Below are 220,589 nucleotides of genomic sequence, written 5' to 3'. Positions count from 1 at the left end.
CACACTACGGCACCTATGGGTTCCCGTGCCGGCATTTAGTTCAAGGAGACATACAATACGTATTTAACAAAAAAAAAAAAAAAAGGTGTTCCCAGGTGTTTTAAGAAAAGCTTTCTGACATGTCCGATATGTCCAAAAAATGTCATTAGCATCTTGACAAAACGTTTCCTTCGGGACACCTCACGGTAAAGACATTTTGCCATTAAAAGTTTGAAAAATATTACTTGAGAATAGTTTTTGGTCTTGGAAACAGTTAGAACCTTTTGATGGATAACAACTGCCAATAACTAGAATACTCATCACTAACATTAATAGATTTTCAATAGGAGATTCAGTGCTATGTTTACCGTTATTGCTAAAATGATATGAAAATGAGCCATATGCTGTAGATGAAAACTCCCCCAGTCATTCAAAAAGTTCATAGTTGAAAGTCCATGAAATGAGCTCCTTAAAGGGCTTTTGCCGCCGCTGCGGTCTTAAGTTTTCCGATAAGGAAGCAAAAGTTTTTGCTTGCTTTTCTTATCACTCGGCCTCCCTCGCAACTTGAAGGGTCACGGGCAAGTTTGGAGCCAAAGCAGAAATGTAAAGATCTCTGAAAATCTCCTCCCAAATCTCTTTTGTCGGCGTGTGCACCACTCTTAGCTAAACAACCAGCCGCTTTAACACGCCGCGTTGTGTTTTCGTTGCAATTTGATTGAGCTCGTAGCCGCAAAATAACAACAAATGAGCGAGCGCAATCTCAGCGATCTGTAGGCCGACTCGCCTCATTGTGCCTTTTTCAGGTGATTAAGAGTCAAGAGAGTACGGACGCCGCGCGCCACTGACTCTCAGTCGCCGCGACGACCAAAACAAAACATTCTTGAGATGTTTGAAGCGTGTTTGCTCAGTTTTCATGTCCACTTAGGGTCCTCTTCTGAGGGGTCACGACCTCCCCGAGGCGGGGCGACAACTACAAAAGGGTCCAAAACAGCAAACTTTTGTTTGTTTACAGCGGTCAATCCCAAATGCCAACTGGTCTGGAAATTATAGTTGTTGTTTTTTTTTCATTATAAATCTTAATTCACTAGTTGTGAATTCACCTAGTGCTCCTAATTCATTTTTTGAGCTCAGGCTAAAGCTCTGTCTTACATACAATGGCTATAAAAAGTCTACACACCCTTGTTCAAATGCTCGGTTTTTGTGACATAGAAAAACATTTATGGTTGAAACATTTTTGAAATGATTCATCTTGGCCTAACATTTTTTATATCATAAAAACCTGCCATTTGAGCAGGGGTGTGTAGACTTTTTATATCCACTGTATCTACGTTAACGGCGTACAGCGACAGGCCGAATCATGAGATGCCCTTCCAGTAGATGGCAGAGAGTACAATTAAGTGGTGTATCCATTTGTAGCTTTGTGTTCAACTAAACAGGCCCAGATTTCAAACTAAGTACATTTCTACCTTTTAGCTGATATATATCCATCCATCCATTTTCTGAGCCGCTTCTCCTCACAGAGTCGCGGGCGTGCTGAAGCCTATCCCAGCTATCATCGGGCAGGAGGCGGGGTACACCCTGAACTGGTTGCCAGCCAATCGCAGAGCACATCGAAACAAACAACCATCGCACTCACATGCACACCTACGGGCAATTTAGAGTTGTCAATTAACCTACCATGCATGTTTTTGGGATGTGGGAGGAAACCGGAGTGCCCGGAGAAAACCCACGCAGGCACGGGGAGAACATGCAAACTCCACACAGGCGGGGCCGGGGAATCATATATATATATATTTTTTATTTGTTTATTTTTTTTTACTTATCTTCCATTATTCACAGAAAAAAACCCTCACATTTTTGCTGTTTTTGTGCTGAGACCAAAGCCCTGTCTAAATCTAAAAGTATGGCTTTGGTGCCCTTTTGGTGACAAGGAACTATGTAGAAGTGAGGGGTGGACATTTCAGGTTGTTTTTTTAGTTACTATGAGAATGTATGTGAAGTATGCTTTCCGTGTTGGTCGGTTTTCAGAGAATGTATGTGAAGTATGCTTTCCGTGTTGGTCGGTTTTCATTTTATATGTCAACTTTTTAACAGATGCTTTTTTTTTTTTTTTTTCTTAATAAATGCTCCTTCTTGCCGGGGCCCCCAGGGTTTCTCAAAATGCCCCTCGTCACTGACATTTTATTAAGACCGGGAACTGTTTTCAATTGTGACAAACTGCACAATACATCTCCTTTAACAACTCTCTCCTCGCCCGCGGAGTGCGTGAATAATAGAAAACATAGACATGGAATTCCTTGAAAAACAATTCAATGGTGTTGTCTGATTTGATCAGATTGGTGAGGCGCCTGCTCATAATTGAACAAGCATATCATGTTTGTCTATGCGCATGTGTGTGTGTGTGTTTTCCATGAGTCAGAGCGGGCCCTGGACGATGCCAACTTGAATAATCTCTCGCCATCTGCCACCAACGTCCTCGTCTGCTCCGCTTTCTCTTTCGTGTGTCAATTTATTTTGTGTCAGTCTCACACACACACACACACACACACACACACACACACAGAGTAGTAAGTAAATTTCATTGTGTACAAACGTATATTTTGTGATGATGATGAGTATTTTTCTCATTGGGAGATTGAGTCAAACCTTGTACTTCTGCTTGCCGATCTTACTGATGACACAGATGTGCTGAAAGGAGGGGGAAAAAAAAGAAACGATGTCATCCCACATGAAAAAAGCCACTTTTAAGCATCCCGCCTCGCATGGGTGGGGTCAGCTTTGACTGACAGTGACTCAAAAAAGCCACAAATGTGACTCCAAAGCATGTCATTTACAGGAAAACCACACGATCGAGGCAACTTGTCTCTATGAGTTCTAATCACAATGAAGTTTCAAAGCCAAACTGTACACGCACGGTCGTGAATCTCACCGAGTGCGCCCAAGTCATATTTCTTGGTGTTAGGAACCAACGCAGATAAGAACGAGAGGATGCTTTCAGCTGGACTGATAATACCTGACATTCCGCTGGGAACCCTCCCTTCGTGTGTGATAAACGCCATGCGGATACTGTATAAAACGCAACGACGACGTGCCGCAAACACGCGTACAAAGAGTCACACTTATTTGGAAGAATCGACGGAAAACTTAAAGTGTGCAAATGTGAGCTTCACCTGGAAAGAAATGAAAAACAAGAGCATCAGCATTGGTGTTGTGCACGGTCGCTCGTCATCTGAGCTACTTTGACTTGAATGCAAATGAAAGCGTGTTGCCTGCCTCTTCGTTTTTTAACCCTATACTGTGCAAGGCTGCAATGAAACATTTTAATCCTCACATTTTACAATGATTTAAAACTTTTAGTTGTACTGTATTTTGTATAGCTTCTATGTATTTGTATAGAATTGATTAAATCCATTTTCATTCCATTATTTAGTATAGTGATATAGTAAAGTATGGTAGGACTTTTTACAATAATTAAAAATGATATATATAAAACGGGGTTCTGCACCTTAGCATGCTAAGCATAGTGCCTCCAGAATGAGGCCGATGGGAAAATTATGTTATTACGTCACAGATGCAGCTGTTAGTTTCCGTGGGCGTGCGGGGGCGACAGAGGAGGAGGCGGCGAGGAAACCCGCTAGGTGAGTTTAGTTTTCAGGGAACGGTGAGTGGGTGTGGAGGGGTAATCTCTTTGATGGACTGCTCTCCCTCCCTCCGTGTCTTTCATCCCTTCCTGCCTCCGCGCGCTTCAAAAGGGCGGCGGTCGACGCTTACGTTCAAGTCACGGAAGTACTCGTTGTAGTCCAACGCGTAGCCCACCACAAAGCGGTTGGGGATTTCGAAGCCCACGTCTGCGAGAAACACGGGTTGGGTGGGTTTCGATAATGTGCGAGGATGGTTCCGCGTGAACGTGATTTTCTACTACTCACAGTCAGTCAGGTTCTCGTCCACATTGGGCGTCCTCTTCACCAGCAGACTGCAAAGAGTTAACACATTCAGGTTAACATTCAAAACTCACGGGATCGGATGGAACTTAATGAGTAAAAGGTTACATGTGTACAAAATATTGAGACATATTTCCACCTCCAGGACAAAAAAAAAAAAGATTTTATATATATATATATATATATATATATATAAATAAACTACACATTACAACATTGTTGTTTTGGGGGGGGGGGGGGGGGGGTAGACTGGAACAGATTAACAGCATTTCCATTCATTTCAATGGGGAAAGTTGATTTGGGATACGAACGTCGTCACAGAACAAATTAAATTTGTATCTCGGGCACCACTGTAAAACATAATAGAAGAGATTGTAAAGAAATAAACTAGGTTCATGAAGTATTGCTGTATGTTGGGACAAGCCGAAACTGTTTTACGCTATTACAAAAATGAAGCAAATCGATAATTGGATTAAACAAGAGACATATTGATTTATTTTCAGGTACAATTATGGAACGGCAATTTCATGAATGAATTATTCTGTCCCAATACTTTTGTCTCCACACTGTAAATTACGAGCAGGCAACTCAGAGACTGCGACAAGCGATATCGCCTTTCATCACACACTCGGCATTTCCTGCCGCGGGGGCATCGGGGGGTCAAACGCACACAGACGCCCGAGAGAGACCGACTCACCCCGCGACCTTGACCATCTTGGGTTGAAAGGTCACCACATGCTTCAGAAGGGCCTTCATTGTCTTGCCTGTGTCAACAATGGCCTTGGGGATTGGGGGTAGGACGGGGAAGAAGCCACATTTCAACTTCAATTTAGGGAGGTTTAAATGCACAAAATAATGTGATGTGCATCATCTGCACTGCTTTACAGGAGACATTGTACAAAATGTGCACAGTCTAAAACAGTTCCCAGATGTCTGTAACATTCTTTCATCGAAGGAAAAAAAAAAAAAAAATAATAATAGCACATTTTACAGTCCGTTATGAAAGCTTCCCGAAAGTTAGCCTTAGTTGCGACGAGGCAAGCGGCTTCAACCGTGAGGGAAAAAGCGAGCGGCCGTAGAGACCACAAAAGCATTTGCGCTCGTGGAGCAGTTCAACACTAAGCCGGCGTATTGCACATGCCGCCAACACCCCAGCACCACCTTTACAGAGCAGTTGACTATGTGCAGTTTATCAGGGGCTAACGCTAATCTGTGCATCCAACAAAGCTCAAGGCAAACTAAATTCGCTGTTTCCTGACTTTTTTTGGGGGGTGGAGGGGTTCGTCACCAAAGCGGGGCCCAGTGACGCACTTTGGAGTCCGGGACGAGTTGCCACTCCTTCGCGATATGAGAACTTCAGCGTCTTCGTTCGCATCAGCGGTTATCTGGCACGATTGCGACATGCTAACTAACTACAGTATGCCTACACCCCAAATATGCATCTTCCCTTCTGGTCATCCACTGGCGTGGCTGCTTTAGAGCGCCTCGTTGTCAGCCCTGAGTGAGCATACATCACGCAGGAAATGGCAGAAGAGTGACCAGGGCGTATTTTTTATTTTTCAAACCAGACTTAACAGCCAACATGCGGACCGGGTATTTAAATTGGCGAGGCCGCTTTAGAGCGCCTCGTTGTCGCGGCGAGGAAAAGACCCGTGACGACCTGGTGGAATATATTCCAGCCAGCAGAGGCTATAGGCGGATATATTTTCACAGTTTAACATGTAGTTATGAGCAGGCATAAGAAAGATGCTAGAGTAGACAAAGCGTTTAAAAGGGAGAGAACCACTTCATTCTGCATGATTTTGAAACCTCATTTCATACACTTTTTTTTTTTTTTTTAATCATTCAAATTTAGCAGGGTGGTTAACACTCTTCCCTCTGCTGTGTTAGAAATTAATATTATTTTGCATTCATTTTCACATTTCATAAGTAATACTTTTAAGACATTTCTACCATGCATCACTTTTAGAGGATTGAGAACACTTTCCGATGGAACTCCTTCAGGGTTTCACCTTGTCGCCTGTTCGTTTACAATTGAAATCCGATATTCAAAGAGAGCGGTGAACAAACACAACACATCAGTGAGGAGGCAAACACTCACCTCAACAATGAGCACGCTCTTGGAAATATGCAAAAAGAGGAAACACACACACATTAGGGACATTTGCATCTGTTTGTGGAATGTTTTAAAAAGGGCGTATCCATGGCAACAATGTCGCCAGTGTGCGTACAGAGGAGAATGCGTTCTATTCTAGCCAGTGGTGAACATCTGTGTGGACGCGTTGTCCACGGAAACGCTTTCAGGCGCGTCCTTGTTCCCCCTGCGGCGTCTATGGGCTTCTTTGTGAGAACGGAGGAAGTCGGGACGCCTGGCCAAATGTTCGGCCTGCTTCTTACACCTAGACTGTTGTTACGTAAGAGTAGGAAGAACGAGACACGAGCGTGTGCTAATAAAAGGTTTTCACCATGATATCGCACGTACTTCCAGGTGGGAGATTTCCATGAGTAAATAAACTAGTGTAATTTCTCGTGTATAATGCGCATTTCCCACACACCCCAAAAAATTGTCAAAAGTCAATAGTGCGCATTATACATGGGTATCAGGGCAAACGAAGAAAAAATTAATCTCATTTTATAAATATATGTCGCCATCTAGTGGTTAGGAAAAACCTGTACACTTTCATTCCAAAATGCCACCGCCACCTAGTGGTTATAAAAAAAGTGTAGCCTACACTTTCATTCCAATATGACAACGTATGACTGCATATATGTACAATTGTGCTCATAACTTTACATACCCTGGCAGAAATTGTGAAATAATGTTTTTTTTTTTTTTTTTAATAAATATGACTGACTGAACAACAACCATCATTAATTTCTTTATGGTTATGTTTTGTTTATTGCTTTTCTGAAATGCTTGACTGTTTAATTTGAATCCCATTAAAATATTTTTTTTTCTAGGTTACCTACTTTTGATTGGAGCTCATTTGAAGTATATGAGGCCTGGAATTTGCCCCATAATGTCTACTTGGAACCAAAATGGCTGACTTCCTGTTCAATTTCACACATGGTGATCCCTGAGACTTTTTCATGCGTTCTGTTACAATAGAGAAGTCCACCGAATTCCGTGTCCATGGGTGAAAGCGCTGTTGGGGGCTGAATATTTCTACGTGAATTTAGTTTAGGGTTTAACGGTTGGAGTCCCTTAAAATAAATTCTCACCAGATAATTGCAAAAATTCCTGAGTTTTCTGGCATGTGGAGGCTCTGAAAAAGACTTTTCATTTGTCGGATGAATCATAATAAACACAGCAATTCCAAGAGTAATAGCAGAAGTGGTATGGCGGAAAACTTTTCGTCCACAAACACACCTTTCCGCGCAGGGAGGACAGATCTCGGCTGCCGATGATGTGCAGATCTTCAGTTGATTGGTCGTTCTGTTAACGAGAGGACATGTCTTTTTGTTCACAAAATGTAACCAGAATCAGGACTCCAGATTTTTGGGGGACACGTGATGAACCCTTTGACCTTGGGACTGGATCACGTAAGCAGAGAATCCACGAGAGACGCGTCACATGAATGCAATGTGGGCGAAATCGCAGCCCGGGGGCAAGTCACATGACACCGTGTTTTGACTTTTAAAATCTCACTTTGACATTCAAAAAATCATCACAAACAATGCATCCATCATGACGTAAATTCTTCTGACATCATCATTGTAAGCGTTAAGTGTACAAAGTAACCAAGTATAAATACTTAGTTACTGTCTTTCTGCACGAGACTCTTCAGGTATCTGTATTTTACTTGAGTATTTATTTTCGAGACGACTTTTGACATTTGAAAACGATGTCTGGACTATTAGACTTCTGTACATGGTGCGTGTCCAAGTGCACTTTTGCCACGCGTGAACGTTAAGTGTGTCCTTGCCGAGGTAAACATTCTCGGGGTGTTCCGGGTGTGTTCTGATCCACCACACGAGGCTGGCTCTCATGTTGACATATTATGATGATGATGATGTGAGGCCTGGAGTATTTCCTGCGTCCTTGGGATGTCCTGTCTGAATGTGGCCTCGCCCCCGTGAAAACACGAGAAAGGGTGACATCTCGTGGCAGAGGCAGGCATGACAATGAGTTGAGGTTATTTGGAATTGAATTTGTCGATCCATCCATTTTCTGTGGTTCTTTTCCTCATTAGGGTTGCGGGTGACTGGAGTCGAATTGGGGCATGAGGTGTGGTACACCCAGGATTGTTTGCCAGCCAAATACGAAGCAAACATCGACAAACAAGCATTCACACTTGCTTGTTTGCCATGAAAATGCAAGCAACAGAAAATCGACACTGGAAAAAAGAGAAAGAGCCTTTGTTCTCGTAATAACGCACCTTTACGCTAAATAATATGGTGACTCCTTACACAAAAATATGACTTTATTTTCTTGATAAAATATATATTTCATCTGGTAATATTAAAAAAATATATATTTTTGAAAAATAATTTATGTAAAACATTTGTTTTTGCATAAAACTCAAAAGTATTTTTTTTATCTTTAATCTTGTGATATAACGACTCTTTCATGAAAAAAAACATCCTTTTAAAGGATGTTATTTAATTAAATAACTATTCTCGTTTTATTAAATCAACGACATTTTCTGATAAACCTTTAGTCATATTTTTTGAGCAACCTCATGGTATTAGTTTGATTTTATTATTTTTTAAGATTTCATTTTGTCAAAAAGAATGTCTTATAGAACTTTAAAAATACTGTATATTAATCCTGTAATATTATTTTTTTGCTCCCAAAAATACAAGATTACCGTAATGTTGTAAAAACAGTTTTAAAAAAAACAACAACTATATTGTCAGAAAAAAACTTACAAAAAAAGAATGACTTTATAAGACTATATAACTTTATTTTCTCAAGACGTGACTTTGTTCTTTTATAAAACTTTATTTGCTGTAAAAACTTCTTGATATGAGCTTTCCTAAAATGCATTAACCTTAAAATATAGTTAGTTAGAATTTTGTAATATTATGACTAATTCACAAAAGATTGACTTATATTTTGTAATATTACAACTTTTATTCCTAAAAAAAATACATTAAAATTGTTATATTTTGGATTTTTGTGCTAAAAATACACAACTATTCTTGAAAAAATGACTTTATTCTTGTAATAATATGACTTTGTTTCCCCCACAAAAACGCAACTTGATTTTCCGATGAGACATTATTTACTATACGACTTAAATGGCGTAATATTCCTTTTTACTTTTAAAAAATAGGACTTTTATTCTCTTTATTTTCTTAAAAATATGACGATTATTTACAAAGACATTTTAGGCGAACATAAACTTTGTTCTCGTACTATTGCGCCTTTTTTGTGCCAAAAGTCGACTTTATTCATGTCAGACTGCGTTGTGTGGGAGTGTTTGAAGTGACGCACCAGGTAGCTCTTGAGGCGGATGAACTCCACGCGGGTCTCCAGGTACTTGTTGGAGTTGCGTCCCAGCACCTTGATGCACTCCACCAGGTCGACGCAGAACTCGTAGCCGCCCTTCAGCACGCACAGCACCACGATGTTGTCGTCCGCAAAGTCCTCCACGATGTAGCGGGCCAGCCGTTCCGTCCTGCACGTAGCGTCGTGAGCGCGGACGACTCGAAACTCGTCATGCACGGAGACTCTTTGCGAACGTGTTGCGGAGCGCACCTGTTCACGACCACCCCGTGCGGAATGTAAACGTTGTCGATGTCGTGGCGGTAGTGCTCCGGGTAGGTGAACAAGTCCAGACTGTATCCCGGCCAGTCGTCTTTGATCTGTGACAACGGGACATTCATCTCTCTGTTATTTGCCCCATGAACTTGTAAAATGTTGTGCCAAATCTACTTTCTTCATTTCGTAGCGTTTCTGTTGGCTGCGCTGCTTCAGTACATACATGCTGATGTTGGATTTGTTGTCCAATCAGATTTCAACTTCTGTGTGTTGCCATGTCAAATTGTCAATGTAATCCGCCCAGGGCCGTATTTTTATATATTAAACATGGCTTTGGCCTGAGCCACAAAGAAATAGTGTCTAGGTGAGATTTTCAGTTAATAACAGAGGATAGGTTGACAAAAAAAAAAAAAAAAAAAAACGTGAATATGCCGTCACTCAATTCCGCTAATTCTTAGAATTGTGGTGGCTGCGTCCACAAGTTGCTAAACTGAAATTCATTTTCATGACCTTTGAGCGTCACCGCTGGTATGGAAATTGAGATCGATACCAAATCTTTGTTTTCGTTTTCGTTCAGCATTGCATCCAAACATCCACTTCGGGCCCTATGTTTTTTTTTATAGCCTTTTATTAAATGACGAATCCAAAAAAACTAAATTAGACAGTTTCTTTTATTTTGTTTTTGTTCATATTTATTAATATTTCATATTTTCGTTTCTGTCATTGTTTTAGGTTTTAAAGAAAAAAACAAAGGTTACCAATGGAAATTCCAATTTTGCTATTTTTCATTCAAAAAATACAAATGATGCAATGGTAGCATGACTGGAAATTGAAAAGTAGCAGCACACAAGAAATGACTGAATCAAATAAATACATAGTTATTACAACACCAGGAATGCACATGTGAATAATAAAAAGTCACTACCAACTTCCTTTTCGATTTGATTTCAGGTTTCATTTGGACAGCCTCGAGTCCATCAGCATTTGACGGCTTCTGCTTTGCACTGTTGTAAGCTTTGCCCGTGGCGCGCCATGTTGACCATCGTAAAAGGAAGCGTGTTGTGACTTTTGCGACACCCTGTACTCGATACGCAACGTCAGCCATCTTGCTACCATTTCGCTTATCTAATTTAGCCAAATAAGGTAACCAAAACACAACGAACGGGTCTTTCTCTTACAGCGGCAATCAAAAATCAACATCGCTGGAATTTGTGATCCCGTGACCCTCGTGAGGATCAGCGGTTCAGAAAATGGATGGATGGAATTTATGATGAGTGGGCGTACCTAATCAATTGAGCGGCGGGTGACTCTGGCTTTTGAAAACGAAAAGGTTTTGTGTCAGACGTACCACAATTCCTCTTTTCTTCCCAGCGTGTTCCATTTCTCGCAGGGTGAAAATAGTCCCGCGGGAGGTCAGAGAGTTCCCAGGAATACGTCGGCAGCGCTTGTGCTCTTTGGGTGAAAACATTCACACACAAAAAAGAGAGAAAAAAAAAAAAAAGTTCCTTTGACTGAGAAAAAGGCAGGACGAGATGTGCACGCAAGTTTAATAACATGTAGCTGCCGTATGGGCTACTCACCGCTTTTGCTGCTTTCTCGTCAAGAAGAATCAAAACAGTGCGTTGTTCCTGGCCACAAGCGCCGAGCAATCACGCTCCGGTCATTTGCCCCGCCTTTTTTTTTTTCCCATTCCACTCGTGGAGAATGTGAGAGCTAATGGACTTCATGTGACACCGTTCAGGCCCGCTGCTGGCCAATCAATACATGAAGACACCAACGCAAGCGCGACACCACGACAACAAATCTTTGCAGGTTTTCGTCGGGATGAAGGCCAGCAAAGCAGCCTTTTTTGTCTGTTTGTTTTCAGGATTACACAAAATGTCATCATTTGATTTGCATAAACTCTGAGGAGGGTTGGCCCAATTCAATTCTGATCATCTTTCCTTATTTTCTCATTGAATAATGAAAACTGAAGAAATTGAGTCCAAATCAAAAAGAACTGTAAATTGTAATAAACTGACATTAGTAGAAAAGTGATTTAATTAAGCCAAATTTGCAACTTCTTACGACATTTTTATTGCCACTTGAGACCTCTCATCCACTCAATGTGACTATAAGCGTGGCTTCAATGTCATATCGCAAGTTTTAAATACATTTTGCCATAACATGTTTGATATCCTATGTCAAATTTGATGAAACTTTATGGTAAACAAAAATGGAAAAGAGTGGAGCGAATAAAGGTTATCTGATATCTTATAAAATACGTTTCCAACATTTTTAGTGATTGTAGCTTGCTGGTCACAGCATTTACTTGTGCAAACTACCAAAATCTATCCCATAGAAATGAAATATTGACTTGAGTTATTCTATTTTCAGCTGGTTGGACACATTAGACAACAATGTGTCTTTTTTGTTTGTGTTTGTTTGTTTTAAAGGGCAAATTTAAGGACTAAGTGTCACTTTTAATCTCCACAAACATTTGTTCAATGGTGGTGCGGGTACCAAGAAAAAAAACAAAAACAAAAACGGGAACTTTCGATAAATATGCAATTTCTCTGTATGCAATTTAATTTACTTTGGTATGAGTGTGTAATAAGTAGAACACTAGAAGATACATTTTTGGGGTGGCTTGAAAAAATATTTGTGGTTTTTTTTTTTAATTTGCAAAAGTTATGTTTCCTCGTTAGTAAACAGGATGAGCACAAAAGCTACCTTCCAAAGCTTTGTCAAAAGGTGCGCTAACAATGTGGCATTTTCAAGAGCTTTCAATGGCAGATTTAAAGATGAAGTGTAATTTTCAAGATATTTCAGGCATACATTTTGGGAGCTCAAATTAAATCCGTCCATTTTAAGGATCCAAAGACACCCCGCGAAGTCGGTTTTAGCAATGTTTACTTGTTACTTAGCAGGATGAGCAGAAAACCGACACCACCAATTTCCACAAAATTTTGCAAAGGGCTGAGGCTTGGGGCCAAGAGAAAAGCCAAGACATTTTGATTGGCATTTTCCCCAAAATCCTCAGCGACACTGCCATGAAGCCTGAAGGTGCAAAATGTAGCGCTGAGCCCAATTGGGATTACCGGGCCTCGGCGCAGGTCTTTGCTACTTGGCGATGTAAATGGTCTTGAACCTCTCAAAAAGGCCCACGTCGCTCTCCAGCTGCTTCATTTCTGCCTCCAGTTGCAGCTTGCGACTCTTCCTCATCAACGTGTCCACGACCACCGGCAGACGCCGGTACTTGTCCTGCAGCTCGGCCAAGGTCCTCCTCAGGCTCTTGGAGGGAAAATATGTCATCTTCAGGATCTTTTTTACTGGATGTTTTGGCAGAGCGTCATTCTGGAAGTACCTCCAGGTTGGCCTGTCGCTCCTCGTCTGACAGCTGCCTCATGGCGCCTCGCTCCATCTGCTCCTTCATGTAGTCGTTGTACTCTTCCACAGCTCTTTGCACTCCCTCGCCGCGATGCTGCAGGTACTGGGGCACCTGGCCGTAACCCTGGAAGCGGCCCAGAAGAACATTACCGAGCCCCGGACATTGCATGGGGAAATAGTCTTTTCCAGCTGTGGCCGCAAATGTGTATTTCGTGGCCACGTTAGATCTACAGGGTGATTGATAAGTACCTCCTATTTCAAAATACTGAGTGTTTAGCATGAGACTTTATCTAAAATTCGATATGGGCATCAAAATTGGCCACCAGCTTCTCCCAGGAACTGATTTCACTTTGAATTCTCGTGGCATGGAAGTTCGTGGCTGTTCGTATTTTGCCTGCAAGTCCTCCCAAAGTCTTTGGATTGGCACAGTGGACTCGCTCTGTTAACCAACCCCAAAGGACCACAACATACTCATTTGTGGCCACAAATTACTAAACTTTGGCCACAAAATAATAAATCGTCTCCACAAAATGCTAATTTGTTGCCACTAATTAGGTGTAACCCACACATGAAATATTAATTTGTGGCCAAAACCTAGGTGTCAAGCAGGTAAAATGCCTGCACAAAGTACAAATGAATAATATTAATATCCTTCCTGGACAGTTGATTAAGGATGGATGGAGAGCACTTTCTTCAGAAACATTCAGGTAGCGAAATGAGTTTCTTGCAAAGATGGGCTCCATTTGCTTACCAAGACGTCCAAGTTGTTTATAAGAATGATACTCTGAAGTAATTTGTATTTGACAACGTGCGTCCGCTGCATGCGCCACATGCGCCTAGGCTCCGTTACACTACTTGAAGAAGTCGAATTTGGCAGCTTGGTGTTGAGGTTCTGCCTCCACCTGTGAAAATACACTCCTCACTTTTATTGTCTTCATAGCCACTCACTTTTTTTCCCATCACATTCTGGGCTAGCATCGTCGCGAGCCCCTAGCGACGCCCCCAGTTGTTATGGTAACGAAACCGTACTCGCCGTCGGCCCCGCAGGAGACGGGACTCATTGAGCAGTGGGGAATTAGGCGAACCGTGCGCACAAAATACTCAATTGTGGCCACCAAGTAAGTTCACAAAATGCAAAGTAATATTTCTGTCGTAGTACCATTCCCGGACCGTTGGGTAAGCAAATGGAGCGCACCTTCTCTAGAATTGGTAAAGCAGAGGACATCGCGTATTGCGGATTTGAGCAAGGGTGGCTCCATTGGCCGGAGTTGCAGATTCCCGACCCATGTCTTAGCTGAGGCTCCGCAGATGGTCTCATACGTGTCTTAAAGCGTTACCTTTTTCTTGACGTACTTGGGGACCAGTCCAGAATGTTCCAGGAGCTCCTTGTGGCCTCGGTTGGTGTCAACAGAAGCTGCCAGCGGTTTCGTCTGCACGGGTGCCGTTGTGGTCTTGATGGAGTTTCTCCCCGTGTGAAGGCCCACGGGCGGCTGTTTGGACCTCAAGGGGACGCTTGGCTTCTTTGCAGTGCACATGCGATGAGGACGCTCTTTTTCTGCGGGACAAAAGTGAGAGTCAATGGGACAATAAGGACTCAAATGATAACTTCACGGTTCGACAATGAACTCACTTTCAGGCAGTTTGGGCTCTTTGGAATGCTTTTTGAGGTATTTATCGGGCGATGGGGTCTCCATTTTTGCTGGGCCCATAGTTTTCATTGCATTCTTGGGCACCTTGTCCTCCAGGGGAATTGCTGGCCTAAACTTGGACTTGTACCTGCACAAATAGCACAAAACACATTTATTTTAAAATATTCAGTCAAATGTTCACAAACTAATAAAGTCAAATACGTTGCGAGAGAGTGACTGCAATGTCTGAAAATGTAAACCTGACATACAGGTACAACTTAGCTTGTGTGTGTGTGTGTTCATCTCTGACTTACTTTGGCTTTTCAGTGTGAACCACCTCAGGTAAAAAATTGTAGATACTCTCTTGGGGATAAACCGTCTTAGCCATGTTGAAAATGTTCCAATGAATCGAGTTGAAGCCGGTAAATGTCGTAAAATTCCGTCAAAACGTCGCAAATTAGACGCACTAACTAACGTTAGCTCGACAGTTCTCTGAGGATTCTGCTTTGGCTTGTTGCTAGGTAACAGGCGTGGACCGTGCGTTGCCTTAACTTACCGTCGTTCATTAGTCAACCTTGTGACTTTTCATCTTATGGTTATGATTTTATTTGTCCCAGTTTTACACAAGTACGTACTTTCTAAACACTTTTGCCTTTAAAATTACATTATTGGGGAAACACGCTTTATTCAAATCACACTTTCAATAAACATTTACCTGCGAATGTCAAGTACCATTCAAAACAAAAGTATCAATTCCGTATCTCCCTAAATCAGCATTTATAAATATTAAATTAATAATAGCCCATTGCAATAAATAAAAGTTAGTCGTAAATAGAATTGGATTTAAATTTAACAGTATGAAAATTTGCAATTTTCTAATAACCCTGAACGCAGCGTAAAACCTTTGCGCGCGAGTAGTTAACGTGGCACGAATTCGGAAAAGCATTAAGTCAGAGAAAAGCAAGTGACTCTTATAATTTAATAAAACAACTATTTTTTTAAATATTGGTGTAATATATATAGTATATTTACACTATGAAATTGGACGTGACAGTCGTCCTTTCATTCTGCAAGAGTTCGATTTGTCCCTCCGAACGTGCCGTAGTTGTTTTGAAATTGCAATATGGCGCCGACCACAACAACGTTTCTATATAGTTGTACGGAGTCTACTAAAGCATAAATATTTGTACCTGAGGGCCTTAATCGGCTACATTTGACGTGAGTATACATTTATTAAGGCTTTATTTTAGACGCCACTTGACGAAGGTTACGAAGAACAATTACGAACATAGAGTCGCTAGCAAGCTGGAAGCCTCTCTGAATCTTCAAGATAGGTTGACATGCGTGCCTTCACTTACGAGTGTAATTCAAGTTCGTAACTTAACTGACTGGTATATTAAATAAATTCCGCCGCGCCAGCCTGCCCAAAAAAAATCACCACCATATTTGGTTATTTATTTTTAATATAGACAAATATCACTGCATTGTAAAATGCATATTAAAACTAGGGATGGGCCAGTACTGGGCTTATTTCAAGGTATCTGGTACTCGTGAAGGCTGCCGATCCCAGCCACTCATACGTAAGGCAAAGACATCTGACATCGACTCAGTCCTCCTCCCCTGTAGTTGGCGCTACACTGCGGCAGTTTGACCCATCAGCGAATCGTCACGTTTCGTTAGAAAGATAGGTCTTTGTTCATAATTGTCATTGTGTTAATTTAGATTTTATGTCTCCAAAGTACCTGTGATATTGGTACTCAGAATCAGTCAGTATTCAAGAGCGAATACTCGTACTGGTGTCGTCTGTGTGTTGATACAGATAAATGTGTGTTGTGTGGCTTTAAGGGGGCGTGGCCGAGTGAGTGACATCAGGAGCTGCAGTCAGCGTATGCTCCATGCTCCTTTCAAGTGTATTCATTTTGTATTTGTGTTTGACTGTCGTTCAATCAAAATCTGAAAGTGCATCGGTGACTGTAGCCAATATTTTTTTTCTTGCGTCACTTGAGCGGTCTGAACGCTGATCTGAACGCTGCCCATGACTCACATATTTGCTCCCAACACTGAGCAAAAAAAAAAGCACTTGTTAAGTCAAGGCACAACTGTATTTGCTGAGTTGAAACCGCTTGTAGAAGTTGTACTGAATTCACAGCAACAGCGATTCTGTCCTTTCAGTTTGCCATGGATTTACGAGGAGCAAGGCAGCTTGGTCTAAGAGCATTCAGGTGCAGCCTGGGTCCGTATTGCATCAGAAATTCAAGACTTTCCACCCGAACCTCCGCTGCCGGATATCTCAGAGAGAAGAACATCATAATCATGGGTCCACCTGGAGCAGGGAAGACCACAGTGGGCCGGATTGTGGCCCACAGACTGGGACTGCCAGCCGTTGATGTCGATGACGATGTCTTGGAGCCGACGTGGAAGATGCCAGTCGCTGCCAAGCTGGCGGCCGTCGGCGGCGAGCGTTTCCTGGAGGAGGAAGGTCAGGTGTTGCGTAACTTTTCGGCTTCCGGGTGCATCGTTTCCCTGACGGGCTCCAACCCTCTTCACCCCGAGGCCATGCAGCACGTCAAACAAAGCGGTGCCGTCGTCTACCTGGATGTGGACGGCGAAGACATCCTTCAGAGGCTCCACAGAATGAAGGTGGACAGGATCGTGGGCCAAGAGGCAGGGCGGTCCATCAGGGACATCCTGCAGTACAGGAAGCAGTTTTACGAGCGGTGGCTGGATGCGCGGGTGCTGTGCGGTCGGGGGGACACGGCGGAGGAGGTGGCGGAGAAGGTGCTGCAGGCTGTGGAGAGATTTCACAACCACGCCGCAGAGACCTATGTGTCCACCAGGGCTGATGGCGAAGGATCGAAAGTTCACTTCAGTGACGTGGTGGTGGAGGGCCTGCCCCCAGACGGGGGTCTCTACGTACCCGAGAACGGCTTCCCAAAGATAGCTCCGCGTGAGTGGTTGCGACTAGTTGGTATGTCTTACCCAGAGCGAGCTTTGCTATTACTTGAAAAGTGCATCCACCCATCCGAAGTCTCTGCTGTGGATTTGAGAGAAATGGTGTACAGGGCGTACGGGTCAAACTTTTCTACCAAGGAGGTTGCGCCCGTCAAGCACCTGATGGACAGTACGTACGTCCAAGAGCTTTTCCACGGCCCCACCGCTTCCTTCAAAGATCTGGCCTCGCAGCTGATGCCCCAAATCTTCGCCCACTGCCTGCCGCCCATGTGCAACTACTTGATCCTAGTTGCCACGTCCGGCGACACGGGCAGCGCCGTGCTCAGCGGCTTCGGCGGTCTGTGCGATGCCGACAGACGCAGGACGGCCGTGCTGGTCTTCTTCCCCGAGGACGGCGTGAGCCACATCCAGAAGCTTCAGATGACCAGCTTGGACCGGAGCCACGCCAAGGCCGTGAGCGTGCGCTCCGACTTCGACTTCTGCCAGAGGAGCATCAAGGGGATGTTCGGTGAGGCAGGCCTGACGGGGCACCTCGCCGTGGAGTACGGCACCGTGCTGAGCACCGCCAACTCCATCAATTGGGCGCGTTTGTTACCACAGGTGAGTCTATGAGCTGAATGACTTCAAGCGCAACTGAACTATCGTACAGCGTGCGGGGTTGTGCGACTAGTTTTGACGAGTGGCCGACTGTCGTTTTTCTGCAATTTGACATTTGCATCATTTTCTAAAGAGATGAGAACAAACCACTGATGTTGCAGTTTCGTAAAAAGGAAGAAAGAATCCAAAAGGGTTATGCATAATTCAATATTTTGTTCAGACTGTTCAAATTGTTACTGTTACACCGGTCTGCGTCATTCATTTCCTAAAAAGAAAAAAACAAAACAGCACTTTCCCAAAAGGATTTTTTTTTTAATTTGAGATTGTTTCAGGTATTAAATAATTTACTACTAGCAGTTTCATTTGAAATGTCATTTCCAATTTTACACTTTCATTTTGTTGTCTAAGTGTACCCAATGTGCATGAACGCCAAATGACATACCCGATCATGGTTTGTAGCATACCCTTAACACTTTTGCATCTTCGGTGCCTTACACATACACTATAAATATTGTAAGCGTTCCTTCCTGCCGCAGGTGGTTTACCACTCCGCCGCCTATCTAAACCTTTGCCGAGACGGTGTCATCCAGTTCGGAGACCCCATTGACGTCTGCATCCCGACCGGTAACTTCGGCAACGCCATGTCCGCCTTGTACGCCAAACAAATGGGCGTCCCCATCCGCGAAGTCATCTGCGCCTCCAACCGCAATCGGATCGTGTCAGACTTCGTCAACACGGGTGAGTACGACCTCCGCAAACGCCGTCTGATGCCCAGCCGTTCCCCTGCCATCGACATCCTGAAATCGTCCAATCTGGAGAGGTTCGTCTACCACGTCTCGGGCGGCGACGGTCCCCTCGTCAAGGACTTGTTCTCGGGTTTAGACGAACGGCGGCACTTCAGCCTTCCTGAGCCGCTTCTCGGCAAGCTGCGACAGGAAGTACGAGCTGACTGGTGCTCGGAACATGACTGCCTGGCGGCCATCCGGAGCGTTCGCACGCAGGCCGGCTACGTCCTGGACACGCACACGGCCGTGGCTAAAGTTGTGGCGGACAGGCTGCGGGACCAAACCTGCCCCGTTGTCATTAGTTCCACCGCTCATTACGGTAAATGTGCGCCCGCCGTGTTTGAAGCTTTGCAAGTGGAGAACATCCCGGAGGATCCTTTGGAGCAGCTGAGGAAGCTGCAGTGTGCTGCATCCAGACCGGGAAAGAACAGGGACTTGATGGATTGCCTCAAAGACCGAAAGAGACGGGAACACACAGTTTGTGAAGCAGATTACAGAGTGTTGGTAGAACAAGTGGAGAGCATGATACAGGACTCCTTCCTTAAAGTAATGTAGACCTTCACCGCTACAGTGGCACATTGACTTAAAAGTTGTATTTGTTCCGTGACCATGTTTGTAATCAGTGCAGATGGACTTGAATGATCTGAAGCGCACTGCAAAAGCAACCAAAGAGTTTTTGAAGGCAAAGAGGTAGAATGTTATGCAGCGCCCAAGTCAATCACCTGACCTAAATCCGATTAAGCATGCATTTCACTTGCTGAAGACAAAACCAAAGGGAAAAATGCCCCAAGAACAACCAGGAACTGAAGCCAGTTACAGTAGAGGCCTGGCAGAGCATCACCAGGGGTGAAATTCAGCGTTTCACACTTCAAAAATTTGATTCATGATTTTACATTTGTCCCATTACTTTTGGTTCCTTCAAAAGTCGGGTGAAAGTTAATAATTCCTTCAATGTTCACCTGATTTGGATGTAAATACCCTCAAAGCTGAAAGTATTGGGTTCGTTTCAAATGCTTGGTGGTGGTGTTTAGAGCCAAAAAGATGAGAGTTTTGTCCATGTCCCAATATTTATGGACCTGAGTGTACATGGTTGCTACTTAGCGGATTTTCAATACTCCGGGGGCTTCTGGAACGTTACCCTGGCGACGAACAAGGTACTGCTGTAGGTTCGTTAACGTGTTGGAGTTGTTGGATCTCATTAGATTTTGAAGTGTCCTGCGAGCGTATAAAGTGCGGCTCACCCCGGCGGCACTTTGCTGTTTTAGACCAATGTGAAACCGAGCGTTACATAATGAAGCGCAGGCAGGTGCTGTATACTGTGCTTGGGGGGTACATTTTTGCCCCCTTCAGCAAGAATCCTATCTATTTGCCAGGAGGGGGGCGCGGGGGCGTGTCATATAAAACCAGGTGCTGCCTCAGCAGCTGGTGCCGGTGGACACGGCAAGATAAGTTTCAGCCAAGGCACGACTGCTTGTGACTGCACAAATCTCATGCTGACTAATATATTACCTTTTTTTTTTTTTTTTTTTTTTTAAGGCCCGAGTGTCGTGGTGACCACCAACATGTAAGTCTACGGCCCAACAGCTTGACGGTGCACGTGTCACGTGATTATCCACGTGTGGCTTTCTCCAGCACCGCGCAGGGAAAGAGGCAAAAGATATTAAAGACGCGTCTGTGACATCGCAGTTCGGCAAACTTGAGAAGGGACACCGTTTTAGAAGTAGGCAGCTCACAAAAGATGTATTTGCCTCAAATTGGCCATTTATGATTGTTGAATTTGGCCGACTTCAAGAGGTTTATGAAGTAACTCGTGATCATCGAAACCTACAATAACAATATCATATTTGAGCATTTGAAGTGCAACACACTTCGTGATTCATCTCATACTCCATGCGCGATAATCCCGAGACGGATCTGGGAGGAGTGAAGGCGCGGGCATCCTCGTCTCCGCACCCGTGCTTGACAGCTGACTGACGGGTGAGGACGGCATAAAAGCGACCCTCGCCCTTGATTTCGAGGCGGAGATCAAGGTCGAGGCGAAGAAATGTTTTATTCTTGTAGCTAACACAGACATGGGAGTCCATTGTTCCAGAAGATGAAGACAATATGTGGAAGATACTGTACATGACACTTGTGATGCCTTTGGCGACAACATTGAGGTGAAAACAGCTAAAAAAAAAATGTTTTTAAATCAGGTCAAGTGAGACTGTTCCTCCTGTTGGAGCGGCGACTGAGCTGGACCTCCGTCTCCAGATCGTGTGAGGATAATGAATTTGGGTCGCTCTCCAAGTGGCAGCGTGTGAACACTTGACAAGCCCAGATGGCTCACACTGGCAGAGAAGCTGCAATGTCCACCATCAATCAGGCTGATGTTTTGCCGGATGCACTGTAGTTGCGTGCGTCGCACGCTGCCGAATTGACGCTATCACACCGCACGGATTGTCGGCTTTTATGCTCACACCCGTGTCATCGTTAAGCGTTGACTATTAATGAAATCTATATTGGCCGCATCCCAATGAAGCCGGCGACACATTTCGGAGCTGGCGATTAGTATGACGCCGCATTTAAAACTCCATTACCGCTTCCTCCGCAGCCAGTTGAATCTGATTTATGAGCGCCGTTAAGCATAATTGCGATTTTAAGAGATGAATATTTCCTAATGAATTGCCCCCCCCGCAGCCTTCTGTCTGCTCCCGCAGTTGTCACAAGGACACGTGAGCCCTCTCGCCCAAACGCCCGCCTGCCCGCCCGCCGGCTCACTCGCTGCCTACCGTGGACCCGGCCATCCCTGACGCCAACTCTATCACCCTCCGTCACGCCTGTCGTCCCCCCTGGCTGCGGATCTGGATGCCACCCACCGTGACAAGAAAGCCCACTCCCAAACAGGTTGGGATTGGACGGGGCCGAAGAGAAGACAATTTCAGCTCATTCCACCGTTTTATTAACAGTGACATACAGTGAGTGAAACGCGTTTATCGCAGGGCCTACGTTCCTGCCTACCCACCCACGATTTGTGAATATCTGCAATATAGAGAGATCGTGCAGAAAAAAAAGTGTTTCTAGTTTAATTGCTCCTGTGTGCTTTAAACACATTTTAATGTATCAAACCACGCTTTTCAAAAATATTTTTTCAGTACTTTGAGTCAATGAAAATAAGACTTGCTCGCACACGTGTCCAAATTAGAGGCTAAAGCACGCTTGCTTCAGGCTATTTATTTGTCACTCCCAGTTGTATAAAACTGATGCATCAAACAAAAGAGAACTAAACGTATATTTAAACAGCAAAATGTACAACCAAACACATCATTTCATCACACAAAAGTCCGCTAACTTTATGCTAGCATATAATGTGAAACAGCATGCAAGGGTTAACGCAAATTAGCCCAATGTTACGGTAATTCTAAGCCTTCAAACAACTGGTACTTTAACACGCACGATGCAGTAACACATACAAACAAGAGATTTTATTTATATGTAAACACCAACATGTTTGGACCAAACCATTTCAAATATGTCTCATGAAAGTCTGCTAGGTTAATGCTAACATGTAATGCGACATCTCATAGATGGGTTGAAATTAACATAGATGTTATTGTAATTCTAAACCTTCAAACAGCTGCTACTTTACACGCACGGAGGAGCAACACGTACAGAGAACATAACAATAGTCACAGTCCTATATTCTCTTTTGTGTAGGAACATCGACTATGACTTAGTTAGGAGACCTTCTCTGCTTCTCAATCTTGCTCCTTATTACGCTGCATGTCATCCAGTAAAGCTCGCATCTGTCTGTTGCGGCGCAATGCGGCACTACGCTGAAATTGGGACTTGCCTGTACAACCCATGAAACCAACAATGACTTGAAAATGTATGTGCTGCTCACCAGAAGCCACATTTTGCATCCAACATGACTTAATGCAGCTCTGCTTACCTTTTTTTTTTAACATGCTGGTGGGTGTAGCTCGGGATTATGTGATCCCGAGCTTCTCATGAGATTTCAGATCCCGGTTGCATAGCTTAGCACCCATCACAATAGCGCTAGTTTGAATTTTTTGCCACACAGAAAAATTGCTGTTGTGGTAATATGGGGATCAATACAAAGGTTAATGGATCAATAGCTGCTGGCAAATTAGTGCAAAAGTCAACATCATCAGTGCTGATCAGCACAATGCCTTGATTGACACTTTCATGGAACAATATCAGCGTTATTGTGATTATCATACTGAAACGTTGCAACATTTTGTAACCGTGTTTAGCCATCTGAGAGGCTCCAAATATTAGAAACAACTCTCCAGTATGATGGTGTGTACGAGGACAATCATGACATTTTAAATGTATATATTTATAACACATTGCTTGTTTAGGATTATAAATATTAGGAGTCTTCTATAATTATATATGAATATTTAAATATTCAAATACTGATTTATTTGTGTTGCCTGAAATGTATGATTCAATATGTATCAATAAATTCGCATTTATTGTGTATTCTTTTATGTGCTGTTTTGTTGTTATTGTCATTTATATATTACGGTATTATTAATATTGTTGTTGTGATTCATTTGTGATTGTTATTGTAACGATTTAAATGTGTTGTTCTTGCTATTATTGTTGTATTTTGATTATATGTAGCCTAATTTTCTATATGTAATCATGTATTTGTTGTCCTTTATGATAACTGCTTATTAATTCGTGCCATTTCTGTATCACAGCAGTGTTCTATAATCATAATGACTCGAGCAGTGGATGATGCCGCTTCGCCTCACAGCTCCACTGAAGCCCTTCTCGGCCCTTGATCGCCGACCATCTCGGAGGCCCACGTGAGAAGGAGGAGGGCGGGCTTTAGGAGCGCCGGCTCCCGGTGGTGAGACCCCCCCCCACCCCACCCCTCCCCCCCAATCTGCCTCTCTCTCCGCCTTCACAGGCCAATTTAATGCCCGCTGCGGTCGGAAGAGGGCGAAGTGCGTTTGAAGCTCCCAGCTGTAGAAAATATATAAATATATAACCAGAACCACCACCTCCTCCTCCTCCTCCTCCTCCTCCTCCTCCTCTTGCTTTTTCTTCTTCTTCCTCCCGGTTCGGATTCAGTGTGCACGCGGGAGACGCCGCCACAACCTGACATCCTCCATCCTGAAGCGATTTTGCGAGGAGAGCGACGGGGTTTTTTCCTTGTTTGGATTTGGACAAGGGAGGCTTCGGAGGTCCCACAAGTGGCCGAGCGATGGTTTAGCGGTGCCGCTGCTCAGAATCTGAATTGACGACCTGCCTGCAAAATCCTTCCCCCCTCAGCTTCCACATCGGCGGACGCGACCTGGAGGGAGATGGAGGCTGCGGTCTTCCGGCTGGCGTTGCTGCTGTACGTCGGCTTCGCCATCACAGGGGCAGGGGCGCACCTGCGCGGCCAGCACCGGCCGGAGGAGGAGCGGCTGCCGGCCGCCGTCGCCGAGTTCCTGCGCACGGGCGACTCGAGCGCCCTGCGGCAGGCCAATTGCTCGCGCAGGTTCGAGCTGCTGCTGCTGCCGCTGCACCGGGGAAGGTCACCCGAGAGCCCGCATCGCTCCGCGCTGGACGCGCTGCTGCACGCCGCCAATTTCGTCAGCTCGGTGCTGCAAGCCAACAGGTCCAGGGAGCGCAGCGTGCGGCGAGACGTCGACTGGTACCGTGCCCTGCTGCGGAGCCTCCTCCTGGGCGAGCGCAAGATCCACCGGGCCGTGCTCACCTTCGCCTCGGACGGGCCCGGCGTGAACCTCCAGGCCACCAGGGCCGGAGGGCAGATCGTGCTCCGGGACCTCTGGGGTCCGCACAACCGCACGAAGAAGCTGCTGAGGCAGGATTTGGAAGCCGTGGACAACTCCCCGGGGAGAGGCCAAAGTTTGAACCCGGACGAGACGCACGTCAAGTGGTCGGCGCCCCACCTGGAGTGCGACAACGGGACCTTTGTCCCTCGGTGGTTGGTGACGTTGTCGGCTGCCTTCTACGGACTCAAGCCTAACTCGGCTCCGGAATTCAGGTAACAAAACGCCTGTCGCGCGTGGATTTTCTTTTGGGTTCACCATAGTACTTTTATGGCAGGGTTTCCCCAACTTTTCCCATCCATCGTTGTCCTCATTAGGATCCCAGCTGACTTGGGGACACCCTGCACTGGTTGCAAGCCAATCACCGGGCAACGTTTTCCACCTCAAGACCCTATATGAAACATTTGCTTCCTTCTGAGGGACGCAAATTGATGCAACACTTCCTCGTGAATTAAATTGAGGAAAACAAACCACCTGAAAGTCAACAAATTGTCACTCTGGCGCTACGAAAGTGACTTGGGAACCAGTTTGGGTCCCAAGGCTAAGTTTGGGATAGCCTGCTTTTTGGATGCCATGTCTTGGCACGGGCAATATTTGCATATCCGTTTGTCCAATTTCTATAGTGCTTATGCTGGAGTCCTTGCTACATGCTGGTTTGCTCGCCAGGCAATTCTAGAATCCCGAAATTAAACATTTGTTAGCGCCCCGATGATCTGTCAACAAACTGTCACTCTGACAATGCAAAACTAATATGAGAACCTTTTTGGGCCCCGATCCCAAGTTGTCAACAAAATGTCTGGCCATTTGAGGGGGTTCGACACAGGTTGTCTTAATGTTATATTTCGGTAATACAGTGTTGCCTCGCGGTCCACCTATTGCGGATTTTTCCCCCCCACATTCATATTGCACATAAATCATCATATTGTGGGATTTTGAGTATATGCTGTTATTTTTAGGTGGTAAAATAAATCATTCCCATCTTAAAACATTAAAAGGGTAAACATAGCAAAATAAACATTTCTTAAAATATGCATAATGTACAGTACAACAGTGTATTACAGTATATTTAAGAGTTTAAAAGGTGTATAAAGTGTTTATAAGAGTATGGTAGCAGTTAATAGGAGTTTGGGGAAGATGAATAAGTGTCTGGGGAGGTTCACACATCTTTAAATTACGTAGAAATTCAGTAGAAATTCAAATTCAGTACTTTGAGGATTTCACCTATTGCGGGGGGTGGTCCGGTGTCTAACACCCGTGTGTTAAACGGGGGATTACTGCAAAATGTGCTCGGAGTCAATGAAAGCAGCCCCACGAATGTCCCACATCAGTCTACGTTGATGGCGTAGCCAAGCCTCACACCTAAGCCAGCGTCAGGTGTGGTGAGGGGCTCTGGCAAATCCCAAAACATGGCGCCACTTGCAGCTGCACGCCCCATGCCCCCCCACCCAGCCCAAAAGGAGACGCTTTGAACTGGAGGCTAAAAATAGCCCAAGCTGCGGTGGGAACCTCTGGCTGCAGGCCTGATTCATTTCTTTTCCCAAACTTGCTTCTCACATAGACCCATTTTTTTCTTCAATGAGGAGATGAGTCACACAGTTGTCGGGGGGGGGGACGACACAAATCATACTTGGCTTCATGTCTTCTCCCCTTTGCCTCTGGTGTGATGTCTGCTGTGGTGTTTGTGCTTCGGCTGCTGAAATGATCTGGAAGACTCAAGTGGTCGAGCTCCAAAGAATCCTGCCCAACATCAATGAATAATGAATCCAGATCACTAGTTATGTGTGCGTGCGTGAGTGTGTGTGTGTGTGTGTGTCTCTCTCTGTGTGTGTAGGGTCTTCAATGAATGTTTAATTGATACACACTCTGGCTGGCTGGCAGGCAGGCGCAGATTGCAAATGAGTCCAAACTTGCACTGTTTGTTCAGTAATAGCCTATCAGGTACACGGCGTTATAGCCGACTCGCAGCAGCTTCACTTTGCTACCCGTCTAATCTGATTCTTAATTATCCCGCGCGCGATTGTCGAAAAGTCCGACCTCTTTTACAGCAGCTCATTTGTGAAGGCGCCGCTTTAGTTTAATCAGCGCCTCCAACATCCTTCAATTGTCTCTGAGATCTTTTCGCTCATTTGCCAAACGAGCGTTTTGCTGTTGTTGTTTTCCCATCCTCAGCGGCAGCCCCCCAAGATCGATTATTTGACACAAAGGTGTTGGTTTTATGTTGTTTAATGTCCCCAGAGAGTTTCTTTTTTTAAACCCCTCTCCTGCACCACTGGGCTTGGAGGGCAGCAGAACCATCATGGATTCTTTTTCCGCAAGCAATCATTGGGGTGAAATCATCTCATCGTCATTGACGAGGAAATGCAGTCATAAGCGAAACGTCACACAAAAGTCATTTTGACTTTGTCAAATAGTTAACAGTAGGTCACAAATTGGTGACGATCTGGCTAAAAGTCCGTTTGAGTCCCGACAGCATCAATTAGGGATGTCTCCATCACATTTGATGGAGTCCAAGTCACTTGATTTTGAGGATCTTCCAATACCGAGTCCCGATCCGATACCTCAGCGTTGCATTCACGAAAAAAATAGAGCACATCTAAATTGTCTCAATTTGAATAAAAGTATCCCATCATGTTACCTTTGTTAAGACTGTCTGCTGCAGCAGAAGTACGAACCTAGTAAACAGATACAATCTTTTTCGTAGCATATCAGTAGTGAAGCACGAAATAACGACAGAAATGAAGAGCATTCAAATATCAGAAATTTCAATTTGTGCAGACCCAAATTAAAGAACCTCAAAAATTACATTGTGTAATTTAAAGAAAAAGCTACCGCTGTTCCACTTGGCAGTATTTTTGTCCCTCTGAAATATGTTTTTCCCCTTTCTAAGCTTTACTAATTAGAAAATCCAAACCCCGATCTTTTTCACACGATGTCAATCAAATGAAAATGTAAATTTTCGATCACGTGATCGGCTCCGGACAACCATAACCCTCAACCAGGAAGTAACCTGCAACCTAACAAACAAAGGCACAAACAAACGACAGCTGGCCAGTAGGCGGAGGTCTGCGCTCGTTTAGTGTTGGTGCGGCCATGTGTTTTTCTCAAACGCTCCTTTTTGCGTGAATCATCATCCTGGGCGTATTTGATTTAATAATGTATTTTAGCGCTCATGGACTACCGTAGCTCAGGCTCGTGACAGCTTTCGGTTGTGTTTGTCGACAAGTTAGCTAAGGCAAATTCAAAATGTTCGTCACTTGGTTGAAACGTGATTCCCAAGTGACACTATGAGGAAGGAAAATATATTCTGTCATGTAGCAATAATGTCCGGTTTTAGAATGAAGAGATGGAAATGATTTTTTGATTGATTCATTGATTCATTGTAAAACATATCCATAGATTAATCAATTATCCCCCAAAAATCATTAGTTGTAGCCGTAATGTATATTTATATGGTTAAATGCAATGCCATGCTCCTGCCAACTTAGAGTTGACGAATCATCAGTCATATTGGAATTTCTTGCACCCAGGCTACCGTGTCTTTAGATCAGTGCTGCGAGATGTTCCTCCGTTCAGACAGCAGCTTCCCCCCCCCCCCCCCCCCCCCCGGCAGAATTGCAATCAATGCAACAATGAATTAATAATGAAAGATGTACAACAACAAGCTGGCACGGGCCATCTTGATTTCGGCGATTGCATGCCTTCCTGCTGTTTGTGACGATGCCGCAGCGAGCAAGGTGACTCGAGTTTCCAACACATCCCAGAAAAGTCGGAAATCGCCTCACATCCTCCAGACGCTAAATCAGTTTGAGGTTTACTCTGTCTTGCCACGATACACACACGACAAATCCTGTTTACAAACATGAAATAATGATGCGCCAGTGCAATAATCATCAAGTATGACCCCCAGGCGTCAATGTTTAGAAAAATACATGCAGACAGATGGGTTTACCGAACACCCAAATCATTTCAAATCCACTTAAAACACCCACTGAGACCTGATTTTCTTTTTGGGGGGGAGGGGGGGAACTTTGTTTAATTAGCTGGCAGAATCATCTTTCTTCAATCACGCTTGAGTTTGCTACTACGGAGTCGTCAGCGTAGCCTTAGTGGAGCGGGCCGCCCCGTGCCGCGCCAGGGGCCGGCAGCGACATCTGTCCTCCTGGATGCCGTCCACAAGCAAATCGGATGGAAAACCCACGAGCCCTCGGGCTTGAGCATTCGCTTAGCTCGTAGAACGGTCAACCCCCGCTGAATCGGAGTAAATCGTTCGCCCCCTGCCCGCTATACCGCAGATTTTTAAGTCATCATTTTTTTTTACGGGTATTCCAGCAGTATACAAGCAAGTGCGAATTTCGAGTTGCTTTAGTGTAGTACCACGCTGTGCCGCAATAGACCGGGCAGCACTGAGCTGTACCAAAAGAGATGCAGGAAGTTAAGGACAAGAGGAAGAGGCAGAGAATGTCCCCCCCAAAAAAGCTCCAGTAAAATATTTTTTTTCCACAGAGCAGAGAGAATATACTGTATATGCCTGTGAGTATTGTTGTCTGCTTCGTTTGTTTGTGTTGCTGCTCTGTGTGTAGTAAAGTGGCAGTTGCTTCAAGGTTTCTAATAACCACAACTTCTATGCTAACTTGAGCAAGCCATCCATGGCGTTTTGCATTAAATGTTAGCATTAAGCTGGCAGACTTTTGTGAGACGAAATGATACGGTTGAGTTGACCATTTTGGTATTTAACAATGCAGTGTTTAATTCTCTTCTGTTGTATGCTCCGTGTGACTTGCTGCCTCGTGTGTGTAACACATCTATGCTAATGCTTGTCGATGGGCCTTTGCATTTTAAGCTAGCGGACTTTCATTCGACGAAATTATATTGCTTTGGTTAAACATTTTGCTGTTAAATTACATTTTTTTAATGTGTCAGTTTTACATTGAACTTCAACTGGGAATGACAAATAAACAGCTTGAAGCAAAAGCGCACTATGCATCTTCTTTGGAGAATTGTGCGAGACCTTTCGTTTACTCAAAGTGATGTTATACAAGAGTGTCTCATTTAATGACAGCAAGATATTCAGAACAGGCGCTACGAATACTTTCAAAAATGTCTTGTAATACGTTTATGGGCGTTTAAAGCATGTCGAAGGAGTTAAATGGTGTTTTTAATATGATTTCTCCGTATCGCGGTCTGGAACGTATCCCCCACAATAAACAGGGGTTCACTCTAAACAGAAATGTGGCCAGGTTAAAAGGATTTTTTTTCAGGGTGAAAGCTCCCCCAAGGTGTTTCCGCAGCCTCACCATTGATGTCACCTTCCGTCTGTAAGGCCCCTTCAGTAAACATCACAGAGCTAACGAAGCGAGCGAGCTCTCATGCTGTCGCTAATCTGCACTTTTCTGACGGTATGATGCGGATGTCATTCGGTTTGCCCGTCAAACGATTATCAACCTGTAATGTAATTATGGTGGTGGCATCCTGTTGTTGGGATAAACCGAGCTTGGCGGAAGGGATTCAGAAAGCTTTCCAGGGGGTAATACCTAAAGTTGTGGCTCAAACTCACACATTTTAAAGTTAATTATTTGTTTTTAAATGATATATATATATTTTTTTTAATTTTTTTTTTTTCGTTTTCTGCTGGGCACAAACCCGCTTGATTTCATGTCAGTAGGCCAAATTTAACCCTGAAGTAAGAGCTGTTTATTTATCATTTCATAAAAATCATGTCAAAATGTAATATAATTGTTTTACAAAAATGATCTCATGTGAATTATCCTCAATAAAGCGTGACCCGTGAGAGGCAATGCACTTAATATGTAATTTCTGACATTTTGGGTTATTAAACCAGCCCCGGGTAAAATTGACCCAGGAACATTATTGCTGTTGCTGAGAAACGAAAATTATGAGACGGTTAACGGTGTTATAATTGATGACGTTAGGTCATCATGACTAATATATGTCCGCTTCTTTGTTGACCAGACATCCGTGCAAAACAATCTCTGAAGCAAATTTGACCCAATGTATTGCATTTAATCTTGAGAAAAATGTGGGTTTTTTTGTTCGTTTTTTTTTTTTTAAAAACATTTATTTCGGTGAAATTTTTATTCAACCAGTATGAGCAATGTACACCCAACCTCGCAAAATAATTGAGCACGATCACCTTTTAGAGACTTCTGATAATCGGGCCGCTGCTGACGGAATCAGGCTTAATCTCGGCACGGTTATCAATATATTTGAAACCGTCTTCAGCAAAGATATGGGTCGTTTTCATATCATTTGATCAACAATGGTAAAGTCACAACTGGGGGGGGGGGGGGGGATCGAACTTAGAAATGATTTTATTCCGCCTTAGTTTTTATATGGATACGTCTCCCATGTTGAAACAGCCACAATTAGTCCTATTGATTAAAATGTTAGGCGTTCTTTGTAAAAGCAGCCCTTATTGACAGAGCAAATGGTTTTGGCCTATTGAAATACACTTATCTTTACAACGGAAAAGACAAGTGCATAACGTTAACGACCGTAAACGGCTTCATTAAAATCGTGTGAGTTGCACAATTTACATGTGTTGCCCTTCAAACTCTGCAGATACTAGTGCACAAATTGATATAAATACGATTGGAATAACGATAAAGACGTGACAAGTTCACAAATGCATACATATTCATTCATATCTCAGAAATAACAGCATTTATTTTGCTGTCCGCTAATGTGTGCATACAAAATGACCGTGTATTGCAGCAACATAATGAGGCTCCTTCCAGTGGCATTAACGGTAAAGACAGCTTGAGTGGCGTGTTTCATGGAAACGGCCTATTAAGCACTAGGGGAAAAATTCAATATATCCAAAAATGTCTTTAGCATTCAGCATCTTCATTTGGGACACATATTGGCAACGACATTTTGGCATTAAAAGTTAGAACAACATTACTTCACAATATTTGTTTTTTCTTAGAAACAATTATGGTCATTGCACCGGACCATTGCGAGATTAGTCATTCGAACTGCTCTAAGTGCTAGAGGACTCTGCATCTTTTTTTACGATTGTCAAAAAAAAAAAAAAAAAAAAATCATTGTACCGGCATTACCAGATCACTAGCAACCCATTATTGCTCAGTGACTGTTTTTTTTTTTTTTGTCAATGTCTTTATGTCTCAAAAGTGTTCTCTGTCAATTGACTGTCTGTTGTCGTACTAGACGACCGGAGACAAATTCCTTGTGTGTTTTTTGGACATACTTGGCAAATAAAGATGATTCTGATTCTAATTATTACCATTTGAATGCTAACAACTGCCTATAATTCAAATACTCAGATCTATCAAATGAATTGATGTTCAAAAGGAAATTCAGTGGGCTATGTCTTAACCGAAAAGACCAATAATGTCGATTGGTTTTTAGTCAAATGTCATCAAGCCTTTCTTCTGGATCATGACTGAAAGTTACCGTCTTTGGCGTTGTTGCTTATCCCGTATTTGGATCGATTAAAGATAAACTGGATTCACTGAAGTGTTACGGGCAAGATTGTTTATTTTTAGTCCCGAGTTTGACATTTTCTTTTTTCCCTTGTTACTACTCGCCGTCAAGCCATCCATCAGCCGACTGATTTCTCCAAAGTGCCACGCCGCGTTCGTCGTGGATCCCGACCGTCTTCTGACTTCGACGGAGGAATTTTGAATGCGTGTCAAGGAATATGACATCATGTGGCAGTTACACGAATACAAGGCGCTCTTTATTTGCTTTGCTCGGACAGCGTCTCTTTGGCCGCCGGCGGCGTGTCCCTTTCAATGAGCGACGACAGGACTCAATAAAAGGGCCCGGGTCGCGTTGTAATGGCGGCGGCCTGCCCGGCGGCCGCACTCCGCGTGAGTTTCTCCTCCCCTCGTCAGCCTAATGCATTTCTGTCACTTAAGAGACATTTTCCTCAGGGAGGGCACACACACACACACGGCTTTATTTTTTTCCCGTGGCGTAATTTACCACACTGCTTGATTAAGGTTCATCGGGACGTGTGCCTTTTATCGTTTCGTCCATCCATCTGTCCGTCCGTCATTGTTACAAACCTGCAAAGAGGGATGAAGTCCAGATGGAATTGCCAAAATCTGCACATAATTCACAACCCCCTAAGAATCGGACAGTTGCCTATATTAACTCCGTCACTGTCAGCGGTTCTCCATATTGCCAGCCGTTTCAGAGCATTTGGACTGATCTTTAAATCGATACAATAGAAACACCGGATTTAGATTTTCTTCTTTCACCACAACAAGTTTCTGGCTTGTGCTGTTCTTTAGTCATCAGCCGTGGAACATACCGTAGGTTGCCGTTGCCCCTTTTGAAACGAAGAGGTTTATAAACTGCTGGAACGGAGAGCAAGGAGGTATTTTTTTTAAATTTCACCCTGAGGCTGAAACGATCATGTCATCAACAAGTGTTATCGCGATTGCTCAGTAGAGTCAAAATCTCTATAGGCCAAATTCATAATGTCTACTGAATATACCGCAAATACTGTAGCGCGTGTTCGTACTCGTCATCTTCTGATTTAATCAAACAGAAACTACCCACCCCACCTGGAATCGCCAGTCAAATCAGCGATGACATCACTTTCAGCAAATCAGCGAGTGTAAGACATACAAACAGCTACAGTATGTTCAGAACCTTCACTTCAATGTTTTCTGTTAATTTTCGAGCGTCCTGACATTCGGCGTTCACAGACCAAAGGCGGACTTCAACCAAAGACACGCTCGCCTGTTTTGATGACGATCCCTTTGGAGGGCAAAAGCAATTACCCACATACCAGAACGCTGGCCTCCGTAATGGGGGTCGGGGAAAACATTAGCCGAGCCTGACTGGTCCGTCACAAAAGGAAGGCCCGATGCCCTCCCCCGCCCCGGCTTGGCCTTTTCCATCCTGAAAGAATGGCAGATGAAAGGAAGGGAGCGCAACTCCAGCTCGTGTGATGTTCGTCAAGCCTCGATGGCCAGCCCGTGGCTTTACTGGTGCTCCTGTTGCTTGGACAAAAAAAAAAAAAAAAAAAAATCAAATTTAGTCTCTTTCTGAAAATTTCAAATTCTTTTACAATGGCATTTTTTCGTAAAATTGTTTCTTTCAAGACAAAATCCAATTTTAACGGTCTCACAAAGAAAGAGCTCAACAGAATTGCTTGTTTACCTGCAGTCGTCGTGTGACATTTAATTTCGAGGCGGCTTTATAGGTCACCGTACAAATAATTATTTTCACAATTTAACACAAAGCATAAATAATTACAGCACATTTAAAATCCAGTTGTCACAATCGGGTACAAATCACTCGGTTTGGGGGGAGCAGTTCTGTCTCATGCAAATGCCAAGTGAGGCTTTTGTTACCATGACAACCGGGGTCATCTAGGGCATTGCAACAAAGCGAGCAGCTACTCAACACCAACAAACTGCTGTCTTACAATACATATAGTGTATATGTATTGTAAGACAGTTTTGAGATGCGTTCATTTGGTAGTTGAATCTGTAAGGCTCTGTATTATATACAAATCACATTATAAATGGAAAAAAACATTGCCATCTGGTGGGCCCTACGTTGCCGTGAATGCTCTGGATTGCTTGAAGCTAAAAAAAATAAGATGAATGTAAGAAAATAAAAAGCTGACAGATTGGTCTACAGCACCGTTGTTGTGTTAACGCAGCGCAGGCTGTTTTCTGTATCTGCTCCTGTTGTTGCAAAACGAGCAAGTGAAACAGAGGTCATTTTTCTGGGCAGGAAGAAAAAAAACCGCAAGCAAGTAGGCAGGCAGGCAGCGAGCAGTGTGGCGGAATAGAGCGAGGTCACGGTGGCCCCTGGCAGCTGCCGTTATTAATAACAGACGCAAGCCAGCCACTGAGTCGCTTGGCGTCCGCCGGGAGCTGACTGCAGTTAAGTGGCTGCTGTACACCTGAAGTAACATAACAGGGCAGTAGTATGACACTGAGGGCTGTTACACTGTTATTACATTGTTACTACACTGTTATTAAAACTACATTCTAGGCAACATTGTAGTTATTGTTTCCCTCAGAAAAAGTTATTAAAATGTAAGGTCACATCATTTTATAATTACATATACACAATTGCCCCTGCAATTGATAGTTTAATACATTACCAATAATTTGAATTTGAAATCATAAGTCGTGGTAAATGGTGGCGTGCAAATATGGATTTGGGGGGAAAAAAATGCAAATTTGGTAAAAAACAAATTCCCACAATAAATGAACAAATCAATTTAGCAAGAAATATGAACTAGACACACCTAGTTTAATTTGCTTTGGTGGGCCACATAAAGTGATGCAAAAAGGCCGATTTTGCCTCCTGGGCATTGAGTTAGACCGACAGAAAAACAACACAACAACGGTGTTTGGGGCGTAACCTTAGGGTTACTACACACTATACTATCACATTGTTAATACACTGTTATATTTAAACAGTGGCTTCAGTGAAGCTGAATACAGTTAACTGGGTGCGATACGATGCATTATTATTATTATTATTATACACCTACAGGAACTCAACACGACGGCGGTGTGTTTGTGTGTGTGGGGGGGGGGGGGGGTTGCGTGAGGTTTACTGCACTGTTATTACATTGTTATTATACTAGTATTACACTGACACGTTCACACGGCCTGAAGCAGTGCTGATTGCAGTTAACTGACTCCTGCATACCTGCAGGAGCACAACACGGCCGCAGTGTGGCGCTGAGGGTTATTATACTGTTATTACTTTGTTATTACACTGTCATGTTTAAACACAGGGCAATTGTTGGATAGATTGGCTTTGTAATTAGTAATTTCCACCGCTATATAAGATACCACTTTCATTTGAGTTATCTTAAGTATATTTGTTGTGGCTAGCCTGCCTAAAAAATCACTCTGGGTGTTATAATTTGTGACAAAAGTACATCCATTGTGTTTCAATGCTTTTCGGTGTGTATATGTATCAGCTTACATTATTTTTAGTAATGGTGATAGTACCGATTATCTCGATCATTTTTGTCTTTATAATCATGATGTGATAGCATTTCATCTGTACTGGTTTTGCCTCCTGTGTTGCAGGGGCGTAGTGCGAGTGGACATCAATCTCCAGGATATTGATATCGACCAGTGCTCCACTGATGGCTGGTTTGCTGGAACCCATCGCTGCAACCTGACCACTACGGAGGTGTGTGCACATGTGCATGTGTGCGTGTGTGTATTTGTAACAGACAGAACATTGATCCCCTCTCTCTCTCTTAAAGCGGAACCTTGGTAAACACACACTCAGTCACCGCTCCGCTAAATGACACCGAGGCGGTAAAACCCGAGAAAGGTCCGGATCGGTCTTCCTGCGCGATCCCATTACACGCCAAATGCCACTTAACCAAACGCTATCTGCTTTCTCTAATGTGTGTGTGAATGTATTTCTCTAATCCAAGTAAGCCTTGGGATTGTAGACATTTTCACTATGACGTCACACTTCTGGGTGGAGAATCTCAAATGGCACGACAGTGGACCATCGCTATTTGCGGGGGATAGTTACGGGGGCGGACAGCGAATACCGATAATTGACTCCCATTGTAATTGCATTGGTGGCACGGTGGCCGACTAGTTAGAGCGTCAGCCTCACAGTTCTGAGGACCCGGGTTCAATCCCTGGCCCCGCCTGTGTGGAGTTTGCATGTTCTCCCCGTGCCTGTGTGGGTTTTCACCGGGCACTCCGGTTTCCTCCCACATCCCAAAAACATGCATTAATTGAAGACTCTAAATTGCCCGTAGGTGCGAATGGTTGTTTGTTTGTATGTGCCCTGCGATTGGCTGGCAACCAGTTCAGGGTGTACCCCGCCTCCTGCCCGATGATAGCTGGGATAGGCTCCAGCACGCCCGCGACCCGAGTGAGGAGAAGCAGCTCAGAAAATGGATGGTTGTAATTGCATTAGAATTTTTTTTCACCCCAAATCATTTTTGAATAAGCATGGATAAATCGATGAGATTTCAGGGTTTGCTCTACTCAAAAAAAGAATTAAAAAAAAGAAAAAATATGATGAGAATTGGAAAATAATTGGTTGGTGGCGCCGATGCGGCATGAAGTTGGTTTGTCAACCGCCACAAGAACAAGGAAGAATACAATACATTCGGTACAGTTGTGTTTTGTACTCGCATTTTCCATGTATGTAGGTTATGTTGGGAGCAAATGTTATTACTGTGTGTTTTTATACAGCACAATACTGTTAAGTGCAGATTTCTTGATGTTTTTGGGAGTCTGGAACAGATTGGCATTTCCATACATTTCAATGGGGGAAGATGATTTGAGCTACTTTAGTAGTGGGTACTCTTCTTCCTACAACTATTTATAGGGTCCAACGGATTCATTTAGATTTAATCTTTTTAGGAAATTGGAAAAAATTATTAACCTTTTGGGGAATATTTTGCCCCGCAACCCCAAAAAGATTTTTTCATTGTTTTGGTTCAGGTCTTTCTTTCTGCCACCCGGAACTACACTGGCGCCTTTTGTTTACAAACATTCGCAAACGGTCCATAGCACAGATGGCTCCCCTTTTTTGTCCGGTCGTCGGTTTATCTGACGAGCCGTGGTTCCAGGCCGTAGATTTTCGGACTGGCTTTAGATCAGATGCTTCATAATGCATGTAATGTAATGGATTGCAGCCAAGCCCCTTTTGAATAATTAATCACCCCCCCCCCCCCCCTTTGTTTGAGTACTTCCACCTCTCTGTGGACAGTCAAAGACAGAGATGGGCGCGTGTGTGTGGGTGAACAGCAGAAGAAGAGGAGGAAGTTGCGCTGTAATGATGTGCGAGAGTGCGCGAGATTGTCAGGAGTGCGCTTTGCTTACAGCCGGGTGATGAAAGGCGGCGCGGTGGCGTGGTCGTTGCGAGACGAGATGCGTCTTGTGGCACGTGACAGCTTTGCGATGCTAAACACGCTCGTTAGCTTCAGATCTGTTCTCAGAACTTGGACAGTAGACACTGAAGAAGTGGTTGCAATATTTCCAGTAATGTCCAGGTTGGTTTGATTATTTCAATCGATTTCATGTTAATAATAGCTTTGATTTTTGTAGCACCTTGCAAAGGACCCAAGTTGTCAGCTATTAACCAAGAATTTGGAAATCGAAAAAAAAAAAAAAAAAAAAAAAAAATTAACATTCCAAGATTCAATTCCAATTACCACATTTGACACTCGATAGCATAAGGGTTGGAGTTAGGTATTTTTAGGAGAAATTACTTAAAAAATAAATAAATAGTAACAATGTTAAAAATGGTGATTTTCAGCAAACTGAAATATGTATTTTGGGCATGAAAATCATTCAATGTTATAATTAAACAGAAAAAATAAACAATAAATAATTATACTCATCCCCCCTCCATCACTGAGGTTATGTTCCAGATGACCCCCACAATAAGTGAAATCCACGTTATAGAAATACACCCAAGGCAGGTTTTTTATCTCATTCATGGCACTATATATATATATATATATATATATATATATATATATATATAGTATTCACAAAGATTGATTTTTACAGGTGGGGCAATATTGTATAACGTTATATTTGGAAGCAAAAGACTTACTTCAATTTAAGGTGAATTAACATGTTAACAAAACATATAGACTGAACAAAAATGGTTAGCCTATTAGCATAATTTCCCAAGTAATTTTTGAATGTTTTCAGAAAAAAAAACGCGACAAATTCAACAGGAAGAATCAAAGTTGCCTCAGTTCAACCTTTGCGGATTACCATGACCTCCACAAATAAGAATCTTAGTTCGTTAAAAGTCAAAGTACTTGGGCAATTATGCTACGGTATTAGGAAATTCCGAAATTTCAATGCAACATTTTTGCTTTTCCTCCCATTTTTCATGAGCCCAACTCAAAGAGCCTCAGAAGACTTTTTCTTTCCTCTCAAATATTTTCCACAAATCTGTGTTAGCGAGCGCTTCTCCTTTGCCGAGATAATCCATTGACCTCACAGCTGTGGCATATCAAGATGCTGATTAGACAGCGGGGTGTGCCTTTGGCTGCCCACAATAAAAGGCCAATCAAGCAATGGCATCAATTGCATATTGTGCCAGCATGCTGCACACTTTTTGACTCTATAGATTATTTATTGTATATTTATATTTATTGAGTGTGTAATGTTACAAAACAGTAGCCTACTGCTCTTCAAGGACAGTTCAAATAAAGGTCCGTTAGCTTAATGCTAAGTTAGAATGTGAAATGCCGTAGACAGGCTAACAGAAATTAGCCCTATTGTAGTTTAGTTAGGGACCTTTTCCTTCTCCTTCTTCTTTTGCTTCTCCTTCCTATTCTCTTTCTCCTTTTCATTCTTCTTTGCTGGCGTTCCAAATTTGAATGGAATGTGCCTTTTCTTGCGCCCATCCCGAACTTCGCTGTAAACGTCGTTGAAATGAAACATTATTCCAATGGAGGATTGGCGAGAGGAAAATTGGGTTCAAAAGAACAATAGTAGAAAGTAGCTTTGAGTTTTATCTTGGGACTAGAAATGAGAGATTCTTGTGATTACACCTTTTAGTAACGCAATCAGTTAGCACACGCAGCATAGTGTAAACACATCAAGCATTAAAACCACAATTTTAGCGCCCGCACCTCCCAAAAAGCACACCCAAAAAAAACGACACGAGGCAAACAGTGACCGGTTGCCGACCCGGTGTGTCTCGTGTCGCGCTTTGTTGGTGGGATTTATATTTTATTGTCTGGCGTGTTTGCAACCTCTGCGAGCTGCTGCCGTCAACTCGATAAGAACACAAAAGACGTTGACTCGTTTTTGTTTTTGCGTCTTTATTTGCACAGCCGGGAGAACATCCGCGCGTGCCCACACACACACACATACACGCACACATGTACACAACAAACTTGTCGTCATTGACCTTATGATACGTTATTCAAAGTGCATCGAGAATGCAGAGGTTCTGATCCCAATTGTGCCCCCAATTAGCCAGTTTTAGCACTAGTGCGGGAACATGCAGTTCTTTCTTTCTTTCTTCTTCTTCTCATTACCTAACGAGCTAAATTTAGATTTAGCCGGTAATTTATTCCAGGAGACAGAAATAGATTCTATTTCTAGGATGTTTTTGGGGATGTTTTTACATCAATAGGCAAGCCGATGAACTGACATCTGCATCTTGGCTGTTTACATCAGATTTACTCACTATACTGAATACACGACACAATTAAACGGACTTTGACAAGTCGCCAAAGATGCCGCCAAAGCCCAGGCTAATAGGAAAGTCATAATTGTTGTCAAGGAAGTATGTTCAAGTGGTAATTGTTGACTTTTTAAGAACTTTGTATGCGGGGGACGAGCTAAATTTAGCCCGGGTTGTTAGCGGAAGTTCCCCAGATCATCTGTAAGCTATTTATTTTTAAGGTTGAATGAGTTTGAAATGATATTAAAGTGCTTTGTGATTATTGTTTGTGGTGAAGTTACAATTTAATCTGTTAAAATAAGCAATGATAGAAAACAATAGGGTTAGGTTAAGCACAGTTAATGATGTAGAAAAATAGTGTTGTCTGTTTTATTTTGGAAAATTGTAGCGCTTACTAAGCAATAAACGGTTGAAACGTACATTAACCAATGCGACTCTCCTTTCCCACATGCAAAGGTATTCCAGTAACAAACTATACTCTAAACTAATACAATTTCATGGAACAAATATTATAATTTAGGTTGTAAATGTTGCTTCTGACCCTGACCAACTGCCACAAATTGTTGTGGCTTGTGAAGCAGGGACATACCATACATGCCAGTAATTAGCTCACAGTTCGGCTGTGTTTTATTTGAATCGTCGACTCTCCATTTTTGCTCCGTTAGCTTAGCGACATTAGCCGAGCAAACGTTTGTGTGTGTTTTGTAAATCTCCGACAGTGGAGTATTCCCTCGTCACTTATTCGGCAAAAAATCTGCTCAGCCCGCCAGTGCTTTGCCAGATAAATATATTCTTTTCGCCGTCTGGGGAATTTCCCGCTGCACAAACACGTGGTCGTTGGCGGCGTAGTGTGGTTGCCGTTCCCGCGAGGGAGTCACGAGCGCCTTGATGCGAGGCCGCAGCCTTGTCCACTACTGGCAAAAGTACTCACACTCCGTACTTACGTAGAAGTACAGATAATTGTATAAAAAAAGATGTGGTAAAAGTAGAAGTACTGATTCGTCAATTTGAGGCAAGAAAATGTCGTGATCCGTGTTTTCGTTGACTTTGTTTTGATGTAGATTTAGTTTTCTTTCATGTTATGTCTTGTTTTCCTGTGGCCCATGTTCATTTCCCGTCTGCTCGTTTGGTTTTCGTGTGCACCTGTTCTCGTCAGCCCTGTTCCTCGTCTCAACCAATCAGCTCCTACAGCCCCTCGCGTCTTGTCCAGGTGTGCCTCGTTCTCCCATCAATTTGTTTGTATTTAGGTCTCTGCTTTCGCTCAGTCGTTTTTGGTTTGTTGTTGTTGTTGTCGTCACGTCATGTTTTGTTCCCTGTTGTGGCGGGTCTATTGTCCGTGTTTCTTTTTTTCTTTGAACCTTGTTTTTTGGATTTTGTTAATTTAGGGTTTTGATTTTACAACATACATTTTTTGGAATACGCCTTCTCCCCTGTCTCGCTTCTGCTGCTTTCCTGATTTGGGTCCACTTTTTGCCACACCAACACCACGAAAACCCAAATACCTTACACAAAAAGAAGACTGTCACTCACACAGTTCTTCAGATAAGATTTCAAATTTGTCACCCGCAGTTTAAGTTTACTAGACACATGACACATAAAACTAAAGAGAATTAAACATTGTATATTTAAGAAAGAAATTTTTAGCCAAACCATTTAATAAGAAAGGTCCGCTAGCTTAATGCTGAGTTAGAATGTGAAATGCCGTAGACAGGCTAACAGAAATTAGCCCTATTGTAGTTTAGTAAGGGACCTTTTCCTTCTCGTTCTTCTTTTTCTTCTTATGCTTCTCCTTCCTATTCTCTTTCTCCTTTTCATTCTTCTATGCTGGCGTTCCAAATTTGAATGGAATGTGCCTTTTCTTGCGCCCATCCCGAACTTCTCTGTAAACGTCGTTGAAATGAAACATTATTCCAATGGAGGATTGGCGAGAGGAAAAGTGGGTTCAAAAGAACGGTAGTAGAAAGTAGCTTTGAGGTTTATCTTGGGAGTAAAAATGAGAGATGAGCCGTCTCATGCCTGTGAGAATGTAGAACAGGAATGTTTCCAGTTTGCTAACAATGCTAAGCTACTTGTCCGCGGCTGCTGCGGTGTTGGGACTGCACCCAATGTGAGTGTGCCAAGCCACTTGAGTACCGCCGGTCTCCTGCTGCTTGACCTGCTTTTCAAGGCCTTTTAGCCATTTAGTCTGCGCTTGCGTGTGGCTGCTGCGGCTACTTGGCTTGTTTCGGGACCGAAATGTATCTTATTGCAATGCTTGGATGCGGGGAAAAAAGGATTGATTGAAAATTGAGAACAAATTGGAAAAAAAGCCACAAATAGGTGAATCAGTCCCGAACCGCCACTTGCAAGGGTCCCCGGTATAAGTATTTTTTTGAGCAAGTTCGGGTTCAAAACTTCATGTTATCAAACCGAAGTCGTGCTCGTTAGCGTAGCATACACGGGAAGCCCGCTAACCTGCGTGTCCGGGTTTGGTCACGTGACATTTCGCATCTAGCGGATTGCCGGTTTGCAGTCGCTATCTCCACTTGCTTAACGTTTTCTCCTCTCACTTCAACAGCATCGTGTCCACTCTGTTGACCTCACCCAAGACTGATAAATCCTCACATCGGATGATCTGCAAATCAAGCTGAGCATCGGCGGGAATTATTTTTCTCGCACCATAACCGGAGAAGCCATATTTGTGCAGAGGGTGTGTGTGCGCGCCTAATGAGGTGTCATGAGAAGAGCTGCTGCAGGGTTTAGCAGAGCATGTACAAACCCTTTAAAATAAACAGCAGCTAATTTCCCTTGTGCCTTGATGCACATCCTGAGTTGGCACTTCACAGGTCGCGCACGCACACACACGTACACACATGTTCTCCATTTGACCTCCTTTTTGTGTGTGCTGTCACTCCTCCAGTAATTATTGCGTGATCCTCTGGGTTTGTGTTGAACATTCCCAATATCTACAGAGGCCTATTAGAGTTTGATTAGCTGCTGTGCTGGGTGATTTGGGAACTTATTCCCCCTTATTTGCATAAACACCCACTTATTCACTTTTCTTTTTTTTTCATCCATCCATTTTCTACCGCTTATCCGAGGTCGGGTCGCGGGGGCAGTAGCTTTAGCAGGGACGCCCAGACTTCCCTCTCCCCAGCCACTTCATCCAGCTCTTCCGGGGGGATTCCGAGGTGTTCCCAGGCCAGCCGAAGGATGTAGTCTCTCCAGCGTGTCCTGGGTCATCCCCGGGGTCTCCTCCCGGTGGGACATGCCCAGAACACCTCACCGGGGAGGCGTCCAGGAGGCATCCGAATCAGAGCCCCAGCCACCTCATCTGGCTCCTCTCGATGTGGAGGAGCAACGGCTCTACTCTGAGATCCTCCCGGATGACCGAGCTGCTCACCCTATCTCTAAGGGAGAGCCCGGACACCCTGCGGAGGAAACTCATTTCAGCCACTTGTACCGGGATCTTGTTCTTTCGGTCACGACCCACAGCTCGTGACCACAGGTGAGGGTAGGAACGTAGATCGACCGGTAAATCGAGAGCTTCGCCTTTCGGCTTAACTCCTTCTTTACCACAACGGACCGATACAAAGTCCGCATCACTGCAGACGCTGCACCGATCCGGCTGGCGATCTCCCGTTCCATTCTTCCCTCACTCGTGAACAAGACCCCAAGATACTTGAACTCCTCCACTTGGGGCAGGATCTCATCCCCGACCTGGAGAGGGCACGCCACCCTTTTCCGACTGAGGACCATGGTCTCAGATTTGAAGGTGCTGATTCTCATCCCAGCCGCTTCACACTCAGCTGTGAACCGCTCCACTGAGAGTTGGAGCTCACGGCTTGATGAAGCCAACAGAACCACATCATCTGCAAAAAGCAGAAATGCAATACTGAGACCACCAAACCGGACCCCCTCTACGGCTCGGCTGCGCCTAGACATTCTGTCCATAAAAGTTATGAACAGAATCGGTAACAAAGGGCAGCCTTGGCGGAGTCCAACCCTCACCGGAAACGAGTCCGACTTACTGCCAGATATGCGGACCAAACTCTGACTACGGTCGTACAGGGACCGAACAGCCTTTATCAGGTGGTTCAGTACCCCATACTCCCGAAGCACCCCCCACAGGACCCCCCAAGGGACACGGTCGAACGCCTTGTCCAAGTCCACAAAACACATGTAGACTGGTTGGGCGAACTCCCACGCACCCTCGAGGACCCTGCCAAGGGTGTAGAGCTGGTCCACTGTTCCACGGCCAGGACGAAAACTACACTGCTCCTCCTGAATCTGAGATTCAACTTCCCGACAGGCCCTCTTCTCCAGAACCCCTGAATAGACCTTACCACGGAGGCTGAGGACTGTGATACCCCTTTCTTAAAAAGGGGGACCACCTCGGTGACCTCAACTCCAAAGGTAGGCGAGCCCGCCTCAGAGAACCCAGACTCTGCTCCCTCATGGGAAGGCGTGTCAGTGGAATTGAGGAGGTCTTCGAAGTATTCTCCCCCACCGGCTCACAACATCCCGAGTCGAGGTCAGCAGCGCCCCATCCCAACTATACACAGTGTTGATGGTGCACTGCTTCCCCCTCCTGAGACACCGGATGGAGGACCAGAATTTCCTCGAAGCCGTCCGGAAGTCTTTCTCCATGGCCTCACCGAACTCCTCCCATGCCCGAGTTTTTGCTTCAGCGACCACCAAAGCTGCATTCCGCTTGGCCAGCTGGTACCCATCAGCTGCCTCAGGAGTCCCACAGGCCAAAAAGGCCTGATAGGACTCCTTCTACAGCTTGACGGCATCCCTCACCGTTGGTATCCACCAATGGGTTCGGGGATTGCCCCCACGACAGGCACCAACCACCTTACGGCCACAGCTCCGGTCAGCCACCTCAGCAATGGAGGCATGGAACATGGTCCACTCGGACTCGATGTCCGCCGCCTCCCCCGGAACATAAGCAAAGTTCAGTGGGAGGTGAAACTCCTTCTGACAGGGGATTCCGCCAGACGTTCCGGGGGAGAGCCAGCTTCTGTAGCCGGGGATCGGATCGCCAAGGTCCCCGCCTTCGGCCACCGCCCAGCTCGTACTGCACCTGACCCCTATGGCACCTCCCACAGGTGGTGAGCCCATGGGAGGGGGATAAAAATATAAAAAAATATCGTATTAATCAGTCAGTATTAATTAGCGTAACTGCTAGGTTTTATTCCCTCGTCTCATGTCACGCAGAGTTGACGGTGGTGAACGTCCGTTTGAAGTCATGAGAATTCTTTGTGCTCTGTGTGTACTTAGCGTGTAAGCTTGCGCCATAAAGCTCAATTAGCAGCAATTCACAAGGAAAAAGTGAGCGCGAGGCATGTTGGTTATGGAGATGCTTGAGGCTCCTTAATTAGACTCAGCAGAAGCACCAAGCGCTGTGGTCACAGTGGTGGAGGAAAAACTTTCAATTGAACTCACTGTACCTTTACACAAGTACCGAGTTAAAACCGGATGCCCGCCTTACGAGTAAAATGGGTGACAATGTTGTAATGTGCATTCCGGTCCAGTAGGTGACGATGTTACTTTGTAAAGGAACATGACACGCCATGTTTACAGTACAGGAAAATGGAAAGTGTATTTTTATCCTCCAAACAATCGTTGTCACCGAAACAAGCCAACAAACTGCTTTAACGGCCTCCACTAAAAAAGGATCGTTAGCACAATTGTTTTTACCAGCCGCTGTTTCTTTTCAACTTTTACATGGAAACGGTAAAGTGCAAAGTGCATTTTTTAGGCTACAAAATGCTGTTTTCATGTAAAGAAACCACCAAAATGCTTTCACTGCTCCCACTAAAAAAGGATCTCAAGGATCTTAAGGTAACTGGCGACTGTTTTCATCACCATCCTGTAAACGGTTAGAATCCAAAGTGCATTATTAGGCTCTAAAGCACCATTGTTACCTAAACAAATCACGGACTGTTGCATTCTGGGTAATGTAGTCTACGTTTCTTTTCGTGTGAACGACAACCTGCTTACGCACGAGCCAGGAAATCGAGCTCGTGTGACAGCATTCTGATGAAAAGACCCGTGCTCGCGGTCTCGCACACACACACACACACACACACACACGCACACACACACGCTGCCATGGCAACCTGCGAGTCAGAGCGCCTTTGATTGACAACCGCCACAGCTGGGACGCAGACGTGTCTGCAGCGAGAGCAACGACAATGCCATTCGGAATATTCCGACTCACTCATAGATGAGCTGATGGTGTCAAAATATTAGGAAGAGCTCAACATAAACATGTCCAAAATCATTAGTCAATTATGTGCAGACCTAATTAACAATATGTTAATGCATTGACTTTCACAACACTATCAGTTGCTTGCTATCAGCTGAAGTCCATCAAACGTAATTAACATCGCTTGTGTACTGCCACCCAATATAAAATAGGTCACTGTTATTCAACAGCAGCACTGTTTTTATTATTGTTAAGATGATGATGATGATGATTTTATTTAACTCTAAATCACGGATGTCCATTTGCAATCAGCTCCACATTTTATATTGGTTTTATGCATATTTTGAACAATACATTAAAAACAGCACCAGCCATAGAAGGCTATGAGAAAACATTTAAATGTTTAAACTATTCTTTTTAAATAAAATGAAAAATGTAAAAAGAATACAGTATTTTGTATTTGTATTTTTTTACATTTAAATAAATTAAATCAAAATGTAAAATTGTTAATAAATAATAATTTAATGTAAGTATGATGAAAATTGGCTACTCATTTTAAAAAATGTAAAATATTTTTTATCAATAAAATACAAATGTGAAATAGTTACAAGTTATCACACTTTTTACTTTAAATGAAAAAAGTTCAGAGAAAAAGTAAACATTTTGAAGCAGTTTTTTATTAAAAATTAAAATATTAAAAAATCTTTCTAGATTTCACACTTCATTTTAAATTATTAAAAAATGTGAAAAATAAAATACAATTTTAATGAAACAATGTTGCACATTTTCTATCTAACACTATTTTATTATTATCATTGTTATTATATATATTATCATTTTATTATACATAGTATAGTAAAAATAATGCCATTTTTTTAAACTATCAGAAAAAGAAAAAATCTAAAAATAAATATCACACTTCATTTTGAAATAATTCTTGCACAATTTAAAAACATAGAAGGCTAAATGAACAATATTCACACGACCTTTTATTTTAAAATTGTGAAACAGTTAATATATATAAAAACAGTTAAAATATATATATATATATATATATATATATATATATATATATATATATATGTTTTTGTTTTGAATTTTACAACCATTTTCGTCAACACTATGTGGCCCGAAAATATTGCTTATTTAAGTGCAATGCGATAATCTAAAGCGACATTACTTTCTCGGCACCTGCTTGAGATGCCGCTCAACAGATGTCAGGTTATAACCAGGCAGGCTGCGCCGTCTCGGCTGCTTCCTCCGCTTCCTGCAAATCCTCGCGTCAGTTGGCGAGGAGAGGATGGGACTATTCCTGGCTCTCCCCTACGCACGCACGCACACACATAGTCACACACACACACACACACACACTCCTCCGGCATCTCCACGCAGACAATCGACTTGAGGGGGTGCAGCTGAAGACTCGCTCCACCTGTGTCGCTTTTCATGATTATGCCGACGTTTCTGAGTCGGGCCAACGAGAAAAAAATGAATCAAAAGAACTGCCAAACTGACACTTTGTGCACGAAAAGCGCAAGTGCGCCGTTTGGAAATGGAGAGTTAATTTACAGGTGTGTTATTACCTCCATCATGTGGAAATTGTGCGAGGTAGTGAGGTGTTGTTTTGAAAGGTTGTTGTTCAGTTAGTAGATTAGTTGATTGTTTTGTTGGTTAGTTAGTCAGACAGCCAGTCGGGTGGTTACCTAGCTGGCTAGCTGTTAGTCAGTCGGTTGGTTGGTCAGTCCATTTGAAGTTTAAGTTGGTTGTTTAGTTGGTTACTCTGTTGGGTAGTTTGTCAGCCACTTAATTGGTTGGTTGGCTGGTTAGTTGGGCAGTCAGCCAGTCAGTTACCTTAGAAGTTGGTTAGTTGACTAGTTAGTATGTTAACTAGTTAGTTTGTTGGTCAGTTAGTCACTCCATAAGCCAGTTAGTCGGTTGATTGTCTAGTTGGTTAGTAGAGTTAGTTAGTTAGTTAGTTAGTTAATTATTGAGCCTGTTAGTTGGTTGGTTGGCTGGTCAGTTAGTCAGTCAGTTGGTCAGTTAGTGCATCAGCTAGTTGTTTGGTTGATTGGTCGGTTAGTCAGTCAGTCAGGTGTTTTTTTTTGGGTTACTCAGATAGGCAATTAGTTGGCTAGTTGGTTGGTTAGTCGCTCAGTTAGTCTGTTACTCAGTTAATTTACCAGTGTGTTGTCAGTTAGAGGGCTTGTCAGTCATTTAGCTAGTTGGTTAATTAGTCTCCTTGGTCACCTGTATTAGCTTGGTTAATCAGTTAGTTGGTCAGTCAATCAATCAGTCAGTTGTTCAATTAGCTTGTTGGTTGGTCAGAAACAACAACCCAAACTCCCACACTACTTTGTCACGGAAGATCCATTTCAGTTTTGGTGCAGCTCGAAGGAATTCTTTTTTTTTTTTTTTTTTTTACTTTTGGCGCAAACTCTGGAATTTTGTTTTGGCAGAGCTCAGCGATCTACTGAGTGACCGTTGATGTTATCGTGAAAACGGATCTACTGAAAACGACAGTTGCTAAGTACTTTGTAATACACATTGCCGCCATCTACAGGACTGGAGTGGTACATTTTTGAGAGAATTTGTGTTTGGCTTTGGAGGAGGTCTGCGCCCGACCGCCAAGTTTCTCAGAAGGAAGTCAGAATTTCTCTCAAGACCTATGCTTTGCCGCAGAGACAACCGCAATGTCCCATGGGAAATAAGAGCAACGGCTCTGGTTTAATCATGCAAATGAGCCACTTCTTCATTTAGATATGAATTATGGCTTGTAATTTGGCGGCCGGCGCAGTGGAGTCTGGCCAGGACCGAACCGGACTCGTCTCTCGTGTTTTCCTAACGTTGCTGCAATCACACGGAAGAAGCTGTGCTTCATTTTTTTTTTTCCCCCAGTTGAATAATTATACCTTTTGTCCATCACACGCGACATTTGATCCCTTCTTCCACTTCATTAATGACTTAGATTACCTTTGCTGCGGAATTTCTGCAATGTAGGAATCATTTCTTGAGAAAATAGTTTGTCTTTGTTTCAGGAGCAAAGCTTAAATAAAAAGCTAAATGAAAAAAGAAGCAACAATTCAAACAGTCCCAAATAAAGTCACAACTACACTCCTGTTGACGATTATGTACAGGACGTAAGGTTCTGTGTGTCATAAGCTACGTTTCAATCACATGCTTGTGTCGTCAAAATACTTTAAAAAATACAAAATACTTTCAAAGCTAAGTGTGGCATAACACGAGGCAATTGCTCTCAAAGCTACAGTATGTGTGACCGGTGATCACATGCTCCTTTATTCAAAATGATCACTGTCAAACCTACGTGTGGCCTAACAATCATATGCTGGTGGAGTCAAAACAATCACTCTGAAATATATTTGCGGCATAAAAATCACCTTTGCGTAGTCGAGACAATGGCTCTCGTAGCGATTTGTGACATAACAATCACACGCTTGTGTCGTCCAGACAATCGTTCTCAAAACTGTGTGGCATAACAATCGCTGTCACAGCTGTGCGGTCTACAAAATCACACACATAGTCAAGACAGTCACTGTTGTGCATAACAACTTCTATATGTTTTGATTGTCTGTGTTTTATTGTCTCTTCTCAGTGTTTGCCAAGCCGAGGCCACGGCTTCGTCCTGGACAAGTACAAGTGTCACTGCAGAAAGGGATTCTACCACCCTGACCGATTGGCCGTCGGGGGCTTTACAAGTATGTCCACTACTGTGCTTGAAATGTACTCAGTAGCGCCCCCTGGAAAGTTACAAAATAAATAAATAAATAAATAGGCTCCACTTTAACCGATTGATCCATGATGCAAGAGCCAATCATGTTGCAGCAGGGCGTATCTTGCCAGGAATGCGCGTAGGACTCCCAATGAAGGGTCAACGCCTTCCCAACGTTAGCGTGTCCACTTGAGTGAAGATGAGCCCCCGTGAGGTTCTTCTCTGTGAAATGTTCGCTAAGCGCGACATCATCTTCAACATGATCTTCATCATCCTCAAGTTTCCTGAGCTAACATTTGTGATCGCGGTCCGGCGTGCGTCCTCACGTCGTCGCCGTGTTGACTCTCAGTGTTGGCGCATGACTATCCCGAATACAGACGCAACATCGCGGACGCCTCCCGGCTTCCGAGCGAGACGATCGTTTCGGTCTACTCGCTGGCTCCGGCGAAAGGCGAGAACCTTTTCACGGCCTCCACTTAATCTCGCTCACGTTCTCTGATAAGGTCACCAATACGATCCTGCACAAACTTTAAACCTCAACGTTGGCTTCACATCCTAGTTTCAAATCCAGAGCCTTGCCTGAAACCCTAACTTTGGCTTGAAAAACTAATTTGAAACCATAACCCTTATTTGAACCCATAACCCCACCTTGAAAACCTAATTTGGAACCCCGACGCTGTCTAACCCAGGTTTGAGACTAATTTGAAACCATAACTGGAAATCTAAACCATGGCCTGAAACCCAAAGTATTGTTTGAAACTCAAACAAAGACTGGAAGCCCACATTTTTAAACCCTAACCCAGGCTTGGAACCCTAAATTGAAACCATAACTTGAAACTTAAACTTTGCCTTGAAATCCTTCCCCTCGTTAGAAGCCCTAACCCAGACTTGAAACTCTATTTTCAACCCATAACTTGAAACCCTAACCCTGGTTTGTAACCTGAATTTGAAAGCCAAACCCTCCCTTGAAACTCAAACTCTTTTTAAAGCCCTAACCCAGGGTTTAAGCTCTAATTTGAAACCCTAACCCTTGTTTGAAACTTAGATGAAGACTTGAAACCCTAATTTTTAAACCCTAACCCAGGCGCGAATGAGGCGCCCGCCGGCGACTGCCAGCCGTGCCGGCCGGGCTGCGCCTTCTGCAAGGACGACACGCCGTGCGCCGCGCGGGAGGACGGCGCGCTGCGGACCGCCGTCGTCTGCTTCCAGAGCCTCTGCGTCCTGGCGCTCTTGGTCAGCATGGTGCTGGTCTACCACTTCCGGAGGAACAAGGTAGAGTGTTACGTTTTTGTGTGTGTGGGGGGGGGGTCTCCTCCATAGAACGTGCTTGCCGGTGGCAAATGCTCAGCTACATTCACAAATGTTTGACTAATTGTCTCACTCATTGTTGCTTTACATTAAAAAAAAACAATATAAATATATATATATATGAATATTATTAAAATAAACAAATAATGATGATGTCATCCAATAGGGATTGTGTGTGGTTAAATCATTTGTATGATTTCTGAGTGACATGAGGTGTGCTTGGTTTGTGTCCAGAGTATCCGGGCGTCGGGCCTCGTCCTGCTGGAGGCCATTTTGTGTGGCGCGCTGCTTCTCTACTTCCCGGTAAGCCTTTTTGAACGCATTTCCGAAATATGTAAATACAGTGCTACCTCCACTTACAGTGCTCCGATTTTTCTAGTTACGACCCAGCACTTGGTCCATTTTTTTTTTTTTTTTCTTTGCGTTTGTACTTTTGCGACTCGCCGGTTAGCGTCAATGGTGAAGAACAGCAGTATGGACAAAGTTATTGGAACACTGAAGGTACTGTAATCCCCTCGCAAGTAGACAAGGAGAGCCACAGTCGCCGATGCACTTTCAGCCGTTTATTGAACGGGAAAAGCAGCCAAACACAAAAGTACAAAATGAAAACGCTCATAAGGAGCATGGAGTCAGTCAGAGCTGGTGATGGCACTCACCAGATTAATGGAATTTCAATTCATTTCCAAGGGGTGTATTGTTTTGGCATTGTCAGCTTTTGGGCAGCTGCACGGCGCTGAGATAAGAAGGCCAAAAGCGGCCGAGGCGTGTGTGTACGTGTGATGAAGTGGCCAGTGGCCGCCCGCTAAGCGCACACGGGGTTGGCCCGTGAAGGCGGCACCCCGTCGAGACGACCATCTGTTGAGAAGGTGCTCATGCTGCTTCATCCTCACTTTTTGTTTGTTAGGAATTTCAGACATTTCTGGGATGGAGTCGTCTATTGGATCGCTTATAAGATGCTTTGGACTTCCACTGGCGAACATTGTCGACCAATCAGAGGTCGTGATGGTTTGACCATATCAATCGTGTAAAAACGGGTTGTTTTGAGATGAAACAGTATCATGTATGGTCATTATACACCATCAAAGAAATGCTACTTTAATGTATGCAAGGCAAAAAAAACAGAGCATATAATAATACCCACTGGCAAATATTCTCTCAGCTCTGTGAGAGCATCCACTATTATTGCAGATGAGTTGAGGAACTTCTCCACTTCTTCTTTTTGCTGTTAATTATGCTGCATCTCTTCCAGTAGAGCTCAGTGCTGCCTATTACATTGTGGTGTAGCGTGGTACTACACTAATGTAGATTCAATTGTCTTGCCTCTTTAATGTAAAAAAAAACAACTTAAAAACAATCACTTACAAATCTGCGATATAGTATGGGAACACTGTATGGGCATTAAATGGGCACTTGGACCTGCACTGTAGATCCTGCCTTATTGGCTGGCGAGTGCATGAAAAAGGAGGGGCAGGAGTTGATTGGGGTGGGGGAGAGCGTTGTTCCTGTGTGTAAAGCTGGTGCAGTGATGGCGCCAGCTTCTAAAAATAGAAGCTCGCAAAAGATGGTACAAAAGGCCAATTGTCCATTTCTGCAGCGTTTCGTCAGGTGACAAAAGCTTTGCGCAGGTATTTCATTTATTATCTGGAGAAACAGGTCAAGAAAAAAGAGATCGCCTCCGTGCACGCAGCGGCGACGCAGAGATTGATCTCGCCACCCCGCCCGGAGCGAATCCCACAAGCGCCTCAGTCGGCTGCCATGTTGAGACGCATCGCTGCCAGTCTAAAGATAGTTGCCCGCCCGCCAGCGCTTCTATTTGCAATCATTCCGCTCTTATTAAACAGTGGGAGACACATTACATCCCGTTCTCGTGGCTTTATGAAGCACACAGATTATTATTATTTTTTTCTCCCCACAGGATGGTGTCTCATCCAATAACTTGGGGTCCCCCTTCCCCCTCCTCCACCTCCTCCTCCTCTTTTAAGATGGTTATGTAGGGTACACGAGGAGCTATTTGTGGAAAATGTGTTCCCTTGCATTAGTTTGTTGCAGTGGGCATCAGCAGTTTTTGTCATAACTACATAGCTCTATTTTTCACACTACAGCACAATCAATACTATTGGTCTGTTGTTAGATTAGGAAAAGTGTCGAATTCGTTTGAACCGGTGCTGTCTTTTCCGATGTTGGAAAAAAGGAAGCATCTTTTCATCTCGCCTTGACCCGATGACGAAGTAAGGAAAGGTTGTGTCCAAGTGAAGGGATTGGACTTTTGGGAGAGACCCTCTCTCGGGCTCGTCTGATCGTCACCCGGTGCAGGAGACGAGCGAGCCCAGGTGTACTCAGTAGCTCCTGATTAGGTGAGCGGGAATCGAGTTCCAATTTCCAGCAAGTCTACGCGACCAGAACGAAGCTGTAGCGCTTCCCGAGCCCGACTCCACTTCCCGCCGGTCTTAGATGAAACCGGGTTGTCTGATTCGACGGCGGCGGGTCGTGGCTCGGCTCTGTGGCACTTTTCCTCTGCTGTCGAGCCGACTCGTTCTTTCCTCAACCCGCGACGAGGAGCGAAGGGACCGAGCCGGGCGTAATATACGCTCGGCCCGCCTCGGGGACGCGGAAACCATTACCTCCCCTCCGGAAAGCCGCCCGCCCCCCTCCCGCGTGGCAGCCGGTGTCGGCTTTCATGTAAAAGTGGATCAATCGCTATTACCCTCCTCCTCCTTTTGCGCCGTCCCCCGCCACCGCTCTTCTTCCTGCTCCCGCCTCCTGCTCGCTCAGACAGGAAGTGCCAGTTAGAAGCCAGCCGGGAATGAACAGGAGATGAAGAGCAGAGGAGGCAGAGAACGTCACCTTGTGTTTCGAGACACTTCTGACTCACAGTCGCTTTTCTGCACGCTGGACTCCAAGAAAAACAGATGACAAATATCCTGTGGAACAGTCATTTTTTTTCATCGTACAATAGACATGAAGTGCAGGTTAGAAGAGACCCTGGAATGAACCGAGAAGGCGGAAGAATCTGTGTCGATTCTTAGTTGTCCGGGTCATGGTAATCGGCAAAAGTTGAATGGGGGCAATTGGACTTCTTGTTTGTTGAAGACAGAAGGTGGCGCCTTCGCTTGTGACATCTCTCCCCCAAAGATTGTCTCCTTCCATGGGAAATGTGGCCACGAACTCGACCGAGCAGGTGAATGACGCTCGTTCACCAGCCGCGCCTGCCAGCAACAACAACGCGATTGTGACCACGCCCACCAGAGACACCAACAGGGAGATGCTGCATGTAAAATCTCAAACCGAAGACGCCTTTTGGATTCCAGGTGAAACGTCTTCAACAAACAAGAAGAGTCCAGTTGCCTCCTTTCAACCTTGTGTATCGACACACTTCAGACTCACAGTTGTTTTTTTCTGCACGTCAGATACATCCATCTTAGAAAAAGTGCTGCTGGCACCTCCTCTAAATCTGTGGTCAGACCTGCTAGAAGATATTAGCACACTGTGGAAGATTCAATGGCGGCATTGCAATTGGTTGGTCGTGTCCAAGTCTGAACCCTAGGCCAAATTTATAGCGTCTACTTTATATATTGCGCACGTATTTCAGACTCCCTTTGGTCTTCACAACTGCCTTGACTGACTGGTTTAAGAATGTAAACTGTGACTGGAGGCTTTAAGTCCACCGATTATCCTTCTAGGGGTACGCTATTGTCTTTAGAGCTAGTAACCTTGGACGTATTTGAGTCCAGTGTAGTCATTTCCTCAGAACAAACATTTTATTTTCATCCTTTTTAACAAAAACAAATTTTAAAAATCAAGATTTTTCTACAGGTCAGTATGAGCCTCTTAATAAAAGGTTAAGGTATATTTTTTTTTTTTAATGTTTGGGCTGGGAAAGGTCATTGCACATCTGCTCTGATTATGATTGAGTTGCTCGTTAAATTTCTTGAAATTTCATCAAGAAAAGGCAACACTGTAACAATTATTAGCTTTGAGCCAAAGATGATAAGATGACCAAACCGTCAAAAGAAGTGAAATGTTGATTTTTGGCATCCTGCATCGCTACCTTGCACACAAGACGGCACGCCTGGAAAAAGCTGTGAAGAAGTCTGCTTGTGGCTCGTGTGAAACATTTCGCTTCTGTTTTTTTTTGCGTTTCTGAAAATAAGGCGATTGGCTTTGTCCGCCTCAAAATGGATGGGAAACCTCGAGCGCGCCTGTTTAAAAATATTCCGGAATGAAAAATATCTCTCCGGCTGCCTTCGCCGCAGCTGGCCGGCGTGCGTCACGGCGCCGTCCCCGGTGGCCGCGCGTCTCAGCACGCGGCCGTCAGCTGGCGGCGTGCTGAGAGATGACGTGATTTGCGGCGCGATGTTTAATGAGGACCGCGCAGGTGAGAGACAAGCATTCACATGAATGCTATTGTGTGAATGCTGCCCACATTTACATGAATATTCCAATTAAAAGAGGTTGAATGCTCAGAAAAGAGTATTTAATGTTATTGCATGCTGTTACGAGGGACGTAACTTGGCAAAATACATTTTGCAAATGCGAAGTAATAGAGTATTTGTGCTTGTTACTTCCCACCACTGCAGTACATCCAATACTTTTAGCAGCGCTCCATCCCCAACACTTGAGAGCACTTAGCATGGATTATTCATGAAATGCTTGAACGGAGAGCGGCATCTTGGTCTTCTTCTGGGAAGTGCACTTTCTGTGCTGGAAGATGACCTCTGACCTCTCCTGAGGACGCAAGGGGGCAGCTTTGAGAGGTGATGTCACGCCATCGGATGATCCGATGAGTGCTGAGAGTCCACGGGGAGAACCTGCTTGGCTTTGGGTGACTTAACCGCAAGGTCGATGCAATTTCAACCTCATATCATATCATGTAATAAATATATGCAGTATAAAATACCATCAAGATACTTTTTCCTGACTATTTCTCTTTCTGAAAAAGACTATTGTATTTTTAGCCTTTTGAATATATTGGAGATTGCGAGACCTTGGGAACAAAATAGGGGAAAAAATCTAAACAATTAGAAATATTTAATTACATTTTTTATGGTTTTGTTTTAATTTTCCACTTCACAAACTTGTTTTTTTTCCAGCAGGCAAACCCTAAAGATTAATCTTAACAATAGATTAAAAACTATACATATTTTTAATAAAATAGTTGTTTTTTATTATTATTATTTTTGTTTTTTACATTCATTTTACAGCTTTTTATTTTTCCAATTTTTTTTGTTTTTACTAAGTATTCATCCATCCACCCATCCATTTTCTGAGCCGCTCCTCCTCACAAGGGTGGCTGGACTGCTGGAGCCCATCCCAGCTATCTTTGGGCAGGAGGCGGGGTACACCCTGAACTGGTTGCCAGCCAATCGCAGGGCACACATAAACAAACAACCATTCGCACTCACGTTCACACCTACGGGCAATTTGGAGTCTTCAATTAACCTACCACGCATGTTTTTTGGGATGTGGGAGGAAAGCGGAGTGCCCGGAGAAAACCCACGCAGGCACGGGGAGAACATGCAAACTCCACACAGGCGGGGCCGGGGATTGAACCCCGGACCTCAGAACTGTGAGGCAAACGCTCTAACCACATCTTGGTAGGTTACTTTTTTTTGTATTCAATAGGTAAAAAATCTTAGGTGTAAGAAGTTAATTACTTTAGATTATTCACATTCATTACAGACTGATTTTTTAAAAAATGATGACTTTGGTCATGTTTGCTTATTAATGGATTCAGATGGATTGCATGAATAATTCATTTTCCTAATTGAGTTACAGCAAGAGTGGACGACAAAACTTTTTGCCATTTTTTTTCCTCTTGCTGCACTGGTATAGAACCTAAAATTACTCACAACATGGACCTTAAAGCTGGATATGAAATAAATGCCCAAAAAGGCTTTTGACTCCATCAATCTTTCCTGTAAAAAGCGAAGTCACCGCTGGCGTTTTCCTCGTTTTTGCTGTCGTGCTCCCCGCGGAGACGAGTGCGTCAGCGAGCTGCCGAGCACCAACCGGGCCCCTGCGGGCCTCTCCTTTGCCGTGAGGAATGCCCAACATGCTTTCATATATTCAGGCACATCTGTAAAACGTTGCAAGTTGTAGTGGGAAAGTCTTACTCCATCACCGCATGTCACGTCCAGATGTTTTTTTTTTTTTTGCATCATTTTCCTGGATCGACTCGTTTCCACCTTAAATGACCGATTTGAAAATCCACGTTTGGCGTTCCGCCTGCGGGAATCTATCAATGCGTCGGCTAATCCGATTAACAATTCCACGGGGTAAATCTCATCATATCTTCAGCGCAGAGATAATTATTACCATTGTTTTTAAAATCAATTTTAATGTGTCATCGGGACCCCTTTTGAAACCATCACTTCAGTTACCAAATATGGTTCCCTCGCCGCTAAAGCAGTGCTTCGCCAACTTTTTATACCAAGTACCAGTATATTATTATTAATATAATTAAAATAATAATTACAATAATGATAGTCTTGTCATTCAACAATTGGCTTGCTTGAAAAATCAAGGTGAATTAGTCTTCTGAATATACGACTACTACGAATAATAATAATGATATTATTATTGTTCTTACTATTATTATAAAAAAATGAAAACTGAAAAACTGAAATTTCCATCCATTTTCTGAGCCGTTTATCCTCACTAGGGTCGCGGGGGTGCTGGAGCCTATCCCAGCTATCATTGGGCAGGAGGCGGGGTACACCCTGAACTGGTTGCCAGCCAATCGCAGGGCACATACAAACAAACAACCATTCGCACTCACAGTCACACCTATGGGAGATTTAGAGTTTTCAATTCATGCATGTTTTGGGGATGTGGGAGGAAACCCGAGTGCCCGGAGAAAACCCACGCATGCACGGGGAGAACATGTAAACTCCACACAGGCGGGGTCGGGGATTGAACCCCGCTCCTCAGAACTGTGAGGCCGACACTCTAGCCAGTCGTCCACCGTGCCCCCAAAAACTGAAATTTATTTTTGCTGAATTATTTATACTTGAATATTTTGTTTTTTTTATTGAGTGATCTTAAAAGGGATATGAAATGGAGAAATGTGAAAAAAGCGTTTTCTTCCTAAATATGACGTGGCCTTTCCTTTTGTTCTTGTGGGTTCTTGCAGGTGGGGATCCTTTACTTCCAGCCCGGCGTGTTCCGCTGCATCCTGCTCCGCTGGGTCCGCCTGCTGGGCTTCGCCACCGTCTACGGAACGCTCACGCTCAAGTTGTACAGGTAATGCGCACGCTGCTGACTCACAGGTAGTCACCTCACCGAGCAGAAGTCTTCATCGTCACTGTGACTTTTGCCATGATGAAGAGGAGGAGGCATCTGTCCAGTTCGAGGATCAAATATGACGTCGATTCATTTTTGATGGGGGGTGTGAGGACCTTTGGAGTGAGGAGGGGCGCTCATTAGCGCCGGCCAGTGCTGCTTCATCAAGGGCACTGACTATTAATAGTAGCGCGTGTGTTTGAATGATGATAGTGCCTCTCTTACGTAGCACGTCTCTCGTTTTATTTACACTCATCCATAAAAGAAGCCGCCGTTAGACTTGGAGCAGCTCGTTGTGAACGACAACCTATAACAAATGATTTCAGACTTAAAGTTCACACAAGCTCACAACATTAAAAATGATGAAAGTTCATTTGCACACATGGAATAGCAGCTTATGGTAGTGGTTATAAATGAGGATGTACAAGTTATAAATCAACTGGATTCAAGCAAAAACAATGATTAGACTGAAAACTAATTTTCCTCTGAAAAACATGACTCACAGATGAGTAAATATCATTTTAGGTGGGTATAATCCAAATCAAAGCCACAGGAACAAATCTGTCCTCATGACAATTTAGTCCAAATTCATATGAATGCATTTCTTGACATTCTAATTATTATATGATGGAAAGAAAGCATTTGTTGCTTTGAGATGATGACAAAATAAAGCTTGTTTTATTGGCTCATTTGGGCAAATTCCCTCATACAAATGTTGAAAAATGCCCAAAATGTCTGCTTCAAACCAAAATGTCTGACTTCCTGTTCAATTTCAAGCATGGGTCTTTGAGACTTTTTTGCGCGTCCTGATACGATAGACATGTGCACCCAATTTGACGTTGATGGGTCAAACTGGTGTTGGGGGCTGACTTTGTTTTCCCAATTCTTGTCAGAGCTCTGGAATTCGCCTGAAATGGCTGCCTCAAACCAAAATGGCTGACTTCCTGTTCACTTTAACGCATGGGTCCCTGAGATTTTGCCGTGTTCCATTATGACAGACATGTTCACCCAATTTGCTGTTGATTGGTCAAACTGGTTTCAGGGGCTGATTTTTTTTTTTCTTGAGTTCTGGAACTTAACCGCAATGTCTGCTTCAAACCAAAATGGCCGACTTTTTGTTCAATTTCAAGCATGGGTCTTTGAGACTTTTTAATGTGTGCTGTTACGACAGATGTGTCCACCCAATTTGACGTCAAACATTATTTGTCTTGAGGATGTTGATGGAAAAAGTACAGAGAAGGTCAGAAGGAGCTACATTGTGTCTTTGTTGATCTGGAGAAAGCCTATGACAGAGTACCCAGAGAGGAACTGTGGTACTGCATGCGCAAGTCTGGAGTGGCAGAGAAGTATGTGAGAATAATAAATAAAAATGTCCAAGCAGCAGAACAGCGGTGAGGTGTGCTGTAGGTGTGACAGACGAATTTAAGGTGGAGGTGGGACTGCCTCAGGGATGAGCCCTGAGCCCCTTCCTGTTTGCAGTGGTGACGGATAGGCTGACAGATGAGGTTAGACTGGAATCCCCGTGGACCATGATGTTTGCAGATGACATTGTGAACTGCAGTGAAAGCAGGGAGCAGGTGGAGGAACAGTTAGAAAGATGGAGGCATGTACTGGAGGAATGAAGATAAGCCGAAGTAAGACAGAATATATGTGCATGAATGAGAGGGGTGGTTGGTGGAAGAGTGAGGCGACAGGAAGAAGAGATAGCGAGGGTGGAGTACTTTAAATACTTGGGGTCAACCGTCCAGAGCAATGGTGAGTGTGTCTTTCATTCAATTGACTGTCTGTTGTCGTACTAGAGCGGCTCCAACTACCGGAGACAAATTCCTTGTGTGTTTTTTGGACATACTTGGCAAATAAAGATGATTCTGATTCTGATTCTCAAGTGAAGAAACAGGTCCAAACAGGTTGGAACAGGTGGAGGAAGCTGTCAGGTGTGTTATGTGACAGAAGAGTCTCTGCTAGGATGAAGGGCAAAGTTTATAAAACAGTGGTGATGTATGGATTAGAGATAGTGGCACTGAAGAGACAACAGGAAGCAGAGCTGGAGGTGGCGGAAATGAAGATGTTGAGGTTCGCTCTCGGAGTGACCAGGTTGGATAAAATTAGAAATGAGCTCATCAGAGGGACAGCCAAGGTTCGATGTTTTGGAGACAAAGTTAGAGGGAGCAGACTTGGATGGTTTGGACACGTCCAGAGGAGAAATAGTGAATATATTGGTAGAAGGATGATGAGGATGGAGCTGCCAGGCGAGAGAGCTCGAGGAAGACCAAAGAGAAGGTTGATGGATGTCGTGAGGGAAGACATGATGGCAGTTGGTGTTGGAGAAGAGGATGCAGAAGATAGGCTTACATGGAAAAGGATGACACGCTGTGGCGACCCCGAAAGGGACAAGCTGAAAGGAAAAGAAGAAGAAGTCGAACTCGTGCCAGGCAGGGGCTGATGTTTTTCGAATGTTCCATGGACCACTAGGCAACGTTTTGGGCCATCACGGCCACCGTAGAGCGCCTAATAATAAAAGCAAAGTGATGCGTGTCCAGGGTCCTGAAGGTGTTCCTGTCACGCACGGCCCAGAGGATTCCCTACATGACCAGTTGGCGAGTGCTGCGTCTGCTGGCCGTCATCCTCCTGGTGGTCTGCTGGTTCCTAGTGGCGTGGACGTCCGCCGTGTGCCAGGCGGCCGACAGGAAGTCGGCGCTGATCGACGTGGGCTACACGCCGGACGGGCTGCAGTTCAGCATGTGCCTGCTGGACCCGTGGGACTACATGATGGCCGTCGGTAAGACACGAACACAGACTCCTCCGTAGGGTTGCGACTAACGACAATTTGAATAATCGATTCATCTGTCGATTGTTTTTTTTTTCAAATAATTGATGAATCGGATTTTTTTTTAAAAACAATTTTTAATATACATTCCTTTATACAAAAAGAGAACATTGTGTCAAACTGACAACGTAGAAAATGTACAAACATAAATTGGTGATGATTCTGTTACTGGTTTGGTCTGTAAGATGTCAGAAAATTGGCAAAAAATGTTGATGATTGTTTTCCACAGTAAAAGCAGATTTTTTTGCGTATGTCTTATTTTGAAAAGAAAAACATCCATCCATCCATTTTCCGAGCCGCTTCTCCTCACAAGGGTCGCGGGCGTGCTGGAGCCTATCCCAGCTGTCATCGGGGAGGAGGCTGGGTACACCCTGACCCGGTTGCCAGCCAATCGCAGGGCACATACAAACAAACAACCATCCGCACTCACATTCACACCTACGGGCAATTTAGAGTCTTCAATTAAACTACCATGCACACAGAGATAATTAGTCGGCAAACATGGAGGACTACATAAATCGGAACGGATGAAATTTCAAGGATTTGAAAAACTTGAAGTTAAATAAGGTTTCTAAATGATGAATCAGTTGTCAAGGTAGTTGTCAATTATATTGATAATTGATGAGTTGTCGATTAAGCAAATTCATTGTTGCACCTCTAGGGGGATTCTTGCTGAGTCTGCACATTGGATCAAAAATTTTAAATTGCAATTCAAATAACAAATTGCAACTGGAATATTATTTTGAATATCTCAAAAAAGTACAATGAATTATTTTTTTATTATCGTATTTATACAAATATTTTTAGATGGTAGGAAATTAAACAGTCCAGTCAAATCAAAAAAGGTATTGAGAAGTTCAGACGGAAATTTTGGAACACCCAAGGGAGATTTGGGCGAAATGATTGCCACACCCACATAAACATTTGGCAAAAGTATTGAGACACTGAAGAAACTGCAGATTTTCGACCAAATTACACATACAGGAATTTCGAACAAAAGTATTGGGACACCTAGAGCTCGTGAAGAAACTGCCGATTTCCGACCAAATTATTGCCACACCCGCAAAAGTATTGGGACACATACAGGAAGTGATGACAATGCAGGAATTGAACACATTTATTGAAACTGCAATAGGAAGTGAAGAAACCATGGCGTTAGCGTCCTTATTTAGGATTTGTAGCCAAAGTTATGAGCAAAAAGTGGTGCCGATCTAGCAGATGATTTGCATGCTGTTTTACATTTGCTGATTTAAGCAGCGTCGACGAAAGGCTTTTGTCTCGCGGTGGGGGGGGGGGGGAACAGCAGACTGAACCCCGCAGCAGCACCCCTACCTACCTACTGTGTGTGTGTGCGTGAACTTTAATAAGGACGCGCGGGGCTTACCTCTGAAGCTCATAAATTACACACACACGCAGTCGCCATAAATCTTTCCATTTCGTAAACAGTGCACCTGCGTAGATTTCTTTCTTTTATTTTTAATCCCACAAGCAAAGATTTATGATGACGCTGCAAAAGTGCGACGTCAGCGACACTGCGTCCATTTCATCGGAATTCATTTCACTCTGCCTAATCACCATCTGCCTCGCAAGCACTCTCCTAAGTCTCCATGACCAGCTTGGACGTGAGCGTTTATTGCAAGGGCGACACCATTATGCATTTCAAACGTAATGTTCATTGCAGTTAAGGGTTGCAAAATTCTGGGAATTTTCAAAGTTGGAAACTTTCCATTGGAATTAAGGGGAATTTATGGGAATAGACCAGGAATTTTTATGTTGATTTCTTTTTTTTTTTTTTTTTTCTTTTTTGTGAGCCAACATTTTAGGTACTAGCAAGATTTTGATACACTAGAGTGAGGTGAAAGAAACATGAACTATTCAACTCATTTATTGCCGCGGTCATTTATAATTGCCAACTGGAATCCAACAGTTTACTGCGTTTTTCTGTGAAATTCAGGTTTTGTAAACCGCTGTAATGATGAAGAGATGCCAGTGGATGGCGGCGTTGCATCGCTGTGGACTTGAGATCAGCACAGCTTTTGAGTGGAAGAGAAAGATTAGGCGCTGAATCTCGACTTCCTAAATTGTTTATGATGGAGAGAAACGGCAAAACGTTCCAAGTCAGACAAGTTTAGATATCTCACCTTCGAACAGAGTACGTATATGTATGATATAAGCACAGTATGTGTCGCGGTCGGTAGTAAAAAGTGTGCATTGCGATGGTGAGAAAAGATGACGCAGGTCGTGGCGTGGATGGCGAACAGCAGGTAAGAAAAGATCCTGACATCCAAGTGGAGCCATGTGATGAATCAGCATCGCTTTGCGCACGTTTGTTTATCTTCCAAGAAATGAGATTATTTTGCCATCAATATCTCCTTCTCAGTCTTGTTTTTGTTGTTTGATAGTTTGAGTTGTCACAAAAAGCAAAACATACCTTCTGACATTTTCTCTGCTTCATTGATCAGAAAGTGCTGTTTTGGGTGAAAACAACCCATGTTCTACTGCTGATTACTAAAGAACGGCAAACGATTTTTCCGGTGAAAGGAGAGTCTGCTCTTTGTTTTGTTGGTTGTGTTGCCAAAGAACACAACATTCTGCGGGTCTTGAAAGATGAGGCAAAATGATTGCGTGAAGATATTGTGATGGCCTCGCGTGTAGGCAAGGAGAGCTTTCTTTTTTTGCAAGCAAATCTGCTTTTGACAAAACAAAATGTTTATATTTATGCTTGAGTGTGATACCTTTCCATTAAATGACCTGCAATTCACAGTTAATTCCCATGTCCCATCAATTCCCATGGAAAGTTTTCAATTTGGAATATTTCCAAAAGTCCCCAGCTTAATTCCCCATTGAAATTGACCTTAAATGTTCCACCGCCTTTGGTAGACATTTTCGACCTTTTCTACTTTTTCTTCTTGTTCCTGTGGGAAGAATTTGAGTTTTATTCCATAACCGAAGCGGTACTTTCTCCCGCCATCAGCCGAGTTCCTGTTCCTGCTGTGGGCGGTGTACCTGTGCTACGCCGTGCGGACGGTGCCGTCCGCCTTCCACGAGCCGCGCTACATGGCCATCGCCGTCCACAACGAGCTCATCCTGTCGGCCATTTTCTACGTCATCAGGTATACAATCACGCTTCCTTGAATGAGGCTCTAGTGAGCCACAAGAGGGAGACATTCACCAGCGGCGTTGACCTTCAAGGTTTTGCCACCTGCAGATTCACTGATTTGTTGTTTTTTTTTCTTTTTTTTTTTTTTTTAACATTTTTCTTTTTTAATAATTCTTTTTCTCCTTTTTGGTTTTCTTTTTATTGGGAGGTGGGACCAACTCCAAAAATTATTGCCAGTTTATCCCTACTTATTCAAGAATTTTGGGGGGGGGGGTTAATTTAATATTTTTTTGAATATATATTTTTTTGTAAATGAAATTACTGTGGCTGTCAGTTGTCCGGGGATTTTTGCTATTTGCTATTTGTGGCCGCTGTAGTGTCAAAAGCTTGATTTGGTTAAGTAGTTCAATTCAAAACTCATATAGAGATGCACTACACACATAGTTTTTTTTTAAAACCCCAAATTTGTCATCTCTAGAAACTAAAATATGGTAAAAATGAAAATCAAGAAACAATGGAAAGGATTTTTAATGTAGAAATTAGGCAGGAATTTGCCGTCTGAAAACTATTTCCCCAAGTGTTTAATGAATATTTATATTTTACAATACAGTGCTATTTGTCTTCATTAAAAACGTAACCAAACAAATGTATTGATGGGAGGGGGCTTTGGCATTTCAAAAGGCATTTCAATTCATTTTTGCGGTGCGTTGAGATGCAAATGTCATTTGTTCCGTGACCACGCTCCGGTGGTCAAATCAACTTTCTCCGTTCATTGCATCCGGAAACGATTGGCAAAGGGCCCTTGCGCTTCCTGTTTGCGACTTCCTGCCCGGTGTTGATTTGCACTTCCTGTTCTGCCAGGTTCACGCTGGCCCCCGAGCTGCACCCGGACTGGATGCTTCTGCTCTTCTTCACGCACACCCACCTGACGGTCACAGTCACGCTGGGCCTGCTGCTCATTCCCAAGGTTCGCCAGATTCTTGTTGATTATTTATTCATCGGAAGATATCTTGTCATTGATGCTATGCGAAGGCTTGTTCGGGCTGCACTGAAAGGAAAACTCAAGAATTGAGCTGTAATCCACAAGCGTAATGTTGAGGCGGGGAGTCCTCGTTTTCAAAAAGTTTCGAAAAAGTATATCCGGCAATGTCCTATTTTTCCAAGATTCCTTCCTTCACTTCCTTTTGGAAACTTATAACATCATTCTGGTAATAGGCAGCTTTTGTTCCCCCACCCAAAATAGTATTTTATTCTTTGAATGTTCTGAATCTTTTCCTCCAAAATGAGTTTATTATCATAAAGTTGTGACTTTTTTCTCAGAAAATGATCACTTTAAATGAAACAAAATGACATTTCCTTTCTTTAATATCAGATTATTATCAGGATATTGACTTTTTTTCTGGAATTAATGACTTTCTCAGAAAAATACGACTTAAAAATACTTTATTCTTGTTTGCTATATGCTTGTTTTCTTTTTTAAAAACATATACTTTGTTCTCAGAATATTCAGCCTTTTTGTCTTGAAATAATTTGAGTCTTTTCCTCAGAAGAAGAATCCATTTGTCTTAGAAAAGTACCACCTCAAACAAAATATAATATTGCGATTTGTTTTCCAGAAAAATCTGACTTTATTCTTTCAAAAATTGGACTATTCTTGTAATTGTACCTTCTTACTGAGATTTGTCACATGTGACATCAGCGTTCCAGGTGAGCTGCAGACTTCTTTTTTTGTTTGTTTCCACTCGTGTGCGTGCGTGCGCAGTTCCTGTTCGCCGGCACGCAAAGGCGAGACGACATGGCGTCGGAGGCATACGAGGACGAGCTAGACATGGGTCGCTCGGGCTCCTACCTGAACAGCAGCATCACGTCGGCGTGGAGCGAGCACAGCCTGGACCCCGAAGACATTCGGGTGAGCTCGTGCCGCCGCTCTTCGCTGTTCCTAACCTCGCCTGCGCGCTCCCGCAGCAGCACTGAGACACGGCAGTTTTTTATTATTGCAGACGCCAGACGAAGCGGGGCCTCTGAGTTCTAGTAATGGCTGTGGCGTAAGATCACGCGACAGTCTTTGGGAAAAACGTGCCAACGTGAGCAGAGGTTTCTGTTTGTCTGTTAGAGCTGAAGAAGTCTCTCTTGCTAAACGCGATGGCTGCACTCGATGTCAAAAAGAGGTCGGGGGCTCCAGTCACGTGACTTGACTAACGTTGCCAATTTTGGTACTCAGGGCCTTACTTGGCTCAACATTATAAAATGATGAAAGATTCGATTTGACTTGGACTTGGTATGAGTGAAACTTAGAGCGACTGAAGTGAACAATCGCAAAACAATTGCAGTCGGCAACTCTTTGCCGCACGACTCACGGAAAAACTGCGACCCTCGGTGTGTTTATCGCAAAACGACGTTCTGAGGCTCCACGTATACTGTGCTGTACTCTTGAACCACAAAAATATGGCACAATTGTCAAGAAAGAAGCAGATTGTCCCAGTTGCTATAGCTACATATGTATATTATGTATATTAGCAAATAGTCATGAACTTGGGATTTTATGGCTGCAACAGGTTCCAAAAAAGCTGGGACAGGTGGCAAAAATGACTGAGAAAGTTGAGGAATGCTCATCAAACACCTGTTTGGAACATCCCACAGGTGAACAGGCTCATTGGGAACAGGTGGGTGCCATGATTGGGTAGAAAAGGAGCTTCCCTGAATTGCTCAGTCATTCACAAGCAGAGATGGGGCGAGGTTCACCTCTTTGTGAACAAGTATGTGAGAAAATAGTTGAACAGTTTAAGGACAATGTTCCTCAACGTACAATTGCAAGGAATTTAGGGATTTCATCATCAAAAGGTTCAGAGAATCTGGAGAAATCACTGCATGTAAGCGGCAAGGCCGAAAAACCAACATTACATGCACGTGACCTTCGATCCCTCAGGCGGCTCTGCATCAAAAACCGACATCAATGTGTAAAGGATATCACCGCATGGGCTCAGGAACACTTCAGAAAACCAATGTCATTAAATACAGTTTGGCGCTACATCCGTAAGTGCAACTTAAAATTCTACTATGCAAAGCGAAAACCATTTATCAACAACTCCCAGAAACGCCGCCGGCTTCGCTGGGCCCGATCTCATCTAAGATGGACTGATGAAAAGTGGAAAAGTGTTCTGTGGTCCGACGAGTCCACATTTCAAATTGTTTTGGGAAATTGTGGACGTCCTGTCCTCCGGGCCAAAGAGGACAAGAACCATCCGGACTGTTATGGACGCAAAGTTCAAACCCCAGCATCTGTGATGGTATGGGGCTGTGTTAGTGCCAATGGCATAGGTAACTTACACATCTGTGAAGGCACCATTAATGCTGAAAAGTACATACAGGTTTTGGAGAAACATATGCTGCCATCCAAGCGACGTCTTTTTCATGGATGCCCCTGCTTATTTCAATGCCAAACAATGCCAAACCACATTCTGCACGTGTTACAACAGCGTGGCTTCAGAGTAAAAGACTGGGCTGCCTGCAGTCCAGACCTGTCTCCCATTGAAAATGTGTGGCGCATTATGAAGCGTCAAATACGACAACGGAGACCCCGGACTGTTGAACAGCTGAAGCTGTACATCGAGCAAGAATGGGAAAGAATTCCACCTACAAGGGTTCAAGAATTAGTGTCCTCAGTTCCCAAACGTTTGGTGAATGTTGTTCAAAGAAAAGGTGATGTAACACAGTGGTAAACATGACCCTGTCCCAGCCATCAAATTCTAAGTTAATGATTATTTGTTTAAAACAATCAAGTCGATCAGTTTGAACATTAAATATCTTGTCTTTGTCGTGCATTCAATTAAATATAGGTTGAACATGATTTGTAAATCATTGTGTTCTGTTTTCATTTATGTTTCACACAACGTCCCAACTTCATTGGAATTGGGGTTGTATAATAATACAAAGAGAGGCAATGGGGCATAAATATAGGAAAGAGAAAAGAGAGTGGCAACATGCGAAGTTTGCAACCGAAAGATAGGAGACACAACAACTACGACGTCAAACTTCATCCGTCACGATAAAAGCCACAAAGACGGGTAAACTACGTTAACTTCACAGATTAGCCGACTGCTGGCTGGTCAAAGGTGAACTAAACTTCATCTTGGTTACGCGTCTAATTAAGAAGACAATGAAGTAATAGCCGATGCAGAGACTGGTTTTGGAAGCGTTACAACAGCATGTGATTGTGAACGTGTTAGTACAGTTAACTAACGCGAGTACAGATAGCGTTGGAGCTCAATTGGTAATACTGAAAGTTCAAATGTGTGTTGTAAGTGATGAAGATTGTTTGACTTATGACTTGCTTATGATTTGACTCGACTTGCTTGATTTTTACCTCACTAACTTTTGCAACCGGCTTGAAACTTGGTTAAGCTTTTCAGACTTGCTTATGACTTCCACATATGTGACTTCCTCCCACCTCTGATGTTTCGTGCGTGATGTATAAACATGTATGCATCACTGTATGTTAACCCCGCTTGAGGAGATTGACTTAAGAATTGAGGAAATGAGTTTAGAGGCTGTTTCAGAGCTAACACTGACTACACTTGTACGTTTCCTCAGTTCTCCTAAAGTGTGGTGTCTTTGCTTTCTCTTTTCAGCACGCATGCGATATTCTGTAGTGCATCAACGGACGACTGTTCGTAGCCACGTGTCTTCAACTTGTACCGCATGTGCAGTAGAACATCTGTTTTTTCCCCCCCAGTAGAAAATAATACAGTGGTGCCTTGACTTACGAGTGCCTCAACTTTCTTTTTTTTTTTTTAGCTTGGTGTTGCAGGACAATGTTGGACTTGGATTTGCTTGAGTGAAGTGAAAAAAATGGAGCAATTTAATTTCAGTTTGGATTTTTTTTTCAAATTGTTCCCAATTTGTCCATCCATCCATTTTCTGAGCCGCTTCGCCTCACTAGGGTCGCGGGCGTGCTGGAGCCTATCCCAGCTGTCATCGGGCAGGAGGCGGGGTACACCCTGAACTGGTTGCCAGCCAATCGCAGGGCACATACAAACAAACAACCATTCGCACTCACATTGACGCCTACGGGCAATTTAGAGTCTCCAATTCATGCATGTTTTGGGGATGTGGGAGGAAACCGGAGTGCCCGGAGAAAACCCACGCAGGCACGGGGAGAACATGCAAACTCCACACAGGCGGGGCCGGGGATTGAACCCGGGTCCTCAGAACTGTGAGGCCGACGTTCTAACCAGTCGTCCACCGTGCCGCGTTCCCAATTTGTATCCAATTTAAAAAAAAAAAAACAATTGGATTAAAAAAAATTATGAATCGTTTTGGAGGGGGACCAACCCCAAAAACATTTATTGGCATTATCCCTGCTTATTCCAAATTTGTTGGGCGCTTTAAAGAAAAAAAAAACATTCCAAAGCAATTATAATGGGTGTCGATTATCCGCAGATTTTCCGCTATTCGCAATGCTATCCTCCACAAATAGCGGGGGTCCACTGTGCAGTGATCCCCTGGCACGTGGGCAAGGAGAGCCACAGTCACTGATGCACTTTCAGCCGTTTATTTAAAGGGACGAACTGTCAAGCACACGAATACAAAATGAAAACACTCGCACGGAGCTGCTGTAGGCCACAACTCACGCCAGACGCTCACACTCAGACTAACTGGTCAGTCCAAGTCCAGCTCCTGACATCACTCACTAGGCCACACCCCTGAAAGGCACACAACCACCACAAGGAGGAACAGATGAATTCAATTCCTTCTAACGAGCTTGGTTAGTTAAACCTGCAAGTCAAGGCAGCACTGCACCTGTTTCTGTGCCAGATTGAGGAAGTGGCGCCTGACCGCTTTGCTGTCCTGTCTTCCCCTCCGACACGCAGGAAGAGCTGAAGAAGCTCTACTGCCAGCTGGAGATCTACAAGAGGAAGAAGATGCTGGCCAACAACCCGCATCTGCAGAAGAAGCGCAGCTCCAAGAAGGGCCTGGGACGCTCCCTGATGAGGCGCATCACCGAGATACCCGAGTCGGTGCACCGCCAGTGCAGCCGCGAGGAGAAGGACGGCGGCGAGCACGGCAGCAATCGGAACAGCATCTGCGTTTTAAAGAAACACCCCTTCGATCAAACGCACCCTGTCAAACCGGCCAAGGAGGAGACCCTGAAAAACAAGGTGTTCTCCTTGAAGAAGTCCCACAGTAGCTACGACCATGTCCGAGACCAGAGCGAAGACTCCAGCAGCTCGGCGACGGACAAGATGGAGGTGAACGCCGCCGAAGGCTCCCTTCTGGACGCCCTGATGGGCAAGAAGCTGGTCAAAAAGAAGTCGCGGGAGAACCTCAATGACCCCAGCGAGTCCACCGAGTCGGTGCCGCTGGTCTGCAAGTCGGCCAGTGCCCACAACCTGAGCGCAGACAAGAGACCCCTCCACCCTCGAGCCACCGTGCTGCAGAAGTCCCTCAGCGTCATCGCCACCGCCAAGGAGAAGACGCTGGACTTGGCCGGAAAGACCCAAAGCGCGGAGGACAGCCCCAAGAAGCCTCCGCCGAGGGGCAAAGACGAGAGCGAGCCCAAAAATGTCGTCGCCAAAGGCAGAAATGCCAAACAAACCGCTGTCTCCTCCGATCCAGTCAAGGGGAAAGACCTTTACGATCTCTCCGAGGTGTGTCCTTGGGAGGTGGAGGACCTCCCAACACCTTTAGAGAACAAGGTCCAAAAACACGTGTCGATCGCGCCAGAGGAAAGCACCACGGTTCACGGGGGCACCGCCAAGGGAGGCAAAACCCAGAAGCTGACACTCTCGGATCAGACACCCTCTGGCGTCAGACAGTCCAAGGAAGCTCAGAGGAACAACGCCGCAAGAGAGGACGTCTGTCCTTGGGAGGCGGGAGGAGGCGAGAGCCAAAGCGCTCCAGCGTCCAGTCAAGCTAAGAAACAGCAGGAGCCTCGACCCAAAGCGGAAAACACCAAAACCAACCGAGCCGAGGTTTGTCCGTGGGACTTTGGAGAGCCGACGGGAGAGACTTTTCCAGCAAAGAATGTGGACGCTCTGGGGAGCAATGCGACCTCGGATTCGTCAAAGACGGGACGCTCGCTGAAAGCCGACGTTGCTCCGTGGGACAGTCCCGCGTCTCCCGGTTCCCAGGACACGCTGAGCCACTCTCGGAGTTCCAAACCCAAGGAATCTCCTTCAAAAAAGAAGGGAAGCCCCTCCCCGAGAACACTTGACAAGGACAAATCAAAAAACGGCAACGACGAGAAGAGCCGGACAAAAGCGAAGGACAAGAGCAAATCTTCTGAGAAGCAGCAGAAATTAGCCGAGGTTTGTCCGTGGGACGTTGGCGGTCGCCAGGAGGCGCCGGCCGTGGAGAAGCGCAAGAGCGCAAACGTCGGAATGGCCAAAGTCAAGAAGGCCGAGGTTTGTCCGTGGGACTTTGAGGAGCCGTCGGAGAAAGCAGCCTCAGATAAATCCTCGGCGGCGCGGAGGAGCGATCCCGATCCCGCAAAGAAGGCCGACGTTTGTCCTCGGGACTTTGACGACAAGACGCCGTGACACTCGCACCCAACGAAGCCGAGACGCCCCGAGCTTGGCCTGGCCTCTTTTGCAAGCCAAAATCTGACGCTGGACTCTCCGTAGGTGGCTTGCCAGAAAAGTCAATTCCGTTCCACGAGTTGCCTTCCTTTACGACATTCGGTTCCGGTTTTGTGTACTTTTACAAACAAACGAGACCACGAGGAGTCCAGACGGTCACAGGGAATTCCTGAAGATTACTCTTAGACCAATTATGCAATTTTTCATTCTTCGATTCATTTTGCAGTTTTGTCTGTACATAAACATCACTAATGTGGGGACCAGTTGTGATACGAAGGCGGAAGCCAAAGAAGAAAAAAAGGCTACAGAGAGAAATGTTGGTCAGGAGTGTTTAGGAAACCAATCAAGTCTGAAGCACTTTAGCCAACATGAACCAACTCTTCATCTTCACACTTTCTTCTTCTTCTTCTTCTTCTTCTTCTTCGCTAGATCAGTTCAGATGTAGTTCTGCTGTACTGTTTGTGCCTAAAGTGAGGAACTAACCTCGTCGTCTGGTCTTACGTCTGACGAGACAGCAACACAGCGCCGTCCTACTCGCCAACAAACATGAATAATAGAAAGAGCATGCACAGCTTCAGTAAGTAAAACAAAAATTCATGGAATTGTGTTCAAACTAAAAAGAAAAGAAAATACCTTGTATTCCGTAGGCAACGAAAACAGTTATTACATTGTTATTATGGCTTCATTACAACAATTTATTACATGCATATTCTGTAAAAACAAAATTCTTTTAGTCTTCGTTAAGTTCAGCTTGGTTCCTTGTGTTGACTGAATGGGACATTATTGTGTACATGGCCGCTCAAACAACCGTTGCCGCTTTACGAATTCAGTTACAGGGGATCATCGGTTAAAAAAAAATAATAATAAATAAAAAAAAAAGCAAAGGCTGGCATGGTTCCTTGTGCTGACTTCTCGCGACTTTTCCAAAATATTTACTGTAAATGACTGGCCCATTCTTAGGCCCCTTTCATGTTGCTTTTACGGCAAATTGACGAATCAGAGGGCATAACGGTAACGGGTTGATTTCAACAGCTGGCCAGTGTGAAAGGGGCTTCACAAACGCATCTCAAGCATTTCACTTGTTGTCCTCGCCAAATACTTATGTGGGTGTGTAAGTAGCAAAAAGTCGTACAATTTAACCACCTGAATGCAAATTACGCCTCGTTGGTCTCTTGTCTGATTCCTTGTGTTAGCGTTAGCCTAGCATTAGCACTAACTGCCGGGCTACTCTGCAAAAGCAAAAAAAAAAAAAAAAAAAGAGAGAATCCTCCCTTCGTCAGTCCTAATAGAACGAGAACGAACTTTGGTGCGTTTCTGTATCCGACGTTTCCATGTAGCGTAGCAGGTTTCCGTCCCACTGCGAGAACCCCGTTAGTCATTTTTCGACTTTTTGCTGACGATTGCTAGAACTAAACCTTTGGAAGGTTTTGCTTTGTTCCGCGTTTTGTATCAAAATGTCTTAAGTATTTGTCACGCTCCAATTGTGTAGTCCCAACAGTCACCCGTCAAGTCGCCCGCTAGGGTTTTCGGCGTCTGGTGTGTATGTCGTCACCGACTAGCCGCGATTGTCGTCAAAGGACTCGATAGTGATAAATGTCGTTGAAATCAATCCAAAAAGTCAGCGTCAAGCGCTGAATTCCGTCGTTTTTAGAAGCCAGAAGAGTCCGGTGAGGAGGTGGTATTCGTTGTCCAAGTTCCTGATGCGCCAACATCCGTTTTTGTTTGTTTGTTTATCTGGAAATGTCATCGAAAATCGACCCAATCTTTCAGGTACGGTCACGGTTCTGTTCACATTGGGTTCAGTAAGCTAACAAAATGCAAAGCATAAATATACTTGTCTTATGTGGAGACGGGAAAACATTTTTTTACATTTAATATAAAACATTAAAAAGTACGAGCAGTAAATTCTCCAATTAAAAAAAAATAAAAATGAAGGCTGCAGACAAGTGTGACAGTTGTTTTGTGACACTTTTTCCAGCGAGATAACAAAAAACAAAACAACATCACTAGCCAGATGCTGAGCTGAACCGTGTTTGTTTACGGCAGTTACACTTTCTGCTCCTTCCCGCATCTTTTCCCTGTAGTACATGTACCGTTACACCCGTAGTACTTGAGACCATCACACGTGGGTTGGTTATGTCGATAGTGAGTGTGTCCTGAAAAACGTCTTAAGAAGAAGCACTGCCAATGTCGACTTGTGCTGCCCGCTGACGACGAGTCAGCTGGTTGTTTTCAAAGAAGTAGCTCTTTTTTTTGGAAATGTGTAATTATTCTGTTGATTTCTATGCTTGGGATTTGCTGTCTTTCGTTGAGCTTCAGTGGGCCAACATGAACTCGTTGCGGTCCAGAAGAAATATAGTTTAAAAAAAAAAAGCATGGTAAGCGATTTAAAAAAATTAAAAAAATAAAAATAAAGATGTCTTTGGCCTGCAATGTTTCTGCAAGAGCGGCAGAGAGTGACGGCCCTTAATAATTGCGCAATATTTCGTCTTTACATTATGGAAGCGTGCCACCCACACGCACACACCTTCTCCTTGTATCTCCTCGTCCACCAATCAGACCTGAGAACCGTGCTGTCAATCAAAACCCGACAACGCCTCCCCTTGTTACGACTACTACTCCTATTCCTACTACTAGTACTACTACGACTATACAATGCTGTAACGTTGTAAATCTTGTGGCTTCTGCATGAGTTTGAGAAATTAGTCAGACCGATGTTTCACTGCCCTGGATAGAACAAAAAAAAAAGATGTCTATGGACTTTTACGAGTTGTATAGTGAGTGATTGTGTCTCTGACCCACCGTATTATGTATGAGCTTGTTACCACGACGACAAGCTTATAGCATCCATATATGGCAAAACTTTGGTAGATTTCTATTGTGTTCTGTTGTGATAGCATGTACAAAAAATACCTCCTCTGCAATAAATATTTATATGAAAAATGGTCTGCTTTTCTTCATCTTCAAAAGTCCTAATGTTACAAGAATTTTGCAACGTTGTAACGTTGCAAGAAGAAAAGTTCTTACAATAACCAAGCCGTAATGTTACAAGACTCCATCCATAATAAAGAACAAAGTTGTAATGTTACAAGAAAAAAAGTTACAATGTTACATTAACAAAGTCTTAATGTTACAAGAACTAAAAAAAAATGTAATGTTATGAGAACAAATTCGTCATCTTACAAGAAACAAAATCATGTAAAAATAAAAATGGTCAGGTCATGAAAGTTTTGACCTTTCTGAAAAATGTAACTGTAAATGTGAAAGCTAGATGATTATACTTCAAAATAAAAAAGTTCTTTCCTTCCTTCCTTCATGTGTTTGAAGGTGACACAGCCGCCAACACACACAGTGAGTCATGCCTCCGTCATTTGGTGAGGGTGGCAGTGGGTGGGGGTGACTCATCAAGATGTGTGTGTGTGGGGGGGGGGGGGGGGGGTGGCATGTGTGGTGTTAGCTCAGCTGTTTTATAAGCACTAAAGTGTGTCGGACAACAACTGGCATCCACTCACTTGTCGTTCTACAAACTATCTGGGGATAAAAAGCTCCAATCAGATCCCTTGCATACACTATTTGTGATTCGCTGATTAGATACTCCATTATCCACTGGGGGGGAATATATATATATATATATATATATATATTGCTTTGGCGCCATCTTGTGGAATCTTGGGGCCAAGTAACTATGTTGAAGTGGGGGGGAAGAGCTTCATTTACATAGGCCGTAGCTCTGTCTAACAGGGGGGGAAAAAGTGATTAGCCGCCATCTTGTGGCATCCAGAGGTGATGACAAATCTTTTTTGGGCTACTTGTGGAGAACTACATTAAGACAACAGTTCCCACAGTTTGGTATAAAGTCCTACAATCACTCAAAAGTACTATCCCGCCTCTTCTTCCTATGGCACTGATAAACTAGCCAAAAGTAAATCGAAACAGCAATTCCTCAGGTCCAAAAAAGTTCTTCATTCCTGGTCAAGTTGCTGTTGTGTGAATGTGCAAATGATGAAGGACTCAGCCAGGTGTCCATGTGTTCACACACTTTGTTTATTTTGTACAGGCACACGCATACAGGTGACAGACGTACTCACACTCTGTACTTAATTAGCATTACAGATTGTTAAAGTGGAAAAAAGCAACAAGCCTCTATTGACAAAGTACAGTGTATACTGAAAATAAAATGATTAAATGTGGCAAACTGACGTAATTGTCCCATCTCTTCCTCGAAAATAATCAAATAATATATGTTGCTTTACTGCATTTAATCGTGTGCAAACAATGCAAATGCTTGAATTAATTAAATTCAAAGGTTTTTTTTTTTCAGTGTAGAATGAACAAATATCTCTTGTGCAATGTAGAAGTAAAGTAAAGAGTGTTTGCACAAATAAATACTCAAGTAGTTCCTGGTTCATCGCGGGGGTTACGTTCTAGACCACCGCGCAAAAGACGAAATCCGCAAAGTAGTGGCAAAGTATTTATTGTATTATTTTTGCATATTTCAAAGCTTCATGCATACACTGTATTGCCAACAATCAGTACATGGACATAAGGTGCAGGTCGCCATCCTCACTTTCTACCCTGTTTTGTCTGTGACGTTCAATGTGAGATGTCCAATTGGCTAGCTCGTAATTTGTTTTAGCGTTAGCTGCTGTGTGCGCGGCTTGATGACGTCACTTGAGGCCAGCAACTAAGATTGCGCTTGCGTTTACTGTATTTTGTTGCCGTTTGCTCAACAAAGCAATTGAAAGAGCACGAGCGGCTGTGTCCAACCTGCCTCTATCCTAACCACCTGTTATAGAAGACAATTCATTCTAACTAGCCGTGGTAGGCTATATCGAATTAGCTAACAATGTTTACCACAGACGGGCAGTTGAGTAACCCAGTTATACTTTCCGATCGGCACATTGCACTTTAACTTCCTATATCAACGATGAAATAATCGCACATGAGTCAGCGGGAACGGTCCGTGTGAAAATATAATCACTACAAAATCCCGCAATATAGCTCATCATTTGTAATAGAATTAGAATAAATGAATGAACCCACAAAAAGTGAACTGCGATATAGCGAGGCACGACTGTCCCTGAAAAATGGAACGAAGTACAGTAAGCAAGTATTTGTACTTGTTTACTTGCCACCAGTGTGTGTGTGTGTGTGTGTGTGTGTGTGTGTGCATCAAGTGGACTCGAAGGCCGAGGCCGAGACGCCACTGAGTCGCAGCACTCGAGCGTTCATGAAGAAAGGAAAAAACAGGAAAGAAAAGCTCTTAGCTTCTTTGACGTCTGCAGCCTTCACCAGCTAATGATAGCAGCATGCTAACCTCTTCATCCTCTTCTTCTTCTCCTCCTCTGCCTGCACACGACTGCCGGAAGAAAAAAAAAGAATAACTATTATATGAACATATTGGCGTGAGTGCGACATTCGCAGTGTTGAGCGCGACGCGACGACATAAAGTTTTGAAAGCCGCTGACAAATGTGCACACCATTAGGTGCACTTGATGCCTTGACAGAAATAATCATGCTGACATTTGAGTGACACTGTCACTTAAGAATTGATTCATATGGTTCATAATATGCTATGTTATGTAACAGATGTTCTGAGGATATTGACCATCCCGTGTAACTAAATCGTAATATGGCGACATTATAAAAGCAGAACTTTGGATCCAGCCAGCTCTTGTATTGTGCGGGTGTGCCGAGTGTTGTGACCCGTGTATGACGGATATTAGGGTTCAATTTCAAAACTGATATTTACATTAGCTCGTTTATACTAGAACCACATGATCGGCCTTGAAGACTAAAAATCAATAGTCATTCTGTTCATTATTTTGGGGGTGCCACAAACTAAACTCGTGTTTAATTTTCAATTCTAATTTAGAAATTAAAATGAAAACATGTTAATACATGTGATAAAATCCGATGTTTTTCTGGATTATTTTTTTAAACAGTAATTTGAATTCAGAAACATTAGTGGTGTCATAAGAGTCAAGAAAATGTGTCATATTTTTAGGTTTGTAGCATGTCTGTTCCAATTATCAGGAGGGCATTGGCTGGAGACTTGATTGTTTTAATTCCAGTGGCTGTCCCCATTTCCGTTGATTTTTGAATTGCATGTGATTAAATCGGATTGCAGCAAGCACAATCTGATCAATTGACAATTTTATCTGATGAGTCGAGCTGTAAACAAATCACGTGGAGAAAATCTCATCATACAACACAATGCGTTACGTCATAGCCTCATTTGTGAACAATAGTCTTGCTTTATATGTTATATATTATTCACTCAACACTATTGCTTTTAAATTAAGGTTTTATGGTGTTTACTATTCATTTCTGTGTATTTTATAGCCGTTTTACTTTATTTAAGAATTCATAATAAAGCTTTTAGGAAAATCTTGAAATTCATACTTGCAGTTAGCCTGTTTATCCACTAGATGTCCCTGTTAGTCGACGTTTCACAATTTGCCCCCCTCCCCCAAAACACAAGTACCCAAATATTGTAACACGTATGCTTAAATAAATGTTATGTTATATTAGTAAAGATCCTTGTTCGTTATATGATATATTTATAATTATTTTTAAATTTAAGTCACATCTATTTATATATTTCATTAATTAGAATACTCAACAATAATGAACAAATAATATAAATGTACTTATAAAATAAACAAAAATGTTATGTTTTAAATATATTTATATATTTTTATAATTCATTACAATAAAATAGCGATCAATAATATAATGTTATTGTTTTTAACTTAAGCATTGAGATTATTCACTTATATAATTTTTCTCATTTATAACAACTTAAGTGTTGTTGCTGTGGGGGCGCAAACAGCGAAGGCGTCGCTGTGCGTGATGACGTCACAGCCCCCCCTCCTCCCTCCCCTCTCCCGGCCCCTTCACTTCTTGTTCCCATCTCGGACCGGACCGGACCGGATGAGACCAGACCGGACCTGACGAGCGAGCGTCCAGAAGCAGACGAAGGCCGACCGCAGCTCCTCGTCATCCTCCTCATCGTCGTCGAGTTATGGGGAACTGCCAGGTCGGTTCACAAATGTTTGAAAATCTGCTGCTTTTTATTACTAACCGCAAACGGAAGTGAACGCAACAACAACAAAACACGCATAAATGTGCGTTGGGGTTACTTTTTCGGTTGTATTGTCGGCATTTGTCTTCTGAGCTGATTTTAGTCGAATTGTGAGCAAGTTTGATGGTGCACGGTCGGCCACGCCCATGCGCCATTCACGCAGCCCCGTTAGTCCCATTATCAGTTGGGGGCGGGGCGTGATGCCTTCATGGTCACGCCACTCTTGCAATGGCGGCATCAAAAATCGGGGAATTAGTCCGAAATTTGCGATTCTGCGAGATGTGACGTCGATGTGATTGATACCAAGTCCATGTGTTTTTTTAATAATTGTCTTACATACTGTCATCTAATCGCGACATCTGAATGCATTTTCATTACCTTCATACTGTATTGTTAATGTTTTAGTCAGTGCAGATTGGATTATTATTCTTATAAGAGTTCAAATCCAGATTAGGATTTAGGCAAAATACACATGCGTCTCAATCAATTAGAATATTGTGGATAACGTCAACATTTAGCACTGCAGTCCGATGTGAAAAGTGAAACTCATATTTTATACGATATTGTAGATTGACTACACACAGAGCAAAATATTTCACGATTTTACTTTTGACCCTTTTGGTGATTTTGAAAATGCAAAATTCACCATCTCCATTAAAAGAAATGAGGAAAACAAAGTGTATACAGTCCAAAAAGATTTTCACTAGAAATTGGCTTTCTGAAAAGTATTTTCGTCGACGTCTAATGAATCTGTATAATATTTTAGTTTCAGCACGTGCCAATCTATCCGCAGAAGCCTTGAGTTCCAAGAACTATTTGCCGTCCGTCTATTAGACGAACCCACAGGAGAGAAAGTTTCGCCCTCTTGCCGCTGTTGTCGACTTTGCCGTTGACATTCGAATGGATCCGACGCGCGTGACTTTTGCGAGGATCCAGTGAAAGCGGGGCAAGCCGATGAATGCTGGCGTAGCTCGCTCATGTTTGTTTGGAACTTTGGCTCTGGAATTCATCCAACAGAGCTTTGAGGTCTCCCCTCCCCCCTCAGCCGGCCGCCGCACGCCTGTCACGAGCTGCCTCTGCCACCATACATACAAACAAAACCCAAAAAGCGGCGAGGTCTTGACCAGTGTTTTTCACCGGCTTGCAGCCCACCGTTGTGCCCTACGAGGACTTTGACGTCGTGGCTGACATCAAGGCCATCCGGAAAGCCTGCAGGGGACTCGGTAAGGAAGTCCGCTTCGGATCGCCGCTTCGACGGTGACGGTGACGGTGACGATGACGGCGCTACGTTTGCAGGCACCGACGAGCAGGCCGTCATCGACGTCCTGGCCAACCGCAGCTCAGATCAGCGGCAGGAAATCAAGCAGGCGTACTACGACAAGTACGACGACGTGAGTATCGCACGCTCGCGTTCACGAAAACGGCATTTATGATTTACAGTGACCCCCCCGATCGCCATTATGTCGCAGATTTTGGTCCAGATTTCGAGTTGCATGCATTCGGTGTAGTACCACATTGTCACAACATGCCAGGCAGCGCTGAGCTCTACTGGAGGAAATGCAGCATAATTACCAGTGAGAAAAAGCGACGTCTGAGTAATGTTTCGTGTTCTATTTGTGTGCGTTCGCTGATCGGTGTGTTTGAACGTAACGGTTGCTTGAAGGTTTAGCGTTATCGTGCCAGCAATGCCTGTTTCCATTAGCCCGCCTGTGGCGTTTCCTATTGTATGTTAGCATTAAACAAGCAGACTGAGGTGAAATGATATCGTTTGGGTGAACATTTTGGTGTTTAAATATACAATGTCGAATTTTCTTTTCTTGTATGCTGTTTTAAGGTTTATACCTCGAATGAATGAGAACAGGCGCCAAGCAATACTTCCAATACGTTTATATGTGTTTAAAGAGAGTGGGAGGGGCAAACCGATGTTTTATTTCTTTTTTTACACGGCCTGTGCACCGTATATCGTGGCTTTTCACTTCTTGCCGGCGGATCTGCAACGTATCCCCGCCGCCGCGATAAACGTGAGCTCGAGCGTCACACAAGGTTCTCGTGACGGCTTTCGGCGCAGGAGCTGACGGACGTGCTGAAGCGCGAGCTGTCGGGCAGCTTCGAGAAGGCCGTCCTGGCCATGCTGGACCCGCCCGTGGTCTACGCCGTCAAGGAGCTGAGGAGGGCCATGAAGGGGGCGGGCACCGACGAGGACGTGCTGGTGGAGATCCTGTGCACCGCCACCAATGCCGTTAGTTGCTTTGCTGCAGAAACAAACCCAAACGTTGATGAAATTGTGCTCATCGCTTTTGCTTCTTTTTCTCAGGACATTGCCTTGTTCAGGGAATGCTACTTTCAAGGTATGAGAACGCGTGGGAATTTTGTGTTGTCAAGTGGCTCGGTTCCATTTACCTTCCTTGTGTTCCCTTTTAATGGCTTCCTCGCTCACTCAGTACACTGAAAACACATTCGGTCACGCTTTGTTAAGCCGGGACAATGTGACTAAAATGGCCGTTTCCACCCAAAATGGGAAGACATGCTGTGTCTTTTGGGGCATGGCTTCTTGAGACTTTTTTTGCGCGCCTACTCAGGATAGACGCCTCCTAATTTCATGTTGTTACGTTGAGCTGGCTTTGGGGGCTGAATTTTGAAAGTTTCAAAGGTGCGTTTTGTTTGAATTTGTGAGCCGTGCGGGTGTCCCTAATGTTGTGGCCGGCGCCTGTGTGTTTATTTCGTCGTCGAACGTGATCGCGTCATCTCAGTGCACGAGCGCGACCTGGACGCCGACATCGAGGGAGACACGAGCGGCGACGTGAGGAACTTGCTCATGGCTCTCATGCAGGTGACTTGACGCTCAACAAGAAGTCATAAATCGGCCTTTTTTGCAGTTGCGTTGTTGCTAATCAAGCATTCTGACAACTTTAGCAGCCTAGAATATTAGCGGATAATTTTGCGTAATGCCACACGCGTGTCGTCTCGCAGGGCAACAGAGACGAGAGCTACGAGGTGGACGAGGAGCTGGCAGAGCAGGACGCCACCTCTCTCTTCGAGGTGACTTTTATTGCATAGAATTCCGTTTTGGAGCGGGTGCGCCATCTGACGCAACGCGGCCGTTTGACGCAGGCGGGCGAGGGTCGATTCGGGACGGACGAGTCTACCTTCAGCTACGTCCTGGCTTCCAGGAACTACCTCCAGCTCCAGGCCACCTTCAAGACGTACGAGCAGGTGAGTGTCTTGTGTCTTTTTGGCTATGGCTTTTTTTTGTGTGTGTGTGTGGGGCTACTCCTGACAGACACGCCAACCAAATTGCACGTAAAACTGGCTTTGGGGACCGAATTGTCAACGTTTTTGAAGGACTCGTGGCAATGGCCAAAATTAGCCTAAAATGGGCATCCCTTCAGACCAAAATGGTCGACTTCCTGTGTCCTATTCAGCATGGCTTCTTGGGCCTTTTTTTGTGGGTCTACTCATGTCAGACATGCGTACCGAATTTCATGTTGTTTCGAGAAACTGGCTTCGGGAGTTGATATTTTGGGGGGGGGGGGAGTCAGGAAGGCCAAAATATTGACTTGATTGTCTAATTGTTGTTGTTGTTGTTGTTTTTTTTTTTTTTTTTTTTTTTAATTGTTTATTTTCTGTGCAGCTGTCCGGCATGGAAATTTTGGACGCCATCGAGAACGAGACTTCGGGCACGCTGAAGAGATGCTACGTGGCTCTCGGTGGGTGTATGGCGCCGGGGGGTCAGAGGTCACGTGCGTCACGAGAGAAACGATGAAATGTGTCCCTCTCCATCGACCGCCAGTGAGAGTGGCCAAGAACCCGCAGCTCTACTTCGCCAGACGTCTGAACGACGCCATGAAGGGGGCGGGGACTGACGAGGACACGCTCATACGCGTCATCGTGTGCCGCTCGGAGGTCAGACTTTTGTGTGTGTGTGGGTTTTTTTTTTTATTTTTTATTTTTTTTTTTCTCCTTTTTCACGTTAACCTGGACTTTTAATTTTTATGACGGGAAGGTGTTTTTCCTTTGGTGAGAATTTGCCGATCTCGAAAAAAAGAAAATAATCCATCCAAATATTTTTATTTTTAAAAAAAAGCTCAAACTAAAATATATTAAAAATTTAAATTGTCTGTGAAATCTAAATAAGAACAACATTTAATAAATACTAAAATTTGGTTATGAATAAAATGTAATTATATATCATAAAATTTAAAAATACATCACAATTAATACATTTTAAAAGTGTATATGGATAAAAGGTATTTTTTGTAATAGACAAATCTTGAAAACAAAGATTTTCCAATGCAGTATATAAATTTGAGCAGGCCCAGAAGAAGCCGATTGATTCCAGATCCAATCCCAATTGCTCATTTAATCCTATGACGACGTCAGGACAGATGACCTTAATTGTCTTTGTTTCCGTAAAGTAGGATCTTGTAAATGAGGTTTTACCCAGACGTAGACTTCCTTCCGCGACGCGATCGTTTGTTTGTGCTTGGGTCCAGTACGACCTGGAGACCATCAAGGACCTGTACCTGGAGAAGTACGACGTGTCCCTGAAGGACGCGCTGAGGGACGAGTGCAGCGGCGACTTCAAGCGCCTCCTGCTGGCCGTGTGCCACTGAGGGCGCCGCCCCCGACGTGTCGCCAGAGGTCAAACGTTTGCCCTCAGAGTCTTTAGGTTGCTTATTGTCTTTTTAACCTGACCTTGCTAAATCTTTGTGCGCGTTAGTCACTAACCAACCAGTTTCTGAACCATTTTACGGCCTTTGTGCAGGAAGTAAAAAGGCCTGAATGTGTTATGAGAGCGTCGGATACAGCACAAACATGGGTGCAAACAACTTGCAACTACTGATCAAAGTTTTTCTTCAAAGTTCTTTTCCTATAGTGACTTTTCTGGCCTGAGTTAATGATTTTGTATCCCTCGAAAATGGTACAGCCGGGAAAAAAGTAAATGACCTCACGTTTTGTACTACTGCAACACGAGCAACGCATTCCGCTTCTGTGAGTGATTTGATGTGAAAATGTCGTTTCTCACGTCTGGGTCGTTATTTGTGGCCTACGCACGCACCACCTCTCACCGATTGTCGACTGGTGTGACGCAATCGCAAACCTTGCGCAATTTTGCACTTTCTCCACTTTGTATTCCTTTTGAACTGGTTCAAACAAACTGCCACTAAAGCAGCAACCATATCACACAAACAACAAGTTGCTGCAGTTTGAGCTCAGAAAGTCCTGTATTGGCAGGTTGAATTGGAATTTGAAAAAAAGTGGAGAAATTGGAGATTTTGTCAACATTTGACCAGCCCTGTAAGTGCTTTTGATGAAAGCAGGTTTATGAAGGATATGCAAAGTTATGTGAACACAACTAGAGAGAGAGAGAGCGATTGAATTTTGTTTTGCTTGTAGCGTAAAGAAACAATGTATTCATTTACAGACTGTTGTTATTTTGTCCAATGCACCTAGAAAGACTTGACAGACACAACTACACCTCATCTTCTATTCAATTTTTGGGAATATTACACTGCTAGCAGCTAGAACAGAGTGCTGGTTGGATGATGGGACTGTGGCAGCTGAGATACATTCAAGTACCAATCGTGTAAAAAATTGGACTATCAAAATAACCAGTCCAAATATTTGTCTGTATTATATGGCCAAGTAAATGTTGCAGAAAATAAAAGTTCCCTGTAATTAATTTCCCTCATGTCCTTGCTTCTGCTGCCTTCACTGCTAGCTGAATACTACAAGCAAAATGTACGATTTTCCTTTGTGTCTTTGAAGGCAGCGGTAACGTCACAACCATCCATCCATTTTCTGAGCCGCTTCTCCTCACGAAGGTCGCGGGCGTGCCGGAGCCCATCCCAGCTGTCATCGGGCAGGAGGCGGGGTACAACCCTGAACTGGTTGCCAGCCAATCGCAGGGCACATAGAAACAAACAACCATTCGCACTCACAGTCACGCCTACGGGCAATTTAGAGTCTCCAATTCATGCATGTTTTCGGGATGTGGGAGGAAACCGGAGTGCCCGGAGAAAACCCACGCAGGCACGGGGAGAACATGCAAACTCCACACAGGCGGGGCCGGGGATTGAACCCCGGGTCCTCAGAACTGTGGCCACCGATGTTTATTTTATGATTCCACAGCATTCCTCTTTTGCTGTGGCTCAACATTTAAATCACCTTTATCGCATTTGGGGGTTGAGAATTGTGGGAAGGAACTCGTACAAAAATGTGCCAAACATTTCCCTGAAACCTCGGATCCCAGAATCGCCCCTGATGTTCCCCTCCCAGCCACGAGGGGGCAGTAGCGACGTCGCGACAACAGCCAGTGTTGCATTCTCAGGTGGTGTGCAGTGTTGGCCAGCAGCCTGCAGTGGGTAGCAGAGAGAAGAAGTTGATAGCTTCCTGTCCTTGTGCCCAAGATGCTGCGTTTGCATTTTCTTGCACACGTCATTCTTGTTGCTTGGAGTGATTTTCTGCTATTTGCCGAACCGTGAACTAAACATTATGGTGAGTATTTTCAAATCATCTGAGCAGCAGCAGTGTCCTATAAAAGCACGTTTGTGAGTATTTATTCCAAAGCTTTGATATCAAGTGTGCTCGTTGTCCTCACTAGTGAAACAATTCAGTGCACAAGTCGTGCGTTTTTTTTCACTACTAGTACAACCCTTAATGCTCTAAAGTGAGCATTTGTGTTCATTTAAGAGCAAACGGCTTAAACAGTAGTTCTCCAACTTTTTACACCAAGCACAACCTGAAACAAATACTGAGCTCTCCAAGTACATTTCATCATCATAATAATCATTTCATGCTAGTACAATAGGAGGCATCACAAACGTTATTCCTAAAAAGTATACAGTGCCAAAACATTAAGACTCCAAAAAATATGGACTGTTTCCGTTTTAACTATTTATTTATTTATTTGCTGCAAATAGATGTTCTTAATGGCAATATTTGTATTTGGAAGTTATGCTGTTTAAAAAAAAAAACACTTAAACATACACTGATTAATAGCCAAATTTGATTGTCGTCTCCCCACGACATTTTTTTTTTTTTTTTTTTAGCTGAACTGTTTTTACATGACAAACAACTACTTAAATAATGAAAATGTATCCCACATAAAAGTTCAATAAAATAGTTTTAGTAAGAATCCCTGCACATGTAATGGCCTTGAAAAGTGAAATACGACTGAACTGTACTTAGGCAGTGATTTATTTTTTTTGCATACCACTAGAGGGCGCCCGTGCACCACTAGCTGGGTGACAGCGTCACTACAAATTGTCCCCGTTCCCTTTCTGCTGTTTTTTTTTTTTTTTTTTTTTTTTTTTTTTTTTTTTTTTTTTTTTTTTTTTTTTGCTGTCATGACCACGACTCGCATTCCAAATCGTGCTTTGTCTCGGTGCAAGCCCACCCACACAAATACGCCCCCTCCCGTCATGTGAACCCATTCCGTCACGTCTCATCACCTCGCCATCATCAGCCATGATGGCAGAGGGGGCGGGTTGCGGGGGGCTTATAATGCCCAAAGGGGACAGGTGCATGCTGGTCCTCCCGGCGAGACGGGAGGAGGGGCTTAGATGGAAAGCTCGAAACGCACGAGGAGAGCAGGCGGCGTATTTTGGAGGTTACGCGGAGGAGGACGAGAGGCCGCCGAGTGCTCTTGATGGCGAAAAGCTTCCACTTTGGGCTTGCATGACCCAAATGAGGCGAAAAGGAAAGTGGGCCTCAATTCGCTCCAACTGATCCCAGAGCAGCTGGGAATCCATTTTGTTATTGCAGGTGCCCAGACACACAAATCCAACCTCCTCCTCCTCCTCCTCCTCATCGTCATCATCATCCTGACCTTGACAAAAAGACCGTCGGCACACGCTGTTTCGGTCGTAAACGGGAGACGTTTTACAGCAAAGATTTGAAGGCTTAGAATTACACGCACAGCCCGGAAAAATAATTCGTCATCGTTGTCGTGGCTTTTCACAACCACGATCGACCAAAGAGACTGCTTATCGAAAAAAATTCAATTCTAAAAGTTCAATTGTTTTCGAAAATAATTGCCATTTTTATCATTAATGGAATAATAGAATAAAACAAAACTGTTGTTACCGGCATGTTGAAATGGTTTATTTTACCAAGATTTTTTAGTTATTTACAGTGATACAATAGATAGCTAGCTAGATCAAATCTGTTTTCATGAAGGGCAGAAATTTTGAGGTTTTGGACAATTTTAAGTTAAACAAGGTCTCTAAACCGCTAATCTTAATCGATTGTCAAACTAGTTGTTGATTCAATTGGCAATTGATTCATCGCTTAATTGTTGCATCTCTAAACCTATTTGCAGATTTAAGTTTGAAACATATCCGATTACACCTGCTTATTCCTGTGTTTTTTGTTGTTGTTGTTGTTGTTTTTTTTCACTAGCTTCTTTTTGCTAACATAAGGAAAACGGCATAGAGGGGCTAACATAAATTAGCATTCAATTTTTCAGTACTGAATGTGGAGATGGGATTCTGCTGCTGCCCAGTACAGTTTTCCAGTCCTTGACTGTTTGCACAATTACATCTTTTTAAAAATAGATCTAATGTATGGAATGTATTTGCTTAGCATATCTTTCCCTACGCCGATGGATTGGTTTTAGCACGCTAAACAATTTAAATGAAAACGTCAGGCGCCCTCGGAAGAAAAAGTCCGGACATCCCTGTCGTCTTGTGGAGAATGAAATCACGACGCTGAAATAATCCTCATGAATCAGATTTATCAGGTCGATTCGAACACAGGAGAGGCGTCGCCGCCAGCTAGCGATGCTAATCTGCCAGCGCAGTCGCTCGCCGCCGTCGACAAGTCCGGAGGTGGCGCTTTCTGCTCTCCGTCTGGCTCTCGCTGATAACAACTTATCATAGGAGAGGGGGTTGCTGGGTAATCGCCACACGCTGAAAATCAAAATGGGAGCGAGCGGGTTCGGGTGGGGGGGGGGGGGTTGTAATGTATTCTGGGGGATCCGGCAAACGAGAACGTTGATAAAAGTGTCCGAGGTGCGGCCTGGAGGCACCGCTCGCTAAATATGCGAGCGTTTACTGAAACGTGAGGCCAAGACGCAGCGGCGGGGTCCAAACCGAACCCATACCGGCTTGTTTTTTGTACTGTAAGATGTTTTACTGCACAGGTGTCAAACTCAAGGCCCGTGGGCCACGTCTGGCCAGTTACATCATTTTGTGGCCTGCGAAAGGAAATCGTTTGCGTCAACTTCCATGATTCGTGCTAATCTCGCCTTCCACTTTTTGTCGTCATTTGCGCTAAGTGGCAATCGGCAGCTTGTGCGACGGGACCTCGTAATTTATATTAGCCTAATGATCTTTTGATCCTTCCTTTTGAGGCTCAGGATGGGGTCCATCCCACAGCTCGGGGGAGCGGGGAGGGGGAGGGGGGGTCACGGCCCACCGCGCGCACACAATAGCCAGCCAGACGTGGACGCCGCCGTAATAACCTCCCTTCCTCATCATCGGCAGCCACATGGAAAAAGGTGGCGACGCCCTGTTTCTGTCAGGAGCCGAGATGTGAGGCGTTTTTGTCCGTTGTTTGTAGGCTGCGTTTGAGCGGCGGCGGGAGATGAAAAACGGGACGGCCCGTATTGATCGGAGCGTTTTCACAAAGAGCAAGAGGCGATCCATACTTTTATCAATCAGTCAATCAAGCTTCACCACGATTGGCTCCGCAGGCTGACTCTTTGTCTTTTGTGCTCAAGCAGACTTTTTCTGTTGTTGTCTTTTTTGCTCTTTTGACCAAGCTATGTCGTGCTATACATGGCACATATCTCAAACTAGATTCATTGAAGAAAATAATCATCTTTTCTTAAAAAAAAAACAAATCATTCTTTGCAGCCCTAATTAAAGTTAACAAGACACTCGATGATGTTGTTAATGAACAATTATTGAATCTATAAATAGAATATATTCAAACAATCAAAAAAGAAAGCCGTCAAGCTTTATTTACATTTCTTTATAAGTAGGATTTATGGGTGTGCTTCTCAGCCAAATTGGGACTGTACGCAAAACATTATTTGTACTTCACTATTTTCCCTTTATTTGAAGTTATCCACAATTTGTTGATCGTAATGAAATGCACGAGCCGTCACGTACTCATGTATATGTGCTGAACTTGACACATTGAAACGATTTCACAGCGCCTGTCTGAGGGCAACCGTAACTCTGATGCAGCCCGCCATGAAAATAAATTTGGCCCCCTGTTCTGTCGCATTAAAATAATCATAATCATTCTAAAAATATGTCGAATGAGTCATAGAGGATGATCTGCGCGTATGTAGGTTACCTGTGGGGAAATTAAGCCTATTAGCGGCTTATGCGAGGCGTCACACTTTTTTTTTTTTTTTTTTTTTTTTTTTTTAAATAGCTGGGAGGCATCTCATCCAATATTTTGTACCTGCCATGATGAGATTTTCATTGCAAGATGAATGTTCCTTCCAGAGTTTTCAATTTTTTTTTCTTCTTTGTGTGTGTAAAGTAGCTGTTGGTTGAACCTTTATAATTGCCGTGACATTTATGCTAGTTTCCGTGATGCTGTCTTTGGGGCTTCTCATTTTATGTTAGCGTGACGCTAGCTGACGTTTGTTCCTCCAAATTCTATGATTTGGTTGGAACATTTTGAGGTTTAAATATATCATTTTTTATTTTGTTGTATGTGCTAGTTTTGCAGCAAATGTTAACTGGGTGTGTCAAATCAGCAGCTTGAAGCAAGCGCGCTTTGCCTCTAATTTGGAAAACTGCGAATGAGACTATTTGCTTCCTAAAATGATGTTATACCCTGCAGGTGCCCAGGAGTACTTTGGAAAACGTGTTTTCATAAGTTTATGTTTAAAGCATGTGGCAGAGATAAAACTACATCTAAAAAAAATGGCAGTCTCTGTATATTGTGGATTTTGACCTATCGCGGGTGGGTTAATAAACGGGGTTCCACTCCAATCCAAATGACAACGGATGCAGTTCAGTAAGTGGTACGCTTCACAACTTTTGACAATTGGGTAGCGGATGTGGAGATATTTCCAGCAGAGCCCAAAAGTGACTGGCTGAACAATGAATGAGCAAAACGAGCGTGACGTGGCGTCTCCAGCAGGGAGGGAAATTAGCATAATGCGGCAGGAGCGTGTCAGCTTTCACAACAGGGGATTTCGGAAGCCCACAGCAACGATTTACGATGCCGACATAAACGTGCAGCAATGGAAAGACTTTTAGCAAACGCACGCTGCCGTTTATTGTTGTTGTGCTCCGGGACAGGCCGCGACGGGGGTCCGGTCCGCGCCCGGCCCAATTACGCGGCCGTTAGGACCACGCCGGGATCATCTGCGAGGCGACGGAGCAGGAAATGAGCCGGCTGCCCGCAGGATGCGCCTGACCGGGCCTTGCTGTCGCCGCTGACAAAGATACAACACGGAATCGACTGATGCGATATCACGACCAGCCACTTTTCAAGAAGTTCAAAACACTTGAACACTTGCTGTAGGCATCATATTTTTCAAACTTCATAACACATTCAGAGCACCTTATTTAGAAACTGAGGATGAACATGATAAAACAAATCTAGTGCACAGTGAACTCCTGTTTATCGTCATGGGAAAAGTGTTCCGGAAGCACCCGCAAGAGAGAGAGACGTATTAAAAATGATGCTCATAAAAATCGATAGTTTTACCCTTTCAACAAACTTTAAACACATTTCAACTTATTGAAACACACTTTTGAAGTATTGTTAGCATCTGTTCTCGTTCTCTGGCTGCTATGAGATGGCAGACTATCGTATAACATCACTTTAAGGAAATGAAAAGAAGACTCGTGCTTGCTGAGTTCAACAGATTTGAGGCAACGTGTGCTTGCTCTAAGCTGTTTATTTGTCTCACCCAGTTGAAGTGTAAAGTAAACACCCACGATATCGCAGTTCACACTTCGCGGTCCTGCTATTTCGCCTTTTTTAAATTTTTATTGCGCAATGCACTCCTCCCATTCTGTTTAAATGTGTGTGTATTGTTTTAAAAGTGTGTTTGCAGACCGTAAAACAATTTCAACTAAAAAAAATAATATTTCTATACCTATCGCGGGGGAGTCTGGAACGTAACCCCCCGTGATGGAGGTTTACTGTACTTAAAAACACATACTTAAAACAAAAGAGAATTAAACATCGTATGTTTACAAGACAAACGTGTTCAACCAAATCATATAGCAATAGTTTCGTCCAACAAAAGTCAACTATTTTAATGATAACATATCATGGGAAACGTCATCGAGGGGCTAACGGACAAAAGCAAAGATGTCAAACAAACGCAACTCAACAAACGGGGGAACCACACACACACACACACGCACAAACAGAGCATAGAACAAAACATTTTCTCTGCTATGTGGAGATTGAACTGGAGATGAGTTGGGGACCTTCTCTGCCTCTTCTTCTTGCTATTATTTCCATTGCATGTCTTCCAATAGAGCTCCGTGCTGCCAGGCACGTTGTGGCGGAACGTGGTACTACACCAAAGGCGTACAACTCTAAATTTGGATTTGCCGAACGATCGCTTGAAAATCTGCGGGGATTCACTACAGTCGAGTCTTGTGAATGAGGAGGAAAGTCTGTGTGTACATGCGTGTGTTTGTGTGCGTGCGTGTGTGCGCGTGCGTGCGTGCATGTGTGTGTGGGAGAGACTTGTGGCTGTGTAACGGGAGCATTCTGAATGAGGTCACGGCCCGCTGCGCCGCCGCCCACAAACATGGCCGTCTGTGGAGCGGACGAAACTTTCAAATGAGGCTACGAACGCCACTTAACCCTCTTTGATGTGGAAAACGGAGCAGAGAGTGCAACGTCCTGCATGAAATGTCATCAATCCAAAATCTGCAAACAGTAAGTATGGTTTTTATTCTGGTTGCTTTGTCACGCACAGCTTTTTTCTGCGTTGTGTCGCAAGTGTGTGTGTGTGTGTGTGTGTGTGTGTGTGTGCGTGTTGTGTTGTGTTTACTTAAGTGCATTGTGTGTTTGGGTGCATGTGCAGAAATTACTGCTGCTTTGTGGTCCACGTGTTTCTTGTCTCTCTACAGCTCTTGCCACCAGCCCCAAAAGGTTAGTAAATGTGTGTGTGTGTGTGTGTGTGTGTGTGTGTGTGTGTATATATATATATATAAATATATATATAAATACATAAAATGTTTGTTGCTGCTTCCACTTACCAGACACTTTAATAGGTACAGCAGCACAATCTAATGAGAGCCACTACAAGAGCGGTCTCTGTTTTGATTGACACATTGAGCAATATGTTTATAATTGTGCTTGTAGGTTTCAGTGGTGTGCAATTGTGTGGCGTACGCGTACATCATATGGGAGCTATTCGTAATATTGGCGCACGTCGCTGAAAACGGCAACCACATTTGCAAAGATGAAAGCTGCGACTAATGATCTCACTAAGAACTTGATTTCGTAAAGGCCACATTTGATTTTGAAATCAGACAGATCATTGGGAGATGAGTTTGAAAAAAAAAAGACATTTGAATTTGAAAAAGTTGAAATGTGCACGTCGCTGTCATTTAGTCGTGAAAATGAGAAGCTTGCCGAAGGTTTCCCTCTCGTGGGTCACATGCACGGCCTGCGATGTTGCATAATTGAAGACGTGAGCGAAACGTGCTGCACGTATTGTTTACGACGACCTGGAGGAAAGGTGACCTTTAGCTCAGCCAGGAGGTTTTTTTTTTTTTTTTTTTTTTTTTTTTTTAAATTCCTGGCAATCAATTATGATTGTGGGAAGAAGATAAGATTGTTATTATTATGTACAGTGAATATGTTCCAAACCCGCCTGAGATAAGTGTTTGGGGGGGGGCGAGAATAATGTAAACTTATTAAAACACTGGGAGGCTAACATATAACATCAGTTTGAGGGAATGTGCGCTAGCTAAAATCCTAACACATAATGGGAAACGCTACAGACGGCTGACAGGAATTAGCGTAAATGTTACGGTAATTGGTAATTATAATGCTCCACTCAACTGCTACTTTAACACCATCAAAGCAGCGACACATACAAACAGAGCACACAACAATACTCATTTTCTGTCCACTCTGCGGTAACCAGCACTATTATTGCAACTTTGTTGACTAGGACAAGCCAAGATTGTGTTGATGTATTTTTTAAAAATGTTTTCTTTTTTTTTTTTTTTTTTTTTGGGGGGGGTGGGGGGCGGTTGGAACGGATTAATGGCATTTCAAATCATTTCAATGGGAAAAAATTGACTAATACAAGTCACGAGAAATTGCTCTCATAAATAGAAATAGCTCGGTTCAATAAAGGTTGGGAAACACAGTTCTAAAAAAAACCAAAAGTGCTTCCGTACTGAAAAGCCTTTTTGTGTTTAACAAGGCGTAAATATGTGCCAGTGTGAGCCTGGCTAACCAGCTTTCCTTTGAGAATGAATGGCCGTCTATATGGGGAAAGGCTCATGCCGCAACACTGGCTAATTCCCGCTAATCCCAGCTAGCGCGGCTCCAACCGACCAACGGGGAGAGCTGCTTTCCAACTGCGGCCTCGCCGTCAGATTAGCTCGCTGACTCGCTCCCGCGACGCCGCCGGGACAGGAACGGACTCGCTCTCTGTCCAAATGGTCCCGTTTCCAGAACCATGTAAGTTGTGCTGCTCGGACCCGTTGTCGCTTAGTTGCTGTTCGACTGCCAGGACTGAATGCGGCTTTGGTTTTAATTTTGCTCTCACAGTTGAGATAAAGTCACAAAATGGAGTCACTTTTCTATTTCAGTCTTACCAGGGAGCCTAATGATTGTTAATGAGCCTTTAAAGACTCACAAGTTAGAATTCTGTTTTTGAACGGGCCCCTGCAGATATGGAAATGAAAATGAATGAAAATTGCATTTACGCATTCCAGACCACAAAAAACACCAATGGAAATTTGTTGGTGCTTTGTAATAGCAAAATTAGCACTTTGCAGTATTGTACTTGTATACAGGAATGACATGGAGAACTTTTTGTTGTGGGCAAGTTTGCCAATAGTTATACTTGATAGGTAGGTATACGAGTAAATAATTGTTTGTTGATGTCTTCAGGCCCGGACTCCCATCAACTGTGTAACATTTTAAGAAGACGTGACCGGCTGCAGTCAACTTAAAACAGCTTTTGTTGTCATGGCAAAATGTCAACATTCACCATGCCTTTTTAATAACTTTTCATCTTCAAAATCTTGAGAAAGTTTGAAGTCAATCGGATCAAATCTCTGGAAGGAGTTTGTTCAAATATGACCTCTATAAAAGAGGGAAAATGGGGCCAAATGTGAAAGTCAGTTCAAAACGGTGGACTTCCTGTTGGGTTTGGGTCTGGCTCAAAGAGGCTTTTTTGTAGGTCTTGAGGCTGTCATACAGTATCTGCCTCCCAATTCTGTGACGCGTACACACAAAAGCGTGTGACCAGGAAGCGCCACCCGTCAACACCACGGTATTCTGTAGCCGCAAAGCTACAGAATATCGTACGCGACCTTATCGCGTACTTTGACGCCATACTTCACCTCATAAGTCGCCGAGACCTCATTAGCGTCCGGTCTTGGCGTAGATGCCGATGGACTCGCGTTTGCTGTCGTTGTCGTTGTCGTGCTGACTGACGGGGAAACAAGCGTGGAAACGTGTCACCCCCGAAGCGCCTAATTCGACCCCCGACTGTGCAGCTGGCTAGGGGATTATCCTCGATTTACAGCTGATGTGCTTCCAGGTTAATTCCCCAAACACACCCGCATGAGAACAAGCCTTTTCCAAAGACAACATTCGTGATACAGCGATACCTTGACATGCAAGTGCGCCAACGTGTTAGCTTTTCGCCTTAACAGCTGTCACTTGACAACATTTTTTTTGCCTTGTTGCGAGCCAAAATGCGAATCACTAGCAACCTTCGGATACGCCGCCGCTCGAGTGAAGTGGGGAAAAAAATGGAGCAATTAAGATGCTGTCATGCTGTCGCATGTGGGCAACGAGAGCCACAATTGTCGTTTGAAAATGAAATCACTCACAAGGAGCATGCAGGAACAGACACTAACACGAAACTAAGTGCGTGGTAAACAGCCAACAAGATGGAGTCCGAGCTCCTGAGGTCACTTGCTAGGCCACGCCCCTTAAAGGCACACCTCAACACACAAATGTACTGCAGTGTGTCTGACTTGGTTTAAACTTATATTTTACAATACAGCGGATTTTTTCTTCATGAAAGCGTTACCAAAAAAAATAAAAATGTTTTTTTGCTTTTTTACAGATTAATGGCGTTTCAATGAAAAACATGTAAAATCCCCAAAAGATGTTTTTTTTTAGGGGTGTGGAACAGATGATTTCAATGGGGAAAATTGGATGGATATAAAGTACAAGTAAATGAAGTTATGTAGGAATTCAACTTGTAAATGAAGGTAGCACTGTGCATGCGTTGGGTTGATGTGTGAAATGTGTATGCGCCACAGTGTTGGCTTGTATCCAAAATTCCAGCCTCCGAACGTTTGTCGTTTTTCTCGACACGTCGTCCGTCCGTCCGTCCGCAGATCATCTCTCCTCAAAATGTTTCCACAATCCGGGAGGTCGATCGTCTTCGACAACTTTCCGGACCCCGGCGACACCTGGGAGATCGTGGAGACCATCGGCAAGGGGACCTACGGCAAAGTGTACAAGGTGCTCAGCAAGGTGGACGGCAGCAAAGCGGCCGTGAAGGTTTTGGATCCGATTCATGTGAGACTTGTCACGTCTGCCCTTCACAACTAATAGTCTATGTTTCGTCTTTTTGTTTTGTCTTTTTCTTTTTGACTCCTGGTGTCGTTTTGCAGGATATCGACGAGGAGATCGAGGCCGAGTACAACATCCTCAAGGCTCTTTCCGACCACGCCAACGTTGTCAAGTTCTACGGAATGTTCTACAAGAAGGACGCGAAATGTGGAGATCAGCTGTGGCTCGTGTTGGAGGTGACAAACACTCTTTCGTTGTCGCAATAAATGTCAACAAGGCTTTCCATATTCTCAGTGGCCACAGTTGTCCCATGTCCTTACCTCTTAAAATACCTACCTTTGTTAATGTACTGTTAAATCCTAGTCATACTTTATAGCACACCACATAAGGTTTTTTTCCCCCAAAAAATGCTACACAGCTTAGAAAAAAATATTTTCATCGTAAAATGTCACTCCCAGACATATTTTTATTCTAAAAATGTCTGCTCGAAGAAAATCCACTCTGCAGGCAATTATGTAATGCAGAGCTACAAATAGCTCAAGTGGCCACTAAAAATGTAGAAACCCTCAAACACTGAAGGCACGCAGCATTAAATTTGGACTTGACTGGATACTGTAAAAATCCATAAAATAATAAAACGCTTAAATATATGTGATATGGAGAGGGAGCGAACGCTGAAGTGCAATCCAGCAGACGTTGACCGTATATTTTTAGCACCGAGGGCTCCTTTTCCAAGTTGCCTCCGAGCCAGTTAGCGCCAACTGCAGCTAGCATGCGTGGAAAAACGTGCGATCTGAGGGCCGGCGACGGCGGTGTGACCGCTTCGGGCGGCGTGCAGACAACGAAAGCGTGCCGATTCAAAGTCGGCTTGTTCTTCGCGTCGCGTCTGGCCAACTTTGTGCAGCGCCGCTTAATTCTGGCTGTGGATTACGAAACGCTAAGCCAGGCGGGAGGTGAAGGTGGGGGTCGGGGTGGGAGAGTTTACCTGTCGGCCACCTGGGGGATTTGTTTGCCAGCCAGTTGGCGTCGTGGCGGTTTTTCCAGGGGAGGGGCAGTTTCCCATTTCTGTCGACAAAAATCGATTAGCGTAGACGTACGTCTGCTGGCTCCCTTTTCGCTGCCTCGGGCGCATCGGCGGGTTCATTTATCGGTTTTACTGATGAATTCAAATGTATTTGCCGGAAATGTATTTTTTTAAAACAATTGCAATAGTTTGCAAAAAGCACTCCGTTTTTCAACTTTGAGATTTGGCCGCAATATTTAGCCACTTTCGCGAACGCTTTAGTGATTCTTAAAAAAAAAAACACACAAAAAAAACATCACTAGCAATTTGATGGCACGAGGGGAATCGTTTGCATCGGAGACGTTCGTCTTCGACAGCAGACGTGGACCAGCCAAGCCGCGCACTGTGACACTTTAATGTTAGCCGCTAAACATTTGGATCGTTAAAAGGATCGCGTTTGCACACGTTTTCAGCACTTATTTGTACATTATATGTAAAGAAAAAGATGCTTATTATGTTGATGCAAGCTAATGGGACAAAAAAAATCACAGAAGGGGAAAAAAGAACAAAAGCAAAACTTTTTTGAATAATAATACATGTCAGTCATTTGCTTTTTCTATAAGCGAAGGGAGGGTGATTGATTAAAATTTTTTAATCAATCACCCTCCCTTCGATTTTTGAGGGGGGGACATTTTTTTTAGTTTAAGGCTATATCGCCAGCCCTCATACGGTCGACTGCTGCTATTGGCGGGCGACAGGGACTGAGCCTGACCGCCAGTAATGAAAATCTGCAAACAGTTGACGCTCCCTTATAATTGCCATGAAAACAAAAAAAAAATAATTCCAAAACCAATGCGAACCAGCAGTGCATTGGGTACAAAATATATATATTTTTAAATGCGAACGATCAGGTGTTTCCGTGAATAACCAAATTAAATTAAATTCCCCTCCCAGAAATCGGCCAATAGTTGACTTTGCAAATGCCAAACGGCTCATACGAGCGGAAGTCTCGAAAAATGTGCTCACTCTTTGACTGGCCGTTATTGATGTATTGTATTTGGTTCTGCTTTATATCGATGCTTCTCAAAGTGTGGCACTCCCTCTAGAGGTACGTGAAAGAAACGTCGCTGAATTGCAGTTCACTTGTGTTTAACTTTTGACTTTTATAAAATGTGCATTTAATCTTTTAAGAACTGTGTTTTAAAAACATTTTTAGGTTCAATTTGTATTGACCGTTTATGTGCAATATATTTTGAATTGAATGATTGTTCCGGCTTTTTAAATGTTCTTATTTTTATGCACAGTGTTGTTGATCCTTTCTACAGTGACCTGTCATGGAGGTCAAGCTCGGAGCGCAAATGTGTTCGCAGGCACGCACGCGGACGTGGTGGATGCTGCTTTTATTTGTCGATTCGCGTTCTTCTTGTAAAGCGCGCGTGTCGTTGCGCTGACAAATCAACCTGCAGACATCTGCTCCACATAATTGATGAAGCCTGCAAATATGAAGTTACGTTTACATGAGTCACATGACTTGCGTTACAATGAAAATGTCTCCATCGCTGTTTTGGCTGCACTCTCGTTAAAAGAATTATTCGACATCACCTCCACCAAGGAAATTAAATACCCCAAATTCAGAAAAATGTCATTTAAATACAATAAGTGTTGACCTGTAAAAGTCATTCTTCGTTTAATAATTCCACTACAGTGGACCCCGACATATTTGCGGCATATTTTGGCATTTGCTAAATCACCTAAAGTATATATATATATATATATATATATATATATATATTTTTTTTTTTTTTTTTTTTTTTTTTTTTTTTTTTTTTTTTTAACAGATTTTTGGGGGCTTGCCCATTATTCGTAGAAAACGCTGCATATTTAAGTTATGTTCATTTTAACAATTCTTTTTTTGGGGGGCGGGGGGGGGGACAAAACACTGCCTACAGTATGCAAGAGTTTGATTGCTGTGGGATCATCGTTTGTGGTATATTTATGGTTACAACTTGGATTTTTTTTTTAACCTCGATTTTGGGGTAGAAATCCTTTACAGTATTTCCAGAATTCCCCATAAAACATCAAAATTAAAAAAATTAAAAAATCCTACTAACTTAAAAATACATTTTAATCAAGCTTTGGCGGCCTCTTTGGACGCTAAATCCAGTTAGCAAACTTTCCCTACAAAAAAAAATATATCCCAAGCGCCGTGTCATTTTGACAGACTGCAATCATTCTGTCGCCTGTCTTTTTTTTTTTTTTTTAACTGTGAGTTTGCAAAGCTTTCCTGCTTCATTTGCATATTTCCTTCCCAAACTTTCCCTAAATCTGCCGGTTTAATCCTGCGGCCGAAGTGGCTGCCAGTCGAGCGTGAGTGTTTGGCGGCAGGCTTGAGTGGGCGCGCTTTGGAGGAGGAAGCGACCATGGGCTCGCTCTCCATGGATATTGTCCCCTGCCTCTTTTTATAGATTTTCTTTCCCCCCCGAAACAGCAATTTTCCCCCCTTGAGCTCAGCCCGGAGCGGCCTGCTCGTTAACAACAAGCTGCATCCGCCGCTTTTTTTTTTTCCCTCATTCATGAATCGGAAAGAGAGGAGCGCACTTTCATGTGTCCTGCATGTGCACTCCAATTTAGCAGGCGGGCAGCTGCAAAGTGCTTCAAAGAAAGCGGCCACGGGTCCCCACTTTTAGTCCGTAATCAGAAATAAAAAGCAAATGATTAACATGCGCGTATGGAGGGATGGCGTACAAAGGAGGCAAATGTTCCAGCCGGGCTTTGAAAAGGTGCATCTCTTTCCTCAAAATGCCAAAAGTCACATTACATTGAAACTTTATTTTTGTCGGGCTGCGTTGAATTTCAAAGCAGAATATGTTGCAGACTGGAAATTAGAACACTCAAAGAGCAAAACGTTTTGCCAAGAGGAAAGTGAAGGGCAAAAGAACCAAAAAACAAAGGAAGCGAATGATCCGACTTCCTTGCCTTGAAAATGCCAAAAATCACTTCAAATTAAAACCTTTATTTATTTATTTAAAACGAGATTGCATTTTAAAGCAGAATATGTTCAAGAATGAAAACTAAAGCACTCTGAGTAAAATCTATTAGCTAAGAAACACATGGAAAATGTAGTGTCTCGTGTGAGGCTCTTAAGCAGCAAGTTCCTTTTTGTTCCTCCTTACTTAACAATTCAGGAACAATTCTGTGTTGTGGCCAACAGCTCCAGTCATCTAGGTGGCGGTAATGTGCAGGGGAAGGAAAACTGAGGCAAAACACATCTTTCATCTCTAATCTTCAAATCCATAGTAGTAAAGGAATTGTCCCAAGGACTTTTGTTGAAGTGATGCATCTCGACATTGGGAAAAACTTCGTTGAGGAGTGTGGAAGTTTAGCCTGGGTTGTAAATGGAAGTTACGGAGAGTGCAGTTTCTTATAAATTAAATCATCTCATGAAACCGTTTTGGAATCATAGTTTGTGATATATTTAAACTGTTACTATAGGAAATGATCAACATTTTGGGGCGTGGGGCACACTAATGGGGGTTTACTATACAAAATCCAAATTATAATCTCAAAAGACACCAAAGTTTCATGTAAATGGATTTTTGTTGTTGTTTTTCTTTCTCGTTTAGCAAAGCATTGTCCACTTTGCTTAAAGACCCTGTAAAGTGAATTCAGAGATTTGTTTCTAAATACATAATACAAGTTTGAAAATAATTGCGAAAAATGTGCAAAGCCTGACAACTATGTAGTACTGAATTGTGGAGGTTTTTTTTTTTGTTTGTTTGTTTTGTTTTGTTTGTTTTATAAGTCCTACTCAACAGCCAGTGTGTGGACCAAGGCTTCGGGCTGGCCAGGCTGCGTTTAGAGTGCCTCATTGTTGGCAGTGAGTGTGCGCATGTCAATAAGCGTCTCTTTTTGTGTTTTTTCAAAACATTATGAACCCTGTGACCTTTCTGTCCTGCGTCAAAAGTCATGAATAGAAAATGAGGATTAAATGGCGCTGGCGAGGCAACACCTCAAACACTTAGCCGCCGCAAGTAAACGCCTTCACCTCCGCGCCAAACGGCCGCCTCGTCCTTTCGCGTACCAGGTTTTTAAACAACAATTTGGGTTTCAGGCTTCAACTTGGGGTGTCAAATTTGGGTTTCTTTCCAGAGTTAGGGTTGAAAATGAGCGTTTCAAGTCAGGTTTGGGGTTTCAAACCAGTGTTAGGTTTTCAAAATGGGGTTTGAAGTCCGGGTATTATTACTATTTCACACTAGAATTCGGATATCAAATTAAGGTTTCAAACCTGGGTTACAGTTTCAACAAATGGCTAGGTTTTCAAATTAAATTAGTTTAAGTTCAAATTAGTGGGGGTTTCAATAAAGGTTTACAGTTTCAAATTGGGGTTCTAAGTCAAGGTTAGGGTTTAAAGATGCGGTTTGGGTTTGAAATGAAGAGTTCTGGTTTTAAACTAGAGTTCAGGTATGAAATGATGCTTTCAGACGAGGGTTAGGGTTTCAAATGACGGCGTCGTCATGAATGAGGCTCACCTGTGCCAGAGTGCAAAATGTCGACTTTGCTGATCCAAATGTTTGTTTGTTTGTTTGTTCTGCCTTGGTGGGGGTGTGCGCTCTCGTGACTTGCAGTTGCAGAGCGACTTGAGCGTATTTGCTGCTTTCTGCTTTTCAATTCCCGCCGATTTCCTCGTGGCTGAGCACAGGCGCGGCCTAATTACGCTTTTGTTTTTCAAGCGCGCGAAACGGCTGCAGTTCTAAACCAAAGTTTGCCGTTTTCGAAGACGCTCGTTGGGATGAAGAAACGCCAACGCCGCCGTGTTGACAAACAAATGCGTTCGTTTCCGTTCTGCCTCCTGCGCCGGCGATTTGACGCGTCTCGTTTTCCCTTCGGCTTCTTCGGAAGAAAAAGCTCTAAATGAGGGGTTATTATGGTCGCCACGGCAACCTAATGGGCCATTTTCTGTCATTTGCCGGGCGGCGACAAACGCGAGGAGGAGCGGAGTCGCGCCGCTTTGAATCTTTTGTGTGCAATATTCGGCTGGCGTCGTCATCAGATTACAACCGCGCGTCCACGGCGTGCGGCAACGTTGGCTTTCTCCTCCTCCCGCTAAACCGCATGTAAAAAGATAAGAGGCCCAATCTCGCCATCCCAAGCGCCCACGTCGTCGTTCCCACATTTGCGCACAGGCGGCGAATTGCATTTTTTGTCGTGTTGGTGGTTGCTGCATTTTTGCAATCCCGCCGTGTCTCTTTTGTAGCTGTGCAACGGCGGCTCCGTGACGGATTTGGCCAAAGGCTTGTTGAGGAGGGGCGAGCGCGTGGACGAAGCCATCGTTGCCTTCATCCTGCATCAGGCCCTCATGGTCAGCTTTCACTGTGACAACACAAAACAAATTCAACGGGAGCTTTGGAAACATTTCAGCATTGATTCCATTTTGAGAAGATGCGGGACAAATGCTCAAACGGCTCCGTGAAAGCCGTTCGAGCATCTTTGTTCTCACTACCTCGACAATTCACCGCACTTGTAGAATGACTGGGTCCTACCAGTAACGTTATTTTGGCCTCCTAGTACGCAATTAAACCTTACTAGCAGGCACATGCACATATAGATCGCAAAGTGGTGCTCAAACACTTCTTTGTCCTCACGAGGTGAACAACATCGGCATACAACGACGTTACTCGTCAGGAAAAATCGTACAAAAGTTGACAACTGCGTTCTACTAGTACTACTGGAGACATCAAATTATACTTAACATCTCATGCTTCACTTGTAGTGCACAGATGACAACGAGTGCACAGATTTGCCTCTCCAGTAACGTAGTTGTCTTACTAGTGTGCAGAAGTGGAAGGCAATAGTGGAAAAACAGATACCGTCATTCTTCTAGTGCGCTGATTTGTCTTACAAGTAAGAACCAAGCGCTAGTAGTAGTACATGGATGAACGCTATATATTATATATATGTATATATATATATATATATATATATATATATATATATATAAGGCAATGAATGCTCAAAGCAGTTTCCATTGGCAGGTGCTTGACAAATCAGTTTTCCTTTGTTCAGGGCCTCCAGCACCTGCACGTGAACAAAACCATCCACAGGGACGTCAAAGGCAACAACATCCTGCTGACCACGCACGGAGGCATCAAACTGGTCGACTTCGGTACGCCGCGCACCGCAAACGCGTCACGCGCCGGGCGGGTCCACGCCGTCGCCGCTTCGGCTGCAAATTGACATCAGGAAACGCTCATTATTGGAGTGCGAGCTCACCGTCGCTCATTTTGACACTCGAGCTGTCAAATCGAGTGTTGCGCCCCAATGACCGCCCCAAACACCTGAGCCGGTCCGTGGGACATTTGGTACCGGGCCAGGTCGGCTTTCAAGTCAGGGTTCGGATTGCAAATTAGGGTTTTGAATTCGGCGTTCAAGCCAGAAAGTTTCCAACCAAGGTTAGGTTTTCAAATTCAAAAAGATTTGGGTTTCAAGCCAGGGTTATGGTTTCAAGTCAGGGTTAGGGTTGCAAATGAGAGTTTTAAGCCATGTTTAGATAATAGGGTAAGGATTTTATGTTCATAATGACACAGTAAGGGTTTCAAGTTTTTACGGTTTCAAGTCAGGGTAAGGTTTCAAAATAGGGATGGATTTTCATATTTGGGTTTTAAGACATGGTTAGGGTTTCAAACCAAATTTTGCGATTCAAGATAGGACTACAGTTCCAAGTTAAGCTTTGACGTCAGGTTTAGTGTTTCAAGACGGTGTCAAAGTCTCAAATTAGGGTTTCGAGACAGATAATTAAGGTTTCAAGATTGGGTTAGGGTTTCACATCACGATTTTGAGACACGGTTCGTGTTTCAGGGCAAGGTTAAGGTTTCAAATGAGGACTTGCCAGACTTGAGCCCAGGTCAGGTTTTCAAATTTGATTTGACTTTGCTTCCTTTTTCAACGTCGTTTCTTTGCGAAGCGGAATTTTCTGCAAAGCGAAACAAAACGACGCAGTCGACCGGACATGAGCAACACACCCGGCACATTACCCCAAGATGGGACCAAACCCGCTGAGGAGAAACAATTAGCACGGGCAGGCCTCCCACCAATTACAAAAACTACCTTCAGCCTTTCCCCCCCCCCCATTTCTTTGTATTTGTTTCTCTGCCAGCATGTAAAGATTTCCCACCTTCCGGAATGATCGGTCCCATTGTTTTCCCGTTTTTGTATGAAAAAGTCCCAAGGACTAAAAACGAGCTGCCTGCTTTCATTACAAGCAAAAGTAAAAGCGCTCCACTTGTAAGCATGCGGAGGTTTGCGTTTAGGCTGCAAATGTTGCGCTTCTCTTAAAAGCTTTTTCCTCTTAACACTGACGTAAGTGCACATCTCTCTGATGAAGATTACGACAAGGGTGGCGTGCGCGTGTGCGTGTAAGGGGGGCTTAATGGGTTCTCTTAATATGCGACGTTGCTCCAAAAGAGCATTTCAGAGAGTCACTCATCGGGCTGGCGGAGAAGTTTGCAACACTTGTGTGAGAAATGTGGGTGACTTTCTCAACCCGGTTTTGCTTTCACTCGTCATGAAGTACGTCAAGTACATTTAACCCCGGGGTTCATCGTTTGCACCCCCCGCGGGCCAGGTAGGGTTTCAAGTCAGGGTTCGGACTTTTTTCAAGCAGTTTTTTTTTTTTTTTTTTTTTTTTTTTTTTTTTCCCAAATGCTCTATAAAGACGACTCGATGACTTGTTTCTCAGTTTATACGGAATACGGGCAAGTCCCAATTTAGAATCGAGCACATTTGGTGTAGCACCGCGTTCTGCCACAACAGCAGCACTGAGCTCTACCGGAAGAGATGCACTTTAATTAAAAGCAAGAAAAAGAGGCAGGGGAGGTCCCCGATAGTCGTCCAGTAATAGTGGTTGTTCTCACAGAGCAAGAGAATATTTGCATGTGAGGTGGAGAATTGTTAGTGAAATATTTCAGCATATGTTCTGATGTGTAAAAATCACTTGGACAAGAGAGCTATAATCTCCCCGCAGACAGTGTTAGCCTTTCAGCACGCTGGCGTTAGTATTCAGGTCAAAGTGCAGTCCTCGCTGCGTGAAATCCTTGCAAAGCGCTTGCTTGCTATCAAACGGATTTTTTGGACAGGAAAACTGCCAGCTCGTCGCAATTTCGACACCATTAATGCGTCCGTCCTTCAGCGAGGACGGCGGCCAGCATTCAAGCGGCCCGATAAACGCCGCCGTCTCGTCCGCGCGAAGGCCCGCAAACGAAGAAGCTGACGTCGCCGATGCTTATCGGCTGCCCGTCGCGGCCAATCGTGGCCGGTCAGGACATTCCGAGTCAGCGAGTAGAAAATAATACGTGCGCTGCTGAAGTGCGTCACGGAGGAATTCGTCTTCCTCCCCACCCCCGGCGGAGGGGCTTCTGCTACGGCGAGCATTTTGAGCCCCCGCGGTGACTCATCGCCAGCAGACGCACAAAATACAAATGGACGGCTGGGTGCTGAGGTTCATGAATATTCTAATTGGCACTTACATTTGCACTTACGTGATGATTATGTATACCGTACAGTGAACGCGCATTTATCGCGGGGGGTTACGTTCAAAAGCCGCCAGACGGAGAGCATTATGAAACAAAAAGTTTTACCCCTCCTGCACACTTCAAATACATTTAAATTGACTTAAGAAAACACCTACACTTATTTACGCACACTTTTTAAAAGTATTACTTACATTCTCTCGCATTCAAGAAATGGGAGACTTTCGTGAAACATCATTTTAAGAAAACGAAAAGAGGAAGACGCTCGCTTGACCAATTCTCCAAATAAGAGAGGTTTCCTGGAAAAACTGACACGTAAAACAAAATACAATTGAACATTTTATATTTAAACACCAAAATGTTCAACAAGGTGGCACGGTGGCCAACTGGTTAGAGCGTCAGCCTCACAGTTCTGAGGACCCGGGTTCAATCCCCGGCCCCGCCTGTGTGGAGTTTGCATGTTCTCCCCGTGCCTGCGTGGGTTTTCTCCGGGCACTCCGGTTTCCTCCCGCATCCCAAAAACATGCATTGATTGGAGACTCTAAAATTGCCCGTAGGTGTGACTGTGAGTGCGACTGGTTGTTTGTTTGTATGTGCCCTGCGATTGGCTGGCAACCAGTTCAGGGTGTGCCCCGCCTCCTGCCCGATGGCAGCTGGGATAGGCTCCGGCACGCCCGCGACCCGAGTGAGGAGAAGCGGCTCAGAAAATGCATGGATGGATGGATGTTCAACAAAAACCGTATCATTTGATCGAATCAAAGTCCGCTAGCTTCATGCTAACATAAAATGGCGAACGTCGTAGACAGGCTAGCGGAATTTAGCATCGATGTTACGGTAGTTACACATCTGTAAACCACCTGTAATATTGTCAAATTAAAAAAAAAAAAACTAATATAAATTTGTGACTAAGGTGGACGATCATAAATTATACAAGGTGGGCCATGCGTTTAAATCCATAGGAAAGATTTTGTGTTCACAAATAAGTCAATATTTATCGGGATATATTTGATTTTAACAAATATGGACAGTTATATGACAGTGGCTGCTTCATTTTGGAGTAGAAATTTGGACTATTTTTCTTTCAAAAATTACTTGTATCATGAATCTATTTTTAATCTATGTTAAAACAGAACAGTTTTATTCCTTGTAGAATCACTTTACTTTCTTGTGAAATCATGACTTATCTGTTGGCACCATTTATTTATTTTTTTGCCTGTTTTGTCTTCATCGCTAACACATTTTTGTGTAAAATAAGCAAAAAGAAAAATCACTTGATAAACAAAACATATCAGAAAATGTATGATAAATTCATACATTTATGTAACACCTTGGAAGGGATGTAAGAAGTGCAATCTGCATAGTTTAACTGTTCCTGAAAATTGTTGTCGCCATATTTTGCAATTTAAAGCAAGTGATCATTTGCGTGTCAAATATTTGACGCGCGCATGTTTTCTTGCTCGTGGTTGCCATAGCGACAGATTTCCCTTTGCTGTGAATGATGCCGAAATGTTTTTATTTTTGTTGGTGTCCAGGTGTTTCGGCCCAGCTGACAAACACTCGCCTGAGGAGGAACACGTCGGTGGGAACGCCCTTCTGGATGGCGCCGGAGGTGCGTTGCCCCTCACGCGCTCGCCTTGTCGCCACTCCAGCACGTCTGACACACACACACACACACACTTAATAGTCCCCGTCGGGCGCTCTCGTCGCCGCTCGTCGAATCAAGCCTGGCCGGCTTCAAGTAGCTTCACGACTTTCTTAACGTCCGCGTTACACAGAAGCCGCCGCAGACGGTTTGATGGCAGGTTGAACGCTTGAAATGTTTGCTAAATCGGCTACTTAACCTCGCGTTTGATGTGCACTGAACCCCGTTTATCATGTGGGATATGTTCCAGACTCACCCGCGATCGGGGAAAATCCAGGATATAGAGCGAACATATATACGCAAGAAAAACATTTTTGAAATCGTTTACCACTCGCACGCTCTTTTAATACAATTAAACGTGTTAAGCCTCGCTTATTTATTAAAAGACACTTTTTAAAGTATTCAAGAAATGGGAGATTATCATATAAAATCACTTTGAGGAAAGGAAGAGGAAACTCTCGCTCCCACACCTCTCCAAATAAGAGGCTAAGCGTGCTTGCTTCAAGCTGTTTATTTGTCACTCTCCATTGAAGTTTACTCTAAAACTGATATACAAAAACAAAAGAAAATTAAGCATTGTAAACTTACACACTGCGATTGGCTGGCCAGTTCAGGGTGTACCCCGCCTCCTGCCCGATGATAGCTGGGATAGGCTCCAGCACGCCCGTGACCCTTGTGAGGGTAAGTGGCTCAGATAATGGATGGATGGTTGGATGGATATTTACACACCAAAATGCTCAACCAAACCATCTAATGAAATTCCACAAGCTTAATGCGAAAGAGCATAGAAGGGGCTTGCGGAAATTAGCAAAGAGGTAATAATTATAAGCCAAACAACTCCTACTTTAACACACAGGGAGCATCAACACATACAAACAGAGCATACAAAATGACTCACTGTAGTACGACTGTACATTTAAAATATTTTAGAAGGCAACTTTTCCACAACCTGAATGATGATTCCTGCTTTAACAAAGAAAAATAAACATTAAGCATTAATAAAATCATATTCTGATACTAACAGGCTCTTTTGTGTATGTCGTGTGTAAAACGAGATTCTTCCCAGGCGTTTGCATGCTGCGCAAACGTTGCACAAGATTACATTGTGCCCAGATGTTTGCGAAAAAACCTACTCCCAGTACTTGCACTCTTTCAGAAATGCCCCCCCCCAAAATATATATATAATTTACAAATTACACATATGTGGAGGAACACTGTATATGAATGCGTGAAATATATGAAACAGTGTGGATTCTTTTGTAAAAACAAATAATAATAATAAAATACAATTGCCCCCAAAATGTCTGTTTGTCTTCTACTTGAATTAACATTTTTTCAGGTGATAGCGTGCGAGCAGCAGCTGGACTCCACCTACGACGCCCGCTGCGACGTCTGGTCCCTGGGCATCACCGCCATCGAGCTGGGCGACGGAGACCCGCCCCTCTCAGAGCTCCATCCAATGAGAGCCCTCTTCAAAATTCCCCGGTCAGCCGCCCTTTTGCTTTTTCTTCGCAACATGGCATCATGTATCATTACCAACGATAACTTATGACTTGAGTTATAAAAGTAAATCCAATGCGAAACCTGCCTTAATGTTGTTCCCAGCCCCAGCATTGTAACTTCTGATTGTCCCTGAAGTGGTCACGTTCGTGTGGGCAAATCATTTACAGAGATGACTAAAGTACTCACACTGTACTTCAAAAGTAAAAGTGGTCAGAAAATGAGATACACAAGTACAGATACCTGAAAAATCGACTTAAATTTCGTTACAAAGTAATTATACTTGGTTACTTCCCGCCACTGCTGATTGCTGAGCTGTTTTGTCGCGTGGCCTAGTGACTGTGTCAAAGGCCGAAAGCAACTTTAGCGTCACTGTCAGTTTAACAGTGCAGCACATTGTCTCACACACACACACGAACGCACACGCACAAATCGTGCTTGCCGTGGGGCCGGCGCTAGTCACGCAGCTTTCTCCGAACGTGTGCGACGGCCGCGGCGGACCTTCAGGCTTCAGCTCTTCACCTCTCCGAGTCGATTTCATCAAGCGTCTCCGCGGGAGCATTCGAGGCATTCACTTTATTTTACTGTATCCCCAGCTCAAACGGAGAGTTTGCAGTTTTCAGACTGATAGCGAGATTTCAATGTTGTCTCATCCCCTCGAGTCTCTGCCCAAAGAAATGCCCCAAGATCGCTAAACCTGAGAAAAAGAAGAAAAAAAAAAAAAGATCCAGGAAGGGACTGGTGCGTTGCACTTGCCCGGCCGCCTCAGAGCGCACCTTGGTCGGCCACGTGTGCGCAATGTTACCATGCATCGCACGCCAAGAGTATTCCCAAACACAAAATATTACCAGTTAGATGTCGCATGTACAATGTACAATGAATGTACAGTCTTGTAATGTACAATCAATTAAAAATATAAGAGCGGTAATCAACTAACCTTACGACTTGGTGAGAACAGTGACTCGACGTACGTGGTGGTGGGGGGGAACTGCAAATTGTCTCTTTAATTTCCCATAGAAATTCACCAGGGAACTTTGTGGAAATGTAGCAGACTTGTTCCACCCCTTTGTAACGCTGATCTTTTGGCTGGAACGATGTGCCACGTTGGAGTGCATTTGCGCTTGGCGTCCCGTACAGAAGCGAATTCACCGAGTGCTGTGAGCGGTAGCTGGAAAAAAAAAAAAGACGGCCGCCAAATTTCGTCAGCTGGTGCGCGTTCGTCTTGCAGATAAGCGAAGAGCTCTTAAGCGCTCCCGGCTCCTGACGTCTCTATCGGACGCGTCGTGTGATTAAATAGGAGCAGCACGACCGCTCATTAGGCCAATTTATCTTCGTCGCAGGCGAGGTGAAAAAAAGCTCCCGCGTGCATTAGGCCGTCCCCTGCAGCCGCACCTGTGCCTCGTGTACGACGGACGTAGAAATTACACCCAATTAGATGGCCTTTCTCCCCGCAGAGGCTTTTTCTTATGCTTTACGCTGAAATAAATGATTCACGTGTGATAATGATACCTGGGAGAGTTCATTTTTACTTGGTGCCCTTCATGTCTTAAAGGAGACCGTCAACAGTCAACCCTTGTTCATTGTGGGGGATATGTTCCAGACACACCCAGACCCAGCTTTTTAAAAAACTGGACCCCTCCCACACGTTTTAGACTCATTCAAACTTATTAAAACAAATTTAATCTAATTAAAAAACACTTTTTAAAGTACACCGTACCACCTGTCCTCACTCGCTCGCTGTCAAGAAACAGGAGACGAGTGGATAAAACTAAAGATGACTCGCTCGTCTAGTTCTCCAAATAAGAGTCATAGTGTGCTTGCTTCAAGCTGTTTGTCACTCTCAGTTAGTTGACTTTTAAACTGAGACGTAAAACAAGAGAGAATTAAACATTGTACATTGAAACTCCAAAATGTGCAGCCAAACCAAGATTGGTGTACAAGCCATTAAAAATGGCATTTTTCATAATGTAGCCCTTACAAATCGCAGTGACTTCCTTTTTGTTTTTTGGACAGAAATCCTCCGCCCACCCTCCAGCAGCCCGAGTTGTGGTCCGACGACTTTAACGACTTCATCTGCAAGTGAGCGAGCATTTTGCGTGCCCCTGTGTTCGCCGTCGGCGCAATTTTCTTCTCACGCCGTCTGCCGCTCAGGTGTCTCATCAAGGACTTCGAGCTGCGACCGAACGTGTTGGACCTCCTCCAGCACGTCTTCATCAGGCAGACTGTCGGGAAGGAGAAAATGCTGCAGAAACAACTCGTTGAACTTATTGATCTCAACCAGCAAATAGGAGTCATGGAGAAGACCAGGTACTTGCCTACTTGCCTATTGACACCACAAGATTATCATGGCAATCCGTGATTCCCGGGTTTTCACCATTCGCGGTCGGGCCCGGTCCGTATCCCCCGCCAGTAGGGGCGGTCCGCTGTATCTGACCTGACAAAGGGAAGCTTCACCCCTCACTTCAACATAGTTCCTGGCACCAAAGCAATACTTTTACATTAAACAGCGCTTTGGGCTGAGCACAATAACGGCAACCCCAAACTCTCTTGTGAACCCTGTGTTGAATTGTATCAGCCCATAACATAATTTCTACCTTCATTAAGTGTCTCGTGTTCAAATGTTGTTGTTTCTGTCGTTTTAAGCCATCATGGAAAAACAGACAGAGGCCGAGACAGTAACGACAGGTAACAAACGCCTGGATTCCGTCGTATGTGCCCCATGTAGAACCCACACAAAATCTTTTTTTGGGCGCAGTTGTATTTAGACGAGAAGCTTTAGGGCAGGCGAAATTTGTTTTGTGAATCTGCATATGTTTGCAACCGTGTTTATTTTCGTGCCATTGTGTCCCAATTTTGCTCTGACTCGTTTTTTTTCACCCCTCAGCTTTTTATACAGCAAGTATAACTTTCAGGTCTTTGCTGTCAACAAATTACGGATGCCAGATGCTTTTAATTGGTTATCAACTATCCAAGAAAAACGACACGTACTAGAAATGGAGATGAAGACGATGGATTTATTGTTCCCTTCATTGTGTTAGAATGGCATACGGGAATGCTAATGCTCCACAAATAGCATGAGCAAACGTAGCGCTGGTGCTAATGTGACGAATGCACCGTGTAAACCATAAGCCAGACATCTCCATTATCTCACAAAAGTCAGTACAACCCTCACGTTTTTTGTAAATCTTTACCATAAATTTTCATGGGTCAACACGGAAGAAATGACAAAAAAATGTCAGGCGTGTACTTACTTTGGTGCGCTATTGCATGTTAATAAACAATGAAAATCTATGGGGACCATTTTACATGTAGGGAATACAAAATGACACCTGTACTGAACATAGATCATTTCTTTGCAGTGTAGATTTCTTTGGGTAATTTGCAGGGTAACCCCTTTTCTTTTTTGGGGGGTTCATATTCCAGGCATGAACGCATCCACACCAAAAAAGGAAGCAACATGAAGATGGAGCGGGATGAGGGCGACGATCTCGCCGCTTTGGAAGTACTCGACGAGGTAGTAAACAAATCATTTTTAATGTGTTTTACTTTGCACGCGGACTGTCGCGATGACACGCGATATTTCGTTCCGTCTCCAAAGGTTGTCGGCGTCGTGTTTATCTTTGGGCGTAAACAAATTCAAAACGCTAGCAAGCGATGCGTCCCGTCCGCTGTGGCCGGCGGATGTTGGCGCCATCCTTCACCGTGGGAAATTGGGCAGAGCGAGGCCATGCTGTTGTTTTTGTTGATGATGACGTTTGTTGTTGACTTGAGGAAAACGGCTTGCAAAACAATTAACCACCTACTTCCAGAAAAATTAACAATCAACAGAGCCTGCAGTGTTTTATTTTTTGGAGTAGTATTCAGGAAGAGCAACCTAAAAATGTTAAATCTTTGAATTAAGTACCAATTTAGAATTTTTCTCAGCTACTGTAGCGCTGTTTAGTTACCGTTACATCTTTATTTCAATATTTGCTTGAGATTTTATTGCTTTTAATTCAGCACTGCGTTTTATGCATTTTAGGTTATTTTCCTTATCTGTAGCTAAGTGATTTTATTTGTTACGCATTATTGCTGTTCTTGCACCAGAAATAGTTTTTTAAAACTAAAAATAAGAAAGCAATGATACTTATTGTGTACAGTATGCATAACATTATTTCTTTCTTATGTATTTTTTTAAATTTGGATTTATTTTATTTATGATGCTTGCAGTTGGCCTAGATTAGGTATTCCAAAATCATTTTCTCATCATTTTCATTTTTGGGCCACATTGTCGCGTTTGATTGTTGTTTTATTTATTGTTCAGAATTTGTTTTTATTTGAAATCAGAATTTCCATAAATGTGGCAAGCAAATAGTTAAATATACAACTATCATTCAATGTATGAGAACAAGGAATTTGGTGTCCTGATACAAATATGCAGACTTTGTTACTATACCTACCAGGAGTACCTCGATACCGATACGAAACCAATATCACAGCAAAAACCTAAAACAGCAGTAAAAGCAGTAGAATCTTGGCGTACTGTTTTGGTGTGGCGAATAAAGTACTCCACAGTCTACTGTTGTGCACTCGCGTTTCACATAAAAATACTATACATATTTTACAGGACTGACTAATAAACAGCTTGTAGCAAAAATACTTAGAGTTTTTTTTGTTTTTTGAGTGGCAGGGCATGAGAACTGTTTACCTTTAAAAAATAAAAATAAAAAATCTGGTATCGTCTCATTTTTGATGGTGAGGTATTGCGGTACTTTGGTCGTGCCGGTATAAGCGTGCAACGCAAAGACACTTTTTTTGCTTTAGTGGGCCACATAAAATGATGTGGTGCCGGATACGGCGGCCCCAGAATCAAATTTTTCTTTGGGCTGCGTGAAGGCGTGAGTCAGGTCTGATGTTTCCACACGGACCGTGACTGGAGGCAGGATCCAAAGTGTGTGTGTGTGTGTGTGTGTGTGTGTGTGTGTGCGCGGTGCATCCACACTGGTGGCTTTTGCAGGACTCGGTCAGCGAGCAACTGCAGGAGCGCTACGGCAGGGATCAGATCTACACCTACGTAGGCGACATCCTCGTCGCCGTCAATCCTTTCCACAAAATGCACATCTACGCTCCTCAGGTTCGTTTGTGCTTTGTCGTGTGTGTATTCGGGTACTTAACCCTCACATTTTGTTCATTTCCCATGGATACATCAAATGTCACAGGTCAAGAATATCCTCATAATTGTCTATCTCAAATTATGAACTGCAGCTCTTTTCAAAATGCCATAATAGCCTGTCAGACATTAATAAATGGATGTTTTCTCATCCTGCTCTTTTGTAAATTGCGGATTAAGAAAACAATGAAGTGGTAGCATACTTGTGGATTACGGCGCATTGCACGACTGTGGCACAAGACATTCACAATCTTCAATGCCTCACCCTCTCAACTGTTAAGTTAACTGCTCTGTATCCTGACTTTGAAGTGACCTTTCAGTTAATGTTAAAATCCTTTCCAACTATTCCGGTGGTTCAAAAGATTAAAGATTAATCATCCATTTATTAATGTCAGAGACATTTTTAATAGATCTATATTTCATAATGAACGTAGAATGGATGCATGAAAACTGAACAGTATGTGAGGCTTGATCAAAGTTTTCCCACGCTTGTTTCGATAGTACAGTAAAATGTACGTGGGCGCAAAGCGGACGGCCAATCCTCCGCACATCTTCGCTGTGGCCGACATCGCCTACCAGTCCATGGTGTCGTACAACTCCGATCAGGTCACTCTTTATTTTATCGTTTTTCCTTGGAGGCGGGCCCTTTTTTTGTTGGTGTCATTGTAACTGACCGGGATGCCAAATTGCCGCATGCAGTGCATCGTGATCAGCGGCGAGAGTGGAGCAGGGAAAACGGAAAGCGCTCACCTGCTCGTGCAGCAGCTCACCGTCTTGGGCAAGGTGAGGAAAGAGATGGCAGAAGTACTCACACTCTGGACTTAAGTACAAGTACGCATACTTGTGTCAAAGTAGAAGTACTAATTCAACTCTTCTACTCACAGTAAAAAAGTACTGACTCTAAAATGTACTGAAGTGCAAAAGTAAGAATACATTTTTACTGTCAGTTACTCAAGTATAATACAGATATCTGAAAAATCTTCAAGTAAATAGAGTAACAAACTCTTTATCCTTTGTTGCTTACCACCACTGTTTTTGGGTTATGATTGAATATATTATCAGGATGTCACGATATGGCCGTTAAGTTTATTGTCTTCCGTGGTTCAATAAAATCAGTAAGAACTTCTTGGAGGTCATATTTTATCTTCTAGGCCAATAACCAGTCCCTCCAGGAGAAGATCCTGCTGGTCAACAGCCTGGTGGAGGCCTTCGGCAACGCCTGCACGGCCATCAACGACAACTCCAGTCGCTTCGGCAAGTACCTGGAAATGAAGTTCAGCGCTAGAGGGACGGTGGTGGGCGCCAAGATATCCGAGTACCTACTGGAGAAGTCCAGAGTCATCCACCAAGCCGCGTAAATATCCCTTTTTGATAGACAGCGAAGCCCTGTTCATCGTGCGGGACAAACAAAATCATGTTCAATCAAACTATGTCACAAAAGTCTAGTTTAATGATAGCATGTAACTTGAATAACGATGGACGGGCTATTGGAAATTAGCATAGATTTCACAGTAATTCTAAACCTTCAAGCAACTGCTACTTAAACACACACAGAGCAGCAAGACGTATGGACAGCATACAACAATACTCACTGGCATATATTCTCTCCGGTCTGTGGGAACAAATATTCATGTAGCTTAATTGGGGACCTTCTCTGCCTCTTCTTCATTGCTCTTAACTCTAAATTGGGACTTGACTGTATACCCTAAAAACCCATAAATAAAATTAACAGTATCATTATTTTCTTTTCGGTTAAATATATTTTAGTGTCCTTTGAGTGGACCTTATTACTAGAGCCTGCTTGCTTAACTGAATAAATCTCATTGTACATGAACAATTGGAGTGGAAATAAATGGTAGTAGGCACGAGTTACAATGGGTTGGCTGTATTTACATGTTCATGGTCCTTGCGTGTTTTCACAGGGGGGAGAAGAACTTCCACATCTTCTACTACATCTATGCTGGCCTGGCTGACAGGAAGAAGCTCGCCCACTACAAGCTCTCTGACAGCAAAACGCCTAAGTAGCTTGAATGCACATTTTAACCTTCACGCCTTTTTTTAAATTTTTTTTTTTGTTTTTTGTTTTTTTTAAGCCTGTTAGCTTGTTTCTACCTCTTAATTATCCTTGTACAAAAATAACAAAGGACTCAAAAGATGTCGTTTTCATGAGTTTCATTTGTCCAAAAGTGGGCATGATGGAGCCAAAAGGTACAATGTGATGTAAACGGCATATTATTGATCGAGTTAAAGGGCTGAAGTCGTAATTTACAAAATCAGATTTAAAAAAAAATGCCACTATTGGGAAGTTTCATTACATTTGCATTAACACAGCTAAAAGGGTTGAACAACAGGTAACGAGGTGGACCCAATAGACAGCGTCGAGCCCAGACGGTTTAACCACTGTAATTTCCCTCTCATAGCACGTCACGCTTGCCCTGTGCTGCGCAGGTATCTGTGTAACGAGCACATTAAACTGGGCCCCGACATTGTGAGCAACACCGCCTACAAGGAGCACTTTGACGCAGTGGAGCAGTGTTTCAAAGTCATCGGATTCTCCCTGGAGGTAAACGCCGCTGCCCCAGATCACCTTGAGGCTAACATTTGACTGTCTTGTCCTTCCCGCATTTGCAACAAAAGGACAAAACTCAGAGGTGCTTTCTCTCGGGTAGCGTCGTGCTGGCTAATGAAGCGCTGTTTGCCTCTGGGATCTGTGCGTCAACAGCACTTATTCTTGTAACGCGTGCTGCACTCGTGGAGAAGCCGTCTATGTCCAGGGGGTTCACAAATTCCTCACGGGAGAAATTAAATGCCATAAAAATTTAAATGTTGCCTCTTTTTGTGTGTGTGTGTGTGTGTGTGTGGAAAGTTGCAACATATTTACACTGTATGTTGCACTTCTAGAATATTCCAATGATCTGAATTGAAAAAAAATAATGTGGAACAAAAAGAAAGAAAACAAACTTGGAGCATACAAGCCTAGTAATTTTAACTATGGGAAAAGAAAAAAGAGCAATTACCACCAAGTACCAATCGTCATTTAAAATCAGATCTAATTGCTTTTACGCACTCTGTCCATTTGGAACTTTCTATTTCAAGCCGAAGGGAAAATGACAGCTTTTCCATAATGTAAATGTCTACTCATTCTTCAATGGTGGGTGGTTCTACTTTTTAACCATTTTCTTACTCGCTGCCAAAAGTATATTTACAGGAGCAGTTTTGTATTGTTAACGTCCCAATTTTCACCCACATTCATACGTTCACGTTTATAAGTAACATTTACACCAAATACATTAAAACAGTTTGAGAGCCAGTGTTGTAGTCTACAGGCCGTCCAATGGGGCTTTATTTGAAGCGGAGTTGCGTTTGCAGGAGCTGGGCAGCGTGTACAGCACGCTGGCGGCCATCCTCAACGCGGGCGACATCGAGTTCTCGGCGGTGGTGTCGGAGCACCAGACGGACAAGAGCGACATTGACAACAGGACCGTCCTGGAAAACGGTGAGAGAAACGCTTCCATGTACGTTCATTTTGCATGCGCATGTACTTTAGTATGTTAATGATCAACTACAGATTTTTGCAAATGTATTCATAGCCATTCATAGCCAAAACCCCCCCCCCCGTCTCTCCTCAGTGGCGTCGTTGCTGCGCATCCGCTCCGACGAGCTCCAGGAAGCCTTGACCTCCCACTGCGTGGTGGCCCGGGGCGAGACCATCGTGCGGCCCAACACGGTGGACAAGGCGGCGGAGGTGAGGGACGCCACCGGCAAGGCGCTGTACGGCCGCCTATTCAACTGGATCGTCAACCGCATCAACGCGCTGCTGCGGCCCGACGGCCGCCTCGGGTGAGAGCTTGACGGACCCCCGACGCGGCGCGGCAGCGGCCCCTCACCGCTGACTCGCCCCGGCTTCGTTCCGCAGAGAGGACGACAAGGGCTTGAACATCGGCATCCTGGACATCTTCGGCTTCGAGAACTTCAAGAGGAACTCCTTCGAGCAGCTGTGCATCAACATCGCCAACGAGCAGATCCAGTTTTACTTCAACCAGCACATCTTCGCCTGGGAGCAGGTAACCAACCGCTACGTAGAACGTTGGCCTTTCTTACAAGTCTACCGTCTTGTTTGCTTTGTACACGACAGATGGAGACGATAGACATCAGGGACGTGGACTCCTTATCTCTTTTTAAATCTCACTTCTTTTTAAACTCTGATTGTTCTTCCCACAATTATTTGCTGCTATTTGTGTCCTGATGGTTGGTGGTCTGCTGCAAAATGTTTTTTTTTTTTTGTTTGTTTACTCTAGCTGATTATGTTTCGACAGTGTTTTAAATGTCTTATACAGCGACCTTGAGTGGCTTCAAAGGCGCCTTGTAAATAAAATGCATTATTATTAACAGTAGTTTGCCAAAATATGTCAGGCCAATTAAAACCTTAACGCTGTCATCTACAAAAAAATATAAATATAGTGGTGTCTTGACTTCAAATTTGATTTGTTCCACGACCACAATTGGAACTCAAAACTCATCTTTCTCCATTGAAATGAATGCAAATGCCATTATTCCATTACAGTCACACAAAATCACCCCCAATTTTCTTTTTATTAGATACATTATTGTTCTTTATAAAAACATACAGTAATAACATAATTCAATAGACTGTAAAGAATTAAACAGTTTGTGCATCATGATTTCGTGCTTCAGTGCCCATTGGCATTCTGCTCCTCCTGGTGTGTGCGCCTTAGCCATCAGGGAGCATCTGCGCCTCAAATTTTGGAGGTTGGGGGTTCAAATCCGGGTTTCGACCTTCCTGTGTGGAGTTTGCACATTTGCCGGACACTCAGCCTCGCTCCCACATTCCAAAAACATGCTTCTTAGGTTGGCGGGTTAGTGACGGCTCGGCTGAAATACGTCGCCGGCTTTGTTCGCGGGACGAGCGGGGCTCACCATGCTGCCTTTATGCAGTCCTCAAGGGGGGGAGTAGATGGTGTGTCTCCAGGGGAGGGCAGAGAATGGTTTGTTAATGTTCAATTATTTGCTCTCGCCCATGGAGAGCGGCAATAAATCAACCCTAAACGAGGCTCAATTAGGAGGGGGAGTCGCTAAGCGTTAGAGTTTAAATCCACTCTTGGGGATTCTTGTTGGCACCAGGCCCAGACATACATTCGCCCTATACTGCCGCCGCATAGTATATGCTTGCGCAGAATGAACCTGTTCCCAGGTTCATTTCAAATGCATTGCTCATGTATTCAAGCTGTGCCGGATCAAATATTTGGACTTTTTTTTTTTTTTTTATTTATTACTGAGGCAGATTTTATGTGCATTTTATGGTTATACAGTAACCCCACCCCACCTTCATTGGGGATGGGGAAACAAGCCCCGCAGCAAATAGCACAAATACGGGATTGACACCCCCCCCCCATCCCCAAAAAAGTATGTCACTCATTCTCAAGCCTTTTACATCAGTAAGTGCTAAAGAAAAGAAAAAAAACACCATAATGACCAACATTAAAATACAGTAAGTGTCAAAAACGAGGCTGTGATTTTATTTCTTAAAGTACATTTAATATTATTGTAAGTCACTGTCATTATGCACGGTTTGAACATTAACACTGTGCTTAAAAATAGGAAAAGGAAAAAAAAAAGTACCAGTCGTTAAATAACGATTTAATGTAAATCTATTGCATTATAAAAGTTAAACAGAAATTGTACATAAATTAATGTTCGAAAACTAACCCTTTTAAAATATTAAATGCAAATCTATTGGACTTAAAAGTTAAAAACAACTGAATTGTTCTGGAATTTAAAAAAAACAAAAAAAAAAAAGCCAAAGCCATAGTATCATTGTGCACAGTTTTAAGATTTAATTTAGTGATTCTTAGGTGTATCACGAGAGGGAGCCGGCTTACCACTAATAATATGTATATCACACTTTGTGAATCACTGACCTATATTAATAGTTTAAACCATAATTATACCACAAATTATGAAAGTTTAATATCATTTGAAACTCACTTTACAACATGAATCTTACAAATACATACAGCCGTTTTGATGTCGAAACAAATGGACCATAAGACTGTTCCTAACGTTCATCAATGGGGAATTGTCCAATACAAGCTACTAAATACTCCATTTTCCATAATAATCCACGATAAGAATTCCGTCTGAAATTTCCCAGGAGCCCGACTCTCACTGCTTGTTCTCATTTGAGCGCCGTGCCCACTAGTGAGATCTCCAACTCGCGTGCAGGATGAGTACCTGAACGAGGACGTGGACGCTCGCGTGATCGAGTACGAGGACAACCGGCCGCTGCTGGACTTGTTCCTGCAGAAGCCCATGGGCATGCTGTCGCTCCTGGACGAGGAGAGTCGCTTCCCGCAGGCCACCGATCAGACGCTCATCGGTGGGTTCCCCCGCTCCAGGTTTTGGAAACCTCTATGTTTTTCATCAAGTTATAACTGTGAAGTCTTTTTAGAGAAATTTCAAGATAACCTGAAGACCAAAAGCTTCTGGAGACCAAAGCGGATCGACCTCGGATTTGGTATTCACCACTATGCTGGAAAGGTATTTCATCTTCCTTATCTGGATTTGAGTTGTTTTACCTTACCCAGAGTAAAATAACTTTATTCATGTGAACCATGGCTGTCAAATTGATTTTTGGCACAAGCCACATGGTAGTTATGGTTTCCCTCTGAACTCTGTTATGACTGAAGCCGTTTAAAATGTCTAATCTCATTGTATTATTACATCCAGTATACGCAACAAACTGATGGATAACTAGTATTGAAATCAGAAGTCTAGTTTGTTCAACTATTGTACCATTCATTTTAAAAGGGGTTCAGTAACTTATGACATAATGAAGAATGAATGAATGGAAAATGAAACAAACAAATGGGGACCAAGCTGCGTGCCTTGTGTTGCTCCACACAATTGAATTATTGTTTCTCGGCAAGTGAAATTCACAGTTTTTAAAAGTGAAGATGATTTTCAATTTTAATATTTTAGCAAGAAGCATTAAGTAGGTGCCTTGATTTGCTTTAGCGGGTCGGGCCACATCAAACAACATGGTGGGCCGCACCTGTCCTTAGGCCTTGAGATTCACAACTGTGATCTAAACTGTCAGGTGATCTACAACGCCGCTGGTTTCCTTGCCAAGAATCGAGACACGCTGTCGGCAGACATTGTCCTTCTGCTGAGGTCCTCAGAGAACGAGCTTGTTCGCAAACTTGTCACCCACCCCCTCACCAAAACGGGTGAGTACGGTTTTTGCATTTCCTTCCACCAAAAATGTTTAGATATGAATCTAAAGCCTAAATATATCCAAAACATTGATCCCAAAACATTTTTATATCGAAGCTGACGTGAATGTCAATGCTGCACAACCCATAAAAATGCCTGTTACTACTTTCCTACTGGCCATTTTATGAAGGTTTTGAGTCCGTGATACATCTATACTGTACAGTGAAGCCCCGTTTATCACTGGGGGATATGTTCCATACCAACCCATGGTAGGTGCAAATCTTTTGTATAGAGAAAACATATTGAAAAACAAAAAAACACCAAATGGGCATTAAAATTAGCATCAAAATTAGCACAGATGTTACAGTAATTCTAAAACCTTGCAACAACTGCTACTTTAACACACACACGTACATAGATGCCAAAAAATATTCTTACCTATGAAAGGTTATTCCCAGTTCAGAGTTCCCCTGTTGTGATTGTACGACGTGTGTGCAACCATACGCAGCACGATGTGCAGGCATCCTTTTTATTTTGGTTTCCGACAGTGTCATCCATCCACAAACATGGAATGCGCCGACACTTTGCCCCCACTAGCTTAGCTACATGAAATGTGCCAACACTTTTCCCCCACTAGCTTAGCATCGCCGTAGGCACACAGTTCAAAGGGGAGGGTCGTATCTGCGAAGTCTGACTCGCTTCCTTCCATTTTTTCGGCATTGTGGTTTTCACGCCGTGTCGTCGCTAACTTTAGGTTTTAAAAGTAATGAACTCATTTTTAAGATCTAAGGAGTAGAAAGTACAGATACTTGTGTTTAAAAAGTAAGGTGTAAAAGTAAAATGTCACCAGAAATATAAATACTCAAGTACAGTCCAGATAGGTGAAAATCTACTGATGTACAAGTACTTCCTTACTCACCACCTCTGCACACAGAGCAGGTGCACATACAAACAAAGCATACAAGAAAAGAAAATGTAACTATGTATATGAAAATACCAAAATGTTCCACTAAACCACAACATTTTATTGAAACACAGCCTGGTAGCTTAATGCTAACATATAATGTGAAACTCCATCGATGGGCTCACGTAAATGAGCATAGATGTTTTGGTAATTATAACCCTTCGAACAACTGCTGATTTAACACACATGGAGCAACAACACATACAAAGAGAGCAAACAACAAAATATAATTAGACATTTAATCTTCAAACACCAAAGTTTTTCAACCAAACGATGGAATTTTGTCTGACAAAAGTCCGCTATTAATGCTAACAAATAATGAGAAACACCATAGACAGGATATCAGAAATCAGCACAGATGTTGTGGTTATTTTAAAGCTTCAAACAACTACTGCTTTACACACACAAGCAGCAAGAATAACAGAGCATAAAAAATACTCCCAAGCCTTAATTCTCTCTGCGACTATTACTGGAGCGTAATTCTACGTTCTACTCCAGTTTGGCGCCTTCTCTGCCTTGTCTTCTTGCTGTTAATTACGCTGCATCTTTTTCGGTAGCGCCCAGTGCTGCCTGGCTTGTTGTGGGGCAACGTGGTACTACACTGAAATTTAGACTTGCCTGTATAAGGTAAAAATCCGTACAAAAAAAAAAAACGAAATAGTTGTTTAAAAATCCGCACTATAAGGGGGGCACGAACGATGAAGCCCAATTTAGTGGGGCTTCACTGTGTATAACCATAACAGTTGTGTACTGTATCTGTGGTTAGTTCCATCAAATGTTGTCTATGAGACGTTTCCCTGCTAATCGTCTTTGTTGTGTTCTTTTCCCAGGCAACCTCGCCCACACCAAAGGCAAAGCTGTCACCACGCTCCCCACCCCGCGCACCCCCACGCGCACCCTCACCTTCGCCAAGGTACTCACACGCTCAAGTCTGCATTATCTCCCACGTATCTTACCACACAAGGTGTTCTGGGTTTCCACTTCCCAGCCATTTGCTTTATTTTTCCAAACTGAAGGTGAAAGCTTCTCATTTGATTTGTTTGTTCCCCTTCCTCGCCCACTGTTGCTGCATGTCTGTGGTAAAGATGGGAGTGCTTACCTTGTACAGTTCCTTTACTTTCACTGAGGTAACCATTGCATTTCACTTTTTTTCTATTTATAACCCTTTCTCTCTGCTCCATTTAAGTCTTTCTTGTTTCCAAATTGCTCTGCGCCTTGAAATGAACATTCTCTGCCATTAAGGAGCCGTCAATGTCCGTACATCACACTCAAAATAATGTTTTGCTTGCTTGTAGTTGAGTTTATTTTGATTTACAAAAGCAAATTGCTTCTTTTGTTGTGCATTTTCTGCATTTTCTGCATCTGTCTTGCAGCCTTCGCGGGATTTAGAGCTGACAAAAAAAGCTTTCTCGATGTGCCTCTCGCTGACACAGTACAATATCAAACGGTGATTGGTTGTTTTTATAAATAAAGATTTCAATAAAATAGTATACAGTGAACCCCCCGTAATACTGCTAGATATTTTTATGGGTTTTTAAAGTCTAAACACAAGTACGACTAAAATTACACACGTCAGTGTAGTCCCACAAGCGAGAGACGAAATGCCTGTGAGTATTGTTGTCTGCTCTGTCGGTTGTTTTGCTGCTCCATGTGTGTTAAAGAAGCAGTTGTTCGAAGGTTTAGTATGACCGTAACATTGATGCTAATTTCTGGTAGCCTGTCTATGACATTTTGCATCATATGTTAGCATTAAGCTAGAATACTTTTGTTGGACAATGATATGGTTGGGTTGAAAATTTTCGTGTCTAAATAATGTTTAATTCTCTTTTCATTTTGTGTTAGTTTTACAGTCGACATCAGCTGGAAGTGAAAAATAAACAGCCTGACGTAAGCACACTTTCATTTGGAGAACGGTGCGAGCAAACGTGAGAACGGGCATGAAGGAATACTTTAAAAATGTGTTTTACAAAGTTAGAATAAGTTTAAAGCATGTTGGGTGTAAACTAAAAAAAATTTATATGGTACATTTATATTGGAGCGGCACGGTGGACGACTGGTTAGAGCGTCTGCCTCACAGACGGGGTTCAATCCCCGGCCCCGCCTGTGTGGAGTTTGCATGTTCTCCGCGTGCCTGCGTGGGTCTTCTCCGGGCACTCCGGTTTCCTCCCACATCTCAAAAACATGTATGGTAGGTTCATTGAACACTCTAAATTGCCCGTAGGTGTGAATGTGAGTGCAAATGGTTGTTTGTTTATATGTTTGCCCTGCGATTGGCTGGCATCCAGTTCAGGGTGTACCCCGCCTCCTGCCCGATGATTGCTGGGATTGGCTCCAGCACTCCCGCGACCCTTGTGAGGATAAGCGGCTCAGAAAATGGATGGATGGATGGATTTATATTGGATATTTTCACCTCTTGTGTCTATGTGTGTAGGTGTGTGTGTGTTTGTGTGTGTGGAATGTATCCGATAACAATAAATGGGGGTTCACTGTATGCTGTGAGAGAAACGCTTGATAATGCTATAGCATTAGCTCAGTGCGCTCATTTCATATTAAATCCAAAATACTGAGTCCGTCTGCAAAAAAATAAAAAATAAATGCATCATTTGTGGCTGTTTGTGACAAATGTTTTTTCTCTAGCCTGTTGACGCAGACACGCCGTACCATCCTCGAGAAACCACCAACATGAGAACGCAGACAGTGGCGGCCTACTTCAGAGTAAGAGGATTCTTAGTCACTCGCTTTAGGACATTATTAACCTTCTGGGCTCTATGTTGGCCATTTTTGTTCACAAAAGTGGCCGCTTTCAAGCTGAAAGTGGCCAAAACCCAACGAGGCCACACCATCAAATCAAGAACTCGATTGAAAAGTCTTCCTTTACGCTCCTTGTAGTACTCCCTGATGGATCTGCTGTCCAAGATGGTGTCGGGGCAGCCCCACTTCGTGCGATGCATCAAACCCAACAACGACAGGCAACCCAACAAGTTCGACCGGGAGAAGGTTCTAGTCCAGCTGCGCTACACGGGAATCCTAGAGACGGCTAAGATCCGCCGGCAGGGCTACTCGCACCGCGTCCCGTTTGCCAATTTCCTCAAGAGGTGATGTCGATTCTCAGACAGATTTTTGTGCACATCGGCGTCCGACCGATGACGATCGGTTGTTTCAGGTATCACATTGTGGCGTTCCACGCTGACGAGGAGCCCGCGGTGACTCCTGAGACGTGCGCTATTATCCTGGAGAAAGCCAAGCTGGAGAACTGGGCCATGGGGAAGACAAAGGTGGGAAGCGAGATCAACTCCTTCACTGCTTCTTCTGACCGTGTACTGCTACCAACAAATATATTTGTTTTTCTTCGCCCGGCTTGTCTGTGAAATTCAGGTTTCTAAGCGACTGGAATGACTAACAGATCTCTGTAGATAGTGACATTGCATTTCTTTGGATTTTAAAAAAGCAAAGCTTTTGAGTAGAAGATAAAGATTAAGTGGTGAATGCTTGTCAAGCCAATTATGTGGGGGAAAAAATGCCAACACGTTGAAGCTGGACAGTTTTTGACACCTGACACTTCAACACAGTATGTATATGTATGGTATAAAACTTCTCTTATGAGCCTTCACTTGGTCAAGTCTTTTACTTTGTGTTGCTAGCGAATATTTCAGTTTCGAGCGAGCTTCAGAAGCGCTGCCGCTCGAATGAAGTGGGGAAAAAAAAGTCACTGGTGCACACAAATAAACACAATAAGCACAAACCCACAAATAGAAAATGAAAACATTCGCAAACCGCACGGAGTGAGTTTTGTTTGCCATGCAGGTTTTCCTCAAGTACTATCACGTGGAACATCTGAATCTGATGGTGCAGCAGGCCACGCAGCGCATCGTGCTTCTGCAGGCTTGTGTCCGAGGTTGGCTGGGCTCCCGACGTTACCGTAGGCTGCTGAAGGCGCGAGAACAAAGCGCTCTTGTGCTGCAGTCCGGTGAGTCTGGTGGGAAATGTTGATGAGTGCCACCCCATTATCCCTGCTGTGTCATTCTTTTGCTTCCACGCCCAGCTTACAGAGGCTATAAAGTGCGAAAGAGTGTCGGCGAGGACAAGAACAAGAAGCGGGAAGCCTTCGTCGTCCAGTTTCAAGCTGGTAAGAGCCACGACAAGGACGGTCGCCGTCGAGATGACACCGAGGTTGTGAGTGGAATGATGCGTTGTCTTTGTCAGTCTGCAGGGGCTTTCTTGCAAAGAAGAAGTACAAGGAGTTGGTGGAGGAGAAGCACAGAGCGGCCTGCAAGATTCAGGCGCACTACCGAGGGCACAAGGACAGGAAGCGTTTCAAAAGAAAACGGTGTGAGGAGCAAGCTGTGCTCGGTCTTTACATTTTCGGTAGCGCTTATCCAGTCATGAACGGAACAGAGGATAGGAGCCAAAAATGCAGAGGGGACTCCCGGGCTGGTTTGAGTAGGCTGACGTGAAAAGCAGGGTGGACCCGCATTGACCTTGGGAGCCTCAGCTTCACGGTGACAGGGTTGATGATATTTGTGATGGGGAAGGGCCCAACGAACCTGGGAGCGAGCTTCTTGGACTCCACCCGGAGTGGAATATGTTTGGTCGAGAGCCAAACTCGCTGACCCACTTTGTAGTTCAGGGCCGGTGTCCTCCGACGGTCAGCAGTGGCTTTGTAGGACCGCCCCTGGCGCAGCAGCATCTGTCGGGCTCGCTCCCAGGTCCTCCTGCAGCGTCTCACCAAGGTCAATGCCGCTGCAACTGTGGACTCTGGGGCTAAGGCAGGAAACAGAGATGGTTGGTAACCATGCACAACGTGAAAAGGCGATAGACCAGTGGATGCAGAGGGGAGGGAATTGTGGGAGAATTCGACCCAAACCAGTTTCTGAGACCAGGATCGCGGCTCCTGTGAAGCGAGACATCGGAGCTCAGTCTCCAGGTCCTGGTTCAGCCTCTCGGTTTGGCCGTTGGTTTCAGGGTGCAACCCAGATAACAGACTGACGGTAACACCTATGAGATTGCAAAACTCCTTCCAAAATTGAGAAATGAATTGGGGACCCCTATCAGACACCACATTCTTGGGGAAACCATGGAATTTGAATACCTGATTGATCATTAACTCTGCAGTATCTTTAGCTGAGGGGAGTTTCGGGAGTGCAATGAAGTGAGCCATTTTAGAGAACCTGTCAACTACGGTGAGAATTCTGGTGTTACTTTTCGAGGCCGGTAATCCTGTCATAAAGTCTACGGAAATGTCTGACCAAGGACGTTGTGGTATTGGCAGGGGTCGTAACTCCCCAGAAGGACGTTGACGAGAGGATTTGTTAGCAGCACATACCTGGCAAGAGTTGACGTAATCGATAACATCCCTCCTAACATTAGGCCACCAAAAGCGCTGTTCGACCACTGATTGAGTCTTGGCAATGCCTGGGTGACATACAGTTCGGTTCGTGTGAGCCCAGTGGATGACTCTTCCCCTTAAGGTCGGAACCACATAAAGCCTGTTTTCAGGGCAATCTTCAGGGCTAAGAGTGTTTTTCAGAGCCCCAGTTTCAATGTCCCAAACAAAAGCGGAAATGAAACATGACTTGGGCAAAATAGTCTTAGGGTCGGACAAAGAATTCTCTTCGCAGAAAATACGTGACAAAGCATCTGGCTTACCATTTTTAGAACCAGGTCGGTAGGATAACATGAAATTAAATCTAGTGAAGAAGAGCGCCCATCTAGCCTGCCTAGCATTTAATCTTTTAGCAGTTTTAATATACTCAAGGTTCTTGTGATCTGTCCATACTAAAAACGGAGTCTGTGCCCCCTCTAGCCAGTGCCTCCACTCCATCAAAGCTACCTTCACTGCCAGCAGTTCACGGTCACCAATGTCATAATCTTTCTCAGCTGGGGTCAGTTTTTTGGAGAGAAAAGCACAAGGATGTAATTTATCATCCTTGAGAGATTTCTGGGAGAGCACTGCTCCTATTCCGGCATCAGACGCATCGACGTCTACCACAAACTGCTGTTTGAGATCTGGCAAAGTAAGGATGGGAGCGGAGGTAAAGCTCGATTTAACTTTTTGAAAAGCTGCCTGACAAAGCGGGTTCCATACAAAAGGTCTGTGTGGTGAGGTAAGAAAAGGAGAGGCTATAGAACTGAAATTTCTGATGAATTTTCTGTAGAAGTTTGCGAACCCTAAGAACCTTTGTACATCTTTGCGTGACGTGGGAGTAGGCCAATTAATAACGGCATCGACTTTGCAAGGGTCCATTTTGACTTCACCTTGAGCCAGGACGAAACCCAGAAAAGAAACGGACGCCTTGTGGAACTCTCATTTCTCAGCCTTGACATATAGTTGATTCTGCAGTAACCGCTGCAATACAGAGCGGACATGAATAATGTGAGTCTCCTCATCCGGGGAGAATATCAAAATGTCGTCCAAATAGACAAAAACATAAACATTCAACATGTCACGCAGGACATCATTGACAAGGTTTTGGAAAACAGCTGGCGCGTTAGTAAGTCCAAAAGGCATTACCAAATACTCATAATGTCCCGTTGGTGTATTGAATGGTGTTTTCCATTCATCCCCCTCCCTTATCCTGACAAGATAATACGCATTTCTGAAGTCCAGTTTGGTGAAAATCTTGGCTCCCTCCAGGAACTCAAAGGCAGTGGAGATGAGGGGAAGAGTGTACCTGTTTTTTACAGTTATCTCGTTGAGACCCCGGTAATCGATACAGGGTCACAGGGTCTTGTCCTTTTTGTCCACAAAGAAAAATCCTGCTCCCACAGGGGATGACGATGGGCGAATGATCCCGGCTGCCAGTGATTCTTCCACGTACTCCTTCATGGTCTTGTGTTCCGGCCCTGAAAGAGAGAACAACCTCCCTCGTGGGGGTGTGGTTCCAGGCAGCAAGTCAACAGCACTGTCATAAGGTCTGTGGGGTGGAAGGGATTTGGCCCTGGACTTGGAAAAAAACATCTTTAATATCCTGGTAACAGGTGGGCACTTGAGATAAATCAGGATCCCCAGATGGGGTCTGTGGATTGTCCTTAGAAACATGACCCTGAACATCACATGGCGGCTTGAAACAGTTCTGGGCGCAATTGCTGCCCCATGACATAACCTGCCCAGAGGACCAGTCAATGTGGAGGTTATGTAATTTCAACCATGGGTTCCCTAAGATAAGGTCATGATTCATGGCGTCAAAAACATGAAAACTAATGCGTTCCGAGTGAGAATCAGGAAATGTCAATGTGAGTGTTTGGGTGCGGTGAGTGATCTTGCCCATAAAACTGCCGTCTGCAGCATAGGTGTTGCGGTGGCGTTTTATTTGAAAGGTTCTAAGGTGCATACGTCTAACGAGGAGGGAGTTAAATAAGTTAGCGTCAGAACCAGAGTCAATTAATACAGGTGTATGAATTTATTGATCAGGAGAGCAAAGTGTCATTTTAGGAAGAACCCGTGTAGGGTCTTCCTTAATGAAATTCAGACTCACCTCTCCCGTGCCCTTGCTACCGGCAACTTTGACGTGACAGTTGCTCACGGAATGACCCAACTGACCGCAGTAGAAGCACCGCCCTTCCCTCAGCCGGCGTTGACGTTCCTCAGGGGAGAGACGGAACCTGCCCAGTTGCATGGGTTCATCCGTGAGGACGCTAGCCAGTGGTTGAGACCGGAAACAGGGGATCTGCCTTGGTTTGGCTGGTCACCGAGGCTCGTCCTCCAAGTGCGCGGTGACGCAGCACTCCGCCGATCTCCATCCAGCTCGCGATCCAAAAGCCTCTTGTCGATTTTTACGGCGAGAGCGATGAGAGTGTCCAAGTCGGTCGGCAGGTCTAGCGGGACTAAATGATCCTTGATGGCGGGAAATAGTCCTTGAAAAAAGGCATCGAGTATCGGCCGATTATTCCAATGACTCTCAGCTGCTAGAATGCGAAACGCAATTGCGTAATCTGACACCCTGCGCTTAAACTTATTAAAACGCATCTAAACTGATAAGAACACATTTTTAAAGCATTCCTTAGCACGTCTCACTCTCTTATCCGGTTCTCCAAAAAAGAGGCAAAGCGCAGTTACCTCAAATATTTCTTTTGTCACTCCCAGTTGAAGTTGACTATAAAAGTCCCGCATTAAACACAAGACAATCAGATACCGTATATTTAAACACCAAAATGTTCAAAAAAACCATTTCATTTTGGTAAACAAACATCTGCTAGCTTCATGCTAACATATAATGGAAAATGTTGAAGACATACTAATGAGAATTAGCGTCGATGTTTTGGTTATTATTAACGTTCAAACAACTGCTACTTTAACACGCAGAGCAGCAACACATACAAGCAAAGCATACAACATTACTCGTAGGCATGGATTATCTCTGCTCTGTGAGAACAGCGACTGTTACCGCAGCTTAGAGTAGATCAGGATTGAATTTCCCTCACGGCATGAATAAAATATCTATATCTGTCTGCATCTTCTTACTGTTAATTAACGTTGCATGGATTAAAAGCCATTAAAAAGTCACCTTTCCACACTATTTCTCCTTTAAGTTGTATCTCTCATTTTTAGAGAAGCCGTGGAGAAGGAGAAAGCAGAAAAAGCTCTGACCGTCACTCAGGAGAAGCCGCCTGAGCCGTACCAGAACGCCACCGAGGAGGATTTTCCAGCTTCCAACGACAAAACCCGAACCGAAGAAGAGGAAACCAAGGCTGCCGTAATCCTGCAGAGCAACTTCCGAGGCTACCAGGATAGGAAGAAGTTTAAGGCGAGAAAGAAGACCACGGCTGGAGCTGAGCTGCAGCCGCCGTCCATGCCACTGTTGGAAGCGGAATGTGAACAAGAAGAACAAGGAGAAGGAGGGCCGAAGAGCCCCGAGGATGAGGAAGAAGATACGTACGAAGCAGAGGAGAATGAAGACAGCGATCACACGCAGGTGCCAGAAGACGAAGAGAACACCGACGCCGTGGTAGATGAGCCGGCGGTTGGTTCCGGGGAAGAAGTCCCGCCTGAAGATTTCGCAGACTTGTCAAATTTGCAGGAGGAAACCAAAGCTGCCGTGGTCCTCCGGAGTAACTTCCGAGGGGACGACGAGAGGAGGAGGCTCCGGGAGGACGCCAAAAGAAACCTGAACGACCCAAATGAGCAGGAAGCTTCAGAGGAAGACGACATGGAGCAGGACAGTGGCGACCCGGAGGAGACCAAAGAAGCCGTGGTCCTTCAGAGTAAGTTGAGGGGCCACAAGGAATGCAAACGACTTGAAGAGGAAGGGAAGATCCCTGGCAGGAGGACACGAGAACTCAGAGAAGAGCCAGAATCCTACGAGGATCGAGAAGTGCTGGATGAAGAAGAAACAAACGAGGAACTTTTATCTCCAAACGATGTGGAGCTCGAATTGGCAGAGGCGGCGGCGGACGCCTCTGACGTTGTGCTGGAATGTGAAGATGAGAAACGGGAGGAAGAAGAGGCTGCGCTGAAGATCCAAAGTAACTTCAGAGGCTACGAGCAGCGCAAGAAGATGAAGGCCAGCAAGCAGGCGGCGCAGGAGGAAGCCGAGCAGCTCGAGAGCTTCTCCATACAGGTCACCTAAAAACACTCAAGTACCAAAAATAGCGCAATTGCGAAAACCGGGTAACTGGCTTGAATGATGAGTTTAGCCTTTTTCTATTTTCTGTTGCTCGAATTAATGGCACCAGTCTGCTCTTTTGACTTTGAAATGGATAGCTTGCAGTCATCGACGAGCAGGATAACATACTCAAAGACGTAACCACAATCGGTGACAAAATACCTTCCACAAAACCTGGTTCCCAGTCAATCTCTTTAAGTGTGACTACTTGTGATCTTGTCCGCACAACTTTTTATGACATCCACTCGATGTGTCCTCCTCACCCACCAGTTCTAATGATTGATTCACTCTTTTTTTTTTTTTTTTTAAAGCTAATGCAGAAAATCTTAAACCTTTGGGGATGCATCTGGTGGTGCAGCCCCAAACACAACCGTTTTTTTGTCGTCGTCGTTTCAGTTCATCGTTTTTGGCCAGCCGGAAGTATCCTGGTGCCTGTTTACAAATATTATGAAGTTGTCTATTGGCAACAGGTGTAAAAATGATGGCGACCGTTTTCACTTGATGGTTCACGCCTTTGAAAATTTGCAAGTGCAAAATGAAGTTTGAAGTGATGGAAGTGGAAGTGTTAGTGGAAGAGGCAAACCAACATAATACTGAGTTATGGAAAAGAAATCATTCACGCCACCGTGTTTTGTTTCATTGAACTTGACACGAGTGCTTAGGAATTGAATGTGCGGTATGTGCCCATCCTATGCAACATTGCATTTAAATCGTGGGACAGCAAACCCGAAAAACTGCGCTGAAATGATTCAGATGCACGGAATGGCCGAGCTGAATGGAGATTTGCATGTGACTAGCTCCAAGTAAGCCCCTCAGCTCCAACTTTGTACTGCTGAATAGACATTGTCTCGTTCATTTTTGAAAATGTTTATACGAACGGAAAAGAGCCATTCTGGCTGTGGCTTCTCATTTTGCCAATGCCACCTCCGCAGCACAATAAGCGCGGTCTTTTGCACGTGCCTTTAAGACGGGCTATTTCAAGACAACAAATCAGCTACCGCGCCCGTGTTTGTGTGCGGTAACCTCGAATAAATCCGGCCCTCGGAAAGAATGGCCGCCCTTCTCCAACGTACTCACGCACGACTCTCTGTCCTCCGCAGATCGCCGAGACCTCTCACAACTTTGTGGCCCTGCAGCAGAAGTTGACGGAGATTTTCCAGGCCCATCAGTCGAACCCGGAGAGGAACGGCATGTTTGTCAAGGAGAAAGCCATCAACGGCTTCGCTCCCCAGATGCAAAAATCGCGTAAGCGTGATTTGTGGCCAACGCGCACACCATGACAACAATAACAACCACACAGAATCATCTTTATTGAATGCACAATGTTTGGTAGTTTATGACATTTTATTGAGTAGGACGTTGATCGCTCCATTCATGTGAATTTTGCCCTTCAGCTTCTTGTTATCTAAGAGTAATTTGTGTAAAAAGTACTGAAACATTCAACAGTTGGACATTCTGACATTCAGAAGTTTAGAACAGGTCAACTTGAGTTCACCTGGAAAGGTTTGAGTGCATTTCAGGTTCCTTGTGAAATTTCCCCCAAAATTCCAACATCCCAAATGTTTTGTCAGTAGTGTAGATGAAGAATTTGTTCTTCTGTCTAACAGGGTGCAGCATTTTTTCACATCATCACTCCAAAATCCTTTTGGGGAAAAAATTGGCTTCAATTTGATTTTCTAAAATGGAGGCCTTGCTACACATAGGGATGGCAGTTCATACTTAAATATATACATTTTGACACGTTTTGTTTTGCATTTTAACATAGCAGATGAAATCAATAATTATGTCGGAGCGAGGCCTAATAGAATAGAATAATATTTTGGTCGTTCTGTTATTGTAAGGTCTTAAATTCGACCAAGCTGGCCTAAAAAAACTTTCTTGAGTCGGAAATAATTTAATATTTTGTTAAATTGAACATCTTTTCGGAGTGGAAGCCGTGGGTTGTGTCCTTGACACATACTGTCCTATAGTGGACAGTATCTCTGCCTGTCACGCAGAAAATCAGGGTTCCAATCCCTGACGGGGAGTTGAGTTCATGTTCTTTTGGCGGCACGGTGGCCGACTGGTTAGCGCGTCAGCCTCACAGTTCTGAGGACCCGGGTTCAATCCCCGGCCCCGCCTGTGTGGAGTTTGCATGTTCTCCCCGTGCCTGCGGGGGTTTTCTCCGGGCGCTCCTGTTTCTTCCCACATCCCCAAAACATGCATTAATTGGAGACTCTAAATTGCCCGTAGGTGTGAATGTGAGTGCGGATGGTTGTTTGTTTGTATGTGCCCTGCGATTGGCTGGCAACCAGTTCAGGGTGTACCCCGCCTCCTGCCCAATGACAGCTGGGATAGGCTCCAGCGCGCCCGCGACCCTAGTGAGGAGAAGCGGCTCAGAAAATGGATGGATGGATGGATGGATGGAAAGATGGATCTTTCCATTTTGAGACTTCAACAATATTTGTAAAAACAGAAGAAACCTTTTCTGTTCCTTTTCGAGCTCATCCATCTTTCCCGGTCATTTCCTGCTGAAGTGGTGTGATTCGATTTGCAAATGTTTAGATTGCGCTCGCGATCCAGCGGCGAGTGGAAGCCTTTATTTCCGCCTTTTGCGGCGAGGAACGAGGTGTTATCTGCGCGGCGGTCTCGTGACGTTTGATTAGATCGGGGAGCCGATGAAAGTCAAGTGGAGCGCCCGCAGGGAGCAAGCGCTTCTCTATCCCGTTTGTCATCAAAATAAGTAATTGCTTTTGGGGAAGGTGAGCGGTGTCCAGCCACAGGAAACAAACGCAAAGTTCACCTCAGACGCTCACAGGCCGCTAACGACCTGTGATTGCCTCGACTGTCTTTTCTCTCTGTCTCTCTAATCATGGGAGGCTGACGTGTTTGGAAGTGATCTGTGAGTCATTCTTACATTTCAATTCGACTAGATAGCACCGCATTATTTCAGAAGTCGTTTTTATTGGAGGAATCGTCAGCTAGGCAATTCTCAATATACACTTCCATGTGGGACATTATGCAATTTTTAGGATTGTAGCTTGTACAATAAGCAGTTACAGTGAGGCCTTGTTTATACAAAATAACTTCTAAATGAGAGACTACCATGTAAACATCACTTGAAGGAACCAAGTCACTCTCACAGTTGTCCTAATAGGAAGCAAAGTGTGCTTGCGTCAAGCTCTTTGTAGCGCCTAGTTTACGTTTTCTCAAAAACAAGACGCAGAAAATTAAAGAGAATTAAACACCGGCATATCAACCAAACCATATCATTTCATCTAACTAAAGTCTGCTAGCTAAATGCTAACAGAGACTAGATTAGATTCCAAAATTAGCACCGATGCTATGTTAATCATAAACCTTCCAACAATTGCTACTTTAACACACATGGAGCAGCAACGCATACTGTACACACAGAGAATTAAACAGACACTTAAACATTGCATATTTAACCACCAGCTGTTCAAGGAAACCTTCCCATTTTATCTGATGGAAGTCTGCTAGCTGAATGCGAAACTGCATGGATGGGCTAACAGAAATTAGCATCAATGTGATGGTAATTGTAAAGCTTCAAACAACTGCTACTTTCATACACGTGGAGCAGCAACACATACGGAAATCACAACAAAGGTTAATTGAACATTCTACAGTATATTTAAACCATACCATATACAGTCATTCATATGACAAAAGTCTGCTAGCTAAATGCTAACTTTAGGATGTACTAACGGAAATTAGCATCGATGTTACGGTTATAAAACCTTCAATCAACTGCTACTTTACCACACACGGAGCATCAACACGTACAAACAGAGCAGACAACAATACTCAAGGGCATATATTCTCTGATACCCTGAATTAATATGCATGTGATTCATACATTTCCTCGTCAAATACTTCTCTTGAACTCAATCTAATTTGGCTAATCCACGAGAAATTAGGATTTTCAATACGTTCTAAACGGAGTGTTATGCTATCATATTGCGTTATTTTCATTTCCAGCATGCTTCCTCTACTTGCCCTTTCCTGACTTTCCCCTGGCCCGAGGTTTCCTGTAAACTTCTGCGCGTTATTTCCCCGGGTTCATATTCATGCCCGTAATAATCCACTCCATCATCATTGCGCAATAAACGAGGCCGTCGTGGGAAAGGTCGTCAAAGCTTAATCGCGTTGTGTGACAATTACGGTGGGGAATTAATTAGCGGCGGTGTGGAATTGTTGCAGCAATACAAAATGACCTTTTCAATCATATTGTAAACTTTCCACCTGACTTTTATTTAAATGTTCCTTCTCGCGTAAACCTGTTAATAAGAAGTAGCGCGGGAAGGTCGATGTCATGTCATTGCACAAGCGCGAGAATGTAGCGGCCGTCAATCAGCGCTGACAAAAATGATTCATCACAGTGAACGACGTCACGCCGCAAATTGACACCGGATGCTCAAAAACCGTCCTGGTGGCAAAAGTATTCACACTCTGCACTTAAGTACAACTACAGATACTTGCGGAAATATAGAAATACTCATTCAACTTCTGTACTGAGGTAAACGTAACGAAACGCTGTAAAATCCATTTTACATTTACACTAATGTTTTTTAAATGACTTAACCGTCCATACGCACATTTTACAGTGCAAATATGTTAAAAGAATCATATTTCTCTGTAGAATCTATCGATGACTGTTAAAGAAAAGAAAATATCCAGTGGCCATAAAAAAATCTTATGAAGCGACGGCGTTCCCAGGATGCATGGCGTCATGCGATGTTGAATTATTGCAGGAATATGTTAATTCTTGTCGTGTGTGTTCATGTAACCAATAGTGCGTTGTATGTGTGCCATGTGTGTGTGTGTGTGTGTGTGTGTGTGTATATACACACACACACACGCACATAGTAAACATAGTATACATTATTTTATATTTTTAGTAAACATTTATTTTTGGGGGGAAATTTAACATTTTTATGCTGTAAAATATACTGGGTATTCAGTTAAGATGTTTACATTTTAACCATATTTTTAGGCGTAAATTGTGACAACCAAGCAGCCAGATTTTCCCCATAAACATCACAATATACAGTACTATACTCATTTTGATAACTTGGCACAACAAAGTACAGATACCTGAGAAAATGGAAATAAGTACAGGAATGAAGTATTGGTGCTTGGTTACTTCCCACCACTGCCGCTCACGTTTAGTGTGTCAACCGTCTCTTGGAAAATATAAAATGTTGGCGAGGCCTGGAGGTTAAACTGCCGTGCGGATGGAGGTCAGCTCGATGAGACAAAGGTCGCCCCCGGGTCAACCGCACGCTGAGCCGCTCGGCCGTATTTTGCAGCGCATTTGCAGTTTTTCTGTAATAGCAGACTAGCATATTTTTTAGTAATGTCATTATGAAACTGTATCACTCGTTTCCTCGCTAACACGTTGGCATATTGACAACACAAAATTGTGGCTTTTTCGTCAAGCGTCTTTGTGTGTCCCCCCTTCAGCCGACAAGAGATTGTCGCGGCCCCCCCGCCGCACCCTGCAGCCAAAGACCCTCAACACCCCCGAGGACTCCACCTACTACACATTGATCCATGTGAGTGGCATCAAAGATGCTCAGTTTTCCCATTATTATTGCTGTCAAACGCTACAGTTATTCTGTTCTATATCGCGGGCCCGCTGTGTATCAAATTAGAAATATAAGCTTTTTGTGTTGTAATCCGTTTATTGTGTGTGTTTAAATAAGGTTCAATGTGATTGCAGTGTGTTTCTTATTTTTTATTCCATTATTATGTATTTTCTGTACTTTTTAATGTATTTTCCATACTTTTTATGCTTGCAGTTTATTTTATGTTCAAATAAGTTTACAGTGTATTTTCAAAGTATATTTTAATACGTTTAAATAAATGTCTTCAAAAGAATGCGGGATGGGTATTTTAAGGCTTAAACTATATTTAAAAAAAACATCCATAGGTGAAAATCTGCAATATAGACAGAATACACAAAAAAATAAAATTAAAAAAATCTGAGCTATAGCGGGGTGTGAACAATAAACGAAGATAGAGTGATGATTCATGAAATTAGAATAAAGTAGCTTAAGGACTTGGAAGGAAAATGTTTTTCGGCTAAAAATAGCAGCATGTTCCCTTCATGGTGGAGCTTAGCTCATTATATTTCCTCCACTCGTTGCTCAGTTTTATAGTGCGAGCAGAATAAAGGTTTGCATTGAACTAGCGTGTACATAGCGCTCGTTTATGCTGGAGACGATGACGGCTGACCTGCTATCTCTTCCTCTCAGCGTTCCGTCCAGGATGACAAACGCAAGCCCAGGAAAGAAGAGTAAGTGCATTTAACATCCTCTTAACCAGCATCGTGTCGTGAAGCTACTTAATGACGCGCGGGGTAATATTTATGAGCAACTTCTCATGTCGTGTCTATACGCTGGACAGTTTCAATGGCATTTTATGTCAGAAAGAAAAAGATGGCCTTGGATGCAGGACATTGAGGTACTGGGAGAGGGTAGTTTGTGAGCACAGGTTCACATTATACAGCTGAGTGAACACAAAAGGGGCTCAGGGTTAGTAATCATGCAATAGACGGGAACATTTTACATGCGCCATTAGGAAAGAAGAGAGGCCATAAGGAGACATTGGCTGAGGCGGGAGGATTAAGAGAAGGTGGTCAAGGAGTGCGTCTGTGCCCCAAGGAATCAGATCTGTAATTGTCATTTCGTCTCCAAACTTAGTGTATGTTGTGTGAAAAGGTATTTGAGTGAAAAGTGGCGGTAAGAGGGGACTCAAAACACAGCCCTGTGGAACACCAGAAATAAATTTGGAGACATTTCTGTGCAGTCAACACAATTATTTAGTACAAATCATTAGCTGTCAACAGGAAAAGCTTCTGGACATCAGCACTAACATAATGTACAAGGGGATCCTCGATTTTCAACAGTGTCCAGTTTATACGACGTTTGAACGCAAGTCAGAACACGCTGTAGTCTGTGGACCAAGTTCCGGTTACGAAAAGTAATCTTGTGGACTTTGTTGAACCACTTGGGGAGGAACCTTCAGTCAAAAAAAAAAAAAAAACATGATAAATATATAAAAAGTATCCTAATGATGCTGGCAATCGAGACTTTGTTGGCGAATCGGTCTGTGATTAAGTCTTCTTCATGTTTGGAGTCCTCTGTCAATCACGAGGAAGGATGTGATGATTTACAACGGAGACAAAGAAAGGCATAATCGTCATTGTCGTCATCATCAAGCTGACGTGTAATTTAAAAGAAGGAATAAAAACCGTGTCCTTGAGGCTGATTGGAATATCAACGCTCGCCGTGTGAAAGTCATTGATCTCAGTGTGGCAAATGCGGCGGTCACGTGGAGGTCAGAAAGTGCACTTCATGCGTTCACAATAAGAGAATGTTCATGAATGTGAGAGAGCGGGGCAGTGAAAATGTAATTGTTTCTGAGAACTACTTCACAGTTGTGTAGCATGGAGACCACCTGTGAACTGCAAATGCCGCTTGGACTACATTTTGAGCTCAACCCTTACTCGGCCGTCCTTGTAGTCCAGGTAAACTAGTGGACGTGGACCAGCACTACTACCAGGCTTTGCCCAACAGCAGATGCGCGCCCGCTTCGGCCTCCGAGGGGACTTCATCTCAAAGCAGCGTCCGGCACAGGTTGTCCGAGGACCGGAGACCAGAACCTGCGGAGAACAGACAGCCAGAAGAATACAAGCCAGAGTCCAAACCTGCCAAACACGCCAGGTATTGCCCATAATATTCTTGGTTCAACACCAAAATGTTCAACCAAACCATAACATTTCGTCGAACAAAATCAGCTACCTTAACGCTGACATATAATGTGAAACGCCATTGACGGGCTAACACAAATTAGCATAGATGTGAGGGTATTTCTACATATGCAAACAATTGCCACTTTTAACACACATGGAGCAGCAACACATACAAACAGAGCATTGAAGTTATACACACGCATGAATGCTTTTTGCTCTGTGGAAAAGAACAAAAAAATGAAAATAAAAAATGAGTGCAGAGGTTCACTGTATGTGAGTTTTTCATCTTTGGTAGTGCGCCGTGACGTTTTTCAAATCTTAATATGTGCCTCGGCTCTGCAAAAGTTGGCAACACTGAGCGAAAGAAGCCTGGGAGTTCGGTGTCATTAAAAAAAAACAAAAAATCATCACTGGTAGCTTCTGCCGGTAAACATCATCTCTCATCATAAAAAAAAACACTTTGTAAAAATTAACTTGTCTATGCGGGGATTCTACTTCAAACAAAACAACATCCCCGAGGCCGCCTCTCAAATGGGTTTGCAGATGGCGCGCGCGTTCGATGCCGTCGTCTGGCTGCGAGCGATGGGAGCCGAGCTAATTACGGCAGAGTCGTCGCAGCGAGGAGGCCCGCAGCTACGCTCACGTCTGTTAAGGCTTTGCCTTTTTTTTTTTTTTTTTTTTTTTTTTTAAAACCTTTCTCAACCAAAATAAAAACAATAAAAAGAACACTGCTCTCTGTACGTCAGTTGAGCCCAAAAAAGAAACTAATTCCGTGCTCACGTTGTGTTTAAGGGAAGTGGGAATTTTCCCAGTTGGAGCTTTTTTATCATGGAATACATTTTAAATTTCTGTGTTAAATGGAGATTTGTAATAGAGTACGTACGGTATTTCCCCACATATCGCTGTTCATGACTTCATCTATTCGCCGTCTTGTGTGTTTTCAGATTAACGGTTCCAAACGTGTGTTTTTGTGTCATCCGCAGTCAGTCGGTTCCCGGAACGCCGTCTGCCGCCACTCGCACCGACAACAACCCGTACGACTTCAGGCACCTGCTGAGGAAGACCTCGCAAAGACGAAGGCTCATCAGACAGTACCGAGCAAAGGACTGACCTTGTTGCTTTTTAATCAAACCGTGCTGACCAGTGACAATCTTCGCACTTACAACGGACCAATGAGAGCTTTGTAGACAAGCTGAACACACCTGTGAATAATAAATGAGCTTTATTTTCTAAATGGCTGTAAATAAAAGGGATGCAATTTAGCCTTTTATTTGTTTCATAATTTCTTTCATCCCTTGGTTCAGTTCTCCAGCATTTAGCATAAGCTTGAGCCTGAGCTATTGCGTTTGTAATGGTCATCATAAAGAGATGTATATGGTACATCATATACATACATACATATAGATGTATATTCTAGCAGATCTTCATTTCATTTTAATGTGCCAATTTTGGCCAATAAGTAAATGTAAAACAAATAATGGGGACTGAGCTGTGTGCCTTGGGGTGCTCCACCCGACAAATATTCACATCTAAGGACAGTTTAGTCTTCAGGGAAGCCAACCTAAATGTTTTTGAAATGGTGGAGGAAGCCGATGCAAGCGTTTGGACATGTATGCCAGTAAATTCCACACAGAAAGGCCAATGAAACAAACAAACAAACATTCGCGCACACATTCACACCTAAGAGCAATTTAGAGTCCTCAATCAACCTGCCATGCATGTTTTTAAGATGTGGGAGGAAATCGGCGTGCCCGGAGAGAACATGCAAACTCCACACAGGCGGGCTGGGATTTGAACCCCGGTCCTCAGAACTGTGAGGCAGACGTGCTAACCAGTTGTCTACCGTGCCGCCAGATCCTGAGATATTGTATGTGTGGGGGAAAAAAAAATAATAATAATACTACAATCATTAAAATGAATGATAAAACTTGCTTTTTTAAGCATCTTTTTGGATACTGTGAAAATAGTAAAAAAATAAGAATAATAATGGGGACCAAGTTGTGCATCCTGGGGTGCGCCACGGATACAAAATGGCAGCAGTAGTCTGAAATATTTAATAAGTGAATGATTCAACAGATGTTTACTTCCATTATAAGGTGGAAATTCAGATTTTTTTTGGGGTTGGTGGGGGGTCAAACCGGTTTGGTCTGAAAGGTTTTAAAAAGGAGGTGGGCAACCTAGGGCGAGTGGTCCATGCAGGTCTCCTCGACGTAGTATTAAAAACAAAACCTAAGGGGAATTATTATAAAAATATATCAATACTATTGAACCCAATCATGGACGTTTTGTTTTCTGGATTGTCATGAATGTAGTGTGGCCACGCCCCCTTCAAGCCGGCCGTGGTCTCATTCCGCCACAGACACAGTACAAAAGTGTGTTCAAGTCACGAGTATGAAATAATTTAAGTGTAGCGAGCTGTGACACTAAGCGAGACTCGGAGACCCCCTTCTCGTGTCTCTTTTTGGCCCCCAGCAACGGTAGGAGGGGGGCAGGCTCCGCCGGCAGCCGCCCAATGAGACGCCCTCCCGGGCAGACGTCTCGGTTGGCGTTCGGCACGTTCGGAGGGTGAAGTGTGGCGAGCGTGTTGGAGTCACGACGCCACGCAGCTCGGCATGACCCGCAAGTGAATGCGTCACCATTTGGGGTTTTTTTTGTTGTTTTTTTGTTTTTTTTTCCCTTTTTTTCTGGGATGACCTGAGAGTGGACGTCATTCCCGCACCTCCACGCGATGCTTTCTAATCCACTCGCTTCTTTTTTTTCAGGAGGTAACCACACTTGGGGTTTTTTTTTTTTGGGGGGGGGGGGGTTGTTTTTTCTGAGCTACATAATTTCCCAGTTGTGTGTGTGTGTGTGTGAGAGAGAATTTATATTCTGCAGCTGAGGAGCGTCGTGATCTCCCCCCCCCCCCGCCCCCTCTTATATTTTTTTTGTCCTCCTGGCGTGTGCGTGGATGTGCGCGCGCCCGCTGACGTCGAGCCGCCCCACCACCAGCCGCCGCCGCCACACTCGGCGCGCTCCTGAGCGATGGCGTCCCCGGGCTTCTGGTCCCTCGGTGCGGGGGACAATTCGGGCAGCCGGAGCCCCAACACGCGTGAGTGCGCCGCGCGCGCCTTCGCGCGGGCCTCCATGGTCATTTTTTGATTCATTAGCATTTAAACCATCGTGTTGCGGAACTTGCGTGACATTTTTGTGCATCTTTTTATTTTATTTTTTTTCCCCCCCCCCTTAAAGTTGCGCGTGTTTTTCTGTCTTGTAGCCCGGGCTTGGTGCCAGGCGGCGGCCCAGAAACTCTCCGGAGGGCTCGGATCCAAATTATGTGGTATGCGTCCAATTGGTGTTTTTTGTATTTTTGGTGGAAGACAAGTGCATTTTCTCGAATTGAATTGAAACGATCGTGTGTGTGTCGAAGCGCTCCTGAACGTGGCGGAGGGCGACAAAGGCGGCGCCGAGCCCCCCGCCGCCAGCGCGGCAACCCGACGCCGCGGACGGCAGCTGCGGATGCAACAAAAGCTGCAACTGCACCAAAGACGCCGTGCGAGGCTTCTCCGACCTCTACTCAACAGGTATGCGCACGGAAAAGCAAAACGACAAATCTGCAGATGTCACGTGGAGACGCAAACAATTTCAACAGAAATAGGACGAGTGATTTCAGGCCTGTTTTCCTGCGCATTTCGGATGGTAAAATAGTTGCGCACCTGTTACGTGCGTCGTTACGCAATCGACCTTTATTAAAATGTATGACATGCCTTCGTTTTCAATTGGTATCTTAGTGCGCATAATTAATAAATGGCACGCTTGATTTGAAGGCGTTTAGTTTATTGATGCTGCAGAGGTCACCTTGATTTCCCCCACCCCCCCCCAGCGGCAAAAATAACGTGCAACAGATTCACGTTCCAGAAAGATCTATATGACTGAAACGAAACGACGCCTAAATGTGTGAATTTGCCCGTCCGTCCGCGTCCCAGACCTCCTGCCGGCCCTGGACGGCGACGCCAAGACGCTGAGCTTCCTGCAGGAGGTGGTGGACATCCTGCTGGCCTACATCGTGGAGTCGTTCGACCGCGACAGCAAAGTCATCGACTTCCACTACCCCAGCGAGCTGCTGCAGAACAACAACTGGGAGCTGCAGCACGAGCCCAGCACGCTGGACGACATCTTGATCAGCTGCCGCGCCACGCTCAAGTACGCCATCAAAACAGGTGAGCGCACACGCGCGCTGTCATTGTAACCACGGGGACACGTGCAAAATGGCCAACATTGAAAGGCTTTTAAGTGTGGGGAAATTACTCGATCAGACATTGTTCTTGGTTTTAGAAGGTAACATGGAAAATGAGGCCCTCAAGGCTGCAAAGATAACGATCGGCGGATTTTGCCGTCACGTGCAGCTTTGGGCCCAAAATCACGCACCCAAAAACTGGCAAACTAAATCAAATGAATGTTCATAACAGCGCTGTTGTATGTCAAAAATGGACAAACAAAAATGTGTTATTCAGCTGACATTTACCTTGCTTCCGATTCAAAATATATGTGGAACCCTTTTGCAGCCGGCTGACATACAAATAAAAATGTCACTCTAATAGTTGATTTCAAATTTCAAACCTGAAGATGCAATTCTCACCGGAATTTCAAAGACCTTTTTAAAATTGCCACTCATTTGCACGCGCCAAATAATTAAACCCACACGGAAATTAAAATAGACAACAGCTACTAAAATATTTGCATGTCTGTGCTGGGAAATGTGAGTAAATATTGAATGGGGAATGAGACAAACAAATGGGGAGCAAGCTGTGTGCCTTGTGGCACTCCAAATGATTGGATGACCATATTCTTTTTTTTTTCTTTATTTCAACTGAGTTTGCTTGATATATATATAAATATATATATATATATAATATACATCCCTGCTGCTGATTTCGTCTAGTATGCAAAACCTGAGTTGCTAAGTGTATGCAGAATGAATCTTGTTTCCCTATTTGATCCAAAAATCAATCCGCTACAAACAAAAATACAAAATTTGATTAGAATTAAACAGCTTTGATATTTTTTTTTCACCATGTTTTATTTACCTTGTCAATTACTTCAGCCCACAGCGACCACATGCACGTAAACTTAAGATGTGACTATTTATGTCTAATATGTTGAATTGTTTTACCCAATTGCCCCCCCCCCCCCCGCCCCCAGCCCACCCCAGGTACTTCAACCAGCTCTCCACTGGATTGGACATGGTGGGCCTGGCAGCTGATTGGCTGACGTCCACCGCCAACACCAACATGTAAGTTCAGGCTGCTCGTCATCATTATCATCATTATAATCAGCATCTTGCGTTCCATTTCCTGTTGTGCGCACACGCCGATAAGTGCCCCTTTTGGCCCCTTCTCCTGCCAAATGAACAAAAAGAAGTGAATTAGCCCCCTTCGCCCCCCCCCCCCCCCCCCCCCCGCCATTATCCCCATGGGAACAAGAGAGGGAGAAAATTGCCTGTGAAATTAAATCCAGCGGCTCCATTTAGCGTGTGTCTGCTTTTGGGCTGATAAAGCCTCATGCAGCTTGTCAAACAGTCACAACCCCCCCCCCCCCCCCCACACACACACCCCAAAAAAAAACAAAAAAAACAAAAAAAAAGAGAGTGATAGACCATGGGCAATTAATTATAGCCTGAAAGGTCACACATTTTATGGGCATGACTCCAAGTGTGTTTTTTTACGGCCCTTTTACGACTGGCCATGTTAACTTGAAAATGTCCATACTTGAAAATACGTTTTTGCATTATTGCAGCACACTACACTTCTCATGAAATTTCCCCCATGCTGTTTAAAACGGCTACCTCTTTTTGCATTCATATAAGAAAGATATGGCTCGTAAAATAAACTCGTTGGACACTTCATTAGGTACAGCTGCACAACTTAACCAATTTAAAAAATAGATATAATAAGGCTCTTCTATGTTTATAATTGTGGTTATGGCTTACAAAACTGCACTGAGAGCTGTTCCTAATATTTTGATGCTGCCATGTAGTCATACAGATTATAATAATAATTATAATAACATAACAAACATGTTAATAAGTGTCATTCTAATTATGACGTCAGTGTTTCATGGAGCTCTCGTATTGGAGCTTATTTGTTTGTGGAGCTAGCAAATTGTGCCAGTGACGTCACCACGGCCGCCCTCAGGTTCACGTACGAGGTGGCGCCGGTGTTCGTGCTGCTGGAGTACGTGACGCTCAAGAAGATGCGCGAGATCATCGGCTGGCACGACGGCCGCGGCGACGGCATCTTCTCGCCCGGTGCGCATGCGCACACCCACATCGTCATTTGCATAGAGATGAGGTTGCCCCCCCCCCCCCCCCCCAAAAAAAAAAAAAGGTTTGAAAGTAGGCCAGACAATTAAAGCGGAACAATTGGGGAAACACACACACAACCACGCTTTGGAATTTTGTTTCGGTTTTAATCCTTTTTATGAACATTGTAGAGGATTTCATTTGAATACATTGACATGCTTATATATAGGCTTTACAAATATATTGGACTTGTTTCGATATTTTATTCGCGATTGCAGCAGACAGGGAAGTTGAAAGGATCTGAATATTTTTGAATTGGTGTGTATAAATAAGAATGCGTGTGGAGAAAAATGAAGAGACCCCTTCCAAATTTGAGTTTTGCTATTTCAAATCTGAACACGATCTAGAACACTGAGCACATTCTCAACTAACACACTCCAAAAGGCAATCTACCTCCAGGGTCAATGCTGCTTTTATTCTTATTCTAATGTACGTCGATATTTGTAAAATTGGATGCTTCCATCGGGCTCCTCGGTTTACGACGCTATTGTGAGGTTACGAACGGCACCCGTACGCGCAGTTAACGCCCGTGCTTATCGTTTTTCCTCTTCATTGTTTTATAGGTATGGCCTACGTACAAAATGTTGATTTAATTGTGACTTTCCTCCTCTGCGTCGTAAAACGAGGAGGCTCCTGCATGTCTCGAAAAAGGTCGTCAACTGCAGTTGTCCTCTTGTCGACCAGGTGGCGCCATTTCCAACATGTACGCCATGCTGCTGGCCCGCTTCAAGATGTTCCCTGAAGTCAAGGAGAAAGGAATGTCATCCGTTCCCCGGCTGGTGGCCTTCACCTCCGAACATGTAACACCTCAAATCATATCCCATCATCCTATTTTCACTCATTGCAATGACTTCACAGCGCTCATTTATTCACCGAGACGAACATTGTTGGTGTTTCACCTTCGTGTCAATATACTCTCACATGACACACGACGATGATGATGAGGTTACATGTTTCATATGTTCATATTTCCTAGAGTCATTTCTCCATCAAGAAAGGAGCAGCGGCTTTGGGCATCGGCACCGAGAGCGTCATCTGCATCAAGGCCGACCAAAGGTGAATAGTGAACGGTATAAAAGATGATATATAACCAAGTGGTTCTCCAACCTTTTACACCAAGTACCACCTAAAAAAAAAAAAAAAAAAAAATACTTAGCTCTCCAACTGTCATCATTATTAGGCCTAAGTGTTCATAAAAAGGTTTTATTCCTAAAGGTATTTCAAATATGATTGTAAGCCACAGTTAAGCACAGCTTAATTCTGTTCAAATATATTGCACATAAATGTTAAATTGAAAATTGTACCTCAATAAAAGTTTAAAAAGAAACTGTTTGAAAAGATTCAATGCAAATGGGTTGTATGAAAACGTTCAATACAACTGAACTGCGCTTGGATGGTGATTCTTTAGCGTACCACTAGAGGGAGCCCATTTACCACTGACCTAATCTCATCCTCCCTGTACTACTCGCAGCCACGAGAGCTCCTTACACACTCCTTAGATGCAAATTCAGTGAGAATAACATCCAGGAATAAATCAGGGTTTTTGGGTGTTTTTAAAAAAAATATATTATTATTCATTTCATATGAAAAGCATCATTTTAATGTTTTAATTTTTTATTTTTCCCCCCCCAGCGGCAAATTGATCCCCGCCGACCTTGAGCGGCGAATTGTGGAGGCCAAACAGAAGGTGAGGCGCTCATCGCGATCCACATCCTGGAAGCAAACGCCATGGGATCACGTGACGTGTGAACTCCTCCCACGCAGGGTTTCGTGCCGTTCTTCGTGAGCGCCACGGCGGGCACGACGGTGTACGGCGCCTTCGACCCGCTCGTCGCCATTTCCGACATTTGCAGGAAGTACGACGTGTGGATGCACGTGGACGTAAGTCGCCGGGAAGAAAGACGTCAACGTGGGGTTTGACAAAGGCGGACGACTGCTTCGCTTTGACCTACATCGCGGCCACACACGCGCGCACAGATGTGAGCCCAGCTCATAAATCACCTCCTCCTCTCGACGGCCATTATTGACCTTCCTCCTCCTCCGCTTCTTTTTCTTCTTCCCCCTGAAGATGATTTAGTCCGCACTGCAACACCTCAATTAGGAGTGGAACATTTCTGGTAAATTTCTGGAAGGTTACCAGTACATTTTCAGATGTGGGATTTTGGAAATGCAGCGTTCCCTCGCTCGATTGCGGTTCAACAATTGCGGATTCAGCGCATTGCAGGTTTTCTCCCATATTGATGTCGCAGGATTTTGAGTGTGCTGTAATGTTTTTTTACATTTTTTTAATTTTGTGTGTGTGGTCAAATAAACGCTTCCTAGCCTAAAACATAAAAAAAAAAAAAAAAAAAAAAAAAAGTTTTAATGAAGACACATATTATAAGGAATAAAATGTACATAGTGTACAGTACTTACACTTGTTCATTACTTTATATTTAAGAGTTTCAATGGCGTTTTAGAGTATAGAAAGTGTTTATAAGGGTATGGTAGAAGTTAATAAGAGTGTGCGGAAGTTTAAGAAGAGTTTGCGGAGGTTCATTCAGCTTTAAAATATGTATAAATAAGCCCCCCCCCCCCCCCAAAAAAAAAAAAAAAAAAATCCCCTTTGCGGATTTCATAATTGACTGCCCCCTATACGTCAAAATTGCAACTAATCCTTGATTTTGAGCAGTATTAAAACAGCAGTATTAAAAGATTAATTTGCTTCAAATCGAAATGCTTTGTAGGTTGTTGTGCTTGTTGTGTAAGGTCATTTTAACCGTCGATCGCCAATTTAGGCTTGAGGCTTTCTCCGAACTTGCCATTTTTACTGATGAAACTTCAACATGATGAAACTACAAATCCCACACTCGATTGAGTTTGAATTATGTATTGTTGTTGTTTTTGTCACGTTCAGGGTGCGTGGGGAGGAAGTCTGCTCATGTCCCGGAGACACCGGTGGAAGCTGGACGGCGTTGAGAGGCAAGTCTGCTGCTCTTGCTCGTACTCTATCGCCCTGACAGAAGGGTGCCAAAAAGTGGCCCACGAACATTTATTTATGTTTGACAACGGACACAAAAATCGAACCGACTACAAACTACAGAGGTCAGAGTAAGTCACATGTGAGCAAGTCAGATGGAAATCTCAAGCCTAAGTTCCATGTCCCAAAACTGGGAACTCACGTCTCACTGGAGTCAAGTCGTGTGAGCCGAGTCGCCCACCTCTGGCAAACGAGGCTAACGTGGCTAACTCTGGAAGCTAACAAAATGCCGGCTGTCGCCGCAGGGCCAATTCGGTGACTTGGAACCCGCACAAGATGATGTCGGTGCCGCTGCAGTGTTCTGCCTTGCTGGTACGCGAGGAGGTAAGTTTCCCGCTTTGGTCGTCACACCTTTATTCAGCAAAGCCTGCAGGTTGCAAAAGTACTCACACCTGGTACTTAAGTACAAGTGCAGATAGTTGACTCTGGTAAAAATAGAAATACTGCTTCAACTTTCAGACTTAAGTCAAACCATTTTTTTTATTTCCATCCCTTTATTCAAAAACAGGACATCATTTGAAATTGACTGTAGAAAATGCACAAACATAAATTCATTATGATTCAGTGACTGGTTTGGCCCGTAACATACGTCCAAAAATCGGCAAAAAATGTTGATCATTGTTTGCAAATGTCTTATTTTCATTCAACACAAAGATATTAATCAGTCTGCTTTCACGGAGCACTACTGAAATTGGCGAATACTCTTGACAGGCTGAAATTCTGAGCATTTGGACAATTTTAAGTTAATCAACGCCGCAAAATCAAAATAGTTGTTGATTAATCGATGAGGCGGCACGGTGGCCGACTGGTTAGAGCGTCAGCCTCACAGTTCTGAGGACCCGGGTTCAATCCCCGGCCCCGCCTGTGTGGAGTTTGCATGTTCTCCCCGTGCCTGCGTGCGTTTTCTCCGGGCACTCCGGTTTCCTCCCACATCCCAAAAAACATGCATTAATTGGAGACTCTAAATTGCCCGTAGGCGTGACTGTGAGTGCGACTGGTTGTTTGTTTGTATGTGCCCTGCGATTGGCTGGCAACCAGTTCAGGGTGTACCCCGCCTCCTGCCCGATGACAGCTGGGATAGGCTCCAGCACGCCCGTGACCCTAGTGAGGAGAAGCGGCTCAGAAAATGGATGGATGGATTCATCGATGAATTATTGCACGACAGCAACTGACTGGCGCAAGACAACAAAACCGCCACAAATCATTCTTGCAGCCAACAACAAACTATTGTTTGAAATGAACGATAAATTAAATGTTGCGTAATCATCCACCCAGTTTGAAAAGACGTAACGAGAGGATTTTGTCAGAGTCAGGTGTAGTGAGTATAAGTGAAGCAGTGAAAAATCTATTTTGTCACATCACACCACTGACGGAGCCACACCCCCTCCCCCTCGTCCCACGCCCCCCCCCGCAGGGCCTGATGCAGAAGTGCAACCAGATGCAGGCCTGCTACCTATTCCAGCAGGACAAGCACTACGACCTGTCGTACGACACCGGCGACAAGGCGCTGCAGTGCGGGCGCCACGTGGACATCTTCAAGCTGTGGCTCATGTGGAGAGCCAAGGTGAGGCGCTTGCGGGAGCGATGCATCATGGGAATATGACACCAACTGCCGCTTTTCACAGGGTACCGTCGGCTTCGAGGCGCAGATCGACAAGTGTTTGGAGCTGTCCGAGTATCTGTACAACAAGATCAAGGACAGGGAAGGATACCAGATGGTCTTTGACGGAAAAGTACGTACACATTTTTGGGTCTTTAAGTTAAGCTTTGAAAAGTTGTTCGGGTGTCAGAAATATTATGATCTTTATGGGACATGATGTACTTACACAGTATTATAATAAGTTGGAAGGTGCACAGTGGTTGTCTACGATCATGCAATTCGATTTGTAATTGTACACATAAATAACTTTTTTCTATCATGTTTGCCCCTTGTTGCTAGGGAAATTCAGTGATAGACCAATGAAAAAACAGCCACTCTTGCTTGAATGACAAATGTATTCGATTATAATAGTATATATTGTTATTATTATGCTCACTCGTGAAAATTGTAAGATATGTATTGGAAATTAACGCACTTTGCTGGATCCAGTAGGGCACTGTTGCTCATACAGTATGTACTCTGTATGACATATAAATGACATATCGGAAAGAGAAGAATGGTGAGATTTGGTGGGGAAGTGTTTGACGTACAGTATGTACTCGGTGTTAGGCTAGTTCACACTGCAGGGCATGATGCCCAATTTGGATGTTTTTATAAAGCCCATCTTTTGATGTAGTCGTTACTGAAAACAAGTGCGGCTTCTACCATGGACGGAACGCGTCCGTGACGTCACATTGCGCGTGTACGCAAACACGAATCGCCGTGTTGACGGAAGTAAATATGGCCCCTCACGTAGGTGTCGTCATGATGCACTTGTGGTAATCTCAAGGATTTTGCGCAACCCGAGCCAACATTTTCTTATACTTATCAGTTCTAAGTCATCTTCTTTTCACCACTGACTGTTTTCTGCTCATTTGTCCGCCTTTGCCGTTTTGTGACTTCTGTCTGTTTTGTCGAACAATTGTGATGTTTGTGACGTATGGGTCGGATGCGCGTCCCATGAGCGTCCATACTCCACTTGTGTCAGATACATATGCGATTTCTATCCACAGATGCGAGAGGCCTGGGAAAATCAGAATTGACCTGCAATGTGAACATATGTTAGATTTAAATCACGTATTAGAAGGAGAAAAATAATGCCATGTGCGCGATCTGGCTGGTAACTGACTCTCCATATTTCTTCTGTATTAAATATAAATTACATGTTGGAAAGAAAGGGAAAATAGTGCGATCTTTGGAATGTGGTGGTGCGCTGTCTCTCATATGTACTCTGTATTAAATAGAAATTACATATTGGATAAGAGTAGTATCTCGCGTCCAATATCTGACGTTTGCTTTTTATTAAATATAGAATACTTACTGGGACAAAGAAAGATGGTGAGATCTGTATTAAGTATAAATTAAATATTGGAAAGATAAAATAGCGCCATATGTTGGAGCTGCTGGGTGACTGCCTTACGTGTAAATGTATACTGTATTAAATATGGACAAATATGGGGATGTGGTGGTCTGTCATGGCTTTGTTTGAAAAGGCATTTGGGACCACTGCGTCCATTATGTGTAATGAAAGCACAATTAATTGCTGATCTGCATGTGAATGGCGTCGTGTCACAAATACGCTCCATTGAGACGAGGATAACAAAAGCGTGTGCAGATATGGCAAGATGGACGGCCATCTCACAAAGATGCAAAAATGCCTCCGGACACCCGCCTGGCACTCATTTGCATTACAAAATGAAAGGGGGAAAAAAAAAAATCATCATTGTTTTTTTTTTTTTTTTTTTTGCAGTTCTAATTTCATTTGAGTGGTTCTTATTTGTGTTGGTGCAGCCTCAGCACACCAACGTTTGCTTCTGGTATCTCCCGCCCGGGATGCGCTACATGGACGATACAGACGAGAAGAAGAAACGCTTGCACAAGGTGACTGAGTGGACATCACACCAAGTCGGAAATACTTGTAAATCATTGTGCACAAATTAGATATAATACATGTAAAGGTCACAGCGGGAGGGAGTCAGCATTTGAAGTCTGATCATTGACATTTCGGACAAACACATGATGCTACCTTTAGCATCTCTTAGGGATACATTGTAATGATTTATTTTGCACAGTTTTTACGCAGTTGATTGACAGTTTGATTAATTTAAAGATATCCCTGTTGAAGCTAAAGTCAACCAGTGTATAGTAAAAGCTAAACGTACTCACCCTCAGGGGAGCTGTAGCTAATTTGCTAATGCTAATGTAGCATTCACGATTTCAAAAGAATATATGATTTAATTTTCAGTACATGATTAGCCTCCTTGCCTAGGACTCTAAACATGGTGGCTAACACACAAGGGGACTTAACCACACAATTAGCATGACTCTTTAATGTCAGATAAATTGAGTGGGTTGCACTGGTTCCAGAACTAACCAGCTCAGTTATATACACACTATAAACTGCCCTCACATTCGTGTGTAGACCTGCGGCTAATTCGTTATTGCTAATTTAGCGCTTGCTCCTTGGCTACTTTATATGAAGCTGTATAATTAGTAAAGTACTCAACCCTAGAAGATGTCTGAGAGGCCGTTAGCATGGTGATCATTTAGCAATAAGAGTCTGTTCGTCGACAATTAAGACAAACAGATGATGCTACATCGTTCGCATTTTGTTTTTGTTTTTTTCAACAGTACTGCTGTGAATTCAAATCAAGCCTTGTTGTTGAATTACACTTTTCCACCCGTGCGATTTGGAAACTTGCCAGCTATTCCCTCACCTATTTGCGTTTTTTTTGTTTTTTTTTTGCGATTTCTAAAATAGCCTAAAATGCCACACGATGACACCAAATCCCTGTCTAAATAGGAAAGTAACACATTTGGTCCAAGGAAGTATGTTAAAGTGATGCATTTTGACTCAGGGAACTTTAGCAGCTAAGTTTAGCCGTGGTTGTTACGGCGAGTCATTGCCGCATGTTTGCATGCACTTATATTTTGAAAATGAAATTTTATTAAAACCATTCGTTTTTCAGTGTGGTGTTATGAGTTTGAAATGAAATGAAAGTGTTGTGGCCTGTGACAAACGCGTGACTTTTTGCGTGCTGCAGGTGGCGCCGGTGATCAAGGCGCGGATGATGGAGTACGGGACCACCATGGTGAGCTACCAGCCGCAGGGGGACAAGGTCAACTTCTTCCGCATGGTCATCTCCAACCCGGCCGCCACCTTCCAGGACATCGACTTCCTCATCGAGGAGATCGAGCGCCTGGGCCAGGATCTCTAACTCGCTATGCTTAATTTCCTTCCAAAACTCACAGTATATTTGCCATTTTCAAGTTATATGCAGTGAACCCCCGTTTATTGGCTAAGTTCCAGACCCACCCGCAATACAGAGATACTATAATATTTTGATGGTTGTTTTACCCCTGCCACATGCTTAATACGCATTTAATCTTAGCAAAACATACTTTTCAAAGTACAGTTGGTAATTCACTTCTTGCAGATTCACATACTCACAAATTTTTGGGGGAACCTGTCCGTTATTTTGTTATTTGCTGTTTTTTTTGCTCATGCCAAAGTCCTATCTAATACAAAAGTCATGCTTTGCTGCCATCTCGTGGCATCCATTGGCAATTACAAACCTTTCTGCGGGGGAAATTGGTGGATTTCCGCTATTTGTGGCATGGCCCAATCCCCGAACACTTCATTCTTTAGCACCTGTTTCCACTCTCTCGCTGTCAAGAAACAGAAACTATTGTATAACATCGCTTTGAGGAATCGAAAAGACCAGCTCGCACAGATTTCCAAATACGAGGCAACTTTGCGGTGCTTGCTTCAAGCTGTTTATTTGTCACTCCCAGGTAAGGTTTACTGTGAAACTGACACATTAAAGAAGAGAGAATTCAAAATTGTATATTGAAACACCAAAATGCAAAACTGTACATATAATAACAGAAGGCCGCTAGCTTAATGCTAACATAATGCGAAACACCATAGCCTGGCCTAAATTAGCATTAGCATGCGTCACGCTGCATCTTTTCCAGTGGGCTCTAATGTTGCCCGGCATGTTGTAGCACAACGTGGTACTACACTGAAGGCGCACAACTCTAAATTCGGACTTACATGTACACTGTGAAAACCCATGAAAAATTATCATTAGAAAAAATGCCGACATAAAACGATAAACCGCGATATTGCTGGGGTTCACGGTGTACATATATATATTATGTATGGTAGCTTTACTGTGGACTGATGCGGTCCAAAGCTTTGTACAAGTGCTTCTGTCTGCCTTTTTCCGCTAGTGTCGTCCTAACAAACAAACATGTGATAATCGGTGTATTTGCTGTGCTAATGCGTGATATGTGTAGCAAGTCCATGATGATTAATCGTTTGATTATTTTTGTAAAAAAATTTTTTTTCATTTTTTGACGGCGATGCGGTAATGTGCCAAATTGTCTGTTCTTTTGCGTAAATCTAATTTCTAAGTAATTTTCAAACAAAGCACTTGGCCTTCCTTACCTCAACGTAATCAAATGCCATCGCATCTCACCCTAGCGCTAGCCCCGTGGCTAATTTGCTAGTGGTAATCTAGCGCTCGCGACTTCAATCCTCAAAAAGTGATGACGTACAAATAGGAACCGAGTGAATCAGTGGTGTGAAACACGTCTATGCTATTAGCTTAGCGGTGGATTCTAAACATGGTGTCTAATGTGCAAAATGATTTGATTGTTAGCGCAAAATTAGCTCCAAACGATCATTTTTTGCCAGGTTTGAGGTTATTTCCAACATTTGGTAGCGCTGGGTCCAAAACTAGCTAGCTAGCTCAGAAATGCGTTATCAAGCGCTTGCGACTTCAATCTACCAAAGAGATGACATACTTTTAGGGGCCAAATTAATTAAGGATGTTAGACAACATGATTACATGGTAACTAGTGCTAAAGAGTTGTAACACTGGTTTCAGAACAAGCTAACATTATCAAATTTCAAATAAACGTAACACAAAAAAACCTTCAGTTTCTTTACCTTGGCATAATTGACTGATTATCGTTACTCGATTAGCAGGAAGGAATCTAATCTCTTTAGTAGCTAAAATAGTGAAATATTTTAGCTACTAAATTAGCGTAAAACTATCATTCCAGCCAAATTTAAGGATATTCTAAAGAGGCGGTAGTGCTGGTTCTACAACTAGCTAGCTCAGAAAATGTGTAATTGACTGTTTTCTCATGCCACACACTCTTCCTGCGGCCAACTTGTTTATGCTAATGCACTTCTCGTGACTTGGGTGCTTTTAGTGATGACGCCCAAATAGGAACAGAGGGAACCCAGGATGTTTAAAGTGGTTGTACGGGAGAGTTTAAGATTGTGATTAACTTTATGGCTAATGTGGAAATCAAAACATGGTGGCGAACATTCAGCAAAGGCACAAGAGGACAGTTAGCGTAAAATTTGTGTAAAACTATCATTTTAGCCCATTAAAAAAAATTAAATAATTCTCTCAGAATTGATAGCACTGGTTCGAGACCTAGCTAGCTTAGAAAGACGTCATTTTTCACATCCCGCGTGCTAGCCCTACAGCTAATTTACTAATGCCACTGTAGCGCTTGCAACTTGCCTGCTTTAAGTGCGGACGCCCAATCAGGAACTGAAGGAATCCAGGATGTTTAAAGTGATCACACGTGAGACTTTTAGCTCACGATTAGCTTCCCCGCTAATGTAGAAATCGAAATGTAATGTGGTGGCTAACACTCCGTTAATTGTGACACTCCAGAGGACTTTGGACAAATCCTCTCGGCCCAATTTGACTATGTAAGAGCAAGAACAGTCTAGATTAGTCTTAATTTTGGTCCTGGGTTGAGTCATTTTTGGGGGTGATGCTAATGTGGGCTAACATAGCCAGGAAGCTGTCTGCTCAAGAGATGACAAAGGGGTGCTAGCATTCAAAGAATTGCCATGTTTGCACTAATACTTGGACAAAGATGCTGTTTTTATTTAGCTATTTTTTAGCCTTTAGCATTGCTAACTGTAGGCTACCTGCTAACAGAGGTCACAGTAATCCAATACAGGAGCTTTATTACAGCAAATATTTTTGCCGTAATGGTGTTAGTTTTTCTCAGGGGGAGAGATCCAATTGTTAAAACGTCGATTTTCCATATGTCCCCCGTAATACTGAGGATGACAAAATTAGATTGTATTAAGTTGTGAATTGAAATGAATTAATAATAATATTGTGCCCACTGAATACTTGCGGTGCAGACTACATTCTGGCACCATCGATCTAGTACGGTTTCGAGAAAAAAGGCACTAGTACACTTGTTCCTCCTTGATTGATTCGAAAGGAATATTGATGAAATGATTGATAGTAAGAAAAGCACAATTAGCTCCACACTCACTCACTTTTGACGCTCAATCATATGTAAATAGTGCTGGGGGAGGTGTATGTAGTACTTGTATATAAGATGTATAACCAGAGATTATTTGTGACATTAACTCTAAAAAATTTTTGCAGGGATGGGCAAAGTATTATCTGAGTTTTTTAAAATGTCTGCTTTTATCAATTTACCCCATTATGCCTTGTCACTGGGAAAAACAAAATCAGTAAAAATAAGTTATTTGACAGTTACTTTATTGAATAATTGGCTAATTAATTACAATTGAATAAATTATAAATAATGTTAAGAATGATTATTATTTTACTGTTAAAAATAATTTCACGTAGACATTTGACCTTTTCTATTTTATGAGCTGGCTCATTTGTCCCAAGTTAAAAATCCAATGTGACCCTTGAACTTAAAACTTTGACCCGCCCTCCCGTGATGTAGTGTCAATTTGAATGTATTTTCATCCCGTGTGTGTGCGTGAAGGAGTGTGTGTGTGCTGTTCCTCGTTGTGGTGACCTTTGTGAGCCGGGAAGCACTTTTTGTTGTGACACGTGATGGTTTGTGTGTTTGTGGCGTATTTTTGCTGCCTTATAGTCCAACTTTGCCAGTATTGTCTATAGATTATACCACCCAACACACTTATGCTCTCGTGTGGGGCTTTTGCACTTTTGCCTACACACACTCTCACACAAACTATATATATATATATATATATATATATATATATATATATATATATATATATATATATATATATACATATATATATATATATATATATATACATATATATATATAGACACACACACACACGAGCCTATGATGTGCAATGTCGTTGTTCCTTAATGAGGGTGACAAATGTGCTTAAAAGTAATCTTGAATGTGCAATCAACAATAATCTGTTTTAATATTTTTTGTTTGTATTCAGCAAAACCTCCAAAGTGAAATTTGCCCCAAAAATTTCAGAATTTGCCTCAATGAAACATAAATGCCTCTAAAGCAAATCACGTATAAGATAAAAATTTATTTAAAATTGTACCAAACTAAATGCTAAAAAACAGCTCTCAAAGATTAAATGCAAACGTTTTGAAGTTAAATACAACTGAACTCAACTCAACAGATGAACTGGATTTTAAAACTGCAACATTAAACAGTTTCAACATTCAATTCAGTGATTCTGTGGCATACCACTAGAGGGAGTCCGTGTACCACTAGTACACTAATACCACACTTTATTACCCAGCGAGTTAATCAAGCAGATGCTAACTGTAGCATGTAGCTTTATGTCTCTCCGTCACGTGTCGCTTAAGCGTCTTCGAAGGCTGTGCAATTTTACGTTATTTGGGTATTTTTATTTGCTAGTCAATATCGATACTCTGTAATAGCATGTAGCTGAAAAGCTAAATAGCTACTTACTACCTTCTCTTTATACTGAAATTATACACAATTAGCCTATACATTTAAAAGATTTGCAACATGAAGCGTGTTTCCACGCGTATTAACCTTTTTGCTGAAAAACACACCTATTTGCTTTCTATAAAGTCAAGGGAGGAGCTTCCTTCGGCGAGGCCACCTCCTGTGTGATCTCAAAGTTGTGCTTTACTGCCATCTTGTGGCATCTATCAGGAACTACCAAATCGCACACTGTTAAGTTTAGTGTTGCACTTTGGAGGTTGTGCTGTATTTTTATTTTTTCTGACACTTTGACATGGGCGGCACCCGACCTAGAACATTGGCGCGCGCTAACAGCTAACCGAAAACTTTAGCGTGCGCTAACGGCGGCACGCTCGCGCTTCCAGCCGGGCTCCCTTTGCACGTGCATGCATGCGCTTCCTCGCCTTGCCCTGCTTACTCTGTGGGATGTTGCGCCTCCTATATATGCACATATATATATATATATATAAATATATACATCTTTACGTATCTATCCACGTCTATCGAGTATCTATCTATGCTATATTATCTATATTCAAGTCAGTGTGTGGCTTTGTAAGTAGCTGGTCCAGCTTGTGATTGTCGTGTTTGGGCTTCGTTTGTGTTTCTGTCCGTGCCGCCAAGCATGCCGATTTCGCCACTCCGCTCTGTCTTCTTCTTCTTCTGCTTTTTCTGTCGCTTCTGCCTGCGTGTCACATTATATTCTCGCTGCATGTCCTCTTCCATGGCTGGCCGGCCGGCCGCACTCTGCCTCCGTATTTAACCTCTCTCTCTCTTTGGCCCGGGGGGGCCTCTGGCCGCAGCGGGTCGTCGCCGCCGTTCGGGAGTCTCGACGTCGTGTCGGATGTTTTGTTTCAGGATGGACATTTGAGCCCTTGAAGCAGGAAATATTGATCGAATCCTCATTATTTGCTACTGTAAGCAATTAATAAGCCTTCATTGACACTAGATAATATGGTGGAAATGTATATTCTGTAAAGTGATGTGCTGGAGTCAACATGCATTTGTCCTGAAATATGTATTACTCTTTGGCGAAGAAAATATAGGAATAAATATTGTAAGTAATCCAAAACATAAATTCTGTCTTCCTTTTACCTGCAAAGCCTTTTTATGTCGCACACACAATCGGAGACATTATTGGGACTCGTGTTGAACAAAATAAGACACGAAACAATGGACATCAAAGTGGACAAAATGTTTTTGGGGGGGGTTGGGGGGGGGGGGTGGGCTGAGGAGAAAATTGTTGTATCTATATTAGAATTAGTCTTCATTTGCGAGATTTTTTTTGAAGAGCCAGAATTTTACAAGAATATTAATGTTAATATATATTTATTTATTTTAATAATTTTATTAAGAATTTGATTTGGGAGGAGTCAAAATTACATCATTAAAGTTGTATTTTTTTCTGTTATATTGGAATGTTCTTCTTTAAGAAAATCATTATGACAAGAACAAAGCTGGATTGGAAAGAATTGCTTTTAAATATTTGAAAATATACTAGAATCTTGTTGATTTTTTTCAAGAATCAAAATTAATCTTACAAGAATAAAGTATTTTTTCAGACAAGCATTTGAGAAATGCATCAGATGAAGAAATCGTGAGATTTAAAAAAAAAATTTTTTTAGGAAAAGTAAAAAGTTGAAATCTTACCAAAATAAAGGTTTCATTTGTGATTACTTTTTTTTTTTTTAGAGAAAATGTTTTTATTCTTGTGAGAATAAAGCTGTATTATATATCTAATTTTAAAAAGGAGTCATAAAATATTTTGTCTCTTTTAATCTTAAAGTATCACAAACATTTCATTCTTTGTTTGATGTTTTTCTTCCAACAAAAAGCATTGTGTTTAGTTATTTAGTGTCCAAAACGGAGAAGCTGTTGTGTGTGACGTCATGAGCGAGCTGGTGAAGTCTCATGTTGGTGACGTCTTCATGCTAAACGCGGGAAGCGGGACACCGCGAGACACTGCGCAATTTCTGAGGACGAAACATGGCGGCGCCTCTTACGAAGACCCAAAAAAGCAGTAACTACACGACAAACTTTCTCTTTCATAAGCCTTTTACAGCAGGGGTTTTTCACCTGGTTTTCCCCAAGACATAACAATAACATTGAGACCAGAAAGACATATAATAAACAAAGAGAAACATTAGGATGTTTCAGGATCACCAACGGAATGAAATAAGGTCACCCACCTCTCCGACAGGAGGATTGTCCAAAAGGGCAAAGGGCAGAGGTGGGGGCCCAGAAAGCATTTTGAATGGGGACCACAGAAGAAGAAATTAAAGAGGAGCAGCACTGGGCTAAATACACAGTTTACACTGGATTTGGAGGCATTTTCTTGTCAGGCAGTGACAGCCGACTCTCTCCTGGCGGCGGCCAAACTCGAAGAACGAATCATTTCATAAACTGATTCAGTTCATTACTCTCACTGAAAAGATTCGTTCTTTTCATGTGAAATGTTCGCGAACGAAACAGCACTGGACTGCATGTCGGTCACGTGATGCTTTACTAAAGAATAAGCCCCTGTACACTTTCATTCTAATATGCCACCGCCACCTAGATGTTATGAAACAGGTGTGGCCTACACTTTCATTCCACTATGACAGGATTGAGCGAGCAGGATAGCTTCAAAGAGTTGGAATTCCTCGTACCTGACTCTTTGAAACTTTGAAAGTGATTGATCAGGCTTCCCTTCATCTGAGGGTCAACTTTCTGAGTTTCCACGCAACTTGCTTGCTGGAATACCGCCCACATGTTTGCAAATGTCTTACTTTGATTCAACACAAAGATAATCAGTCTGCTTTCATGAAGGATGACAGAAATCGGAGAATATTTACTGTTGAGAGGCTGAAATTTCTCGGATATCGACAATTTTAAGTTCCACAAGGTCTCGAAATGAAATGATTAATCGATGATCAAAAGTTGTTGATTCATTTGATAATTGATTAGTTCTCGATGAATCATTACATCTCTCAATATTAATACAAAATAAAAAATGTAAAATTTTGTCATTGAATTTTTCAAATAATCGTTCACACACAGACACGTACAATCTGCTCGTCTTCACGGACACGGAGAAACACGCCATAGTCCAGGAGGATGAATTGATGATCAACCTGTTTGTAGAGGTCCATGGCCTTGCTGGTGAGCTCTCCCTGGCACCACATCTTCTTCTCCAGTGCTCAGAGAACAAACACACATGCTGATGTTTGCATTTGATCTTTGGTGTCACGCCTTAGCCGTACAGTCTCAGTGCATCACGCACAAAGTTGTGGTAATGTCCCAGGCCATGGTCCCGTTCAAGGAAGGTGCAAGCATGATGGGTCCCTGAACTGCCATGTTGGAAAGAGGGATGCACACACTTAGAAATTACTTTTACAAATGATTGATTTTTTTTTTTTTTTTAAACCTGTCCTGCTCTGCAGAGTGTAGGATCAGGAAACCTTTTCATGGCAGAGCAATTTTTCTGTGCAACAGAGAATTAATTGTTGCTTGTGTTTTGTTTGTATTACAATGGATATTTATTGAAAGAATTGCAGTTGGGCAGAACGACCGCTGGATGGCGCCTAATACCATTGAACGTACATTAACTAATGCGTTCAATCCAAGCAGGTTTACTGCCCACACAACTTGCAACCATCCATTCTCTGAAGCGCTTATCCCCACTAGGATGGCCGGCGTGCTGGCACCTATCCCAGCTGACTCGAGGCGTCGTGCACTCTGAACTGCTCGCCACCCAATTGCAGGGCACGGAGAAACAACCAACCAGAAGCTACCATGCATGTTTTGGGGATGTGGGAGGAAACTCCACAGTTTCAACCCGGGTCCTCAGAACATGCGGTGAAGCCAGCCGCCCCTAATTTTGTTCACACTAGGCATTACGGTAATAGGTCGCCAACTCGCGGCGAAGCCACCTTCAAAATAAAAGCTTCCCAATAATACGGACGTCAGTGCTCTTCGGTTTAGGAATGCAACCAGCAAAGTTAATTTGAATCTTGAAATACATAACATACATACAGACACACATTAAAAAAAATACTTTATTTGATATCTTAGGACAAATAAATGGTAATGGGCTCCACTTATATAGCGCTTTATCTACATCATCACAGTGCCCAAAGCACTTTTCAAAGCCTCACATTCACACACACATTCATAAACCAATGGGCGACTGCTGCCATGCGAGCCACTGCCAGGCCCACTGGGAGCAAATTAGGGTTCAGTGTCTTGCCCAAGGACACTTCGACATGCGGACAGTCTTAGCAGGCATTCGAACCTGTTCTACCTACTGAGCCGAAGCCACCCCAACATAATCCCATTGGTATCGCAAGACAAGTCCGGATCTGTGTGACAGACCACCAAGGACTCCACGAAAAGAGGTTTGATGTAGATCTGATATTGTATTTCAAAAGAAAAAATCTCTGAAAACTGCATATGTTGCTTTGGCAGGGTCGTCGAGGGTGCATGGGAGTTCGCCCAACCAGTCTACATGTGTTTTGTGGACTTGGAGAAGGCGTTAGACCGGGTCGGGGATGAGATCCTCCCCCAAGTGGAGGAGTTCAAGTATCTTGGGGTCTTGTTCACAAGTGAGGGAAAAGTGGAACGGGAGATGGACAGGCGGATCGGTGCAGCGTCTGCAGTGACGCGGACTTTGTATCGGTCCGTTGTGGTAAAGAAGGAGCTAAGCCGAAAGGCGAAGCTCTCACTTTACCGGTCAATCTACGTTCCTACCCTCACCTATCGTCACGAGCTGTGGGTCGTGACCGAAAGAACGAGATCCTGGATGCAAGCGGCCGAAATGAGTTTCCTCCGTAGGGTATTCTGGCTCTCCCTTAGAGCTAGTGTGAGAAGCTAGGTAATCCGGGAAGAGCTCAAAGTAGAGCTGATGTTCCTCCGCATTGAGAGGAGCCAGATGAGGTGGCTGGGGCATCTGATTCGGATGCCTCCCGGACGTCTCCCTGGTGAGGTGTTCCGGGAACGTCCCACCAGAAGGAGACCCCGGGGAGGTCCCAGGACACGGTGGAGAGACTACGTCTCTCGGCTGGCCTGGGAACGCATCGGGATCCCCCTGGAAGACCTGGAGGAAGTTGCTGGGGAGAGGGAAGTCTGGGCGTCCCTGCTAAAGCTACTGCTCCCGCGACCCGACCTCGGATAAGCAGTGGAAAATGGATGGATGGATGGACATTAGATTTGGTTGGGACCACTTTTGTTGGAGACCTGGGGTGGTGTAGTGTCCCCCAGAACTGGTCTGGTGTTGTGATAACTAGGAGATTGTTTTTAAAGAATTTTTGAAATCCATGGTCATGACAGTGAAATATATCGATTTCAGTGATCTTTTATTTTGAAATGCCACATCAGATTTGGATGGGACCTCTTTTGTTGGAGACTTGGGGTGGTGTAGTATCCCCCAGAACTGGTCTGGTGTTGTGATAACTAACAGATTTTTTTTGATGAATTTTTGAAATCCGTGGTCATGACAGTGAAATATACCAATTTCAAGAGTCTTTTATTTTGAAATGCCACATCCGATTTGGATGGGACCTCTTTTGTTGCAGACCTGGGGTGGTGTAGTGTCCCCCAGAACTGGACTGGTGTTGTGATAACTAACAGATTTTTTGAAATGAATTTTTGAAATCCGTGATCATGACAGTGAAATAAATATACCAATTTCAAGGGTCTTTTATTTTGAAATGCCACATCAGATTTTGATAGGATCTCTTTTGTTGCAGACCTGGGGAGGTGTAGTGTCCCCCAGAACTGGACCGGTGTTGCGATATCTCATTAAAAAGATTTAACAGATTTTTTCAGTCAGGGGTAATAAAAGCAACATAGGCAGTTTTCAGAGATTTTTATTTAGAAATTCAATATCAGATCTTCATCAAACCCCTTTTCGTGGAGTCCTTGGTGGTCTGTCACACAGATCCGGACTTGTCTTGCGATTCCAATGGGATTATGTTGGGGTGGCTTTGGCTCAGTAGGTAGAACAGGTTCGAATCCCTGCTAAGACTGTCCGCATGTCGAAGTTTCGTTGGGCAAGACACTGAACCCTAATTTGCTCCCAGTGGGCCTGGCAGCGCCTTGCATGGCAAGCAGTCGCCCATTGGTTTATGAATGTGTGTGTGAATATGACTCTTTGTAAAGCGCTTTGGCCACTGTGATGATGTAGATAAGGCACTATATAAGTGCAGTCCATTGCCATTTATTTTTCCTCTGATATCAAATAAAGTACATTTTTTAATGTGTGTATGTATGTATGTTATGTTTTTCAAGATTCAAATGAACTTTTCTGGTTGCATTCCTTAACCGAAGAGCACTGACGTCCGTATTTTTGGGAAGCTTTTATTTTGAAGGTGGCTTTCGCCACGGGTTGGCGACCTATTACCGTAATGCCTAGTATGAACAAAATTAGGGGCGGCTGGCTTGATTGCTACTTTACGAGCGGAGGCTGTCTTGACCGCAGTCTCAGAACGGTGAGGCAGATGTGCTAACCAGTCACCCACCGTGGCACCCTACACAGGCCTTAACATTCTCTATTATTTTAGGGAGGAAGTGTCTACCACTGCCACCGCGAGCACTTTTACGGTGCACCTTTTTTACTATTTTTTTTTTTTTTTAGAACGAGAATTTTAAATAATCAATTGTACTTACATGGAATAACCGCATAACAAGTGGTTGAATCGCCATGGCCATAACTATGCTCCCTAAGAACAAATGCAATCACACTTCTTCGATACGCCAATCCGACAGTGTCATGTTGTGGATTTCCGGGTCTGCAAAGCGCGGCCTCACCCGGATGAATTTCGCTTCTGTCGACCGGGAGCAAATGAATACGTCAGTATACGCAAGTATTTGGGCTAAAAGAGATTTCTCGAAAAGCCTTCGTGTCATAACGGCTGTTTTCAAAGTCAGATTAGCTAAAACGCGCTCCAAATTCTCGGTCAGAAGCTCATAAAGTTTCGCATCTGTGGGCGGACGCTCAACGACCACCCCTTGGCTTTGATTGGCTCACTGGTATGGGAGAGATTTGAAGGCCAATCATCGCTCACGCTCTTTCTCGCTCGTATAGCCTCTGCTCTCAACGGAGACATCAACACTGCCGCCTACTGGATGGAGGCAGGGAGGGCCTTCCCATACGCGTGAGTATTCTCAACGTGTGCGTGTGTCTTCGTGTGTGAATATCTTGAAAACTGCGCTATGTTCGTCCATCCATCCATCCATTTTCTGAGCCGCTTCTCCTCACTAGGGTCGCGGGCGTGCAGGAGCCTAATACAAACACATACAAAATAACTGAGCGAGCAAGAGCAATGGATAAAAATAAATAAATAGTGTACTCACCAGCAAAGTGATATCAAAGTTAATAACACAACTAATAACATGGCGTCCCAGAAAAACTATTAACAATTGCCTCACCTGGTTTAAAAACAAAGACGCTAAAAATATATATAAAACCTCATCTCATTTCAGTTGAAGATTAATGCGAAACAAACCGCTTTCCAATGCTTTGGTGGACTTTATTGGCACAATTGGAGCAGCATTGTGTTTGTGTGCTACTATGTCATGGTCCTTGAGGATTGTCACAAGCGGATCGTGATTGCATTCAAAAAACAAAAACAGGGTGTGAACAGGCAACAAAAAAAGCATGTTGTGCCTTTTGTTGCGTTATAAATAATCCTGTGGCATTTTAGCGCTTGATGCTCAGTCCAAAACAGAATCATTTAATTACATTTCTAACGGGCTCATATAGTTTTGAGGTTGAAATGTTCCAAAAATCAATATTTCCTATGGCTTTTTGTTAGGAGGGTAAATGTATCCCTTGACCCGGAAAGTTCTAAAGTGCAGACATTCACGATTGCCTACAAATGGCGGCAAAGCACTACTTTTCTATGAGACAGGGCTATGACCTGACCAAATGAAGCGCCTCCGCTCTCGTTCTTTGGCGTCAAAGCGATACTTTTATGTTAGGGAGGATAGAGTCTCCCCAAAAATCTGCAAATAGTGAATCACAAATATGCAGAGGCGGACTGAATTGTGGGCCTAACTGAACTTTCGTTCCCCTTATGTCACGTCTGGGTCTCTGTCGACACCACATAACAGTTTGTTTTTGTTCTTTTTACAGATAAATACATTAAATACATTCTGCGGGGCTCCGTTGAGGCGCGGAGCGGGAAACCTTCCGTCGGTCAGCGCGAGCGCAGTCGGCGTCAGTAGAAGGCGGGGTTGGTGTGCTCGATGACGCATTTGCGGCAGTGGCGGCGCACGAAGCGCAGCGCCTCCGGCGACACCTCGCACTCCTGCACGTTGAGCAGCTGCAGCTGGCAGCAGTTGGCGGCCAGCGCCCGCAGGCCGCGCCCCGTCACGCTCTCGCACGCCCGCAGGCTGACGCGGCGCAGGCCGGCGCAGTACAGCGCCAGCTGCTCCAGCCCGCCGTCCGACACCAGCGGGCACTTGCCCAGGTCCAGCGACTTGAGCTTGGGGCAGCTGCGCGCCAGGTGCCCCAAGCCGTGGTCCGTCAGCCCCTCGCAGCCGCGGGCGTTCAGGTAGCGCAGCTTGGGGCAGTAGCGCGCCACGTAGCGCACGCCCACGTCGGTGATGCGCGTGCAGTGCGCCACGCTCAGGTAGCGCAGGCAGCCCTCCAGGCGGGCCACCTCGCGCAGGCCGAAGTCGCCCACCAGGCGGCAGTCGCTCAGGCTGAGCTCGCGGATGGACGGGCAGTGCAGGGCCAGGTGGCGCAGCACGTCGTCGCTGAGCCGCGCGCAGCGCCGCAGGTAGAGGTGCGTGAGGCGGGGGCAGTGCGTGGCGATGATGCGCAGGCCGTCGTCCTCCAGGCACGAGCAGTCGGTCATGTCCAGGTAGCGGATGGAGATCTGCTGGCCGTGCAGCGGCGACAGCTGCAGTGACGCCTCCTCAGTCAGGCTGATGCACGTTACCTTGGAGCAGCCTGCGGGGGGCGCAAATGAGGCGACGCTCAGCACTGGCCCTTTTCGCACAGTTGCAACGCTAAAGTAAAGCTACATTTATTCACAGATCCATTTCCATATTAGTTGAAGCCTTCAAATATCCCCCCATATGCTTTAATCGCACTAAAACGTAATTAAACACATACATAGAAAATTCAGAAAAATCTGCAAAATCTACCTAATGAATTGTCCAATCATACTACCTGAGAGGTCGAGGTGCTCCAAGTTGGGGCATCGCGACACCACCTCGAACACGGCCTCGTTGGAGATGTTGTAGCAGCCGGCCACCTCCAGGCGGCGCAGCTCGGGGCAGCAGCGGGCCAGCACGTGCAGCCCGCGGTCGGTGAGCCGCTTGCAGCCGCTCGCCACCACCGTCTCCAGGGTGAGGCACACGTTGGGCGTGTCCTGGCACAGGCGTCGGGTCAGCACCCGCACGGCGCGGTCGGCGTGCAACAGTTCGCCGTCGAGCCGCACGGCGCGCCACAGCCGCGGGTCCCATGCCAAGTTGTACCAGCGGCGGCAAACGCGGGCGCAGCGGCACAGCTGGTTGGTGGGAAGGTGCGAGAAGATCTGCAGCAGGACGCCGTCGGGCAGGAGGTCCGCCGGGGCGTGGCCCCTGGGGACGCGGGAGCGGGTGCGGGTGCCCGGCTGGGGGTGGACCACGGCCACCGTCTCGGAGGCGGCGGCCGACGAGGACGACGACGTGGAGTTGGTGTCACGGCCATTGCTGGACAGCGCCGGGGAGGACAGAGACGACGATTTGAGGCCCGGACTAGGCGTGCTCAGCGTCCTCGTGCCAGAGTCCAAACCTGAAAGGCCAAGAGACCGCAACGTGGTTGGAAGTTAAACGCGAATCAGAGAGTATAGGACGGGGGCGCCAAACGTATGGCCTGCGGCCCGGAGAACTCCTTCGCTGCTATTTTTCAATAAAAGTAACTGTTGTTTCTAATTTTGTCTACTGGTGGTCGCACGGACAACCGCTTAAATGACCTGAAATTGGCAGCTACTCACCATTTGATACCTGATATTGACGCACTTGTGAAGGCTAAAAGAAGTTTCAGCAGCAAAGTAAGCCTACTTCTTATACAGCTACATCTCAATAAATTAGAATCGGGTCAACCTGTGTGTTTTATTGAAGTATCCATCCATCCATCCATTTTCAGAGCCGCTTCTCCTCACGAGGGTCGCGGGCGTGCTGGAGCCTATCCCAGCTGTCATCGGGCAGGAGGCGGGGGTACGCCCTGAACTGGTTGCCAGCCAATCGCAGGGCACATAGGAACATGACATCGCTCAATAAATTGTGCAACAGAAGCCTGCAGATATTTTTGAGCTGGAAAATGAAAATGGGACGTGGCCTGAAGCCTCACCCAGTTCCTCTACAAATCTGAGAACAATACCGAAGACAAACTCCTTGCATGTTTGAGCGATGTTGGCCAATAAAGATGATTCTGATTGTGATTTGGGCTATCAGCGCATCAGTGGCACGAGTCACGTGACCACGGCGCAGCCTCCTGACCGTCCGTCAGCCGGGTTGTACGCCGCGTGTCAGCGTCCGCCTGACGGATGGACGCCACGCTGGCCCTAATGTCGATTTGTGTGTCGGGATTGTCAGCGGGGAAGCGACATCCTTATTGCTGGATCGCTATTCCAGACCGGGACTCCGTCTCTGGGTCTGATTACATCCGCAGACTGTTTTGGAACTGGTCATCTGATTCGCGGCTACATTTAAAAGATCTCTCCTGAGCATTAAAACTCACGTCCATATGTCGGCAAAGTGCGCTACGCTCAGTTTCACACAGAGTTCCCTGGAAAATTGGCATAAAGGAGCTGTTTATGTAGACCAGACATTTTGGTTTTCATACAGAACACAATGAGGTGAAATATTTGTGCTTTCACACCCATTAAAGGCACACAGCATTACAGTTCGACTTTACACCGATCTGATCAGCTTGATCGGTATCGGCCGATAATTAGCATTTAGCTTCAATGTCCTAATTCACCGATCTGACTGATGACATCGTTGATCGGCTCCACAAAAGACATTTTACTCCGCAGCGCTGTTGTGTATATTTGAATCCAAAAGCTACTTTATAGTTAGCCTTGTCATGTGTCTTGTGACGTAGTACTTTAGATATCTGACGGCCACTTCGTTGTTTTTTTTGTTTTGTTTTTTTTTGTTGTTTTTTTTAATAAATCTTGTCGGTGAAAAAACTTCATGTTTTTGCGGCGTTTCAGACAGACAACATGAAAGCCATTTGCGATCTGTGCAAAACTGAAGTACGTCATGGGGGAACGTCATCTGAATGCTTGAACACAACACATTTGATCACGCACCTGAAGAATGTAAACCCGGAGAAGTGTGCCACTACCAAAACAAACGGAAAAGCTAACAACCGAACAGACGCTGACGCAAACAACGCCGGACAACACCCTTCCATATAGCCGTGACAGTGAGAAAGTTAGAGTTGGCATGTCATGAACAGTATTTGTTCATGTAAAGTAAGTTCATTACAATAAACTCATTTAATTACAGTAAGTTTGCACCCATTATTTCGGTTAATGTTGATTTGACCTGACTGAACTTTAAACTTATGTCAGTGGCCAATCCTTGAATGGCCCCTCGAGGTCATTGATGTTTTACCTTTTGTTTAAAATTCTACAGAACACTTTTGAAGATACTCACTGTACAGTACACAAGTATATACATGAAATGAACAAGTGATTTAAATGGACACATTGCTCCATCTTGTGATCGGATCGGTGATCGGTTGTTGTTTTTCCAAAATCCTGATCCTAATTATTACAGTTATGGAGAAGCTGGAATTTCCCAGACAAGCAAGGTGCGACCTTCAATTCAATTATCTTTTGTGATTGATACTCCTCAATCTTTAAAACAGGAACAGAACCAACACCGAGTCTTCACATCGTGGACAGAAAGTCACATAAATGTTCTTTTGGCATTTCCAGATCAGATCTATTTGGTTCACATTTGGATTTCAGTGAAAATCCCTGGACACGACTAAAAGCCCAAAAAGGGATGAAACAGAAGTGCACAGTTTGCATAACAACACGTTTTGTCTCCATAACAACTCCTGATGAAGAACATGTGATGTGACCGAGAAGACGTTGACTTCATTCATGAATAAACTAACTGGAATCTGCGCGCGGCGCAAAAAAAACCCAGCGTGTTTACGCACATGCTGGACCACTCAACGTGCCGCAGGAAATCGGAGGAGAACGAGTCCGACATCTGCTCTTTCCCTTGGACGCAGAAGCGGGCAACCAAAAGGGCCGCTCGCATGCGTTCTCGAGGAGCGTGCGCCCACACGAAGCCTGAAATCATTTGCCGCTAATACCCAAATCGGATCCACGGCGACGTGGGGCAGAAGGATCCAATTAGCATCAAGTGAGCAGCGCCATCTGGATGGCGCTTTGATATGCGGGGTCTCATGGAAATCAGTCGGGGTAGAAGTGCAGCTGCAAATTTGGATTCGAACCCTTACGTACTCCATATAGTCTCCCCATAACAATTGTCTACAGCAAATTATGAACTATAGCTCTTTTAAATAATGTATTACTATACCATTCAGGCCCATGTTCCTGCAAATGTGGTGCGAACACAGACAGTTCTCGGGACTGTTTTAAACTCCCACGCGAACACCGTCTCCACTGTCCCATGAAAATACATATGTACAGCTCCGGAGAAAAAAGTCAGAGACCACTTCAAAATGATCGGTTTATGCCCAAACATTACAGTCAAATGCAAGGAAACTAAAGTGTTTGTCATGTTCTGATTGTGCATCCATCCTTGATTTGAAGTCATCTTATTTTTCCATTTGTTGAAATGCTGAACTTTGCAGAGGGCGACCTCATTTTGTTCCGAGTTTTCGTTGACTTGAATTCTTTGACTGTTGGGAGATTCACCTTATGACAATTGTAGGAACCACACGTCCTTCTCTTCTCCGCGGGTGCCGCAAGACTTTCTGAGCACAGGTGTTGGTGTTTAGCGCACGCATGGGAGTGGAAGGTCACTCACTCACAAACTCCGTTAAGTCATCCAAAAGCATCACAATTTAAGTTCAAGTCATGTTTTGTTTGCAACTTTGATGTTAAATGGGAACATCACCCGAAAGAGAACAACGGCATGGTCAAATGTTGGTTGAGCCGAGCGCGTCGAAAAATATCTCCAAAGGCCTTGCGGTACGACTGCAGGAGTCAAAGATAGTCGCTCAAGTACGTAAGGGTTCAACGAACGAGAACGGGGACAGAATGAAAAAGAAGCGCAGCATTTGATTTGGGATGTTTGTGGTTGTTATAAAAGAAGCGAGAGCTAAAGGAAGGCGGGAAGATAACTTGGCAGGGGTGCCTCGTGACTTTAGCAGAGACGGACGGAGACAAGTGCAGGGGCAGGCTCGCAGTGCGACTGCAAACTCAAAGTGCAGGGATTCTTTTCAGAAGCCACCGAGCTGCTTTTGAGACCTCTGCCAGGCGTACGAGCGCCAGGTGGCAAGTTTCCTGCCTGCCTTTTTGCCTGACTGCTCATTCAAAAAGTACAATTAGTCGTGGAGGGGTCATGCTTCGACCAAGGAAGAAATCATTTAACTTTGCTGGAGATCCACCCGGATTTTCTGGCAATTCTGACCCACAGTCGACGGCGGACAACGGCTTCTCCTGCCTCGGTCGCCGAACGCTTTGTAATGGGACTGGAGAGGAAGACCGCTGCCTGCCACCGATCGGCACTCAAGACCCTGTGACGTGCTCAGCAGTCCTGACAGGAAGCAAGGGGGCGCTCTTTTGAGAAGATGACAGTGAAGCCCACACCCCAGTTTTTCGTGTTTTTTTTTCTTGCAGTTGGGAGGCAATTCAGAATTTAAGAGATCTGTGCCTTCAGTGCAGTACTACGTTATGCCACAACCTGCCTGGCAGCACTGAGCTCCACCGGAAGACATCCAGCGTAATGAATGGCAAGAAGAAGAGGCAAGGAAGCTTCAGTAATCCTGTAGTAATTTACACAGAGCAGAGAGAATATTTGCCAATGAGTATTATTGTACACTCTGTTTATATGCGTTGTTGCACTGTGTGTGTTAAAGTAGCAGTTCTTTCAAAGTTTAGATTGATCGTAACAATCAATGCTAATTTCCATGAGCCTGTCTATGAATTCTTGCATTATAATTTAGTATTAAACGAGCAGACTTTCATCCGACGAAATTACATGGTTGGGTTGAACATTTTGTTGTTTAAATGTACATTGTTTCATTCTCTTTTTTTATCAGCTAATAAACATCTTGAAGCAAGCATAGTGCGTCTGATTTGCAAAACTGCGAGCGATAGTCGTCTTCTTTTCCTGCCCTAAGTGATCTTATGCAATTGTCTCCTATTATCTTGACAGCAAGAGAGTGAGAAGAGGGCCGACACAATCAAAACACACATTTGTGCCTCATCTGACCAGGACACCGGGACTTAAAAAAACACCAGGGTCTGCCCTGGTTTTGAATTGAATACGTGGAAGTCGACGTTAGCATGCGGTGTGGCGGCCGGGCTATCAGCAAAGCCTTCGCGACAGGAAGCGCTGACGTCACGGCACAAGTCGGAAGACAATAGGCGCCGCCGGGGCCGCTACAATGCGGCACTCGGACAGGAAGCGGACCGCTCGGCCGCGCGCAACTCCCACAGGCCGACCTTCATCTGGACCGCAACAATTCTCACCGACATGATCTCTGTCCCACAAGCCAAATGTCTGCAGTGGATCACTGATGTCATCGATCGCTGTCACGACACAGCTTGGGAACATAGCTTTCACTTGTTTGCCTTGGAAACAGTACCAAGACAAACTTGAGATTCCAAGGGTAGGATCATTTAGGCCGATGTGTCAGTTTCACAATCAATTTCAACAAGGAGTGACTAAGTGATGTTTTACGATAGTCTTCCGTTTCTTGACAGCGGGAGAGTGCGAACAGGTGCAAAGGAATACTTTAGAAAGTGTCTTTTAACAAGTGGAAATGTGTTGTAATATGTTTAAATGTGGAAGGTGTAAAACTATTTCAAAACATTTTGAGATCGTCTTTTGCAGATTTTCACCTATTGCGGCTGCGTCTACATGTCCCCAAAGTTTGCATGAGGACGCATCCAACTTCTCCTCTCGTAACCGACTAGAGCCGACCGGTCCAGACGGGTTGTCGCCATGCAAGGGATCTTCGGGGTAATCCTTCTTCCTCTCGCCGTCACCCACCGTGTTCTCGCAAGAAAATAACGCTCGCGCTGCATTTGTTCGACGGGACAGACAAAACATAACCTCCTCGGCGGAGGTAATGACATGCTAGCACTTTGCTCCTGGCACCACTGCGCCTAATTACAACCCCGCAGCACTTCTGGCAGGGCCGTAAAAAGATTTGATATGTATTGAACTCGTAAACATTCGGGAGCCATGTTTGGGGTAATGTGTGTTAAGCTCATTACATGATGTAGCGTCAATCACCGCGGGGGCACAAACTACTCTGGCAACCAGAACAAATGTCTCCTAGTTTGTCCTTATATCAGGCTCTGTGGGCATTGTTGCATAGAGGACCTAGCTAGTTCCTCAAATGTCCACTGAAAATTAGGAAGTACGGAATGATGAATGATGCGTTCGGAATCAATCATCATTCCCTACTCCCTAATCACTGCAAAGGCCTTTTTATACAGTAAATAGTGCACTCATTAGTCAAATGAAAAATAGCTTTGGAACGCTACTCGGGCGCCGTTAATGACGTCAATGCTGTCACATAATTACAACGTACTGCATCAAAGTTAGCTAGTGGAAGTTCTGCAGTAAATATCCAACAACAACAAAATAAATGATGATAACATGATATTGTTTTAAGTTGGTGACTGATCTTTCACGACCCACAGAATATTGTGTTCTGTGACAATTTAAGCACCTAACATACCAAAGGAAAGAAGAGACTATCTTCTTTCCCCAGGAAGGAAAACGTTTGTTCCTAGCTTTTCCTGTTCGTTATTCATCGGCAGTATAACTTGGGCTAGCTAGCAAGATGTACAAAGACCGCGCCCGTTGTTGGCCGAACATTCTGCCGCTCCACAGGCGACCGGTCCTCTGTAAATTGGCCAATTGGCAGACGGGATCCCAAAAACGGGACTGGAAGTCGCCGATGCGGAGTAGTAAAGCTTAATCGGTTCAACGCCTCGTATCAGTGCAATGCATTATCGGTCTATATAATTTTCCGGTGACCGTCGGCACTCACCACTTTTCTAGATGTACTGTGGGATACACTGGGGGCTTTTGAACACAACTGTAATTTACAACCAGGCACCCTGTGACATTTACCCTCATTGTACACCACAACTACTACTATAGTCGACCCTGGCGCTACCCCGCTTACGTGGTGAAACAAGACAAGCCCAGTCCAAAGGGGTCCAAAGTGTCAGTTCGGCTGGTCTAAAGCAGCCGAAAGAACCCTGGTGCGCCACAGGCCAAACCTGACAAGAGGCCGGCGAGAATTGCGGCCAGAGGCGTCTTCCCGAGCTCCTGTCAAAGAGTTCTCTTGTCACTGATGTGAAAAATGTGACACGGATGAAAAAAACAAGCCCACCGCTTCCTCCTTGACTGAAACAACTTGTCTCCTCTTGGTTTTCCTTTCTCACTCTTCTTTGCTCCGGCTCCCCGAATGAAAGGGGGGACAGCTGATGGGAAAACATCTTGAGGGAAAAAAAGCTTTGGCTCTCATTTCCTCTCTGCGTTCTCTTGACGCAAACATTCCAAGACCATTTTACAAGGTAATTCTTGGAATGATGCGAATTATTATGTATCTTAAAATTGAGAGAATAGACTCAACAGCACAATCTCTTCTAATCCTTCATTGGTCACCAAAATTCTATGAAATTTACTCTACAGTCAACCCTCAGAATTTTGAAGGGGACATTGGTGAAAATCTGCACCACACAAGACTATATACATTTTTTTTTGCGTTTTTACCCCTCCCACATGCTTTAAAAACATTGAAACATATTAAAACTCACTTAAACATATTGAAACTAACTTTTTCATAAAACTAAAGAGAGATATAACCATTGTATATTGAAACTTCAACCAAACCATTTTGTTTCCTCTAACCGCTAGCCTTAAGCTAACATATCACGAGTAATGCCTTTTGGGGTGGGGGTGGTGGGGGGGGGGGGGGGGGGACAGGACTGCGGCAGCGGTGGTTGCAGACCCTGTAATTACTGCCACGTAGCGTGGAGAACAAAATAACACTTTCAGCCAGAACTCAGGAGGGGAACGGCGCTACTGAATCTCACGCTAACTGTTGATGGACCGCTATCTCCCCGTGGACACATCCGCAACCATGTCGTGGCACAACTACTATGGATTCAGTACATTGCGGATGTTTTTTTTTCATATTCATATTGTGGGATTATGAGTATGTAATGTGTAATTTTTTGTGGTAAAATAAATGCTCGTGAGCCTTAAACATTAAAATTATTTTAAAAAATAAGAATAAAATAAGAAAACGTCATAAAATATACACAGTGTGCAGTACTACTGTGCATTACTGTGTGTTTAAGAGTATAGAAAGTGTTTATAAGAGTATGATAAAGGTTAATAGGAGTGTGGGGAAGAGTAAAAAGAGTCTGGGGAGAGCCTACATCTTAAAAATATGTACGTATAAATAATCAAAAGAAATGTGTGGTAATATTTTGGGCTAATGTTAGTATTTTGTATTAGTAATATAGTAGTATTACCTTCGCGTAGTAACATTATTCTCTGACAGAGTACTGTTTCACAAATATTCAATTTATGAAAGGTTTTTATATCAATTGATTTTCCACGATGACGGTGTCGACATGTTAAGCTCGTCAACATCCAAGCAGATGCATAATATGATGGAAATTACAAAGCATAAGTATTTACTCGGCGACTGGTTAGAGCGTCAACCTCACAGTTCTGAGGACCCGGGTTCAATCGCCTGTGTGGAGTTTGCATCTTCTCCCCGTGCCTGCGTGGGTTTTCTCCAGGCACTCCGGTTTCCTCCCACAACCCAAAAACATGCATTAATTGGAGACTCTAAATTGCCCGTAGGTGTGAATGTGAGTGCGAATGGTTGTTTGTTTGTGTGTGCCCCTGCGATTGGCTGGCAATTCAGGGTGGACCCCGCCTCCAGCCCGATGACAGCTGGGATAGGCTCCAGCACGCCCGCGACCCGCGTGAGGAGAAGCGGCTCAGAAAATGGATGGAAGTATTTACTCTGCAACTATGCACTCTTTCAACCTCCATTGAAGGAAGACGAAAAGCTGGTCGCAATATCCCTGTAAAAGTCAGAGGATTACGGACACCGAATTAACTCATATCCAAAGAATAAAATGTATCAAAGGAAGGAAACACATTTTAAGAGACTTATCATTGTACTGGTATGTTTACAAATGTTTGGCCACTGATAATGAGATCTCAGAATTTCAATATTCTGCTAGATTTTAGTGATGACTGAGCAATTCTGATGAGGATACCAAAGGCAATAGTGGTCCTGACCCATATCCCGCCGGCGTCTGAAATGCAGAGGACGGCCCTCAAATGGCCCCCCGAGCTGCAGCTTGGACACCACTGATTTTCGAGTCTCCAGCGAAGCCAATGTGCCCGTTTTTTGCAACGCAGGAGGAAGCCGGAGCAAGCTGAGAAAAACTCATGACCAATTGACCTGCAGCCCTCCCTTTCCCCTCTCTGTTTCATATGCGCAGCATTCCCCTCGAAGCCCGATTCCGAACGAATTCCTGCGAGCCTGCGTTCCGACGAGGGTCATCCCAGGAACACCCGGGTTCCTCTCCCAAAATAGGCAGCGCGAAACGTGGATGACGAGGGAAGAGACAAAGACGAAGACGAAGGAGAAGGAGAAGGCGGAACGAGGGTGGGCTTAATGAGCACCAGATGCTTTACCTTCGCTGGAAGTCGCATTCTTGGGAGCTTCGGTGGGCGTGTGATCGGTGCTGGAACTTATGTCAGACGAGATGCTGGAGCTCCCTTTGCCTGCAGAGGAAGCAAAGCGACAACTTGAGGATGACAAAGTCTCATCTCGTCCGGTTCCGTCACGCTCGTTCTATCGCTCGTGACACCTTTTTCACGTCGGCTTGGCTCTTCCTTGAAACAAACACTTGAATGCCTTTCAGCCCTCTTCACCAGCAATCGATCTGTTGAACGAACGACCACCGTGGTACTTTTTGGGCGCAGACACTTCGCTCCTATGACAAATGCAATTGCTTCATTCGCATCGCGGCCTCGGAAGTTTACAGCTCGGCACTTGCAGTGGCGGGACGTAACCAAGTACAATTACTTCGCTACTGTATTTAAGTAGAGTTTTGAGGAAAAGTGGTGCCTAAGATAAGGTAACTTGCAAGTTGCTAACAATGCTAACAAAGGATGCAAAATTCCATAGAAGGGCTAACAACTAGCATAGGTGTCACAATGTAATAAGCGCTTGAGTCACGGATATTTGAACACAAACGGTAGCAACACATGCAGACAGCTAATATTACAATGCCCACTGGCATATAATCGACTAACAATACTGCAGCTCACTGAGTCACTTGTGAAACTCCGTACTTGACTTAAAAACATTTGCTTTTCTGAGAACTTTTTCCTTTCACTCCCGACGGTTGAACGCAGATATGCGTACTTTCTCCTTTGAGCTATTTTGCCACCTCTTATGAGCAAAGCTTGTCGAGCAAAGATTTAGGTGGAGCTCTTCGAACGCATGGACAAGAAGACTCGTCCGCCACGGTGACTGCAGACTGCCTGTCTATGTGTCGGCTTGTTGTTTATGGGAGTTCATTCCTCTGGCGGAATCATAAATGCAGCCCTGTGGCTTTCCCCATACGGGTTACGCACGAGAGGCCAGAGAGCTTCGTCCCAGAAAGTCACAAGCCGGACTCCAGCTAAGCAACGTTTGATACGCAAATTTGGGCTTTCAGTTGGGGTTGACTGTATATATATATATATATATATATATACAGAATCCTCACATCTTTTTGGAGCGATGGATGAAGTTTGAGGTCATCGTTGTTGTGTTTCGAATGTGCGAGTTGCAAGCCGTGCGGGTTGCCATCCATTTTTGCAGACTTCATTGACAAAATAATCCTTGAATCCAAATTGTATTATCTTGGGAGCTCCTTCCATCGTTGTTGTTGCAGGTGGCTACGTTACACTGGCAAGCGCACAACAACGCAAACTGTGTTGCCAGGTTGGCGCAAATCTCCCCCCCAAAACGTTTCTTACTTTCAAAAAAAAAAAAAAAACAACGAAAAAATGCAAACGGTTTCAATTAAAACGCAGATTTTCAACTCTAAATGAGATGACTTGTCATAAAGGTCAAGTCAAAGTCAAGTCAAGTCTCTTGGCTACCAAGTCAAGTCATGTCTATGTATTTGGCAAGCAAGTCGGAATTCATAAAACTGGCAACCCGAGTCCACTCGACTCAAGTCACCTCTGGGATCTCACCAAAGTGATTACACCCCTTTTCATTTTCACTCAGGGGTGTGCTCGCTTTTGTCGCCAGCGGTTTAGACATTTAATGGCTTTGCGTTGATTTATTTTGAGGGCACAGTCAATTTCCACTTTTCATGCAAGCTGTACATTGACTACTTTACATTGTAGCAAAGTGTCATTTCTTCTCTTTTGTTCCATCAAGATATGATCAAATATTCACCAAAGATACTGTAGATGTGAGATACTGTAAAGTGCAGCAGTTCCGGCACAGCGTAACCGCAGACTGGCGCGTGATTAATTGCCGAGTCACACTTGAAAACAGATGCGGACCGACAGGACCAAAGCCTCCGAAGTGTCTTGATGATGTCGAGAACTCATGGCATCCACAGCCCCCGTCACTCACTACTGCACGTTTGTCATTTTGTTATAGGACAACAGTAAATACCACACGTACCGTTAGCAGGATTATACCAAAATACAAAACCATTTCCAGGAGAAGTGTAAGATTTTTACAGGATGTTTTTCAGGGCTTTTCACAGTCTACGTGCAAGTGCAAATCTAGAGCCGTACAGCGTCAGCATAGTGCCCGGAAGAGATGCAGCCAATATAAGTGCAAGAAGAAGAGGCAGAGGAGGTCCCCAACTCAGCTCCAGTAATAGTTGCTCCCACATCGCGGAGAGAATATAAATGAATGATCAATTGTTTTTCTTTTTAAAATAATCAACCCTTTTATTTCTTTAATCCACGTTGAGCACCAAACTATTTTCTTGTCTCGAAATGTTTTCAATAAGTCAAGAAAACACACATTTTAGTTTCAAAGCCGCGTTTTTAGCATTTCATGTACGTATTAAAAAACACATAGGGCTTTGACTAAAAAAGGCCTACGGAGCCTGTTGCGCAACTTGACTTGAGCCACTAGCGTTTTAGGATGTGACGTCATATTACAGGAGCTTCGTTTATCATCTTAGACCAGATTAACTAAACTAAAATCAAGATGGAAATGAAGACACCATCCATTTTCTGTCACGCTTCTCCTCGCGACAATCGCAGGAAATGAAGACACCGATTACGTTAATACATTTTTTTCACAAACTGCCCCTCGCAATTTTTTTTTTTATTTTTTTTTTTTTCTCCCCCCCCCCCTCACCTACAGCACTTCGACTCGGAATGTCGCCACAATGTACAGATACAGATACAATGTAAAGACACTGGCCATAATATACAACTACAGTGTGCACAGCTGTAACGTATTCAGGGTGCTTGATGAAATCTACTCAACCCCGCCCGCCCTCTTAAAGGCGAACACACATAATTAGAGATACTGTATCAAACTCAATCAAACTAGGAGGCCTGGCAGTGAATAAGTTAAATAAGCGGATCCCCGAGGCAGAGAAAATTCCTCGAGCGTTTTTTTTGTATCCGAAGTACTCGAAACATGCGCGTATTCGTTGCCGCCCTATGTGTGTTGCTGCTCCATGTGTGTTCAAGTAGCAGCTGTTTAAAGATTTCGAATTACCCAAACATCTATGCTAAGTTAAGTTAGCCTGCCTATGGCATTTCGCATCATAGGTTAGAATGAAACCTTCGTTAGTTGTAATGATATGGGCCGGTTGGAGATTTTTTTTGTTTCAGTAAACAGTGTTTAATTGTCTTTGTTTTATGTGAATTGCCAATGTGAAGGGAGCTACCGTTTATTTTGATTGGAGAAGATTTTTTTTTATAATTGTATTATTATATTTTATGGTTTGTGTACAGTGGTTGGCTGTTGTGAAAGTCCTATATAAGTAAAGTTGAGTTGAGTTTTAACACATGGGAGTGACACATAAACAGCTCGAAGCAAGCACGCTGCGCCTCTTACTTGGAGTACTGTGAGAGTCTTCTTTCGATTTCCTCATAGTGATGTTATGTAAACGTTGACCTTCTCCTGACACAGCGAGAGAGTGAGAACAGGCGCAAGGATTTATTATGTATCATCTATGCTGATATCCCTTAGCATGTCGATGGCGTTTCACATTATTTGTTAGCATAAAGCTAGCGGATGTTTGTTACGGTTTGGTTTCGCATTTTGGTGTTTAAATATCCAGCGTTGAATTCTCTTTTGTTTTGGGTGAGTTTTACAGTAAACGTCAACTGGGAATGACAAATATACAGCTTGAAGCCAGCGTGGTTTGAATCTTCTTTTCCTCTTCGCAAAGTGATGTTATACAATAGTTTCGTATTTCTTGTCAGTGAGAGAGTGAGAACCGGCACTAGGGAATGCTTAAAAAAGTGTGTTTGATACATTTGTGTGTTTTAATTCGGTTAAAACTGTTTCAAGTATGTGGGAGGGGTAAACCTATATAATAATCTAATCCTAGCATTTTTGATGTCTAGATGTCTTATTTTCACCTATTAGGGGCGGGTCTGGAACTGACTGGAAGTGACTCGCTCAGATGTGAGCCACTTGGGGGCGTGTTTGCTAGGATCTGGAGATTGCCTGAATATGCCGCGATAACCGATGAATCGGTACAGCAGGCAGGTGACGCCATCTGTCAGCACTGACACGAATCGTGAGGGAGTCGCACTTTCTCGATGGAAATCTGCTGAATGGGGACAGCAGGGGTGACGCCATCACGGCGGCCGTCCACCGCCGTCGTTTCGGTACGGCGGCCCATTTTTAGACATGCGAGGCTGCCAAAGCGGGAGCCGCTTTCGGGTTTAACGTGTCAACGTGCGGTTTGACGGATCGGTCTCCCTAGCTTTTAGGATTTGAAAGTCGCGACGCAAGCATCGACTGAAAAAAGCCTCAAGTCAGTCGCAACTGGACTCCGTGCGGAGGTCGCCTCAGACCCGTAGAGTCCGGTCTTGGAAGACCGTCCCGCCGCTGCGCTTCCTTGGGAACGCTGTGTGGCGGCGCTGTTATTTTAAACATCTTTTTCTCCGCCATTATTGACTTAGGACGGGATCACGCTGGAATGTTATTTGTCCAAACTTTTCAGCTGGGCCGACAGAAATAACGTGGGCCGACATTTCGGGGGAGGGAATCCAGGTTGGAAGAAGATTGGGCCTCTGAGATGATAACGTGGAGGTGAGGCTGACATTCCAGGATCATTTCAAGTTGGAAGATTGCATCGCTGTTGTGGAATGGGAGTCTGGGATTTGAGTTATCAGAAAATCCACACTTTGAGGAAAAAAAAAAAAAAAGCATTCCATTTAGGTGAGACACTTTCCCTCAGTTTATCTGCAAGATGGAGAAAGTTCTTTCGTATCAGCACAAGTATTAACAAACAGCAATTGATCATCTTGAAGTAGCAGTCCCCAACAACCGGTACCGGTTGGGCCATTTGGTACCTAGCCGCACAGAGAAACTGCAGAAGAAATATTTTATTGATGACCACAGGCTGGAGGAAATTTGATTTTGGAAATCAGGTGCATCCGTCGCCTCCGCACACGTGAAAAAAAGAAAGTCGACAAGTTGGTCGGGTTGTAAAATTCCAGCAATTTTCAAAGTTTGAAATTTTCCACAGGATGAAAACCAGGAATTTGCCAAATTGATGGTTGGCTCTCAACTCAACTCATTCACGCCGTGGACGTTTTACATTTCTCAACGGGTTGGCGTAGAAGACGGTCTCGCCCAGCTTTGTCTGTCAAATTCAAGCTTTTACATAACCGCAACGACTGACAGATCCCTGTAGATGGCGGCGTTGCATCGCTTTGGATTTGTGATCAGCACAGATTCTGAGTACACGATCAAGATTAGGCGCTGGAATCTCAGAGCAAGAGCGATGCCAACACGTTGGATGTCAGACAAGTTTAGGTACCTGACACTTGAGCAGAGTAGGCATGTGTACGGTATAAACACAGTATGTGTGAAATGGTGCAGTGGACTGAGCAAATCGTGAAGGACATGTAAAAAAGTACCGCGGTGCAACTCATGCCATGCAGCAAAGTCAACGTTGCTCACGGCGCATTCTTTCATTGTTTATCTGTTAGTAAGTGATTATGTTGGTATCGAAAGCCATTTTTTTTCAGTCTTGTTTTTTGTTGTTTTATTGTTGAGGTGTAACAAAAGTCAATATATTATCCTCCGAGGCTATGTTCACACTGCAGGTCACTTCAGATTTTGTATCAGATACTTACTTTCATGTCAGTGTGAACATTACAATTCCAATTTTGTCATATCTGACCCAGGCCTCTTTCACATGTGGATATAAATTGGAAATGTATCCGACGCGAGCGCAGTTTGGATGCTCACGGGATGTCAACAAAAGGCGACAAACCTCACAATTGTTGGACAAAACAGACAGACGCCACAAAGGTCAGAGGTGAAATGAGGACGCTTTGGAAGTGATAAATAGAAGAAAATGTTGCACAAAATCTTTGAAATTACACAATTACACAAATTGACAGGTTTCTGTCCACAAAAAAATACGTTTGTGCCACTTTTTGATCAAAAACCATGACAGCCACACTTACACCGGTCGCAGGTCTTTTGTTTTAGCCTTTTTTTTTCTCACAGTCAACTTCCACTAGCAGTGACAAATAGCTTGAAGCAAGCACGCTTCACCCCTAACTTGCAAAACTACTTGAGCAAGTCTTCATTTCCTTTCTTAAAAGTGAGGATCTACAACAGCCTCCCATTTCTTGACAATGAGAGAGTGAGACTAGGCGCTGAGGAATACTTGAAAAAGTGGGTTTTGAAAAGATTTGAACCCGCCTCCACTAATCCTGCACATGCACAAGAAAGTTTGGGGACGGCTGCCTCGAAGGGATCCAAGAAATTCCTCCACTTGATTTCCATGTGGCATTCAGACGACAGCGGCGAGCCAAAAAAATGTCAGCAATTGTCTCTTATCGAGATCTCAATGAGTCAGAAGGCCCAAGCGCTCGCGCCCTTTGAACTCGCCTCCGCTAACCACGCACATGCGCTCACGCTTGGATTTGGCCATTTCGACCTGACGTGTAAATTAAGCCTTGGAGGTTAAAAATTATTGTAACATCAATGCTAATTTCAGTTAGCCAGTCTGTGGCATTTCATATTATACATTAGCGTTAAGCTAATAGACTTTTGCAATGATATAGTTCGGTTGATCATTTTGGAGTTTAAATAGACAATGTTTAAGTCTCTTTTTTTATGTGTCGTTTTTGCAGTAAACTTCAACTGTTTTTGCAGTAAACTTCAACCAGTTCAGGGTTGTACCCCGCCTCCTGCCCAATGATAGCTGGGATAGGCTCCAAGCAAGCCCGCGACCCTAGTGAGGAGAAGCGGCTCAGAAAATGGAAGGATGGAGGATTTGATCTCATTTTGAGGCAACAGATTGCACATTAAAAGAACATTTGCTGCAGTACAGTTGCATTAAATGGATCGCCTTTTGTCTTTAGGGTGACTAAGACATCTTTACAAGAATGAAAGTTGTTGTGATGTGGCCGTCAGTGTGCATTTGAATGCAAATCGACCGTATTTATCCTCTGCAGTCAAGTTGCTGCGATGCCTGCTTACTTTTTTTGCCCAAGTGCGCATGCAGTTGCATTTTAGTCTTGCTCGAACTCAGTGGCGCAACTTTGGCGCACTCACCCTCGCTTCCGTACAGTTTTCCGTTGTTGGCACCCATTGAAGAGGACACATAGTCGAGCACCGAGAAAAACAAAACAAAAACAAAAAAAAAACAACAAAAAAAGCAGAAATTCAAAAAAGTCCAAAGAGTTAATCCAGATGTGGACGTGAGCGGGACGCCTCACGGCCCGGCCTTCTTCCTCTCCTTCTCCTTCTTTTTCTTCTCCTTCTTCTGCTTCTTCTTCCAGCGGTGCACGCCCGCGTCTACATCCTCCCTCCTCTCTCTCTCTCTCTCTCTCTCTCTCGCTCTCTCTCTCCTCCTTGTTTTTCTTTTCCTGCACATGCGCAAAACAAGTTTCGGGTGGCGAAAAGGTGGGGAGAGGGGAAAAAAAAAAAAAAAAAAAAAAAAAAAAAAGCTCACAGTAAGAAGAAAAAAAAAAAGTTCTGGAGGTGTCCTAAATGGCAAGCAGCTGTTGTCGTCCGCCTGCGGGACGGCGTGCACGCGCATGGGTTCCGACTCCGGGACGTGCACGAGCCTCGCGTCCTCTGGATTTAAAGGGACCGCAGCAGCCCAAAACGCCGCTGTGCAAGTCTGCAAACATCATAATTACAAGCTGGGCATTTGCATATAGATAGACACAAATAATAAAGTGGATATGGATAGAATTTTGTTGCGAGTCACAAAGTCAAACGGGATTTGAGTGGCGAAATCCTGCAGGTGGCGCTGTAGTCCGGGATTGAAGTCGCTGAAATATGTATCAGCAAACCTTTTATCAAAAATATAATATGTAGGGACTTTCATCATGATCATTTTCATCATTTTAATAACTTGAAATGTGTTGAAAGTGTGAGGGTGGGCTACAACTCTTGAAAGACGTTTTTTATATGGTCTATATCGTTCCTTTTCACGAGTGTTTCCCGAACGCATCCCTGGCGACAGATCGTTGACCGGACGGTTGCCCCCCACTGATTCTTCTTCATACGAGAACGCCACTCGCCGCGTTTGGCGGATTCCCACAGGAACATTGAGGAGGACTTGGGCCAACTGTGAGCAGAGAATGGTTTTACCGCCCATTTTGGAATGTTTCTAAAAATAGGCTAAACGCAGGTTATTGGATACCTCTGCACAGCAGTTGTCTGCTGCATGGGGACCTTTTCCAATCCCAACGGCGCCTCGAAGCCAGCGACAGCCCAACAAATTGGAAAAAAAGAGAATGTGTACACACACACACACACACACACCAAACTTTGACACTACATGATTACTTTTGTGAGACAGAATTGTTTCCACTATTAACGGGGTACGCATCGATAGATATTTAATCCCTTATCGTTTTTTTTTTTTTTTTTTTTTTTTTTGTACCCCTCATACATGACCGAAATATATTAAAACACTTTCAGGTAAAAACAATGCAAATAAGCAGGGGCTCAGTAAAACAAAAAAAACTAAGCAAGGGTTTCTACAAAAACACAGGAGATAAGTTACACCCCAAAAAACCCGCAATTGGTGAATAAAAAAAAAAATGCTGAACCGCAAATACACAGGAGTCCACGCTATTCGCTCCGCTGTGGGAACATGGAGCTGAAACCGGGGAACTTCTCTGCCTCTTCCTCTTGCTCTTAATGAGGCTGCATCTCTTCCAGTAGAGTTCAGTGCTGCCCGGCCTGTTGTGGCACCAAGTGGTACTACACTCAAGGTGCACAACTCAAAATTCTTGCTTGTAGTATCCATGCATCCATCCATCCATTTTCTACCGCTTATCCGGGTCGGGTCGCGGGGGCAGTAGCTCGAGCAGGGATGCTCAGACTTCCCTCTCCCCAGCCACTTCATCCAGCTCTTCCGGGGGGATCCCGAGGCGTTCCCGGGCCAGCCGAAGGACGTCGTCGCTCCAGCGTGTCCTGGGTCGTCCCCGGGGTCTCCTCCAGGTGGGGCGTGCCCGGAACACCTCACCAGGGAGGTGTCCGGGAGGCATCCGAATCAGATGCCCCATCCACCTCATCTGGCTCCTCTCGATGTGGAGGAGCAGCAACTCAACTCTAAGTTCCTCCTGGATGACCGAGCTTCTCACCCTATCTTTAAGGGAGAGCCCGGACACCCTGTGGAGGAAACTAATTTCGGCCGCCTGTATCCGGGATCTTGTTCTTTCGGTCACGACCCGCAGCTCGCGAACATAAGTGAGTGTAGGAAAGTAGATCGACCGGTAAATTGAGAGCTTCGCCTTTCGGCTTAGCTCCTTCTTTACCACAACGGACCGATACAAAGTCCGCATCACTGCAGACGCTGCACCGATCTGCCTGTCGATCTCCCGTTCCATTCTTCCCCCTCGTGAACAAGACCCCAAGATACTTGAACTCGTCCACTTTGGGCAGGATCTCATCCCCGACCTGGAGAGGGCACGCCACCCTTTTCCGACTGAGGACCATGGTCTCAGATTTGAAGGTGCTGATTCTCATCCCAGCCGCTTCACAATCGGCTGGGAACTGCTCCAGTGAGAGTTGGAGGTCAGCCAACAGAACCACATCATCTGCAAAAAGCAGAGCTGAAATACTGAGGCCACCAAACCGGACCCCCCACCCCTACGCCTCGGGTGCGCCTAGAAATTCTGTCAATAAATGTTTTGAACGAGTCCGACTTACTGCCAGATATACGGACAAACTCTGACTCCGGTCGTAGAGGGACCGAACAGCCCGTATCAGGGGGTTCGGTACCCCATACTCCCGAAGCACCCTCCGCAGGACTCCCCGAGGGACACGGTTGAACGCCTTCTCCAAGTCCACAAAACACATGTAGACTGGTTGGGCGAACTCCCATGCACCCTCGAGGATCCTGCCGAGGGTGTAGAGCTGGTCCACTCTTCTACGGCCAAGACGAAAACCACACTGCTCCTCCTGAATCTGAGATTCGATTTCCCGACGGACCCTCCTCTCCAGCTCCCCTGAATAGACCTTACCAGGGAGGCTGAGGAGTGTGATCCCCCTGTAGTTGGAACACACCCTCCGGTCCCCAGTCTTAAAAAGGGGGACCACCACCCCAGTCTGCCAATCCAGAGGCACTGTCCCCAATGTCCACGCGATGTTGCACAGGCTTGTCAATCAGGACAGCCCCACGACATCCAGAGCCTTTAGGAGCTTTTTAACTACCTCGGTGACCTCAAACCCAGAGATAGGAGAGCCCGCCTCAGAGAATCCACACTCTGCTTCCTCATGGGAAGGCGTGTCGGTGGAATTGAGGAAGTATTCTCCCTCCCGACTCACAACGTCCCGAGTCGAGGTCAGCAGCGCCCCATCCCCACTATAAACAGTGTTGGTGGTGCACTGCTTTCCTCTCCTGAGACGCCGGATGGTGGACCAGAATTTTGCCGCCACGACAGGCACCAACCACCTTACGGGCACAGCTCCGGTTGGCCGCCTCAGCAATGGAGGTGCAGAACATGTCCCCCGCCTCCCCCGGAACATGAGCAAAGTTCTGTCGGAGGTGGGAGTTGAAACTCCTTCTGACAGGGGATTCTGCCAGACATTCCCAGCAGACCCTCACAATACGTTTGGGCCTGCCACGTCTGACCGGTATCTTCCCCCACCATCGGTGCAAACTCACCACCAGGTGGTGATCAGTTGACAGCTCCGCCCCTCTCTTCACCCGAGTGTCCAAGACATGCGGCCGCAAGTCCGATGACACGACCACAAAGTTGATCATCGAACTGCGACCTAGGGTGTCCTGGTGCCAAGTGCACGTGTGGACACCCTTATGCTTGAACATGCTGTTTGTTATGGACAATTTGTGACGAGCACAGAAGTCCAATAACAGAACACCGCTCAGGTTCTGATCGGGGGGGGGGAATTGCTCCCAATCACACCTTACAGGTCTCACTGTCATTGCCCACGTGAGCATTGAAGTCCCCCAGCAGAACGATGGAGTCCCCAGCGGGAGTGATCTCCATCACCCCCTCCGAGGACTCCAAAAAGGGTGGGTACTCTGAACTGCTGTTTGCTGCATAGGCACAAACAACAGTCAGGACCCGTCCCCCCCACCCGAAGGCGGAGGGAGGCTTCCCTCTCGTCCATTGGGGTGAACCCCAACGTACAGGCCTCGAGCCGGGGAGCAATAAGTATACCCACACCTGCTCAGCGCCTCTCACCATGGGCAACTCCAGAGTGGAAGAGAGTCCAACCCCTCTCGAGAGGACTGGTACCAGAGCCCAAGCTGTGCGTGGAGGCGAGTCCGACTATATCGAGTCGGAACTTCTCGACCTCACACACCAGGTCGGGCTCCTTCCCTACCAGAGAGGTGACGTTCCACGTCCCGAGAGCCAGCTTCTGTAGCCGGGGATCGGATCGCCAAGGTCCCGGCCTTCGGCCAGCGCCCAGCTCACACTGCACGCGACCCCAATGGCCCCTCCCACAGGTAGTGAGCCCATGGGAAGGGGGACCCATGTTACCCTTTCGGGCTTTCCCTTTCCCGGCCCCATGGGTGCAGGCCCGGCCACCAGGCGCTCGCCTTCGAGCCCCACCTCCAGGCCTGGCTCCAGAGGGGGGCCCCGGTGACCCGCGTCCGGGCAAGGGAAAACGAAGTCCGTTGTTTGTAGTCATCATATGTGGTCTTTGAGCCGTGCTTTGTCTGGTCCCTGACCTCGGACCCGTTTGTCATGGGTGACCCTGCCAGGTGCATAAAGCCCCAGACAACTTAGCTCCTAGGATCATTGGGACACACAAACCCCTCCACCACGATAAGGTGACGGCTCAAGGAGGGGTGCTTGTAGTATACTGTAAAAAAAGCAATACAAACAACAACAACAACAAAAAGATAGCTTGTAGCAGGGCTTCACTGTAGTTCTGTTCCACGTCGCAATCGGTCCACGGCTCGGCCCAACACGGTGTCGACCACACACGCACGAGAATTTGTATTTATTATTACCGAACAGGTTTAATTAACATTGACGATTGTCGGCCCTGAGGATAATTGCTCAGGACGATCTTTAAGAGACTTTTGAAACCCGCTCAAAATCGGCCCAATTATCTGCATGTGTGGACTCAAGTTTGTCGCTAGCGAGCACAGCTGTCCCAATTGGTTTGATGCAAAGTAAACAGTCAGTTAAGTGGAAATATTTATTGATCGTTCAAAATGTGTTGGGAATCTAGAAGTAGTAAAAGTAGAGCAGCTGTCAGCGTTGGCCGTTTGTGGTCAGCCAGCGCGGCAAGACGCCCGCGGCGGCGAGACTCGCGGTTACGTCGGGGAGCCGCCAGGCGGAGCTTTCCTCCGATGCGCTCTGGGACACAGACGAGGAGTCTTCCGTGGGCATGCACGGGGGCGTCGAGAGGACCTTTTCCGAATCGGGGGGAGTCGCGGATGTTATTTTCCCGTACAATGTTTGCAGGGTCAGCGGGATGGACATGCACCTGGAACAAAACCATACAAAAAAAAATCTAAATCACAGGCGCGGTGACCTTTTTTTTTTTAAAATACAGTAAACACCTTTCAGCATTCGCTAGGTCCTTTTTTTTTTTTTTTTTTTTTTATAAATACAGTAAACACCTTTCAGCATTCGCTAGGTCCTTTTTTTTTTTTTTTTTTTAAACGAATCTTCTGTTATTTGCTGAAAAGCTCACCATTTTACAGTTTTTTGTGCTCCGACCAAAGCCATGTCTAATATTAAAGTATTTGCTTTTCTATACGAGTGTGAAGGGCATGTGTTCATTTAGTCAGGCCATGACCTTGTATAGTAGAAAATAGGGCCTTTTTTTTGGCATCAACAGGCAATTCTAAAGCTTTTTTTGGGGGGTGGGGGTCGTCAAGTATTTTTTGATTTTGGCTCTTTGCAACAGAGCTCGGTCCCGATCCTTTCTTCAATATACAGAGGATGCCTTGCTTCTTGTAGAATATTTAGACATTTTGTATTTGGACCATGGGAACTACTTTTTACATTTATTTTTGGGGTAATTTGTCAGGGCAAAAGACGACTCGGTTAGGAGTGTGCACTTGAAAATCTTACAGAGTGACGTTTCAGTTCAGTTCCGTGGCTATAGTTAATTGTAACACTTTGGTAAATGAGATAACAGGAGAGTAAGTATTGTATTTTTGTTATATGGAGTGAGACGTGAGCTGACAAAGTGTGTCACTCGTAATAAAATTTTTTTTAAAAAAACTTCTTGAAATAAAAAAAATGTCAAGATCTTTATTTTTTCCAAGTCAACATTTTATTCTGAAAGGTAAAAACCGAGGTAGATACCTGTTCATGATGCCGGAGACAAACTCATCCAGTGAGGAATCTCCAATCCCAGCACCGTATAATCTGCATGTAATCTGGTGAGAATCTGGAATCCTCACCAGCACTGTCAACAAGATTATTATTAATAGTTGGCTTTATTAGCAGTTTTTTTATTTATTTATTTTTTTACAGCTAATGTTTTTGTGATATCACAGAAAAGCATAACTAAGTGTGTGTGTGGGGGGGGGGGGGCAGCTCACAAAGTGCGAGGGAGTCAGTGTTTGGCCAGTGGAACGTCACAGAAAAGCCGTTGTCAGCCTCTGGACGGACCTCAAAGTGTTGCTCGCAATCTGAAACTAAAACAGATTCGATGTTAGAACCTCGGCCGAGGAGATTGGACGTCAATCCCGCCTACCCGGCGCCCGGGACGTGCAGCTCCGCAGCAGCGCGTTGATGGCGCACTGATGCCGCAGCACCTCCACCAGGCGCGGCACGTGGGCGAGGCGGGTGAAGCGGACGCAGTCCGTCAGGGTGCCCGCGTGGCAGGGCGCTTCCCACGCCGCTCCGGGAAAGACGTAAGCGTGCGCGATGTCACCGGGAAGAAGCTGGACACTCGCACGCGGTGAACAGTCATCATATGGCTCACGTGACGGCATGGCACGGCGTCAGAATTCTTTCTAGTACGTACCACGGTGAAAATGCGATCGTGCTCGTCCTCTGGATTTTGGAAACCTTTTGAAGCTCGCAGCAGGAGAGTGGGAAATTGCGCCCACTGCAACTCGGCGTCTGGTACTGCAACCTCTGGGAAAGAAACAATGTGGCTTTATGTAGTCATAGAGGGGATTTCGATTTCGGGGATTTTCACTTCTCACGGGGGGAGTCTGGAATGTAACCCCGCGACGGAGAGGGGGTTAATGTACATTTACACACTAGTAGCATAACCACGTGCTCCTAGTGGAGCCGGGCATTGGTTGACATCGACACATTACTAGTAGCAGAAATTTTCAATATCATCTTTATAACTGATCATATTTTTGAAACTGTCGTGGACACTAAATAAAGACAGACTTCAATTGTGTGGAGTAATATCGAGTCACAAAAAAAATAAATATTTAGACCTGTAATGTGGTTGATCTTGTCAACAAAAGTCGTCAGCACGGGTACGGCCGGCTGCAGGCGGAGCACGAAGCATGCGGGAAACATCTCGTGCGGCACTTCGCTCGTCGGGCACAAGACGGGAAAACTGTGGTTTATTTGTACATGTCCGGCAAGGAAATTGAAACATTGTAGAAGTTCACATTTTTTTGTGGTTCAACAAAACAATAATTCACCACAGGAAATCGTATGTGGCCCCTCAAACCCGATATCGGGTCACAGTTTTACTGCTGCATTTTTCCCCCACAGCAGTCCAGTTCAGTCGCTTTCGACCGCGTTGCTCAGTATTTGGGGGCCAAAAGCATGTGGGAAGGGGAAAATGTTTAAAAAAATAAAAAATTCTATATTATACTGTATTTCTAAATCATCGATAGGTCAGGAATTTAAAGCAGTGATAAATGGGGGTTTATTGTCGTGGGATGCAGAATGAATCGACTTTACCCTTCGGGGTCCAGTAGGAGAGGCAGCTGGACGACTGACGCCATCTGAAGTTTGTGCGTCACATGACTGGAGACCACAGCCACCTGGGCCGCCTGCTTTTCGCCTGAATGCGCACCATCACTTCTATTCGCATCACCGGTTGGGACAGAGTAGAACTGGATGGTCAATGGGCAATCTGAAAAAAACAAACACTTGTATCAAAAAGAGAATTTGGTTCTGCATGTTGTCTTATTGTCGTCATTTACCAGCTTTTCCGGCAATTAAACAGCCGAGCAAGCCGTCGTTAAGTGTGTCCGTCTGGCGGCTGCCGTCATTTGCCCCCCTGCAAGCATTTGCCCCCCCCAATTTTACAATTCATGTGCTAATCAGCGGGCCCCTGAAACAACATGAATCCACTCACCGGGGCAATTGCGACATCACTTCCATGTCTTTCCCGAGGTGTTGAAGAGCCGTGAATAGTTTGAATTTCACGTCCCTGAGAGGAAAACAAAGTGGTTAAACGACAAATGTCGCAAATTCACATCCAAGTATTTCATGACTAAATACGATGGATATTAGTACTTGTCTCCAGGGAAGTCGTACTGGCTGACGAGGTCTTTGAGTTTAGCGGAGAACTCCGCAAAGTGTTTTGAGCTGTTGATGGTAAACAAAGCAAATGAGAAGCAGCATGTAACCTACCAAAGCGTCAGCCGCTTGATTAAGCACACCTGTCGAGGGGAGCAGCGGTTAATCAGTGACTCTCAAAGTTCGGGACGTCTCAATTACAACTACTGGTGCCCCCCCCCCCCAAAAAAAATAAAAAAATAAACAAATCACTTCCCAAGTACAGTTCAGTTGTGTTTAACTTCAAGTTCAATATATTTGCATGACATCTTCAAGAACTGCTTCTAAACGTTTGTACAGGAACAATGCAGCATCTGTGTCATGCTATTAAACCTGGACGAAAACCTCAACGACGTTGGCAGCACCCCAAATCCCATTTCGTGAGGTGGGAAGGACAAAAAGGGTAAGGAGTACCTAACAAAGTGGCACAGGCTTACCAGAGAGGCTGCAGGAGGGACTCGCTACTCTGAAAGACATTTTTCATATTAGAGCGGAATAAAAAGAAAGTCATGCGCTCCGAACGGTTTGCGGTCACACACAACCGGGGCTCCTCCGTGCGGCGCCACCTTGACCTCCTCCACGCCGCCGCGCGGCAGTAGCGTCACCTCCAGGTAGAACAGCTCAGCAGTCAGGTAGCACGTGGCCTCGCTAACGTGGAAGCCCATCCTGCCACCAGAGCACAAATGTCAGCCGATGCCAAAATAAACCACAAAAGAGAGATGAGCATTTCTCTACTCAGGTTGCTATTGTTGAGGCTCGAGGTTAAAAATAGTTGCCCGACTGGCAATAAAGCACAAATGCAGATTACAAGATGTCGCGGGCGCATTCAAAATTGAAGCAGGAACTTTCTTTGTCATTACCCCTGCTGTTTTGCCAGCGCCTCCAAACGAGCTCTCACGGCCTTCACGGAGGACACTAAAACACACGCAAACAGAACATCAGCTGTGTTCGGTCAATGCTATTCTATTGCCCTTTTGTTTACCGTTAAACACCTCCCGGAGCCTTTCCAGAGATCGAACAAGCGGCTGGGGGGGTTCGGCGTTATCTCGGGGTTTGTCCTATGATGAGATAAAGACGATGGCTGTGTGGAGACTCCGTAGACAAACAACAACAACAGAACAGTCGTGTGACAAAGGAATCCGTGTGCAAAGACACTTGGCTTGACAAAGTGTCAACAAGAATACGGAGAGTGAGATGGCCTTGCGTGCGTGCACGCGTTCATTCCTTTTAGTGTACAGGACAATCCAGAGGGGCATTCGCCAAACTGTCAACATCTTAAATCGATCAAAAAGAGGTCGAGACCAACCCCTGTTAAGTGAACTGACGAAGATGTCTGTTAAAGGACTTTTCTCACCCAACTAAATCCTCTTTTGCAGCCTTAAATATAGACTTTTTAGTCGTTCTAATATCCCTCGATCTCTTTTAACTTTGCCTTTCACGCGTATAGCTGCAAGTGGGGCGGCCTCCAATGCAAATAACTGAAGGCAGCACACTTACAACTGAGCAAAACAGGAGAATTGATGCTTTAGAGGTTCAAACTGAATCCAATGGGGGCATGTGACACTTTCACCACAATGGCTCGAATGTGTACAGCACATGACCTCACACGCTCATTAGCATCGTCACCATTCAACAGGCCTGCCATACAAGTGGATGTGGTGCAGTGTAGCCAACAGCTTTCAAAAGGACTGACCATGCATCTTCTAACCAGCTGGAAAGTCTCATTCCATGTCTTTGCCGCATACTTCGAGTGCAGCTGTGCTAAAATGGAGTTCATCGCTGTGAAAATAGGGAAGGCTTCTTTGAAGTAGTCTGTAAAAAAAAAAAAAAAAAAAAAGACTTTGATACACATTTTCTCACATTTACCTGCCCCGTGAAGGTCTTTTTCCCCGGTGCCTAGTTCCGCCCACTCAATCGCGCAACCCTTTTAAAGAAATCATGAGGCAATTACTCAATTATGGAAGTTATGATCAAGACATTTTTATAAACGAGACACATAACGCATTTCAAAAGTGTCATAGCAACAGGACAAAGAGCGGGAAAAGATATGCAAATTTAAATTACAACAAATTAGTTTACTGGATTTAGTCTCGAGGGAGGCAGGGCGCAGGCTCACGAAACCGAGATTAGCCGAGATGAGCCGAGAGTTGGGCGACACAAAACCGAGGGGAGCCGAGAATAGCCGAGAGTGGGGCAAATTTGGAGACAGGGCGGAGGCTCACGAAGCCGAGTGTAGCCGAGTGAAACCGAGATTAGCCGAGTGGAGCCCTGCCCGCTGCCTGCTCGCCTGTCACATCTCTGCTGCTCAGGCTCGAGCTAGGTTGGGGAACTAGCCATGAGCTAACGAGCAGCCAGCAAGGAAGTCTCTTTTTTTCTTTTACCCACGCCAACTGAAAAGCACGCCCGAGGCGGTCCCGAACGTGAAAGCTTGCAGCAACTCCGCTAGGTGAAGTACATCTCTCATAAGGCCGTCTGTCGCTTAGCGTCGCATCGTTGACTTGTGATTAGCTGTTGGTTAGCCTGCTGTTGAATCGACAGAGTGGCCGCCGTCCGAACTGGCCGGGCAGGCAGGGAGGATCCGGGCGAACATCTGTTGCCGTGTGTGGCATTTTCTCCTCGGCCTTTGTCCGTCACGACTGTCGGTTCCTTTTTCTTTACGATAACGGTCATCACCATCATCTCACCGCTAAGGCTGAAAGTGGTCGTTTTGGTCGTTGCACCGCCCACCGTGCACCACACAGCCAGCTAATGCTTTTTTCTTCTTCTTCTCACCCATTGTATTATTTTAACTGCGCTGCTAAGTTGCTAGTAGAAGTTTCAAATTCTTGACATTTGAATTATTTGACGTTTACTAGCTTTTATGGGCGTCTGTGTTGACGTCTCAGATGAGCAAATGAATTAATGCTGTGATAATAATCCAATTGTCACTTTAATAATTGTTAATTAAGAAACTCACCTAGCAGCCAGGTATCCCATAACCGTACTGCATTACGTCACGCATTGTGGTTTTTGGCAGCATTCAACACAAACATTTCATTTGTCCTTCCGAGACTACGTTGTCATTCAAGTCACTTAGAATAACACAAGTGAGTCAATATTGACTGAAACGTTCACAGCTAATAGTTTTATCTTGCGACTTTTGTGTTTATCCTAACCAAGTGAATGATGCATGTTGCTTATACAGATTTCACATGTTTTGTAGCTTATTAATGCGCCCTACCACCTGATACAAACATCGTGAATGTAATCTTTCTTATACCAGAATTCTAATACTAGTGAGGAGTATAGTGGCCATTTAGACTGGACTTCAGCTTGCTAATGTTAAATAATGTTCCCTGCATAAAAGCGATTTTTTTTTTTTTAATCCAGCAAATTGTTCTTGCAGTTTCTGTTTTGTAAAATTCTTGTAGTACCATTGATTCCATGACGTCATTGCTTTTGCACGTTCATCTTGGTGTTTGTCTGCACACGACCAAAATCCATTGTGTCAACTGTTCATTGGCGTGGCTATAAACAAGCTTTTAAAAGGTGTTCCAAGAGGACGTGTGACATCGCCACGATGTCACACGTACTTACGGGTGGCAAAAGCCAAAGCTCCAAAGTAACAGGAATAAAAAAAAAAAAAACATTTTTACAGTTCAGGTCAGGAGTAGTCAATTGCTTTTCTACTATCCGGAAGTATCCTGGCACCAATTTTTCCAAGAATTGAGAAATGTCTTCCATGAACAGTCTTTGTAGCACCTAATTCAGAGACAGGCATTCATGGATGACATGATGAAAATGTAATTATCCTGCTTTTTTTCCTCAAGGATTTAAAGCTTTGCTGCTGAAGCTGGCGTTGTTGGTCTAATTCAAACAGCCTTCATTTCACAATCGTTTCCCATTTGGATACTCGGAGCCATGGCGGCTGCTAAACCCAAAGGGCAGAATTCTTTAGCCCTCCACAAAGTGATTATGGTGGGCAGCGGCGGCGTGGGCAAGTCGGCCCTCACGCTGCAGTTCATGTACGACGAGGTAAGCGCGTGTCGCGTTCACGTCGACGTAGTAAAGAATATCTGACGTTCGGTGTACCCGCTTGTTCTCTTCGGCTTTTGCGGTAGTTCGTGGAAGACTACGAGCCCACCAAAGCGGACAGCTACAGGAAGAAGGTGGTGCTGGACGGCGAGGAGGTTCAGATCGACATTCTGGACACGGCCGGGCAGGAGGATTACGCCGCCATCCGTGACAACTACTTCCGCAGCGGCGAGGGGTTCCTCTGCGTTTTCTCCATCACGGAGCTGGAGTCCTTTGCGGCCACGGTAGACTTCAGGTATGACAGAAACTTGTCAAAATCAACAATCACTAATTCATTGCAGTGTAACCATAAGCCAAACATCACACTTTTGTCTGTACATACCTTGGTTTTTTGGTCATGATTTGGTTCACATTGAGTACAGTAAGGGAACAAAATGTGCCTTGATTACTTAATATGTAACAGATTTAATGACATTTCAAGTGAAACAAAAAAAAAAAAAAAAAACTTCCAATGTTAAATTATCAAATAAAAATACATTTTACAATGGGATACAAAAATTATATATGGCGGCACGGCGGGTGACCGGTTAGCACTTCTGCCTCACAGTTGTGAGGTTGCGGGTTCAAATCCGGCCTAGCCTGTGTGGAGTGAAAAAATGGATGGATGGCCCATCCATGGTCAATGCTGTACCTCCCCAAAAAAGGGTGTGACCAAATCGTGCGCTGGTGCAACCAGTGCAAAAGTTAGTGGAGAGCCCAGCTACTGTACCAAAACATCTGAATACAAATACATTGCACATCAACTAATTAGTATTTATTACCTGCTAAAGTTACTTTCAGATTACGTTTTTTTGTAAAATGTACCTTTATTTATTAATTTCTTAGAAATATAACACCCAAAAACAAAGCAGGTGGAGCCAAAGCATTAACAAATTCAGACTGTCCAAATTGTTACAGTTGCAATTTCCTGAAGCCATCATTTATTTAGAATAAGAAAAACTATTGATGCTGCACTGCCCTAAAAAGAAAAGTTTGATTGGTCACATTCATGCCTAACACTTGATTGGTCTTACTCACGGCCAATTCCTCCACCTTCTCCTCTTCTTGGGCAGAGAGCAGATCCTGCGAGTGAAGGAGGACGAGAACGTTCCCTTCCTGCTGGTGGGCAACAAGTCGGACCTGGACGACCGGCGGCAGGTGAACGCCGACGAGGCCAAGGCCCGCGCCGAGCATTGGGGGGTGTGCTACGTGGAGACCTCGGCCAAAACCCGGGCCAACGTCGACAAGGTCCGTCCCATGAGCGTTTTCTCTCTCTCTCTCTCTCCGGTGGAAAACGGGAACTGTAAGCTTCCTGTTTTTTTTTCTTCCCCCCCCCCGCAGGTGTTCTTTGATCTGATGAGAGAGATCCGGGCGAGGAAGATGGAGGACAGCAAAGAGAAGAACGGAAAGAAGAAAAGCAAAAGTTTGGCCAAGAGAATCCGGGAGAGGTGTTGTATTTTATAGTGGGCAAACAGCAACAACAACAAAAAAAGCCAGAGAGCTGCTTGTGTACATAATATCCATTTTTCTGAATTTTCATTTGAACCCTCCCCCACTCTTCTTTTGACCGTGCGTCCGTCAGGGGAGTCATGAGGCGGCACTGCACCTGCTCAATAACTTTAACGTGCTCACACTCAAAATTGTTGACGTAGACTGTCTCTTCCTCCGCCTGTTTTAATGAAGCTGAAACAGGCTTAAGCAGGCTACTCGCATACAAACATTTACCATCTTAACCGATTTTTAAAGGAGAAATGACCCCACGCAGGAAAAAATGAGCAAGTGTGTGCTTTACTGCTCTTTTAGCCTGTTGTGCATATTTTTTCCCTTTTTATCTTGGGGTATATGTTCCAGTCCCACCTGCGATAGGGGAAACTCAACAATATACAGAGACCGTAAAAAAGCATATTGTAAACATTTAAATGTATTAACACACACATTCAATTATACAAGTTTTCCTTAGTGCCTGTTCTCATTCTGTCGCTGTCAAGAAATGGGAGACTATTGAGGAAAATAAGACTCATTCGCAAATAAGAGACCTAGCGTGTCTGCTTCAAGCTGTTAATTTGTCACTCCCTGGTTAAGTTTACTATAAAAGCGACACAAAAGATAATTAAACATTGATAAAAAAGATAAACAAACATCTTGCACTTCATTATGCTACATCTCCTCCAGGAGAGCTCAGGATGCTCAAACTTGGCCCGGTTATCGGTATGCGTGTACCCTGCTTTAGCTGAAGTTGAAACTGTAAAGGTAAAAATCATTACCGGAACTTGGGAATGATCCCTAAAAAAGTGAGAATTCATTGGAAGATTCATTTAAGTCCTGCCAGGAAAATTGAAAGAATACTAATATTTATTTCCAGCACACATTAACACTTGATTTTTACCGCCACCTTCGACGCTATTAACCCACAATTAGCTTTAGGTATTAACTCCTCATATTGTATTTCGCACATCTGGATTCTAACATTTCACCTGTTTTTTTTGTATTTTTTTTTTTAAAATACCTCATTTGAGATGGACTGCCATTATGATCTTTTTTTGTATTATTTTTAACTCTTATTCTATTAACTTGTGATGAAGTAATCTTTGGTGCTCAAACAGGCCAGCCGAGTCACGCAACGCCGGCATCGTGAAGGTACACAAATGATTGCGTCCACGCCAATTTGACCAAACTGACAAACATTTTTTTTAAGCACTATATTGCGTGTCTTTGCTTTATTTGTTTCCGAATTGGGCTAACCTGGAATCTATGGATATGGCCCACAAGAGCATTTACAACTCTAAAAACAAACAAACAAAAACCACCTCAGAAGGTGAACAGTTGAACCCGCAAATGCTTGTAAGATATAAAACATAAGACAAAGGTTTCCCAACACTGCTGTAAAAAGCAATTTGAATCCCATATTGAATCAGAAGCGTGCAGGACTGATTCAGAATGAAGAATTCCCCTCAGTCACCAAAGAAAAGGGAAAACGTGCCCACTTGTATCTGAAAACGAGCGTTTGTGTCCAGCGCACACCGCTGCCTACCTGCTGTCAGTGTTGAATGTCGCCCAGCACCAGTCTGACGCTGCCGATCGACTGCTTAGCTGACTTTATTTTCACATTTGAATGAAATCCCCTAATACAACTTTCCGCAAAAAGTTGGGAAAGTCGGCTATTGGGTGAAATTTCAGGATGAACATAAAATGCACAACAATCTTCACAGGCCAACTTCATTTGACCTCTCTAAAATCTTGAATGTACATCCATCCAACTGTTGAAGGTTTCAGCACTTTTTGCACAACTTGCTGTTCGACAACAAGGAGCTGAAGGGCAAAATTCACAACAGGTGTTGGATCCCGGAATGGGCCGATACATTTGCAGGTTCCGTAAGGATTGGTCTGGAAACGCTCGTCTTCGTCATTCTCTTCACGTTGACATCATGAGACCAAGGCGCGACACCCCAAAATGTATCAACGGTACCTTGCCATCAAACAGGAAGTGGCCACTAAGCTGAAAGCGTCACACAATGTCATTGACAGGTCGCAACAGAGAGACTGGAAGAATCACAGAAAGGCATAAAAGTGGACGGCCTTGGAAATGTAAAGGGTGATTTGTGGATTTAAACATTCATAACAGCTGTTTGAGCCATGAACATTTTCAACGGCGTCCACTACGAGGCCTTCCTGTGACAGATACGCAACAGTTGGACATGCGCATTCAAAAAGTCCAATTAAGTTCATCTGTAAAGGTTCAACCTGAAATTTCACCCGAAGCCGTCCATCCTGAACTTTTTGTGAGTAGTCTACTTAGAACATATGTCAATTTTAGCAACTAAAAAACTGCCCTCCTCACTCCCTTTCTTTGCTGTTAACTGAGCCACAGCTTTTCTTACCTTGAGACCAATTACACAATAAACCAACAGGATGGCCACTATGGGAGTCTATGCAACAACAATAACAACCACAAAAACTGCAACGCACGGAACCACGTTTTCCTTTGCAGTTCATCTTTCAAATCCTCCCCGTGTTCCGCCACTTCTTTATTGCACTCATGTCATGAAAATGCAAAAGAATGCCCGTGGTATGTATTTATTGAAAAGCACACACACTGGTGAGAGTGTTTTCAGCTTTTACGTGTTGAGGTGAAGCCAATATGTTAGCAAGTGGATGAAAGAGGGCCAAAGTATGATATTTTTCATTTAAGGGCTAACCTCCAGCACACCACATGCCCCTCGACAGAGAAAAATGTCTACTTTTGAATTGTAAGGAAAGAGTAGTGTACCGCCTGCATCTTCACAGTGTGATCTCATTGCTAAAACTACAAAAAATAAAGTAAAGTAAAATAACAAACAACCACCGTAGTGCTTGCTATCATTGGCTTAACAGTTGAATCATTGTTTTGGGGGTTGGGGTTGGGGTTGGGGGGGGGGGGGGGGGGGGGGTCAAGCAGATATCCACCGCGAGTTTATTTCTCTTGAAAGTTTTGTGAGACAGCAGATTCAAATAAATTGTTTTGCCTTTTTCTATTAATGCTATAAAAAAAGAAAACAATATAGTCTATATCTATGTATGGTTGGGTGGTGGGGATGTTTGCCATGGTTGAAATGCTCCCTTCATGTTTACTTCCTTTTTTGAAACATAACCACTAATGTAGCCAATACCCGTCTGTGAGTGTGCAAGAGGTGATGCTTACATTTCAATTTTGTGTGTGTGTGTGTGTGTGTGTTGTTTGGAAATGGCAAATAAAGTTGATGTGACTAATGGTAACGTGTTCCTATTTTGTACAGTGAGTGAAAGGATGCATTTCACTGACTGACATTAACATGAAAATCGGCTATCTGTAATTTCTAATCCTTTGTCAAAATAGGTGTGATACCTTTTTTCAACCAGAAAAACATAAATTAAAGAGAGGTCAACCACGGTTCAGATTTTAATTAATTGAGCTATTTCGGGTTTGAAAAAGCGGAGAGAAAATGCAACATAGAGGGACGTGAACCAGGGAGTGTTAACGACGATTCGGAGAAGCAAGATATTTCCCATTCATGGCCTTATTTAAGAGCATTTTTCGATGCTGTCATCAACAAGAAGGATTTGCGATTGTCTCGTTTTCTTTTCAAAATGATCTGTTCTGCTTAAGTCCAATATGTTAGTACGTTTGCCATCTCTGCTTAATAGTTAATGTGAAAAAAAAAGTGTAAATACTTCTATGAAGGTCCAGTATAGTGCCGTAAATTGTGTATGAAGAAAGTACAGAATGAAGCACTTGCTTGTTAACATTCAACTGATGGTAAAGTGGTACAAGTACCCCCTCTAGTGATACTTGAAAGAATCGCCAAATTAAATGTGGAAATTGAGCATAATGTTACAGTGATTTCAGTAAGTATTTTGAAATCTAATTTAGTTGTATTTAACTTTTGGGATCAATAAGTTTGCATTTAATCTGTTAGAACAGTTCGTTTTCAAACAGTGACAATATGTATTTAACTTTTGTGTGGAAGTCATTCTTAATTGAATCATTATTTAAATACAGTTTTAGATTTTCCTGTATTCAGGCACAGTGGTTTACAATAATATGAAATCACATTTGAGGAATACAGTCATCCCTCGTTTATCGCAAGTGTTACGTTCCACAAATGCCTCTCCATAGATGTTTTTGAATTTATTTCATGAAATGCTGACTGTGGTCATGTTCATTGTATCCTTCAGCAATTTGGTGATTTACGAAATACATGAGATTACCCAGTAAATTTTGTTTTTCGGGAAAGAACAAGAGCCCATTTGTCCTTATGTGTGCCATTGGTGCCACATGAAAATAAAAAAGCCAATAAAGCTAACTGTAGTAGGAAAGTGCAGGTGAGTAACTGCACAACACTGATCTATTAAAAAAAATAAAAAATCTGAATTTTGCAATTCGTGAACTGCGATATGGTAAGGGATTACTGCACAACCACTGCCTCGTTTTTTTTGATGGAACACTTACGCGACCCTATTTTAAAGTTGCTCATTATGGTGGAGAGACAAGTATTTAAAAAACAAAAAAAAGTTGGAGAATCACTGCAGAAAGCACAATTTGTAATTGTCACGGTTGCACATTCAAGTGGGGATCAGGGGTTCCCTCGGCGATGACGTCACAGGGCACGTCGATACGCGCTCGCCTGTGATTGGCTGACGCCGGCGCACGAGGCCTGTAGTTTGAAAGCTCGTCTGGGGCCCGAGAAAGAAGAGTAGAGCAGCAGCAGCAGCGGCGGCAGCATTAGCTGAGCCAACAAAGTTAACACCGTTGGGCAATCTGATTACGATCAAGCGCTCCGCTCACACTTTGGCCCCCGGAAGCAACTCCTGTCGCCACCATTGGGAGCGAGCCACTCGGCCGAGGACGCCGCTTTTTGACTGCTTTTTTTGTGGCTGGAAGTGGGGAAGCCGATAACCGCGCGCACACACGCACGCACGCACGCACACACACACGCACACACACAAAAGCTTCTCAGCTGGCTAGCGAGCGGCTAACTGGGCTAGCTCGCGTGCCGCTCCTCTTCCTTGTGGCGCTTCGGGACTGGGAGAAGGGAGGCTGACAAGTGAGCTTTTTCTTTTTTTTTGACTTGTCCCACTAAGCCGTGGATGGAAGCGCTCGCTCGGACCGGCCACGACGTATCGGCGGAGCCGGAGCCGTATATCCGGACGGGCCTCGGGCCTGCACTTTTGTCCACCAGTCGCTATGCGATGCGTCGCTCGGTACCGTTAGCCGTCGGAGGCTAAGCTAGCTCCACTCGACTTAGCATGTGCTAGCCGGTCCGTAATCATGCACGGCGCGGAGTTCGGGTGTTTAATCGTCGACTGGTAGCTGAATGTCATATTGTTGCGCGACTGTGTGGCGGAATTGGTTGGTAATCGGGTTGAAAACGATCTAGCTAGCTTTGTGATGCTAACGTTAAGCTGGTGATCTCCAAATGTGAATAACGATGCTAACTAGCCCAATGTTATTATGTTCCTGCGCACAACCGGGAACGTATTTCAATGAAATTCTCAGTGGGGGTGGCGTAGGTGCAAGATAAATGCCGAATTCGGATGTACTTCGGGATGGCCGCGGCCAGAGTCCCTCCACGCAGAGAAACGCCAACAGGCAGGACAGACGCAACGCGAGCAAGCCCGGAAGCAGTGCTGCTCAGCGGGACAGACACCGAGACAAGAGACGCTCCTCGGCTTCCCGTCGGAAGAAACGCAGGCAGGCCAAGGACAGGGACTTGTGGCACCTCGGTGCGACCGAAGGAACCGTCAGTGACCGCCGTGGCACTTTTGGGAAGGTAGCTGAACTTCGGACGCTGGTGGAGTACGATGACGTGAGCTCCCAGTCCGAGCGTTTCTCTGGGAGCCCCTCGCCCAAGCTGGACCGGCACGTCGAGCGTATCTCCGTGGACAGACTGAGTGACTTTGGAGAGTATAACGGCCCGGCGTCTCATCCGAGGCACCGCAAGGACGTCGTCCTCATCGAGGACCCCGACAGAGGACTGGCGGAAAGGAGCAAGCCAGCGAGCAAGGATCCGGGCCAGAAGAAAGAGCGACTCAATCGGGAGAGAAACTCAAAGGTCCGCAGTGGACTCGGGGCGAGTGACCCCAAAAACCACAGAGACGTGGTGAAGAGTACCGACAAAAACGGCAAGAGAGCGTCCACTGCTCAGTCAGCAGAATCTGCGGACAAACGGGATTCCAAAAGCCAACGGAGTAAAACGAGAGCCGAGAAAGAACCGCCGTCTGCCTACAGAGACGTTCCTCCGCAGTCGTATCGGGATGACGAGCTGAGGACCTACAGGAGAAGTCCGGGATTCAAAGCCGAAAGTCCCTATGGGACGTCTTACTCGTACAACTACCAGTCTCCGCCCGGTTACAACCAGATATCGAGGCGAAGCCCCGCTTACCCGAGCAAAAGAACCTCTCCCACGCCCAACTACTACGGCCGAGACGCAGACCCGTACGGCGCATACGGCCTCGCCAAGTCGCCCGGCTCGTACTCTGGCGGCAAGCGCAAGCGATCCCCCACCAGTCCCGCCGCCTGGCGAAGGTCTCCCAGTTACGGCCGACGCAGTCCGTACGAGCACGGGGAGTTCGTCGCCAGTCCTTTCGGAGGCCGGCGGAGATCACGGAGTCCCTACAGGAAGTCCCTCAGCCCGAGTCCAGATGTCAGGTAAGGTGCAAGGCTCAGATCCTGGCATGGATTTCGCCATAACGAGCACTTAAAATGTAGTAAGATGGCAATGATACAAGAATACAGTCAGTAACCCCCACTCGGGGCACAGCCCTGCCACGAGAGGCCAAAATCGTAGTGAAAGGTTCGTCGTTGCCACTAATTAGCACCCAAGTGGTATTTTTCCATTAGACATGGCTTTGACCTGTGTACAAACGGCAAATAGGTGAAAGGATAAGCTCCCCAAAAAGATGCCAAACGGTGAATGTGCAGGATTCACAGTAATATGATGAAACAACAAATGTCAGAGTAGCTAATTTTGATCTTGGCCATTGAAGATGATCCTGAAAGTCCAGATCCTTGCCAACGCGGACACAGGCTGTGAACCTTTCATTGCCATCTGGTTTATCATCGTCATAATGTGTTGTAATTTTACTTTTGAGCTGTGCTAGCTACATTGACAGCGCATACACTAGTTGCCTCTTTTTACAGCTTCCCTCGTCACAAGTGGCAACTAAACCAGGACAAACACGTTGATGTCGCTTCCCAGTGCTGTTGTTATTGGTTAATGACGTATACATCAAAATATCAAAACACATTTTTCTTTTGCCAAAGGCGATGTTTCCCCCCTCCCCCTTTTAACCGTCAATTGCTCAGATGTGAGGCTTTGAAGTTGGATCACCAAGTTAACCACCGAGTCCGAGCCCAGATGTGATTTTACTTCCTCGTACACTAGTTTTGGCTTTAGGGAAACATACAGTCCTGCTCACCATTATTGACATTATTGACACCCCTTAATTTTTTTGCACAACCTGTGTCATATCCTCAGAAATAAAATGTATTGTAAAATACTTGGAACTCATTGGGATCTTTTAATTGGAGATATGACGTAATTTAACTTAGATATTAGAGTTTCAAAGAAAAAAACAGAAAACAGCATGCGCAGTAATATTGGCAGCCCTCAATATTTTTTAGTTTCATACCCTTTAACAACAGCGGCATCCTCCAAACGTTTCTTGTATCCAGCTCGAAGCTTTTTGTACTTCTCAGGTGCCGTTTTCTCCCCCTCTTCCTTTCCAATTTGTTCAAGCTGTTGAGCATTTGCAGGGTTCTTTTCCCCAATGGCACATTGCAGCTCCCCCCAAAGATTTTCAATTGCATTGAGATCAGGACTCATTGCAAGCCATTTTAAAACAGTCAATTTTTTTTATTTTCAACCATTCCTGTTTGCTTTGGGTCTTTGTCTTCGCCACAAAGCTCAAACGTTTTCTTACACTCTGTAAGACATTTGGCTCGAAAATCTCTTGGTAATTTTCTTATTTCATAATGCCTAGATACGATCAAGGCCTCCGGTACCAGATGTAGAAAAGCAACCCCAAAGCATTATGGATCCTCCACCATACTTAACTGTTGGCAGGGTGTTTCTTTTCCTTAAAGGCTTCATTGCACCCTCTGTAAACGTACTGTTTGTGTACATTGCCAAAAAGCTCTTATTTTTTGTTTTATCTGCCCATAAAATGTTATCATTTGCTCTTTTGTATCGAATGCAACTTCTATGTAGCAAAATGTTTCACTTGATTAAATTTCTTCAGGAGATATTCCACATTAAGTACTTAAACATCATGGGTGTCAATAATGGTGAGCAGGACTGTATTATGCATCTCTTACCTATAATCAGAATCATCTTTATTTGCCAAGTATGTCCAAAAAACACACAAGGAATTTGTCTCCGGTAGTTGGAGGCTCTCTAGTACGACAACAGACAGTCAATTGACAGAGAACACTTTTGAGACATAAATACATTGACAAAAAACAGTTCATGAGCAATAAAGGGTTGCTAGTTATCTGGTAATTTTTTTGACAACTGTGCAAAAAGATGCAGAGTCCTCTAGCACTTAGAGAAGTTCGAATGACTAATATTGTCCGGTGCAATTGACCATTGTGCAAAGGGCACATAGTCAAACACAAATACCCACACAACCACCTACTGTGCCGAGAACTTTACTGAGCAAATCAAGTATGTTGCTGCTTGGAACAAAACTTGATGCAGCTCTGCTTACCTTGGCCTAGATACCTTCCTGTGACATCTGTTGGCAATTAGAAATCTTTTTGGGCAGGTGTCAATTACTTGTGGATTTTGACAATTTGTGTCAGGGCTCAGTCCCCATCGGTATACTTTTGGTATACAAGCAATAATGATAACATCACATTTAACACTGTTTTAATGTGGTACAAAAGCATGAAAAATGAATTTACACTTTATTGAATTCGACACCCAAATCTTCCCTTGCAGGCGATCGGCGAGGTCTCGCAGCCGAAGCCCGTATGCATCTGCCAGGCATTCTCGCTCCCGCAGCCGCCATGGCCACTCTCGCTCCGGCAGCCGGCCCTCCAGCCTCTCGCCGAGCACGCTCACCTTCAAGAGCAGCCTGGCGGCCGAGCTCAGCAAGCAGAAGAAGGCCAAAGCCGCCGAGGCCGCCGCCAAAGCCAAAGGCGCCGGCAGCGCGTCCACGCCGATCAAGCCCGCCGCCGCCGCTCGCCAGCCCAGTCCCAAGACCAACCACGCGGCCCGGAAGGGACGCCCGCCCTCTCCGCCCGCACCTCCGACAGCGGTGGTGACGGTGGAGAAAGGTCCACGCACGCCCACGTCCGGCCAGCCCCAGTCGCCCTCCGACCGCTCTTCAAAGAGGAATACGGAGCAACCCGCCAGCCGGGACAAAGACGGAAAGGCCAAAGACGACGCCAAGAGGAAGACGGCGACAGGGCCGAACAAAGATAAGGATCGAGCCGGCGGGACGCTCGCATCTAGCATCCTGTCCCTTCCGCTTCCCCTGAGTGTTCTTGAACAAATGGATAAAGGCGAGAGGTATGTATCAGTCGTTACATTAAAGCAAACCGCCGTTAACGGCGGGAGATGGGTCAACATTTGCAATGTAGCGAGACCATATCAAAAATATAAAAATAGTTTGACCCCACACGCTTTAAAGTTCTCACACTCTCGCCGTTATTAATATCGTTGTAACATCACTTAAATATAATCTAGGCAATCGTAAACATTTTTAGGGACGACGTAAATGACTCATTACTTCATGACACAAATGGCCGTGAATAAATTGTTGTTCTTTTCCATTTATCAGCACAAAGGACGCTTGTGTGTTGGCGAAGAAGAAATCGGAACGAAAGGGCCGACCCCTCCTCACTGACCTGCCTCTGCCGCCGCTTCTTTCCAGTCGCACGTCTTCTCCGCGCAGCCCGGCCGAGGAGAAGAAGGCATCAAACGCCACGTAGGAGGCCAAAGTACGTTCAGCTTCATCGCTGAGCTGTGTTGTTTTCATCCTCTGGCTGGGATCTGTGTTGGCCGTTTGTGTCCGCTTTGCTACCTTTTTAAATTTTTTCTTTTTAAAACCATTTTAGCTGCCTGTATGCAAATGTCATGAAATGTCCCAAGGGTGAGGATTCCTTTTTTTGCTGTTTTTATTTTTATTTTATTAAACAATTTTAGCTGTGTGAATGCAAATATCATGAAACGTCCCAAGGGTTCCTCTTTTGTTATTGGATTTTATTTCCAACCCAAGCTCTAAAAAATATATCAATAATATATAGTTTGTTTCAAATTGTAGTTTTTGCATCTATTGTGGCTTCTTTTAGCTAATTGAAAATTTGAAACATTTAAAAAAAAAATCCTTATTGAGTCTTGAGTCATAATTTTTTTGGGGAAAATGGGTTTCATTCTAGACTCAACAGACACACACAAAAAAAGTTATTTCCTGTTGTTTTCTTCCAGATTACATCCTTTTGTTTGCTGGTTCCGTGAGATTTTTCCAATGTAAAATATGTACCTTGGCTCAATAAAGATTGGGAAACAGTGCTCTAAAAAAAACCCAACTATTTGTAGACAAGCCTTTTCAAAAGGCGCTTTTACATAATGGCTCCCCTTTAAAAACGTTTCCTTGTCCTTCCCAGAATGTGCGGCCCGAGATACGGCGAGATAAAAGAAACTGAGATTGACTGGGGCAAGCGCTGCGTGGACAAGTTTGAGATCATCGGCATCACGGGGGAAGGCACGTACGGGCAGGTGTACAAAGCCAAAGACAAAGACACGGGTGAGAGATGATCATTCCTTAGCACTCCCAGTGCTTTGTTGAGATGCAATTAAAGCGGATGTGGTCATCTTTACCGCAGCGGAGATGGTGGCTTTGAAGAAGGTGCGTCTGGACAACGAGAAGGAGGGCTTCCCGATCACGGCCATCCGAGAGATTAAAATCTTGCGGCAGCTCAACCACAAGAGCATCATAAACATGAAGGAGATCGTCACTGATAAGGAGGACGCGTTGGACTTTAAAAACGATAAAGGTACGCTTCCTCTTATCTCCCCACATCACACGAAAGTTTTTTTTTTGTTTGTTTTTTTTAAATATATATTGACGTGTGAGGGGATATGTTCCAGAGCCAACCACGATAGATGAAAATCCATATTTTAGGGAGACCTTATAAAAAGATTAAAAAAAAAAAAAAAAAAAACAAGTTTGGGGACTCCCACATACTTTAAACCCGTTTAAAGTTAAAACACACTTTTAAATTATTTCTTAGCTGCTTTTCCCACACTCTTCCTATCAGGAAATGGGAGACTATAACATCACTTTGAGGAAACAAAGACTCCAATTCTCTAAATAAGAGGCAGCGCGTGTTTGCTACAAGCTATTTTTGTCCCACCCATTTGATGTCCAAGAAAGCTGACACCTTAAACAAAACAGAATTAAACAACAAAATGTTCAACCAAAACATTTCATTTTGTGTTAACAAAAGTCTACTAGCTTAATGCAAAGCAAAATGTCAGAGACGGGCTAAGGGAATTTGGCATAGATGTTTTGGTACTTCTAAACCTTCAAACAACTACTACTTTAACGTGGAGCAGCAAGACATATAAATGAAAAAAATGAAAGTTTTCTAACCCCCAAATGTTAATCCAAACTAGAGAATTCCAGCTAAAAAAAGTCCACTAGCTTAATGCTAAGAATTAATGCAAAAGACCATAGATTGGCTAACAGAAATTAGCGTTAGATGTTGCTGTAATTATACGCCTTCAAACAACTGCTACAAACAGAGCCTACAACAATCCTCATCAGTATTTATTGTCTCTGCTCAATGGGAACGGCAATTTATACTGTTGGGGACCTTTTCTTCCTCTTGTTCTTCCTGTGAATTTTCCATACAACACAGCGCTGCCTGGCATCTTGTGGCACAACGGGGCACCGCACTTTAGATTAAAACCCATTAAAAATGGTGGCTTTGAAATTTCTGCGAGAAGGCGGGTGTGCGTAATCTGGTGTTTCACTGTACTCATAATGTTTCTTCCTCCTTTTTACATGGAGGTGCTTTCTATTTGGTGTTCGAGTACATGGACCACGACCTGATGGGCCTGCTGGAGTCGGGTCTGGTGCACTTCAACGAGAGCCACATCAAGTCGTTCATGAGGCAGCTGCTAGAGGGCCTGGACTATTGCCACAAGAAGAACTTCCTGCACCGCGACATCAAGTGCTCCAACATCCTGCTCAACAACAAGTCGGTCCACGCTATTCATAAACCACTTTTGTTTTGTTTCTTTGTTTGTTTTTTTTTAAAACATGTTTTCTCACTCCTCATCAGAGGTCAAATTAAGCTGGCAGACTTTGGCCTCGCTCGCTTGTACAACTCTGAAGAGAGGTGAGTCGACATTCGCTGGGTCTTGATTTATTCATCGCTCGCGTGTTGTTCTGCACCAAAGATTTCTTTTTTTTCCCGTCAATTCTCTCAGTTCTGCTCCTTTCTCCATTTATCCATTGATACAAACCATTTCAACTTATATTCAAGATATCTGAGGAAATGATTTGCACATTATTAAAATGCCCATTTTTTTTTTTTTTTTAAATAAGATATATTTTACGTATTTACCTGCTCCTTCCGCATTTCTTGACAAAGTCAAACCTTTCTAATTTCAAGTGTCCCATCCTACATTTCAATAATTTAGTCAATTTCACCGCGTTGCAGTTCAGCATCGGCTCTTTAGCATTCACACGCAATTTAGAAAATGTCATTCTCTACTTATTATTCCGCCACGTTTCACTGTTTATACTCCTTCCACTTTTCTCCTCCAATTCTAAACTATTCCCATTTCAACATCATTCAAGACATATAGGGAAGTATTTTCTACGTTCCCAAAATTTCTACTTTACCCACAGTTCCACAATTTCCACAAACAATCATTAAAAATGAATGAAAATGTAAATGTTGAATATTGAACTTATGCTTTCATAGTTTGTAGTACTTATTCAACTGATTTAAACCATTCCAACTAAACCTGCGGAGCTCACGCAGGACATTTTGTGAACTATTTATCACATTCTCCGCAAATTCAAAAATTTTTGTCATGCACATTTTCCATGACAACATTCCCAAATCAATGCAGACATTTTACACATTGACCTCCTCCTTCCACATTTCCCAACTGACTGCGACATATTCACATTATTCAATTCTTAACTCAACTTTATCTATAAAGCACCTTCAGAATAGCCACGGCTGGAAACAAAGTGCTGTACGCTGATAAAAATCAAACGTAAGATCATAAAACACTAAAAGCTGAGTCTTAAGATGAGTTGAAAGCCAAAGAATAAAAACAGCATTTCAGTTCAGCTCTTCAGCAAAGTAAACAGCCCCGTTCACCATCTGCGTCTCATTCCCAGTCGACCGTACACCAACAAAGTCATCACGCTGTGGTACCGCCCCCCGGAACTCCTGCTGGGCGAAGAGAGGTACACGCCGGCCATCGACGTGTGGAGCTGCGGGTAAGAATACAGAAAGAGACCCATTTGTCTCGAAAATAAAAATCCCATTAAAAAATTACGCCTTTCACAGATGCATCCTGGGGGAATTGTTCACCAAGAAGCCCATCTTTCAAGCTAACCAGGAGCTTGCCCAGTTGGAACTGATCAGGTAAGTTAGAGGCTACAGCAAAGTTCACATAGGTTGAAATCTATTTTGAGAATGTTTCAGTAGTGGTTGCGTTTTGGTTAAAGTTGAAATAATCTTTATGATTGTTTAAAAATCTGCGTTCGCTGTATTTTAAAAACAGTTTGTTTTGGTGTCTTTCAGTCGGATATGCGGCAGTCCGTGTCCCGCCGTGTGGCCGGACGTCATCAAGCTTCCCTTCTTCAACACCATGAAACCCAAGAAGCAGTACAGGCGACGACTGCGGGAGGAGTTTGCCTTGTGAGTTCCCACACTTTGCCTCGAATGCCGTCTTAGCCCTTCTCTTACGTTTGTTTCTTTGTTATGCCCCAAAAATGTTTACTGCTCAATTGACCCATTGCCTGTTTAGCAGTCAACATTTTCTGAAAAAAAGTTTTTGGGTGAATATACGAAGGTCCCAGAAATAATATCAAGAGTTTTACATAATGTGTGTGTGACAGATGAAAGGAAATGGCAATGAGTTTATCTTTCTATTTATTGTTACAATTTTGTTGCAGTGACAAAGATTCTAATTCTGATATTTGCCCCCTAAAAAAAGTTGACCTTAAACCTTGACTTGATTCCATGACTAACCTTTTCGTTCCAGAACTTTCATTTAGGAAAGGTTTAATTCAGGGAAAAACTTTTTTTTTTTTTTTTTTTTTTTAAATTAAAATTTTTTTTTTTTATTAAGTCTATTTGACCCGCAAAATAGCAGCAGGGTTGGTTTACCATGTCATTTCCAAAATATATATTCTTTTAAGTAAGAAAAGAAGGCTACAATAAGTTTGATCCTAAAATGATTGCATTTAAAGAAATGTGTTTCTGTAATGTGGCGAACTTGAAAACGGGTCAGTTTGACTTGAGTTCTGCATTTCTAATTGTACTTTGTCGACTTTTGGTTCAGCATCCCTCCGTCTGCTCTGGACCTGTTTGACCACATGCTGAACCTTGACCCCAGCAAGCGCTGCACGGGCGAGCAGGCGCTGGGCTGCGACTTCCTGAAGGACGTGGACCCGGACAAAATGCCACCGCCAGAGTACGTTTTCCTATCTCATTAGTCATGTTTAATGGAGGCATAGTGTGCGTTCGGGGGTGTGCCCGTAAAAGACCACAAAAGCATTTTCGCTCAGCGAGGCAGCACTTCATACACATCAATTCGTCAATGAGCACAAATCCACCTCTGAACACAGCATCACTGAGGATTTTGGGCTGCTCATCTCTGCATCCAACAAAACTATAATGCAGCTCTGCTTACCTTTTTGGCTTTGATTTCGATGGTATTTCGCTCAGCCTAGCTGCTAATTCATGGATGGTGTAACTGGGTGTGGGGGCAGTTATTGTGTAAATCAGCCAACTTGTGACAGTACAATTTGTGTACCTCAGAAGGGCTCGGTCACAGGCACATTTTCCGAAATCGGGAGCAGCTTGCTTTGTTGTTTAATTTCACACTTGATTGGTGGGCCGGCACTCCAGAGACTCACAACTATTTGTATACAAGCCATTCAATAGTCACTTTTCCATTAAATGTCCCATTTTGTGTTTCAACTCCCGTCTTCAATGTCGAAAGTCTTCCACTGTGGCAAGACTGTCACGAGCTGTGGAGCAAGAAGCGGCGGCGTCAGAAGCAGATGCCAGAGGAGCTGGCCGTTCCACCGAAGGCGCCGCGCAAAGAGCTGGGCCTGGACGACAGCCGCAGTAACACCCCTCAGGGCTTCGCCGCTCCCGGGGGCACCAAAGCCCCGAGTGCGGCGGCTTCTGCACAGCTGGGTGAGTGCGCGAATGCGCATGGCTACCTTTTTAGTGACTCCTACTGCTAATATTAGGTTTGCATATTGCAGGCGCGGCAAATGGTCCTCTTAATTAAGGCCCGACCGATAAGGATTTTCTTGAGGCCGATTCTGATATTTCGGGTGGATAACGGTATTGGCCAAAACTCAAGGCTGCAGTATCGGTCAGAAGTAAAAAGTTAGATCGGGACATTGCTAGTTAGTGCCAAAACATTATTTACAGTATGCACTACGCTTTTGAACATGAAATCACAATTCTTCTACTTGCCATGAAGTGATGCAGAGACGCCTTTCTCAGATGTCAAAACGTCATCTTTGACTAAGTTGCATTTTAAATATATGTATAGAGTTTAAACCAATTTCAATAATCCCTTTAAGCATTAACATAAACCTTATATACATATATACTTATAGACAAGCATCTCAATGGGATTACGAGATGATGGAAGAGGACGTAATTCACACAGAATAAAATTCTGTCAGCCACACAAAGTTTTCATATCATCCAAATTGAGTTAGCAAATGTATACATTTTGGTAGCAACACACTAATAATCTCCTCTAAACATTAATATAAACCTTATAAACTTTTATATACTTACAGACATTGTTGTCATGGACATATGAGAGGATGGAGAAGGATGTAATTCACACAAATGTCAGCCATGCTTGTCATTTACAATTTCATGACAAAAGGAAGGCTGTGTTGGTGTTTAATCGGCAAAACTCTGGCCGATTAAGGGCTCATATCGGTCAATAAAATCGGTCGGGGCCCCTACTCCTAATATAAACTTTGATCAACCACTGTGGTGTCGTTCCCTCCGCAGACCCGAAAGGTCCCAACTCCCAGCTGACCCAGGAGCAACTGGCGGTCCTGCTGAACCTCCTTGGTCCGCCCAACAGCGGCACCAACCCGGCCCAGTTCTTCCAGGCCGTGAGCTCCAAGGTCAACCAGGAGACGCTGCAGCAGCTCTCCAAAGTCCTGCCGCCCGCCGAGGCGACCGAGCCCCCCGCTAAGCCGCCGCCCGCCAAGCCCCCGCAGCCTGCCGCTCCGACCGGCGTGCCCCGCACCCCGCCCGTACCCAAGCCCCCTTCCCCTCCCGTGCCGCCCGAGGGGGCCGCCGCCACCCAGACGGCCGTCACCATGCTGCTAGCTCAGCTGCTGCAGGCTCAGAGGCAGGAGGACGGCGCTGACGGGGCGGAGGCCGCCGCTGCTGCCGATGACCTGGCAGCGGGAGCGCCCCCACTTCCCCCCGACGTTAAACAACCTCCAAAATCAAGACCGGTCTCACCTGGTAAAGAGTCTTATTTTGACTTTTATTTAGTCCTGAGATAGGGGTGTCAAGAGCAAGCTTTGTGAAGTACTTCCATTTTAAGATCAAGGTTTGGATTGAAAAACTCCAATATGCCAACGGGAAAGGAAAGATTCTAAAATAAACAAAATCATATATACAGAAATGAATACAAATGCCATTAATCTGTTCCAGCCTCAAGAGAAAAGCAACAACAAAAAAATAGCAGTTATATTGTACTGTAGAAAAACATACACTGACATAATTGACTAACATGAAAAACATAGAGGAAATTAAGTTTCTTGCTGTTATCCAAAAAGAGCTCGCTTCAAGCTGTTTATTAGTCACTCTAAATTGAAGCTGTATTAGTCACTCCAAGTTGAAGCTGACTGAAACTGGCATAGAACAAAGAGAATGAAACATTGTACATTAAAACACCAAAATGTTCAACCTAATCATATAATAACAAAAGTCTGCTAGGTAAATGCAAAAATAATGTGACTCAATAGACGGGCTAATGGAAATTAACGCTTATCCTCACGCGGGTCCCGGGCGTGCTGGAGCCTATCCCAGCTATCTTTGGGCGAGAGGCGGGGTACACTCTGAACTGATTGCCAGCCAATTGCAGGGCACAGAAACAAACAACCATTCGCACTCACATTCACACCTACGGGCAATTTAGTCTTCAATCTACCTACCATTCATGTTTTTGGCATGTAGGAGGAAACCCACGTAGGCACGGGAGAACATGCAAGCTCCACACAAGCGAGGCCGGATTTGAACCTGGGTCCTCAGAACCGTGAGGCAGATGTGCTAACCAGTCGGCCGCCATTTCAATAATTATAAACCTTAAAACAATTGGGACTGTAATACTGTAAAAACTTAGAAATAATCGCTTAAAAATGTGTGACATAGTGGAGCTTCATTATACAATTTTATTTTCATTTATTTTACAGTGCTGGACATGGGCGGGGTCCCCATCCTGCCCCCAGACCAGAGACCACCTGAGCCCCCAGAGCCGCCCCCGCACGCTGACCTAGACTACAGGCGGCCGCCGCCCGAGCCCAAGCCCGGCCATGCCCCACCCATAGCGTCGACCGGGGGAGGTGACGGCGGTGCCCGCCCGCCCGAGCCCGACTACCCGCCTCTCCCCACTGCGGAGGGGCCCGGCTACGGGGGTGACTTCAGTCACCCGCCGCCGCCCCCCTTCACCCCCACGGGCTTCGGGGACAGCTTCATGGGTCACATGTTGGGCGCGGGGCTACCTCCTCACTCTCTGAGAGACGTTTTTAGCGGGCCGGGCCAGGCCGGGCCCCCTGAGCCCTTCCCCCCGCCGTGCCCCGCCGCCACCGGACCCCCCGGGATGATGTTTGCCGGGGACAAGGACCACCGCTTTGAATACAGCCCCCTACCGGTGGAGGGCCATCCCAGCCCCGGCGCCCTCCACTTGTACAACCACGCTCTAATCCGGAAGGACGGCGTGCCGCCTCATCCGCCGCCGCCCATCCCGGTGCCGGGCCACGCTTGGGCCTCGCCCTCCCACCAGGTGCCCCTCGGCTTCGTCCCTCACGTCAACTCCACCATCAGAGGACGAGGGCTGCCCTTCTAAGCAAACTGGAAGTGACGTTTCGCGACTTGAAGCCTCTCGGACCAGAAGTGGGAGGAGCTTTTCTTACTCAGACCATTTTCATATTTTTTTGTAATTTGTTCTACAAGTGTTTTAAATTAAACTTTTTGAGGGGAGTGTTCAATTATTTAGCAGGCCGCTACATTGGTATCCTTCCCGTGACTGTTTCCTCCTATTCACAGTATAGTAGTCATGATTTGCACTACTGACTCTAGTAGGCTTAAAAACTCTTTTAGCAATGGACGAAGCAGAAGAACAACTCATCATGTCGACTCTGGCGTGTTCTGTTTTGTTTTGTATTTTTGAGAAAAATGCTACTGGACTGCTAGTACTTGGATGAGAAAATCTGATCCTGACAGAAAGACCCAGGAGCAAAAAGCGATGATGTAAAATGAGAAAACACAAAAGGACACAAGGTGTTTCTCTTTTTTTTTTGTATTAAAAAAATATTCTCCCCTTACACTTCTTTTCCTTTTGGCAAGTGTTTATTATTAAAGAAATGCCACCATGTATAACTATTGTCTTTTCAGTGACTATAAAGATTATTTTTCAGTCTTTTTGCTGGGTTCGACTGTATGTGACCTATACCGCCATTGGATGGCACTTCTTTGTCTGTTACTTTTTTAACCTCCGTGAGTGATGACGACAACATACAAAAGACGTAAATAGAAGTATGAGCCAACTGCGGTGGAGGTCTTTGTAAGAAAAACAATGACACGGAGAAACATGAACCCGAGAGCGTTAATGACAATACAAATGATTCCGAGAAACAAGATATTTCCCATTCATGGCCTTATTTCAGAGAACTGGTTGATGTCGGTTCCAAGAATAATTCATTACGAGAAACATCTTTTCGCACACGACCGCTCAGTTGAAAGCGCTTCTGCAGCTTGTCCAAGCTCACAAAAGAGCCTTTTTACAGCGACTCTTTATGCTACCTTTTGTTTCTTTGGCACGCTTCAAGTAAAATGTTCGGTGCTTAGTTGTAATGACCTACAAGAAAGTATAAGACACAATCACCTCGGCTGTTATGCTTGAAAAGCCAAAAGTAAAAATAATGTACCCATATATACCAGCATAAAGAATTAAAAAGTATGGTAATGTGGCAAGCAGATTTCTAAATGTTATTTACAAGATAACAAAATGGCTGACTCAACGTTTATCAGTCATTTAGTACCATGAAATAAAACATTGCTCATCCAAACAAAGTCGCGTCTTAAAATATGTTGCAAGCTATGAAATGCGAGCATGCTAACTTTCTTAGCATGAGCGGTTGAGCTCATTTTTAGCTTGTCTGGTGAATGTTTCCATTTTTTTGCTTGAATACGTCATATGCCATGTTTTATACTTTATACATGATACATTAGTCTATATTATAGCGATATATACTATATTCTAGATTGTGGCCTTAAAAGCTGATTTTTGGGGAACACCGAAACACTAGCATCTTGTAATTTACATGCAAAGCCTTTTAGCGGCAGCATAGCGCGTGTTAAACCTTTGCAAGTCACGAAGAAGAATATGCCCACTTCCTTGGCATTGAGCACTTGAGCTAATTTTTTATCGTTTAACTGGCAATTTCGCTATATTTCGATTAACCGTGTCTCATAACTAACGCTATATATTATTCTTATCATAATTAACAATACATTGTGTTATTAAGAGGCATAATTCATTTCGAGGAATCTCAACAGGATAGCATGTATTTAACAACAGCAGACAGCGGTAGTACTAACGACAGAATCGCCATTTAGCCCTTTTTTTTTCTCTTTTAGTTTTTTAGCGAGTGGAAGTTTGATACCTTCGGGTCTTTTAGGCGACATAAAATCTTCCGGCAGGTTGTGTATCGTTTCTATTCCTTCAAGCAGAGGGGGCAAGTTGGGAAATGTTAACCTGGTCGAGCCAAAATAAAGTAAGCATACATATTGTTTGTCACGTGTACAAGGTCTGCACGCCAAGTTGATTCTCTTTGTGCTTTTATTTGATTACTTTTATGAGAATTAATCATACTATTAAAAGAAAAAAATAATAATTCAGAAACGCATTTCAAATTGATTCACGCCACAACATTATCTAGTTTAGCCACTGGGTGGTGCCAAAAGCATGCAAACACCACCGTACCTCAAACAGTTGACATTTACGACCAGGAAGGTTTACATACATATTTTTAGTCCATATCAGGCTGTTTGTTCTCTTCCGTAACACAATTCAGTGCACTAGTAGAACGACTGTGCCTTACTATTATTTTTTTCCCACTAGTAGTGCCATGTTTGGCCTACTAGAACTACTATGCTGCACTAGTAGCAATAATAAGGCAACTACTAGGATCAGAATCATCTTTATTTGCCAAGTATGTCCAAAAAACACACAAGGAATTTGTCTCCGGTAGTTGGAGTCGCTCTAGTACGACAACAGACAGTCAAGTAACGGAGAACAATTTTGAGACATAAAGACATTGACAAAAAGCAGTCACTGAGCAATAAAGGGTTGCTAGTTGTCTGGTAATGCCGGTACTATTTTTTTTTTTACGATTGTGCAAAAGATGCAGAGTCCTCGAGTACTTAGAGCAGTTCGAATTACTAATATTACAATAGTCCGGTGCAATGACCATTGTGCAAAGGGCGCAGAGACTTCAAGGAGTGTATGCAGTGTATGACAAGTAGTGCGATAATCTGGGACAATGTTGATTGTGCAAATGTTGCAGATACTCCTCAATCAGTGTGCAAATGGAGCAGACGCTACTCTGGCATGAGTGGCCAGTATTGATCAATCACAGATATGCAAATAGTGCAGCGTGGCGAGACTACTACAGTGAGTGCACGAGTAATATATAATTGGCCCCACGGAAATGTGACAACGAACTCAAGTAAAAAATTGCCAGTATGTTCTAATGGAATTGTAGGTTAGGTGTTTAAGAAGTTGATTGCAAGAGGGAAGAAGCTGTTGGAATGTCTGCTAGTTCTAGTTTGCATTGATTGGTAGCGCCTACCTGAGGGAAGGAGCCGGAAGAGCCGGTGACCGGGATGTGGAGGGTCCGAGAGGATTTTGCACGCTCTTGTCTTAGTTCTGGCGGCGTGCAAGTCCTCAAGGGTGGGTAGTGGGGTACCGACAATCCTTTCAGCAGTTTTGATTGTCCGTTGCAGTCGGAGTTTGTCCTTTTTTGTAGCAGCACCAAACCAGACTATGATGGAAGAACACAGGACTGATTCAATGCCTCAGCAGCTCCCGTGGCAGGCCGTGCGTTCTCAGAAGCCGCAGGAAGTACATCCTCTGCTGGGCCTTTTTGAGTACGGAGTTGATGTTGGTCGCCCACTTCAGGTCCTGAGAGACTGTAATTCCCAGGAACCTGAAGGTCTCGACAGTTGACACAAGCAGCTGCCCCTCACGCAGCTGGACAGCGTGAGGGGCAGCTGTGGCGAAGGATGCCTCCTGAAGTCCACGATCATCTCTACAGTCTTGAGTGTTCAGCTCCAGGTCGTGTCGGCCGCACCACAGCTCCAGCCGCTCCACTTCCTGTCGATATGCAAGACTCATCACCGTCCTTGATGAGGCCGATGACGGTGGTGTCATCTGCAAATTTCAGGAGTTTGACAGCCGGGTGTGCTGAGGTGCAGTCGTTCGTGTAGAGAGAGAAAAGCAGCGGAGAGAGGACAGAACCTTGGGGCGCCCCAGTGCTGATGCTGCATGTGGATGAGGTGGCCTCCCCCAGCCTCACCTGCTGTGTCCTGCCCGTCGTGGTGTTCTAGGATGAAGTGCAGTCCCATGTTGACTGCATCATCCGCAGACTTGTTCGCTCGGGAGGCAAACTGCAGGGGGTTCAGCAGGGGACCTGTGACGCTCTTGAGATGGTCCAGCACGAGAAAGTGAAAGTGTCCTTTTCAAATCTGCAGTAGAAGGTGTTCAAGTCGTTGGCTAGTGTGCTATGGTTCTCAGTTTGGGAGGAGGGGGGGATCATCGCTTGTAATTTGTCAGCGTTTGGAATGCATGCCAGACTGATTTAGAGTCGTTCGCGCGAAACTGTTTTTCTAACTTTGCTGCATAGTTCTCACGCACTAGTAGCCTCCTTATCAAGGACCTGGAAGCAATTTGAGCATTTATTCCATATCCTTGATATCCAGTTTAAGGTCCGTGTACTAGTATGCTCTTTGTCTTCACAAGACAACTCAATGCACTAGTCAAAATGACTAACATTTCCCTTTTCCTGTTTTCAATCTCCAGCAGCCTATTGAGGCAGCAAACTAATGCGGCCTTCTGCTGCGTTATTATATATACATATCTACAGATGTAGGTATTTATGATACTGCAGTAGTTACAATAAACCCAAGTACAGGAGTTCAAAATCCTGCTTCCGCCCTGTTGTTACAGCCTGTTTAGGCAGGAAATTAACAGTCCGGGACTACTGTCTTATGCATAGATACACTATTTCCTGTAGTGCAATAATTACAATAATCCCA

At 44.2% G+C, this 220,589-nt stretch overlaps 11 protein-coding genes across 27 annotated transcripts; 7 read left to right on the top strand and 4 right to left on the bottom strand.

Moving 5' to 3' along the window:
- Positions 1-2,216: 2,216 nt before the first annotated feature.
- LOC133396430 (phosphoribosyltransferase domain-containing protein 1-like) lies at positions 2,217-11,289 on the bottom strand. Of its 3 annotated transcripts, none has more exons than XM_061666296.1 (11): positions 11,208-11,289; positions 10,976-11,079; positions 9,625-9,731; positions 9,361-9,544; positions 7,291-7,356; positions 6,022-6,039; positions 4,618-4,700; positions 3,906-3,952; positions 3,751-3,827; positions 2,626-2,667; positions 2,217-2,473 (listed from the first exon to the last, which is right to left on the bottom strand). In XM_061666296.1, the coding sequence occupies exons 2-11, from the start codon at positions 11,006-11,008 to the stop codon at positions 2,351-2,353; spliced, it is 780 nt and encodes a 259-aa protein (XP_061522280.1). In that variant the 5' UTR covers positions 11,009-11,079; positions 11,208-11,289; the 3' UTR covers positions 2,217-2,350. The 3 variants fall into 3 exon arrangements, with proteins under 3 accessions (XP_061522280.1, XP_061522281.1, XP_061522282.1); XM_061666297.1 differs by having other exon boundaries at positions 2,384-2,503; XM_061666298.1 differs by lacking the exon at positions 2,217-2,473 and having other exon boundaries at positions 2,620-2,667.
- Positions 11,290-12,404: 1,115 nt separating this feature from the next.
- On the bottom strand, positions 12,405-15,084 carry enkur (enkurin, TRPC channel interacting protein). The gene is made up of 5 exons (XM_061666613.1): positions 14,939-15,084; positions 14,627-14,772; positions 14,334-14,551; positions 12,974-13,120; positions 12,405-12,900 (listed from the first exon to the last, which is right to left on the bottom strand). Exons 1-5 carry the CDS (start codon positions 15,010-15,012, stop codon positions 12,730-12,732), a joined length of 756 nt encoding a protein of 251 aa, XP_061522597.1. The 5' UTR covers positions 15,013-15,084; the 3' UTR covers positions 12,405-12,729.
- A 662-nt stretch (positions 15,085-15,746) lies between these two features.
- Positions 15,747-23,759, top strand: LOC133396292 (threonine synthase-like 1). Of its 2 annotated transcripts, XR_009767352.1 has the most exons (4): positions 15,747-15,842; positions 16,797-18,176; positions 18,710-21,915; positions 23,671-23,759. XR_009767352.1 is itself a non-coding variant. In XM_061665978.1 (3 exons), exons 2-3 carry the CDS (start codon positions 16,803-16,805, stop codon positions 19,511-19,513), a joined length of 2,178 nt encoding a protein of 725 aa, XP_061521962.1. In that variant the 5' UTR covers positions 15,747-15,842; positions 16,797-16,802; the 3' UTR covers positions 19,514-23,392. The 2 variants fall into 2 exon arrangements, 1 of the variants encoding a protein (XP_061521962.1); XM_061665978.1 differs by lacking the exon at positions 23,671-23,759 and having other exon boundaries at positions 18,710-23,392.
- A 517-nt stretch (positions 23,760-24,276) lies between these two features.
- gpr158a (G protein-coupled receptor 158a) lies at positions 24,277-74,880 on the top strand. The gene is made up of 12 exons (XM_061665977.1): positions 24,277-24,968; positions 35,814-35,919; positions 49,728-49,830; positions 50,929-51,116; positions 51,387-51,455; positions 58,285-58,394; positions 60,974-61,212; positions 64,235-64,373; positions 65,222-65,327; positions 66,123-66,269; positions 66,361-66,444; positions 70,231-74,880. The coding sequence occupies exons 1-12, from the start codon at positions 24,280-24,282 to the stop codon at positions 71,896-71,898; spliced, it is 3,648 nt and encodes a 1,215-aa protein (XP_061521961.1). The 5' UTR covers positions 24,277-24,279; the 3' UTR covers positions 71,899-74,880.
- Positions 74,881-78,834: 3,954 nt separating this feature from the next.
- On the top strand, positions 78,835-84,707 carry LOC133396293 (annexin A13-like). Its single transcript, XM_061665979.1, has 11 exons — positions 78,835-78,979; positions 80,172-80,247; positions 80,321-80,415; positions 81,093-81,263; positions 81,339-81,372; positions 81,775-81,854; positions 81,995-82,063; positions 82,136-82,237; positions 82,656-82,731; positions 82,815-82,927; positions 83,518-84,707. The coding sequence occupies exons 1-11, from the start codon at positions 78,965-78,967 to the stop codon at positions 83,635-83,637; spliced, it is 951 nt and encodes a 316-aa protein (XP_061521963.1). The 5' UTR covers positions 78,835-78,964; the 3' UTR covers positions 83,638-84,707.
- Positions 84,708-91,416: 6,709 nt separating this feature from the next.
- Positions 91,417-140,376, top strand: myo3a (myosin IIIA). 14 transcript variants are annotated; one of them, XM_061665968.1, is made up of 39 exons: positions 91,432-91,900; positions 92,095-92,116; positions 95,566-95,749; positions 95,845-95,979; positions 102,001-102,105; positions 102,810-102,909; positions 106,804-106,880; positions 108,253-108,398; positions 110,427-110,492; positions 110,565-110,720; positions 111,057-111,098; positions 111,837-111,927; positions 113,410-113,526; positions 114,064-114,168; positions 114,262-114,345; positions 114,714-114,916; positions 115,485-115,583; positions 116,011-116,125; positions 116,932-117,058; positions 117,192-117,402; positions 117,479-117,626; positions 119,806-119,959; positions 120,032-120,120; positions 120,680-120,809; positions 122,590-122,672; positions 122,845-122,886; positions 123,602-123,646; positions 124,397-124,474; positions 124,649-124,854; positions 124,923-125,034; positions 125,564-125,726; positions 125,802-125,885; positions 125,963-126,086; positions 130,308-131,316; positions 132,462-132,606; positions 136,828-136,919; positions 137,622-137,662; positions 138,891-139,091; positions 140,104-140,376. In XM_061665968.1, the coding sequence occupies exons 3-39, from the start codon at positions 95,582-95,584 to the stop codon at positions 140,228-140,230; spliced, it is 5,220 nt and encodes a 1,739-aa protein (XP_061521952.1). In that variant the 5' UTR covers positions 91,432-91,900; positions 92,095-92,116; positions 95,566-95,581; the 3' UTR covers positions 140,231-140,376. The 14 variants fall into 14 exon arrangements, 13 of the variants coding, with proteins under 13 accessions (XP_061521960.1, XP_061521958.1, XP_061521954.1 ...); XM_061665970.1 differs by lacking the exon at positions 92,095-92,116 and having other exon boundaries at positions 91,431-91,900; positions 95,566-95,692; XM_061665963.1 differs by lacking the exon at positions 92,095-92,116.
- Positions 140,377-141,536: 1,160 nt separating this feature from the next.
- Positions 141,537-158,926, top strand: LOC133396447 (glutamate decarboxylase 2-like). The gene is given in 17 exon segments (XM_061666327.1): positions 141,537-142,211; positions 142,377-142,439; positions 142,530-142,585; positions 142,587-142,683; positions 143,086-143,319; positions 144,302-144,392; positions 145,294-145,406; positions 146,145-146,260; positions 146,437-146,516; positions 147,093-147,147; positions 147,225-147,341; positions 148,357-148,421; positions 148,725-148,803; positions 149,894-150,043; positions 150,105-150,212; positions 151,910-151,999; positions 153,163-158,926. Coding segments are annotated over 17 exon segments (1,755 nt in total). The 5' UTR covers positions 141,537-142,144; the 3' UTR covers positions 153,337-158,926.
- Positions 158,927-165,248: 6,322 nt separating this feature from the next.
- On the bottom strand, positions 165,249-184,091 carry si:dkey-192l18.9 (F-box/LRR-repeat protein 7). Its single transcript, XM_061666986.1, has 4 exons — positions 183,843-184,091; positions 176,744-176,833; positions 167,022-167,627; positions 165,249-166,799 (listed from the first exon to the last, which is right to left on the bottom strand). Exons 1-4 carry the CDS (start codon positions 183,877-183,879, stop codon positions 166,063-166,065), a joined length of 1,470 nt encoding a protein of 489 aa, XP_061522970.1. The 5' UTR covers positions 183,880-184,091; the 3' UTR covers positions 165,249-166,062.
- Positions 184,092-188,938: 4,847 nt separating this feature from the next.
- Positions 188,939-194,927, bottom strand: zgc:111976 (mediator of RNA polymerase II transcription subunit 1-like). Its single transcript, XM_061666235.1, has 16 exons — positions 194,679-194,927; positions 193,917-194,035; positions 193,206-193,281; positions 193,084-193,138; positions 192,763-192,889; positions 192,661-192,689; positions 192,182-192,253; positions 192,021-192,095; positions 191,866-191,942; positions 191,621-191,795; positions 191,143-191,267; positions 190,713-190,825; positions 190,440-190,629; positions 190,285-190,380; positions 190,046-190,148; positions 188,939-189,215 (listed from the first exon to the last, which is right to left on the bottom strand). Exons 2-16 carry the CDS (start codon positions 193,998-194,000, stop codon positions 188,981-188,983), a joined length of 1,632 nt encoding a protein of 543 aa, XP_061522219.1. The 5' UTR covers positions 194,001-194,035; positions 194,679-194,927; the 3' UTR covers positions 188,939-188,980.
- On the top strand, positions 194,485-201,028 carry ralaa (v-ral simian leukemia viral oncogene homolog Aa (ras related)). The gene is made up of 5 exons (XM_061666236.1): positions 194,485-194,669; positions 196,033-196,237; positions 196,324-196,532; positions 197,350-197,524; positions 197,618-201,028. The coding sequence occupies exons 2-5, from the start codon at positions 196,124-196,126 to the stop codon at positions 197,738-197,740; spliced, it is 621 nt and encodes a 206-aa protein (XP_061522220.1). The 5' UTR covers positions 194,485-194,669; positions 196,033-196,123; the 3' UTR covers positions 197,741-201,028.
- Positions 201,029-202,476: 1,448 nt separating this feature from the next.
- cdk13 (cyclin dependent kinase 13) lies at positions 202,477-216,692 on the top strand. Its single transcript, XM_061666455.1, is given in 15 exon segments — positions 202,477-204,440; positions 206,734-207,306; positions 207,578-207,713; positions 207,715-207,737; positions 208,404-208,543; positions 208,623-208,793; positions 209,813-210,002; positions 210,087-210,143; positions 211,163-211,264; positions 211,335-211,412; positions 211,572-211,688; positions 212,335-212,466; positions 212,998-213,197; positions 214,044-214,511; positions 215,465-216,692. Coding segments are annotated over 15 exon segments (4,167 nt in total). The 5' UTR covers positions 202,477-203,313; the 3' UTR covers positions 216,118-216,692.
- Positions 216,693-220,589: the final 3,897 nt, after the last annotated feature.

This window comes from Phycodurus eques, chromosome 21 (assembly GCF_024500275.1).
Source record: "Phycodurus eques isolate BA_2022a chromosome 21, UOR_Pequ_1.1, whole genome shotgun sequence".
Lineage (NCBI taxonomy): Eukaryota > Metazoa > Chordata > Actinopteri > Syngnathiformes > Syngnathidae > Phycodurus > Phycodurus eques.
Note: the sequence above shows the minus strand (reverse complement) of the source record. Positions and strands in the feature narration are given on the sequence as shown.

Coding starts and splice junctions, on each gene's coding strand:
- zgc:111976 (XM_061666235.1), bottom strand. CDS start 194,000: ATGAACTCCATTTTAGCACAGCTGCACTCGAAGTATGCGGCAAAGACA. Junction 191,943..192,020: donor GTGATGTCGCAATTGCCCCG/GTGAGTGGATTC, acceptor AAATGCTTGCAG/GGGGGCAAATGACGGCAGCC. Junction 190,149..190,284: donor CACTGACTCCCTCGCACTTT/GTGAGCTGCCCC, acceptor TCTTGTTGACAG/TGCTGGTGAGGATTCCAGAT.
- LOC133396430 (XM_061666296.1), bottom strand. CDS start 11,008: ATGGAACACGCTGGGAAGAAAAGAGGAATTGTG. Junction 9,732..10,975: donor GGAAGAAAAGAGGAATTGTG/GTACGTCTGACA, acceptor CCGTTGTCACAG/ATCAAAGACGACTGGCCGGG. Junction 2,668..3,750: donor AGTACTTCCGTGACTTGAAC/GTAAGCGTCGAC, acceptor CCCTCCTTTCAG/CACATCTGTGTCATCAGTAA.
- si:dkey-192l18.9 (XM_061666986.1), bottom strand. CDS start 183,879: ATGGGTGCCAACAACGGAAAACTGTACGGAAGCGAGG. Junction 176,834..183,842: donor AAAACTGTACGGAAGCGAGG/GTGAGTGCGCCA, acceptor CTTCCTCTGCAG/GCAAAGGGAGCTCCAGCATC. Junction 166,800..167,021: donor GGAGCACCTCGACCTCTCAG/GTAGTATGATTG, acceptor CGCCCCCCGCAG/GCTGCTCCAAGGTAACGTGC.
- myo3a (XM_061665963.1), top strand. CDS start 91,869: ATGAAATGTCATCAATCCAAAATCTGCAAACA. Junction 106,881..108,252: donor CCTTCTGGATGGCGCCGGAG/GTGCGTTGCCCC, acceptor ACATTTTTTCAG/GTGATAGCGTGCGAGCAGCA. Junction 110,493..110,564: donor TTTAACGACTTCATCTGCAA/GTGAGCGAGCAT, acceptor TCTGCCGCTCAG/GTGTCTCATCAAGGACTTCG.
- LOC133396293 (XM_061665979.1), top strand. Junction 82,238..82,655: donor CCTTCAAGACGTACGAGCAG/GTGAGTGTCTTG, acceptor TTTTCTGTGCAG/CTGTCCGGCATGGAAATTTT. Junction 82,732..82,814: donor GAGATGCTACGTGGCTCTCG/GTGGGTGTATGG, acceptor ATCGACCGCCAG/TGAGAGTGGCCAAGAACCCG.
- enkur (XM_061666613.1), bottom strand. CDS start 15,012: ATGGCTAAGACGGTTTATCCCCAAGAGAGTATCTACAATTTTTTACCT. Junction 14,773..14,938: donor GTTCACACTGAAAAGCCAAA/GTAAGTCAGAGA, acceptor CTATTTGTGCAG/GTACAAGTCCAAGTTTAGGC. Junction 14,552..14,626: donor AGAGCCCAAACTGCCTGAAA/GTGAGTTCATTG, acceptor TTTGTCCCGCAG/AAAAAGAGCGTCCTCATCGC.
- ralaa (XM_061666236.1), top strand. CDS start 196,124: ATGGCGGCTGCTAAACCCAAAGGGCAGAATTCTTTAGCCCTCCACAAA. Junction 196,238..196,323: donor TGCAGTTCATGTACGACGAG/GTAAGCGCGTGT, acceptor CTTTTGCGGTAG/TTCGTGGAAGACTACGAGCC. Junction 197,525..197,617: donor CCCGGGCCAACGTCGACAAG/GTCCGTCCCATG, acceptor CCCCCCCCGCAG/GTGTTCTTTGATCTGATGAG.
- LOC133396292 (XM_061665978.1), top strand. CDS start 16,803: ATGGATTTACGAGGAGCAAGGCAGCTTGGTCTAAGAGCATTCAGGTGC. Junction 18,177..18,709: donor GGGCGCGTTTGTTACCACAG/GTGAGTCTATGA, acceptor TTCCTGCCGCAG/GTGGTTTACCACTCCGCCGC.
- gpr158a (XM_061665977.1), top strand. CDS start 24,280: ATGGAGGCTGCGGTCTTCCGGCTGGCGTTGCTGCTGTACGTCGGCTTC. Junction 24,969..35,813: donor AACTCGGCTCCGGAATTCAG/GTAACAAAACGC, acceptor CCTGTGTTGCAG/GGGCGTAGTGCGAGTGGACA. Junction 35,920..49,727: donor GCAACCTGACCACTACGGAG/GTGTGTGCACAT, acceptor GTCTCTTCTCAG/TGTTTGCCAAGCCGAGGCCA.